This window comes from Somniosus microcephalus, chromosome 8, assembly GCF_052327205.1.
Source record: "Somniosus microcephalus isolate GS21.2 chromosome 8, FLI_Smic_1.0, whole genome shotgun sequence".
NCBI classification, from domain to species: Eukaryota; Metazoa; Chordata; class Chondrichthyes; order Squaliformes; family Somniosidae; genus Somniosus; species Somniosus microcephalus.
In genome coordinates this window covers 191,413,125-191,701,482 of record NC_140994.1, presented here as the reverse complement: position 1 = coordinate 191,701,482, position 288,358 = coordinate 191,413,125, and the positions used below count along the sequence as shown (strand labels likewise).

Sequence of the window (288,358 nt, the reverse complement as noted above, 5' to 3'; positions counted from 1 at the left end):
CTCCCTCATTGAAAAGATCCAACAGACAAAACCTGTTTCTGCCCACTCCTTTTTTATGATATCACTCCATTAGAGTTCATAGAGTTGCTAGGGTTTATGCTGGGGTCTGCCACCAGAACCTTTGCACAATGAATTCAGGGGCCTCTCTCCATCGATCCCTGCTGTTAGATTGTAATAGTCCACTAGAGGGCAGACGCATCTCATCATTCTCTTGGTATGAGAAGATTCTGATAATTGATGTCTGGGTCCTGGGTTAATTTCTTCTCTGCAATGCGGTACCTCCAGTGTTCAGGGTCAGTGCAGCTTATCATAGGCTGACCTCCTATAAAATGAGGTGCGAATTCAATTTTAGAGACGATAGCTTGAAACCACAGGAAAAGTGGGTTTTGTTCTTTCTAATTCTTTGCTGTTCCTGAGAAGAGGAGTGAGACATTACATAGAATTAAATAGAGTTTACAGCACAGAAACAGACCATTCCGCCCAATTGGTCTATGCCGGCATTTATGCTCCACACGAGCCTCCTCCCACTCCATTTCATCGAACCCTATCAGCATATGCTTCTATTCCTTTCGCCCTCATGTGTTTACCTGGCTTCCCTTTAAATGTTATTCACCTCAGCTACTCGTTGTGGTAGCGCATTTCACATTCTTATCACTCTTTGGGTAAAGAAGTTTCGCCTGAATTCCCTATGGGATCTATTGGTGACTATCTTACATTTATGACCTCTAGTTTTGGACGCCCCCACAAGTGGGAACATTTTCTCTGTCTACTCTATCAAATCCTTTCATAATCTTAAAGACCTCGATCAGGTCACCCATCAGTCCTCTCTTGTCCAGAGAAAAGAGCCCCATCCTGTTCAGCCGTTCCTGACAGGTACAGCCTCCCAGTTCTGGTATCATCCTTGTGAATCTTTTTTGCACCTTCTCCAATGCTGTAAGGGATTTTCAGATCACAGAGGTTTCTCTCTCTAGAGGCCTCTCTCTCTTGCACAGTAAAACCTTGAGTGGTTCGACCCACTCGCCCCTTAGGTTCTAGACACTGGTCTTGGATGCCGGAACTACAATGTAGAGTATACTCAATAGGCCAGGTTTAATGGAAACGAAATGAAATTTTATTGCATAGAGTAAAACAAATCAAATGTAAGTCAATAAAAGGGTACATGGGAGGGAAAAACAAATTCATAATACATTACTAACTGAGATAGATACAGGCATATTATACTTTACAACAGTCATCATGAAATGGGGAAACACACGGAACATCGAGGGACAACAATTCATTACCCCTAAAATGCCCACCCCCCTAAGCCTAGCTAGATCAGATTGTGAGGGGCCAGAAACATGCTCACCAATCCAGTTGGAAAGTATAGAGTTTTGAAAACAGGTCTGCGTTTTGATCCTTTCAGGCATCCTGTCTCCACGTGGTCAGCGCTGCGGGCTACGACACTCTCTCTTCTTCCTCGAGGTGAAGGTCACGGACAGGCTGGACACTGGCAGGCCTGGATGTCGGCGGGGACGGCGACCACCTGTTTGACCATGGTTGAAGAGGCGCGGAGTCTAGCTGATTACCATTTTCAGCTAGATTTCTTCTGTAGGGCTGCTGTCCTTTGTCTCGTCAACGGCCCGGGGTTTGTCGATGACCTCCCGATGGTTACCCCGGGGTGGGACGCAGACTCGAATCACCTTCTTGGTCTCTGGATCGACGTTCATCCACGGTTCTCAAAAGGACAAGCTCAAAGTGCGTCTGGCTCCTCGCTACCGATGGCTAATCGCTCCCGATGGCTACCCCGGGACTCCAGTTATACTTCTCAAAGAAGCCTTTATCTCCCGCCAAATCAAGGTTAGTCTTTGATTAACTTTTGGCGGGCTTGTATCACAACGGGGTAGTTATATTTAAACTGCTTTCAGGATGGCCGGTGATGGCCATCTCTGGTCTGGAATGACCTCGTATTGTTTTGAATGTCTTCTTGATGTCTTTAATGGGTCTTTGATGCTCCCCTTATGAATATAAAACTGTTTCCCTTTGTCTGGGTAAACATTGAGATGGCCTTTATCTACAGGCTGATCTGACTGGATCTGCATCCAATCCATATGTATGGGGTTCTGTCTGGTTTCGGTTTCTTCGAAACGGCCTTCCAGGACTTACTGTGGGCTGAATCCACAAAGGCTGTCTGGGGACTGCAGGAACCATTTTAAAGTGTCCAAGAAGCTAGTCACGGGATCTGGTGGCCATTTTGTATGTCCCTTTTTCTGGGCTTCTTTTAAAGCAGTCTTTTAAAAGTAAAGGCCTCTTCTGCCACAGGACCCTTATCTGACAATATTAATTTTGCGAATCTTACAGTCCTCCCTGATGATACTATAACTTGCTTGAAGTATCATAATTCTGGGTAAGCAACATTTTCTGACTCTCCACAATCAAACCATCCCCTGTAATTACCTATCTATGATCCCACAACACATGCATTTCCCGTTTCAGAAAACCTACTGTGTGCATTAAGCATCTATAGATGGCAATACATTGGATTTAAAATCTGACACACTCCTTTCCAGGCGTGGAGGGGGGCCTAATACCCCTACACCACCTGGTTTGTACATATTATCTTTTATTAACAACAACTCATGTAATGAACTTCAACAATAAAAAAATAAAGTACACACAAAAATTACACATGAACAGTCATCAAACATAGAGGAGGGAGGGAAACTTTAACTTTATACATAGCAGCAAAAATCTAAACGGGTGTCTCCTCGTCTACCCGCACATAATGCTCCCTCCATTCTCCTCTGTTCTCATACTTCTGCGAGTGTCTAACCTTTTTACAGTGTACAAACAGTAAATAAATCACAATGAGAACCTGACACACTACAAGGATGTGAGAGGCTATCCTAATCCAAGAAGGGACTTCTATATTAGTGAACAGATCCCACCACAGTGGGGTTACTATATCTAGTATGTTTTCCCCTATTTCTAAAGTCTTCTGCTCCAGTGTGTAAAAATGTTTCTGTGAAACGACAACGGCTTTTAATATCTTGGTGAGGTGTTCAGGGAGAGGGGGAATTATATACCCAAAATGTGCAATGAATCATTGCAGGTCGGTGAAATTCTCTTTGACAGTGAGGTGAACAGTGGAAGGTTCAGGAATGGGGACAATTCGCTCTTGGGCCACTTGAACTTCTGCCTTGGGTTTGAAGCAGAAACTGCTGTCACTCACCGGACACCAGCCGTGCTGGCCATGTTGGTAGTGGGGCGCTGCAGTGGTGACACAGTATGTCCCACCTCCTATATATGCCATGTGCGGGGGCACATGGCCTTGTGCCATTGCCTCCATGGTGCAATTTATAGGCTTCGCGCCAGCAGTTCTGAACTCGCACTGTGGTTTCGAATAGGCATTCAAGTGCTGGGGACACAGGATGATGTGTGCTCCCCGGCTCCAGCACCCCGAGAGGTCGGTACCTGTGATTGCATGCTCCCATCGAATGACGTACGGTGGGACCGCTGTATAGCGAATGTGTGCACCCCCTTGAATGACTCCAATATTCTCCACCCTGTATACCGGGGCGGGTTTAGCTGTCTTTCCCATCACCGGCATTCTTACCACTATACCCATAATGGTATGATTAGACCGCCCACAGTCCACTGGGACTGGGTAGGCCTCTGAAGCTAGTCTGAGCTGGCACAGACTCAATGCATTCTCAAAAGGGTGGAGGGCTGTGAGGTGCTTGTTGCTGATCCAGGAGGGGACCAAACCTTGATTTAAATCCTCCAGATTACTGCGGCCCTCGCCCAGTAACCACGGCCCATACAGCACACACGCTTCGTTCTGTGCAGCCTGATCGGACGCATTCCGATCCTCCCTGATGAGAGCATTTACCATTTTCGCGTGTTTCTCCAGCTCAGCTATAATTTCTTTTAAGTGTAGTGTCATGGCCTGGTCCTCATGTAACTCAGAACCCACTACCTTATTCTCATCCGTCAGTATCTTTCTTAACTGCCCTTTTAAATCATTGATCTGAGTCTGCAGCTTCACGTCATCCAGAGTGTTGATGACGGAAGTCCCTGTGTTAAAAGCTGTAAAAATATCATTTACTGCACCCCTTCTTTGTCTCCCTACCCTGTCCAAAACCTCATGTGGTGTGGTGTACAATCCGGCTCTGTCTACATCAGCAAAGTCGAATTCATAAAACTGTCTGAACATGTTTGTTAACAGGACCTGGTACAATTTCTCCGTTTCTTTGTGGCACCACTCTGGCAATCGCACCTCGGTGAGGTTTAGAATCACTGAGGCCACCGCATAGTGCACCCCTTGGTATAGCACCTGACCTGTGGGCACTAATACCAATCCGTTCCCGGGTCCCTTGGTAGTGGTGGGGCACCCTTCCTTGCGGGCTTTGGCTACCGGAATCGTGGGCAGGGGCTTGCGGGGGCAGGTGATGAGCTCAGTGGCGTTCACCGGGATCTGAGAGTATGGGACTCCGCATGCCCGTGTGCTGACGTCCCACCTCATCCCTTTTCCAGCATCCTGCCACTGCCTTTGGAAAAAGATGGAGACACCTGTGGGGCAGATGCGTTCTGAACCCCAAATACAGACGTAAATCCCCTCATCTGGTTCCCACCATTTGTCCCAACAGACACTCAACCCCCCATGAGTCCCCATAATAGTCCGATGGGTATTGTTACCCAGTCTCTTCCACTTGACCGTGGAGTTCTTCATGGTCTTCCTGAGCCACCACCATCGGTCCAAAGGAACATGTCCCGTACAGTTCAAGCAAATCCTTTTCCCGACGGTAACGCTGACTCTGGGTGCGATGATCCTCACCCTGGGACACATTAGAGAAGTCTCTCTGTACTTAAAACCCGACTGGCTGGAGTATTCTGTAGAGTTCGACCCCAGCCATCCTGGCCACCTCCCTTCGTGGAAATAGGTGGCTGTCTCCTCGACGTCACGTCTTCGCGTCCCATCGGTCGCGATGGGGGCTGTGTCTCTGGAGCAGCCGTACACGGTCGAGTCCTTGGTGTAGCCCCGGTAGGCCAGGCTACACCCGACCACCGTGAACGCGACGAGAATCCCTTTCATTATCCTTTTTGTAGTGCCCGCATATCAATAACACACGGACTGCAGGAGAACGGTAATAACTGGTGTTTACTGAACAGAGGGTATGCTGGAACTGAAAGTACAGAAGCCTGCTACGGCTTTATATACAGGTGTGGTCACTGCCGGTACTACAGTACAAAAGCAGTTCTCTCTTAAAGGTACATACACAACAATTCCTCCCCTTTTAGATAAACAGTACATAACATTCATTTAATAATTAAATAATAACTAATTACAATTACAATTTTCTTTGTACTATATACATCAGCTGAAAGTAATCATTTATAAATTCAGTCTTTGAGGAGGCTTCCTGATCCTGTCTGGATAGCGTCTTTCTCGAGTATCCTGTTCTTGCGGCGGAGTCGATTTTGGCTCATTATCATTGGTTGGTTCGTCAGCTTCCAATACCACTGATTCTGAGGTAGACGCAATCTGTACTTCGGGTTCATCACCAGATGCGCATGCTCGTGGTATGGGTTTGACTTGTTCCTGTGACTCTAGAATCTGGTCAGCATGGCGTCTCACGATGCTCTCTCCAACATCCACTGTGTACATTAGTGGTCCCTGCTGTGTGCATATCGTTCCTGGCTGCCATTTTTCTGTTCGGTAGTCGTGGGCCAAGACTGGTTGCCCTATCTTGAAGCTCCTGGTTGGCTTCTCATTGATGTGCTGGAATTGCTTATCCTCAACATCTCGGCTTATGTTTGGTTTGAGCAAATCCAGGTGACATCTTAACCTTCGGTTAAAGAACATCATGGCTGGAGCTTGGTTGGTGACTGCATGTGTTGCATTCCGGTAAGCAAACAAGAAATTATCCACCTTGTGTTGCAGTGGTATGTTGTCATTATACATAGCCTGTATTGCTTTTTTAAAGGTTTGAACAAACCTCTCAGCCAATCCATTTGTGGCTGGATGATACGGGGCGGATGTATAATGCTTTACCCCATTATTCCTCAAAAACCTCCGGAAATCCTTGGACACAAACTGTGGTCCATTGTCGGAGCAAATCTGTTCTGGCAAGCCATTCCTGGCAAAGATGGTCCGTAGGACTGCAATAGTTTTCTCCATGGTGGTGGAGGACATTTTGATGACCTCTGGCCATTTCGAATGTGCATCCACGGTGATTAAAAACATTGAGTCCATAAATGGACCAGCAAAATCAATGTGTACCCGTTGCCATGGAGATGAGGGCCACTCCCATGGGTGTAGCGGGGCCTGTGGTGGAGCGTTTTGGACTTTCTGGCATCCTGTGCATCTCTTGGTCATTTCCGCGATTTCTTTATCGATTCCCGGCCACCACACAAACGCCCTGGCTAGGCTCTTCATTTTTACCCCTCCCAGATGACCCTCATGAAGCTCATTGAGCACTCTATCTCTCAACTTGGGTGGAATTACCACTCGGGATCCACACATCAATATCCCCCGGCACACTGACAGCTGTTCTCTCCTTGGCGAGAATGCTGGCAACAGTGAGTTGCCATGTGCTGGCCATCCCTTCACCGTCAAATCATAGACCCAAGAGAGTGTCGGGTCATTTTGGGTTTCCTTCTCTATACTTGAGTTTGTAACAGGTAGACATTCGACTATGGTCAAATGGAATATCTCAACAGGGTCCACTGCAGGTGCTTCCTCCTCCATAGGCAGCGGCAGGCGCGACAGCCCATCAGCGTTTCCATGCTGTTTCGTGCCCTTATACTCTATGTCGTATTGATGTGTCCCTAGAAAAAGGGACCATCTTTGCAGCCGTTGCACCGTCATCACCGGAACACCCTTCTTTGGGTTAAAAATGGAGACAAGAGGCTGGTGATCAGTCAGTAAGGTCAATTTCTGCCCGTGCAGATAGTGATTGAACTTCTTCACCCCCCACACCAGGCTGAGGGCCTCCCTGTCAATCTGGGCGTAGTTACGCTCGGCTGAGGTTAACGAGCATGACGCAAAGGCTATTGGCCTCTCTGAACCGTCAAGGAATTTGTGTGACAGCACCGCTCCAATGCCGTAGGGAGATGCATCACATGCCAACCGAATCGGTAGTGTTGGATTGTAGTAGGCCAATACTTCTTTTGAAGTGATTAGGCATTTACATTTCTGAAAGGCACGCTTACACTCATCACTCCATTTCCATGCTACTCCAGTTTGCAGCAGGGCATTCAGTGGGTGCAGAATTGTAGACAAATTCGGCAAGAACTTATGGTAGTAGTTCACCAACCCGAGGAACGACCTCAGTTGCGACACATTTTCCGGTGCTGGAGCCTTGACTACTGCCTCAATCTTGTCTGGGGACTTATGTAACCCCTCTTCATCAATCACGTGGCCACAATACGAGATTTGTTTCCTGAAAAGCTCGCATTTGGGGCGGTTGGCTTGTAGCCCATATTTTTGTAATCTAGTGAGCACCTGCTCCAGGTTGGCAAGGTGTTCACTGTCATTTTCGCCCGTAACCAGGATGTCGTCCAAATAACACTGGGTCCCCGGGATCCCTTGCAGGACTTGTTCCATCGCCCTCTGCCAAATAGCCGGAGCTGATGCTACCCCGAATACCAGTCGGTTGTACTGGTAAAGACCTTTGTGAGTGTTTATCGTGAGGTATTTTCTAGATGTTTCTTCTACCTCCGTTTGTAGATACGCTTGGGCCAGATCAATCTTCGTAAAGCGTTTCCCTCCAGATAGTGAGGCGAAAATATCTTCTATCCGCAGAAGTGGATATTGTACTGTGTGCAGGACTGGGTTCACAGTTACCTTAAAGTCCCCACAGATGCGAACCTTCTTCGGCTCCCCAGGCGTGCTGCTCAATGATTTCTTCATTACAGGAACGATGGGTGTGGCCCATTCGCTCCAGTCCACCTTGGACAGCACAGCCGAATGCTCCAGACTCTTTAGCTCTGCTTCGAGGGCTGGGCGGATCGCATACGGTACCGGTCTGGCCGTAAAAAATTTTGGTTTGCGTTATCTTCAATTTTTATCGTTGCCGTTATGCCTTTTAGAGTCCCAAGTCCTTGCTGGAACACCTCTTTCGCGTCAGTTAGAATTTTTGACAGTCGTCCAGGTGTGACGTCGTCATCCTTTTTGTCAGCCACAGTTAGCGCCTGAATGGAATGCCAATCCAATTGTATTTTTTGGATCCATTCACATCCCAATAATGGTGGTCCTCCATCTTGTAGTATATATAGATACAGTTTCTGTGTTTCCTTGCCGTTGTATTTAACGGGCACCCTTATTTTTCCTCTGGGGTAGACTTTTTGCCCCGTATGTGTCTTCAAGACAATGGACGTGTCCTTCAAAGGTATGTGTGAGAATAGCCGCTCGTAGTCTCGTCGATTCATGACTGTTAGGGCTGATCCTGTTTCCAATTCCATCTTTACTTGGGACCCTGCTATCATGAGGGTGACCCAAATGGTTCAGTGATCCTCCTTTGCGATCACGTTGTGTAGCTTTAGACAACTTACTCTCCTGCTCCCGGAGTCATTATCACTCTTCTGATCTTCTGAACTACTGTCCGTCATCTTTTATACTTTCTTGTACTTTTCCTTAGTAGTTCTTTTAGTGTTGGTTTTCTTTCCCGACCTACAGACTCATGCTATATGTCCCACTTTTCCACATTGCCTGCATACTTTGTCCTTAAACCAGCAATCCTTCTGGTCATGGGTTGTTCTGCCGCAGCGATAGCACTTTTCTGCTTCATATGCCATTTCATTGGTGCTATATTCTTGCGGTTTCTGTTGTATTTCCGCAGCTCCCCGTGCTGCTTCTTCATAGGGTACTGCCACGCTGAAAGCCTTTTCTAGCTTAAGGCCCTTTTCCGAAAGTAGTCGTTTCTGGGTTCCTTCACTCTGGAGCCCGCAGAAAAACTTATCCCTTAAGGTATTTGCCAGTCCTGCTCCGAACTGGCAGTGTTTCGATAACTTGCGTAGTTCCGTAAGATAGTCAGCATTACTCTCGTCTTTGTGCTGGTTTCTTTTATGGAACTTGAATCTTTCTGCTATCAGCAGCGGTGTAGGATTTAGATGTTCCTGTAAGATATTGACAATCTCTTCAAAGCTTTTCTCCATTGGTTTAGCTGGGGTAATTAAATTCCGCAATAGGCCGTACGTTCTCGCCCCCATCAAATTCAATAATACCGACGCCTTCTTTTCATTGGCCACCTCATTTGCCTTGCAGTACACTTCAATTCTTTCCACATACGTGGTCCAGTCTTCTATTTCGTTGTCGAAAGCAGTGATGCTGCCACTCTTCGGCATCTTGGGTGGTTTAAAATGGCGCCTCCCGCGCTTTTCCTTCTTTCCCAATGGATTAAAATGGCACCTCCCGCGCTTTTCCTTCTTCCCCCTGCTGCCAATGCTGCTCCTAGCGTTCTAAATAGTAATGGCGGCGCCCCACGGCTTCTGCGCGTCTCTCTTTTGTTAATTTATTTTCTTAGCTTTATTCTTCTTTGACGCTGTCCACTGCGCGTCTCTTTTCCTTCCCCCTTTTTATTTTCTTTAACGCTGCCCGGCTCTTGAGCACCGGCCGCGCCCTGTGCGCGCCACCCTCTCTCTTTTCCTTCCCGACGACGCTGCTCGGCCCCCTTGCTGAGCTGCTCGATCGAGCTCTAGCCCGCCGCAGTCCGGGAAGGGTCAGCGCACTACCTGCTACCAGCCCGATTTGCTGGAACACCTTGACTGGAGAGCCAAGCCCAGCTCTCCACAGCTTCCCCTGCGATTCTCTGAACTCCGATGGATCACTGGGCGGTTGCCCACGGTCGACGCCCGTTGCTCTGGCTTCGACCTCCAAGAAGCTTCTTTTCAGGGATGGATCCCCGTGAGGTGATGCAGTACTGCAGGTGAGTTTGAACCTGCTCGTCGCCACTGTAGTGTCCGCGTATCAATAACACACGGACTGCAGGAGAACGGTAATAACTGGTGTTTACTGAACAGAGGGTATGCTGGAACTGAAAGTACAGAAGCCTGCTACGGCTTCATATACAGGTGTGGTCACTGCCGGTACTACAGTATAAAAGCAGTTCACTCTTAAAGGTACATACACAACACTTTTGGTTCCTGTAACAAATTAAACGATACAGCCAGGCTCCCGAGAGATTCTGGCCTAGGTGAAGGCATGATCGGGTCTTTCGACCTCGATCCAAAACAACACACATGCTGGGCAGATTCCAAAACTATTCCTTATAACACCCTATTATCTTAAAAGCTCACACCTTAACTTAAACTAAACTTAACTTAACTAAACTTATGTACAGCACCGCCCGTCCCCGGGCGGCTTGCCTAATCCCAGTTTGGACTGCAGCTCACCGCTCCCTGTGGCGGGGCTGCACTGGCCTGTGGCTTGGGTCCCCCGCAGCCTTCTGCTGCCAATGGGGAACTGCGTTTCTCTAGGGATCTCCCAAGTCGGTGTCGGCTGGGGTAAGGGGAATCTGGCCAGAGTTTCCTTGGCTGAGGCGTTCGAGCCGATCTGCGAGGGGGTACCTTTGGTGAGGCTCCCTTAACGAGTGGACCTGTGGTTGGGACTTTAGCCCTCACAGCCCGTGGCTCCTCCACGGCTGCCGGCTTCAGCTCCCTTTCCTCAGGCTCCGCCCCTTTGGGATTTGGGTCTGTGGCAGATGACTTCTCCCTACCTGTCCCTACAGGTGGAGAATCTCCGCCCCCAAATTCTACCTCCCCCAAACTTGAGTCGAGGGCGGGATCTCCGTCCTCCGACTCCACCTCCTCCAGGATCGTGTCAGGGGCGGGACCTAGCTGTTCGGGCTCCCCCCCGATGGCGTTCGGATCAGGAGGAGGGCCTTGGTCTTCGGGCTCCTCCTCGCCCGAGTCCCAGGCCAATGGGGAAACCTCCCAGGTGGGCGGGACAGCTTCACCCTTCAAGCAGGCTGCGGTTCCAGCCTGAGTGGTCTGTGACTTATTGCACGCCTCAGGCTGAGGATCTTTACCCTCAGACCTGGCCTCGGTTGTTGACTCTTTTGCACCTGGCTTAAACAGTTTGCACTGATTGATGTGAAACCATTTAGTGCGTCGGGGAAACTTCACTGCATATACCATGGGGCTGGCTTTATCCACGATACTGTACGGTCCCATGTACAGTTGTTCTAAACTTCCCACTCGGGCATAGTTTCTCACCATGACCTGATCTCCAATTTCCCACTCCTGTGCCTTACGGGGTTCGAGCAGCAGTCGGTTGCCCTGATGCTGCTTTCCCATGTTCCCAGCCGCTTGCCCATAAACCTGTTTCAGGCGCTCCAAACCTGTCCCAATTTACCTCTCGGAGCTGACCCTCAGTGAGCACCGGGGCTAGTACATGGGTGGGGGTTCACATGACTCCCAGTCATCAATTCGTGCGGGGAGTACCCCGTACTTTTAGACTGGCTAGCCCGGATCCCCATGAGGGCCAGAGGCAAGGCTTCCGCTCATTTCTGGGGCGAGCCCATCGTCTCTTTCCTCAACTTCTCTTTGAGAGTGCGGTTCATGCGTTCCACAATCCCGGATGACTGAGGATTGTGGGCCATGTGCCACTTCCCTTCGATGCCTAAGAGCATGAGGGTGTTCTGCATCACTTGGCCGGTGAAATGACTCCCTCGGTCAGACTCCACGAATCGTGGTAGTCCCCACCGCGAGAACACTTCCCGGACCAAGAGCCTGGCAGTACTAAGCACCGTGGCTGTTCGGCATGGGAAGGCTTCTACCCATTTGGTGAACACATCCACCAGGACGAGGCAATACTTATAGCCTCCCTGAGCGGTCCCTCTACTCTCCTGATGTGCCCCATGGGCACCTTCCTTTTCTGGGGGTCTGGGTTGTTTGCAGCGCACACAAGACAATTAGCGCAGAACTCGCGGACATCGTCCCGAAGTCCCGGCCACCATCCTGCCTGTTCTACCCGTTGCCAGGTGACCTCAGGCCCGGGGTGTCCCGCTCCTGGACCCTCATGGGCCAGTTGAAGGAATTCCCTTCGGTGCTGCTGCGGCACAACCCACTGTTCCCCTTGGAACATCATGCCTTCCTTGATGGAGAGGGCTGCTGTACCGTACGGACCCTCTACTTCCTTGCCCTCAGTGATGGCATTGAGGACTGTTTTTAGGGTGGGATCTAGGGTTTGGACGGTCTTGAAGTCTGGGGGCAGTGTTACCCCTGTAGTCCCCTGAGTCCCATCCCTGCCTTGGATTACTGCCACGGGTTTGGACCCATAGGGATCCCAAGAAGTGCCGGTGCTGGCACCTTCCCTGGCTTGGGCTCGCAGAGACCCTTCACCTTCAGATCCATCTGTGAAAGGAGGAGGGTCCAGCGCGCAATGCGAGCACTGCTTACTGTCCCATCCTTAATCCTTCCATCCAGAAGCATCCGGGTGGGTGTGTGATGGGTGTGGAGAGTGATGGGAGAGGTGCCTGTGAAGATCAACGACCTTTTCACAGCCCAATGCGTGGCCAAAAGGTGCCGTTCGCAATTGGAAAAACTCCTTTCCACATCTGTGAGCACTCTGGAGGAGTAAACCACCGGCCTTAGTTTGCCGTGTCGCTCTTGAAGCAGTACAGCGCTCAAGCTATCCCCGCTAGCCGCTACCTCCAGGAAGAACTCCTCCCCCCCATCTATGGCCCCCAGAGCTGGCACGGTCTGCATGTCCCCCTTGAGTTTTTCAAATGCTGCCTGGCAACCCTCATCCCAGGACCACTCCACTCCCTTGTGTAGGAGTCAGAGCAGCGGGGCTGCTGTGGCTGCATAGTCCTCAATGAAGTCTCTGCAGTACCCGGTCAGTCCCAGAAAGGACCTCACACCCATTACGGTGGTGGGGATCGGCAGATCTTGCACCGATTCCTGTCTAGCCTTGTCTATGGCTCTCTCTCCAGCGTGGATCGTCAGACCCAGGAATTTTACCTCCTGCTGGCCGATCCGTGCTTTCTTTGGGTTTAGGGTTTACCTTAAAACCCTTTCTGCCTAACAGCTCCAATAGCTCGGCCAATAGTGGGCCGTGCTCCTCCCTGGATTCTGTGAACAGGAGCAGGTCGTCCACATACTGCACTAGCTGATTGGGCTGGCTGAACTCCTTTAAGCTTCCTGCCATGCACTGATGGAAAATGCTGGGGCTGTTATGGAAACCCTGTGGCAAGCAGTGCCAGGTGTACTGTTGCCCTTTAAAAGTAAAGGCAAACTTGTACTGATCCTCCCTCCTTAAAGGGATGGACCAAAACCCGTTGGAAATATCCAGCATCGTGAACGTGGTCGCGGATGCTGGGATACTCCCTATCAGGTCGGCAACTGCTGCTACCGTCAGTGCGCAGGCTGGGATATTGCTATTGAGGACTCTGTAGTCCACCGTGGCTCTCCAAGAATTGTCCAGCTTCTTCACCGGCCACAAAGGAGAGTTTACATGGGTGACTATCGGTCTCAACACGCCCTGCTGCACCAGTGAAGACATTGCTGTCTCCATATCGGGCTCCGCTTCCCTGGGGAAGTTGTACTGTTTTTGGGGTCGGGCCATGGGGTCCCCGTCTACTCCGACCTCAAACCCGGTGACCCTCCCGCAATCGTGTTTGTGAGTGGCAAACGTAGTCAGGTGGTCTGACACGAATGCCTGCAGATCTTGTGGGACACTGGCTTCACGGTGCACAGGGTCCCCTTTTCTCCCTTCCCTGGGATGACTACTACCTCGCCCTTCTTACCCCTATCTGCTCCCCAAAGACAATGATTTCTTAGATCCACGAGGATCCCGTGTTCTACCAAGAAATCGGACCCAAGGATCCCCTTTCCACCCCCCACCTCCCACTTCATCAGTATGCACTTCCAATTGGTGTGGAGTGGTCCTAAATGAATGGAGAGGGGAATGGAAAATGCGCCAGCCTGTTCTTTGCCTGTGAAGCCCGACAGAGTATAGGGAACCCCGGTGGACAGGGGTGAGGTGGTAGGGTTATCTGTGTGGATCACAGTGCGCGATGCCCCCGTATCCAACAGATATGCTCCCTTCTCCCGCTCTACCTCCATCTCCAAGAGGGGTCGCCTCCATACATCATATCGCAGCGCGCACAGGTAGACGGGCTGCGCCGGCTCTAGTCATTTGGGTGCAGTGGTCGGGGCTGCTGGAACGACAGGACTGGTGGTGGCCGCTATCTTCCCCTGCGAGATCATAAGAGACCGCATTGTCTCTAAAATTGACTCTATCGCAGCGGGATCCACAGCTGCACCGGTTCCTCTTTCAGGGGCAGGGGCTGCGTTTTGGACCTGGACTCGTACTGGGGCGGCGGTCTGGGCTTGGGCTTGGGCTGCGGGAGCTTTTCCCTTATTATCCTTCCACGGATTTTTACAGTCCCTGCGCCAATGTCCATCTTTCCCACACCCGTAACATTTGAGCTTGGCTTGGGCAGGGTGATTCCCCTCCTGACGCCACTCCTTCTTGCTTGGGGCTGCGGGCTTTGCCTCATGCACTTTTCCCTGAGAGGGATGTGCCTCCTGACTTCTACAGTTCTTGTACGCAATGTTAAGCTGTCGGAGCACGGTCTCCTCCGTGATACCGGGACCTTGGGGGTCAAACCAAGATCTGGCTAGGGTCCGTATCTGGGGCAAGCTGTTAGCAACCAGACAATGGAGCCAATGAACCCACTATTCGGCGTTCATTGCGGCCCATTCCGGCATGCTCGGACAACTGCGCCGATACACTGGCCACAGCCTTTCTGCGAAAACCCGCGGGGATTCTCCAGTTAGCTGCACAGTCCCTTCCATGCAGAGGAACGGATTACCGTCATCCACTCCCAGAACCTCCAAGACCTCGTCTCTGAGTTCCACATACCCTGTCCGCCCCCTCTTACTCCCGTCTGAGAGGCACTGAAGGATTGTGCTATCCAGGGAGAAGAGCAGCATCTTTGCCTGTTCAAGATCATCACAATCATTGATGGCGGCTGTCTCCTCTACCTCCCTGAAATGGACTGAGGGATCTCCCTTCTCGGAGAGTTTTGGGAGGTGGCTTATCATTGCTCTGAGTTGTTGGGCACCGTGGGGCACCACGAGCTGGTTCATGTGGGGTCCGTCTGCGCCATCTGCGGCGGTGGGATCGAACCTCTGGTGCCGAGTAGGACACATTGGTGCCGGCTCTGGCTTTACTCCCAGGGGTTGTTCCTCCTCCTGTTCCACCTCGGCTACCCTTTCTTTCACCACCTCCCCTTCTGGCCAAGCCTCACTATAGCTCGGTGGCGCTGAGGGCTCAGTGGCTGGTGCCACAACTACTTCACAAGGAATCGGACGTTTGGATTCCTGCAAAAAGTCTATGTGACTTGCTTTTGGGCTTACGAGGCATACCATGCCTTTTGCCTTAACCAAGGCCATTCTCAGGTCCTCTATGGTCTTTTGGCAGGGGCCATGGTCTGCGCTCTCAAACCCGTGCTCAAGGGCCAGCTTGTAAGCTGCCTTGACCGCTACTACTCTCTCCTCCTGCGCTCTTAGCTGTTGTGCAAGGCGGGCGTTTTTCTCCCGTATTTTCGCTTCATGCAGCTTTGACTCAGTAACCTGGCATTCCAGGTACTCTATTCTAGCCTGATGTTGGCTGGCTACAACTTGCCGTTCCTGATTCAGCGCGTGAAGTGCTGTGATGAGTTTTTCCCCACCCATGGCCTTTTCCTCTATTTCTGCTTCCCATGCAGTGATCTTGGCTGCCTGTGCTGCAACGACTCTGTCCAAAATCTGGACTTGTTTCTTGTAGCACATCAGCCACACTGCCTTTTCCACTGACTTTTTATGTTCTTTGCTCTCTGTCCACCTGATGGCTGCATCTACTGGACGCCCATCCAGTAAGAGATCGGAAATCCACTGTTTAGTGAGATTTACCTTGCCAAAGACATAATCCGCTATCCTCTCATCCATAACATTTCGACCATTCAAACCTGGGTCCAATACATTGCAATCCTGCTGCCAGTGTCCTGCCGCGGTCGCCATTTTCCGTAAGGGGTTTTCAGATTGCAGAGGTTTCTCTCTCTAGAGGCCTCTCTCTCTTGCACAGTAGAACCTTGAGTGGTTTGACCCACTCGCCCCTTAGGTTCTAGACACTGGACTTGGATGCAGGAACTACAATGTAGAGTATACTCAATAGGCCAGGTTTAATGGAAACAAAATGAAATTTTATTGCATAGAGTAAAACAAATCAAATGTAAGTCAATAAAAGGGTACATGGGAGGGAAAAACAAATTCATAATACATTATTAACTGAGATAGATACAGGCATATTATACTTTACAACAGTCATCATGAAATGGGGAAACACACGGAACATCGAGGGACAACAATTAATTACCCCTAAAATGCCCACCCCCTAGCTAGATCAGATTGTGAGGGGCCAGAAACATGCTCACCAATCCAGTTGGAAAGAATAGAGTTTTGAAAACAGGTCTGCGTTTTGATCCTTTCAGGTGCCCTGTCTCCACGTGGTCAGCGCTGCGGGCTGCGACACTCTCTCTTCTTCCTCGAGGTGAAGGTCACGGACAGGCTGGACACTGGCAGGCCTGGACGTCGGCGGGGACGGCGACCACCTGTCTGACCATGGTTGAAGAGGCGTGGAGTCTAGCTGATTACCATTTTCAGCTAGATTTCTTCTGTAGGGCTGCTGTCCTTTGTCTCGTCAACGGCCCGGGGTTTGTCGATGATCTCCCAATGGTTACCCCGGGGCGGGATGCAGTCTCGAATCACCTTCTTGGTCTCTGGATCGACGTTCCTCCACGGTTCTCAAAAGGACAAGCTCAAAGTGCGTCTGGCTCCTCGCTACCGATGGCTAATCGCTCCCGATGGCTACCCCGGGACTCCAGTTATACTTCTCAAAGAAGCCTTTATCTCCCGCCAAATCAAGGTAAGTCTTTGTTTAACTTTTGGCGGGCTTGTATCACAACGGGGTAGTTATATTTAAACTGCTTTTGGGATGGCCGGTGATGGCCATCTCTGGTCTGAAATGACCTCGTATTGTTTTGAATGTCTTCTTGATGTCTTTAATGGGTCTTTGATGCTCCCCTTATGAATATAAAACTGTTTCCCTTTGTCTGGGTAAACATTGAGATGGCCTTTATCTACAGGCCGATCTGACTGGATCTGCATCCAATCCATATGTATGGGGTTCTGTCTGGTTTCGGTTTCTCCGAAACGGCCTTCCAGGACTTACTGTGGGCTGAATCCACAAAGGCTGTCTGGGGACTGCAGGAACCATTTTAAAGTGTCCAAAAAGCTAGTCATGGGTGTAGTGTATGTACCTTTAAGATAGAACTACTTTTACAGCTCCTGTATACTGTTCTACCGGCAGTGACCACACCTGTATATAAGCCCTGAGCAGGCATCTATACTGTTAGTCTTTAGACTACCCTCATCCAGTAAACACCTGTTGATTGTTCATCTGCAGTCTCCGTCTATTTATTGAAGAACACCATACCTTAAGATTCACGGATTTAACAGTGGCGACGAGGTCGATTCGAATCTACCTGCAACTCTGCATTTCCTCCCAGGGATTCACTCCTGGAGGACAGTGGAAAAAAGTCGAGGCCAGAAGCACGGGCGTCGACCACGAGCAACCGCCCAGTCATCCGGCAGAGAGTGAGCATCGCAGGGGAGGCTGTTGAGAGCTGGGCTTGTTTCTCCAGCCACGACGATCCAGCAACAGGCTGGCAACAGGTACAGCGCAGACCCTTCCTGGACAGCGGCGGCTGGAGCCGACCGACGGCACAGAAAAGGCCGAGCAGCGTCGACGGGGTAAGAGAGAGGGTAAAGAGCACAGGGCGCAGCCGGGGGTTGAAGACCGAGCGGCGTTGACGGAAAACAAAAAGAGAGAGAGGGTAAAGCACAGCCGGGGTTCAGGACCGAGCAGCGGCAATGAGAGAGGCGCACAGGAGAACGCGCAGAGCGCAGCAGGGCTCAAGGGCTGAGCAGCGTCCGCGGGGGAAGAAAGGAAGCGCGGGAGACGCCATTTGAGCCGCGGAGAAGAAGGGAGAGCGCGGGAAATGCCATTTTTGAAGCCGCAGCGGAGAAGAAGGGTGAGCGTGGGAAGAAAAGGAAGCGCGGGAGATGCCATTTTGAGCCAGCGGAGAAGAAGGGAGAGCGCGGGAGATGCCATTTAAGCCAGTCTAACCACACCCAGGGATGCTGAAGAGTGGCAGTGTCACAGCGTTCGACAATGAAGTCGAAGATTGGGCGACATATGTGGAACGGATTGAGGTGTACTGCAAGGTGAATGAAGTGCCAGATGCCAGGAAAGCACTGGTTTTGTTGAATTCCATGGGTGCAAAAACATATGGCTTACTGCGAAACCTAGTAACCCCAGAGAAGCCAGTGGATAAGGATTTCGAATGCATAGTGGAAATCCTACAGGACCACTTAAACCCCACACCACTGCTGATAGCAGAAAGATTTAAGTTTCACAAAAGGAACCAGCATAAAGACGAAAGTAATGCTGAGTATTTAACGGAACTGCGCAAGCTATCGAAACACTGCCAGTTTGGAACGGGACTAGCAGATACGTTAAGGGACAAGTTTGTATTAAATCCGTGTGTTAATGGAGACATGGAATGCAGGAGTTGGTTTAACAAGTCTTTACTGAATGGAGACAATCTGGAAACTGAAACTACAGAAGCGTGCTAGGGCCTTTTATACAGGGGTGGTCACTGCCAGTACTGCAGTCTGAGACCAGTTATTCCCTTAAAGGGACATACACAACAATTCCTCCCCTTTTAGATAAACAGTACATAACATTCATTTAACAACTAAATAATAACTAATTACAATTACAATTACGGTTGCTAGATACATTGGTTGAAGTTAAGCAATTATAAGTTCAGTCTTTGAGGAGGCTTCCTGATTCTGTCAGGATAATGCCTCTTTGGGATATCAGGTTCTTCTGGCAAGGTTGAGTCGGGATCAATGTCGTTGTTTGGTTCGTCTGCTTCCAATATCACCAATTCTGCGGTAGATGCAATTGGTACTTCGGTTTCATCGCCCGGTGTATCAGATCGTGGTGTGGAGTTGAGGTTTTCCAGTGACTCTAGAATCTGGTCAGCATGGCGTCTTACAATGCTCTCTCCAACGTCCACGGTATACATTAGAGGTCCTTGCCGTGTACAGATCGTTCCTGGCTGCCATTTCTCTGTGCGGTAGTCCCGGGCTGTGGTAAACCACTTTATCGTTACACTATAGTTATCACTGTTGTATTGTTATCACCGTTGTATCACGATACGAGGTCGCCTCTTGTCGCGCTGTTATACCTGGGCTGACCACCTCCGACTCCGCCCATGGCTCCACCTACCTGCCCAGGTATAAAGGTAGTCGACTGGCTGGTATTCCTCCTTGTTGGACCCAATCACCCACGAGGGTGGGCTCTGTTATTTAGTCAATAAAAACCTTTAGTTACGTTCCTAACTCGTCGCCTTTTATTGGACGAATTGATAGGTATATCAATTTTATTGACTAAATTTTAAAGATGTCTACTACTGGCCAGCCAGAAGCCCTCCCAGAAGCACAGCCACACCAGCCGGCTTGGCTGCAAGCCCTCAAACCACCGTACCTGGATCTAAACCCACAGGCAGCAAACGCAGCCCTCAACTTCAAACACTGGCTGGACTGCTTCGAATCCTACCTGGAAGAATCCGGCGCCCCGCAGAGATCCAAACTAAGACTTCTGAACGCCCAAGCGAGCCCGAGAGTATACGCACTCATACAGGACACGACTACGTACGAGGCCGCTATCAACCTACTGAAACAGCAGTACCGCAGCCCGGTAAATTACATGTACACCAGGCACCTCCTAAGATCCCGCCCGCAACAGCCAGGAGAGTCTGTAGCTGAATTTTTACGGGCGCTAAGAGCACTCGGCAGGAACTGTGACTTTAAAGCGGTGACGGCTGTTGAAAATACGGAAGATAATATTCGCGATGCCTTTGTGAAAGGCCTACGGTCCGACTACTCACGGCAAAGACTGCTTGAAGCTAAAGACCTCGACCTGGACAAAGCTGAAGCCCTCGCTCTCTCCCTGGAGGTGGCCCATCAGGACCAGGAGGCGTTTTCCAGGTACTGCTCGCGACCCTGGGACTCGGGCCCGACCCCTACCGCAATACCCTTCGCAGCGCCGCCCCCGGGACCTACCTCAGCGTCGGCGTCCCGGACCCGACCGGGCCCGCCACCCCCGGTACCGGCTCCGACATCGGGCACCCGCGATCGGGCCGCCGGCTGCTTCTTTTGCGGCCAGGAGAAGCACCCGAGGGCGCGCTGCCCAGCCAGGAACTCTACCTGCACAACCTGCAGGAAGAAAGGCCATTTCTCTAAGGCCTGCAGGAGCGGATCTTCAGAGGCCAGCAGTGCCTCATGCGAACTGTGGGGGCGGCCATCTTCTTTCACGGCAACTGAGGCCAGTATCCCCACACGTGAGTCATGGGGGCGGCCATCTTTGATCAAGGCAACCGACCCCAATAGTGCCTCATGTGAGTTATGGGGGCAGCCATCTTCTCCGCCATTTTGTCCTACCTCGTGGGAGACGCCATTTTACCCACCACGCCCGACTGCCACCGGGCCCCCGGACCCGACGACCGCCTCGCCCGCAGACGACAACGACTCGCTTACCTACACGCTAGCCTCCGTCACTCTGGATCAAGCCCGCCCACACCACCTGTCCAAGTCGATGATGGACATCAAAGTAAACGGCCACGCCACGACCTGCCTGTTCGACAGCGGAAGCACGGAGAGCTTCATCCACCCAGACACGGTGAGCCACTACTCCCTCCCTGTCCTGCCAACGCGCAACCGAATCTCGATGGCATCGAGGTCCCACGCCACGGACATTAGCGGCTACTGTGCTGTGACCTTGTCGGTTAAGGGTACAGAGTATAAAAACTTTAAACTCCTCGTCCTCCCCCAGCTCTGCGCTGCCGTCCTACTAGGGCTGGACTTCCAATCCCACCTCCAAAGTGTAACCCTAGCATACGGTGGACCCCTCCCCCCACTCACAGTCGACAACCAGCGAAGGTTAAACCGCCCACCGCGTAACACCTGCAGCCTATCCACCCTCAAGGTGCCGCCACCTTCCCTGTTCGCTAACCTCACCCCCGACTGCAAACCCGTCGCTACCAAGAGCAGGCGGTACAGCGCTGGGGACAGAGCTTTCATTTGCTCTGAGGTGCAGCGTCTCCTGAAGGAGGGCATCATCGAGGGGAGCAACAGCCCCTGGCGTGCCCAGGTCGTGGTCGTTAAGACCGGCGATAAAAATCGCCTGGTCATCGACTACAGCCAGACCATAAACAGATACACCCAGCTGGACGCATACCCCCTTCCCCGCATATCTGACATGGTCAATCAGATTGCACAATACCGCATATTCTCGACCATCGACCTTAAGTCGGCCTACCACCAACTCCCTATCCACCCCGAGGACCGCCAGTACACCGCCTTCGAGGCGAATGGGCGCCTATACCACTTCCTTAGGGTCCCCTTCGGTGTCACCAACGGGGTCTCGGTCTTCCAAAGGGAGATGGACCGGATGGTTGACCAGAACGGACTGCAGGCCACATTCCCCTACCTAGATAACGTCACCATCTGCGGCCGCGACCGGCAGGACCACGACGTGAATCTGGAGAAATTCCTCCGTACAGCCCAACGGCTGAACCTCACCTACAATAAGGAGAAATGTGTGTTTAACACCTCGCGCCTTGCCATCCTTGGCTGTGTAGTAGAGAACGGACTCATCGGCCCCGACCCCGAAAGAATGCGCCCCCTCATGGAGCTACCCCTCCCCCACTGCCCTAAGGCACTTAAGAGAACCCTGGGGCTCTTCGCCTACTATGCCCAATGGGTGCCCAATTATGCGGACAAAGCCAGACCCCTCATGAAGTCCACATCCTTCCCCCTTACGGAGGAAGCGTGCGCAGCCTTCTCCCTCATTAAGGGAGACATTGCCAAGGCCACTATGCACGCAGTGGATGAGTCCATCCCCTTCCAAGTCGAGAGCGATGCATCCGACTTCGCCCTAGCCGCCACCCTTAACCAGGAGGGGAGACCGGTGGCCTTCTTCTCAAGGACCCTACAGGGCCCTGAGATCCGACACTCGTCGGTCGAGAAGGAGGCCCAGGCGATTGTGGAGGCGGTACGACGCTGGAGGCACTACCTGGCAGGCAAACGATTTACCCTCCTTACCGACCAACGTTCGGTCGCTTTTATGTTTAATAACAAGCTGAGGGGCAAAATCAAGAATGACAAGATCTTGAGGTGGAGAATCGAGCTCTCCACCTACGATTATGATATCTTGTACCGGCCAGGTAAGCTGAACGAACCCCCCGATGCTCTGTCACGAATTACATGCGCCAGCGCGCAAAGTGATAGACTTCAGACCCTCCACAACGACCTCTGCCACCCCGGGGTCACCAGACTTTACCACTTCATTAAGGCCCGCAACCTGCCCTACTCCATCGAGGAGGTCAGGACCATAACCAGGAACTGCCAGACCTGCGCCGAGTACAAACCGCACTTCTTTAGGCCGGACAGAGCAAGCCTGATCAAGGCCACCCGCCCCTTCGAGCGCCTGAGCATCGACTTTAAGGGGCCCCTCCCGTCCTCTGACCGTAATGTGTACTTCCTCAACATTGTTGATGAGTACTCCCGTTTCCCCTTTGCCTTCCCCTGCCCAGACATGACCAGTACCACGGTCATTAAATGCCTGAACGACCTCTTCGCCTTGTTCGGGTTCCCAAACTATATACATAGTGACCGGGGCTCCTCTTTCATGAGCGAGGAACTCCGTCAGTTCCTACTAGCGAGAGGTATTGCAGCAAGTAGGACCACCAGCTACAACCCCCAAGGGAACGGCCAGGTGGAAAGAGAGAACGCGACGGTATGGAAGGCCGTCCTCTTAGCCTTAAAGTCTAAGGGCCTCCCAACCTCCCGCTGGCAGGAAGTCCTCCCGACAGCGCTGCACTCCATCCGGTCACTACTTTGCACTGCCGTTAACGCCACCCCCCATGAACGAATGTTTGCTTTCCCCAGGAAGTCGACTACGGGAACCACTCTACCAACCTGGCTGACCTCTCCGGGGCCCGTCTTGCTGCGAAAGCACGTGAGGGCCCATAAAACAGACCCCCTGGTCGAAAGGGTGAACCTCCTGCACGCCAACCCCCAGTACGCCTACGTGGCTTACCCAGACGGGCGGGAGGACACTGTCTCCTTACGAGACCTCGCACCCTCGGGCACTCCGGAGACACCACCTTTACCCCCCCCCACCACCCCCCCAATTCCAGCCCAGGTAGACGGCATGCCGGAACCCCACGAGCCTTCGCCGACCACGCAGACACCAGCACTAACACCGGATAATGCAGCACCGCCGCTGCGACGATCGGAGAGGCTTACGAGGCCTCCGGACAGACTGACATACCAGAACTGGCAGTACACTTCACCCCGCCGGACTCAAATCTAAACAAGGGGTGAATGTGGTAAACCACTTTATCGTTACACTATAGTTATCACTGTTGTATTGTTATCACCGTTGTATCACGATACGAGGTCGCCTCTTGTCGCGCTGTTATACCTGAGCTGACCACCTCCGACTCCGCCCATGGCTCCACCTACCTGCCCAGGTATAAAGGTAGTCGACTGGCTGGTATTCCTCCTTGTTGGACCCAATCACCCACGAGGGTGGGCTCTGTTATTTAGTCAATAAAAACCTTTAGTTACGTTCCTAACTCGTCGCCTTTTATTGGACGAATTGATAGGTATATCACGGGCCAAAACTGGTTGACCTATCTTAAAACTCCTGGTCGGCCTTTCATTCATATTCTGAAACTGCCTGTTCTCCACATCTCTTCTGACGTTTGGCTTAACCAAATCCAAGCGGTATCGTAGTCTTCGATTGAAGAACATCATGGCTGGAGTTTGGTTGGTAACCGCATGTGTCGTATTCCGGTAGGCAAACAAGAAGTTATCCACCTTGTGTTGTAGGGGTATATCTTCATTACACATTGCCTTGATAGCCTTCTTGAATGTTTGAACAAACCTCTTGGCCAACCCATTAGTGGCTGGATGATATGGGGCGGATGTGTAATGCTTAACACCATTGTTCTTTAAGAACCTCCGGAACTCTTCAGACACAAACTGTGGTCCATTGTCAGAGCAAATCTGTTCAGGCAGCCCATTCCTGGCGAATATGGTTCGTAAGACTGTGATAGTTTTTTCTGTGGTGGTTGAGGACATTTTTATTACCTCTGGCCACTTTGAATGTGCATCCACCGCAATTAAAAACATCGAGTCCATAAAGGGACCAGCAAAATCAATGTGCACCCTTTGCCATGGAGATGAGGGCCACTCCCATGGATGTAGAGGGGCTTGTGGTGGGGCGTTTTGGACCTTCTGGCATCCTGTACAGCTCTTGGTCATCTCTTCGATTTCTCTATCGATTCCCGGCCACCACACAAACGCTCTGGCTAAGTTCTTCATTTTTACCCCTCCCAGATGACCCTCATGAAGCTCATTGAGCACTCTATCCTTCAATTTGGGTGGAATTACTACTCTGGATCCACACATCAAGGTTCCTCTGCACACTGGCAGCTGTTCTCTTCTCGGCGAGAATGCTGGCAGCAGTGGTTCGCCATGTGCTGGCCATCCCTTCACCGTTAACTCATAGACCCAGGAGAGTGTCGGGTCATTTCATGTTTCCTTTTCTATGTTTGCATTCGTCACAGGGAGACATTCGACAATAGTCGAGTGGAATAACTCCACTGGATCCACTGCCAGTTCTTCTTCCACCGTCGGCAACGGTAGGCGCGACAATCCATCAGCATTCCCATGCTGTTTAGTTCCTTTGTACTCGATGTCATATTGGTGTGCCCCTAGGAAAAGGGACCACCTCTGTAGCCGTTGTGCCGTCATTATCGGTACGCCCTTCTGAGGGTTGAAAATGGAGACGAGAGGTTGATGATCAGCTAGTAGAGTAAATTTCTGACCGTGCAGGTAGTGATTGAACTTCTTCACCCCCCACACCAGGCTGAGGGCCTCTCTGTCAATCTGGGCGTAGTTACGCTCGGCTGAAGTTAACGAGCGTGACGCAAAAGCTATCGGCCTCTCAGAACCATCAAGGAATTTATGTGACAGTACCGCCCCAATGCCGTAGGGAGACGCATCACACGCCAGTCTTATCAGTAGTGATGGGTTTGCGTGGGTTTTCTCCGGGTGCTCCGGTTTCCTCCCACAGTCCAAAGATGTGCGGGTTAGGTTGATTGGCTATGATAAATTGACCCTTAGTGTTAGGGGGATTAAATACATGGGGTTACAGGGATAGGGTGGGATATGTGTTGGTGTAGGGGTTACGGGGATCGGGTGGGATATGTGTCGGTGCAGGCTCGATGGGCCGAAATGGCCTCTATCTGCACTGTGGGGTTTCTGTGATTCTGTGAATACTTCTCTTGAAGTGATTAGGTCCTTACTCTTCTGAAAGGCCCGCTTACATTCATCGCTCCATTTCCATGCTACTCCCGTTCGTAGTAGGGCGTTCAGTGGATGCAGAATTGTGGACAAATTCGGCAAAAACTTATGGTAGTAATTCACCAATCCGAGGAATGATCTCAGTTGCGACACATTTTCAGGCGCTGGAGCCTTAACTACCGCTTCAATTTTGTCAGGGGACTTATGCAACCCCTCTTCATCAATCACGTGGCCACAATACGATATCTGTTTCTTAAAAAACTCGCACTTGGCGCGATTGGCTCGTAGCCCATGTTCACGTAGTCTAGTGAGCACCTGCTCTAGGTTGGCAAGGTGTTCACTGTCATCTTCACCTGTCACTAGGATGTCGTCCAAGTAACACTGAGTCCTCGGAATCCCTTGCAGGACTTGTTCCATCGCTCTTTGCCATATCGCCGGAGCTGATGCTACTCCGAATACCAGTCGATTATACTGGTAAAGACCTTTGTGAGTGTTTATCGTGAGATACTTCCTAGAGGATTCTTCAACCTCCATCTGCAAATATGCTTGTGCTAGGTCAATTTTTGTAAAACGCTTCCCTCCAGATAGTGAGGCGAAGATATCTTCTGTCCTTGGAAGAGGATATTGTACTGTGTGAAGGATTGGGTTCACTGTCACCTTGAAGTCCCCACAGATGCAAACCTTCCTTGGCTCCTCAGACTTATTGTTTAACGTTTTCTTCATGACAGGAACGATGGGTGTCACCCACTCACTCCAGTCTACCTTAGATAACACGCCTGCATTCTCCTGATTCTCCAGCTCTGCCTCAACGGCTGGGTGAATTGCATATGGTACCGGTCTTGCTTTGAAAAACTTGGGAATTGCATTCTCCTCTATTTTTATCGAGGCGGTTACGCCTTTAAGAGTGCCCAGTTCTTGTTGAAATACCTCTTTGGCGTCAGCTAAGATTGTTGACAATCGCCCAGGAGTGATGTCGTCATCCTTTTTACCAGCCACCGTCAGTGCCTGAATGGAGTGCCAGTCTAAACTTATCTTTCTGATCCATTCACGTCCCAATAACGGTGGTCCACCATCTTGCAGAATGTAGAGATACAATTTCCGTATTTTCTTGCCGTTGTATTCGACAGGCACCCTTATTTTTCCTCTGGGGTATACTTTTTGCCCCGTATACGTCCTCAAGACAATGGATGTCTCTCTCAAGGGTGTGTGTGAGAATAGCCGCTCGTAGTCTCGTCGATTCATGACGGTTAGAGCTGATCCTGTATCCAATTCCATTTTGACTTGGGACCCTGCTATCGTGAGGGTGGCCCAAATGGTTTGGTGATCCTCTTTTGCGATTACGTTGTGAAGTTTGAGACAGCTTAGTCTCTTGTTCCCGGATTCACTATCGCTCATCTGGTCTTCGGAACTACTGTCCGTCATCTTTTGTACTTTCCTGTACGGTTCCTTAGTAGCCTTTTTATTGTCGTTGGTCTTCTCCTCAGACCTGCAAACTCGTGCAATGTGTCCCATCTTTCCCCATTGCCTGCATATTTTATCCTTGGAGCAGCAATCCTTCTGGTCATGGTTTGTTCTGCCGCAGCGATAACATTTTGCAAATCCCCGTGTTATTTCGTGGGTGCCGTATTCCTGTGGCTTTTGTTGTATTTCCACAGCTCCCCTTGCTGCTGCTTCGTATGATACTGCCACGCTGAAAGCCTTATCTAGCGTCAGCTCTTTCTCTGAGAGTAACCTCTTCTGGGTTCCTTCACTCAGGAGTCCACAGACAAATTTGTCCCGTAAGGTATCTGCCAGTCCTGCTCCGAACTGGCAGTGCTTTGATAGCTTGCGTAGTTCCGTAAGGTAATCAGCATTGCTCTCATTTTTATGCTGATTTCTCCTGTGGAATTTAAATCTTTCTGCTATCAGCAGCGGTGTAGGATTTAGGTGTTCCTGTAGGATAGCAACAATTTCGTTAAAACTCTTCGCCTTCGGTTTGGCTGGAGTAATCAGGTCTCGAAATAGGCCGTATGTTCTTGCGCCCATTAAATTTAGCAATACCGATGCCTTTTTCTCCTCGGCTATTTCGTTTGCCTCGCAATATACCTCGACTCTTTCCACATACGTGGTCCAGTCTTCTATTGCATTATCGAAGGCAGTGATATCGCCAGTCTTTGGCATCTTGAAAATCTAAGATGGCGTCTCCCGCGCTTTTCCTTCGTCCCCGATGGATCAAAATGGCGCCTCCCGCGCTTTTCCTTCTTCCCCGCCGAGTTAAGATGGCACCTCCCGCGCTTTCCCGCCGCTGCCGCTGCTGTCAACTCCGCTCTCCGCGGTATTTTTATTTTTAACCGTTCCCGTCATGGAGCGGACCCTCTGGGACACTTCCCTCCCTCTTCTTAGGTCCGAACGCTGCCCGGCTGCGAAGCACCGGCCGCGCCCTGTGTGCTCCACCCTCTCTCTCTCTCTTTGCTTCCCGACTCGCTGCCCGGCCCCATTGCAGAGCCACCCGATCGAGCTCTAGCCCACCGCAGCCCAGGAAGGATCAGTGCACTACCTGCCACCAGCCCGATTAGCTGGGAAACCACAGACTGGGGAACCAAGCCTGGCTCTTGACAGTCTCTCTTGCAAGTTTTCAATCCGATGATTTGGAGGGCGGTTGCCCACGGTCGACGCCTGTTTCTCGAGTTTCTTTGGATTATATTTTTTTTCTTTCTTCTGGCTTCAACCTTCAATAACGTCGTCTGAGGTGCTGCCGAGTTGCAGGTAAGTTCGTTTCTTACTCGTCGCCAGTATTAAATCCGTGTGTTAATGGAGACACGGAATGCAGGAGTTGGTTTAACAAGTCTTTACTGAATGGAGACAATCTGGAAACTGAAACTACAGAAGCGTGCTAGGGCCTTTTATACAGGGGTGGTCACTGCCGGTACTGCAGTCTGAGACCAGTTATTCCCTTAAAGGGGCATACACAACAGTTTGTGTTTGGGCTTCAAAGTGAAGGAACCCAGAAACGGCTTCTATCAGAAAAGGATCTTACGCTGGACAAGGCTTTCAGCATGGCAGTATCACACAAAGCAGCCGCACGGGGCGCTGCAGAGATACAACGGAGACCGCAAGAATATGGCACCAATGAAATGTCATATGGAGCAGGGAAGTGTTATCGCTGCGGCAGAACAACACACGACCAGAAGGATTGTTGGTTCAAGGACCAAGTGTGCAGACAGTGTGGAAAAGCAGGACACATAGCAAGAGCCTGCAGGTCGGGGAAGAAAACCAGCAGCAAGAAATCTCCACAGGAGAAGTACAAAAAGGTACATAAGGTGACGGAGAGTAGTTCAGACGAACAGAAAAGTGACACAGACTCCGGAAGCAAGGAGCTGGGTTGCCTGAAACTACATAATGTAATCAAAATGGAGGATCACCAAACTATCTGGGTCACGCTCAAGATAGACGGAGTCCAAGTGAAAATGGAATTGGACACAGGATCAGCCCTAACAGTCATAAACCGAAGGGATTACAAGCGGCTATTCTCACATATACCCTTGAGAGATACAGAGATTGTCTTGAAGATGTACACGGGGCAAAAAGTCTAACCCAAAGGAAAAATAAGGGTGAACGTTATATACAACGGCCAGGAAACACCAAAAATGGACCTATATGTATTGCCAGATGGAGGACCACCACTACTAGGATGTGAATAGATCCGGAAGATACAGTTAGATTGGCATTCCATACAGGCACTGACGGTAGAGGCCAAAAAGGATGACGACGTCACACCTCGACGACTGTCAAAAATGCTAAATGACGCACAAGAAGTGTTCCAGGAGGGACTCAGAACACTAAAAGGCATAACAGCGATGATTAAAATAGAGGAAAATGCAAGGCCAAAGTTTTTTAAGGCCAGACCGGTGCCTTATGCGATCCGCCCAGCCGTCGAAGCAGAGCTGGAAGGTTTGGAACGTTCAGGAGTACTGTCCAAAGTGGACTGGAGTGAGTGGGCTACACCCATCGTTCCTGTAATGAAGAGGTCATTGAGTAATACGCCTGGGGTACCAAAGAAGGTTCACATCTGTGGGGACTTTAAGGTGACAGTGAACCATGTCCTTCACACGGTACAATATCCGCTTCCGCGGATTGAAGATATTTTCGCCTCGTTATCTGGAGGAAAACGCTTCACTAAGATTGATCTGGCCCAGGCGTACCTGCAAATGGAGGTAGAAGAAGCCTCGAAACAATACCTCACGATCAACACTCACAAAGGTCTCTACCAATACAATCGGCTGGTGTTCGGGGTATCATCAGCTCCGGCTATTTGGCAAAGGGCAATGGATCAAGTCCTGCAAGGGATTCCAGGGACCCAGTGTTATTTGGACGACATCCTGGTCACGGGCGAAAATGACATTGATCACCTCGCCAACCTGGAGCAGGTGCTCACTAGATTGAAGGAATATGGGTTACGAGCTAATCGCCACAAATGCGAGTTTTTCCAGAAGAGGGGTTACATAAGTCCCCTGAAAAGATTGAGGCAGTAGTCAAGGCTCCAGCACCAGAAAATGTGTCACAACTGAGGTCGTTCCTCGGGCTGGTGAACTACTACCATAAGTTCTTACCAAGTTTGTCTACAGTATTACACCCACTGAACACCCTACTGCAAACGGGGGTACCATGGAAGTGGAATGACGAATGTAAACGAGCTTCCCAGAAGTGCAAAGAATTGATCACATCAAAAGAGGTGTTGGCTCATTTCAACCCAGCACTACCAATTCGGTTGGCGTGTGATGCATCACCCTATGGTATTGGTGCGGTGCTGTCGCACAAATTCCCAGACGGGTTGGAGAGGCCAGTAGCCTTTGCGTCTCGGTCACTAACCTGAGCCGAGCGCAACTACGCCCAGATTGACAGGGAGGCCCTCAGCCTAGTATGGGGAGTGAAAAAGTTCAACCACTATCTGCACGGGCAGAAGTTCACCTTGCTGACTGACCACCAACCACTTGTCTCCATCTTTAATCCAAAGAAGGGCGTTCCGGTGATGACTGCGCAACGGCTACAAAAATGGTCCCTTTTTCTAGGGGCAAACCAATATGAAATAGAGGATAAGGGCACGAAACAGCATGGAAACGCTGATGGGCTATCACGCCTGCCACTGCCTACTGCGGAGGAAGCACCAGCAGTGGACCCTGTCGAAATATTTTATTCGTCTATAATTGAACGCTTGCCAGTAACTAACGCGGATATAGAGAAGGAGACCCGAAATGACCCGACACTGTCTCGGGTATATGATTTGACGGTGAAGGGATGGCCAACACATGGCGACTCACTGTTGCCAGCATTCTCAGCCAGAAGAGAACAGCTGTCAGTATGCCAGGGGACCTTGATGTGTGGATCCCGAGTGGTAATTCCACCCAAATTATGGGAGAGAGTGCTCAATGAGCTTCACGAAGGCCATCTGGGAGGGGTGAAAATGAAAAGCCTCGCTAGGGCTTATGTGTGGTGGCCGGCAATCGATCAACAAATTGAGGACCTAACAAAGAGCTGCTCAGGATGCCAGAAGGTCCAAAATGCACCACGACATGCCCCTCTACACCCATGGGAGTGGCCCTCCTCTCCATGGCAACGGGTGCATATTGATTTTGCTGGTCCATTCATGGACTCAATGTTCTTAATAGCAGTGGATGCACACTCGAAATGGCCTGAGGTGATCAAAATGTCCTCCACCACTACGGAGAAAACGATTGCAGTCCTACGGACCATATTTGCCAGGAACGGCTTGCCAGAGCAGATTTGCTCTGATAACGGACCACAGTTTGTGTCCGAAGAGTTTCGGAAATTTATGAGAAGAAATGGGGCCCATTACACATCTGCCCCGTATCATCCAGCCACAAATGGATTGGCTGAGAGGTTCGTACAAACCTCTAAAAAGGCAGTAAGGGCCATGTGCGATGACGACATTGTACTGCAGCATAAGGTGGACAATTTCCTGTTAGCCTACAGAAATGCGACACATGCAGTTACCAACCAGACCCCGGCCATGATGTTCTTTAACCGAAGGTTGAGATCTCGTCTGGATTTGCTCCGACCAAATGTACGAAGAAATGTTGAGAATAAGCAATTCCAGCACATCAATGAGAAGCCGACGAGGAGCTTCAATGTAGGACAACCAGTCTTGGCCCATGACTACCGAACAGAAAAATGGCAACCAGGGACGATATGCACACGGCAGGGGCCACTAATGTACACAGTGGATGTTGGGGAGAACATTGTGAGACGCCACGTTGACCAGATTCTAGCGTCACAGGAACGAGTCAACCCCATGTCTCGCGTACCGGGTGATGAACCGAACATACCGGTAGCATCTACCCCAGAAACAGTAGCATCGGAAACTGATGAACTAACCGACGACAGGGGGCCAGAATCGCCTCCGCACCAAGAACAAGACACTCAGGAAAGGCGCTATCCAGAAAGGATCAGGAAGCCGCCCCAAAGACTGAATCTATAAATGGACTATTTCAGTTAATGTGCATGTTAAAAGTGTTAACTGTTATTTGAATGTTATGGTACTGTTAATCTAAAAGGGGAGGAATTGTAGTGTATGTACCTTTAAGAGAGAACTACTTTTACAGCTCCTGTATACTGTTCTACCGGCAGTGACCACACCTGTATATAAGCCCTGAGCAGGCATCTGTACTGTTAGTCTTTAGACTACCCTCATCTAGTAAACACCTGTTGATTGTTAATCTGCAGTCTCCGTCTATTTATTGAAGAACACCATACCTTAAGATTCACGGATTTAACAATGGGGTCTGGTGGCCATTTTGTATGTCCCTTTTTCTGGCCTTCTTTTAAAACAGTCTTTTAAAAGTAAAGGCCTCTTCTGCCACAGGACCCTTATCTGACAATATTAATTTTGCGAATCTTACAGTGCCTCTATATCCTTTTTATAATATGGAGACCAGAACTGTTCACAGTACTCCAAGCGTGGTCTAACCAAGGTTCTATACAAATTTAACACAACTTCTCTGCTTTTCAGTTCTATCTCTCCAGTGCATCATTTTCTTTTTTTATGGCCTTATTAACCTGCATCGCTACTTTTAATGATTTGTGTATCTGCACCCCTTGGTTCGTCAGCTCCTCTACCTTATTTAGACTCTTATTATCCAAGCAGTATGTGGCCTCCTTAATCTTCCTACCAAAATGCACCACCTCACACTTAACTGTATTGAAATTAATTTGCCAATTACACTCCCATTCTGCAAATTTATTAATATCTCATCAACTTCAGAAACCCAAACATCCCTCCAAGGCATGAAACATTCAAACAGAAAATGCTGGAGACACTCGGCAGGTCAGGCAGCATCTGTGAAGAGAGAAAGAGAGTTAACGTTTCTGGTCGATGACCTTTCGTCAGAACTGGAAAAAAGCAGGAAATGGAACAGATTTTTAAGTAAGTGTAGAGACTGGGAAAGGGGGGAGGGAATGAAAGAACAAAAGGGAAGGTCTGTGATAGGATAGAAGGCAGAAGAGGTTAAGAGACATTAAGAGATATTCAAGGCAAAAGGAGATGGTAATGGGATAGGTTAAGAAACAAAAGATGGCTCTAGATGAAGTGTAAATTGCACTGGCAGAATGAAAGACAGCTGCCATGTGGGAGAGAAGAAGAAAAAGACAGACAAAGAGTGTGGATAAAAAATATATATATATATGATAGGGGCCGAGGTTATGATCTGAAATTGTTGAACTCTATGTTGAGTCCAGATGGCTGTAAAGTGATATAAAATATATTTCGAGCTCGGCGCGATGCTGAGCTCTTTTTCCGCTGCCTTCGTCTCCGTGCCCACTTCTTTGGCCAGGAGTCTTACCCCCGCACGGCTGACCCTTTCTCCTGCTTTCAGAATTCTCGTTCTACCTGGACCCCTCCCTCTGGTCTCTTACCCTCTCGAGGCCTTTTCATTGCAAACTGCCAGCGTGACATCGGCCGTCTCCATTTCTCTGCTCCTTTCACTCACTCCAACCTACCTCCCTCTGAACTTGCAGCACTCCGTTCTCTCAGATCCAACCCCGACATTGTCATTAAACCTGCTGACAAGGGTGGTGCTGTTGTTGTTTGGCGAACCGACCTCTACCTAGCGGAAGCTGAACGCCAACTCTCCGACACCTCCTCCTACCTCCGCCTGGACCATGACCCCACCACCGAAAATCAAGCCACTGTTTCCAAGACTGTCACTGACCTCATCTCCTCTGGAGATCCTCCCCCCACGGCCGCCAACCTCATAGTTCCCCAACCCCGCACAGCCCGCTTCTACCTCCTTCCCAAGATCCACAAACAGGACTGCCCTGGTAGACCCATCGTTTCAGCCTGTTCTTGCCCCACGGAACTTATCTCTTCCTATCTCAACTCTTTTTTCTCCAATTGCCCAGTCTCTTCCCACCTACATCCGCGACTCTTCCGACGCCCTCCGCCACTTTAACAGTTTCCAGTTTCCTGGGCCCAACCGCCTCCTTTTCACCATGGACGTACAATCCCTCTACACCGCCATTCCCTACCAGGATGGCCTGAGGGCACTCCGCTACTTCCTTGAACAAAGGCCCAACCAGTCCCCATCCACCACCACCCTCCTCCGCCTGGCTGAACTTGTTCTCACATTGAACAACTTTTCCTTTGAATCCACTTACTTCCTCCAAATCAAAGGTGTTGCTATGGGAACCCGCATGGGTCCTAGCTATGCCTGCCTTTTCGTGGGATATGTGGAACACTCTTTGTTCCAGTCCTATTCAGGTCCCCTCCCTCACCTCTTTTTCCGGCACATTGATGAATGTATCGGTGCTGTTTCCTGCTCTCGCCCTGAACTAGATAATTTCATTCACTTTGCTTCCAATTTCCATCCTTCCCTCACCGTCACGTGGTCCATCTCCGACTCTTCCCTTCCTCGACTTCTCCGGCTCCATCTCTGGGGATAGGTTATTGACAAACATTCACTACAAGCCCACTGACTCCCACAGCCACCTGGACTACACTTCCTCCCACCCCGCCTCCTGTAAGGATCCTATTCCATTCTCCCAGTTTCTCCATCTCCGCCGCATCTGTTCTGATGATGCCACCTTCCATACCAGTGCTTCTGACATAAGAACATAAGAAATAGGAGCAGGAGTAGGCCAATCGGCCCCTCGAGCCTGCTCCGCCATTCAATAAGATCATGGCTGATCTGATCCTAACCTCAAATCTACTTTCACTCTCCATCCCACCTGAACCCATGTGATCTCCCGGGAGAGGCAAAAAACCAGATAAAAAACCCAATGGCCAATTTGGGAGAAAAAATCTGGGAAATTCCTCTCCGACCCATCTAGGCGATCGAAACTCGTCCAGGAGATCACTCTGTCCCTGTATTTCCTGCAGTACTTACCTTCTGTTAGAAGTGATCTCCACCCCAGCCAGGAACAGGCCCAATTTATTCTTGAAAGACTCCTAGCTGGCAGCCTGTTCCCGAGATCTCCACTAATCCCTGTGAATAGAACCATCTCCTGATATCTAACACAGAATTAGAACACAAGAAGTAGGAGCAGGACCAGGCTACACGGCCCCTGGGCCCGCTCCGCCACCCACAGGGCCATGACCGATCCGAACCTAGCCTCATGTCTGATTTGCTACCCGCTCCCTGTAGCCCCTAATTCCCCTTACTTCTAGGAAACTGTCTATTTCTATTTTAAATTTATTTAATGATGTAGCTTCCACAGCTCCCTGGGGCAGCAAATTCCACAGACCTACCACCCTCTGAGTGAAGAAGTTTCTCCTCATCTCAGTTTTGAAAGAGCAGCCCCTTATTCTAAGATTATGCCCCCTAGTTCTAGTTTCACCCATCATTGGAAACATCCTCACCGCATTCACCCGATCAAGCCCCTTCACAATCTTATATGTTTCAATAAGATCGCCTCTCATTCTTCTGAACTCCAATGAGTAGAGTCCCAATCTACTCAACCTCTCCTCATACGTCCATCCCCTCATCCCCGGGATTAACCGAGTGAACCTTCTTTGTACTGCCTCGAGAGTAAGTATGTCTTTTCTTAAGTATGGACACCAAAACTGTATGCAGTATTCCAGGTGTGGCCTCACCAATACCTTGTACAACTGCAGCAATACCTCCCTGTTTTTATATTCCATCCCCCTAGCAATAAAAGCCAACATTCCATTGGCCTTCTTGATCACCTGCTGCACCTGCATTCTAACTTTTTGTGTTTCGTGCACCAGGACCCCCAGATCCCTTTGTACTGCAGTATTTCCAGTTTCTTGCCATTAAGATAATAACTTGCTCTATGATTTTTCCTGCCAAAGTGCATAACCTCACACTTTCCAGTATTATATTCCATCTGCCAAATCTCTGGCCACTTACTTAGCCTGTCTATGTCCCTTTGCAGGTTTTTTATGTCCTCCTCACTCATTACTTTCCCTCCCATCTTTGTATCATCTGCAAACTTTGATATGTTACACTCGGTCCCTTCCTCCAAATCGTTAATATAGATTGTAAAGAGTTGGGGTACCAGCACTGACCCCTGCGGAACACCACTAGTTACTGATTGCCAGTCTGAGAATGAACCATTTATCCCAACTCTCTGCTTTCTATTAGATAGCCAATCCTCCACCCATGCCAGAATATTACCCCCAATCCCGTGATTTTTTATCTTGAGCAATAATCTTTTATGTGGCACCTTTTCAAATGCCTTTTGGAAGTCTAAATACACTACGTCCACTGGTTCCCCTTTATCCACCCTGTATGTTACGTCCTCAAAGAACTCAAGCAAATTTGTCAAACATGACTTCCCCTTCGTAAAACCATGCTGACTTTGTCCTATTAAATTATGTTTATCCAAATGTCCTGTTACTGTCTCCTTAATAATGGACTCTAAAATTTTACCAACCACAGATGTTAGGCTAACTGGTCTATAGTTTCCAGCCTTCTGTCTACTACCCTTTTTAAATAAGGGTGTTACATTAGCAGTTTTCCAATCTGCCGGGACCTTTGCTGAGTCCAGGGAGTTTTGGAAAATTATTACCAATGCATCCACAATCCCTACCGCCACTTCCCTCAAGACCCTAGGATGTAAGCCATCAGGTCCAGGGGATTTATCCACCTTAAGTCCCATTATTTTACCGAGTACCACTTCCTTAGTGATTTTAATCGTATTTAGCTCCTCCCCCCCTAGAGCCCCCTGTTTGTCCAGTGTTGGGATATTCTTAGTGTCCTCTACTGTAAAGACTGATACAAAATATTTGGTTAGCATTTTTGCCATCTCCATGTTTCCCACCATTAATTTCCCTGTCTCATCCTCTAAGGGACCAACATTTACTTTAGCCACCCTTTTTTTTTTATATAACTATAGAAACTCTTGCTATCTGTTTTTATATTTTTTGCTAATTTACTTTCATAATCTATCTTCCCTTTCTTAATCAATCTTTTAGTTATTTTTTGCTGTCTTTTAAAGACTTCCCAATCTTCTATCCTCCCACTAGATTTGGCTACCTTCTATGCCCTTGTTTTTAGTCGGATACTATCCTTTATTACTTTACTCAGCCACAGATGGCTGTCTTTTCTCTTACACCCTTTTTTCCTCAGTAGAATATATTTTTTTGAAAGTTGTAAAATAACTCCTTGAATGTACACCACTGATCATGTACCGTCTTACCCTTTAATCTATTTTTCCAGTCCACTCTAATCAATTCCACTCTCATACCTTCATAGTCTCCTTTATTCAAGCTCAGTACATTTGTTTGAGATCCAACCTTCTCACCCTCTAATTGAATATGGAATTCAACCATGTTATGGTCACTCATTCCAAGGGGATCCTTTACTAGGACATTTTTGATTAATCCTGTCTCGTTACACAGGACCAGGTCTAAGATTGCTTACGCCCTGGTCGGTTCAGTTACATACTGCTCAAGAAACCCATCCCTAATACACTCAATGAACTCTTCCTCAAGGCTGCCCTGCCCAATTTGATTTGTCCAGTTAATGTGAAAGTTAAAATCCCCCATAATTATAGCTGTTCCCTTATTACAAGCCCCAACTATTTCCTGATTAATACTCCGTCCAACAGAGTTGCAACTGTTAGGAGGCCTATAGACTACACCCACCAGTGTTTTTTTCCCTTATTATTCCTTATCTCCACCCAAACTGTTTCATTATCCTGATCCTTTGACCCAATATAATTTCTCTGTATTGCAGTGATTCCTTCCTTTATCAACATAGCCACCCCACCTCCCCTTCCTCCCTGCCTGTCCTTCCTGATTGTTAAATACCCTTGTATGTTTAAATCCCAGTCATGTCTTCCTTTTTCCTCAACCGAGGATACCCCTCTACAGTGGTTGACATGGCCCTTGACCATGTCCGTTCTACCTCCCGCACTTCTGCCCTCACCCCTGCCCCTCCCGGAACCACGACAGAGTTCCCCTTGTCCTCACCTTTCACCCCACCAGCCTCCACATTCAACGGATCATCCTCCGCCATTTCCGCCACCTCCAGCGTGATCCCACCACCAAATGCATTTTCCCCTCACCTCCCCTTTCAGCATTCCGTAGGGACCGCTCCCTCCGCGACACCCTAGTCCACTCCTCTATCACCCCAACACAGCTTCCCCTTCACTCGGCACCTTCCTGTGCAAGCGCAGGAGATGCAACACATGCCCTTATACCCCCCCCCTTCCCACTGTCCAGGACCCCAAACACCCCTTCCAGGTGATACAGTGATTTACTTGTACTTGTTGCAATTTAGTATACTGTATTCGCTGCTCACGATGTGGTCTCCTCTAGATTGGGGAGACCAAATGCAGATTGGACGACTGCTTTGCGGAACACCTCCGTTCAGTCCATAAGGGGGACCCCGAGCTTCCGGTCGCCTGTCACTTTAATTCACTGTATCACTCCCACTCAGACCTCACTGTCCTTGGCCTCTTGCATTGTTCCACGGAAGCTCAGCATAAGCTTGAGGAACAGCACCTCATCTTTTGATTAGGCACTTTACAGCCTTCTGGACTCAACATAGAGTTCAACAATTTCAGATCATAACCTCAGCCCCTATCATATACATATATATATTTTTTATCCACACTGTCTGTCTTTTTTTTCTTCTGTCCCACATGGCAGCTGTCTTTCATTCTGCCAGCACAATTTACACTTCATCTAGAGCCATCTTTTGTTTCTTAACCTGTCCCATTACCATCTCCTTTTGCCTTGAATATCTCTTAATGGCCTAGAAATTCGGTTGGTAGCGCCAGCGATTAGCGCCTAATGAGCCCGAGATTTGGGGCGTTACCCAATGTTCAGGCGGGCGCAGTGAATATAGCGCCACCTCCCATATTGAGTATCCTTTTAGCGCCGGCACTAACTCTGCATGCGCCCGCGGGCGCAGGCAGATCATGACGTCATTTCAGTGTGCAACGCCTTTTTGGCGCCCCAGACCGGATATTCGGTGGCGCCCACAACCTTTCCGCCTGGCGCAATTAGTGACAGTTGGATGGAGCGTTCCCAGGCCCTTCTTGGATTTGGGGGGCGCTATTTTAAAGGGGACAGCACTAGTTTAAAAGCTGCAGCCATTTGGGCTGGCCATTCTGATCGTTGCTGGAGAGAGTTGCTGACCTTCTGCTGGACAGTAATTTTCTCATTGAACCTTCGGAGGCACTGGCACTGGCAGCTTGAGGGCTCGGCTCCCGAACTGTTGATGCAGCATCTGAAAGCAGGGAGGTGGAAGAGTGGCTTTAGCAAAAGGACAGCTTGGCAGCAAGGGATGCCAGATTGCGGCAAGGCTATGACATGGGTCCACAGTGAGAAAGCATGCTGGCGGGGGGAACAAGTGGAAGGAGACAGTTGTAAAAGGTGATAACCTTACCATCGCTGTCGACAATGGGGTCGGCAGCTGCAGTGGTTACAGGACCACTCAGACGTCCTCCAAGAATCTGGTGGACTCTCTCCTCGAGATCCGTGAGAGTGACCACTTGTGGAGGTCCTCCACCGGTGCGAAGCTGGTCTTTGCCAATCCTCGCCAGCTTGGCCTGCAGGGGAAAGGAGGGGAAGTAATGTTACCTGATGCCCTGAGTGATCATCTCATGCCCCCCATGGTGGAAGAGCCCTTACATGACGCCTTGAGTCAAATGTGCACGTGTGTGCCCAGAAAGGGCCATGGGTGCTTGCTGGCAGATGGCCAATGGGGCACAGGCCACCCTGTAGCCATAAAGTCAGGTGCAAATGAAGGGATGCAGAAGTTTGCAGAAACAACACCCACCCTCACGACCCGAGTGAGGTCGTTGAATTTCTTTCTGCATTGGACAGGGCTCCTGGTCACCATGCTGCTGGAGTTGACCCTCTGGCATACATCCCTCCAAGCTCGTTGGTAGTCCTTATGATTCGGCCTCCTGCCATTGTCTGGGTAGAGAACATCTCGCCGGCACTCCACTGCTGCCACCAATTGCTCCAGAGCCTCATTGGTGAAGCACTCTGCTCTCTGTCTCACCTTCTCCATCTGGTCCAAGTTTTTAGTGCCAGAGAAGGGCCTGCGCCGATTCTGAGGCCTGCAAGGCGCAGAGTGTGGATGATGAAGCTGACTGACCCACCCCTTTAAGAGCTAGCCGGCGCCTCGAAGTCTCGTAGTCATCGGTAATTGAGAGCACCTGCGCTGCGCCCGTCCGCTCTGATATTGGGGAGACCAAACGCAGATTGGGTGACCGCTTTGCGGAACACCTCCGTTCAGTCCGTAAGGGTGACCCCGAGCTTCCGGTCGCCTGTCATTTTAATTCACCGCTCCATTCCCACTCGGACCTCACCGTCCTTGGCCTCTTGTATTGTTCCACGGAAGCTCAACGTAAACTCGAGGAACAGCACCTCATCTTCCGATTAGGCACTCTGCAGCCTTCCGGACTCAATATCGAGTTCAACAATTTCAGATCATAAGCTCGGCCCCCATTTCATTTTCTCTTGTAATTGTTCCACTCCTTTCCCCACCCCCCCCCCTTTCCTTTTGTTTCTCTCTCACACCTGGCAGCTATCTTTTGCCCTGCCAGTACACTTTACACCTAATCCCAGCCTATTACCATCTCGTCTAGCTTCTAATCTCTTTTACTTCTTTTGTTTCTTTTATTCTTTTGTCCGATCGCAGCCCTGCCTTCGATCTAGTTTCTTTTCTTTCCAGTTTTGAAGAAGGGTCCAACCCGAAACGTCAACTCAAATTTCTCTCCACGGATGTTGCCTGACCTGCTGAGTTTTTCCAGGATTTTCTGTTGTTATTTCGCTCTGATATTGGGTTGCGCCAGAAGTTTAGCGCCTTAGGAGGCCCGTGCAATGTCTGAATTCGCGCCTCAATCACCTTTGGGGGCGATGCAACCCAATATCGCGCCAGGCGGCGATAAGTTTCGTCTGGCTATAAACTTTGCGCAACGCCAGTTCTAACGCCTCAAGCGGGGCTATACCCAATTTCTAGGCCAATGTCTCTTAACTTCTTCTGCCTTCTATCCTATCACAGACCTTCCCTTTTGTTCTTTCATCCCCTCCCTCTTTTCCCAGCCTCTACACTTGCTTAAAAATCTGTTCCATTTCCTGCTTTTTTCCAGTTCTGATGAAAGGTCATCGACCTGAAACGTTAACTCTGTTTCTCTCTTCACAGATGCTGCCTGACCTGCTGAGTATCTCCAGCATTTTCTGTTTTTATTTCAGATTTCCAGCATCTGCAGTATTTTCTTTTTGTATGAAACATTCAAAGTGGTCAGTCTGTCCATGATAACAGGAGCTTTGCCCAGGGGTTTGGCACCTCAAAGATGGTTAATTTCATATAGCTGTTGGGGAATGCAACAGAAAGTAGTTTAATTTCATGTGGCAGCCTATAATACCAATGCAAGGTGCTGTCCTTGAGTGCTAGTCCACTACTTTCAGGGACTTGATCAAATGTGGATCAGTGGATCAGTGATGGCAACATGACTACTGTTCCAAGTGTGATGTATTGCACCATTGGTGATTAGCTCCACTGTACTGTCTCAAACAGTATTGGTTGTAGTAACCACCGCACAGTCCTTGTAAATACCAAGTTCCGTCTTCACACTGAGGACACCCTCCATCGTGTTGTGTGGCACTATCAATGCGCTACGTGTGATAGATTAAGAGCAGATCTAACAGCTCAAAATTTGACATCCATGAGGTCCTGTGAGCCATCAGTAGCAACAGAATTGTTTTCCATCACGATCTGAAACCTCATGGCCCAACATATCTCTCATGCTCCATCACTATCAAGCCAGGCGACCAACCCTGGTTCAATGAGCAGCATGCCAGGAGCAGCACCAGGCGTACCTGAAACAGTGGAAGCAGCATTCTATAGACAGAGCTGAGTGATCCCACAATGAACGGATCAGATCAAAGCTCTACAGTCCTGCCACATCCATTCATGAATGGTGGTGGACAATTAAGCAACTAACCAGAAGAGGAGGCTCCAAGTACATCCCCGTCCTCAATGATGGTGGAGCCCAGCATGGGAATGAAAAAAACATGGTTGAAGTGTTCACAACAACCTTCAGCCAGAAGTGCCAAGAGGATGATTCATCTCAGCCTCCTCCTGAGGTCTTCAACATCCCAGATGCCAATCTTCAGTCAATTCAATTCACTCCACATGACATTAAGAAACGGAACACAGCAAAGTCTACGGGCCTCGACAACATCCCATCTGCAGTGCTGAAGACCTGTGCTCCAGAACAAGCCTTGCTCCTAGTTAAGTTATTCCAGTACAGCTACAACACTGCATTTACCTGACAATGTGGAAAATTGCCCAGGTATGTCCTGTCCACAAAAAGCAGGACAAAGCCAACTCGGCCAGTTATCGCCCTATCTGCCTACTCCTAATCATCAACGAAATGATAGGAGTTGTCAACAGTGTTATCAAGTGGCACTTACTCACTTGCTCACTGATACTCAGTTTGGGTTCTGCCAGGACCACTCGGCTCCCGACCTCAAACTTGGACACAAGAGCTGAATTCCAGAGATGAGATGAGAGTGACTGCCCTCGACATTAAAGCAGCATTTGACTGAGTGTTGCACCAAGGAGCCCGAGTAAAACTGAAGTCAATGGGGATCAGGGGAAAAAGTCCCCAGTGACAGTAGTCATACCTAACACAAAGGAAGATGGCTGTGGTTATTGAAGGCCAATCATCTCAGCCCCAGGACATCGCTGGGGGAGTTCCTCAGGGCAGTGTCATAGCCTAACCATCTTCATCAAGGATCTTCCCTCTATCATAAGATCAGAAGTGGGGCTGTACGCTGATGATTGCACAGTGTTCAGTTCCATTTGCAACTCTTCAGATAATGAAGCAGTCCATGTCCGCATGCAGCAAGGCCTGGACAACATCTAGGCTTGGGCTGATAAGTGGCACATAACTATTGTGCCACACAAGTGCCAGGTAATGACCATCTCCAACAAGAGAGAGCCTAACCACCTCCCTCTGACATTCAATGGCATAACCATCATCGAGTCCCCCACCATCAACATTCTGGGGGTCATCATTGACCAGAAATTCAACTGGACCAGCCACATAAATGCTGTAGCTGCTCGAGCAGGTTAGAGGCTGGGGTATTCTGTGGTGAATTGCTCACTTAACTCCCTAAAGCCCCTCCGCCAGATACACCTAACTTGGAACTGAATTTGTGGATGAGAGCCTAGGAATAAATGCACAGCACACAAGTCTGCCTTCCTATTGCAATCTGTTGGCTTTTATTGCGCTTCTCTTTCACACCTTTGAACTGAGGCAGTGTCCTGTTATATGGGTTTTGACCCTTCATCTGAGTTTCCCAACAGGAAAGAAACACTTCATGGCTGCAGACTGCATTATGCATCACTGAGGATATTATTTCTAAATATTATAAGGGTAGAAAACTTGTATCAAATTCGTCTCTTTACTGTTTTAACAGGAGTATTCACATCTCCATTAAAATAGGATAGAAATAACTGTCAGTGATGTTGGCCCCACCATTCAGATAGCAGAGAGAGGAATTTGTTATGAGCATCACGGACAGTCATTTCCACCCTATAAATTCCAGGTTATTGAGACATTGTTCACTGAATGGAAGAGGCAGTGTTCATCACAGGAGGGCCCAGCAATGAGTCGACAATGTCCCCATATAGCTACATTAACAGCTGAGGTGAAAATAATGTAACTGGATTATATTCACCTGCTGTTTACCCATAAGTTCATCGATTGCTTGCCTACCCCTAGCTACTCTCATTACAAGATAGGTTCAGTATCGTGATGATTGGCACAGGAACATAACATATCAACTTGTAAGAACCCCAGGGATTTACAGTATCTGGATGGAGTCTCTCTCATGGACGATGATTGCTATTCATGATGACATTTACTGAGAAATACTGTACAATATCCCAAAGTTAACAAGCTCATTATTTTGGATGACATTTATTCTCAAACGAATGACAATACTGTATTTATTTCCGAACGTGGTTAACTCACATTTACCGACAGGCCTATTGTGTAACTATGTTGCACTTAAATATTCAAATGTCATCCGGATTAAAAAAATAGTTAATGTGGACTTATAAACGCACAATTAATTTAGGAACATAAGAACAAGGAAAGGTCACTCAGCAGTGAGTTTGCTTCATCATCAAGTTCCTGTTTTAGGACCTGACATAAACACTTTTCCTTTCCATATCCCTCTAAATAAACCCTGCTGACTAAGAATTGGTCCAATTCCCTTCTGCAGACTTCCACTGAGCCATACGTCACTATACTAGATAGATGTCAGCCTATTCTGAATGTTGACAGTCCTGAATTTACAGCATTTCTTTTAAACAAGTTAAAACACCTCTGTCAAAATAGTGCCGCAAGGAATTTTGAACAAATACATTGCGTTTTCATACACTAATATCCCGTGCCATAATTCCAGGGCTGATGTCTTTAAACATGAATAAATTATCCCTTAAGTTTATCTTGTGTATTCTTAGCTTCAATTATGTCGCTTGATTCTTTTATTCTGGTGTTGGACAAAATACATCTGTACATTCGCCTAATGAATTCCTTTTGTTAATTTCAATAAAAAAACTTGTATAATTTTTTTTACCAAATGTGTCTAGATTTAGATTCTTTTGCGCTTGATTCTAATTGCACTTTACATAGCAATTTAAAATGTGGGATCCTCTGCCTCTATGTCATTTTTTAAGTGTAGTGGACACAATCTTCCATGAATAGTCTCACTTATTAACTATAATGGGCCAGAATGTGATGTCAAAATAATGGTGAGGCTAATGACGCTTGCTGTTATTTGTGTGTAAATGGTACAGCAACTTCAGGCGACACATAGTTAAATGCAAATATCCAAAAGTTGCGCACTCTGCCGTTAGCTTTGCGAAAACGTTATCTTGCTGTCTGCCTTACCATTAACATGCATTGAATGTCATGAAGTTTCTGTATTTATGCGGTAGCTATGAACTAAATCTGCCACAGATATTTAGGGCTAGTAATTAGTAGTACCCTTTTAACGTGATAATTGTTAATTACTGCCAACCAACCTCTCTGGCGCTATTACTATTACAAGTGTGGAGTCTCATTTGGTCAGGTTTTGAATTTTTAGAGGAGATTTTAAAAATGTCAAATTAACAAGACTTTTAATACATTTCAAATGAGAAAGAAAGAAATTTGCATTTAGAAAGCACCATTCTATCCTCAAGGCTTTGCAAAGTGCTTCACTGACAAATAATTACTGCTGGAGTTTATTCACTGTAGATATGTGGACAAATGCTGCAACAATTTGCACACAGCAATGTCAGCATGAAATAAATAGCTTTAACCAGCTGTACTTACACAACAATACAGCTGTAGGGTAGGAGCACATTTCTGGTTCCCTTTAAGAAGGAAGAAGAAAGAACTTGCATTTGTATAGGGCCTTTTTGTTGCCAAGATTGGTGGGAGACCAGAGGATTGGGAAATGTTTAAAAACCAGCAAAGGATGACTAAAACTTTAATAAAGAGAGAGAAGATGAATTATGAGAGTAAGCTGGCAAGAAACATTAAAACAGATAGTAAGAGCTTCTACAGGTAAGAAAAAGGAAGAGGGTAGCTAAAGTAAACGTTGGTCCCTTAGAGGATGAGACTGGGGAATTAATAATGGGGAAGGGGTAAATGGCAGAGACTCGGAACAAATATTTTGCATCTGTCTTCACTGTAGAAGACACTAACAACATCCCAATAATGGATAATCAAGGGGCCACAGGGAGTGGGGAACTAAAGACAATCACTATCACTAAGGAAATTGTACTCGGTAAAATAATGGGACTAAAAGACGACAAGTCGCCTGGACCAGATGGCCTGCATCCCAGGGTCTTAAAAGAAGTGGCTGCAGAGATAGTGGATGCATTGGTTGCAATATACCAAAATTCCCTGGACTCTGGAGAGGTCCCAGTGGATTGGAAAACTGTTAATGTAACACCCCTATTTAAGAAAGGAGGGAGACAGAAAGCAGGAAACTATAGACCAGTTAGCCTAACATTTGTCATTGGGAAAATGCTGGAGTCCTTCATTAAGGAAGAAATAGCAGGGCATTTAGAAAAACATACTGCAGTCAAACAGATTCAGCATGGTTTTAGGAAAGGGAAATCATGTTTAACAAATTTGCTGGAGTTCTTTGAGGATGTAACAAGTAGGGTGGACAAGGGTGAGCCAGTGGATGTGGTGTATTTGGATTTCCAGAAGGCATTCAATAAGGTGCCACATAAAAGGTTGCTGCATAAGATAAAAGCTCACGGAGTTGGGGGTAATATATTAGCATGGATAGAGAATTGGCTAACTAACAGAAAGCAGAGAGTCGGGATAAATGGGTCATTTTCTGGTTGGCAAACAGTAACTAGTGGGGTGCCGCAGGGATCAGTGCTGGGGCCTCAACTATTTACAATCTACATTAATGACTTGGATGAAGGGATCGAGTGTAATGTAGCCAAGTTTGCGGATGATACAAAGATGGGTGAGAAAGCAAGTTGTGCAGAGGACTCAAAGAATCTGCAAAGGGATATAGACAGGCTAGGTGAGTGGGCAAACATTTGGAAGATGGAGTATAATGTGGGAAAGTGCAAGGTTATCCACTTTGGCAGGAAAAATAAAAAAGCAAACTATTATTTAAATGGAGAGAGTTTACAAAATGCTACAGTTCAGAGTGACCTGGGGGGCCTTGTGCATGAAACACAAAAAGTTAGCATGCAGGTACAGCAAGTAATCAAAAAGGCAAATGGAATGTTGGCCTTTATTTCAAGGGGGTTGGAGTATAAAAGCAGGGAAGTCCTGCTACAACTGTACAAGGTATTGGTGAGACCACACCTTGAGTACTGCGTACAGTTTTGGTCTCCTTATTTAAGGAAGGATATACTTGCATTGGAGGCAGTTCAGAGACGATTCACTAGGTTAATTCCAGAGATGAGTGGTTTGACTTATGAAGAAAGGTTGAGCAGGTTGGGCCTATACTCATTGGAATTTAGAAGAATGCGAGGTGATCTTATCAAAACATATAAGATACTGAGGGGGCTCGACAGGGTAGATGCAGAGGGGGCACAGTCTCAGAATAAAGGGTCGCCCTTTTAGAACTGAGATGAGGAGGGACTTCTTCTCTCAGAGGGTCGTAAACTTGTGGAATTCTCTGCCCCAGAGAGCTGTGGAGTTTGGGTCATTAAATACATTTAAAGTGGAGATAGACAAATTTTTGCAAGATAAGGGAGTGAAGGGTTATGGGGAACAGGCTGGAAAGTGGCTTTAAGCCCTAGATCAGCCATGATCTTATTGAATGGCGGAGCAGGCTCGAGGGGCCAAGTGGCCTATTCCTGCTCCTATTTCTTATGTTCACCATTCAGCCCCTCGAGCCTCTTCCGCCATTCAATTAGATCATGGCTGATCTATTTCTTAACTCCATCTACCCGCCTTGGTTCCGTAACCCTTATGGCTAAATATTGGAGCACGCTAAAAACCTGCTGGTGCCACCACGGGCCAGAGTTAACGGGCCACGCTGGCAGGACCGGGATATTGGTGCTGGTCACTAATTAACATTAGCCCAGCGCTAAACTTACCGTGCACGGCCGTTTCCGTGGCGGTAGTCCCAGCAGGAGGCCCAATTTAGCCTGGCTGTAGTGTCATTGCAGCAAGAACAGCCTTCTCTTAAAGCAAGGCTGTCATTTTAGTGCGGACCCTTAAAGGGGAACTACTGTCTAAAATTAAAAATATAAAAATCATTTAAAAATATCAGTTTTTAGCCTTTATAGGTCAACTGCCTTCTGGAATAAAATTAACATAAAAATGAATTCTCAAATGGCAGTCTTCAGCTCTTAAAGTTGAATTGCCTTCTGCACCTAAAATAAAAGGGAAAAGTGCTTCAGCACTAAGACAAATGGCTCAGCAAGCCAGGGAAGGGGAACCCAGGGTCTATCACGCAGCATTCCAGCTTTGTGCAGAGGGTCAACACTACAAGAGAGGTCGTCTACCCACAGGGGCCAGGCGGCCCTCCAGAAAGAATAATGTGGGACCAGATCACCGAGGCCGTCACTGCCAGCAGTGTCGCCCACATGACCTGGCTCCAGTGCCCAAAGAAGCTTCATGACTTCAGACCACTGATCAAGATCAGTGAATGCATACGCAAAAGCCATCTCCTACCAACTGCACCACTAGCCTCGCACAGTGCTCATTGCACGACCCCCCCACCCCATCACTCACCTCACATTACTAACAATCTGTACCAAACACGAGGCACACCTCCCATTCCTAGCTTCACCTCACCCCATTGGAGGAGACGGTGCTGCTGGCCATTCTTGGCAGGGGCATGGCTGAGCCCTTGGCCAGCGGCAGGGCAGAAAGGATACAAGATGGTGGTATCCTCATACATTATCCTCCTTCTCGCATGCACCTCTTGCTTTCCCGCCCTCACCACAACTCCACCCTTGTACCTTCCTCATTTCACACACCCAAGAAATGCAGCCTGTCTAGCCAGTGGCTGACCAAGAAGAGGGAGAGGAGAGTGAAGAAGAAGAAACACCGTCACTCGATTTGACACTCTCAGCCACCAGCTCCTCGAGGTCATTCTGCAAGGTCATCTGCAGTGTCCCTCACTGAAAGTCAGCAGCTTTCCACCAGCCATGCTGCAGCCACTGGGGTAGCACTGGGTGACATCAGTAGGATAGGCAAAGGCACACACAAGATAGTCACTAAGGGAATGCACAAGATTTTTAGTTGATTTCTTGATGTCATTTTGGATGCATATATGGATAAAGTTGGATTGAAATGTTTGTTTTGTGGTGGCTTTTATTTCAGCATTGTGGCCAAGAGGACACTGTGATGGCCAGTAACAGAGGGAAGGTAAGGTGTGGGACAAATGTTGAAAGGGGAATTGGGGTTGTGGTCACTACAGGCAGATGATTCCATCCCAGATAACTCGGCCAGAAAGGGGCTGTCTGGGTTGCATCCTTCCTTCTGCTACCTCCTCTTCTGCATCTTCCCCTTCTGCGTCTTCCTCTTCTGTGGCTTCCTCTTCCCTCTGTGAGCGGATGCTGGAAATCTGAAATAAAAGCAGAAAGGCAGCATCTCGACCTGAGACGTGAACTCTGTGGCCTAGAAATTGAGTGGGCTTTGCGCCCATTTTGCGGCGCTAGAGGTCATTGCGCTGGACTTACAGCCGGTTCAGAAATTCCCTGGGGCCCTACCATCGGCGGTTGACCGGTTGCGCTGCGCCGGCACCGATGACGTCATCGGTGTGCGCAGCGTCCCGGTTGCCATGGTGACGGGCCCCAGCGCCGAAATTGAGTTGCGGCCGCCTCGCCCGTGGCAGCCGCAACTAAAACTCTGGCAACCGAGTCTTACAGGAGTTTGCGCCGGCGCATTAAGGTCGCGCGGCGGCCGGCCGCTTTCCCGCCGGCCGCCTGCCCGCACCTCCCTCCCCGGACTCCTCCACCCCCCCCCCCGCGGAACAGATGCTTCTGGGCTGCGAGCCCGGCACTTCCCCAAGGTGCCGGGCTCATTTTTGTGAAGATTTTACCGGCCAGCGGGCGGGTGCAGGCAGCTCCTCCTTAACTGAAGGAGGAGGCCTGCACTTCCCGAGCCTGCCGCACCGCATCGCCGCAGCGCCGCAATGCGGCAGGTAGCGCCCATTTTCAGGCGCAAACACCCTTCAGTAGCGCCGGCAGCCTTTTGGGCGTGGCGCTACTGAATTTTTGGCGCGCGCAGGGGGACTTAGCGCCGGCGCTAACTTTCCGGTGCTAAAGCCCTGGCGTGGCGCCAACTGAATTTCTAGGCCTGTATCTCTCTCCACAGATGCTGCCTGACCTGCTGAGTATTTCCAGCATCTTCTGTCTTCTCAGAGGCCTTCCTTTACCATCCGAAGCCTTGCAAGTGTCTAGCAGCACTTCCTGTACACTTTTAAAACTTTTAACATCTATTGCACCAAGCCACTACTTCAACAAAATATTAAAAACAGTCCAAAAGGTGAAATCCCAACTTACCTGAATGATATGTGTGTCCCTTTAAGAAGTGCTGACAGCGTCTATGTCAGTCTGCTGCACACTTGCTTTTCAGAGCGAGATTAGGACCCAGCACTAAAATCAACACAAAGGTCCACTTTTTTTTCAGGAAACCGGCGGTAACTCGTGGCAGTAAGTAGCTGAACTTTTCCCCTTAATACCTTTGCCAAACAAAAATCTATCAATCTCAGTTTTGAAATTTTTAGAATGCCCTAAACCTGTTGTAATGTTGGCCATCTCATATATTATCATATATAATCCCATATATATATATTTATGTATAACAACATGCACTGTAATGTATAATTTATGCAATTTTTTATCTTATATATTATAAAGAGCTGGTTCCCTGCGACAGTCACCATTGATTTATTTAGATTTCTGCCTAGATTTTTTTCTTCTTGCTGCCATGGCAACTCCTCTTTGCTCTTCAGTTTATTTATTTCCTATCCATGTTATTGATTGCGCTTTACTGCGGATCAGTGAATCCTATCAAGCAGCTGGAAAGGTGAATCTTGAAGAGATCATTCAGAGTCCACCCACCCAGCAAACGACTCCTCAGTGAAATAAGCCGAACAAAGACATTCTAAACAAAAATAAACTGACTAGGCTCGGGCCTGTCACCGGAGGGAACGCTGCTGAAACCAAGACATTTCACTCCTGGATCTCACTGAATTTTGCACAGTTGTGAGAAGGTGGGGAAGATTCAGTGACACTCTCCAGTCAACATTTCTGATCCCATTGGCGTTTGCTTTGATTACCTTTACGTGAGGGTACATGTTTACAGATTTCTCCTTGCTAGATGAAGGTAGAAGGACAAGTAGATAAGATGGTTAAGAAGGCATACTTGATACTTTCCTTTATTAGCCAAGGCATAGAATATAAGAGCAGGGAGGTTATGCATGAACTGTATAAAATACTAGTTAGGCCACAGCTAGAGTACTGCATACAGTTCTGGTCACCACATTACAGGAAGGATGTGATCGTACTAGAGAGGGCACAGAGGAGATTTACGAAGATGTTGCCAAGACTGGAGAATTTTAGCTATGAAGAAAGATTGGACAGGCTGGGGTTGTTTTCTTTGGAACAGAGGAGGCTGAGGGGAGTCTTAATTGAGGTGCCTAGACAGAGTGGTTAGGAAGGATCTATTTTCCCTTAGCAGAGGTCAATAACCAGAGGGCATAGATTTAAAGTAATTGGTCGAAGGATTAGAGGGGAGTTGAGGAGAACTTTCTTCACCCAGAGGGTTGTGGGGGTCTGGAACTCACTGCCTGAAAGGGTGGGAGAGGCAGAAACCCTCATCGCATTTAAAAAGTACTTGGATATGCACTTGAAGTGTTGTAACCTACGAGGCTACAGACCAAGAGCTGGAAAGTGGGATTAGGCTGGATAGCTCTTTTTCGGCCAGCACAGACATGGTGGGCCAAATGGCCTCCTTCTGAGCTGTATATTTCTATGATTCGTTCTATGATTCTATGAGGTGATGTCACTGAACAAATATTAATTTTATATAATTTATATACACACATATCTCCTTGACATTTACTGTTAGAATGAGCTCAGCAGTAGGTTTTTGTTATACTTTCCACTTCTAAAGTCTTCTTTACAATCAGAATTACTCCCTCCAGCCCACGTGCTGTGTCATACAATAATGGGAAGCAAAGTAATTATCTCCAACAGCTTTAGCAGCAATTTGTTTGATTTAAATACCTGATATGTGGATGTCACCTTATATATTCTAAAAATATATTTCAAATAGCCCCACAGAAAAATTGTTCAGGCCTTTTAATAAAAATTACATGACTACCATGTCTGATTAGGCAGCACAAACATTCCAGGAGAATTCCTTTGATCCTACATTACAATATATTTGGTATAATACACCGTATAACAACGGATGCTACTGCACAATATGGGATAGAAATTTGATTATGTTACATCTAGATTTCAGGTGCTAATTCGATGTTCAACATACCAATTTTGTGGTGGGATGTTCTGCGCTAGAAGTGTGCACAAAATGTGACGAATGCCATATTGGTTAAGGTGCTCCTTGGACGTCCCTAGCAGTCATTGGAAATGAATGATGGTCTTATTAAAATATGTAAATAGGGTTCCAGCATTTGAATTAGGATCCTGTTGGGAAATTGGTGCCTGACAGAATTTGATTCAATCATTCGTAAGCCTGATCAGAAAACATGGCGCAAACACTCAGGAAGCAGGCTGAAGCAGTGGTATATAAAGGAGATCCCCACCTTCTTTAAGGTGAGTCTGGATAGTTGTTTCTGGCTGCTGAGGATTTTTGAAGCCATTTTTTGGCTGTGTTTGGAGAGTCTTTAATACTAAATAACTGTTGGAGAGCTGAATTGGCTGTCACTTTACTGGTTGCAGGTGTATTGGCCAAGATGGGATGTTACTGGGATTACCTTTGAGGTTACCACACCAGGGGAACAGCAGCAAGCACGGCAGCACAGACCTGTGGAGGGTTACAGAAGAGGGCAAAGGAGGTCTTACAGCAAGCATGTGTTTGGCAACAGGATGTCTTACCTCAACATGACAGAGGAGCAGTGTATGAGGAGGATGCACTTTTGCATGGAAACAGTCACCAGTTGCAGCAGGAATTAGAGCCAAACACCAAGGCACAGAGCACTGCCTGTGGCTGTGAAGGCTATGGTGGACCTCAACTCAAGACTCCTGTCAGGAACCCAGGCACAGACCCTGAGCACTGATGCCATGAGAGCCACAAAGAAACCAGAGGTCTCATTGACCAAACCATAGATGTCCTCAAGCAAAGGTTATGTTGACTGTACCGATGCAAAGGAGTTCTGCAGTACAACCCTGAGCAAGACTCCAGATTTGTAGTAGTTTGCTACACAATTATGCAATTCGCAGGGGCCAAGCCTGACAGCTGCCACAGGGGGAGGAAGTGGAGGAGAAAGATGAAGAAGGGGATGGAGAGGAAGAGGTTGATAAGGAAGACCAAAGCAGAGCAATGATGCTAGAACTGTAAGGCAACAAATTGTTGAGGAGAGATTCTTTTAAGAAAACCCTCCACCCATCACATCAACAGCCCCACCTATTATCCACTCACCTTCTGACTGTCCTCCAGCACTACTACCTCATGGGTCTTTCTCTTACATAATTTCAATGCAAACAAAAGCTCTCTTTACTTCACATCTTGTACATTCTGGATTTAACAAACTTCCTTAATGTTGAACTGAAATCACCCTTGTGCAAGAAAGACAGACTTGCATTTATATAGCACCATTCACGATCCCCGTATGTCCCAAAGTGCTTTACAGCCAATGAAGTACTTTTTGAAGGGTAGTCACTGTTGTAATGTAGGAAAAGCAGCAGCCAATTTGCGCACAGCAAGCTCCCACAAACAGCAATGTGATCATCTGTTTTAGTGATGTTGATTGAGGGATAGATATTGTCCAGGACACTGGGTGAACTCCCCTGCTCTTCTTCAATCATGCCATGTGATCACTGCATTGACCCAAGAGGTGGACAAAGCCTTGATTTAATGTCTCATTCGAAAGATGGCACCTCCAACAGTGCAGCACTCCCTCAGTACTGCACTGAAGTGTCAGCCTGGATTTTGTGCTCAAGTCTTTGGAGTGGGAAACTCAACCTTCTGACACAGAGGCAGGAGTGTTACCACTGAGCCATGGCTAACACCATTAAAATCCCCATGACAACAGTACACAGGTCTACTGCTCTTCTAATTTGATCAGAGTCTTTTCCACCTGTTGTCCAAGAGGCCAAAGATCAACTTTAAACAAATTCAATCTAGCTACACCATCTTGCAGACCAATATTCTCTCTATTGTATTATAGTGTAATGTATTTCACAAATAAATCTACACTTCCTACTTTTTAACCAACTTTATCTTTTCAAAATCCCTTGTACGGTTTCAGCGGCACTTTCTGTACATCACCATTATCCATAAACTCTCCATGGCAGCATGTGACAGTCTGCAATTCCAACATTTCACTCCTAATAGTTCAAGAATTAACAAACACATTTCAAAAAATTCCATGCATGTCTTACATTATTTCCCCTAAGTAAACTACCTTATTCCCAGTAATTAAGCTATCATTTATTCCTCAGTCGTAGAGAAACTACATACAGTATGAGCTATATTGGCCTGGACTTTGCGGTCGGTGGCGTACCTATGGAGTATGCCGCTGGCATCCAAATAGAATGTGAACTTACCTGAAGGGGACCCTCCATCGCGAGCTTGCTGGCAGAGGCTGCATACTAGAGGGCAGCGTAATGGCCCCCGGATCCCAGGGGGGCAGCGTGTGCGGAAGCGTACCTAGGATCATGTGCTCCAATCAGCAAACAGAAGGTCTCATTGAGAATTGATCTTTGAAGCCATTATATTTGGAGAATAAATGTTACAATAAACTTTGGATAAACATAGCTCCGATTTTACCTTCAATTAAAACAAGGATATTCCGATTTTTAAGCCTTCGTCCGAAGTGTGTTTTGCATTTTGCCTCTTGTCTGATGAATTGATGGCGTGAGAGTGATACCGGGATAAGATTGCGCATTTGTTTATCAAAATATGAAGAAGTGCAGTTTTAATTATTAATGTGCAGTTGAATACTTGATTGTGTGTGTATGCCTATCAATTTGTGCTATTCCACATTTTCTCCAGGTGAGACACTTGGATGGAATTTTGCGGGGGGGGGGGGTCAGCGGGCATAATCGGTGGAGGGTCGGGTGGGAAATGTTTTTGTTTGACAACAGGTCGGGACCCCACAGTCACCGCCTTTCCCAAATGTCAGGTCTGTCAGCGCTGAGCAGACCTGACACGCAGCGGCGGGGAGGCAATTAACATTAGTGGCTTGTTTACAGCCACTTAACAATGTTTTTTTCCCAGCTTTTTGGATTGGACAGGTTGCCCACCGTTTCCCGCTGTGCCTAGACCTCGTCTGTGAAGCTGAGGTGGGAGGTCAGTGGCCATTGAATCAGCTGATGAGTTGACAGCTTCAAATGTCAAGTCAAAGCTCCCAGCTGATTGAGAAATGTTCCCTTAACCACTAGCTTCTCTAAACTGCAGTTTCACTACAGATTCAGGATGCTGCAAGTCTTTACACAAGTCTCCATCCAGGCTGACCTCATTACCTCTCCCACCATTGACAGATCTCTTCTGTCATCTCTACTTCACCTGCCACCTATTCCATCAGCATAGGTGCACTTTATACTCTCTCACCTTGGTCCGCAGAATCCCACCACAATCACCCAACACCAGCAGCACCAACAACATCACCATCCTTCTCCGCAATCACCTGACGCTGCATAGGATACAGGGTATCAACACCCGACCACATTGCTGCCTGGGAGGCCAGGGATGGCCTCACCATGGCCAGATTTACTTCACTTGTTGCTGTACACCCTGGCTGCCACATGATTGGTTGGCACCACCCCACACCAGCACCATAAAGCATCCCTGCAATGCCCAACCCATTCCTTTCACACTCATCTCCACTGCAGGGGTTTACCATTATGTCTCACCATTCACTGCAACTCACTAAGACACTTTCAAAGGTGTGCACACAAATATGTCGAAGAACGCAAAGTGTTTAAAATAAAGGTTTCAATGTTTGACAGCACATTAATGGAAACTTTACATGAACATTGCATAAAACACGCAAGTGCCTACCCTTGTGTGTTGTTAGTTGGTATGATTGCACTAGGATGAGGGTGAGTGTGAGGGGTGGCTAGTGAGATGAGGATGTGATAATATAGATAGAGAGGGATGTGTGGACATGCAAGGTAAGTTAGTGCTAGTAAGGATGTGCAGAAGTAGGGTAGTGAAGGCAGAGTGATGGGGATGTGATGAGAGGCACAGCAGGATGAGGTTGAGTGTGGCTCTGTACTAACGTTTTGTGATCTACTGACATCATTGAAACGTTTGCGGCACTGCACCCACTGACCACGTCCCTGCTTGTGCCCTCCTCTGCAATGTGCAACCAGGTTGTGTTGATCTCCTAGGGAGGTCTTCTCTGTCCATGGGAAGAAAAGAGGACCTCCCGGTGTGCTGTGACTCCCTCCATAAACATATGGAGGGAGTCATGGAAGAGCCTGGGTGCAGCTCAATGCTGTAGAACACTGACAGCACAACTGTCAAATTAAAGTTAGTCATGGTCCCGTTAAGGAAACTGGCTGATGACGCATCAAATGCCATCACCAGACCCGCTTCCATCAATTGGCTGGGAAACTCGCTGGGTGGGCTTAACGAGCCCAATCATGGTAAATTAATTCTATAAAGCGGGTTGGAGCCGGCAGTGGGGCCGGAACCCACCACGGACCTGCTGAGGTTGGTAAAATCCAGCCCCCAGGTACTACAATGTTCCTGGAAGTCATCTAATTGGAAAAAAAAGCATCCAATACATTAATAAAGCATCAGATGAAGATATTTTTATACCCCTTACGTTGTGGAAACAAGCCCTGTGCCTGTTTCCACCAGTCGTTAAATTTTCGTACGTAATTGCTGGGCAATTAGCCCAACTCTGCGGCAGCAATTATGTTTTCAATATCGGTGCGGATGATCTGTGAAGTCATAACTTGACAGATCGCAAGTTCGGGATTTAGCAAGCCCATGCGGAAATCCCAAACTTGCTGTCCATTTCAAAGGCGGTATGATGGAGTACTCTGAGAGGAACCCATCATACCTACTGCAAATTCTGGCCCAATAGCTGATATTCCAACTAGTTTAAATACCTCCCAATGGTACTTTCTATGTTAAAAAGCAATTATTTCAGTCCCCAACCAATTTAAATGCAACACATCCCTCCGGAAAATTTTTCTTGCCCTTGCAAATGCCCTCCAATTGTTTAGAAACACAAGGTTTTCCTGTTTGCTGAATGCTGCCAGCCAAACTTTAAAGCCAATGACCCTGCAATGACCGGCAACAAACCAGGGAGCACAACCCCAGCCCCTTGATTTCTAAATGTACTAACCATTCTATGATAATTGTCCTTTAAGAGGACAGAGTTCCTATCTATTATATCATTAGTTGGTGGTACCTCAAAGCACTGGAGAGGTACCACCAACACTGCCTCCGCAAGATCCTGCAAATCCATTGGCAGGATAGGCACACCAACATCAGTGTTCTTGCTCAGGCCAACATCCCCAGCATCGAAGCTTTGAGCATGCTCAATCAGCTCCGATGGGCGGGTGACACTGTCCGCATTCCCGATACAAGACTCCCAAAACAAGCGCTCTACTCGGAGCTCCGGCACGGCAAGAGAGCCCTAGGTGGGCAGAGCAAATGCTTCAAGGACACCCTCAAAGCCTCCTTGAAAAAGTGCAACATCCCCACCGACACCTGGGAATCCCTGGCCCAAGACCGCATAAAGTGGAGGAGAAGCATCCGGGAAGGCGCCGAACACCTTGAGTCTCTTTGCCGGGAGCAAGTGGAAGCCAAGCGCAGGCAGCGCAAGGAGTGCACGTCAACCCAAGCACCCCACCCACCCGCCCCTTCAAACACCGTCTACCCCACCTGTGACCGAGACTGTAGGTCCCGCATTGGACTCATCAGTCACCTGCGAACTCATTTTTAATGTGGAAGCAAGTCATCCTCAGTTCCAAGGGACTGCCTAAGAAGTAGTATATCATTAGTACCTATATGTCGAGCGACTACAGTCCCCTTTAATCAAACTATCCACCCTGCTATCTATGTCCTTAACCTTAGCTCCCTGAAATCACATATTGACCCTCCCGAATTGTGCCCCCCTGACACTGCAAACTATCAGCCTATCTGACAATGGAGAGCCCAATTAACAAAGCCCAATTGCTTACCTTTCTCACTTTTTGTCTGGCTTTACTGTGTGTGTAAGTTTCAGCTACTATGACCTTTCTCACCGTTTTCAATTCGTTCATTTTGAAGTGGCAGAGGTGAATAGATTAGATAAACCAATGCAAAGCTGAGAAGTATCTTGACCTGCCTGGAAACTGTCTATTTTACTCAGAAGTGAAAAGGGATTTTTGGATATAAAAGAGTCAACTTGCATGTACTGGATGTAACATTGGGGGGGGGGGGGGGGGGGGGGTGGGGTAAAGAATTACACAGACTTACCAAGAAAATTATCCAGCAAATAGAATGACCTGGATTTTGCAGTGGTAATGAGGGCAAAAATGTCTGTGTTCGCCATCATTACCCCTCTGGAACTGACCATAACTTTAGGATTAGCGCATGCGCAGATACACATGGCAATCCTAAAGTTGCAGTTAGTCATTCCCTGCTCCACCACAGGCTGCACTGTGGAACTCCCCATAGCCGGCAATCAGTGAAATCAGTTGAACTGACGAAAAGTTCCCCTTTTTCACTCTAATATTGCTGTTAAACACCCCATAAAATGTTAAGCATTGTTGGAATAGGTGTAACTGGAGTTGTAACGGCGTATTGACTGCTGAACAACCGTTCTGGCTCTGAAATTTTTTTTATATTTGTGAAATGTCAAATTTCTCCATTATGATAAAAATTACTAGATTTTTAAAATAATAAAACATTTTAAAAGTTTGCTTATGATTTTTCAGCTTCTAACTTAACCCCACGTGTCTGTCCCAATCTTTATTTCACTCTCCATAAAATTTTTAAAAAGTGAATTGATCTAGTTCTGAGGGTGCTGAATCCAACTGCAGCATCAAGGGAACATTGTATAGTATGCTTTATTTAAAAATCTTTTACTAAACACACCCTTCTTAGCTAAGGGGAAATGGTGTGGCCACCCTTTTTCGCTTCCATATTTACATTGTTTCTATTCTTATGTCCTTGCACAAAATTGCTACCTAAAATCATACAGCACAGGCCATTCAGCCCATCGTGCCTGTGCTGACTTTTTGGAAAGAGGTGTCCAATTAGTTCCACTCACCTGCTCTTTCCCTATAGCCCTGCAAAATTTTCCTTTTGAAGTATTTATCAAATGCCCTTTTGAAAGTTACAATTAAATGTGCTTCCATCTCTCTTTCAGGCAGTGCATTCCAGAACATAGCAACTCACTACGTGAAATAATGGAAAAAATAGTGATTTCTAAAAATCATTTTCATGCATCGGTTTTGTTCTGGATTTACAAAAATATGGGAATTTGTATAAAATGGCAGTAAAAAGGTGGTGGGGTATGTCATTTATCTCCCAGACAGGCAAAAGCACTGGGTGGGGGGTGGTGAGGGGTACATACAACCTGCTCCCAGGAACTTCTATTGGGATGAGAAGGTGACACAAAACTACAATTCCCCTCCAAGGGCCCAATGTCACTTTATTACTGACCATAAGGAGGGCAAATAATTTATATCTAGACTTTTACTAGTCTACAACTGGCAACACGCAGCTAGCAGTGCATTGAAACAACCTGGGTTCACTTGCCCACTTGTTTTATTCCCTTTGCATAAGTCACAGATTTATAATTTATATGGTACGTGTGGCCTTAAGATCATCAATTTAAGATTTATTTATAAATGATGAGAACAAGAACTGGAACTTTGTGTTATTAGAATAGAACAATAACACAAGCAGCCAATTAATGTATCAAATGTTAATCAGTTATTATGGGGGAAAATTCAGTTGCTTTGCACCTCCCATTAGCGCCCTAAGAGGGCCCTAATGGGGCTCAAAGCAACTAGTGCCCAGGTGTGGCTCCGCCAATGCCTCTCGCGAAATTCAGCGGGAGGTTAGCGGCGGCGGTAATCGTTAGCACCTCGCGGTGCTGCGCCGCCGGCGATGACATTATCGCCGTGCGCAACGCCCCACTCGCGATCTTCGGTAACGACCCCTGACTTACCGCCGGACACTATGTCCGATGGGGTCAGGGGGGGCCTACCTGCAGCCAGGGCGGTGCTAGTTAAAGGGGAAGTGGCAGGCGGCCCTTTTTGTTGTTGGCCGCCTGCCAGCACCTGCCCTTGTTGCTGTCCCTGGCCCCAGTGAAGCCCCATCGCGGGGTGCCGGCTGCTTTATGAGCCCGGCACTCCTCGAGTGCTGGGCTCGTTTGCCGGCACTCCGATCCCTGGTGGCAGCTGGGCGCCGGGGCGCACTGCGCCAGGCCCCTCCCCTTTAATGAGAGAAAGGCCTGCAGTACCGCAGTGCGACATGCCGCAGCGCCGCGCTATTGCCTCGCAGTGCCCCAAGAGGGATGCGGGGCGCTTCCAGTAGCGCCCCTCCTCCCTCTCGGGGTGCTACCTGGGAAAATCGGCTGCGGAGGGTACTAATTATTTCGGGACGCTACTTTTAGCACCCTGGTGAAGTTAGCGTCCCAAAGGGGGCGCAACTTAATTTTTCCCACTATATGTTTCACTCCATACTTTAGTAAGTGCATCTGAAATGGGGGTAAATTAAAATAAATTAAAAAGGACTAAAACACTACTGTATACTACGTATTATGTAATATATATACATATTTTTCCCTTGATAAATTTTGTCCTCACCAAGCTGAGGTATGTTAATGCTGGGAAAGGGTCCATTTTGGACTTGAAGCACCTCTGTGTCAGGTACAGCATGCAGAGTAAAGCTCATTTATTCTACCCTTCTCCACCCCTGTCCCTCAGGCACAAACGTAGAAGAAGCAGCCCCCCACCACCTTCTCGAAGGCAATTGGGGTGGGCAATAAATGCTGGCCTTGCCAGTGACGTCCACATCCCAGGAACGAATAATAAAAGAAATTCCTGGTTTATCATAGGTGTGACTATTTTCTACTATGAGGAATCTAGCAAAACTAACAATTACTATAAAATACAGTGTTACTGCTGCTATATGTTTGCCAAACAAATTTATTAAAGTATTGGAACAGTTAAAACCCAAGACAAAATATAGTATAGATTTATTCCTATTAGAATCATACGGCACAGAAGGAGGCTAGTTTGGTCCATGGTGCTTGAGCCGGTTCTTTGATAGAGCTGTCCAATTAATCCCACTTGCCTGCTCTTTCCCCATAGCCCTGAAAATATTCTCGTCAAGTATTTATCCAATTCCCTTATAATGTTACGACTGAATCTGTTTCCACCACCTTTTTAAGCAGTGCATTCCAGATCATAACATCTCACTGCATTAAAACATTCTTCTCATCTTCCCTCTGGTGCCCGACTCTCATTTACTCCATACTGCCACCTTTTGAAAACAAGGAGGTTCCTGTTAAGGCAAGGACAGAATGATATGGCTGAATTAATCTGAAGAGGATTCTCTTTTTGTTACCTTGTGTTTATCTAGCTATCAGGTCAAGTGAAAACATTATTTAGACATGGTGAGCTATGAGAGTACAAAATCCAAAAATGTAACAGTCCTCATGGGTGAAGAGGAGGAAGAGATAGAACAGGCAAGAAAATCAGGAGGGGGGAAAAAAATACAAGACCAGATGTTGTGATCTGTACAAATGAGGACACATTTGAAAAACTGGATTTTCAGAAACTGTTTATTTTCATACAACAGCAATTAGCATTTCACAAAATTTGTGCTTTTGAAAATGGTACTTGAAAAGCAATTGGTGATAGTTAACACTGCTAGTCACATAATATCAGCTTCAGCAGACTATACCTAGCAGCTGTGAGTGGAATTAATATACAATAAGGTTAATTTAGAAAATAATACATTCAAATTATTACAATTAAAAATAGTAAACACAGACTAAAATTAAAACTTAGCAATTTTCGTCTTTTTCATTTACTTGAAGCATAATTGTCATACTGGAGAGCAACACGCCGAGTGAGATCAGTCTGCAGGGGAATGTTCCGGGTCTGTGTCGGTGTCATTGTCGCAATAGGTAATATCAATTTCTGTAAACAAAGGGGAGAAATGGTAAGGTGCTGTCATGGTTACACTGCAGTTATGTAAACAGTTTATTTATATAATTCAGGCACTTAAAATCAGGGCTAATGAGTTCATCTAGGATATGACGCACACAGACCCAAGTCTTAGATGGACAGAGAATGGTTGAGGGGATAACTGAGACAGCGCATACACAGTGTGTATGAGAGAGGGGGAAGGAAGGACAATGGGACAGAGTGTAAGGGAAAAAGCCATATTCCAAGAAATACACCATTCTATGAACAGATTTCTGATATTAATACATGATATACTGGGGTTAAAAGTCTGGAAAGCCTCAGCAACACAAGTTGTGTCAATACAGGCTTCTGAGGTAAAATGAAGTGTTAACACAAGCTGTAAACACCACACAAGCTTTTGAAATGGGAATTGATTGTTAATACTGAGACAGAGACCCCATTGAAGAAGCAAAAGCTTGCTTCAGAGATGTCTGCAGTTTGGAAGAAACACAATAGCAATGCCCAAGTAAAGTGTTAAAAACTGACACTTCGAACAGGAACACAGAATATTAAAAAACCATGTGCCTTTGATAAAAGTAACATCAAATGAAAGACAGGAAACATAAGTCAGTAATATAACCAACTAAGATGGCTAGGAAAACAAACACCCTAGTTGAAGTGTTTTTGATTTACATGTTGTAAAAGATACCTACAGAACACTTTGAAAATATGACTTCAATAGATACACCAAGCAATTACATTGTGTTTGTGTCACAACATCTGATAATAACCAGTTAAGCCAATATTAAGAATTGAATGGAAGACCTTCGATAAAAATGACATCAAAGAGATAAATCTGTTGTAGCCATTTTATAAAAAGTTTTTAAACACCTGAACAACAGACAGAAGTCTGTAAGCTAACAGGTAAATTGACAGTAAGAATAGAAAAGAAGTCAACAGAAAGAATGACTAGAGATAATTAGCTTACATCAGCAGAAAACTTCAAAGGATAAACCACTAAAAAAAGGTATAAAAGTAGAGCTTTTCAGATGGAAAGTCAGAAGTCGCTGGAAAGGGCAAGTGATTCTCAACTTCAGAGGCACGCTTGAAGTTTTTAATTCTTTGAGTCTCAGGGATCAAAAAGGTACTCTTATTTGATTTTGGTGGATATTCTTAATTAAGAATAATAGAAATGTAAAAATGTACAAAGTTAAAATTTGAGAATTTTGAACTGTTAAAGTTGTGATTGACTCAATAGCTGTTAACTGTATGTCAGCTCTTAAATAAATTTATATATTTTTAGAATTGTCTCAAATAGTATTTCTGTATCAAACTCGCAAACTCAATTTCTGTACACTCTTTGGTGAGGAATTACAGAATTCTGGGGGGGGGGGGGGGTTTCCGGACCCTCATAATATCTGTAAGGTTACAGTCTAGTTAAACTTATTAAAAGTGCTATCTGGAGGACGGTAACATCTTTACGTCATTTGTTTCCTTTAGAGAGAGATAGCCTGAACCTTTAGAACCAATTAAGCGTCTTACAGAATTTGGCTATCTCTAACTTTAGTTGAAGGTGAACGTCTGGGGAATACGCCTGATCTGGGGTAGCCCAAAAAGGGCTAGGACTAGTAATTATTCCTTCAAGAGGCTGTACAACAGGGGGGGGGGGGGGGGGAAGAGCAGTGCTCAGTGGAAGGTACAATAGGCAGAGGAGGGGATAGCGATTATACAAAAGAAGGCAGAGTGGTTGGATAGAGACTACAGTGACTTGTCTCAAGTAGGAAATCTTATAAAAAAACACCAATAACAAATTCATAAGCAGGTTTACAAAAATTGTCCCACTGTTTCCACCCGCACCACCTGGTTCAAGGTTGTACTGTTCCAATCCCATTGCAGGTATCACTCTTCTGCCCTATCACCCATTGCCCATTTCCATTCTCTCCATTTCATACAATAGCAAAATACTGCAGATGCTGGAAATCTGAAATAACAACAGAAAACGCTAGAAAAACTCAGCAGGCCAGGCAGCATCCATGGAGAGAGAATCAGAGTTAACGTTTCAGGTCGAAGACCTTTCGTCAGAACTGGAAACAAGCAGGAAAAAGGAACAGATTTTAAAGCAAGTTTAGGGGCTGGGAAATAGGGGAGGGGAGGAGATAAAAGAACAAAAGGGAAGGTCTGTGATAGGAGGGAAGGCAGGAGAAGAAAAGAGGCATTAAGAGATATTCAAGGCAAGAGGAGATGGTAATGGGACAGGTTAAGAAACAAAGGATGGCTCTAGATGGAGTGTGAATCCATTTCATATTTTACTTCCTAATTCATATTCTTATGCTCAAGATTCTACTCATTGCATATCCCACTGCTTTCACCTCTTGTGCATTGTGTATCCCACTGTTTCAATGTTAAGGCCTTTCCCCATTTCAATTTCAAGGACTTAAGTCACAAAAAAATCTCCTAATTATTAGAAGTCCTTTTACTCAACCAGTAATGTGCTGCTCATTGTGGAGACCTGACATTTCAGCTTGGGTAGAAGCTCGGACATATGCACAGTTAATCAGCAAGCATCTTTGTAGACTCCTTTTCATTCCTAAATGCTGATTTTAGATGGTCAGTCAGTAAACAAAATCAGTTCAACCCTCTGCTTTGCTCTCCTTTTTGTCAGGAAGTGCTTGGCTTCTATTTGGCATCCCCTATGACAAGAGACAGTGATTTACAGTGACTGAATAGTCAAATTCAATTTTTATTATATGGGTTTCTGGGGACTTTACCAGAGTTTTGAGGATCAAATTCTGCATAGCCATCCATCTTTTCACAAAGACCATAAATTAGTGATGTTACCAACAACTAATGTGAGGGCATCACAGCTGCAAACTTGTCGGGTGCTCGGATGACATTCCTCTGTGCATAGCTTGTTTATCTCAACCAGGTTACTGCTCATCTAAAAATAGCACACAGACCAATGTAATAGGAGTGAAATAAATGTTCATAACGGAACATTGCTGATCAGAAAATATACCTCACCATCAGTTCTTCACTAGCTGTGGCTAGGGCTACCTCACTCTGGTGTGACTATCATTGGTAGAATAAAAACATTAATGTAGTAAAATGTTCCAAGGCGTTTCGCAGGAGTGTTATCAAACAAAATTTGACACCGAGCCACATAGAGATATTCGGACAGATGACCAAAAGCTTGGTCAAAGAGGTAGATTTTAAGGAGCATCTTAAAGGAGGAGAGAGAGGTGGAGAGGCAGGGAGGTTTAGGAAGGAAATTCTAGAGCTTAGAGCCTAGACAGTGGAAAGCACGGCCGCCAATGGTGGAGCGATTAAAATCATGGATGTGCAAGAAACCAGAATTAGAAGAGCGCAGAGATCTCAGAGGGTTGTAGGGCTGGAGGAGGTTACAGAGATAGGAGAGGCGATGCCATGGAAGGATTTGAAAACAAGGATGTGAATTTTAAAATTGAGGATATAACGTGGATAAATGTGAGGTTTGTTGTGTCCGTGTGTTAATAGAGACACTGAAGACAGGAGTTGGTTTCACAGGTGTTTACTGAACAAAGTCTGGAGGGGAACTACTTGATACAACACAATATACAGGCTTATATAGCCCGAGTGGCCATTACCGGCATTACAGTACACAGGGGGCTCTTAAAGGCACATAACACTACAATTCCTCCCCTTTTAGCCAACCAGTGCACAATATTTTAAGTAATCATTAATTACATGTTACAAGAAAAATAATCTACACATTGCTGCAGTTAATTAATTATAAGTCAGTCTCTCTGGAGGCTTTCTGACTCGGTCCGGATAACGCCTCGGTGGTGTAGTTGTTTCTGGTGGTGTAGTAGGTTCGTTTGGCAAGGCTGATTCGGCTTGAATGCCAGTGTCGGGTTCATCGGGTTCCAGTATCACTGGATCGGAGGTAGATATGGGTATCTCTACTTCATCATTAGGCGTATAGAGTTGTGGTGTAGGTTGTCCCTTTTCGGATGACTCTATGATTTGGTCAGCATGGCGCCTTATTATGCTTTCTCCGATGTCCACGGTATACATCAGCGGTCCTAGTCGTGTGCAGATAGTTCCAGGCTGCCATTTCTCGGTACGGTAGTCCCGGGCCAAAACTTGTTGACCTATCTGGAAGGTTCTAGTTGGCCTTTCATTCATGCCTTGAAATTGCCGGTTCTCCACGTCCCTTCTGATGTTTGGCTTGATCAAATCCAGCCGGCATCTTAGGCTTCTATTGAAGAACATCATGGCAGGAGTTTGGTTTGTAACCATATGTGTTGCATTCCTGTATGCAAACAAGAAGTTATCCACCTTGTGCTGAAGTTTTATGTCTTCATTACCCATGGCCTTGATGGCCTTCTTGAAGGTCTGGACAAACCTTTCAGCCAATCCATTGGTGGCGGGATGGTATGGGGCGGACGTGGAGCGCTTAACCCCATTGTTTTTTTAAAGAACTTCCTGAATTCTTTGGACACAAATTGCGGTCCATTATCAGAACAGAGCTGTTCAGGCAGCCCATTCCTGGCAAATATGGTCCTTAATACTGTGATGGTTTTTTCCGTGGTGGTGGAGGACATCTTTATTACCTCCGGCCACTTGGAGTGTGCATCAACCGCGATTAAGAACATTGAGTCCATAAATGGACCAGCAAAGTCGATGTGTACCCTTTGCCAGGGAGATGAGGGCCACTCCCATGGATGTAGAGGGGCTTGTGGTGGAGCGTTTTGGACCTTCTGGCATCCTAGGCAGCTCTTGGTCATTTCTTCGATGTCTCCATCGATACCTGGCCACCATACAAACGCCCTGGCTAGGTTCTTCATTTTCACTCCACCCAGATGCCCCTCGTGAAACGCCTTTAGAACTTTATCCTGGAGTTTGGGTGGAATCACCACTCTGGATCCACACATCAAGGTTCCTCGGCACACTGACAGCTGTTCTCTTCTTTGCGAGAATGCTGGCAACAGTGGTTCGCCATGTGCTGGCCATCCCTTCACTGTTAAATCGTAGACTCGAGAGAGAGTCGGGTCATTTCTAGTTTCCCTTTCAATGGCAGAATTTGTTACTGGCAGGCATTCGACTATGGTAGAGTGGAAAATCTCCACGGGGTCTACGGTAGGTGCATCTTCTACCGTTGGCAACGGTAGGCGCGATAACCCGTCAGCATTCCCATGCTGTTTTGATCCTTTGTATTCTATGTTATATTGGTGTGCCCCTAGAAAAAGGGACCACCTCTGTAGCCTTTGCGCTGTCATAATGGGAACACCCTTTTTAGGGTTGAATATGGAGATGAGGGGTTGATGGTCAGTCAACAAGGTAAATTTTTGTCCGTGTAGAATTTCTTCACTCCCCATACCAGGCTGAGTGCTTCCCTGTCGATTTGGGCATAGTTGCGCTCAGCGGAGTTCAATGAGCGTGACGCAAAAGCTATCGGCCGTTCTGAGCCATCAGGGAATTTATGCGATAATACTGCTCCTACGCCATAAGGGGATGCATCGCACGCCAGTCTGATTGGCAGTGATGGGTTGTAATGAGCCAAAACTTCTTTGGATGTGATTAAGTCTTTGCATTTATGGAAGGCACGTTTACAGTCTTCGCTCCATTTCCAAATTACTCCCGTTTGTAGCAGTTCATTAAGAGGGTGCAGAAGAGTTGATAAGTTCGGTAAAAATTTATGATAGTAATTTATTAATCCCAGGAACGACCTTAATTGTGAAACATTTTCCGGTGCTGGGGCTTTTATGACCGCTTCAATTTTTTCAGGTGACTTATGCAACCCTTCCTTATTAATTATGTGGCCACAATATGATATTTGATTCTGGAAAAATTCGCACTTGGGGCGATTTGCTCATAGGCCCCGTTCTCTCAGCCTAGTGAGCACCTGCTCCAAATTGGCAAGGTGCTCGTTGTCGTTTTCTCCAGTTACAAGGATGTCGTCTAGGTAGCATTGAGTCCCCGGAATCCCTTGGAGGACTTGCTCCATAGCTCTTTGCCAGATAGCTGGAGCGGATGCTACTCCGAAAACCAGTCGATTGTACTGGTACAGACCTTTGTGTGTATTTATCGTGAGATACTTTTTAAGAGGCCTCTTCAACCTCCATCTGTAGATATGCCTGTGCCAAGTCAATTTTGGTGAAACGTTTCCCTCCGGATAGTGAGACAAAAATATCTTCTATCCTCGGAAGAGGATACTGTACCGTGTGAAGGACCGGGTTTACAGTCACCTTGAAGTCTCCACAGATGCGAATTTTTCTCTGTTCTTCAGATTTATCCTTATTCAACGCTTTCTTCATGACTGGGACGATGGGTGTTGCCCACTCGCTCCAATCTATTTTGGATAATACGCCTGCCTTTTCCAAATTCTCCAGCTCTGCCTCGACTGCTGGACGAATTGCGTATGGCACCGGTCTTGCCTTAAAAAACTTGGGAATTGCCGCATCTTCCACTTTTATTGAGGTGGTGATGCCTTTCAAGGTTCCTAGTTTCTCTTGAAACACTTCTTTGGCGTTGGCCAAGATGTCTTTTAATCGTTCAGGTATGACGTCATCATCGTTTTTTTCCTTACTGGTCACCGTCAGTGCCTGAATGGAGTGCGTGTCTAAACGTATTTTCCTGATCCATTCACGTCCCAACAGCGGTGGACCACCATCTTGTAGAATGTATAAATACAACTTTTGTATTTCCTTGCCGTTGTATACAACAGGCACCCTTATTTTTCCTTTGGGGTATACTTTCTGCCCCGTATATGTTTTCAAGATAATGGATGTGTCTTTTAAAGGTATATGCGGAAATAGCCGACGTAATCCCGTTGATTTATGACGGTCAGAGCTGATCCTGTATCTAGCTCCATTTTAACTGGGGACCCTGCTATCGTGAGGGTAACCCAAATGGTCTGGTAATCTTCTTTGGCAATTACATTATGTAATTTGAGACAGCTTAGTCTCTTGTTTCCGGAGTCGCTATCGCTCTTCTGGTCTTCGGAGCTACTGTCCGTCATCATTTGTACCTTTCTGTACTTTTCTTTATTGATTTTTATTTTCCTGTCCGTGGATTTTTTTTGTCCAGATTGGCATACCCGTGCAATGTGTCCAATCTTTCCGCATTGCCTGCATGCTTTGTCCTTGAACCAGCAGTCCCTCTGGTCATGGGTGGATCTGCCGCAGCGATAACATCTCTCGAAACCCTGTGTCATTTCATGGGTGCCGAAGTCCTGTGTCTTTTGTTGTATCTCTGCAACTCCTCTTGCGGCTGCTTCGTATGATACAGCCATACTGAAAGCCTTGTCCAGTGTTAAATCTTTTTCAGAAAGCAGCCTTTTCTGTGTTCCTTCACTTAGGGGACCGCAGACGAATTTGTCTCGAAGATAATCTGATAGTCCTGCCCCGAATTGGCAGTGCTTTGATAGCTTTCTTAATTCGGTGAGGTAATCAGCGTTACTTTCATTCTTGTGTTGATTCCTCTTGAAGAATTTGAATCGTTCCGCTATCAGCAGCGGTGTTGGGTTTACGTGCTCCTGTAGGGTATCAACAATTTCTTTAAAATTCTTGTCCTTTGGTTTGGCTGGAGTGATTAAGTTTCGTAACAGCCCGTATGTCTTTGCGCCCATTAGATTTAGAAGTACTGACGCTTTTTTTTCATTTTCTATTCCATTTGTGGTGCAATATACCTCCACTCTTTCCACATATGTGGTCCAATCCTCTATCTCGTTATCAAAAGCATCAACACTGCCAGACCTAGGCATCCCAGCAAAAAAAATGGCGCCTCCCGCGCCCTTCCCTCCCTTCTGCAGAAAAGATATGGCGCTACCCGCGCTTCCCCGCCACTGCTGCCGATGACAATGCTGTTTCCCGTGGGTTTCCCTTCTTTTTATTTATTTATTTACAGTTGGAGACTCGTTCCCGCCGGACTCTTTCTCTAGGTCTGAACGCCGACCTGCTTGCAGCGCCGGCTGTCTCCCGAGTGCTCCCTCCCCATCTGTTACTGCTTGCCTCCGCCTTCGCTGCTTGGCCTAGCTGCAGAGCCAGCCGCTGGAGCCCCAGTCCGACGCCCAGGAAGGATTATTGCAGTACCTGCCACCAGCTTGGCTAGCTGGTGAAACCACAGCTTTTTCTTTTTCTTGATTTTCTTCAACTTTGGACGCCAGAGGAATCGATGTCCTTGAGGTGCTGCCGAATTGCAGGTAAGTCTGTTTCCAATTCGTCGCCACTGTTGTGTCCGTGTGTTAATAGAGACACTGAAGACAGGAGTTGGTTTCACAGGTGTTTACTGAACAAAGTCTGGAGGGGAACTACTTGATACAACACAATATACAGGCTTATATAGCCGAGTGGCCATTACCGGCATTACAGTACACAGGGGGCTCTTAAAGGCACATACACTACAAGGTTGTCCACTTCGGTGGCAAAAACAGGAAGGCAGATTATCTAAATGGCAATAGATTAAGAGAAGGGGAAGTGCAACGAGACCTGGGTGTCCTTGTGCACCAGTCGTTGAAGGTAAGCATGCAGGTGCAGCAGGCAGTTAAGAAGGCAAATGGTATGTTGGCCTTTGTAGCGAGAGGGTTTGAGTACAGGAACAAGGATGTCTTGCTGCAGTTGTACAGGGCCTTGGTGAGACCACACCTTGAGTATTGTGTGCAGTTTTGGTCGCCTTATCTGAGGAAGGATGTTCTTGCCATGGAAGGAGTTCAGCGAAGATTCACCAGGCTAATACCTGGGATGGCAGGAATGACGTATGAGGAGAGATTGGGTCGATTGGGCTTGTACTCGCTGGAGTTTAGAAGAATGAGAGGTGATCTCATTGAAACTTATAAAATTCTGACAGGACTGGACAGACTAGATGCAGGATGTTCCCGATGGTCAGGGAGTCCAGAACCAGGGGACACACTCTAAGGATAAAGGGTAGGCCATTTAGGACAGAAATGAGGAGGAATTTCTTCACCCAGAGAGTGGTGAACCTGTGGAACTCTCTATCACAGAAAGCGGTGGAGGCCAGTTCATTAAATATATTCAAGAAGGAGTTGGATGTATTTCTTAAGGCTGAAGGGATCAAGGGGTATGGGAAGAAAGCAGGGACCGGGTACTGAATTTGGATGATCAACCATGATCGCATTGAATGGCGGAGCAGGCTCGAGGGGCTGAATGGCCTACTCCTGCTCCTATCTTCTATGTCAGGAGTTGCTGGACTGGGAGTCAATGTAGGTCAACGAGCACAGGGCTGATGTGTGAATAGGACTCGAGGCCATCCAAAACTCGGCTGCCGGTGTACTAACTTGCACCAAGTCCCGTTCACCCATCACCCGTGCTCGCTGACCTTGGCTCCTGGTTAACCAATGCATCGATTTCAAAATTCTCATCCTCGTTTTCAAATCATTTCATGGCCTCGCTCCTCCCTATCTCTAATCTCCTCCAGCCTCACAACCACCCCTGCCTGCCCGGAGATATGTGCGTTCCTCTAATTCTGCCCTCTTGAGCATCCCTGATTATAATTGCTCAACCATTGGTGGCCGTGCCTTCTGTTGCCTAGGCCCCAAGCGCTGGAATTCCCTGCCTAAACCTCTCTACTTCTCTTTCCTCCTTTAAGACGCTCCTTAAAGCCTACCTCTTTGACCAAGCTGCCCTAATTTCTCCTTATGTGGCTCGGTGTGAGTTTTTTTTTGTCTTCTAATACTGCTGTGAAGCGCCTTGGGATGTTTTACTACATTAAAGGTGCTATATAAATACAAGTTGTTGTTGTTAAGATGCGAGCAAGAGTGTTTTGGATGAGCTCAAGTTTATGGACGGTGGAAGATGGGAGGCCGGCCACCTGGAATAGTCAAGTCCAGAGGTAACAAAGGCATGGATGAGGGTTTCAGCAGCAAATAAGCTGAGGCGGGGATGGAGTCAGGCAATGTTACGGTGGAAAAAATAGGCGGTCTTGGTGATGGTGCGGATGTGTGGTCGGAAGCTCATCTTTGGGTCAAATATGACATCAAGGTTGCGAACTGTCTGGTTCAGCCACAGACAGTTGCCTGGGTGAGAGGGATGGAGTCGGTGGCTAGGGAACAGAGATTGTGGCGGGGACCGAAGACAATGACTTCAGTCTTCCCAATAATTGGAGGAAATTTCTGCTCATCCAGTACTGGATGTCAGACAAATAGTCTGAAAAATTATAGACAGTGGGGGGGGGGGTCGAGTGAGGTGGTAACGAGGTAGAGCTGGGTGTTGTCAGCATACATGTGGAAACTGACGCTGTGTTTATGGATGATGTCGCTGAGGGGCAGCATGTAGATAAGAAATAGGAGGGGGCAAAGGAGAGTTCCTCAGGGGACTCGAGGTAACAATGCAGGAGTGGGTAGATTAGCCATTGCAGGCGATTCTCTGACTATGACTGGATAGCTAAGAATGGAACCAGGCGAGTGCAGTCCCAACTAGCTGGATGACGGAGCAGAGTCATTGGAGGAGGATGGCGTCAACTGTGTCAAAGGCTGCAGACAAGTCGAGAAGGATGAGGAGGGCTAGTTTATCAAGCTCAGTCACATAGGATGTCATTTGTGACTTTGATAAGGGCCATTTCATTACTGTGGCAGGGGTGGAAATCTGATTGGAGGGATTCAAACATGGCGCTCCAAGAAAGATGGGCATGGCTTTGGGAGGCAACAGCATAGTCACGGAATTTGGAGAGGAAAGGGAGGCTGGAGATGGAGGAGACATTAGGCAGGGTGATCAAAAACTGGGTTTTAAGGAGGGCACTAAAGGGGAAGAAGGAAGTGGAGGTTTAGGGAGAAAAGTTCAGAGCTCAGGGCTGAGGCGGCTGAAGGCAAAGGGCGGCGGGGAGGAGATGAAGAAGAGGCCAGTCAAAAGAACATTGTTTGTGGGGATTGGGGGGGGGGGGGGAAAGAGGGGAGGGGTTAGGGCTAGAGGAGGTTACAGAGATAGGGAGGAGTGAGGTGATGAAGGGGTTTAAACACAAGGATAAGAATTTTAAATTTGAGTCAATGAGAATCAGCAAAGACAGGGATGGGTGAGTGGGATTTGGTGTTGGATAGGATACAGGCAGCACGGTTTTGGATGAGTTGAAGTTTACTGAGGGTGGAGGATTGTCGAGTCTGGAGTGACAAAGGCATGGATGAGTGTTTAGGCAGCTGCTAGGTAGAAGCAGGCGATGTTACAGAGGTGGAAGTAAGCAGTATTTATGAGGACATAAAACCTAGTCTAGGGTAGAATAAAATGCTGAGGTTGTGAGCAGTTTGGTTCAGCCTGAGACAATGGCTGGGGAGGGTGCTGGAATCAGTGTCAAGGGTACGGAGTTTGTGGCCGAAGATGATGGCTATGGTGTTACCAACGTTTAGCTGGAGAAAATTACACCTCATCCAAGACTGCATGTTGGACAAGCAATGTGACAACACAAAGGCAGTGGTGGGGTGACGAGAGGCGGTGGAGAGTTAGAGCTCGTTAGCATCTATGTGGAAGCTAACCCCATGTTTGTAGATGATGTCACCAAGTGGAAGCATGTAGTTGTGAAAGAGGAGGCGGCCGAGGACAGATCCTTGAGGGAATTTGGAAGCAATGTTAGTGCTGGAAATACTCTAGCTATGATTGGTTAGATAAGAGTAGAACCAAGTGAGTGAGGGTAGTCCGAATGAGGTGACTAGTTGACCGTGCCAAAGGCTGCACAGAGGTCAAGTAGGATGAGGAGAGATAGCATACCATGGTCACAGTCAATGTTCCCTTTAACCTGCACAGCTCTCTGGACCTACCATGCAGCCGGCTTTTCAATGGGGAAAACTGCGCATGCACAGTATTTTGAATGGGCTGCACACCCCCACAAAAAAATTAATGGGGACATTGGTCACAGTCACAAAGAATGTAATTTGTGGCTTTTGTTAGGTCTGTTTCAGCACTGTGGCAGGGGTGAAAATCTCATTGGAGGGATTCAAGCAGGGAGTTGCAGGAAAAATAGGCACAAATTCAGGAGGCAATAACATGTTCAAGGATCAAGATTTGAGGGTTTTTTTTAAAAGGAGGGGGACAATGGCAGTTTTGAAAGGGGGGTGGGGGAGAGCGAATATGAGGAAAAGGAACCATTTGCAATGTCAGCTAGCATAGGGGCATTGGAGTTGCATGGTCAGTAGTTTAGTAGGAATGGGGTCAAAGAAGCAGGAGGTGGGTCTCATGAACAAAATAAGCTTGGAGAGAGCATGAAGGAGGATGGAAGAGAAACTAGTGAAAGAAGCAGGTTCAGGATAGGGCAGGGGAGCCTGAGGTGGGGGGTGAGGAAGCAGATGAATGATGAATGAATGGTCCTAACCTTAGTGACAAAAAGTGCATGAGCTCCTTGCATTTCCTATTGGAGGTGAGGGTTTTCAAGGAGATGGTTGGGAGTGGAAAGAAGAAGCCAGGGGTCAACTTTGCTCTAAGCTAATCCTAGAGTAGTGGGTGGTTTTGACAGAGGAGGGTCATGTAGTGTATGTACTTTGCAGAAGGAACTATATTCTGCAGCCCCTGTATACTGCAGTACCAGTAGTGACCACCCCTGTATATAAGCCTGTGTAGTAACATTTGCATAGTAGTTCCAGGTTGCCTCCATTCAGTAAAGACCTGTTATAACCAACTCCTGCAGTCTGTGTCTCAATTATTCACGGACATAATACTGGCGATGAGCAGATACGAACTTACCTACAGTCTGCACCACCTCGTGGAGATCCATCCCTGAAGCGAAGTTATCAGAGGTCGAGGCCAGAAGGAAGAAAGAAACAGAAGAAACGGGCATCGACCGTGGACATCCGCCTCGGAGTCAGCGGAGTTGAAGATTTGCAGGAGAGGCTGTCGAGAGCGGGGCTTGGTTATCCTGTCGATGGTGCTTCAGCTAATCGGGCTGGTCGCAGGTAGTACACGGATCCTTCCTGGGCTGCGGCGGTCTACAGCTCGAGTGGGTGGCTTTGCAACGGGGCCGAGCAGCGTTGTCGGGACGAGGAGAGAGAGAGGGTGGATCACACAGGGCGTAGCCGGTGCGACGAAGCCGGGCAGCGTACAGACCCGAGAAGAGGGAGGCAAGAGTCCCGCAGGGTTGTTCCGACGACGGGGAAATAATAAAAATTAAACGCGCAGAAAGCCGCGAGGAGCTGCAGTTTGCCACGGGAACCGTGGAGAGCAGCATTAGCAGCAGCGCGGGGGAAGTGCGCGAAGACCATAGGGCGTCGCCATCAAGGCATAAAACGCCAGCAACAGCGGAGAAGACAGAAAGCGCGGGAGGCGCCATCTTAATCCAGCGGGGAAGAAGGCAAAGTGCGGGAGGCCCCATTTTAGATTTCCAAGATGCCGAAGACTGGCAATATCACTGCCTTCGATAATGCAATAGAAGACTGGACCACGTATGTGGAAAGAGTCGAGGTATATTGCGAGGCAAACGAAGTAGCCGATGAGAAAAAGGCATCGGTACTTCTAAACTTAATGGGCGCAAGAACGTACGGCCTATTACGGGACCTGATTACTCCAGCCAAACTGAAGGCGAAGAGTTTTAACGAAATTGTTGCTATCCTACAGGAACACCTAAATCCTACACCGCTGCTGATAGCAGAAAGATTTAAATTCCACAGGAGAAATCAGCATAAAGATGAGAGCAATGCTGATTACCTTACGGAACTACGCAAGCTATCAAAGCACAGCCAGTTCGGAGCAGGACTGGCAGATACCTTACGGGGCAAATTTATCTGTGGACTCCTGAGTGAAGGAACCCAGAAGAGGTTACTCTCAGAGAAAGAGCTGACGCTAGATAAGGCTTTCAGCGTGGCAGTATCGTACGAAGCAGCAGCAAGGGGAGCTGCGGAAATACAGCAAAAGCCACAGGAATACGGCACCCACGAAATGACACGGGGATTTGCAAAATGTTATCGCTGCGGCAGAACAACCCATGACCAGAAGGACTGCTGGTTCAAGGACAAAATATGCAGGCAATGCGGAAAGATGGGACACATTGCACGAGTTTGCAGGTCTGGGAAGAAGACCGACGACAACAAAAAGGCTACTAAGGAACCGTACAGGAAAGTACAAAAGATGACGGACAGTAGTTCCGAAGGCCAGATGAGCGAGTGAATCCGGGAACAAGAGACTAAGCTGTCTCAAACTTCACAACATAATCGCAAAAGAGGATCACCGAACCATTTGGGTCACCCTCACGATAGCAGGGTCCCAAGTCAAAATGGAATTGGATACAGGATCAGCTCTAACCGTCATGAATCGACGAGACTACGAGTGGCCATTCTCACACATACCCTTGAAAGAGACATCCATTGTCTTGAAGACGTATACGGGGCAAAAAGTATACCCCAGAAGAAAAATAAGGGTGCCTGTCGAATACAATGGCAAGGAAAGACAGAAATTGTATCTGTACATACTGCAAGATGGTGGACCACCGTTATTGGGACGTGAATGGATCAGAAAGATAAGTTTAGACTGGCACTCCATTCAGGCACTGACGGTGGCTGGTAAAAAGGATGACGACGTCACTCCTGGACGATTGTCAACAATCTTAGCTAACGCCAAAGAGGTATTTCAACAAGAACTGGGCACTCTTAAAGGCATAACCGCCTTGATAAAAATAGAAGAGAATGCAATTCCCAAGTTTTTCAAAGCAAGACCGGTACCATATGCAATTCGCCCAGCCGTCAAGGCAGAGCTGGAGAATCTGGAGAATGCAGGCGTGTTATCTAAGGTAGACTGGAGCGAGTGGGCGACACCCATCGTTCCTGTCATGAAGAAAACGTTAAACAATAAGTCTGAGGAGCCAAGGAAGGTTCGCATCTGTGGGAACTTCAAGGTGACAGTGAACCCAGTCCTTCACACAGTACAATATCCTCTTCCAAGGATAGAAGATATCTTCGCCTCACTGTCTGGAGGGAAGCGTTTTACAAAAATTGACCCAGCACAAGCATATTTGCAAATGGAGGCTGAAGAATCCTCTAGGAAGTATCTCACGATAAACACTCACAAAGGTCTTTATCAGTATAATCGACTGGTATTCGGAGTAGCATCAGCTCCGGCGATATGGCAAAGAGCGATGGAACAAGTCCTGCAAGGAATTCCGTGGACTCAGTGTTACTTGGACGACATCCTAGTGACAGGTGAAGATGACAGTGAACACCTCAACAACCTAGAGCAGGTGCTCACTGGACTACGTGAACATGGACTACGAGCCAATCGCCCCAAGTGCGAGTTTTTTAAGAAGCAGATATCGTATTGTGGCCACGTGATTGATGAAGAGGGGTTACATAAGTCCCCTGACAAAATTGAAGCGGTAGTTAAGGCTCCAGCGCCTGAAAATGTGTCGCAACTGAGGTCATTCCTCGGATTGGTGAATTACTACCATAAGTTTTTGCCGAATTTGTCCACAATTCTGCACCCACTGAACGCCCTACTACAAACGGGAGTAGCATGGAAATGGAGCGATGAATGTAAGCGGGCCTTTCAGAAGAGTAAGGACCTAATCACTTCAAGAGAAGTATTGGCTCACTACAACCCATCACTACCGATAAGACTGGCGTGTGATGCGTCTCCCTACAGCATTGGGGCGGTAATGTCACATAAATTCCTTGATGGTTCAGAGAGGCCGATAGCTTTTGCGTCACGCTTGTTAACTTCAGCCGAGCGTAACTACGCCCAGATTGACAGAGGCGCCCTCAGCCTGGTGTGGGGGGTGAAGAAGTTCTATCACTACCTTCACGGTCAGAAATTTACTCTACTTACTGATCATCAACCCCGTCTCCATTTTCAACCCTCAGAAGGGCGTACCGATAATGACAGCACAACGGCTAGAGGTGGTCCCTTTTCCTAGGGGCACACCAATATGACATCGAGTACAAAGGAACTAAACAGCATGGGAATGCTGATGGATTGTCGCGCCTACCGTTGCCGACGGTGGAAGAAGAACTTGCAGTGGATCCAGTGGAGATATTCCACTTGACCATAGTCGAATGTCTCCCTGTGACGAATGCAAACATAGAAAAGGAAACGCGAAATGACCCGACGCTCTCCTGGGTCTATGATTTAATGGTGAAGGGATGGCCAGCACATGGCGAACCACTGCTGCCAGCATTCTCGCCGAGAAGAGAACAGCTGTCAGTGTGCAGAGGAACCTTGATGTGTGGATCCAGAGTAGTAATTCCACCCAAATTGAAGGATAGAGTGCTCAATGAGCTTCATGAGGGTCATCTGGGAGGGGTAAAAATGAAGAACTTAGCCAGAGCGTTTGTGTGGTGGCCGGGAATCGATAGAGAAATCGAAGAGATGACCAAGAGCTGTACAGGATGCCAGAAGGTCCAAAACGCCCCACCACAAGCCCCTCTACATCCATGGGAGTGGCCCTCATCTCCACGGCAAAGGGTGCACATTGATTTTGCTGGTCCATTTATGGACTCGATGTTTTTAATTGCAGTGGATGCACATTCAAAGTGGCCAGAGGTAATAAAAATGTTCTCAACCACCACAGAAAAAACTATCACAGTCTTACGAACCATATTCGACAGGAATGGGCTGCCTGAACAGATTTGCTCCGACAATGGACCACAGTTTGTGTCTGAAGAGTTCCGGAGGTTCTTAAAGAACAATGGTGTTAAGCATTACACATCCGCCCCATATCATCCAGCCACTAATGGATTGGCCGAGAGGTTCGTTCAAACATTCAAGAAGGCTATCAAGGCAATGTGTAATGAAGATATACCCCCACAGCACAAGGTGGATAACTTCTTGTTTGCCTACCGGAATGCGACACATGCAGTTACCAACCAAACTCCAGCCATGATGTTCTTCAATCGAAGACTACGATGCCGCTTGGATTTGGTTAAGCCAAACATCAGAAGAGATGTGGAGAACAGGCAGTTTCAGAATATGAATGAAAGGCCGACCAGGAGTTTTAAGATAGGTCAACCAGTTTTGGCCCGGGACTACCGCACAGAGAAATGGCAGCCAGGAACGATCTGTACACGGCAAGGACCTCTAATGTATACCGTGGACGTTGGAGAGAGTATTGTAAGACGCCATGCTGACCAGATTCTAGAGTCACTGGGAAACGTCAACTCAACCCCACGATCTGATACACCTGGCGATGAAACCGAAGTACCAATTGCATCTACCTCAGAATCGGTGATATTGGAAGCAGACGAACCAAACGACAACATTGATCCCGACTCAACGTTGCCAGAAGAACCTGATACCCCAGAGGTGTTATCCAGACAGAATCAGGAAGCCTCCTCAAAGACTGACCTTATAATTGCTTAACTTCAACTAATGTATATAGCAACTGTAATTGTAAATATGTTATTTCATTGTTAATCGAATGTTATGTACTGTTTAGCTAAAAGGGGAGGAATTGTAGTGTATGTACTTTGCAGAAGGAACTATATTCTGCAGCCCCTGTATACTGCAGTACCAGTAGTGACCACCCCTGTATATAAGCCTGTGTAGTAACATTTGCATAGTAGTTCCAGGTTGCCTCCATTCAGTAAAGACCTGTTATAACCAACTCCTGCAGTCCGTGTCTCAATTATACACGGACATAATAGGTCAGACTCTATAATGAATCTGGTGATGGATGGCTAAACCCGTTGCGCACCAGATATGCTCAAGTCTGCACCCTTTGGACTCAGGGAAGCAAAGATGATGAATGACTGGGATGGGAGAGAATAAAGATGAAGTACAAAGGTAATTGAAACATTTTTAGAAGTAAAAGAAAAACAAACATACAAAAAAATGATAGCACTGAAGGGAAATAGCCAGTTCCTCACCTGGTATTTTACTGGCGGTTTCCTCTATGTGTGATTGGACTTTAATATATTCATCCTGTGATTGGTTGAAAAAATCCTGAACAGCCTATAGAATAGAAATCATAAAATTATTGAAAATTACAAGATGCAACCAGGTGTTATACAGAAGTGAATCTGAAAGTACTGTGTGGCTAAAAAGGGGCAGTGCTTCCAGGCTTATTGCATCTGAGAACAAAGATTTTACAATTTGGGTTTTTATTTAAATGTTATTCTCTGCCGTGGTTTCTTGCCTACAAGAAGAGTGCTTCCCTGGAGAAAGGAGATCAATCGGGTTGGTCATACATTAGAAAAATACAGCAATTTAGCCTAGCAGCACGCCCCCTTCCCCCACTATATATCCAAGTGGCTAAACACGCAGCACCTGCTTTCCACCCCCTTTCACCCTCCCCCTGACTTGAAATCTAAGGTTATAATATGCAATGCCTTCTGATTAGAATTTTACAGCACAGGAGGCGGCTATTTGGCCCATCATGCCTGTGCCAGCTCTTTGAAAGAACGATCCCCATAGCCCTGCAAATCTTTCCTTTTCAAGTATATATCCAATTCCCTTTTGAAAGTTACTATTGAATCTGCTTCCACCACCCTTTCAGTTAGTGGATTCCAGAGCATAACCACTCGCTGTGTAAAAACAATTCTCAACTCACCGCCGGTACTTATGCCAATTATCTTAAATTTGCATCCACTGGTTCCTGCCAGTGGAAACAGTTTCTCCTTATTTACCCTATCAAAACTCTTCACAATTTTGAACACCTCTATTAAATTTCCCTTTAACCTTCTCTACATTAAATCCCAGCTTCTCTAGTCTTACCACATAACTGAAGTCATTACACCAACAGTGGCTAAACATCAATTCTCGGGAGCTCTTTTCTCAATACAGATTGCATTAAACGGCTCCTGTGCTAAAGGGGAACTGTAGTCCTGTTGGGGATTTGGATGGATCGAGAGATTATATTAAGGGTTTAGAACAGTCTTTCTATCAGACATGTTGGCAGACTGTATACGCAGCTCTCTTCAGTACACAAGGTTGAGTCAGATAGAAGCTTAAATTAGGAGTGATGCTTTATTCTAACTCAATTACTAAAGTATAAGTCATGGAATATGCTTTTTTTGAGTGAAGTTTGTGCTCAGAGGTGAGGAATGTCAGCACTGGAAAGACACCCAGTGCCTGCATCAGGCACTCCTGGCATGCTCAGAACCAAAGTAAAGTTTCCTTTACTCTGCCTCAACAATGTGTCTGAACCATAGAATAATACATTCTACTGCACCAGTGTGATATTTTTGTATTTCCCATACCAGCCACACCTGTAATCTCTGACTGATTGCCAGTGTAATGCCAAATTATACACAGTTAGGTGCTATCGGGTTATACCCTATGGGAACCAATTTGAATCTTCCCAATTCATTTCAAATAGGACTCTTCCAGTCATCAGCCTTGCTGCAATCAACCAATGAAAGCACAGGAAGGCCGATTATGAGGTTCCACTTTTGGTAAGGAAGCTCGCTCGACAGAAATGTAATCTGCCCTGTAGTGTTAAGTGAGCGATCTGTAACCTGTACTCTTGTGTGAAGCTCTATGCTAATAAGTTATATTTTACACTAACTCGGTCACTATAGCACATTTTGATTAATATCCTAGTGTTAGAATAAAATAGTCAAAGTTGAATTTTTTTACGAGTTGTTGTAGTTTAAAACAAAATGAAGATGTTGCCTGCTTTCAAGCATAATATTTGGCACCAAAGTCCACATCATGCATTTGTCTTACCCTTTTCATCCCAGCTTACCTCTGCATCTTGGGGCTTGGGCAGTTCCTGTATTCCAAAGCAGTAGTCTTCACTCATCTGTTGTGATCCTTCGAGTTCTATGAGGCTCGGCAGGTTCTCCCACTGCTGTGAATCAAGGCAGTCTGGAGGTGGCGCTGGTAGACCTTCATTACCATCAAAACACAGCAAGTTATCTTCCTCAGCTTCCCCACTGCTCTGTGGTTGTTGTTGCCCTAGTTCAGTGGGCTCCAATTCTGCAGGTTGCCCTGCTGATTCCTGGAAGTTCACAAGCAGTTGGCTATTTGCTTCAATGTCTGCATGTGTTGACACAGTCTCATCCAATGGTGGGCTTTTCATATTTAAAATCAGTTCCGTTTCCTCAATACTGGTGTAGATCAATGGCTTCTCTGCTAGCTCACTGCGTGATTTTGATGATAGCAGGTCTATTCCATTGGCCTCCCAAAGGTCCAGCAAATTCTCATTCACTTGTGGAAAATTCTCATTCATTTGTGGCTTCCCAATGTCCACAAGGCTTTGTTCCTCAGTACTTATGAAGCCTGCCTGCTCACTGTGCACTGACTCTTCAGTATGTAAAAAGCTGGGTGCCTCAGGCCATACAGGGTTTGGGGTGTCTATATCTACAAGACCAGGTTCCTCAGTATAGCTTGGCACATTTCGTTCTGGCACTGGCTCTTCACAACGAATGGGCTGCTTTTCTGGAAAGCTAGGTACAGTATTATCTAGATGGAACAGAATGGAAACAGAGACATGAAATTAAATCAACCAATGTGTTGGTAGACCTGTTTTGATAGCATAGGTTACATACAAACTATTAAAATGCACAAAACTATGAATCCATATATTTCCTTTTTCTCCTACACCCAAACACTTCTATTCACATCATGAAGCATCACAAGCATCAACACTACACTGGGCCCTGCTTGGAGCCAAACACCCCCTTGTGAAGGAATAAGCCATAAAACCTCTTCAGAAAAATACACCATTCTATGAAAGAATTCTGGCCTTATTAAAACATGACAAACTGGGTCTGGAAATCGAGAAACCGAACGATGAACAAACTGTGAAAGCATTCTGGCTATTGAGATAAGATAGTTGTTGACACTGAATCAATAACCTTATTGAAACAGAAGGTTAAAGGCTCCTGACAGGCTGACCTTTGGGAACAAGACAATGATTCACCCTGGTTGTGTTCTAATTTACACTTTGTAAAGAAGCACATAAAATTAAGAAACATCTGCCTTCGTAAAAATGACCAAGTAAAATGCACCTGCTGTTACACCGTTTTTTATGGTAAACTTAGAACACCTAGGAAAGAGACATAATTCTGTAATGCTGCCAGCTGAGGTGACTAAGAATTGCAGGGGTCAGCAGAAAAATGACTAGAGCTAATTAGCTTACATCAGCAGAAAACCTTAAAGGCTATACCACTGGAAAAGGGTATAAATATTGAACTCTCAAATGGGATAGTAGACACGCTTTAAAGGGGCAAAGTGATTCTCGGCTTCAGAGGTGGCTCTGCAAGTCTCCAACTCTTTGTACCTCAGGTATCAAAGGTATTTGATTTTGGTGGATATCCTGTAGAAAACTAAGAACTGTAAAATTGTAGCGAAGTTAAGATTTGAGAATAAGGCTCTCTGATAATAGAATTATAAGCTCTCTCTTTTTGGAACTGTTAATGTTGCGATTGACTCACCAACTGTAAATTACATGCCGGTTCTTTAATAAATCCATATATTTTTAGAATTGTCCCACGTAATACTTCTGTATCAAACTCGCGAACTCAATCTCTGTACACTCTTTGGTGAGGAGTTACAGAATTCTGGGGGAGTTTTCTGGACCCTCATAATATCCAGAACATTACAGTCTAGCTAAACTTATTAAAAGTGCTATCTGGAGGACAGTAACATTTTCAGGTTGCTCCTTTCCTTTAGGGAGAGATAGTCCAGACCTTTAGACCCAATTAAGCATCTTTAGGATTCGGCTACCACAAACTTTAGTTGAAAGTGAACGTCTGAGGAATACGCCTGAACTGGGGTAGCCCTGATGGGGCTAGGACTAGTAATAATCCCCTCACCCTCACTAATTAAGCCATATGCTGTGCCCCTCAAGTCAAAGGCATATACTGGTCCCTCCCATCCTGGGTCAGAGCTGTACACTGACCCTTTCCCCTTTGACAGATGTACACTGCCCTCAGAATTATACACTACTCCCTCCCCTGATCAGAGCCATACACTACTTCCCTCTGCATTCAGAGTTGTACCCTGATCCTCTCCTCCAATCTGAGCCATTCAAAACTTCCTCCTGCATTTACAATTGTACACAGATCGCCTATCTACAGTCAAAGTCATACACTGCCTTACACTGTCCATCACCTGATCAGTCATATATTACCCGATTAGTAATAAGCTGCTTCCTTCTTCTACAAACAGCTGTACGCTCCCTCTAAACTCAATTAGAACTGCATACTCCCCATAATCATAATCTAAACCTGTCACTCCTCTCAATTAGAGCAGTTAACTGCCCATTCTTTCCTGATCAGAGCCATATACTGCTCTTAAATCCAAGACACCAGTACTGCTCAATGCTTTGATTAAGCATGTTATTTTATATCAGGGTAGTTAGATTTATTTTTCCTAGGGAGTGATTTATTTATATATAAAAAATATAAATAAATATATAATATAAATATATATATTATAATAAAATATAAAATATATATTTAAATACACGTCACTTCCAACAGCAGCGATAATAACCCACAAACCTGAACTGCATCTGTAGATTCTTTTGCACCCAGATAGCATCTGCAAGTTTCATTAACATCGATGAAGATCAGTACAGTGTGTTTTACAGACTTACAAAATAATTATTTTAACTCTGTTCTCAGCTACAATGAATTGAGAGAAGGGCCTTTCAAGACAACGGCCAAGAAAAATAGCATAGCCCATTACAACACGGTGGGCTTTGTAACAAGAAACAGACATTAGCTTAATAACTGTGCTAAGCTGGCACTAGATTAATTTAGTATTCATTTTTATCCTGTATCTTCACTTCATTTCCAAGGGTCCTCTTCCGTTGTAAGGGAAGGTAAATAGATTACAGAAGGTTGTGGGACATGTACATAAAGCTATACTCTGCCAACAGGAGAAATACCAATTAGGTGAAGTAGATAACGTCAGCTTTTCCCTTATCATTCCTTGCATTGTGTTTGATGGATTCACATTAGGCAGTAGGCCAAAATTCACAATCATGTCCTTCTTGTGGCGCTCAAACCACCCAATTCTTTATAACGAGATGCATTCTCCAACTATACCTGCATCCCGGATTAACTTTGGAAGCTCTTCCTCTCCGGCCTCTTCATTCTCCTCATATATTGTTGTTGCAACGACGCTCGACTCAGGAGCATTGAATGACGTTACGTCTTCCACTCTGGTAGATTCAAATTGTGTCTGGTGAGCTGTTATAACAGTTAAATGCAAAAATCAATAGGAACCTAGAACAGGCAAATCACAACTTTAAAGGAAAAACTACTAAATATAATTTAATGGTTTCAAAATCCATACAATTACATGAGCAAAAATGATTTGGGCTACTGATAATGAACACTGTAGAGCAGAACTAGATATGTGTAGAACCACCTGACAAATCAGAAAATGATCAATGTTTCATAAAATAAAGAGGGAGGGGATTCATCATACCAGAGTATTTTGGAGAAGAAAATGCTCAGGCTGTCATGCAATGATTAAACTTCTAGAATTGAATTTTTTTTTTTTTTTTTTTTTTTTTAAGATAAGCGAAGCTGTGATAAAGGCCAATTACTCGTTACAACTGACCTAGCTGCAAAGTCAACAGCCACTACTTATACATGTGACTGCGGTCATCTGCTATTTATGTACACAAGTTAGAAATGGCAGGATTTAACGAGGATGGCGACATCAGATCTTTCCTCAGAGATGTGCCAAGGAAGTGCTTTTGCATAATTTCCTGTTTGGGGCAATAACTAATTAAGGACTGAAATGTTTCATTTTTTTTCCCCAACATGTTTTTGCCATTTATTAAAGGAGAGATCAAAAAAGGTAAAATAAATTAACTTTCTGTCCATAACAGGAAGTGATGCAGAGAAATTCCTTTTGCGCAGCCTGGGTGAGAGGACCTAAATGGCCCTACCATAGTTTCCTATAGTAGGCCTAGTCAAGTAACTGGTTATTGATCAATGAGCATCTTTTCTTAGTGAGCTAGAATCAAAATTGACCTTGAAGGATAGAAGTAATTCAGTTTAGGCACAAACAACACACAAGGATGACAGTCAAGTGAAACACACTTTTCAAGGGTACAGGCAAGTCAGGTAGATGGAACTGCTTTTGAGGCACACAAGTCAAGAAAAGAAGCTGGAGCTTACCTTTTGAGGCACACAAGAGAAATAAGAATGTGGAACTACTTTTCAGGGAGTCAGGAAGGTGGAACTTACCTTCGAATGCACAAACAGAAGACACAGAAAGATGGAACTGCTTTTCTGGCACAGAGAAGATGGAATTTACTTTGAGGCACACAGGAAAAAAAGAGGAAGATGGAACTTACCTTCTGTGGCACACAGGGAACACAAGAAGGTGGAATTGCTTTTCAGACACAGAAAAGGCAAGAATGTGAAACTGCTTTTGAGGCACCAATGGATGGCAGGGCAGTTGAAATGACCCATTAACAGAAAAGAAAAGCAGAAACTTTGGTGTGGTTGGGCCAAGCTTTGAATGACCCATATGTGAACATGTAGAATACGAGACTATTTAGAGTTTGCAGAGTACCCTATGGAGTAATAGGACAGGTGATGGAGAGTAGATTGAATCCATTAGGACTTTTACATGAAAAAGCATTTTTCAGAAATTTCAAACTTACCAGCCGTCAAATTCTACAAACGAACACTTTGCAGTTTGTGGGAATAAATGCAAGTACATCTTTTGCCACAATTTTTACTGAGCTTCTGATTGTAAACAATTTCAATCATGCTCATTATCAAAAATACAGATACTGTATCCTTGGAAGGCTCAAAGTGTATATTGGAACAATCATCACTGATTTGGATATATGCTCCCATTTTCAATTCCTCTTAATAGGACAGTATTTGCATTTAGGAGCCCAGATCTACTCCGAGCAATAATAGCTACTTTAAATGGGATTTTGGACAGGTTCACGAGCCAGAATTCCTCTCTCCTCCACTACATATTTGGCACGCTCCAAAGCAGCATTTAATATAAGGTTTGTAGCCTCAAAATGCTCCCTGTGTTTGATTTTACTTACCAGGCGGTTGTAACAACAGCAATATCCTCATGGCTAAATTCTAACTTTTTTTTTTTTTTACAATGCCTAGAGTTATCAGATGAAGCAAATTCTTCCTCGAATGGATTGGTGGATAAATGCACTTATGAGCCATGAAGCCCTGAAAAATTGAAAGTTTTGATCTTCGCTATGTCCTGTGTTAGATGGTCTCAGCTGGGGCAATGCCAGGAATATTATACTGTAACTAGCTTCGCTGTCACTGGGCTCGGGAGGGGAGGAAATCAGCCAGAATTCTCATCTTTGGCCGCTACCCCATGTCTCCTGCTGGAAGTGAAGATTCAAGACAGGGACAGAGGTTGGCTGGCCTGTGATGATTCCAACAAATTAATGTCAGAAATACTCACTGTCCGGACTCACATATTAAGAATGGTCATTTCGGTAAAGTACCAGAGCATGGTGCTGCCCACAGAACCTACCCAAGCTTGAGTCACCATCTTCAGGATAGAAGGGATGAAGAAATCTAAAGTGCAAAATATGTATTTCTGTTCAGTCATTAATTTTAAGAATTCTTGGCCAATTTCTATGCCCTTATCTTTTTCTTTGTTAATGTTGTGTGATTGTTTCTAAATATGCTTCAATTCCTGTGTGGCTGACTAAGTTCAAAACATATCTGCCAAGAATTTCTGTGGGGTTTCTTCAGTGGTATATCAGTGGAATCTCTGGATAAACTGTGTAAATGGCTAAAAATTACTGTCCACACCATTTCTACAGTGTTTCCGTCAATCTTCCGCAGATGTTAAGTGGGGAAATTGAGACAGAATCGTGGAAATTCTTGCAGGAAACACATTATTGGGCCATTAGACAGAAGCTTCCTAACCAGCGCCCATGCTTCTGAATTGTGTATTCTGAGACTCTGTCTGAAGAGCTTCCTGAAGAGCGCTTGCACATTCCAGGTGCAAAACATGGGTAGGTAACATGGCATTCACTGGTGAGGTACACAGCAGCAAATAAAATGTGGCTTTGCCGCGTTGCCCAAATGCAGAGAACACATTTAAAAAAAGGCAAATTTAAGCATGCATGTAATGGATTTTTAACCTGAAAACAGGCTAGCCTAAAGAAAGATGAGACTGAAGGCTAAATCATCAATTTCCCCTTTAGCCCCACTTTGGTATAACAACACCTTCACAGTCAATTATTCCTCTCCAGTCACACACTAGCTACTGTATGTTTATCTTCCCTTTTCATACATTTTGGAATGTGTAAATTACTTAATGTAGATTTTTTATGCAGCTCCCTCGCATCTGTAGTAGTTTTAACGACTTTTTTTAATGAATTAATCTTCCTTCTGTTTTGCGGATTCCCTTGAGACATACACCATTCCCTTACTGAGCAAGTGGACAGCTGCCCTGATTGAAGGCCTCTGCTGACATCAGGCCCTAAACAGCTACTAGGAAGCATTTGAGAATGGCACAGATCCATTCATTCTCCAGTTTTTCTTCCCCTCGTGAGGGCTACCTAGTCTAGGCCATGGTCCTCCCTCTGCTGTGTTGGGGATTGTGGGTGCAAGCCCACTTCCTATTCATGCTATGATATTCAAATCTTCTCAAATAACCTGACCCATCCTTCTGTTGAGTCTAACCACTTTCAGTTGATCATATTGTAATGTCCAAATGAGAAGGAACTGAATTGTAAAGATGAAAACACAAACTGCAAACAGGAGTAGAAAAATCAATAGTATTCGGGCAGTGTTGCTCTTAACGAAGTTCCATATAACTCAGTTATATTACCGAGTTACCTCATGGTGCATTTGATCAAATTCCCCTGTTAAGTAAATAGAACAAAGATCCTTTTGTAGACTAAGGCTAGGGGTATTGTTTCTGCACAAAGCAGCCTGTGATTCTCCTCCCAATCAGATGAATCGCAGGTGAGCGCAAGAGCAGAACGCCCCATATACTTTGATATATAGGTGACAGCATAATTCATTCCCAGATCATACATGGAAACATACATAGAAGATAGGAGCAGGAGTAGGCCATTCGGCCCCTCGAGCCTGCTCCGCCATTTAATGAGATCATGGTTGATCATCCAAATTCAGTACCCTGTCCCTGCGTTCTCCCCATATCCCTTGATACCTTTAGCCTTAAGAAACATATCCAACTCCTTCTTGAATATATTTAATGAATTGGCCTCAACTGCCTTTTGTGGTAGAGAATTCCACAGATTCACCACTCTCTGGGTGAAGAAATTCCTCCTCATCTCTGTCCTAAATGGCTTACCCCTTATCCTTAGACTGTGACCCCTGGTTCTGGACATGCCCGCCATCGGGAAAATCCTTTCTGCATCTAGTCTGTCTAGTCCTGTTAGAATTTTATAAGTTTCAATGAGATCCCCTCTCATTTCTCTAAACTCCAGCGAATAAGCCCAATTGACCCAATCTCTCCTCATACGTCATTCCTGCCATCCCAGGTACCAGTCTGGTGAATCTTTGCTGCACTTCCTCCATGGCAAGAACATCCTTCCAAAGATAAGGCAACCAAAACTGCACACAATACTCAAGGTGTGGCCTCACCAAGGCCCTGTACAACTGCAGCAAAACATCCTTGCTCCTGTACTCGAATCCTTTCGCTATGAAGGCCAACATACCATTTGCCTTCTTAACCGCCTGCTGCACCTGCATGCTTACCTTCAGTGACTGGTGCACAAGGACACCCAGGTCTCATTGCACTTCCCCTTCTCCCAATCTATTACCGTTCAGATAATAATCAGCCTTCCTGTTTTTGTCACCAAAGTGGATACCCTCGCATTTGAGAGAAAAAGATTGGTAAAGTCAAGCATAGGTCCCTTGCAGTCAGAATGAGGGGAATTTATAATGGGGAACAAAGACATGGCAGACCAATTAAATACATACTTTGGTTCTGTCTTCACAAAGGAGGACACAAATAAACTCCCAGAGATGTCAGGGAACATAGGGTCTAATGAGAAGGAGGAACTGAATGAAATCAGTATTTGTAGGGAAATGGTGTTAGGGAAATTGACAGGATTGAAAGCCGATAAATCCCCAGGGCCTGATAATCTACATCCTAGGGTACTTAAGGAAGTGGCCCTAGAAATAGTAGATGCATTGCTGGTCATCTTCCAAAATTCTATAGACTCTGGCACAGTTCCCATGGATTGGAGGGCAGCTAATGTAAACCCACTATTTAAAAAAGGTGGTAGAGAAAAAATGGGGAATTATAAACCTGACATTGGTAGTGGGGAAAATGCTAGAGTCCATTATAAAAGATGTAATAGCAGAGCACTTGCTAAACAGTGACAGGATCAGACAAAGTTAACATGGATTTACAAAAGGTAAATCATTCTTGACTAATCTACTGGAATTTTTTTGAGGATGTAACTGGTAGAATAGATAAGGGAGAACCAGTGGATGTGGTGTATTTGGACTTTCAGAAGGCTTTCGATAAGGTCCCGCATAAGAGAATAGCATGCAAAGTTAAAGCACATGGGATTGGGGGTAAGGTACTAATTGGATAGAAAACTGGTTGGCAGACAGGAAGCAAAGAGTTGGAATAAACGGGTCTTTTTCCGAGTGGAAGGCAGTGACTAGTGGGGTACCGCAGGGATCGGTGCTAGGACCCCAGTTATTCACAATATATATTTTAATGATTTAGACGAGGGAACTAGATGTAATATCTCCAAGTTTGCAGACGACACAAAGCTGGGTGGGCGTGTGTGCTGTGAGGAGGATGCAGAGAAACTCCAGTACGATTTGGACAGGTTGGGTGATTATACTGCATCTGCCATGCATCTGCCCAATGTGGATAATTGCGAGGTTATCCACTTTGGTGGCAAAAACAGGAAGGCAGATTATTATCTGAATGGCAATAGATTGGGAAAAGGGGAAGTGCAACGAGGCCTGGGTGTCCTTGTGCACCAGTCGCTGAAGGTAAGCATGCAGGTGCAGCATGCGGTTAAGGCGGCAAATGGTATGCTGGCCTTCATAGCGAGAGGATTCGAGTACAGGAGCAAGGATGTCTTGCTGCAGTTGTACAGGGCCTTGGTGAGACCACACCTTGAGTATTGTGTGCAGTTTTGGTTGCCTTATCTTTGGAAGGATGTTCTTGCCATGGAGGAAGTGCAGCGAAGATTCACCAGACTGATACCTGGGATGGCAGGAATGACGTATGACAAGAGATTGGGTCGATTAGGCTTATATTCGCTGGAGTTTAGAAGAATGAGAGGGGATCTCATTGAAACTTATAAAATTCTAACAGGGCTAGACAGACCAGATGCAGGAAGGCTGTTCCTGATGGTGGGGGAGTCCAGAACCAGGGGTCACAGTCTAAGGAGTAAGCCATTTAGGGCTGAGATGAGGAGGAATTTCTTCACCCAGAGAGTGGTGAACCTGTGGCATTCTCTACCACAGAAGACAGTTGAGACCAATTCATTAAATATATTCAAGAAGGAGTTAGGTATATTTCTTAAGACTAAGGGGATCAAGGGATATGGGAAGAAAGCAGGGACAGGGTACTGAATTTGGATGATCAGCCATGATCGCATTGAATGGCGGAGCAGGCTCAAGGGGCCGAATGGCCTACTCCTGCTCCTATCTTCTATGTTTCTATGTTTCTATTTATCCACATTATACTGCATTAAACAGTTAACAAGAGGAGGAGGCTCCAAAAATATCCCCATCCTCAATGATGGTGGAGGCCCAGCACATGAGTGCAAAAGACAAGGCTGAAGCATTTGCAACTATCTTCAGCCAGAAGTGCCGAGTGGATGGTCCATCTCGGCCTCCACCTGAGGTCCCCAGCATCACAGATGCCAGTCTTCAGCCCATTCAATTCACTCCACGTGATGTCAAGAAATGGCCGAAGACACTGGATACTGCAAAGGCTATGGGCCCTGACAACATTCCGGCAATAGTACTGAAGACTTGTGCTCCAGAACTAGCTGCGCCTCTAGCCAAGCTGTTCCAGTACAGCTACAACACTGGCATCTACCCGGCAATGTGGAAAATTGCCCAAGTATGTCCTGTCTACAAAAAGCAGGACAAATCCGACCCGCCCAATTACCGTCCCATCAGTCTACTCTCAATCATCAGCAAAGTGATGGAAGGTGTCGTCGACAGTGCTATCAAGCGGCACTTACTCAGCAATAACCTGCTAACTGACGCCCAGTTTGGGTTCCGCCAGGGCCACTCAGCTCCTGACCTCATTACAGCCTTGGTCCAAACATGGACAAAAGAGCTGAACTCAAGAGGTGAGGTGAGAGTGACTGCCCTTGACATCAAGGCAGCATTTGATGGAGTGTGGCATCAAGGAGCCCTAGCAAAACTGAAGTCAATGGGAATCAAGGGGAAAACTCTCCATTGGTTGGAATCATACCTAGCACAAAGGAAGTTGGCTGTGGTTGTTGGAGGTCATTCATCTCAATCACATGACATCACTGCAGGAGTTCCTCAGGACAGTGTCCTAGGCCCAACCATCTTCAGCTGTTTCATCAATGACCATCCCTCCATCATAAGGTCAGAAGTGGGGATGTACGCTGATGATTGCACACTGTTCAGCACCATTCGAGACTCGTCAGATACTGGTGCAGTCCGTGTCCATATGCAGCAAGACCTGGACAACATTCAGACTTGGGCTGACAAGTGGAAAGTAACATTTGCACCGCACAAGTGCCAGGCAATGACCATCTCCAACAAGCGAGACTCTAACTATCTCCCCTTGACATTCAATGGCATTACCATCGCTGAATCCCCCACTATCAACATCCTGGGGGTTACCATTGATCAGAAACTGAACTGGACCAGCCATATAAATACTGTGGCTACAAGAGCAGGCCAGAGGCTGGGAATTCTGCGGCGAGTGTCTCACCTCCTGACTCCCCAAAGCCTTTCCACCATCTACAAGGCACAAGTCAGGAGTGTGATGGAATACTCTCCACTTGCCTGGATGAGTGCAGCTCCAACAACACTCAAGAAGCTCGACACCATTCAGGGTAAAGCAGCCCGCTTGATTGGCACTCCAACCACCACCTTCAACATTCACTCCCTCCACCACCGGCGCACTGTGGCTGCAGTGTGTACCATCTACAAGATGCACTGCAGCAACTCGCCAAAGCTCCTTCAACAGCACCTTCCAAACCCACGACCTCTACCACTTAGAAGGACAAGGGCAGCAGACGCATGGGAACATCACCACTTACAAGTTCCCCTCCAAGCCACACACCATCCTGACTTGGACCTGTATCGCCGTTCCTTCACTGTCGCTGGGCCAAAATCCTGGAACTCCCTTCCTAACAGCATTGTGGGTGTACCTACACCATATGGACTGCAGCGGTTCAAGAAGGTGGCTCACCACCATCTTCTCAAGGGCAATTAGGGATGGGCACTAAATGCAGGCCTAGCCAGCCAGCGATACCCACATCCCATCAATAAATTAAAAAAAAAAAATCTGCCATGTATCTGCCCAATCACCCAACCTGTCCAAATCGTACTGGAGTTTCTCGGCATCCTCCTCACAGCACACATGCCCACCCAGCTTTGTGCCGTCTGCAAACTTGGAGATATTACATCTAGTTCCCTCATCTAGATCATTAATACATATTTTGAATAGCTGGGGTCCTAGCACCGATCCCTGCGGTACCCCACTAGCCACTGCCTGCCACTTGGAAAAAGACCCGTTTATTACAACTCTTTGTTTCCTGTCTGCCAAACAGTTCTCTATCCAAGTTAGTACCTTACCCCCAATCCCATGTGCTTTAATTTTACACGCTAATCTCTTATGCGGGACCTTATCGAAAGCCTTCTGAAAGTCCAAATACACCATGACGTAAGAAAACTACTAGGCACTTAGTCTAGGCGTTAAACAAAGCTTTAATCAACTGTTTTCCAACCTGCAGGTCTAGTTGCGTCCTTCACTAGTTCCTGTTAAGAATGTCCTGCGCAAGCTGGGCCCATGCCTGAGTATTTATACTCTCCCTGGACAGCGCCACCCGCAGGCTGCTCAGTTGATTTATGTCACACCACATCCACTGGTTCTCCCTTATCTATTCTACCAGTTACATCCTCAAAAAATTCCAGTAGATTAGTCAAGCACGATTTACCTTTTGTAAATCCATGTTGACTTTGTCCGATCCCGTCACTGTATTCCAAGTGCTCTGCTATTACATCTTTTATAATGGACTCTAGCATTTTCCCCACTACCGATGTCAGGCTTACCGGTCTATAATTCCCCGTTTTTTCCTCTACCACCTTTTTTGAATAGTGGGGTTACATTATCTACCCTCCAATCCATGGGAACTGTTCCAGATTCTATAGAATTTTAGAAGATGACCAGCAGTGCATCTACTATTTCTCAGGCCACTTGCTTAAGTACCCTAGCATGTAGATGATCAGGCCCTGGGGATTTATTGGACTTCAATCCCGTCAATTTCCCCAACATCATTTCCCTACAAATACTGATTTCATTCAGTTCCTCCCTCTCATTAGACCCTATGTTCCCCGACATCTCTGGGAGGTTATTTGTATCCTCCTTTGTGAAGACAGAACCAAAGTATGTATTTAATTGGTCAGCCATTTCTTTGTTCCCCATTATAAATTCCCCTGATTCTGACTGCAAGGGACCTACGCTTGACTTCACCAATCTTTTTCTCTTCACATATCTATAGAAGCTTTTAGTCAGTTTTTATGTTCCCTGCAAGCTTACTTTCATATTCTATTTTCCCCTTCTTAATTAATCCTTTTGTCCTCCTTTGTTGAATCCTAAACTACTCCCAATCCTCAGGGTTACCGCTTTTTCTGGCCAATTTATATGTCCTCTCCTTGGATCTTATGCTATCCCTAATTTCCCTGGTTAGCCACAGTTGAGTTAGGTATGGCATCAGTTAAATACAAATCAGGCACCTGTTACACTGCCCCGAAAATGTATCTTACTGCAACCTAACAGTTCCCCCCATTTTACCAGATTGAAATTTCCATTCTGTAAGCTTTCTATCTTCGTGGCCTCTCAGTGTGGGATTACTGATTTGCTGCTATTCAATTTGTAGGAATTTTCTGTGGTAGACTGTTTAAAAACTAGATTGAAACAGTCCAAAAGAATTTGAAATGATAACTTTAGTAAAGACAGAAAATGTTCATTCTTTTTTGTTGGGGCTAAATTTGTACCCAGAAGTACCAGAGGTGTTCCAACCTTTTGGAGCAGTGGGCTGGATCTACAAGCCACAACTATTGAGTGGGTCACGTATGATTAAGTTGTTTGCCAGTCAGGATGAATTATGATTATAGAAGTTTCCTGGTTAGTGGCCTTCCATGTCTGGGGCCTTTCCAAGGGTTTTTTTGTGAATCAGTTGCTGGCAAACCCAATACCAAATGGCAATTAATGACTGTCAATCAGTAAGAAAGAGAGATTTTTCAATTATATAGCATCTTTCGTGACCTCAGGACTTCCAAAGCATTTCACATCCAATGAAGTACTTTTTAAAGTGTGGCCGCAGTTGTAATGTACAGAGGCAAAGTCCCACAAACAGCAATGAAATAAATGACAAGATAGTGAAGACCAGGGCCTCAAACCGGCACTAAGCTCATGGTCTACAGAGCAGCAGTGATACCCACTCTGCTGTATGACTCCCGAGACATGGACCATGTACAGCAGGCACCTCAAAGCACTGGAGAGGTACCATCAATGCTGCCTCCACAAGATCCTGCAAATTCATTTGCAGGATAGGCACACCAACGTCGGTGTTCTCGATCAGGCCAACATCCCCAGCATCGAAGCTTTGACCATGCTCGATCAGCTCCGATGGACGATCACATCGTCCGCATGCCCGACACGAGACTCCCAAAACATGTGCTCTACTCGGAGCTCCAACACGGCAAGAGAGCCCCAGGTGAGCAGAGTAAATGCTTCAAGGACACCCTCAAAGCCTCCTTGAAAAAGTGCAACAACCCCAGTAACACCTGGGAATCCCTGGCCCAAGACCGCACAAAGTGGAGGAGAAGCATCTGGGAAGGCGTCGAACACCTCGAGTCTCTTCGCCGGGAGCAAGCGGAATCGAGGCGCAAGCAGCACATGTCAACCCAAACACCCCACCCACCCCTTCAACCACCGTCTGCCCCACCTGTGACAGAGACTGTAGGTCTCGCATTGAACTCATCAGTCACCTGATAACTCATTTTTAATGTGGAATCAAATCATCCTCAGTTCCGAGGGACTGCCTAAGGAGTGGCCTGGAGTTTCCTCCTCGAGTGCAACACAGAAGTTGCACCAAAACTGAGCTCATGTTGTCGATGTCAACCCAAGTATCCTCTCACTCTCATTACAATGTGCTTGAACTTGAAATGGGCCTAAATGAGCATAATTCAGTGTAAACAATCAGGGCCCAAGGAAATGCCAAACCCACACCATATATTTCATCTGTCAGTCTTAAAATTTAAAGTTTTAACTTATTTAACCATCATTCATGCACATCAGGCACAGTATTTTTTTTTTTTTTTTTTTTTTTTTTAAGAACTTGCAATCAGGGAAGCTTTTCAATTTTTAATGTGACTTATACGTTGCCATAAAAATGCATTAAAAGAAACAGAAAATACAAGAGCAGGTCTCAGGGAGGATACATTAAAAAAGTTCAGAAATTTGTCATTAATAGACCAGAACATTGGCTTTGCTTCCAGCTGAGCCTGAAAATCTGGACACAATGTTGCAACTACCCCCAACAAGCACAATTGGAGGAAAATCACATTTGAGGGTTGGGGGCATGGTCAGTTTTGTGGGCGGAGATTCGTTCAGACAGAATGCTTGATGGACGGACGTAAAAGATCAAGGAGACTTGGGCATATTGTAGTTACGCATGTATTCAATTTCACCCAAAACTCTGGTCTTTTAAGCCGCGTAATTGGTTTGCGCCCAGATTATGAGTGTATCTGGGCACAAATGTGGAGGAAACTGCAGGCCAATCTGTTTTGGTGATGTTGGTTGAGGGATAAATGTTGGTCAGGACTATGGGAGAACTAACTTACTCTTCTTTGAAAAAGGCCATGGGATCTATTGCATCCACATTTGAAAGCAAAAGCTTGGGGTTTAAAGGGTTTTCTGAATCTTACAACATCCTCAGAACCCCTTGATTGCACACCACACTGACATGTGCCTACTGCTCCCAGCAGTGCTGTTCTCTCTCTCCAGTTAGGACTGGCAGTATTATGGATCCTGGAGGTGGGTTTCACCTGGAATGAGGAAGTGGTGATGCTGGGAGCAGAGGTATGTGGCAACCTTGTGCACTCCTGTTTAAAGAGCTGGCAAGGCTGCCTATGTCTTTATTTCTCACTGACAGATCATCTCTTTTGGCCCATGGGTTTTTCAGAAATTCGTACTTTTCATTAATAGAGCTCACTTTGCTTTCCTGAGGCTCTGAGCCGGGGACAAGAAGAATAGGATCAGAGCTGCAACATCATTTTGTAAATGCGGAGCTGCTTAGTGGGCTGGATGAAATTGAGAGACAGGTCAGATTTGGCAGGTTGGAGACTTTTGCTCTATCCCACTGCATCACCCAGACCCCATCAAAGGGAGAAGACCTTCATTCCCTTGGTCTTGGGACAATTAAAACAAGACTGAGAGGTGAAACACTAGCTAAGAGAATACATTAATTATGTTTAGAGACTCAAAATACATCAGCTTTATACAGTATGTTAGACGGGCTCTAGCAGTGTATGGAAGCCTGCAAGAGTCTCCATACTTTAGAAAGTGCATGCTTCTATTCCAAGAAACATGATACTCTATATTTTATTAGAAAGTATACATACATGAGGGGAAAGACTGGAAGGGGGTATGGTTAGCGGCGATTCGAGGGCAAGGGGATCTTGGAGGGGACCATGATCGCTCGGGCAGACTGTGCTGATTCTTAAGGAAAGGGCTGTTCACTCGACCTGTGGGGAGAATGTGTCACACCAGTCAGTAACACACAACAGCAAATAGCTAAGAGGTTTAAGGGGGGTAGCAAAAGGGATTGATGAGGTGGGTAATGCAACTAATGCAGTGTAGCCTGCTTATTGTCATACCATTCTAAATATCTAACTAAAATATTCAGATACTCAGCCAATTTCCATGCATTTCTATAGATGTCGGCTAGAATAGTTCGGCTAATCTCATAGATGGGTAATGCAGCTCAATTAGCCAGAATCACCTCAACGTCAAATATTACAGAGCTGAACTGCTCCCGCCTAGATGAGAAGAGTTATCTCACTATTACTCGTATCAAAATGTGCCCGAACCATTGAATGCCTTGGAAATCTCACTTTTAAAAAATCACCCTTTCCTCCCTTCACATCCCTTTTCTATCACCTCTCCCTTCTGCCTTGCAACTTCTTGCCACTTCCTTTGTTTCACACCCTTTTACCACTACCTTTTTCTTCACACCTATTTTCTATTATGTTTACTTTTTACCATCTCTCCTTTGCACCCACTTTATACCCCTTTTTCTAATCTCAATTACTTCTCATTTCCACCACCTTTTCTCCCCCCCTGCACTCCCATCCTTGTGCCTGTGCTACATCTCTTTTTAGATGTCTTTGACTTTCTTGTGTTTCCATTATTTGTTCTGTTTTTGCCTTCTGTTTTCTAAGCTGATTCAATTGCTGAATCGCCAAACATTGTAAGCCGGGTATGATAATAACATGGCTCCACTGTACTAGAAATCATCATATCCCTCCAGACAACTTGTTCACACTGCAAGACAATAAGCTGTTTTCTTTTCAAGATATCACTTGTGTAGCTTTGGAAGAGGTGCAGTGGGGATGTACTTGTTGTAAAGGGATTTTCAAAAATCTTTAGTCAATAAAAAGCAGATACAGGAAAACTATTCTCATTGAGATTCAGAGAAGATATTGGATTTCATCTCCATCCCCTTGATCCTTCTTGCATAGTTTAATTAGAGCAGCAGGCAGCTCACAGGTCCATAGCAGAGGGTATTCTCAAAAATAATGCCTCAATCGGGGCCAATACACACAAGCTCTCTCAGTTAACCACAATTTTAGCTTATGGGACAGATATCACCTACAGTGTTCAATGTGGACTCAACTGGATATGCTGTCACCTAGAGCAATGACTGCAGACTGTTGAAATAGACAAACACCCAGCATAGTGAATGCAGTCTGCTACCATATAATGTATGCAGACTTGGTTGGTACAAAGTGAGTGCCAATTTAATGAGTGGCTCTTGGCTGCGGCAAACTGTAACACTGGCAGATGGGAGTTCAAAATCAGTCAGAATAAGCAGTTATGTAGCACCACAAATATAGATGAGGTTGAAACAAAAAGAATGGACAGATTACTAATTCAATAGACATGAATTAACAGCTTGGCATCAATGAAAATGGTACACACACATCCTGAACATAAACTTAAATGATAGGTGAGCTGACTGATGTATTTGATTTTTTTCTACTAAATCCAAGCTCACATGATGGGCTCTGCTAAAGGAGTTGAACAAGTAGCCCAAAGTGCAAATCATTCACCTCTGAGATGTGGTTATAAATATAGTCCAGGAAAACTGTGGTCCACCTGCATTTACCTACCACCTGCCAGTAACACTGATGGCACATATTCTAATAGTGGGTGAAGGTGGTCAGATGTGGAGGGCAATGCATTGTTGAAGGCAGTATGGGGGTCACTGTTAACATACAGAGAGCCCAACATTTGAGGACAGCATTGGGAAGGCAAGTGCCAGACTGAATGTTGGGAATACTACACTTCACTTCCTTCTTCAAGCGCTAACCTCAAATATCGGGGCAGTGCGTTCTGCAGCGCTACAGCATTGGGAAGGGAGGAATTCAAGCAAGTATTGGGGATCCTACCAACAGCAGGGTGGTTATAGGGAGCAGAAAATTCTTCTTGTAACTTCTTTCAGTATCTGCTGTCCAAAATATGTCTCCCTCCATACTGCTTGAAAAGGTTTGACTAGCCTCAACCAAATGAGTACCTTGAATGGCTTCAACTCAGCAGCATTGTTTTCTAATTAACCAGCCATAGGATTTTTAAACATCAAACTCTTTTCATGCTCAGTTTGGGAGATGCCATCATAAAACCAAACCGTACATGTAACGCCCCCCCCAACCCACCCCCCCAGAAAAGCAGAGATAGATTTAATGACATCATTAAGCATTTAGTATTACTTTTCTTTGCATGTTCTAGTCATCTTCTTCCCTCCAAGTGTCTCCATTATTTTGGCCGTGGGGGAAAAATTAGTTAGCGACCATTTTAGTTCGCCAACATTGTCTGGGCGCTGAATTTAGCGCTCGGCGAAAAATAGTGCTGGCGATCGCTAACGTCAGTTTTAGCACACCAAGAGGGAGGTGGAGCGCTAATTCAAGCACTTCACTTCCTTCTTCAAGCGCTAACCTCAAATATCAGGGCAGTGCGTTCTGCAGCGCTACGCACTGGGCCATGTAGTGCTGCCACATGAAAGGGCTCTTCCCCTCATTAAAGGGGAGGGCCCAAGCCCACAACTCTGCGGGGTGCCGTGCCAGCAGCCAGACCATGGAACGGACCCCACGTTCAAAGAAGCAATGGGCCGCGACAAGCAAGTCAGCCGATTCTTGTTTCCCACGCCTGCCACCTCCCCTTTACTTATCGCCCTGCGAGCCTCCTGCCGCTCTGTTCCCGCTCCCTGAATCGGTCGCTGTCATTGCCCGGCCAGATTCAGGGGGCGCGGGCCAATTTTGCAGGCAGGGAGAAAACAGGGTGTTGCGCACGGAGTGGGGCGCTACTGGTTACTGCCAGTGCTAAACTCCTGGTGAATTTAGTGGGAGTCGTTAACGGTGCTGCGCCTGGGTGAAAAGTAGTTTGCGCCCCCGGGGACACTAACGAGAGGTACAAATGCACCAAATTTCTAGCCCTGTGACTTTGTTTAATGAGGAGATGTAAACCTAGGTATCTAAATATGTAGAAAATGAGTGGAATGGACAGCAGTTGCAGAAAGTGCTGAATGAGTTCTGTTTCTGTTCCAGACCATAAATCGCTACAGTAGGAAGCTATTTATACAGTGGAGCCCTGTTCATTGGAACATTCAATTGGAATTGAACTTGTTAATTTTACTGAATAAATATCCTAATTAGCAATGGCATTTCTATGGAGAGTGGCCCTAGGGGCACTCGGTATGAAGACATTTTAGGCTGCTCAAATATTGATAAAACTTCGTCCCCAAATATCGGCGTCAAATTTTTTGTTTTAAAATACTCCTGTGAAGCGCCTTGGGGCGTTTTACTACATTAAAGGCGCTATGTAAATACAAGTTGTTGTTCTTTCATTCAACATATCCACAAATGGCTCAACCTCAAGCAGTTAAGTTATCCAACTCAGCTAGGCACTTCTCAGCCCACCCTCAACTGTGTCTCCTGGCACACCCGAGTACAACTTCTCCCTGTTCCTGTTTACTTCATTTGAGAAAATTGAATGTTCTTCTACCCCACTCCCATGTCCTTCCTAAATGCATCATCTGATATGAGCAGGTTTTCTCCCATCCAATCCCAGCTACATTATCTGATACAATCACCCATTCTATTTCCAACTATTCTACTGGCAAGATTCAGATCACTACATAATTCCAGCCCAAGTCATTCAACACGATTGATTATTAATTCCATTCCATGCATTGGTTACTTCATATGCTCTCCCATCAATTTAACTGATTGAACCGATCAGACAGCGCTCTATGCCACTGTCAACAATTTGACACGATCAGTTACAGCCCCGCTGAATCGTTTACATCATCTGCCACGATCAGGTACCATGCAACAACCTCAGGTTACATGAGGTTTAACAGTTTACTAGTGGCACTTCGTTTTACATTAGGTTGCTTGGCTCACATCTTGTGGTTGATGACCTGATTGCGATCATTTCGTCAAGCCTCTAAATAGGTTGCAACATGAAAGACAATTTTATTTGCACTGACCTATGAAATGGACTTGATGATAAAGAGATAGGCAGGACCAGTAACTCTGCCATTTTCATGGAAGGAATTTTCATGGAGAATGAGAGGCCTAGGGGGAAATAAGGGGTTGGAGGTGTGGAAATGGAAACAAAACAGACTTTGTCCTACCTGGTCTTTGGCCTGAAAAATGTAGTGTCTCAAAACTTGTTGTCATGGCTCGTTCTCGCTGCTTAAAGAATTCCCTTGGATTTCCGTCCCGCAATGCAATAAGAGCCGCAGCTTCCTGTTGATAGAAGGGAATGTGAGAAAAGGATGTTATATTGAAGAGAGAGTTGCTATCTTTAAAACTGCTCCAGCATGTTTATAAGCATGGTTGTAAAGTTAGAATTAAGTTCTGCTTTGGTTAACCATCTTTCCCACCAATTTTGTTCATAACTTCATTGAGCTGCATCCCTTAGTAATACTTCTGTGTCAGGTTATCTGAATGCAAGGTGACCAAGTTCTGATTATCCAAACTGAATTTTCTGTTGCATGTTATGAGGCAATAATGCCATAATGTTTGTGCATATGGCAAGGGGGTGGGTTGACATTCCTCATGATAACAACAGCAGAAAGCTTGTTTTTTTCCATAATCAATGATCAGCTATCAAAATTGGAGCATGTAGCTTTGAAACATGCAATTTCATTAGTCAACCATTAATATGGGGGAAAAACACATATTCTATTATATTTCATTTAAACCCCTATGCTCTTAGCTCGTCACTGAAGTTTTAAATGTACTATAAATTTTTCCCATACCCTATACCCCTGGAAAGCTCAGTAAATACTCTTTTTGTGGCATAGTTACAGCTAGCATCATCTCACTGAAATCCACAGCTTAACCCCGGTTAAGCAATACCTCATATCACTGAGGTAGGGGCCAGAGCATTAAAACACAGTCTATAATATTAGAGGGATACCATTTTATCACACTTGAGGGAGAGCTTTATGGGTGTCTCAGGACTTCACCACTCAGGAGTTACTCAGTCTTCCTCATTGTGAGATTAACAATAACGTCCCATGGTTAACTGAGTATTCTCACCGTGAACGAAGGTTACATATTTGAAACTCTCTAGAAACATTTTTAAACTATCACCATTTTATTTTTAGCAGGCGAGAAATTCCTGGGAAAGCCTGGGGGGAAGGGATGGAATTTCTGCCCAGCTGCTGCTTACACCCTGACCCTGTCTAAAATCCTGGGGTCAGGCTAATTTGCATAGTTTGGGCAGCCGCCAGCGCTGTTTCGGTGTGCAACAGTGATGAAGGGGAAGCATTTCGCTGTAGTACATTACCACAGAGTACTAGAGCCGTGCAACCTGAGAAAGAGAGCTAAAGGGCCCAGAATTCAAACTTACACTTCCTCCAGGGGCTGAGGCAGGGAAACGGTCATTGAAAAGGTGCTTGGCCCCATTTCTGCCAATATCTAGTCCTAGCACCACTGCTTCACGCAGGTGTACAGTGCATCGAGGGCAACTGAGGTGGAACTGACTTGATTTTGGATGACCAACATCATCCATCCAGTCCGGCCTCTTCTAGGGATATCAACACGGAAAAGGTGCGTGCACAAGGAGCGCCAGCTTGTTACCTAACTTGCAGTGGGATAAATAAAAGGGCGGAAACCTCTAGGTTCTACCCCAAACTCTGCTCCACCCATCGGGCCAACACTTCAGAAGTTTCCACCAGGTCCATGAATTTCTGGCCCACCATCTTTCAGTACCATTATCTGTCACTATATAGGGTTACAGCTTAGGACAGCCAGGATTGTTATCTTTTCAGAAGAATATGCTTGTGCCTATCCTCTATCAGAACACTTTGATCCCCATTAAATGCTTACTGCTGCTTTCTCAGCCGAGTCGCTGATCTTGGACCCTTTGTTTTCTTCATCTTCCTCCTCCTCCTCCTCCTCCTCCACTCCCTCCTTCTGCACTTCCTATTTCAAAATGAACATGGTTAGGATTACACGCATTTTTGAATGTACCAGCACAAACTCTCACTGCAGCATTCCTCCACTGAGCTCTTCTGTTGTCATTTTAAATCTGGATAAACGGAGACAGGTGAAGCAAGGCATAATTACCACAACTGTGAAGTGCAAAATAAAATATGCTAAAAACAAATAACATACATTTTGCTAAAATCTATTAAATTAAGCACATTATATAAGGTGCAAAATGTGAAAGAGATCTGGTATAATAGAGCAGTATTACAGAAGAGATCTGGTATAAAAGCATTAGAGTGATGTGTGAATTAATTCCAACACTAACAACTTGCATTTATATAGTGCTTTAAAACTTCCCAAGGCGCTTCACAGGAGCGTTATCAAACAAATTTTGACACCGAACCACAGGTGGCCAAAAGCTTGGTTTTAAGGAGGGTCTTAAAGGAGGCGAGAGAGATGGAGAAGTTTATGGAGGGAATTCATGGTATTGACAACAGCTTGTGCAAAATACTGAAGGAGCAAGCTAGAAGTGCAATGCACTCTCTGCCTGCGCAGTCAAATGTGAATCAATCGTTGGCAGGATTATTTATTTTCATGCTAAGAATATTTGTGTGTAGAATCTCAGACTGTAAAAATATATTTACAGCAAAAATAATTCTACAGTTTCTCATCTTCTCTCCTGGTATGCCTGTCCTGAACCAACTGGTGACTGTACCAACTGGTAATCATGAGGGAATTTACACCAGGTGTTACAGTCATCACACACTCTGCTCATTAGCATCTCAAATGCACTTCTGTTTAAAATTAGAGTTTTAAATGTTGAGGAACACACAATGCCAGCTCAAGTTGACATCTATTCAAAATATCTGAGTTACTCTATGCAGCACTTTCCAACTGGCCAAACTACTAGCATATTAAATACTAGCATATTGAATTTTACACCACTTTTAGTTATAGATCACATGTCTACAGTAAATCCATCTGCTCTTTGAGTGATTGACAACAATTAAATGAAATACAAGAAAGAAATAAGGTGGGACATTTATTTTAGAAGAAATGGAAGCCATCTTTCTCTCCCTCTGTATAACTTTGTTCTTTCACTTTCTTTAGGCCAACTCACATACATTCTAAGTTTAATCTTTTTTTTTTAAATAAACTAATTATATATGGAACAAACAGTATTTATTCTGTCAATGAGGTGATGCTAGGATATTAAAAGTTGGCCAGATCTGGAATGCAAGAGCTCTTCATACCTCCTCTGTATAGAAGGTATTTCCCAATCCCCATAACAGAGAGCACCAGGAGGATTAGCTGGTTCGCTGGAATGGGTTGCAGTCAGCAAGTGCCTCTCATTCTCACTCTGCAAAACTCTGCTCAGAATCTGAAATAGCAGAACTGAAATGGTGGCAGTGGGGGCGTTGATCTGGGCTTTCTATGCCCAACCTGTTGGGTGGGTAAGCTGCAGACATGAGGTGGGAAGGTGCGGGGGTGTGAATGCTATTCTATGGTCAGTCAATATGGAGTTGCACTTACTGGGGGACCCTGCTTCTCTAGCTCATTCCCCTCCCTCTTTTCCGCTCCAAGGGGAGGCACAAACAGGCAGCAGTGAAATGTTACACAGCCATCCAGTTACTAAGGATATCTATCATGAGAACTAGAAGCCTCACTGACCTTGTTGTTGTTGTTGTTCTGCTTTGATGCATTTTTGATTTCATCAACTTCCAGGCTTTGCAGTTTCTTCCTAAAATTTAAAAGCACACACATAAAAAAATTAATAAGACAAGTAAGAGGCAACACCGTGCTAAGACTGGAGTTAGTGATGACAGCATTAAATGGAGCTTCTTCCCACCCCCATCACATACAAACGCACTCCACACAAATGTTTTATGCTGAAACTATGCTCAGAATCACCCACCATCATGTTGATTTGCCCATGGTTGGCGATTCCACTTTCAATCCATTACAAAATGGTGGAGATCCTGACAAAATGGAGCCCTCAAGACTATAAAGAAACTACCCCATGTCAGGTTGATTAACAGTATAGACCCCAGGAAAATGGGGCAAAAAATAATGGAAAGCCCTGCACCTGTCTATCACTATCTAATATTCACCAACATGTGAAATAGAGATGAACAAATGGTATGTTACTATAAGTCTTCTTAGGCAGTCCCTCAGAACTGAGGATGACTTGCTTCCACATTAAAAATGAGTTCGCAGGTGACTGATGAGTCCAATGCGGAGCCTACAGTCTCTGTCACAGGTGGGGCAGACGATGGTTGAAGGAACGGGTGGGTGGGGTGTTTGGGTTGACGTGCACTCCTTGCGCTGCCTGTGCTTGGTTTCCGCTTGCTCCTGGCGAAGAGACTCGAGGGCCTAGAAATTCACTTGGGTGCGGGCAGCTCGCTCACGCCCAAAAGTTAGCGCTGGGCGGGGAGACATTAGCGCACGCCGTATATTCGTCTTCTACGCCCCAATTCGGAAGCGGGCGCTATACCAGGGTGTGCCCGCCTCCGTTTGGGGCGCTGCAACTGAATATCGGCGCGCTAGTTGCCGCAGCGCCACCCGATGCGGTGCGGCAGGCTGCGGTACTGCAGGCCTCCTCCTTCTCTTAAGGGGGAGGTGCCTGCAACGGCCGGAGCCCCGATCGCGAGTGCCGGCAAAAGAGCCCGGCACAACGGAGAAGTGCCGGGCTCCACGGAAACCAGCCGGCAGTGCCGCGGGGGTGGGTGGAGGAGGCCGGGGAAGGAGGTGCGGGCAGGCGGCCGCCGAAAAAGCGGCCGGCCGCACCTTCCGCTTTAAAGCGCCCCACTATGGCAGCAGGACGGCCCCGTTTTCTGGTCGCTGTTTGCGCCCGCTTCGGAGGAGGCGGCCGCAAATAAATATGGGGATCGGCGCGGTTTCGGGGCGTTACGGGCCACCGCGCACACCGATGACGTCATCGGTCCCGGCGCAGCGCTAACGGCTACCGCCGCCAATACCGCTGCACTCAATTTCTGCGCTACCACCCCGCCGGCGCAAAAGACCTCTTTAGGCGCTAAGTGGGCGCAAGGCCCACTGAATTTCTAGGCCGAGGTGTTCGGTGCCTTCCCGGATGCTTCTCCTCCACTTTGTGCGGTCTTGGGCCAGGGATTCCCAGGTGTCGGTGGGGATGTTACACTTTTTCAAGGAGGCTTTGAGGGTGTCCTTGAAGCATTTCCTCTGCCCACCTGGGGCTCCCTTGCCGTGCCGGAGCTCTGAGTAGAGCGCTTGTTTTGGGAGTCTCGTATCAGGCATGCGGACAATGTGACCCGTCCATCGGAGCTGATCGAGCGTGGTCAAAGCTTCGATGCTGGGGATGTTGGCCTGAGCAAGCTCCCTCAGTAAGCTCCCCACTGGAGTGAAGCTAATTTACAGAACAAATGGGAAACTGTTCAACCTCCGCCACCTGCAGTCCAGATCCAAGGTCGTCCTATCCTCTGTCATCGAATTACAGTAGGCAGACGACGCTCACTTGGAGGTCGAACTCCAAACCATCGTACTATAAGTAAAATGTTGAAGGGCCATGGAAGAGACAAAACAGCAGAATGCAGAACATATACACAGATTTTTTTTCTAGTATCCAATGGCAGAATACTCTGAATAAAGAGTATTCCCCCACACTTCTCTTGTGCTCAGTTAATACATTTTGATGATATTTTTAATTTAACATTTAAAAGACCTTGGCCTAGAAATTCGGTGGCGCCTGGCACCGGAAGTACCACCCCGGACGGAGCCGCGAGCGCCAGCCGGAAATTCAGTTTCAACGCCCCAAACGGAAGCGGGGCGCTGCTCGAGGCGCCCTGCATCCCTCTTGGGGCGCTGCAACTGAAAATCGCAGCGCAACGTGCCGCAGCGCCACATGCTGCAGCACGGCGCGCTGCGATACTGCAGGCCTTCCTCCCCTTCTTAAAGGGGAGGGGCCTGCAGCAGCGCGATCAAAGATCGCGAGTGCCGGCAAAAGAACCCGGCACCGAGCAGAAGTGCCGGGCTCTTGGGACACAGCCGGCACAACGTTGGGGGGGGGGGGGGGGGGGCGCTCAGGAGGCCGGGGACGGCGGCGCGAGGAGGTGCTGGCAGGCGGCCAGCAAAAAAAATGGCCGCCCCGCACCTCCCCTTTAATTAGCGCCTCTACCGCCGCAGGTAGGCCCCCCTGAACCGGTCGCAAATTGCGACCGGCATTACAGCAGGGGGCGCTACCAAATATCGCGATCGGGGCGCTGCGCACACAGATGATGTCATCGGTGGCGGTGCAGCGCTACAGGCTAATGACGCCATTAGTGCCCCTCTAAATTTCACGGGAGGCATGGCCAGTGGCGCTAAACCCACTAAGTGCCCTCTTTGGGCGCTAACTGGTGGTGCAGCCCACTGAATTTCTAGGCCCTTTAGTCTTACTGATGTATTGCTTCATGATGAATCATAATACAAATGATTCTTCCAAAATTCCCACTTCATTTATTTAAGAAATTCGCAGCCCTATAACATTACATTGTGTCCTACTCACAGCTTACTTTCCAACAAAGAGCCTGCAAAGTGATATAGACAGGTTAAGTGAGTGGGCAACAAACTGGCAGATGGAGTAAAATGTGAGGAAATGTGTCACTTTGGTAGGAAGAATAGAAAAGCAGAATATTTTTTAAATGGTGAGAAACTATTAAATGTTGGTGTTGAGAGAGATTTAGGTCTCCGAGTACAGGAAACACAGAAAGTTAGCATGCAGGTACAGCAAGCAATTAGGAAGGCAAATGGCACGTTGGCCTTTATTGCAAGGGTTTGGAGTACGAGGGTAAGGAAGTCTTACTACAATTGTACAGGGCCTTGGTGAGACCACACCTGGCGTACTGCGCACAGTTTTGGTCTCCTTATCTAAGGAAGGATATACTTGCCTTGGAGACGGTGCAACAAAGGTTCACTAGATTGATTCCTGGGATGAGAGGGTTGTCCTATGACAAGAGATTAAGTAGATTGGGCCTATACTCTCTGGAGTTTAGATGAATGAGAGCTGATCTCATTGAAACATAAAATTCGGAGGGGGATTGACAGGGTAGATGCCGAGAGGTTGTTTCCTCTGGCTAGAGAGTCTAGAACTAAGGGCACAGTCTCAGGATAAGGGGTCAGCCATTTAAGACTGAGATGAGGAGGAATTTCTTCAATCAGAGGTTTGTGAATCTTTGGAATTCTCTACCCCAAAGGGCTGTGGATGCTGATTTGTTGAGTATATTCAAGGCAGAGATAGATTTTTGGACTCTAGGGGAATCAAGGGATAAGTGGAGTTGAGGTCGAAGATCTTACTGTGTGAAGGGGTTAACATTAACATCGGTGCAACCATTCAGCATCTCCCCAAAGCACTGTGCCCAAGAAGCAAATTTCCATTAACCTCTGTTCCATCAATATCAACCATACCTTTCTTCTTCTATCTGTTTCTCTCGTTCTCTGTATCTTTGCTCTCTATCCTCTTGTTCTTTCTTCTCCTGCTCCATTCTCTCTTTCTCAAATTTTTCTCTTTCTTCAATCACTTTCTTACGCTCCTCTTCTTTCCTCAGCTCCTCCTCTCTCTAAAGAGCAGGAAAACACAAACACACATTAGATCAGAACTGACACACTACAGCGGTTCAACACGGATTTGTAAAAGGCAGATCATGTTTGACTAATCTAATTGAATTTTTTGATGAAGTAACAGGGAGGATCGATGAAGGGAATGCAATGGATGTTGTCTACATGGATTTTCGGAAGGTGTTTGACAAAGTACCACGTAGAAGGCTGGTTAACAAAATTGAGGCTCGTGGAATAGGTGGGTCAGTGGCAGCTTGGATCAGGAATTGGCTTAAGGACAGAAACCAGCGAGTTGTGGTAAATAGCTGTTTTTCAGACTGGAGGATGGTAGACAGTGGTGTTCCCCGAGGGTCAGTGCTGGTTCTAAATTTGCCGATGACACCAAACTTGGGGTGTGGCAAACAGTGAGGATGGTAAGAATCGACTGCAACAGGACATAGAAAGGCTGGCAGAATGGGCAGACAGAATTTAAGAGAGAAGTGTGAAAGGATGCATTTTGGCAGAAGGAACAGGGAGAGGCAATATACACATAATGGCACAGTTTTAGAGTGTGCAGGGACAGAGGGACCTGGGAGTTAATGTGCATAGGTCCCTCAAGGTGGCAGGACATACTGAGAGAGTGGTTAGCAAAGCATATGGGATCTTGGGCTTCATAAATAGAGGTTGAGTACAAAAGTAGAGAAGTTATGCTGAACTTTTATAAAGCACGGGTTAGGCCACAACTGGAGTATTGCGTCCAGTTCTGGTCACCACACTTTAGGAAGGATGTGAAGGCCCTTGAGAGGGTGCAGAGGAGATTTACCAGAATGGTTCTGAGGATGGGGGATCTTAGCTACAAGGACAGATTGGAGAAGCTGGATTTGTTTTCATTAGAGCAAAGGAGGTTGAGGGGTGATTTGATAGAGGTGTACAAGATTATGACGGGTTTGGATAGGCTAGATGGGGAAAGGCTGGACAGGGAAAGGCTGTTCCCACTAGTTGATGGTATAAGGACTAGGGGACACAGACTTAAGGTTTTGGGTATGAGATACAGGGGGGATGTGAGGGAAAACTTTTTTACGCAGCGAGTGGTGAGGACCTGGAACTTGCTGCCGGTGGAAGTGGAGACACTCAATGTTTTCAAGGGGAGACTGGATAGACACTCAAGGGAAATAAACTTGCAGGGCTACGGGGCTAGAGCGGGGGAATGGGACTGACTGGATTGCTCTACAGAGAGTCGGCATGGACTCGATGGGCCGAATGGCCTCCTTCTGTGCCATTATGACTCTATAAGAGGAGAGGGACAATGATACATGAATGGCACACTCTTCAATGTGCAAAGGGGCCGCTGGACTCTTAGCAAGAGAAAAGTGGTGGTGCATTAACAGACCAGTTTATTGTTGCTGTTCCCATATTGACTTTTCAGCCAGACAATCAGAATAGGTTGGAGATTCATCTCTGATCTCCCAGGTACACTGGCAGGAGAAAAACTTAGTGGCAAACATTTGCATTAAAACAGAGGGCAAATATCAATCACAGTGAAGCCACATCTACATCTTCTGTTTTATGCTTGAAAGGGTCAAGTGATGTCACTGAAAGGCTCCCCTACTCTGACGAGAGTATTTGATATCTTCAATAACTAAAAATGCTCAAGTTAAACAGCCAGAAGAAATAAATAAAGCAAATTTTGGTGACTAGTTAAGGGAGAAGGAGAAGAGAGAGAAATTAGAGATATCCACGAGTTCAATAACAAGGAGGGAGGAAGAGATACAGTACAAGCAACCTAAGGAGGTTTTAATACAGGGAGGGAAGAGAGAGAGAATATAGTCAGTTGATGAACACCATTGCATAGTCTGGGGGTGAGGGGAGATAGAGAGAAATGGACTGACATAAATTACAGCCATTTCGCTGCATAGGCTAGAACAGAGAAACTATTGGTTACTTTGGAAGTTTTACTATGAGGGGCAATGAAGAGAGAAACAGCTGTTCCAGGTTTCCCATTAGCTGCCAATAAATTATCACACCCCATTTAACAGTTGAAATGGCTGAGTACATTACTGTGTAGTTTCATTCTGCTAGTGCTGTATTAATCTGGGATCCCCAAATAGTAACAGCGTACTCTACATGTATGACACTTCCTACACAGTAGTAATTGTCATCGTGATTTGCAATTATCAATTGCTCATCTTCAATATCAATCCTCAACCCAATACTCGTTTTCAAATGGACAGGGAACAGTGATGCTGCCTCTGATCAGGAGATCCATTCCTGTCCTTAAGGAGGTTGTTGTCCAGGAGAGGAGAATAAGTTGAAGTAAAACTCCACAGTTGAAACACACCCAAAACACAGATGCTGATTGACATGCTGTGTGTTTTTGCTGTTATTGTTCCCCAAATGTTTTAAAAGTAACTTTAAAAAAACCCCAAAGTAAAACAATTGATAGCGTGGTTGAACCAATTCAGAACAGATGCAGGTAACCCAGGCTAATCAGGGCAGATGCAGGCAACCAGGTTAGTCGAGGGCATTCAGGGCAGATGCAGGCGATTCAGGCCAGGTCAGCATAATTGCTCATTAAAATGTTATTTCATGTCACCAGACTTCTAGTGACGTCCTGTACATTCCTCGGACAAGGAATGTCTTGCTGAAAGATCATTATGTAGGAGTAGGATAATGAAGAATCTGTATTGTTCTTTTCAAAAACGAAATTTCTGCACAGTCGGCAAAGTCTCTCATGATTTTCAAGTGGTGACAATGAGGAGTTGTACCTTTGCTTGTGCCCAGAACAATTCTCGGTTGATTCGTTTCATTTCAATTGCAGCGTTCGTCTTCTGGTATGTCGTGCCCTGCAACAAGAGAACATTTACAAAATAAAAAAATCAATTGGCATTGAAAGAGGGAGGTTGCTGTCATTGAAAGGCAAGCTGCTGTGCAGGAGCCAGTAGGACTCTTGACTAGTTCCTTTTTGGAATTTACAACACAGAATAATTAATCATTCTGTCATATCTACAGGCATTTGAGGTGGAAAGGGGTAGAGGCTAAGTATCTCAGGCTCGACACCCCTTGTGGTTAAATTCAGGCAGGGTCCTAACAATTCTGTACCTTGAAATTAGGTAACATGAATACTAACACGCCGGTGTTGCTGTGTGCCTTGAGACTGGGTAAATTAATTACTACTGCTGTAGTTCTCACACTGACTGTCCCAAGATGTAATAGTGAATTTTAACACTATATTTTCCATGACACCATGACCCCTCGAGTATCTGTTCACGGACATTACTGTGTTCTCCATAGGCATCACCTAAGTTTGCCACAATTCTGGATGGATACCACATCTATCCCCACGTCTGCTTAGTCTTTCAGTACAACCCAACTCTCAAGCTTGCCTATTCCCCCCAAACTGACTCCCCTAAGCCTTCCCATTCTTATTAACCTCTATTGGCTATATGCAACAAAGACAATGCATTCTGCCATTCTGACCACCATCAGTCAGTCTGCCCTATATTCGTTTGGGTATGAAGATGACAAGTTTATTTATTTTAAAATGTTTACTTTTAAGTTAATAACCTTATTCAATATTTTCAGTCTTCAACTGAAAAACAGTTGACAAGGTAACTGCTGTCTTATTCCCTGTGCATTCACCACTTCCCTTGCTGGCTGTCTTTTACTCACCACTGGACCCAACAACTCTTCGTCCTCTTTCAGGTGGAGTCGGCGCAACACCGGGCTCGAAACGTGCATTGTGCCATTAGTCAGCTTCTGACGAATAGCAGTCGCGTCTACATCCTCGGGACTACTGGCATTAACAATAACATTCGCCCCCTGTTTGAAGAGAGAGAGAGAAGGGGCAAAGGAGGTGAAAATTCTGTGCGATTTTTTTGAAAAGCCATAATGTGTAAAAAATCCCTCAACCTCTATTTTCTTTCCTTTTCTCCATCCTCTCCTGAACCTGCTGATTCTTGCTGGAGAACGGCTCCATGGATGCTAGCAGCCCTCCTATACTTCACCCAAGTAGTTATTCCTCACATGTGAGCCTTGACAGCGAGCATCAGTAGGCTATTCACATGGAGGACATTGCAGCTGAGTCCTGACATCTATATTCATGCAGTTCAGCAGAAATCACTGCATAACAAGTGGGAGCTGGACCCGCAGCAGCTTCTGCCCCTGCCCCCTGCCCCCCACCCCCAGTTCAAGTGCAGTGATACCAATTATTGTGCCCTATTGCCCTGACTGATAGTAGCTAACTTAGCATTGACCAAGGATCGGCCATAAGTTTTCCTGGTCTTTAAAGGCATGCATTTTTCTTGGCCAGCCATTGCTGCACTCTGAAGGTTTCCAAGAGTTTTAATTATTAATTGGTAGTTTCACTTCATAACAATGGCCAGAATTATACCTAGAAGATCCTCCCAATGATCAGAGGCATTTTCACATTTGATGTTTCTGTAGTTTATGAATCTACTGTCAGAATAAGGGGGCTGATTTCACAATAGAGCACAGGCAGTTGACGAATGGACTTTGAGCTCCTTCAAGCCAAACTACAGAAGCAGAAAATGTAAAAGCGCCGTAGTTGCTGAACGGACCAATTCGAGAGCAGTATATTTCCACTGATCTAACAGGTCATTGCCAGTGACTGGACTAAATCTGGGACTGTATATTCCCACAGAACAAGGGATGATCTGAAGTACAAGCAGCACACTTGCCTGGAAGAAGTCTGCGATTGTGGGCACGTGACTAGCACAGGTACATTTTCGATGATCATCAACATCCTCACCCACCTAAAGAAAATAGAAAAAGAATGAAAGCCTCACTAAAGCTTTGCTTAAACTGAAATACACAGCTTGAAATGTAACAGGAGGCTAAAGGGAGTTCATCTCTCAGCTCGCTCTCATACCACATGCACTTCCGAGAAACACCATCTTCTGGAAGAATCTGGACTAGTTCAAGAAGCTAAAACGGGGATTATTTTTGGGGTTGTACGGGGAATACCTCCTCATACCTGGAGATGCAGCATGGATTATCCTGGAGGTTGTACTGGGAACAACAGTTCCTCATATCCAGATGCAGACCGGGAAGCTACAGAAAGCTTTATCCTCAGGACTGCACGGAGACAGTTACTCGGATTTGACTGGCAAAGGGAAGAGCTGCTCCCAAAGAGAAGAATTACTTCTGTGCTCACTATCCTGGTCAGAGGCATCCCTTTGCTGGACCAGCTTCAGAACTTACCTCAGCAATGTGCTCATTATTAGAAAGACAAATGGACAGAAAGAAACAAAAAATAAATGCTAAGAAATAAAGTATATTAAAAAAAAGGGGAAAGATACAGTAATGCTTGTTCAATTCCACTTGATGGATTTAATTTCAGCACTGTGAGTGTGCAATAATGTGCTTGGGCATGGGGATTAGGACACAGGCTCCGTCTTGCAATTCTCCACATGGTTAGCTGCCAGTCTCGAGCATTATTTTGGGGAAGGTTTCAAAATAACATATCTAAAGATATGGTTATTGATCGCACACACACCCTGCTCTACAAGGGAACTAATAGCATTGGGAGACCTAAAACGCAAGTTTAGAAACTGGGGAGAATTACTGAAAGATTTTCTTTTGTTGACCGATAAAGTAGGCATGGAGGCATTACTCCATCACTTTACAACATCCGAGTGCACTACTGACACGCCTATAATTTACTGCAGGAAGGTTGCACTACACACTTTCCCACAGTAGGGGCCACACTACACACTGCCGTAAAACACAGGCAAGAGAGTTAAATGGATGGTCACTTTTAAATCCTAATCTTTTATGAGCTTATCACGCAGGCATCAACAGTGACAGATTCTGCTTAAGCATCCTGTTTGGAAATAACCAATCACTACAGCATGACAGTGGCATTGAAAGAGGTCAAAACCAGTGCTAAATGAGCTCAACACAGATTCGGAGCTATGCTGTGGTGGACCCACACTGAGTGCAAGCCACAGGAAATTCGCGAGTCTTTCCATTCTTCGCTCAAGAACCTCGAGTGAGTTTCAATGCGTGAGGGCAAGACAACTGCGCACTTGACCCTACATGAGGCATATAACAGGGAAGCTAGTTATGTCTAAATCAAACATGCTCATCTACAGAACTAGAATTTACATAGCATCCTTAACATAGAAAAAAATGCTAATTGGCATTTCACAGAGGCGTAAGGAAAAATTGGACTCCAAGTCAAAGGTGGCGCTATCGGGAGGGGTGATCAAAAGCTTAATTTAAGGAAGTTGTTAAATAGGTGAGTTTTAATGGAGGTCTTAAAAGAAGCGAGAGAGGTGGAGAGGGGGGTTAGTGAGGGATTTAAAGAGCATGGGGCCAAGGCAGATGAAGGCATGGTCACCAAAGGTGGGGTGAAGGGATTGGGGGGTGCGATAACATTTAAAAAGAAACCAGAGTCATAGGAATGGAGATTTCAGAGGGTGGAGGGATGATATAGTGATGGAGGAGGTTGCAGCGATGTGGCGAGATGATCACAAAAGTGAGAATTTTAAACTTGAGCCAATGGAGGGCTGGGAGCCAATGTATGCCAGCAAACACAGGGGTGATGTAGGTGCGGGATATCAAATCAAATCAACTTTTATTGTCATTGTTAGTGCACAAGTGCAGTACAACGAAATGTAGGCTTGCGGCCTACATGATATGGGCAGCAGAAATTTGGATGAGTTGAAGTTTATGGATGGCAGTTGAGAGATGCTGGCCAGGAGAGCAGAGTAATCAAGTCTGGAGGAGGCAAAAGCATGAATGAGAAGGAATCAATTGGAATCCGCAGCAGGTAAACCACAACTCCGAGCCTGTTCTAATACTTCTTTCTGGATTTTGGTAAAGTTGATATTAATTGTTGGGGTTTTGCATCCATTAAACCACTGCACTTAGACCATTAAAAATCAGTTTCTACGTACCCAGTTTATCAGGACATATTTGGGCAGGCCAGAACCAGAGTCCTTGATGCTGCAGAATCCATACATCACACTTTGGTTGTCAAACTTTGTGGCAATTTCCTGCAAACCGCCAGCTGAACAATGAGAAGGAAAGACTTGTCAGAGACATTAAGAACACATAACAAATGCTGTTTATGTTTAAAACTGCTAAATCGCAATGGCTTACAATGGACTTTCCCCAGTCACACATCCTTCCTTGGGATAACATGATATCAGCTTGAAAACGAGGTGCATCAGAAAATAGACAAAAATGTGCGCACTTAGCGTGTACACATCGGAGGGATTAACCCATCACTCCCCACATTCCTCTCCCAATTGAGGGGCTGGTCAGGTGTAAAACAAAGGTTGCCTAGAACTGTCTGTGCAGCTCAAATGCCAGGTAAAAAAATTCAGCAGTTAATGACATTTTGGCTGATGAAGGGCTTTACTCCCACCCAGAAAGCTGAAATCCAAAGCTCAGGACGGTCAGTTGCTCAGATTTATCCACTTTGGTTAGTTTAGATTAGTACAAATCTCACTATAGTGTTCCAGTGAGAGCGAAGAGGCAAACACTGACTGCCAGTGTGAAACATTTCAGTAGGGGGTGGGGGCAGGTGAAGAGAGAAGACATGCTGGCAGCAGACATTACAGTGCAAAGGGCAAGTGGCCAGAAAGAGAGAGGATGTTACAGTTCAGGCTTTTTAAACAGTGGCCCTTTTATTGAAAACAACATCCCCTTTAACGGTTACACCAGGCTCTCCACAAGTAAGCCACACCCCTTGTGATCAGAGAGTTTTACCTCTGGTTGTGTAGCCCAGGGTTAACAAATACTCTATTTTGCAGCAACAATGTGCATTGGACTTTGCATCATATTCTCACTATGTCTCCTCTCAATTCAAATGCAGAGAGAAGAACAATGCTGCCGTGCATATGCTCATGCGTGGATAATGTGTAATAAGGGAGTAACTTTCCCTTTTCAAACTCCTTCTTAAAAAAAAAGGACAAAAACTGAAATGGTCTTTTGATGCAGACAAGAAAATAAAGATCTTAATGCTTCAAAAAAGTTTTTAGAACACACGGAGAAGAGAATTTCCAATTTCTATCTCGTGTAATATTTGGGTTATCAATGATCCTTTTCCTGCGCCTAGCAGCAAAAACTTCCAGTTTATACATCATGTTTTGCTTTGAAGCTGGCTTCCCAGCTGAATGAGCCAATACCAACCAGCCTAAATAAAACACATTCACAATGAGCTTCACTTGCTCAGCTAGTTTGTGAGTAAAGAGCTCAGTATTTCAAGCAGTTAATTTATAAATGCTAAAATGCACTTTCATATCAACAAGACCAAAACTATTAGATCACATATTTAACGATACAAAATCTCAGACATCCACGTAGAATGATGAGGTTACAGTACAAATTCAACTAAGGACACAGGCAAATATTTAAAATGTTTTTAAACAATCTGATGAAGGCTATTTGCATTTCAACCAGTCACATTAATTAGCAATCCACAGACTAATTTAAATATAGATCAAAGGGAATTTCTTTAAAGACATCCAAGAGGCACAGCTGGCTGATGCCATTTTAAACATTGCCTTCTAAAGCTATGCAAGTCCAACAAGATAAAATCTCCTAGTTTTGTCACAAGGGGCTGTTCTCTCAGCATGTTACAGTGATTGGGAGGTGGGGTGGGGAGTGGGAGGGGAGGAAGGACAGGGGCTGCACGCTAAATAAAACCTGAAGTCAGTGTGAGCTGCTGTTTGACAGCCTGGAGTTTTACAGCAGATGGTGCACGCCGCCTAGATTACATTACTGTAAAAATCAGTTCAGGTTCACATAGTAACATCAGTGAGCCTGAAAGAAAATCTCTTAATATTACTGTATTAATACTACCAGTATGCCAGGACTTTTTACAAAATATAATAAATACAACAGCCACTTGCATTTATACAGCGTCTTTAACTTAGGAAAAATGTCGCAAGGTGCTTCACAAAATGGAATGACAAAAATTGTCACGGAGCCAGAGGAGGAGATATTTGAAGGGATGACTAAAATCTTAAGGTGTGGGAGGGGGGAAAGAGGCGTCTTAAAGCAGGAGAGAGAGAGAGAGAGAGATGGGGTGGCAGTAGTGTTTAGGGGAGGAATTTCAAAGTTGCCTAGATGGCTGAAGACACACCTGCTAATGGTGGGGCAAAGGGAGTGGAGGATGCACATGATGCCAGAGTGGGAGGAAGAGTTCTGGGAGGGTTGTAGGACTGGAGGAGGTTACAGAGATAGGAGGAGTGAGGCCATGAAGGTACTTGAACGTGAGGATGAGCAATTTAAGCTAGAGATGATGGGGGACCAGGAGCCAATGTAGGTCAGTGAGGACTGGGTTGATGGGCGAGCAGAACTTGGTATGGGCAGCAGAGTTTTGGATGACCTGAAGTTTATGGAGGATCGAAGATGGAAAGTCAGCCAGGAGAGCAGTGGAATAGTTGAGAATGGAAGTAATAAATGTATGGATGAGGGTTTCTGCAGCAGATGGGTTGAAGCAGGGACGAAGACTGGCGACGTTATGGAGATGGAAGTAGGTGGCCTTTGTGATGTAGAAGATTATGGAGCTGAAAGCTCAGATCGAGGTTAAATAGAATGCTGAAGTTATGAGCAGTTGGCTTCAACCTGAGACAGTTGCTGGGGAGGGGGATGGAATTGGTGGCAAGAGTACGGAGTTTGTGGCAGGGGCCGATGACAATGGCTTCGGTCTTCCCAATGTTTAATTGGAGGAAATTGCGGCTTCTTAGACAGGTCGACAACACAGAGGCATTGGAGAGGTTGAGGGAGATATTGGAGAATAATATCACCGAGGGGCAGCATGTAGAAGAGGAGCCATGGCTAGAACAAAGGTGAAAGTGGACGAGAACGTGATGGCAAGGATTTGGGGTCAGAAGCTAGTTTGCGGATGAAAGCACCACAAAGTTGTGAACAGTTTGGTTCAGTCTGAAACAGTGGCTAGAGAGAGGGATGGAGTCGATTGTAAGGGATAGAGTAGTCTGACAGTACCGAGGTAGCAGAGGGGTCGAGAGAGGTAGAGCTGGGAATCATCAGCATATCTATGGAAACTGACCCGTGTCTTGTGGATGATGCTGCCAATATTGAGTGGAAACTTTCTGTGCATTCCAGTAACACCACCCATATCCTTTAATGCAGCTCAACAGCTATTAACGCCTTTTCACTATGACACAAGATCACAAAACAATCTTTGCCTGAGCCTTTAATGATTTTCAGCTGAAATCAACTATCTCAGTACAGGACAGGGATTGAACGCAGGACTTTCCTCAACTGGAGGGCTTAGTACCACCCTCCACTGCAGGTAGTGTATAGTGAATTCAAACACAGGTCATAAGAGGAGATCAGCTCTGGCAGATTTGATGGCACAAGTTGGACTAGCTGTTTGGATACAATACTTAGGAGTGCATCTATTCCCTTTCATTGCTCACAGCAGTTATCCAAAACTAGGTTTAATGTTAATGTCAATACCCTTTGTATCTTTGGCCATTATATTTAACCATCAATATTTTGGACCACATTCCTGTTCAAATCGACTTAGCTTCACAGCCCCCACAAATGCTCTTTGGACAGGAGTTGAAGTGGAATTTGTTAATACTGTAAAAAGGTACCTACACCCCAAGCCGAGTGTTATTACATAGAATTTAAAGCAACAGGCCATTCGACCCAACAGGTCTATGCTGGAATAAAAACAGAAAATGCTGGAGAAACTCAGCAGGTCAGGCAGCATCTGTGAAAAGAGAAACAGAGCTAACGGGGTTGATTTTCAGTGTGCCGTGAGGTGGGCTTTTAGGCGTGCGGGGGGCAAAATTCCTGAATTCGGGGGTCCCGACACCATCCCGCCTCCACGTAAGTTTCAAAGGAGGCGGGTACCCACCCCGCACTGGGACCCGCCGACCCGAGGCGGGAAGGTATTAGTGCCAATTAACTGCCTGTTAACAGGTAGTTAACAGGCAGTTTTTAGCCTAATCCCTATTTTGAAGGGTGTTGTGTGGGATTCCCGACGGCTCCAAACCACGCCAGGTTAGAGCAGGTGGGCCGTTGGGTTGAAGGACTTGGAGGGGTCGAGATGTCGGTGTTCAGGTGAGTGATGGGTGCATGAGTGCAAAGGTAAGTGTGTTTGGTGTGTCTAAAGTGTGTAAAGAAGTTTAAATTACCTGTACTTACCTTTACAGCCTTCCTTCCTCTAGGCTTCGGGAGTCCATCATTCAGCCGGTACTGAAAGCAGAATGGCCGCGAACTGTCAAAAGTGACAGCCTTCAGCTTTCAGTGCCGGCGAGATTTCTAACTGAGTCTGCGTAGAAGGACTCAGGTTAGAAGTAAGACTGTCAGTGTTTGACAGCTTCAAACAGCTGTGAAACACTGATATTTCATCTGTCACGACGTCTTGACAGGTGAAATTTCAGTCTGTGACATCACCTGTTGCCGGGTGGCCCTTAATTGGCCTGCTGAGCCCGCTGGACGGGCTCAACAAGGTCAATCAAGGGAAAATCGCATGGATTGGCCGCATCTCAATGGAGGTGGGACTAAAACCCGAAAGTTGTAGTCCTGCCTCCTTCCCGACTGCTGAATGAAAATCCAGCCCAACATTTCAGGTCGATGACCCTTCGTCAGAACTGGTGTTTATGCTCCACACAAGAGGTGTATGCATCTATGCCATTCAATGTGGTAGCGAGTAGTTCACCACCGAGTGTTCCCGGAGAAGCATCCGGGAAGGCACCGAACACCTAGGGGCCGATTTTCCCGCAGGTGTGGGGAATTGTCGGGTTCCCCGAATGTTGGGTTCCGACACGAATCTAAATGGGTCTGCCAGCTGGATGCAATTTTCCCTCAATTGGCCAATTAATTTCCAGCGTGTGGGCACCCTTGCTAATTGTCCATTTCCAGTCAGAAAGCCCCACAGTATGATGTCATCATTCGTGGTGTTTTTAAAGTCTCCAGCAATCTTTTCAACCTCTGCAGGCTTCCCAACCAGTCGTACAGAATGGCAGAGGAGCCTGCACCAGCTGCTGGCAGCGGCAGAGGCCGAGCTGCCGCCAAATTTGACGAGACGTCACTCCAGACATTGGTGGATGGGGTTAGGGCCCACAGAGAGGTCCTCTACCCTAGCTCAGGGAGGAAGAGGCCTCCCAAAGAGACCAGGGCTGCTTGGATGGAGATGGCTGCAGAGGTGAACTCTCAGGGAGTCACCCGACGGACCTGGATGCAGTGCAGGAAGTGCTTCCATGACCTTCACCGTACAGGAAAAGTAAGTATGAAGTTTCCATCACCCTCAACCCGATCCCCATTGCCTTTCCCCAACAGCACTCCGCTTCAGCACTCTCTTCCTCCACATCCCACTTCACAGTCGCATCCATGCACCCTTACCCATTCCCTCTCTCTCTATGCTCACATTCATATAACTATTCCACCATGCAGCCCCCACACTGCCTCTCACTCTGATGCTTGGAACACAACTGACAACACACAGGGAGGGCCCTTGGTCTTGCAGCCTCACACCATCTTTGTCTCCTTCTAAGTATCTATGCTATGCAATCTCTACACTCACTCCTGCACTCTCACTCAAACTCCACTTGTCTCCCTCATTGCAGGAAAAGAGAGCTCACAATAGGAGAGAGCAAGCGAGGACTGGAGGAGGACCACCCTCAATCGCCCACCTGACCCCCTGGGAGGAAACAGTGATGGAGATTGCTGGGGCTGACGTGGCTGCGGAAGTTGGGGAAGGAGAGACAGGAGCAAGCCCACAAGCTGGTGACAGAATAGTTTCCCATCTCTCTCATTGACATAGCATGAGTCGCTGAGATGATTCTGAAGCTACATCATTTGGACTTATGAGCATCTGCCAAATCCAATGTGCAAGTAGCCTTGGCATCAGATCTCTAACTCTTTCCTTTACTCCCCCACAGGACCATCCAGAGCCCCCGTCCCCACTATCGAGGAGGAAGAGGCTTTGCAGCCAGACTCCTCAGAGGAAGCTCCAGCCTCTGAGGGCGCAGCGTCAGCAGAAGTAAGCGCACACAGCACCAGCGCAGACACTCACACCTCGGGGGGACCTTCGGGACATAGAGTAGTGTTGTCACCTGGTGTTTCACAGCTCACAAGTGAGCATCAGCAGATTGTGGAGACAGGGACAGCAGTGGAGGGCGCAGGCCTCTGCCAGCTCAGCTCAGCTGCATGTCGACCCTATGCCTCTGGGTCCATCCGCAAGAGAGGAGGTGATGGAGCTCCATGCACAGATGCAGGAGTCTCTGGCAGGTTTTGTCTCCAGGGTCGCTGTGAGTGTGGAGCGAGCGAGCATGAGCAGAGCCTTATTGGAGTCATTGGCGCATGAAAGCATCACCACGGAAAGGATGGCTACCTCTGTGGTAAGGTTGGCTACCGCTTAGGAGAAGAGGGCTGCGGCCGACGAGAGGAGGACTGCGGCTGAGGAGAGGAGGGCTACGGCCATGGAGGAGCTTAGTCGCCAGGGTATCGAAAACATGGCGAGTGCTCAGAATAGAATGACATCTCTGGAGGAGCGATGGGCATTTATTGAGCACCGAAACCAGACCTTCATGGAAGTCCCTCTGAGCAGGACTTCCATTGCAGAGACGGGTCCCCATGGCCCACCTGATGTGCAGCAAGGTGCTCTCCAGCCACTTGCAGGCGCTGAGGGGGAGCTGACCTATGAGAGGGAGGTTGTTGGCACACCTCAAAGAAGTGGGGGCTTCTCTCCACGCGCTCACACTTCCATGCCACTTCAGAGCCCTCGGTCAGAGCCCCGCCGGAGTCCACACCCAAATGAGATAGGAGTCTCAACCCCTGCACAGCCGCAGGAGCAGCAGACTGCTGGCAAGCCCTCACAGGCTCACCACCCCAGAGGACGCCCGCCAAAGATGTTGAGACAGGAGCAGCAGGAAAGTGAGCAAAGGGCCTCCACATCTGCTGAAGCCACAGGGGTACCACTACGTAGGAGCACGCGTAAGAGAAAAATAAAGCACCACTAATCACAAGGGTAGTCACTTGGGTGAAAAGTCTTGTATATCGTTTTAATGCCATCAGTTTCTTGTACATAAAAAATCTAGTGGCAACTGCTGCAGTTGTGGCGTCTGTCATTTGGCGAATGGGGATTTCACATTGAGGCCTTAGGATTACTTGCAGATGTTAGCAAGCTGGTCAAATAGGTAGAAATGCACAGGCATGGGCCACTGTCCATTGTCAGTTAAGAAGCAGCGAGGCTACAGAGTTTGATGTACCAGGCTACGCAAATCTGGCCAGGATGAGTGCATTCCTTGCATTCCGTCCAGCAATGTTCTCGCGCACTGGTGCCGCTGGTTGACGGGCCTCTGCAGGATGCTCGTTTCCGTCCTCCTCCTCCTCAGCATCATCCTCATCCGAGGCGGCTCTGTGAGGAGCCTCTTGGTCCTGCGGAATCGGCAAGCCATGACGCTCTGCCATGTTGTGAAGCACACAGCATACCACGACGATTTTGGAGACCCTGGCTGCTGAGTACTGTCGGGCTCCACCTGATCTATCGAGGCATCTGAAGCACATCTTCAGCAATCCGATGGCTTGCTCGATAATACATCTGGTGGAAATGTGGCTGGAGTTGTCGCACTCCTCAGCTTCGTTGGCTGGTCTCCTCAACGGCGTCATTAGCCAAGTCCGCAGGGGATATCCCTCGTCTCCAAGTAGCCAACCCTGAAGTTCGTTTGGCGGACTGAATAGCGGAGGCACAGTAGACTGGCGCAGTAATGAGGGAGTCATGGCAGCTGCCAGGGTACTTGGCACAAACATGCAAAATCACCTTCTTGTGGTCACACACCAGCTGAATGTTAAGGGAGTGGAAGCCCTTGCGGTTGACAAAAACTTCTGGATTGCGATGGGGTGCCCTAAGGGCCACATGTGTGCAGTCAATGACGCCCTGTACCCTTGGAAAGTCTGCCAGCTGAGCTAATCCAAGCGCTCGCGCCCTCATACTTGCGCGATCCTTGGTGAAATGGATGTGATTGTGTGCGAGGGCAAAGAGGGCATTGGTGACCTGTTTGATGCAAGTGTGTGCGGCCGCCTGGGAGGTGCCGCTGATGATCCCTGGAAGGAGCCTGAGGCATAAAAGTTAAGTGTGGTGGTGACTTTGATGGTCACTGGTAAGGAGTGTCGACCTGGTGCTCTGGGCTCCAGGTCTTGCTGTAGCATTGCGCAGATGTCAGTCACTACCTCTCATGAAAGTCGGAGCTGCCTTTGGCACTGCTGCTCAGTCATGTTGAAGTCGCTCACCCTGTGTCTGTAGACCCTGTTTGGGGGGTATCTCCTGCGCCGACAGCCTTCCATGCGCTGGCCCCTTCTGCCTCAGGTGGCTGAGCCGCAGCCTGTCGCTCCTGCTGGTGCTGCTGTTGCTGCTGGATCCGCTGCAGCCTCCTCTGCTGTTGGAGATCCTCTAATGCCAAGAAGGGAAGGAACAAAAGGCCTCCCATGCTTCTGGCAGATGCCTCTGTTGAGGAAGCACTGAGTGAGGATGGTGAGAGGGGCTTCCCAGGAGCTCACACTGGAGAAGAGTGTGAGGCTCCAACCTTCCACAGCTGTGCCTAAGCCTTGAACAAGTTGCCCCAAGCCTGGAGCAACAAGGTCCTACAGCCTACAAATGCTGTCTGATTAAATCTCTTCATTCCTGATTGACCTGCAGCTGAAAGTAAGCAAGCCGACATTGTTCCTACCAGGCATGGTTTACATGGGGAAAGGCTGAAAATCGCAAGGGCCCCTTAAAATTGGATTACAGATGCCAATTATTGCTGATTAGGCTCCCGACGACCAGTCCCGCCTACTGCAGGCGGGACTGATTCGGGTCGTGCTGAAACACGGGGGCGAAAGTCGGGCGGGGCATCGGGCGGGGGTGAGGTCGTGACCCCCTATTTCTGCGATTTTCAACCTCCGCACGCCTGAAACCCCGCCTGACGGCTCCAGGAAAATCGGGGCCCTAGAGTCTCTTCGCCGGGAGCAAGCGGAAGCCAAGCGCAAACAGCGGAAAGAGTGCACGTCCACCCAAGTACCCCACCCACCTGCCCCTTCAACCACCGTCTGCCCCACCTGTGACAGAGACTCTAGGTCCCACATTGGACTCATCAGTCACCTGAGAACTTATTTTTTAGTGTGGAAGCAAGTCATCCTCGGTTCCGAGGGACTGCCTAAGAAGAAGAGAAGACTGAGTAAAGAAGTTGCTCTTGAATTAATTAATTAATTAATTAATTAATTAATTAATTAATTAGTGACTATCTTAGTTATGGCCCCTATTTTTGGACTGGCCACAATTGGAAACATCTTCGACATCTACCCTATCCAAGCCTGACAATTTTATAGCCCTCTATCAGGTCATCTCTCAGTCTTCTCTGGAGAAAAGAGCCCCAGCCTGTTCAGTCTTTACTGATAGTTGGACCCTCTCAGTTCTGGTATCATCCTTAAAAATCTTTTTTTACATTTTCACCAGTGCTTCTACATCGGTTTTGTAATATGGAGACTAGAACTGTGCACAGTACTTCAAGTGTGGTCTAACCAAGGTTCTATATAGGTTTAACATAACCTCTACTTTTCAATTCTATTCCTCTAGAAATTAACCCCAGTACTTTGTTTGCATTTTTTATGGTTTTGTTAACTCGCATTGCTATTTTTAGTGATTTGTGAATCTGTACCCCTAGATCTCTTTGCGCCTCTCCCCATTTAGATTAGTTATACAAGGAGTAGGTAGCCTCCATATTCCTCCTACCAAAATGTACCACCTCACATTTATCTATATTTGAAATTCATCTGCTATTTACACGCCCATTCTGCAAATTTGTTAACGTCGTCTTGTATTTTGTTGCAGTCTCCCTCTGTATTAACTATTCCCCCCAATTTGGTGTCATCCACAAATTTTGATATAGTACTTCCAATTCCCGAGTCCAGATCATTTATGTAAATAGTGAACAACTGTGGTCCCAGCACAGATCCCAGTGGAACACCATTTCCCACCTTCTGTCAGTCTGAGTAACTACCTTTAACCCCTACTCTCAGTTTTCTGTTTTGTAGCCAGTTTGCTAACCATTCTGCTACTTGCCCCCTGACTCCACTTTAGTCATGAGTCAACCTTATCAAAGGTCTTTTGAAAGTCCATGTATATTTCATCCACCGCATTACCCTTGTCTACTGTTCGTTACAACAACCACCTTCTATTTATATAGCGCCTTAAACGTAGTAAAACATCCCAAGGCACTTCACAGAAGTGTTATAAGACAAAAAAATTTGACACCGAGCCACATAAGAAGAAATTAGGGCAGATGACCAAAAGTATGGTCAAAGAGGTAAGTTTTAAGGAGTGTCTTAAAAGAGGAGAGAGAGTTGCGAGGCGGAGAGGTTTAGGGAGGGAATCCTAGAGCTTAGGGCCTAGACAGCTGAAGGCACAGCTGCCAATGGTTGAGCGATTAAACTTAGGGACGCTCATGAGGAACGCAGTTATATCGGGGGATTTTGAGGCTGGAGAATATTATAGAGATAGGGAGGGGCAAGGCCATGGAGGGATTTGAAAACAAGGATGAGAATTTTAAAATCAAGGTGTTGCTTAATGAGGAGCCAATGTAGATCAGCGAGCACAGGGGTGATGGGTGAACGGGTCTTGGTGTGAGTTAGGACACGGGCAGCAGAGCTTTGGATGACCTCAAATTTATGTATGGTAGAATGTGGGAGGCCGGCCAGGAGTGCATTGGAATAGTCAAGTCTAGAGGTAACAAAGGCATGGATGAGGGTTTCAGCAGCGGATGAGCTGAGACAGGGGTGGAGACGGGCGATGTTACAGAGGTGGAAATAGGCGGTCTTTGTTATGCTGCGGATATGTGGTCGGAAGCTCGTTTCAGGGTCAAATATGACACCAAGGTTGCGAACAGTCTGGTTCAGCCTCAAATAGATGCTAGGGAGAGGGATGGAGTCAGTGGCTAGGGAACGGAGTTTGTGGCAGGGACCTAAGACAATGGCTTCAGTCTTCCCAATATTTAATTGGAGAAAATTCCTGTTCATCCAGAATTGTATTTCGGACAAGCAGTCTGACAATTTAGAGACCGTGGAGGCGTCGAGAGAAGTGGTAGTGAGGTAGAGCTGGATCTCATCAGCATACATGTGGAAACTGACGCTGTGTTTTCGGATGATGTCGCCGAGGGGCAGCATGTAGATGAGAAATAGGAGGGGGCCAAGGATAGATCCTTAGGGGACTCCAGAGTTAACGATGTGGGAGCAGGAAGAGAAGCCATTGCATGCAATTCTGTGGCTACGATTAGATAGATATAAATGGAACCAGGCGAGTGCAGTCCCACCCAGCTGGACGACGGTGGAGAAGGATGGAGTGGTCAACCGTATCAAAGGCTAGACAGGTCGAGAAGGATGAGGAGGGATGGGTTACCTTTGTCAGAGTCACAAAGGATGTCATTTGTGACTGTGATGAGAGCTGTTCCAGTACTGTGACAGGGGCGGAAACCTGATTGGAGGGATTCAACCATGGAGTTCCAGGAAAGATGATCACGGATTTGGGAGGCGACAACACGTTCAAGGACTTGAGAGGAAAGGGAGGTTGGAGCTGGGGCGGTAGCTTGCAAGGACGGAAGGGTCAAGGGTTGGTATTTTGAGGAGAGGGTGGATGACGGCAGATTTGAAGGAGATGGGGACAGTACCCGAGGAGAGAGAACCATTAACAATATCAGCTAACATGGGAGCCAGAAAAGGAAGTTGGGTGGTCAGCAGTTTAGTGGGAATAGGGTTGAGGGAGCAGGAAGTGTCTCTCATGGACAAGGTGAGCACAGAGAGGTCAAGAGGAGATCAGAGAGAAACTGGAGAAAGATGTAAGCTCAGGGTTCAGGCAGGGGTAAACCTTAGAGGAAGTTTGGCCCAGTGGGCTAGGGGAAGGAAGGGAAGTGGCAGTGCAGCTGATCAGTTACTTCTTCAAAGAATTTAATAAGGTTGGTCAAGCAGGTCCTTCCCCTTTAAAATCAGTTACATCCTTGAGAAAAGATTCCAATATCTTTCCTAGTGTAGTATCTGAACCTGTCCATGTAACTTTTGACCACACCTCCGATAACCTTTAGTAGATCATATGACTTTGTCCTTTCACTTTTCTCAACTTGAAATTGTTCTTATACCACATGCACTAAGCATATTGACTCAATAGTTCGAAATAAGTAGTCAGTCTGCGATTGTAAGCTGCACCAATTTGAATAATTCGCAGCTATTGCACAATCTAAAGGTTCATTGGTATCTACCATTTTGATGTAATGCCCATAATCGCAGATACCTTCTCCCTATTGATTTATTAGCAGCCCATCCATCAAAAAAGCCATCCTTTGCTGATGTTTATTTGCTGCTTTTATAGGGCTTTGCAGTATAGGTATACAAGGATTTCACAATTAGTTGGACATATCCACATTAAAAAGTCAAATATCATCAAAAGGTACTGATTGGTACTCCAGTATTCAGCATCATTGAATGCATCTAAATGACAACATTAGAAATATGACAATAAATACTTGCAAAAATCAGTGAACTGCTGTATTGATACAGTACTTTTCTCTAGGAGTAAGGTTACAATGCTGATCATATTTTAGAGAGAGGTAACGACCAAACTGCCGATGGCAATAAAGTAACCAGGAGCGGAATTTCAGAGATGATGTTGTTGTTTTTGGGTTTTACCTATATACTTCTCTCATGCTATGCATCAAAGACCACTCCCATAAGCGAGCCTTGCTTCCTATAAACCTGAGTATGTGGCCGTAAAATTCAACTCTGGTGAGGGCCCCAAAACATGTGGTAGCGGATTGCCTCCCTGTTATACATCCCGCTCAATTTTCCTTTCCATCAAATTCATGTTTTGTGCCACCGTCAAAGTTGAATTTTTCCTCCAATATCTGATAATATAGCGTTGTCTAGGCATCAAACAGAAGCAACGGTCATTGTAGATGAGAAATAGGAGGGGGCCAAGGATAGATCCTTGGGGGACTCCAGAGTTAACGTACTGGTACTGTCCCCGTCTCCTTCAAACCCTCCGTCATCACCCCTCTTCCCAAAATACCAACCCTTGGCGCTTCTGTCCATGCAAACTACCGCCCCAACTCCAACTTCCCTTTCCTCTCCAAAGTCCTTGAACGTGTTGTCACCTCCCAAATCCATGCCCATCTTTCCCGGAACACCATGGTTGAATCCCTCCAATCAGGTTTCCGCCCCTGTCACTGGATAAGACACAAGCCTTCTCATGTTCTCCGACACTTTGGAAAGTGGGAAAATAAGCACGTTATCAGATTGTGGAGCATGCTATAAACTATGTGTAATGTATTATCACATGGTTTGTCACATGGTTTAGTATGAGCATGCTCAGTTCGCTCTGGCCTAATAAAGCAAGCACATGGACTAGCAACTCATTCCGTCTCTGTCCTTCATTTGTTCTACCCACATATATATTACATTTTGGCAATGAAAATGGGATCCCAAAGCCATTCTTAGAGCTTATGGAAGCTTCGAGTGGACAAGTTTAAGATGAATTTGTGACACCTAAACTGAATGTGTGTGATGTTTTACCGTTAATACTGATGCAGAATCATCTGTGCTTCGCCGTCACGTGTATGTGTACAGAGCAACAGCAGTGTTGATTCTCACAGGTAGCGTGCTGAGTCACAGTTTGACGGGATCGGGACAATCATGGCTGCGCCTACGGGATTCATCGGAAACCTCGGCATGTATGACCGAGCTCGCAAACCATTCAGTTCTTACACTGAGCGGAGGGAGATTTTTTTTTTAGGGCCAATAACAATAATTATTGAGCCCGAAGGTGTAGATGAAAATGTTCATGCTCAAAATAAAGTAATTCATGAATGGAAGAAAGCAGTTTTTCTAATTGAGATCGCGCCAGATGTCTACGGAACGTTGACAAACCCACTCGCGCCAGGGAAAGCGAAGGATGTATCGTTTGAAGACAATGTCGAGAAACTCGAGGACCATTTCGACCCAAAGCCATTAGAAATAGCAGAGAGCTAGAAGTTTGGTACCAGAAACCAAAAACAAAGTGAAACCATCAGTGAGTACATTGTAGCTCCTAAGAACCTGTCTTTGCATTGTAACTTCGGCACATTTTTGATTGTGCGTTGCGAGATAAGTTTGTGGGGGGACTGGTGGATGAGCACACACAGTTCCAGTTACTGAACACTCCGAACCTAACATTTGACGTAGCATGCAAAATTGCCCTATTCAATTCAATTCAATTTTATTTGTCATATATGCAGCAGACATGTGTACTGCACAATGAAATGTTGATTTTTACGAGTCCTCCCAACATTGGAATAAATATGGCATAACAATGATAAAATACTAATAGAAATACAGTAATAATAAATAAAACAACAGTAATAAATAATAATAAATTATACGTTCATGAGTCTTATGGCCTGGGGGTAGAAGCTGTTTTGAAACCTGCTGGTACGAGACCGTATGTTTTAGTATCTCTTACCGGACGGGAGCAGGGCGAAGAGGTTGTGGCTAGGGTGGCTCGCGTCTTTAATGATTCTCAGGGCCTTCCCCCGGCACCTCTCGGGGTAGATATCCTGGACAGCAGGTAGTTTAATTCCTATAGTATGTTGTGCAGCTTTCACCACCATCTGTAGAGCCTTGCGGTCTGTGGCGGTGCAGTTGCCATACCAGGTAGTGATGCAGCCGGACAGGATATTCTCGATGGTGCACCGGTAGAAGTTGGTGAGAATCTGGGGGGCCATTCCAAATTTCTTCAGTCTCCTGAGGAAGAACAGGCGTTGGCATGCCTTCTTCGTTACGACGTCGATGTGATGGGACCACGTTAAGTCCTCCGTAATGAATACACCCAGGAATTTGAAGCTGCTGACCCTCTCCACCTCAGCCCCTTCGATGTAGATTGGGGTGTGTCCCTCCCCCTGCCGCTTCCTGTAGTCCACGATCATCGCCTTTGTTTTGCTGATGTTGAGGGAGAGGTTGTTGTACTTGCACCATTCTGCTAGAGCTCTTACCTCCTCCCTGGACAAGTGGAATGTACAGTTCAACACAATGGCCAGTCAGTAAAGCTGCCTATTATTGTAGCGAGCTACAACAGGCCAACTCTCATGGGCAAAGACTGGTTGAGAAAGTTAAAACGAGACTGGAAAAATATCTTCAGTGTAGATGCTTCAAAGGAGCGACTCAACACAATGCTGAACAAGTATAAAAGCATGTTCATAGACAGTTATGAGAGCATCACTGGGTATGACATGCATATCCGCATCAAGTCCAATGTGAAGACTGTCTATTGTAAGGAAAGGCTGGTCCCCTATGGGTTGAAAAGTCAGGTGGAGGAAGAGCTAGCGAAGCTCAGAGGGAATGGAGTGCTAGTAAAAACTGACAAAAGTGAATGGGCTATCCCGATTGTGGTAGTGCCCAAAGCAGACAAAACTGTACACTTGTGCGGTGACTACAAAGTTAGTATCAACCAAGCAGTTGACGATGAGCAGTACCCGTTATCTACATCACAAGATTTGTATGCAGCACTCGCTGGGTCAAAGGTTTTCTCCAAGCTTGACCTGTCACATGCTTACACTCAGCTGAATGTTGACAAAGAGTCAACAGTATCTCACCATCAACACACACAAGGGACTGGACTCATAAAGCAAGCTGCCGTATGGTGTAAAGTCCTCCCCCAAAATCTTCCAGGCTATGAAGGATAAGATTTTGCAAGGAGTTCCAAATTACTTATGCAATCAAGACGATGTGCTGATCGCAATAAGCAGCATTAGATTTAGTGCTTCAAAGGTTGAATGCCCACAATGTCAAATTGAAAAGGAGAAAATGTGCTTTTGTGCAGCCCAAGGTTGTGACCCTTGGTCTGAAAGTTGATGCAAATGGCTTGCAACCTGTGAAGGAAAAGGTTGATGCTGTCCTCAATACTCCAAAGCCACAGAACATGTCTGAGTTAAGATCTTTCCTTGGAATGGTCCAGTACTACGCATGTTTCTTACCTGAGTTAGCAACCATGTTAGCTCCATTGCACAAGCTCCTCAAGAAGGATGTCCAGTGGAAGTGGACGAAAGTGCAACAGGAAGCTTACGACGCTTGTAAGAGAAGTCTCTCTAGTGATGCTCTACTTAAGCTCATGCTCTGTGTCGTAGTGCACAAGTTAGCATGTGATGCTTCCAGTTATGGTGTGGGAGCGGTCATAAGCCACGTAATGGATGACGGCCAAGAGAAACCAATCATGTTCGCATCGCGAACCCTCACAAAAAGCGAAAGAAACTACGCGCAAATTGAAAAGGAAGCACTCGCCATAGTGTTTGGAATCAAGAAATACCAACAGTTCCTGATCGGCAGAAAGTTTACCTTGATAACCGATCACAAACCGCTCCTAGCCATATTGGGATCCAAATCTGCCATCTCTGCAATGGCCACATCAAGAATGCAACGTTGGGCAGTGTTGTGACAATATGACTACACGACTGAATATCGCACTTCAAAGCAAAACGCAATCGCAGATGCCTTGTTCAGGTTGCCACATGAGGACTCGTGTGTGTTGGGAGTGAAGGTACTATTTTCACGCTAGGTGCAGTTGACAAAGCCTTTCCCGTGAATGCAACTGAGTTTGCAGATGAGACTCAAAAGGACTCAGTACTGAAAAGCGTGGACTGATTAGTGTATGGACACAGAATTGAAACCATTCCATAACCATTATACTGAATTGTCTTGTGAGCAAGGTTGTATCAAGTGGGGAAACAGAATGGTGGTACCTACTTCTTTGAGAGATAGAATTCTGGTCAAATTTGATACAGACAATCCCTGGATGTTCAGTATGAAATCAATTGTAAGAAGCTTTGTTTACTGGCCTGGATTGGACAGTGATCTTGAACCACTTGATCATGAACACATACATGAGTTTTACTCAGTTCAGACTTCAGTAACTGAAGTACCAGGTTCAAACAAGTCTGAGATAGAAACAGGATCATCTTTGAGTTCGGAACCAAAAAACAGCCCGAAAATTGGTTCAACACCAAACCCTTCTGTAAAGGAGATCAAGAAAGCTCCACAAACCTGTTATTAAACTGGGTTTGTAGTTCATTTAAAAGAAAAAGTACCACGATTTTTTGTTATGTGGTACATGTAATGCTGGGACCATAAGTTTTGTTGTTTTTGAGAGGGGAATACATACACTTTTATTTTATGGGGGAAAGCAGTGTAATGTATTATCACATGGTTTAATATGAGCATGCTCAGTTCGCTGTGGCCTAATAAAGCAAGCACATGGACTAGCAACTCATCCTGTCTCTGTCCTTCATTTGTTCTACCCATGTATATTACACTATGGAACAAGTTTATTAAAAGTAATGGATAAGAAGTAGCAACAGCCAATGAAGCAGTGTAATAATGCACCAGTTTTAAAGAACTTTTAGCTCATGCTCCCTCCTCAGATACAAGAACAAAATGCGACACTTGGCTAATTCCACTAATAATACTAAATCTGGATGAGTGGCCATACTGCAACTTGTGTGGGTACTCATGATTTTTGCAGAGCTCCACGAAAATACCAGCCACATAGGCAGTGTTACAGTGAAACAATTCTCAGCCTTACCTCGGTAGCAGCACTCTCCACTCTCGGTCAGAAGGTTGTGGGCTCAAGTTCCACTCCAGAGACTGGAGCACGTTATTTAGGCTGTTACGTCATTGCAGTACCGAGGGAGTACTGAATTGTCAAAGGTGCCATTTTTTAGATGAGACATTAAACCAAAGCCCCGGTGGATGTAAAAGATCCCATGGCACAATTCCAGGAAGAGCAGAGGAATTCTTCCAGTGTCCTAGCATACATTTATTCCTCACCCAACACTACTAAAATGGATTATCTTGTCACTTAGCTCAATTGCTGTTTTACAAGTTGGCTGCACTTTCCCCTACATTACAACAGTATTTCATTGGCTGTGCAGCACTATTTCTAGGGAATAAGGAATCAAATATGTATCTTTCACAATTGAATAAGGTGGGCCAGCTTCCACAGATACTAAAACAGAAGGGATGCTTCTTGGCCACGGGCTATACTTATTTCCATTGAAGTTCAAAACTGGGATATAGAGAAACAGATGGTGCTTTCCACAGTTCAATCACGTTAACGCAACTGAACTTCCCCCGGGTGCAAGACCCCAATTGATTTGCATGTGTTACCAAACAATTAACCTTAATTTGATAGGTATCGGACAAAGCCAGCAGTCAGATGCATCATCTGTGGAATGCAACACATACAGGATATGGCTTATACTCAGTTTAACAATAGTTTGCAGCAAAACAGATTTAAAGTGACCAGTATATATATTAAAAACAAATGCAGACTTTCTGAAATGTGATGAAAGTCATCACTAGTGTCGGCTGTGGCTCAGTGGGTAGCACCTTCCTCCCAGTCAGAAGGTTGTGGGCTCAAGTCCCACTCCAGAGACTTGAACACAAAAATCTAGGCTGACATTCCAGTGCAGTACGGAGGCAGCGCTGCACTGTCGGAGATGCTGTCTTTCGGATGAGACGTTAAATCGAGTCTGCTCGCTCAGGTGGACGTAAACGATCCCATGGCACTCTTTTGAAGAGGAGCAGGGGAGTTATCCCCAGTGTCCTGGCCAATACTTAGCCCCCAATCAACATCACTAAAACAGATTATCTGGTCATTATCACATTGCTGTTTGTGGGAGCTTGCTGAGCGCAAATTGGCTGCTGCGTGTCTCACATTACAACAGTGACTACACTTCAAAAAGTGCTTCATTGGCTGTAAACCGCTTTGGGACGCCCAGTGGTCATGCAAGGCACTATATAAATGCAAGTCTTTTTTTCTTTAAATGCATCCCAACCAATTCTGAAACTTGTACCCAAGTTGCTAAAATACCAACACCGGGTGGTAGGGAGATCTTTTGTTCAGGCCTTTGAATTGAGGACTAACTTAGAAGAAACAGGTCTACAAGTTTCAGACCCCCACCCCCCCATCCAAAAATGGGCAATTCAATGAAGGACAGAAAGATGTCCTAACTACTTAGAAACATCAGAGACATTGACAATAGAGATGGATCCAATGAAAAAATGTCAACACATCTTTGAAGTACGAACCAGGTGACCACGAACATTGTGACACAATCGGTTTTTTTAAGCTGTCCAGCTGCTTTAGGAAGGAAACTAGCATCATTTCTGATCACCATATTATGGGGCTATGTCATATAGGGGAGCTACTTTTATCACTTGATTTCGTTCAATTTTTTTTAAATTTCTTAATTATATAAAAAAGTGCCATTTAATTTACTTGTAACAGCAAACTATTTCTTGATTAAATTACTGAAAATGCATCAACGTGAGTGTCCTTATGAATTGATCCCAAATATGTGGGCAGTCACTGGCAATGCAAAAATAATTCCAAATAGAATAAAATCATCCCATAAAATGTAAATTTATCAGATATATTACACACCTGTTTGTACCTTTATTTTCTTTCCTGTATTTATTTTCTATATTTTCGCTCTCCCTCTTTGTTTTTTTTTCCATCCGTGTCCTTTTTCTCCCCCTTAAGTGTGCACATTTCTTTTCCCTCTTAGCTGCTGGCCCTATCTTTCTTTTACTTTTCCACTTTTTGTCAGCTCTGTGCCTCTTTTTCCTGCTTTGCTGTTCATCTGCACTGCTCATACCAATACCATCCAAATTCCCCTCCCCCAATTCTCTGCTTAGAAGAATGGATGGCTCCAGCCTTCCAGCGGGCTTCATGATTTCTAAATTTGGGAAAGTAGCCACACACCTCAGGATTTCATCTCGAACAGTGCATTTGTGGGACCCCTCCATGCTAAAAAGAAGAATCTTCTTGCTGTCTGCTTTTCCCAGCATAACGAGAAATGGTACTATAAAGTACCTGACGAGGTAAGATCCAGTACTACACTGCAGGCCAACTTAACTCTCAGTATAGGAGAGTCAATTAATTTTTATCACACAATTCCAATCTCTGAATTTCTAGGTGTCGCATTGTAGAATTATAGAAATTGCTACACGGAAACAGGTTGTTCAGCTCAACCAGTCTGTGTGAGTGTTTATTCTCCATGTGAGCAGTAGTCTCAATCCCATATGCCGGCCTATTCCTATTGCCCTTTATTCCCCTTTTATTCAACCACCTATCTAAACTATTCTTAAATGCGGACATGGTCTCTGCTTCGATCACGAACTCTGGCAGTGGATTCCACAGCTAAAAGTTTCTCCTGCTCTTAATAGGACTTGTGTCAAAAGTAGGCAATAAAGAAAATTACATTAATAACATCCAACAAAGGTCAGGATAGAAAAAGTATGATGAAATGTCTAAATATAAAAAATGAAGCAACTGGGCAATGCGGAGTGCCTCCAACAAATCAGAGTACCATTGCCTAGCACCATATAGTGGTGGCACACTGACTGAATCTCCCATTCCATTCATTTTCCAATCTTGGCAACAGGGTGGTGGCAACTGGATTATTTCAGAACATAGTCTTACTATATTCTGCACTGGCACAGTGCACTGTCTATAGATAATGCTGTACAAGTAGAAGGATTTCTCTCATCTCTACCTTCAATGCTTGAATAGCAGAAGCCTTGTACAACTTTAACAGAAAAAAAGTAAGAGTTCTAAGCATTCACCTCCTCTCTTTAGCCTGTCGGTGAGCAAGGTTATACATCTCAACAGGTTTAGATATGAGAGGATGTTGAAAGGTTTTAGACCCATATAATTAGAAGTCTGCCAATACAGACATATACCTGAACAGCAATTCAGCAATTTTAAATTAAAGCTGTAGATTATTTAAAGGTTGTCGCTGTACTGTCAATGAATTATACAGATCGATGCCCAAATCCCATGGAGTGCAGAGATTTGAAACTTGCTGTACATTAGCCAGGCATACATTTCCTTACAAGACTGTAATTAAACCGGGTTACTGCAGAATATATTGCATCTTTTATTTTCAAATGATGGTGAATCTGGCTCAAATCCAGTTGGAAAGGCTTAATGTTAGCTAGAGGCATAAATCTAGCCTGCATTAGTCACATACCTCCTGAATCGGCTAATTTCAGATTGTCAGTGTTATCTTCGTAAGTGTACAGGGCCCTGTGGAGAAAAAGAATTCAGACCCATTAATTGGCTTTGCCACCACATATCTAGCCCATTCAAACCAAAACATAATTTTAATATTTGGCACAAATTAAATGTATTGAATTCGGTGGTACATTAACTCTTTATATTCTTTGCATGCGCATTGGCTCACTTCAGTCCAAGTTCCTTGAGATCTCCAACAGACCACAGCATTACTTCTCATTCTGTTTCAATGACAAAGGGCATGGGGACTGAATAAAAACCAAACTATTACAGTAGGAAACTCACACTTTTACACCACAGTGAGAGGATACTCTCTATCCCAACTGCACTGTATTGATGTTTGGATAAACTCAAATATAAGAAAGCATAGAACAAAAAAATGCCATTGGTCTATTACTTCCAGACCATGTGTCATAGGCCCCAACATGGACTCAACAACAACAACATACATTTATTTGGTAGTCTTAATGTAATAAAAATCTCAAAGCACTTCAACAAAGGAGATCAAGAAATAGGGAAAGATTGGGGTGGTGAATTAAATAAATATTGAAGAGGTTTTCAGGAGGCATTGGAGGTAGGGGAGGGAGGTAATAAGGCGAAGGAAACACAATGGCTTTCGTTTCATCAATGTTGAGCTGAAATAAATTTGTGCTCCTCTAGGACTATGCAGTCAATCAATGTACAGGAGGTTGAGGAATCAAGAGTAAGGGAGATAAGTAATGCTGGGTGTTGTCAGCGTAGCTATGAAAGATCAACACTTACTTAATCTCCTGAAAGAAATTTCTACAAAGTCTCTCTCTTCAAAGATAATCAAGTGAAACAACAGAATATCTATCAAACCTTACATCCTACATTACTTATTTTTGACTGATTGCTTTCCACGATAAGACATTTCCATGGTGCCAGCTGCTCAGGAATTATTGTAGTCCATTGAGTACGGTACAGTGGAATGTGTTCCACAAAAATCAGATCCCAAATTTGCATTCCCCAGAAATCATAGCACTTGCACCAGTCAGAATGGCTTTTAAGTAGGGTAGCTTTCAGGAAGGCTGCAGGCACGCACTCCCTTCTCTCCGAGCAAAGCACAAACTGGCAGCCAGCTCCGCCCACAACTTAGCAGCCAGCTCACAGTACTGGAAGTGATCATGGTGGGGATCAAGTTAGGCATTCTAAAACCAGGTACTGCTGTATAAAAACCTGAGGTCTTGATCAAGTGGAAACACAGAAGAAATTCAATGAAATGTCTGAGAAGGGCCTACTATCAGATGTTTTTACCGTATATGGAATTGGAGATTAAATCATTTCTGCAGTATGGTTAGTTTATGAGAACTGGATGAGATATTTTTGACCAAACATAATTTTATTAATCAGAATGCTAGTCCTACATACATCCTAAACCAGGAACAGAGAGACAGACAGAAACAGCCAGTTTTTGACTTTGATTTGGTGCCAGCATTATGTATGCCCCCATCCCAGGAACTACAGTGCATTTCCTGAATTAACTGCTCACAATAGCACACATGATGTTGGCAGCATGCTCAGCATACATACAAAACAAAATTGTTAAGTGCAGAAGCACCCCACTGAGAGCTAGCTGCATAAAATAGGAAACCTCCTCTGAAATCAGACCCAACACACAATGCCACAGAGAAGCATAACCCATGTAATCTCCTGCATTGAAGTTCTGATATCAGCTGTGGCACAATGAGATGCCACCAAACTATGGGCATAGCCATTGGCCCTGGAAGTAAAATCAGGAGGGAAAACTTGTGAAGGAATAAGCAATATACCTATTCAGAAAAATACGCCATTCTATGAAAGAATTCTGACTTTATTAAAACATGACAAACTAGTTCTGGAAATCTGGAAGCCTCAACAATGGAGAAGCTGTGAACAGCATTCAGGCTTTTGAGATAAGATAAGTTGTTGACACTGAATCAATAACCTTGTTGAAACAGGAGGTTGGAGTCTCCTGACGTCTGAATCTTTGGGAAAAAGACAATGGTACATCCTGGTTAAGGTGTTCTAAAGTACACTTCATAAACAGGCACATAAAAGCAGAAACATATGCCTTTGTAAAAATGACATCAAATAGAAACACCTGCTGTCACACCGTTTTTGTGTTAAGCTTAAGACACCTACACAGGAGACATGATTCTTAATGCTACCAGCTGATCTGACTAAGAATAGCAGGGGTCAGCAGAAAAATGACTAGAGATAATTAGCTTACATCAGCAGAAAACTTCAAAGGAAATACCACTGAAAAAGGGTATAAATATTGAGCTTTCAAATGGGATGACAGATTCGCCGTAAAGGGGCAAAGTGATTCTTGGCTTCAGAGGCAGGCTCTAAGTCTACACCTCTTTGTACCTCGGGTATCAAAGGTATTTGATTTTGGTGGATACTCTGAATAAACTTTAAGAACTGTAAAACTGTAGTGAAGTTAAGATTTGAGAACAAGGATCTCCGATAAGAATTGAAAGCTCTCTCTTTTTGGAACTGTTAATGTTGCGATTGAAACACCTACTGTAATTACATGTCTGTTCTTTAATAAATCTATATATTTTTAGAATTGTCTCACATAATACTTCTGTATCAAACTCGCAAACTCAATCTCTGTACGCTCTTTGGTGAGGAGTTGCAGAATTCTGAGGGAGTTTTCCAGACCCACATAATATCCGGAATGTTACAGTCTAGCTAAACTTATTAAAAGTGCTATCTGGAGGACAGTAACATCTTCATGTTCCTTTCCTTTAGGGAGAGATAGTCTGGGCCTTTAGACCCAATTAAGCGTCTTTAGGATTCGGCTACCTCAAACTTTAGTTGAAAGTGAACGTCTGAGGAATACACCTGATCCGGGGTAGCACTAAAGGGGCTAGGACTCGTAATTATCCCTTCAAACTGTTCTCAGGTTGCGGTGAATTTTCTCGCAAGTAGTTTAAGGTAGGTTTGGCAGAAGCGGTCGGCCTGGTTGATTCCCTTAGACTGCAGGTACTCTTTGGCACAGGAACAGCAAAAATAAAGGAAGTGCTCGAACAAAAAGGTCATACTGCACTTCTGTCAGAAAACACGCCTCATCCATAAGTGATGAAAATACAGCCTGATCTGCCTTTGGCTGGTTAATATGAAGATTGTTGAAAAGTCCATCCTCATATTGCTTCTAAAGGTTTCACCTTAACCAAATTTAATCTGGAAATAGCGGATGGCAACAGCACCACAAATGCAGCCTAACACAAGTCAGCAACAATGAAAATAGTCTCAATTTAGGTTCTAGCTTGGCCAATAAGGCAGCCATGTGCACACAGCCTCATTGGTATGTAGTCAGATTTCAATCCTATAACACAAGGGTGTTGAACTAGCATTTACGACAATACGGAGTTGCATTCGGTAATGTTTTCTTTTTTCTGAAATGCTTTTCAGCCCTTCAATTTTCTTCACTCAGAGGAAAAGTCAGCTTGAATTCTCCTGACTTAAGGGAGTCATGTTTTTGTGGTGCAGTGTTTTCTAACTATAGAAAGTGTGAGGATGCCAGAATCACTGATCACATCTAGTGCTACAAAATTATTGCATCAAAATCTTAAATATGAATATGGGTGTGCACATAAATCCCCGTACAAGATTAGTTGGCATGGTGGGGGGGGGGGGGGGGGGGGGAAGGGGGGGGAGGGTGCACAGAGAAAAGAAAGGCCCCAATTGATCAGCAAGCACTTTTTCCACAGGGAGGAAAGAAAATGAGTGAGCCTCAGGAATATTCTTATGGATCATCAGGTAGCTGAATTATGCAGCCAACCTAGAAAATTAGCAAATGCTGAAACAGCTCAAGGAGGGCCCTGATTATAAGCCTTTGACATGTGAAAGCAAGTTTACTGCAGCATCCTTAAGCATCATCCAAAATTCCATCACTTGTATTAAGAGGAAAACAAGCCTGAAGGACGAAATCAAAATATTGAAAGCACAACATTTGTGGTACAATCCTAGAGGGATCTGGAGGCATACTCCCCCAGGAAATTTACAACTTTTACATAACAAGTTATGCATTCCAGTTAAATTTAAGCAATTTTATATTTCACAATTGAAAATATCGAAGTGATGTTTAGATTTTCAATAGACCAACCAGATCATCACTTCTTCAAAAGTGATCTTAATGGTCACTCACCCACATCCAGCCCTCTGTACAATACACTGAGGCACTTTTATTTCCCACCCAACCTGCACGCCCCACCAAATACCAAGTTTACAGAAACATGTACCCAATCCAACCCTTTCACTGACAACTCTCTCCTCCAACCCGCCCAGTTCATACTGGCACTCTTTTACCCTCAATTTAAGCTCATTCTCTTCTTCCACCTCAAATCAAGCCGCAATCTTCTCATGTCCTCTCAATTCAAGCCGGCACTCTTTTTACTTTACACCCCCCCTCCTGCTCATTACAACTGACTGCTCTCCCTCAGCTGATGAATTAGTACTCCTCCATGTTAAACACCATTTGGAAGAAGCACTGAGGGTAGCAAGGGCACAGAATTAACTTGTGGTGGAGGACCTCAAAGTTCAAACTTCCAATGGCAACAGTAATTAGCCTAATTAGATGGAAAAGCTGCTTATTTAAACCATTTCCTCACAGGGAATAGTTCGAGTAAGGGCTTTAAAAGGAACAGGCCAGATTAGCAGTGAAACAGCACAACTATGCTCCGGCCCCCAAACTACCCATGAGAAAGCTATGGAAGAAACGCTGGTTTTATGTAAAAAGGTTGATGTCATTAGTAACTGAAACGTGCTAGGAGTATGTTGTAGAGATTAATTTATCTCTAGTAGTTTCAAATGATCAGGATTGAGTGCAAACCAATATGGTGGGTATATTGCATTTAAGCAGAGTTTAAGACGGAACATAACACACTAGTTATACAGCAAAAACATACGACCGTGACAAATAGCTGGTACCGGTCCTGATCGTACAGTCGGCTGGCGTGTACGAAAGCTCTTCAGCTTATGGCCTTTCTCCCTCTCTTTCTCTCTTCTAGAACCACCAAGAGTGTTAGACACTCTCGGGAGCTCTTCACTCCACCGTCTGTACTAAGGGCTTTTCAGGTCTTTTAGTTTTTTTTAGGGGTGGACCAGGGGTAGAATATTGACATGACCATTTAACCTATGGAGGTTTCCATTAAAACAAGGTACCCAATGGTATGTCAAGTTCTTTGTTTAAGCCATAGAAAAAAGGCCAACCCTCATGTTATCTACCACCGGTCAGGGACCCTCATAGCCATGCGGAGAACTGTTTTCCCTCATCTCATCCAGCCCTGTCCTTCCAAAGCTAGGATCTCTCATTTCATCCTGTCTTGTCCTCCCCAACCTGGAGCCAGCAACCGGACATACCAAGTTCGGCCTTCAGACTCCTTCAGTCAGAGACCCCTTTGTTGGAACTGCTTGTTATGAATTATTTGTGTTCATGCAGCTGGCTGTGCAAATTAACTATTTCATTTCATTATCAAATTATTGTACCATTAAATGAATCATTAAACTCCCAAAGATATCTTCGATTCTATTCCCACATACTGGTTAACTTACGCATTTTAGCAAGCAATTTTGATATGGTTATTTGCAATAATGGAAGAAAGATAGGTGTGGGGCCTTGGTTGGCCAAATTAAAGATACATTAAACAAAGTCAAAAGCTGAACTTACAAACAGCAGATAGCTAGCCTGGGAGGCAAGGCCATATGTGACTGCCACTATGTGGAATGTAATAACATCCGCAGAGAACTGAAAACATGGGCAAATTTTAAGCATCTATCCATCTAATCTAATACTAGTCTCCAGACACACTATCTCAAGTTCTAATACAAGTTTCAGGAAAATGAAACTGAAGCAGTTCCAGTAAAACACAACTTACACATTAACCCCTTACTTGTCTCAAGCTCTAATGCAATCATTTAAACACAGTATTATTCACATCACCATATATATTTTTGGTCCCCCTAATTTTTAACAATGTGCTCCTTCAGGCTGCTCTGTTGACATTTGCAGTTGAATTGACTGGGAAGGATCTACGAGACTACACCCATTCAAAACAGAGACTCTCCTTCCACTCAATGTACAGGACGGTCACAGAGCACTGAGCCCAGTGTGCCACCTTGAAATTAATTTCATGTGGATTATGGAGCCCCAATCCAATCAGCCTGCTGTCAAGTGACACCCCTTTTGAAAGCAAAGAGGGGTGGGGGAGAATGAGCGTATTATTTGGATTGCCTCTCTTTGAATTTTATTGCCGTTTTACAGAATGTTTACAAGAGTTCTTTTTAAGACTATGATCAAGTTTAATTGCGACATCTTAATTGCACTGTTGACAGGGGTAAATTAAGGCTCTCAGTGCTGAATTTCACAGAATAGACAAGCATATCAGCAAATTGGACATTTAGGTCGCCGCATCCCAATTCCCAGTACGTGCTGTCATATGAAGCATCTTCACCTGGAATGCTAACTTGTAAAATTTACCCCACACTATATCCTGACCGACATATAGTGACCATAGTATAGTACATCAAGAAGTAACAAAAATAATATGTCAATTGTTAATTGTCTTTCAGTGAACATGCACTGATAGCATCACAATCACTTTTCCACACACACACATACATTTTTGGATTAGGACAGAGTATTCTGACTGATTTTCTTCCATCTTTCGCCCAATGTCCTCCTCAATAAGCAGTTTTAATACCTCACCTGTAGAACAGCACCTCTGACCATGCAGACATTCCCTCATACTGCACTGAAGATCAACTTAAATATTGTGCTCAAGTCTAGAAGTTGGCACTCTTGTGTCAAAAGAGAGAACAACTGAAACAGACTGTAACCCATCTGAATTCTTTTCTTGAAGGTAACGATACATCCTTCGACTCACCATGAGCAACTTCATGGGAGATCCGCTGGTCCTTTGTAATAGGCTGAGATAAATAAATAAATGAAAGATGATTGGAAGTAGAAAGCTGGTGAAGCTAAGGAAAATATGAATCTGTATGGAAACTGATGGAAAATGAAATACACCTGCAATCAGTCTCTGGGAGTCCATATTTTCAATAAGTTGAAAAATATTCTCGCTACTCCACTAGCACTACCATTTTGAACCTGGTTGGGCTGTAGGCTCCTGCCCACCTATAAACTGATCCCACCTTCCCAGGCAATGCAAAAGGCAACAGATTCAACTAGCTCATCACATCAGCTGTTATTCTAGCTGATCTGGGATGGGGGAGGGGTAATTTGACAGAGTGGTGTGCAAGATTATTTTTCCATACCAAACAAAAATGGAAATGGTTCACTGGTCCTTGCAGAGTTAAACTTTTTCTGTCTGGAGAAACCTTTTGAACACAATTCATTCTGCAGGGGCACTGTTAGTAGCCAGTAGTTAAGAAATGATTCCAAGCAGAAAATGGTCTGTGCTGAGTTAGTTGATTTTAATTAGGTGCGTGTGCACGCGTGCATGTGTGTGTTAGCTGACATGCTTACTGCAGTCAAATAATCTGCTGATGCTCAACTGTCCAAGTGCACAAATGAGCATGGCCACCTAGGAGAGGGACTGGAGGGCACCTGGCGTCTGTGGAACCACACTGCAGGAGGGAGTCAATGCCATCTGGAAGGGGGTCTTGGAGGGGGGAAAAAAAATCAGAGAAAAACGGGAATCACAACCTCAAGCAGAACTCCAGGGCTGATTTTATGAAACCATGATGCTTCCAGAGCTCACATCAGGAATTCGGGTGTGTGCCACCCACTCTCTTCAAACCATTAACTGTAATGGGTGGAAAATCATGGGACGCAGACACCCAAATTCCTGATATGCGCTTCTGGCAGGCAAGTGTCCCGTTGCCCACCCGCATCCCCCCCACCCCCAACACCCGGGGCACGATTTTATGCCTTTGCATGTCATTTTGTTCACTTTTGGAAGTTGTAACAATATTTCTGAACAGCAGAAATTAGTTTAATGTCTGTATGGAGACTGCCTTGATACTGGGTAGCATCTATAAGTTACACAGTCTTTACATGAATCTGAATGATTGGCATCATCGAGGGAAGCCGATCAAAACTCAATGGCCTAGAAATTGGGTATAGCCCCGCTTGAGAACTGGGGATGCGCAAAGTTTATAGCCAGACGAAACTTATCGCCGCCTGGCGCGATATTGGGTTGCATCGCCCCCAAAGGGGATTGAGGCGCTAAATCAGCCGTTGCACGGTGCTCCTAAGGCGCAAAAGGTCAGGCGCTACTCAATTTCGACGCGGACGGGCGCAGCGCAGGTGAACTCAATTACGGGAAAGCACGAGACCTACAGGCGCCGGCCGGCTCTTAAAGGGGTGGGTCAGTCAGACTGAGCTTCAACACCCAACGCCCTGTAGGCCTCAGATTCGGCACTCGCCCTTGTCTGGCGGTACAAACTTGTTCATTATGGAGAAGGTTAGGCAGAGAGCAGAGCACTTCAGCACTGAGGGTCTGGACCACTTGGTGGCTGCAGTTGAACACCGTCGAGAGGTCCTGTATCCGGATAATGGCAAGAGGCCAAATCAGAAGGCTTATCGATGATCTTGGAGGGAGGTTGCTGTGAGGGTGAACTCAAGCAGCATGGCGACCAGGACCCCTGTTCAGTGCAGGAAGAAATTCAACGACCTCACACGGATCGTTAGGGTGAGTGATGGTTTACCAAACTTGTGCTTCCCTCCATCTGCAGCTGACTTCGGGCACCCTGCTGCAATGATGCGCCAATGGCCATCTGTCAGTATGCACCCATGGCCCTTTCTGGGCACACACATGGACAGATGTCTCAAGGCCTCATGTAAGGGCTCTTGCACCATGGGGGGCATGCGATGAGGTCTCAAGGCCTCATGTAAGGGCTCTTGCACCATGGGGGGCATGCGATGAGGTCTCAAGGCCTCATGTAAGGGCTCTTGCACCATGGGGGGCATGCGATGAGGTCTCAAGGCATCGTGTAACAGAACCTCCCCTTCTTTCCCCTGCAGTCCAAGATGGCGATGATTAGAAAGGAGCAGCGTCGAACCGGTGGCGGACCTGCACAAGTGGTCACTCTCACGAATCTGGAGGAGAGAGTGCACCAGAGTGCACCAGATACTTGGAGGACGTCTGTCTGGTCCAGTGACCACTGCATCTGCCGACCCCATTACTGACAGCGAGGGTAAGACTCTTTTTCACCTGTTGCCTTCCACTTGGTCCCCCCGCCAGCATGCATCCTCAGTGTGCAGCCATGTCAGAGCCTTGCCGCAATCTGGCATGCCTTTCAGCAAACCTGTCCTTTTGCTAAAGCCACTCTTCCACCTCCCACTTTCAGATGAAGCAGCACCAACTCGGGCTCAACGCGCTAAAGCTGCCAGTGCCAGTGCCACCGGAGGCGAGGACCAGGAGGAATCCGGACCAGCCATTGCAGAATCCGGGGAGCTGAGACATCTGCAGACTGGGGATAGTAGTCCCCTGGAGGGGAGGGGGGGTGGCTCTGAGGATGAACCAGTTGCCGGACCAAGCGGCATGCAGCCACGCAGGGGGGATGGGCAAGTTCGGCCACCGTCTCCCCGCAGGGCAAGGCAGGTCGTCATGACTGCTGCACAGAGTGCAGATGAGGTCCGTCGCCTGGCAGAGATGAGCAAACAGGCCCGGGTCAGACACATGGAGCGGATGGCTGCAGTGGAGAAAATGCCCGAGTCAATAGATTCATTGGCTAGGAGTATGTTGGACTTCGGGGCAACAATGGAGAGGACTCTGCAGGGCTTTGGGGCAACAATGGAGAGGACTATCCAGGGCTTCGGCCCAACAATGGAGAGGACTGTCCACGGCTTTGAGTCGGCAATGGAAAGGACTGTTCAGGGCTTCGGACAATCCCTGGAAAAGGTCTGTGCAGGGCTTGTCCGAGGCAGTGGAGCGGTCGGCTCCTGCCTTGTCCGAAGCCATGGGAAGAACTGTCCAGGCCTTCTCCGAAGCACTGGCACCTGGCACACAGGTCCTCACTGTTGCCACGCAGTCACTTGCTGGGCTCCTCCACAGCCAGATTGACGCAACGCGATCTCTCACTGCAGCCACCCTCTCTGCATCAGATAGGATCACCCCGGGCCCTTGCACTCCCGTACAAGGCCAGGAATCCGTGGAGCCTGCGATTGTGGCGGATGAGCCGAGCCGCTCCCCTCAGATAGCCAGTGTGTCGTCCGACCATGGTGCAGGTGTCCTCTCTCGGCAGGAGACCATTGCACATGCCAGCGCTGGGACGCCTGCATTGCAGCTGCCACCACCTGCAGGCCACACTGCTTCCAGCCATGGTCACAGCAAGCATCCTGCGTCCGCACCCTCCAAGCCCAGAGGTCGGCCAGGCTGTACCTCAGGGGCTTCTGCGCTTCCAGACAGTCAGCAAGCGTCCCCCAGCCTCGAGCCCGCCACTGGGGTCCAATTACGTAGGAGCAGCAGGGAGGGAAGGGGCCGGGCGCGAAAGAGAAGTCATTCTCCCTCAAGGGGCCAGTTGTAGAGGGAGGTGCTGAGACGTTTGTTTGTCCAAATTCAAGGACACCCTCAGCTGCTGTTATATTTGCAGAAGGTTTGTTGAGTTTTGCGGCTTTGCCGAACAGTTCAGTTATTTTGAAAGTTATGGTTTCTGCTCACATTACGTTGTTTAGCTGTAATGAAAGACTTGTGTGTCAATAAACAGAAGTTTCAATGTTGCATGGGGCATGTGACTACTTTCAGTGATGCTGGCATTCAGAGACCCTCAAACATCCAAAGTGCGCATGAGTTAAGGCTCTCGTCATTCTGCCACAGGGGTGACGAGACGAGTCCAGAGGAGCCTCTGACGTATGGACCTTCCACTTTCAGCAGCCCTGCCATCTTCCTCCTCCTCTTCCTCCTCCTCCTCCTCAGCCTGCTTGTGCAGGGTCCGAGGGAAGGTAATGAATGGACGCGTTCGCCTATAAAGGGCATCTGTCACTTGCCGGATGCAATAGCGGACTGCAGCCTGAGCGACAGTCGCATTGTCCCCAATGGCTGACTGAAAGGATCCGTTGGCATAAAAATGGAGGCCATCAGTCAGTGTAGCCATCACGGACAGAGAGGTTCTGCAGCGTTCACGCGGCTGCAGATCCTGACCAAGCAGGTGGCACAGATCAGTAACAATGTCCCTCCAAATTCGGAGCCTTCGCAAACACTGCTCCTCCGACATGTCAAGGCTTGTCACCTGCTGCCTAAAGACCCTCGCAGCATCCTGTCGGATTGGCCGACCTCCATTGCCCCTCCTCCTTCTGGCCAATCCCGGCCCCCTCTCTCTGCCCCTTCACAGTGTTGGGCAATGAGGCCGTCGCCCTCCAAACAAGCTCCCATTCCGATGCCAGTTGGTCTAAAGGCTTTTAGGTGTAGTGCTGCAAGTGCTTCGGACAGGGTTGAAGGTCCCAAGTACTGTAAAGCTAAAATCCCAGAACTCCGCTCCACATTAGCTCGCCAACTCTCTCTAGCAGCGATCGCAATGAGCAGGCCAAGTGGCAGAAGATTCTGCACTAGAGCTGTCCCCTTTAAATAGCGCCGCCCTACTCCGAGAAGGGCCTGTTAGCCCTCCCTCGAACTGTCACTAATAGCGCTGGGCGCTTAGGCTCAGGCGCTCCTAAAAGGCGTTGCACACTGAAATGACATCATGAGCTGCTTGCGCTCGCAGGCGCGCGCAAACACTTAGTGCAGGCGCTAAACGTATAGTCAATTTCTGAGTCGGCGCTATCCTCATAGCGTTCGCCCCAACATAGGGCTTCGCCCCAATTCTAGGTCTCTAGGCGCTCAGCGCCAGCACTACCAACCCAATTTCTAGGCCAATAAAACTTATATGATCAATTGAAATCTGGGAAGGAGAATCAAGATAAACTCATTGATGAGCCAGAAGTAAACGTGAACTTCCCTACAGCTACAGGCAAAATGAACTCAGATCCAGTAACTTAGCACAGAACCAATCACATTCACGTTGATAGAGTTGCCCTGATCCTTCCTGTGCCAGAGAAGGAAAAGAAATACAGCCAGGGTGATTGCTTATCAGGTGGGTTCTGCTGGAAAGTGTATAATATTTATATAAAAAAGATATATATATATATTTATATATATATATATATAAAACCGTATGGCCTAGAAATTCAGTTGTTTGCGCCAGCCGCTAGCACCTTAGGAGATGTGGGGTGCTAGGTGGCCAGCGGCCGGGCGCAGCGCGATCTGCGCCTCTCCCCAACTTCAGTAAAGATTTAGCGGCGGCGCAAAGCCTTTGCGCGCGCTCAGCTGCGCGCGCAGATCCTGACATCATTTCATCGTGCAACACCCTTTGTGCGCCCCAAACCGGAAATTCAGTGGCGCCGGCCTATTGTGCGCCTGGCGCCCATAGCGACTGGTAGAGGGGAACGGTTCCCAGTCGCTGCGGGGCGAGGGGGGCGCAAATTAAAGGGCACTCCTCCTGCAGTAGAAATGGCAGCCATTTTGCAACACTCCTCCTTTGTGAGAGACGGATCTTTGCAGAGAGACAAAGGTAGAGAGCTTTCTGGTTTGGCTCAACACTCGCACAGGTACTTGTGGCTTCAGGCCACAGCTTTGCACTTGTCTTTAACTTCAGAGCCATAGCATTGATTGGAAACATATAATGGGGGCTGCAATGGGTGCAAACGTTGGCCTTCTCCATAGTCCTGGGCGTTGTACAGATCAAGCAGCAGTGGTCAGGCCTTGCTTCAGGGCTGCAGTGTGCAGGGCGTGGAAGGCAAACAAATCCACCCTCCCCCTTTAAGAGCTCACCGGCGCCAGAGTGTCTGCCGTCAATCAGCAACTCGCCGAACCTGCGCTGCGCCCGCCCTCGGGGGTATCGCACAGGGCCGCCGGCTTAGCGCCTAATGATAATCGTGCATCGCCTGTTTTAACGCAGCAGCAACCTCTTGGGGCGATGCCACTGAATATCGGGGAAGGTGGCGCAAAGTTGCGCCGGGCGCAAACTTTAGCGGCCGCCCGGCTGTAGCGCCCCAAACGTGGCTATACTGAATTTCTAGGCCTATGTCTCTCTCTGTCTGTCTTTCTGGCTATACAATCAAAAGTTATAGAGTGTACCTACACATATGTTATATCAAAAGAAAGCTTATCATTAGGGGACTCTCGTAGGCATATTTACTTTTTCCTCACACAAAAATTGTTATGACAATATACAAAAAAGGCTCAAAAGTCCTACCTGTCATTAGCGTTGACTGACGTGCTGCTTCACCAATCCTACAGTTCACTCACCTGATGGTTGACCAATCAGTGCGTCACGGGCGGGTCCTAATCCTCCAGTCTCCCTAAACTTCGCTGCCATTTTTTCCATCCCCACAGGGACAGCAACACCAAAACAAACCTCCACATTCCGGCTCCCGATCCCGCCCCGCCAGAGCAGCAGGTAAGTTGGGCTCACGCTGGCCGTGCCTCGCAACCGCTCGGCCCGACACACACAGCGGTTGGGGGAGCGGCAGCGGCCGGCAGCCGCGCGATCCGCAGGAGAGCTCAGCTCGGGTCCATCTCGGCCGGACAGCCCGGCCGCGCCTCAACCGCTAGGCCCCGCACGGCCGCTATCACAACGGCACCGGGCCTCAGGTGCTAGGCAGGGAGAGGGGAGGGAGGGAAGAGGACAGCACAGAGAGACGAGGAGAGGGACAGAGAGGGGGGAAACACAGGGGCACGGTGACTGCGCGGCCCAAAATTGCCCTGGCAACGCCGGGCTCCCCTGCTAGTATAATATAAACAGGATGGGGCTCAGCTATGATGCCCGCCATCTGTTGAGATATTGGGCTGTATTTTCCGATCGGAGGCCTCCCGCGTGCGGAAGCCTCCGATAAGAAAAAAATCTACGCAGTTTCCCGAGGTGTGTGTAGTTCCGATGCTGGGCCTCTCGAACTCCAAGTGTGCAGGGCCTACGTATCCCAGGGGCGCATGTGGTTCGCAAGCGTCCCTGGGATCACGTGGGCCATGGGGAGCCAATCAAAGGGAATCTTCCTTCATACACTTGACAGATAGACCTGTCAAAAATATGAATGGAGATCACCCCAAAAACACTTGAAAACATTAAATAATTAAAAAAAAAAATCACATTACTAAAATTAGTTGAAATTACAATAATATTTTAAACAAATTTAATTTTTTTTTTTTTAAATTAAAGTTTTTTTACGGGGTTAAAAATAAACTTACCTTTTTTTAAAAAAAATGTATTTTTAAATGATAAATGACAAACTTTTTTTTCAACTCTTATCCTGGTAAAAGCAGGCCTTACGCCTGCTTTTACCAGGCGTAAGAATTCTAAAGGTTTTCTGTGGACAGAGGTTCTCCAGAAAGCGGAGTTATCCGCCCACAGGGGCCCTTCTCCAGGGCAGGCGTCCGATCTGTCAAAAGGATTCTTGACAGATCGGAAATGCCGGTTTTCAGTGCATGCCTGAAACCGGCATTTCCGATGTCCCTACGGGTGGGTACACAGATCAGAATGTCTAGACTTACACATGACAAATGGTCACTTGGACAAGATACTGGAGGGCTGCCGTGTGATTGGAACTGTACCAGAACCCCGGGTTGGGGGGGGGAGGCGGGGTGGGGAAGAGGAGTTGAATGACAAAATTGGGAAGGAAAAAAAAGTGTTAAATATAATAAAACAAAACTGGATGTTTTATCATAATTAAAGCTGTCTCCACCTCAAACTTTTTAATGACTCAGATTATATTGAACTATTCAAAGCAAAGCCAAAAAAAGTTCATACTATTCTCAGAATGCTCGATGGAAAACTATAATCTGGTTTGGATTTAATGATCTCATTGACAAAATATTTCCTTATTGCTCAGAGGCTGACATTGAAAAATCTGCTCAGTCTTTTCTTTCCAGGAACTCCACCTTAATAACCCCAACCCATTCTAAATCAATCGATCAGATACGAAGACAGAGGCCCAGGATAGGTGCAGCTGGGTCTTTTAATTAGTCATGAAATGCTTAGGTGTTAATGATGATTCACACCACTGTGAACCTTTTGAAGAGAACAACAGAAATTATAATAAAATCCAGGCTGGCTTGCGCGAAAAGAAATTCAGGCAAGTCGGACTAGTTTCTTTCTAATCCCAAAATTCCAACATTTAACACAAGAAATGTACAGAAAACATTTGTGTTTTAAAAGATTTAGTCAGTCCAATGCACACTTTAATGTATAGTTTCATGTATGTTGGAAACCCCAAGGGGGCTAAATTCGGTTGATTCGAACCTCCCGTTAGCGCCCACTTAGGGTGCTAACGGGGCGCAAATCAACTAGCGCCTGGGCACGGCGCCGCTAATGCCTCCCGCGAAATCCCATTAGAACCGCGTGCTTCCAGTAGCGCACCTCCTTTCCTCTCGGGGCACTACCTGGGAAAATCGGCTGCGGGGGCGCTAACTTTTTCGGGGCACTAAAATTAGCACCCCAGCAAAGGTAGCGCCCCCCCTGTTTACCCCTAAGCATTTAGGATCAGAATTCAACATTCACTGTGAAAGTCGGACCTTTCCGTAAAAACTGAACAGTGCAGTGGGTTAGCACGCTGCTCGTTCACTTACGGGACTTGCCCATTTTCTGCGTCTTGCAAGGGCTCATGAGAAATGTGTTTGGACCAATCTACCCTAGATTCTAGCGAGCATCACCCAGAACACAAAACTGCCCACAACAGAGTGCAAATCACAAATCTCACTCAGACCTTAGGCTAGTCAATCGGCGGGGGAGGGGGGGGGGGTGCGGGAGGGACACATCACAACTGAATCAGGTCCTGTAATTACCCAATATCCAGATGTGCACACTTTCCAGCAGGGGCCACTGAAGAGAAATCAGAAATGGGAACCCTGGCTTAAAAATCCCTCCATAGCACTGAGGACAATACTAGTACCACTGCCACTACCCCAACTGAAATCACCTAACTCAGCACAGACTTGGGATCAAAATTCAGATCTACCTGGTATGTATGACTCAGTACCACACTAGGCAGTGCACGTACCCACGGAACCCAAGTAGCTGTGAGTTTTGTATTTTTCGAACCATGCTATATCCAATCTGGGAGTAGTGGTGACGTGTTGGGACAGGTATCAGAGCAGAGTACCCAATAAGGGAATTGTAGAATCATACAATAGAGGAGGCCATTCAACCCATCGTGCCTGTGCCAGTTCTGTAACTGGTGCATTTTCAATTATGAATAGAATCATAGAATGGTTACAGCACAGAAGGAGGCCATTCGGCCCGTGGAGCCCATGCCGGCCCTCTGCAAGAGCACTTCAGCTAGTCCCACTCCCCTGCCCTTTCCCTGTAGCGCTGCAATTTGTTTCCTTCAGGTACTTATCCAATTCCCTTTTGAAAGCCATGATTGAGTCTGCCTCCACCACCCTTTCAGGCAGTACATTCCAGATTCTAACCACTCGCTGTGTAAAAAAAGTTTTCCCTCATGTCGCCTTTGGTTTTTTTGCCAATCACCTTAAATCTGTGTCCTCTGGTTCTCGACTCTTCTACCAATGGGAGCAGTTTCTCTCCATCTACTCTATCTAGAACCATCATGATTTTGAACACGTTTATAAAATCTCCTTAGAGCAGAGAAGGTTGAGAGGAGAACAACCTCAGCTTCTCCAGTCTATCCACGTAATTGAAATCAGTCATCCCTGGAACCATTCTCGTAAATCTTTTCTGCACCCTCTCTAGGGCCTTCACATCCTTCCTAAAGTGCAGTGCCCAGAATTGGACACAGTACTCCAGTTAAGGCGGAACCATTGTTTTATAAAGGTTCATCATTACTTCCTTGCTTTTGTACTCTATCCCTCTATTTATGAAGCCCAGGATCCCATATGCCCTTTTAACCGCTTTCTCAACCTGCCCTGCCACCTTCAACAATTTGTGCACATATACTCCCAGGTGTCTCTGTACATGCACCCCTTTAGAATTATGCCCTTTAGTTTATATTGCCTTTCCTCATTCTTCCTACCAAAATGTATCACTTCGCACTTTTCTGTGTTAAATTTCATCTGCCATGTGTCCGCCCATTTCACCAGCCTACCTGTCTTCTTGAAGTTGATCACTATATTTCCAAGTTTTGAAATGATTGCATTACACCTGAACTTCATTATCAAGCTGTTATCAAACAGGCCTATGTAACCTGAGCTTTCCCTGTGTCCATTCGCGTGCGCACTTTGGCTGCCGCTCCAGACCCGAGCCATTCCACTTTTTCCCCCTATTTTCCTTTTCTCTCTATCCCTCCTGGATGTACTCTCCCGTCATCATGCCTTCTTTCATTTCTCCTCTCTCGGATGCACTGCCCTCCCAAATCCCTATCCCAATCCTTCATTACTCTTCGACCTTCCTACTCTCCTGCCGCCGTGCCAGGCTTGACTCCCTCTTAGATAAGCCCACACCTTCCCTCTGTGCCTCTCTTGGCATCCTATGAAGGGCCCGTTGAGGCACTCATCGCTGCCGCCTTATGAGCAGCAACCCCAACTGTCCCATCCTACTCTCTCGCCGACCTTCCCGCCCAGCGCGCCCACTGGGAGCAAATCTTGCCAATCTCCTCCCCATCCAACTCATCTCCCCTCCCCCCCCCAGTGCTGACCCTGTGGGTGCTGGCAGTGGGGCAGCCATCACCGACCCTCTCCGCATCTCCCTCCAGAACGTCTGTTCACTTGTGAACAAGGCCCTTGCCATCCATGTGCATATCGTGGATGATTGCATCAACATCGTGGCCCTGACGGAAGTTTGGTTGAGGGGTGACGACACCTTAGCCTTAAATTAATCCTCCCCACCTGTCTATACCTTCCACCACTTGCCCCACTCAGACTGCCGTGGTGGCGGTGTGGCTCTCATCACCAAATCACACCTTGGTCTGTCCCCCTATTCCTCCGGCAGTTGTTCCTCCTTTGAGCATCTCACCTTATTCCACCCCTCTCACCTCATTTAAAATTCTTGCTCTCTACCACCCACCCAAGTACCATAAAATTTTTATTACTGAGATATCTTCACTGTTCTCCTTTAGCCTCTGCACCAAATGACTTCTCATCAGTGATTTCAACCTCCATCTTAATTCATCATGCTCTCTCTCCTCTGAGTTCACTAGCCTCCTATCCTCTCAATCTCTCCCTTCATGTAAGCTCCCCAACCTATATTCATGGCCACCTCCTTGACCTTGCCATCTCTCGTGGCCTCGCTACTCCCATCGTGTCAATTGCAGATTTGATCATCTCTGACCATTTCCTCATATCGCTCTCCACCCACATCCCCCTTCCACCCCACCCCCAACCCTACTTCCTTCTGTGTCCACCCCTGGAAAAAAACTCTCTCCCAACTCTTACAACTGCACTTATGAAATCCCAACCGTCCAGCCTCTGGCCCTCCATTCAGCATGGCATTTCTGCAGCTACCGATCTGCACAACCACACCCTCACCACCATCTTTGATGCCCTAGTCCCTACTAAAACAAGTACCCTCTCTCACCCTGGCCGTTCCCCCTGGTACAGCTCTCATCTTCACTCCCTTAAGTCCAAGGGATGCAGACTTGAACAGATATGGCGGACAACTGGTTTAGCCATTCACCTCCAGATTTAGCTGGACCACAAAGCATTATTGGGTCCTGATCTCATCTGCCAAAATTGCTCACTATTCCAGAATTATTCTGGAATGCAAAGATAAACCCTGGCTCCTATTCTCTACTGCTAACCATCTCCTCCACCCTCACCTCCGATAACAAGTGCGAGGAGCTCATGGACTTCTTTGTCTTTAAGATTGAGACCATCCATTCAGCTGCCTCTGTCACTTCCCTTCCTTCCCCTAGCCCACTGGGCCAAACTTCCTCTAAGATTCCCCCCTGCCCTAGCCCTGAACTCGCATCTTTCTCCAGTTTCTTTCCAATCTCCCCTCATGACATCTCTGTGCTCATCTTGTCCATGAGACCCACCTCCTGCACCCTCGACCCTATTCCCACCAAACTGCTGGCTACCCAACTTCCTTTTCTGGCTCCATGTTAGCCGATATTGTTAACGGTTCTCTCTTCTCAGGTACTGTCCCCCCCTCCCTCAAATCTGCCATCATCACCCCTCTGCTCAGAAAGCCAACCCTTGATCCCTCCGTCCTTGCAAACTACCACCCATCTCCAACCTCCCTTTCCTCTCCAAAGTCCTTGAACGGGTTGTCGCCTCCCAAATCCATGCCCATCTTTCCCACAATTCCATGTTTGAATCCCTCCAATCAGGTTTCAGCCCTTGCCACAGTACCGAAACAGCTGTCAAAGTCACAAATGACATCCTTTGTGACTGTGACAAAGGTAAACTATCCCTCCTCGCCCTTCTTGACCTGTCTGCAGCCTTTGACATGGTTGACCACTTCATCCTTCTCCAACGCCTCCACCATCGTCCAGCTGGGTGGGACTGCATTTGCCTGGTTCCATTCTTATCTATCTAATCATAGCCAGAGAATCACCTGCAACGGCTTCTCTTCCCGCTCCCGCATCGTTACCTCTGATGTCCCCCAAGGATCTATCCTTGGCCCTCTCCTATTTCTCATCTACATGTTGCCCCTTGGCGACATCATCTGAAAAATACAGCATCAGTTTCCACATGTACGCTGACGAAACCCAGCTCTACCTCACTACCTCTTCTCTCGACCCCTCCACGGTCTCGAAGTCATCTGACATACAATCCTGGATGAGCAAAAATTTTCTCCAGTTAAATATTGGGAAGACCGAAGCCATAGTTTTTGGTCCCCGCCACAAACTCCGTTCCCTAGCCACTGACTCCATCCCTTGGCTTAACATCTGTCTGAGGCTGAACCACACGGTTCGCAACCTTGGTGTCGTATTTGACCCTGAAATGAGCTTCCGACCACATATCCGCATTACAAAGACCGCCTACTTCCACCTCCATAAAATCGCCAGTCTCCACCCTTGCCTCAGCTCATCCGCTGCTGGAACCCTCATCCATGCCTTTACCTCTAGACTTGACTATTCCAACGCATTCCTGGCTGGCCTCCCGCATTCCACCCTATGTAAACTTGAGGTCATCCAAAACTCAGCTGCCTGTGTCCTAACTCGCACCAAGTATCACTCGCCCATCTCCCCTGTGCTCGCTGACTTACACTGGCTCCCGGTTAAGCAGCGTCTCGATTTCAAAATGCTCATCCTTGTTTTCAAATCCCTCCATGGCTTGGCCCCTTCCTATCTCTGCAACCTCCTCCAGCCCCACAACCACACCTCCACCCAGAGATATCTGCGCTCCTCTAATTCTGCCCTCTTGAGCATCCCTGATTATAATCACTCAGCTATTGGTGGCTGTGCCTTCTGTTGCCTAGGCCCTAAGCTCTGGAATTCCTGCTTAAACCTCTCTTTCCTCCTTTAAGACGATCCTTAAAACCTCTCTCTTTACCAAGCTTTTGGTCACCTGCCCTAATTTATCCTTGTGGCTCGGTCACATTTTTTGTCTTAAAATACTCCTGTACAGTTCCTTGGGATGTTTTACTACGTTAAAGGCACTATATAAATACAAGTTGTTGTTGTAGTTACAATACTATGTATAAATAATCTTCCCTTAAACTGTTTCACAAAATGTGCACAAGAGTTCACAAAATGGTAGTCAGTGTTTGGATCAATCAACCACTGCTCCTTTGTGTAGGAGGGTTGCAGGCATGCGACAAGATGAATGAAAGGCTGGTTCAGGACTTTTAATTGCATCATTGACTGTAAATGAGGTAGTTTAAAAAAACAATTGCTCATTTAATAAATGTGTTCAGTATATATTTTAATGCTTCCATGTGTATTTTATTGACAGTGTCTGGTTATACTGGTTTTACTGAAGAAAAAGCACACTGGGAATGTGCCCAGAGCTTTCACTAATGATGTCAGAAGATTTTACAAAAAGAAAAAGAAAAAGGCTGCAGAATGTCCTAAAATTCTCCATAATGCCACTGGCCTCAGTCTGTAGCTTGCACGTCACAGAAATCATGAGTGTAGTGGGAGTGGGTGGGCGGGAGTGAATTCTCCTTAAAAAAAAATTCAACCAAATAGAACTAGTAAGTAGTATAAATGCAACTTAATCATTAATTATCTAACAGTCCTAATACCAGCACTCAAACTCCAGACACGCCTCAAGTTCAGTATTGATCAGAAAGATTAAACCATGTTTTGACTCAAAATATGCACATCCAGTTAATGCAGACTGTGTCTCATCGCAGACCCAGGAAACATCAAGTACAGTTTCAGGGTCAGACTAAGCACAATGAGCTTTAGTGTTTTGAACAGGACAATGGAAAACTATAGCATAAAACATTCAACTCAAACTCTTCCATATCGAAAAGGAGGCACCTCAGAACAGCTCCCCTCCCACCCTAGTTTCGTCCTGCTCTCCCAATCCTAACCACTAATTTAACAATGTCACTTGAATTCCAGTTCCTGCAATTATATCGGTGGAAGAGGGGCACTCGCATCTGCGCATCTATGTTCTGTGCCTTTGCGAGCAGTTCTAATGTTAAAAATTCTACGTTCAACTTGATGAGGCATATGTACACATTCAGATCCAGGCTCTTCAATGTAACTGAGCTCCCTACTAAAACTTGCCTATGAAATACAGTTTGACCTCTCCAGTAGAACTAGTTTGTAAAGACCTGTGATATATATTGCTCTGTGGGCTTGTTTCTTGATTGATGATTCTTGATCAATGGTACAGTGATTGCACTTTCTTTGTGACACATCAGTTTTCTTCCAAGTGATTATTTTTTCATTCGATGATTCTTTGAGTCTTCAGTCTGTAAATCCTTCCACTACTTCACAATCTTCCCTTGGAGAATAGTGTGAAGATACAAAAACAGCAACATCCAAATGGACAGATTGAAATGTGTTTCCGAAATCTCTGGTAATACCAGCTGCAAAAAAGCACCTTGTTTAGTACAGTAGAGGTCTTCAGATCAAGTGGGTAGGGGAAACACTAGCATCAGCTCAGTCAATCAATCATTCTCCTCTTTCCCAGCTATATTTAAATTGGAATGTTTCTCCTACTTAACTAGTCTGCCCCACCAGAAAACCTGTAATAAATACAAGGAAAACACTGCCCTTTGTAAGCATCATGCAACCGAGAGTAAGGGTGATGTGTGGTCCTTGTACCTTTGCAGGCTCTTTCTTTGGTTTCCAGCATGTTTCTGTGCAATAAGTTGGTTTGGGTCTTGATACGCTTATCAATTACTTCATAAAAGGTGATGAGTCGAAGAAGAGATGACGAGTCGAAAGAAGAGATGAATAAGGCTTTTATTAGCTAAGAAGAGACCATGCTTCTTCGTGAGTGACTGAACAAGTCTGAACGAAACCCACACAGTGGTGGGTGGAGTCAGCTGAGGCATGCCTCCATACACAGCGCCACCCAGAGGTGGCAATATACAATACAGTGGTTTACCACATTCACCCCTTGTTTAATGTGAAGTCCGGCGGGGTGAAGGGTACTACAAGTTAAGTCTATCAGGAGGCCTTGTCTGACGTCCTGATCGTCGTGGTGGCGGCGGTGGTGTTGCAGCATCCGACGTCGGGTCTGGTGTCTGGGTGGTTGGCGAAGATTCCTGGGGCTTTGGCATGCCGTCTGCAGGGGTTGGGTTGGGAGGGGTGGTGGGGGATAACAGTGGTAAGGGGGATAACGGTGGTAATTCAGGGGTACCCGAGGGTGCGAGATCTCGTATGGAGACCGTGTCCTCCCGCCCGTCTGGGTATGTCACCCAGGCATACTGGGGGTTGGCGTGTAGGAGGTGCACCCGCTCGACCAGGGGGTCCATTTTATGCGTCCTCACGTGCCTCCGCAGTAGGACGGGCCCAGGAGAAGTCAACCATGCCGGTAGCGAGGTTCCCGATGTAGACTTCCGGGGGAAAACGAACATTTTCTCATGAGGGGTCGCATTAGTGGCAGTACAAAGCAGTGACCGAATGGAGTGGAGCGCTGCAGGGAGGACCTCCTGCCAGCGGGAGGTCGGAAGGCCCTTAGATTTTAGTGCTAAGAGGACTGCCTTCCAAACCGTCGCGTTCTCCCTTTCCACCTGGCCGTTCCCCCGGGGGTTGTAACTGGTGGTCCTGCTCGTGGCGATACCTCTTGTTAGCAGGTACTGCCGAAGTTCGTCGCTCATGAACGATGAGCCCCTGTCGCTATGTATATAGCTGGGGAACCCGAACAGAGAGAAGATGTCATTCAGACACTTGATGACCGTGGTACTGGTCATGTCTGGGCAAGGGATGGCAAAGGGGAAACGGGAGTACTCATCAACTATGTTGAGGAAGTACACATTGCGGTCAGCGGAGGGGAGGGGCCCTTTAAAATCGACGCTCAGGCGTTCGAAGGGGCGGGTGGCCTTGATCAGGCTTGCTCTGTCCGGCCTATAGAAGTGCGGTTTGCACTCGGCGCAGATTTGGCAGCTCTTGGTCATGGTCCTGACCTCCTCGATGGAGTAGGGCAGGTTACGGGATTTGATAAAATGGAAAAACCTGGTGACCCCCGGGTGGCAGAGGTCATTGTGGAGGGACTGCAGCCTATCACTCTGCGCGTTGGCGCATGTACCACGTGATAGGGCATCTGGGGGCTCATTGAGTTTCCCTGGCCGATACAAGATATCATAATTGTAGGTGGAGAGTTCGATTCTCCACCTCAAGATCTTGTCGTTCTTGATTTTACCCCTCTGCTTATTATTAAACATAAAAGCTACTGAACGCTGGTCAGTGAGCAGGGTAAATCGTTTCCCGGCCAGGTAATGCCTCCAGTGACGCACCGCTTCTACAATAGCCTGGGCCTCCTTTTCGACGGAGGAGTGTCTCGTCTCGGGGCCCTGGAGGGTCCTTGAGAAAAAGGCCACGGGTCTGCCCGCCTGGTTAAGGGTCGCAGCTAGGGCGAAGTCGGAGGCATCGCTCTCCACTTGGAAGGGGATGGACTCATCCACCGCGTGCATTGCGGCCTTCGCGATATCGTTCTTGATAAGAGTGAAGGCTGCACACGCCTCTGGTGTCAGGGGGAAGGAGGTGGCTTTGATGAGGGGCCTGGCTTTGTCTGCATAGAGGGGCACCCACTGGGCGTAGTAGGAGAAAAACCCCAGGCATCTCTTCAGTGCTTTTTGGCAGTGGGGAAGGGGTAGCTCCATTAGGGGGCGCATTCTGTCGGGGTCGGGCCCGATGACTCCGTTCTCCACCACGCAGCCGAGGATGGCCAGGCGCTTGGTGTGAAACATACATTTTTCCTTATTGTACGTTAGGTTCAGCCGTTGGGCCGTACGGAGGAAATTTGCTAGATTAACGTCGTGGTCCTGCTGGTCGTGGCCGCAGATGGTGACGTTATCCAAATAGGGGAAGGTTGCCCGCAGCGCGTTCTGGTCAACCATTCGGTCCATCTCCCTTTGGAAGACCGAAACCCCGTTGGTGACGCCGAAGGGGACCCTAAGGAAGTGGTAGAGGCGGCCGTTTGCCTCGAAGGCAGTATACTGGCGGTCCTCATGGCGGATGGGCAGCTGGTGGTACGCTGACTTAAGGTCGATGGTGGAGAATACTTTGTATTGCGCAATCTGATTGACCATATCAGATATGCGAGGGAGGGGGTACGCGTCCAGCTGGGTGTACCGGTTTATGGTTTGGCTGTAGTCGATTACCATGCGGCGTTTTGCAGTGGTTTTAACGACTACAACCTGGGCTCGCCAGGGGCTAGTGCTACCTTCGATAATGCCCTCCTTCAATAGCCGCTCCACCTCAGAGCTGATAAAAGCTCTGTCCCCGGCACTGTACCGCCTGCTTTTGGTAGCGATGGGTTTACAGTCGTGGGTGAGGTTAGCGAACAGGGGAGGGGGGGGGGACTTTTAATGTGGAAAGGCTGCAGACTGTGAGTGGGGGGAGGGGTCCACCGTATGCTAGTGTGACACTCTTAAGGTGGCACTGAAAATCCAACCCTAGCAGGACGGCAGCGCAAAGACGGGGCAGGACTAGCAGTTTAAATTTTTTATATTCAGTGCCCCCTACTGACAGGGTCACCACACAGTAGCCGCTGATGTCCATTGACTGGGACTTGGACGCCATAGAAATGCGATGGTGCGTTGGCAGAATCGTGAGGGAGTGGCTACGTACCGTGTCGGGGTGGACGAAACTCTCTGTGCTCCCGCTGTCGATCAGGCAACTGGTGGCGCGGCCGTTTACCGCGATATCCATCATGGAGCTGGATAGATGGTGAGGGAGGGCTTGATCCAGCGTCACGGAGGCCAGTATGTAGCTTAGTGAGTCACTATAGTCATCCGCCGAGACGGTGGTCGGTTCCGGTGACGAAATGGCGGTTGAGTGCGTTGGATACGATGGCGGCGGATGCCATGCGGCCGGGGGTACACAAAATGGCGGATAAGATGGCTGCTCCCACGGCCCGCACGCTGCGCTGCTGGCTGGCTTCCCCTTGCAGGCGTTAGCGTAATGGCCTTTCTTCCCGCAGCCCGAGCAGGTAGCTGTCTTAGCTGGGCAGTGCGCTCTGGGATGTTTTAACTGGCCACAGAAATAGCATTTTTGGGCCTGGTTACTGGGCATCGAAGCAGTTCTTACCGGAGGCTGCTGTCTCGGTTGGGTCGCTGCAGCGGTTGGTGCCGGGGGCGGCGGTCCCGTGTCCCACGGTTTCGATTGCCATGTCTCGGCGCCGTTACGGGGGTATGCCTCGAGGTTTCGGTGGGCCTCCTCTAACGAGAGCGCAAGGGCAATGGCCGTCTTCAGGTCGGGTTCCTTGCTTTCTAGCAGTCTCTGCCGGGTGTGGTCTGACTGGAGGCCCCTGACGAAGGCATCACAGGCGAGTCCCTGCGCGTGCTCCACAGCCGTTACCGCTTTACAATCGCAGTCTCTGCAGAGTGCCAGTAGCGCCCGTGCAAATGCCCCTACCGATTCTCCCGGTTGCTGCCTGCGGGATCCCAAGAGGTGTCGGGCGTAAATTGTGTTCACTGGGCGCGTATATTGCCCTTTTAGTAGCTCGAGGGCCGCCACGTACGTATTAGAGTCCCGGATTAGCATATATACTTGATGGCTCACCTGGGCGGTCAAAATTTTCAGTTTGTGATCCTCCTCTGTAACCTGTGAGATTGCGAGGAAGGATTCAAAGCAGCTCAGCCAGTGTTCAAACTTGGCTGATGCACCCACCTCTTGAGGGTCGAGGTCCAGGCGTGGTGGTCTGAGGGCTCTCAGCAATGTCTGCTGTATCCGTTGCTGTTGTTGCTCCTCAGGTGTCGCCATTTAACTTTTAGCTAATAAAATTGATACGCTTATCAATTACTTCATAAAAGGTGATGAGTCGAAGAAGAGATGACGAGTCGAAAGAAGAGATGAATAAGGCTTTTATTAGCTAAGAAGAGACCATGCTTCTTCGTGAGTGACTGAACAAGTCTGAACGAAACCCACACAGTGGTGGGTGGAGTCAGCTGAGGCATGCCTCCATACACAGCGCCACCCAGAGGTGGCAATATACAATACAGTGGTTTACCACAGGTCTCATTCCAAGTTTTGAAGTGGATGTTGGCCAACTCAGACCAGGTGAAATTGCTCAATACGCTAATTGTCAAGTGGATATCAGTTAGGGTTTTCTCAGACAGCTGGAAATAGCTAGCTTTCTTGGGCTGTTTGTTTTGTTTGTGGCAAGTCTTCTGTCCAGTTTCTTTTTTCACGCGTTGGAACCAAGAGTGTGCTTGCTGCTGTCAGCACACCCTCCCTGTGGAGCTTGTAAGGCAGCTGTCTGGTGCATTGGTTTGTGGAACAGTAAAGTTATTAGAACCATGACTTTGGAGATTAATTGAGTGCTCCACAGCAAAGACATGCCATCCACAAGTTAATATCTGAACAGGTCAATGGTGGGTCTGATTCACATCTCTCAGCAATGCAAGGAGACAATGTGACACGCAGGAATCGAATTGAACATTTAGCATTCTACGACTTGCTGCTTTTTTCTAGTAACAATGCCACAGCTCAACAACCCTAGAGACACGGAAGTTACTGTTTATTGTTCTTGTGGAATGCTAGGGCCAGTGGCTTCTGGCATGTAGGTCTCACACAGCCAACGGATATTCACAGTAAGCTTGCCAGATTAGTGGTTGGCCACGAGCATGCTATTTCTTTTTATTCGTTGTTCCTGGTTGCTGGCTAGTTTATTCGGAGTTTGCCTCCAGGCCTAGACCCATTAAGTACAATATAAAGGCTGCAGAAGCAGAGAAACCTGCACAGGTAACAGTGGTTGACAGCTGCATGCCTCAGGTTTTACCTCCATTTTAAATTTAACACTGGCTGCCAGGTTTCCCACACCACAGGACCTGTGAAACCTAGCAGCTGAAGGGAGGTGAGGACTGCCTATCCAGCAGGTAAGTGCCTTTCCAGCACTGCTTGTAGGCCAGGAGTGTTTCCCCCACCGACCTACCATAGTAACCAGCTTCCATCCTCCCACCCACCCCCAAACCCCACGATCCGATCTACCCCCGCCCCCACCCCGCCATGATCTCCCACCGACTCAGCCTTCCCGATCTCCTCCTCCCACCACATCCCCAGGTTTGTCCGATCCCTTCCTCCCTCCTCTGCGCTCCCCTATTTGGCTTCCGATCTCCCCCTGTCCCCAGGTCTTTCCAATCCCTCCCTCCCTGCCTGCATCCTGGTGCTGAAGGCCTACCCACCAACAGCCAGCCAGTCTCTCAATTTGGCTGTCTGCAGTAAGGAAACGGAGACAAAAAATGTTAATTAGGTCCTGCTGTTAAATTCGGCAGGCCCTAACAGAAACAAAATCCTCTTCCAAAATCTGCAAGGGTAGAGAAATGCCCAGTGGGAAATTCATATAGAAAGCCCAGTATGAAATATCCCAGGGAAACAAGCAGATATTATCCACTTTTAAGCCCAGTTTTAGCAGGCTTAAAAGTGGATAAATTCCCAGGCCCAGACGAGATGTATCCCAGGCTGCTGTGTGAGGCAAGGGAGGAGATTGCAGGGGCTCGGACATAAATTTTCACAACCCCTCTGGCCACAGGGAAGGTGCCAGAGGACTGGAGGACAGCTAACGTAGTACCATTATTCAAGAAGGGTAGTAGGGATAAACCAGGCAATTACAGGCCAGTGAGCCTTACATCAGTGGTAGGGAAATTATTGGAAAAAATTCTGAGGGACAGAATTAGTCTCCACTTGGAGAGGCAAAGATTAATCAACGATAGACAGCATGGCTTTGTCATGGGAGATCATGTCTAACCAATTTGATTGAATTTTTCAAGGGGGTGACTAGGTGTGTGGATGAGGGTAGTGCAGTTGATGCACTCAACATGGACTTCAGTAAGGCTATTGACAAAGTCCCGCATGGGAGACTGGTCAAGAAGGTAAGAGCCCATGGGATCCAGGGCTATTTGGCACATTGGATCCAAAATTGGCTTAGTGGCAGGAGGCAGAGGGTGATGGTCGAAGGTTGTTTTTGTGACTGGAAGCCTGTGTCCAGTGGTGTACCGCAGGGATCAGTGCTGGGTCCCTTGCTGTTTGTAGTGTACATTTGTGGCGGAGCCACTGAATGACTCTGGGCAACCGTATATAATTCCCTTTAACGATGTTCTAACACCAGCCTAAGCCTGTACCATTGTGTTAGACATTACTGTGTTTTGTATATAGTGTTTGTATGTACGGGGCATAGCCGCTTTAAGAGTGCGGGAAAACACGGGCAAACGCGATGACGTCACTTCGCAAACCACGTGACTGTCCGGGCAGTCCTCGTGGAATCTCCATCTTGTTAAGACCTGTTTTCGTGGTTCTCCTGTATCGATCTCAACAAACTGTTTGAACTCGTTTAGTCTTACATTAAAGACCTGTTTGATTGATCTCGAGTCGACCTCAGTTATTGGTTAGGAATTCGTCAATTCCTACATTGGTGACCCCCGTTTTTTGTGAACGTTTTTCGCAAAAAGAACACAGCATGGAGGCCAATGCCGTTTCGCTGAAGCTACCACAGTTCTGGGAGCAGCAAGCGGCCTCGTGGTACATTCAGATCGAGGCACAGTTTGCCCTGAGGGACATCGTTGCAGATCAGACCAAATATCTCTACGTGGTCTCCGCACTCGACAGCTCTACCACCTCGCGGATCGTCGGCCTCCTCGAGAACCCTCCAACGGAGCGCAAGTATGAAACCCTCAAGGCGCGGTTGCTGCAAGTTTTCAGGCTCACTAAATCGGAGCTCGCCCGTCGATTGCTCGCTATGCCCGGGCTCGGGGACTCCAAGCCTTCGGAGTTGATGAGCCAAATGCTCAACACTCCTGGGCTCAGAACCGGAATGCTTCCTATTCCGTGAACTATTCCTCAGCCAGCTGCCTGAGCAGGTGCAAGCTGCCCTGGCCAAATCCGAGGTGGAAGACTGCGCGGCCCTCGCGGCAGAAGCGGACAAAATTTTCGTGGTAACGCAGCAGTACTGCACCGCCAAGAGGCACCCATCCCCCACAGACACCACCCCAGCTCGTCAGCCTGCTGGGCTGTGTTTCTACCACGTGCAGTTCGGGGCGAAGGTGCGACGTTGCCGCCCTCCCTGCAGCTTTCCCCCAAAAAAAGAACAACGGCTACTACTGAGGAACAGGCCTAACGGGCACCCCGCGGCCGCCATGGCGATCGGCAATGCGGGCAAGTTGCTTTTCATCACCGATACGCTCTCCGGTCGTCGCTTTCTGTGCGACACCGGAGAGCAGTGCAGCATTTTGCCCGCGTCCGCCCTCGATGTGCAGGCAGGGAATCACGGCCTCGCCCTTGAAGCGGCTGGCGAGTGGAGTTTGTGATGGCCAAGGTCTCTCAACCCATTCTCGGCACGGATTTCCTGTGTGCCAACACCCTCCTGGTCGACGTGAAGAACCGGCGGTTGATCAACGCGGCAACTTTCAATTCTATCCCTTGTTACCGCACTAACACTACGTCGCGCACCGTCACCTGTGTTTTCCCAACTCCTGAGGAGTTCGCTCGTCTGCTCGCCGAATTTCCCGACCTCAAGACCCACGTTCTCCTCCACAGCCATGAAACATGGTGTGGAACACCACACCACCACCGACGGCCCCCCGGTCTACGCGCGGGCCCGGCGCCTGGAACCTGGCAAGCTGGCGGTCGCAAAGGCGGAGTTCTCGACCATGGAACGGTTAGGGATTATTCGCCGGTTGAATAGTCCCTGGTCTTCACCCCTCCATATCGTCCCGAAGCCTGGCGGCGGATGGCGACCATGCGGTGACTATCGACGCCACCACTCCTGATCGGTACCCGATCCCCCACATCCAGGATTTTTCTGCCCATTTGGCAGGGAGCACTGTCTTCTTGAAAGTCGACCTCGTACGGGGCTACCACCAGATCCCAGTGCACCCACAGGACGTCCAAAAGGCCGCAGTCATCACCCCATTCGGCCTCTTCGAGTTTCTGCGAATACCGTTTGGGTTAAAGAACGCCGCCCAGGCTTTCCAACGCCTGATGGACTCCGTGTTGCAGGACCTCAAGTTCCTCTTTGTCTACCTGGACGATATCCTAATTGCCAGTCCCACTAAAGATGAACATATCTGTCACCTACGCACCCTTTTTCGATGCCTCAGCCAACACAGCCTGATTATCAACCCGGCCAAGTGTCAGTTTGGCCTGCGCCAAATTGATTTCCTGGGACATCGCATCACCGCAGAGGGAGCGGTTCCTTTACAAGCAAAGGTAGAGGCGGTGATATCCTTCCCACGCCCGCAAAGCATTAAGGCCCTGCAGGAATTCCTAGGCATGGTAAACTTTTACCACCGTTTCGTGCCTAAGGCAGCACTATTCATGCAACCCCAGTACGAGGCCCTCAAGGGCAAGACTGGCAAGAACCCGGTAGACTGGACAGATGACATGGCCCGAGCGTTCGATGACACCAAAAGCGCCTTAGCCAACGCAACCATGCTGGCGCACCCGCTGCCAGGAGCCACCATCGCCCTCACCACCGACACGTCAGACTACGCCATCAGCGCTGTGCAAGAGCAGTGGGTGAACCGGATGTGGCAGCCGTTGGCATTCTTCAGCCGTCAACTACGGCAGAACGAGAGAGCGTATAGCACGTTCGACCGGGAGTTGCTCGCCATTTTTCTGACCATCCTCCATTTTCGCTTCCTCCTGGAAGGACGTCCTTTCACCGCCTTTGTAGACCATAAGCCACTAACTTTTGCCATGGCCAAGACCGCCGTACCGTGGTCATCCCGACAGCAACGTCAACTGACCTACATATCCGAATTCACCACGGATATACAGCACGTGGCTAGTAAGGACAACCTGGTGGCAGACTGCCTCTCCCGCGCGACCGTCAATACGGTTCATTTGGGCATCGATTACGCCCTTATGGCAGCGGACCAAGCCTCAGACCCAGAAGTCCAAGCCTGCAGAACGACAGTCACTCACCTCCGGTTGGCTGACGTCAAGTTCCATTCGGCAGGTACCACGCTGTTGTGTGACGTCTCCGTACAGGACCCTCACCCGGTCGTGCAGCGCCGTAAAGTGTTCGACGCCATACATGGGTTGTCACACCCAGGAATGAAGGCCTCTCAGAAGCTGATGTCAGCGAAATTCGTATGGCATGGCATGCACAAGGATGTCCGCGACTGGGCCAACACCTGCGTAGTCTGCCAAAAGGCCAAAGTACAGTGCCACGTCAAAGCTCCGTTGGCCACCTTCACAGTTCCAGAGCGATGGTTTGACCATATCAATGTGGACCTGGTAGGACCACTCCCACCCTCCCATAGTTTTTCACACATCCTGACCATGGTTGACCACACCACCAGATGGCTGGAGGCGGTTCCCCTGTCATCCACTACTTCGGCGGACATGGCCAGGGCGTTCATTTCCACCTGGGTCGCCCGGTTCGGAGTGCCCACAGATATTTCTTCTGACAGAGGACCGCAGTTCTCCTCCGAACTCTGAAATGCAGTGGCCCAAGGACTCGGTGTCAAATTACATCGCACCACAGCCTACCACCCACAGGCGAATGGCCTCTGTGAACGTTTCCACCGATCACTGAAAGCCGCCCTGAGGGCCAGCCTCCAGGACGCTGGATGGGCAGACAAGCTACCGTGGGTCCTGTTGGGCCTTCGCATGGCCCCCAAAGAAGACCTTCGCTCTTCATCAGCGGAGCTGGTGTACGGTCAGCCGCTGCGAATCCCGGGGGATTTCCTGCCAGCTTCGACGAAGCCATGGTTCGCGTCTGACCAGCTTACTAGTCACCAGGAGGCGGCCAGATGCTTCGCACCGGTGCCCACTTCGCACCACGGGCTGCAGAGTTCGCACGTTCCCCCGGAGCTTCACAAGGCTGAGTACGTCTTTATTCGCCATGATGCTCATTGGGATCCACTCAAGGTCCCATATACTGGTCCCTTCCATGTGTTGGAGGCAGGGGACAAAACCTTCACGGTGGATGTCGGTGGTAAACCGGACCACTTTTCGGTCGATCGCTTAAAGCCAGCACATCTGGACCTCGACCGCCCCGTCGAGACAGCACAACCGCCAAGACGAGGTCGGCCACCCATCGCCATTACAGCAGACCAATCGCAACCGCCCGCCAGCCGCCCAACAGCCTCCGCCTCAGCAGTACAGGAGTCGTTCTGACAGGCTCATCAGACCCCCTCACTGTTTGACTTTGTCCGTTAAAGCGAATTCTGGGGGGGGGGGGGGCGCATGTGGCGGAGCCACTGAATGACTCTGGGCAGTTGTATATAATTCCCTTTAACGATGTTCTAACACCAGCCTAAGCCTGTACCATTGTGTTAGACATTACTGTGTTTTGTATATAGTGTTTGTATGTACGGGGTGTGGCCCCTTTAAGAGCGCGGGAAAACGCGGGCAAATCATCATAATCAACTTTGTCATTGTTAGTGCACAAGTGCAGTACAACGAAATGCAGGCTTGCGGCTCCCGAGAGTGTACATTTAGATTAAGACATTTAAACATTCAACATACATTTGGCTTGTGATACATTAACATAAACATAACCATAATAAAGTGCATTGGCAGATGTGCAGGCTTTAGAGTTTATTTGTGGAGTTCAGTAGGATGACAGCCCTGGGAAAGAAGCTGTTCCTAAATCTGGTCATACGGGTGCGAATGCATCTGTAGCGTCTCCCAGATGGCAGGAGGGTGAACAGACTGTGGCTGGGGTGGGTAGGGTCTTTGATGATGGTCCGTGACCTCCGTAAATAGCGTTTCTGGTATGTGCGCTCTATGGTCGGTAGCCGGGTGCCGGTAATGCGTTGGGCAGTTTTGACTACCCGCTGCAGGGCTTTCCGGTCATAGTAGCTACAGCTGCCATACCATACTGTGATACAGTTCGTCAGGATGCTCTCTATTGTGCAGCGGTACAAGTTAGAGAGTATCAGGGGTGACAGGTTACATCCCTTCAGCCTCCTTAGGAAATATAGACGCTGCTGGGCCTTCTTCACCAGAGAGGAGGTATTGAGGGACCAGGAGAGGTCTTCCGTGATGTGGACTCCGAGGAACTTAAAGCTGTCCACCCTTTCCACCACAGCCCCATTGATGTGGATGGGGGTGTGACTTCCGCCTTTAGACTTCCTGAAGTCCACAATGATTTCTTTGGTTTTCTTGATGTTAAGGGCCAGGTTGTTATCGGCGCACCACTTCACGAGATGCTGGACCTCCTCCCTGTAGGCTGACTCATCATTGTTGGTGATCTGGCCTACTACCGTCGTCGCAAACCACGTGACTGTCCGGGCAGTCCTCATGGAATCTCCATCTTGTTAAGACCGGTTTTTGTGGTTCTCCTGTATCGATCTCAACAAACTGTTTGAACTCATTTAGTCTTACATTAAAGACCTGTTTGATTGATCTCCTGAGTCGACCTCAGTTATTGGTTAGGAATTCATCAATTCCTACACATTAATGATTTAGATACAAATGTCGGAGGTATGATCAGTAAGTTCGCAGATGACACGAAAATTGGTGGAGTGGTAAATAGCGAGGAAGGAAGCCTCAGGCTACAGGGCGGTATAGACAGGTTGGTCAGATGGGCAGAAGTGGCAAATGGAATTTAACCCAGAAAAGTGTGAGGTGATGCATTTTGGGAGGACTAATAAGGCAAGGGATTACACTATGAATGGTAGGACCCTAGGAAGGACAGAGGATCAGAGGGACCTTGGTGTGCATGTACATAGATCCCTGAAGGCAGCAGGAGAGGTAGATAAGGTGGTTAAGGCATATAGGATACTTATATTCTATGCCTTGGCTAATGAAGGCAAGTGCAGGAGGTTGTGATGGAGCTGTACAAAACGCTAGTTAGGCCACAGCTGGAATACTGTGTGCAGTTCTGGTCGCCACACTATAGGAAGGATATGATTGCATTAGAGAGGGTGCAGAGGAAATTCACCAGGATGTTACCTGGGCTGGAGCGTTTCAGTTATGAAGAGAGACTGGACAGGCTGTGGTTGTTTTCCTTAGTGCAGAGAAGGCTGAGGGGGGGACTTGATTGAGGTGTACAAAATTATGAGGGGCATAGATAGGGTAGATAGAAAGGAGCTTTTCCCCTTAGTAGAGGGGTCAATAACCCAGGGGCATAGTTTCAAGGTAAGGGGCAGGAGGTTTAGAGGGGATTTGAGGAAATACTTTTTCACCCAGAGAGTGGTTGGAATCTGGAACTCACTGCCTGAAAGGATGGTAGAGGCAGGAACCCTCAACATTCAAGAAGTATTTAGATGAGCACTTGAAATGCCATAGCATAAAAGGCTACGGACCAAGCGCTGGAAAATGGGATTAGAATAGATAGGGCTTGATGGCCGGCGCAGACACGATGGGCCGAAGGGCCTCTTTCTGTGCTGTATAACTATGACTATGACTCTATATAGCACGTTTAAGAAGCTAACTGTATACAGGTTTTTTTTTAAGCAAAGTACCTCATCATTATGGTCAAATCAATACAGCAGGTATTGCCAATAGTTAAGACAGCATGATACCCCTTTAAGAGTGGAAAAACTGGCTTCCAACTGGATGCATTAAGGGGGCCTAGACCTAGTTTTAATATTTTTTGATGCTATAATGACCTCTGAGCAGGTTCTAAGCACTGGAATCATTGGGTTCTTTGTAGACCTCAGGTCCCCATAATGCAGTGCCAATGTCTGAAACACAGTAGCACTTAAGGTGCCAAAGAGTGCATTATCAGCCTTACAGTTTAAAGCTATCTTAACTGGAAGCTGATGGTTTCAGATGAAATCTGGTGAACAATTGGACTCATTCACGAGAATTTTTATTCACAAACATCTCAAGTACAAATTGGATTCACCTCCTCCTCATGCAAAGCCGAACGTTCCTATAAGAAGCCATGGAGGGAGTTGACACAAGGACTCGTGAGGCCACACAGCATGACACGGGAAATCGGGAATTGGAATTTTGAAAGAAGTATGGATTTATTTGATAAAACAATCTCAGTAACATGGAGAAATCTGCCCCTCCTTCCATTTTGGAGTGACAGGCAGTTATCATAAGCTGCTAGGAACAGCCATTGTCAAGAGTTCAGCTTGAACCTATACACCCTGCAAAATGTCATTCACTGTAGAATTAGAGAGATGCAGGAGATAATACTCCTCTCAGCCACCCACACACTGCTTCCACAGAGCTAAAAATAAACCTGTAACTGCCTATTTCCACTGCTCCATGTAATAGTGCTGTTCAGTGGAAATCAGTGTAACCAATGCAGTCCTAGCTCATTCATTCATTGGGGTTTGACTGGCCAAACCTACTCAACACAATCAATCCTCAACATTTTTCATTTACAGTTAACTTCTTAGCCTGCCACCGCTACTGATGCCTGCTTAGCAAGCACCGAATACCCACCTTCCTCCGTCAATAATCTCCTGCTCAAGGCCTCCATGATTTCCGCTCAAAGCATCCATTCCTGCAAACAACCACCTCAACAATTTCTGACCAATTCCAACCCAAACTACACAGTGAGGGGCGGGGGGGGGGGGGGGGGGGGTGGGGGGTGGGGGGGGAGAAATGCATAAGAGGTCAGATTCAGAGGAACAGATAATTCAGGGGTTGGGCTGGAGAGTTGTAGCACTAGAGAAGGCTAGCGAGACAGAGGGGGCAAGGATGTGGAGGCATTTAAATACAAATATGCAAATTTTAAATGATGAGAAGGAACCATTTACAATGTCAGGACATGAAGTTAAGTGGTCAGCATTTTAGTGGGAATGAGGTCGCGGGAGTAGGAGTGGGTCTTACAGAATAGATGAGCTTGGACACAGCATGGTTGGAGACGAGGGAGAAACTCAAGATATGGGGGTTCAGAGCTAGGATGGGGGACTGGGGGTGGGGGCGGGTTTGGCTTAGTGGGCAACAGGAAGGGGGGGAACTTCAGGAGGCAGCTGAACAGATGGTTTCCACCTTGGTGACACAGAAATCCATGAGCTCCTTGCACTTTTCGTAAGATGGGAGGGTAGAGGGGGTCAAGAGAGAGGGGTTTAAGGAGGCAGATGGTAGTGAAGAAAAGAAGCCGGAGGTTGTCTTTGCTCTCTAGGATAATGGATGGTAGCAGAGGCGAATGATGCCTAGTAGAGCTCGACGTGATCTGGTGATGGATGCCTAAGCCAGTTAAGCTCAAGACTGTGCCGCTTGAAGCCAAGGGAGAGAAGATGTGGGCCATATCGGGGGGAACAACTCAGATGGGATAGAGTAAAAGTTGTTGAGGACAAGGGCATCAAAGGTGGAGTTGAGGGAATGGTTGAACAAATCAACAGCTATCAGAAGTATCATGATGAACAGAGGACCAAAGGCTAGGTAGCTAGGAGTTTGAAAGTACAAGGTACAATCCACGCGAGGGAGAGTTTTTCCAGGGGTGAATACAGAAGGTTTTGAAGTTGGAAGGGGTGGTGAGAGGTACAAGGAAGTGGTTGGAGATTACTTTCTCAACCTGATTGAGATCACGAGTAGAGGGACCACAGGAGATGGAGAGGTTGAGGGGTTGCTATGAATATGGGAGCGTGAAGTTTAGGAAGGACACAGCCAGTGAATTCAGAGTGAGCGCACAAGGGGAATAGAGATGGAGACTCAATTTTTTTTTTTCGAGGATGAGTCATCACTTATTGTGAAGGCTGAGACACGAAAAGAGAGAGGATATCTTGGAGAAGCTTGGGGTATGGTAGATGATGAGGGTTGTAAAGGAGATGAGATGAGGGCTGTGAAGCAGATGGAATAATGTGAGCATCTTGAAGGAGGAGCAATTGTCAGAGGAGTGGTGGGAGTAATCAAAGTGGGACTTACTGATGAGGGTCACGCAGCATTCAGCCAAACAACTGCCTTTGATTTCTGGTCGAGCCTCAACACAATCTCTGATTTCCGCTCAAATCACCTCACTGAATTCTGCTCAAAGTTTTACCACTCCAAACCCTCATGCTGTTCAGATCCTCTACACAAAACATAACCTCAGTGATTTTGCTCAAGGCACCTCCCTCAGTAACTTCTCCAATCCCCACACAGCCAATCACCCCTCAAACATCAGATCAATCCCTTCACAGTCAACCACACCAATCCGCCTTCTCCTATTCCTCTCCATCCCTCATTCCCTCTCCCTTGAGCGGTCACTCAAGTATCAGGTATCCATGTGACAAAGACTCTCGTGTACCCATATTATCTAACATTTTCTTCTAGAGTTCACATAGGACTGTCCTTCCGCCATCCTGGTCATGGGCAGATGACAAACAGTACTTCCTTTACAATTTTTGTCACACACTCTCTTTCCCAAAACACTGCTTTCTTCATAAACCCAGAATCCTTAAAAGCAATAGGATGACATTAACTATGTGAAAATAGAATGAGATTAACGCTTGGCTACAGGACATTACACTTGGACAGACATACTAATGACACACCCCCACAGGCACCCCATGAGGTTAAATGGGACATGCCATTCCCACCACACAAACAACATTGTACAGGGTTTGGAAGGCCATTACCTAATCATACAAGAATTCCATTGTATGGAGGAAGGGATTATAAAGAGGAAACAAAGGGAATAAATAAAATGACATGAAAGGTTCCCAGTCACTCCAGTGTATGCAGCTGAAACAACTCAGTTAGTTATTCAGTCGAATGTGGATTATATTACAAATCTCATTCCACACAAGCAATTCTTCTCAATCCAGATTTTAAAAAAAATCTCCATTAAATTCACAAACATTATTCGTGTTTTTAGGGTTTATAAGGGACATCATAGTAAAAGAGACATCACTGTCCTCGTAAAGGTGATTTAATTTACTGTTTGCAAACAGAGGCGTGATGATATATTCTGTTAGTCTTAAAATGACTCTTAATACTGCAGTGGTTGAATGTACCATGAGGAGGTGGTTTTGAGCCACATATACCCGAAGATCCAGGGTTTGTTTCATGGTTTGTGCTGTGAAATTCTGTTATTAGCTTCAGTGTGACAGAAGAGAACAAAAGCCGGCCACTGTTTATGCTCCTGATCACTATTCAGTGATCACTGTTGGGAAATGCATTTGCATCAAAGTAGAGCTCAGGGCTAGATTAGATTCAGCTGCGAGTCCCTTCAAGGCTACATAACCTGCTCACACTCACAGGAAGAATAGGCATTGGGTTAAGATACTGACAAGTTGTATGTATCATGGGATCATACTCCAGCATTGTTTGGTGCCTTCTGGAGAGGAGGGGGGGCAGAAAGAGTTAAACCATTCCTTACAAACTTACATTAAATGAATTTATAAGCACAGAAACAGACCATTCGGCCCAACTGGTCTGTGCTAGTGTTTATACTCCTGTGTGAATGTTCTTTGCACCTGTGGAAATAGTTGTCAAGACTTCATTGTCCAAGCTCCCAGATCCTAAGCAGGTTTCCCAACACACTCTGTAAGGTGACAATCCATCTGGAAGAGAGCCTACACAGACAGGCAATGTTTCTCATTAGCAGAGCTCTGTAACATCAGGGTCCAGGCTGCACTCTAGCTACACAGGATGGTGGCTCAGATCAACCAATTTTAGACATGCTTGTAGAAACAGTATTCATCAATAATCCCTGCTCTTTCCCTCTGCAACCTACATTGTGCTAGAGCGGTCAAGAGACTGATACACGAGTCTCACCCAGCTGATAGTGAATTTAACAAGCTTTATCTTTAGTTTTTCTGAGTCCAGTGCCAGAGAAGACCTGAACCTAGAAATTCTGTCCCATTTTTGGCACTGAATTAGCATAATCTGGGTGGAGTGGGAAGGAATTTGGGACATAACCTGCTTCCATCAAGTTTCCTCCCATTCCTGACCTCTTTCAGTACTGCTTCTTCCACTCGCTGCTCCTTGTGATGGTGATTTTGGAGACAGGAAGCTGGCTTCCCTGGATTTCCCACCAGTTCTGTTCAGCAGTAAGTTTGAAGCAGGTGCACTTGCAATAAAAAAGGCCATAAGTGAATTCGGCAATGCCGTATTCCAATGACAATTGATCTGAGATGGAGCAGCAGAAAAATTTTGGGTGAGGCAGCTTAGCTTTTGAAGACGCAAGACTGCAGGATAGTGTGTAATAGGTTAAAAGCCTGGTATAGGTAAAGAGCATGTATAGGGAGTTGCAGTGAAAGCATAGAGAAAAAAAGGGAGCAGACTAGTAAGAGGGGCTAGCTGAATTCTGAACATACAAAACAGGTTGCTTGAGCAAGAATATATATAAAAACAGAACTAAAAGCAACCGGCATAGATGCAACTATGTACTGGCTGAAGCTAGTTATAGATTAGTAGGATGTTAAACTTAGGTGGAAGTTATAGATCTAGAATTTTGATAGTGAATAGCTTAAAGTACTGCCATGTGCAGACAAGCTCATGCCTAGTGGAAAAGTACTGGAATAAACTCAAGCAAAAACAAGATGCAGCAACCTGGAGAAGAGGCAAGATCTGGGGCCTCACGTCTCAATAGTTTAAGTCAGTTTCAGACAAAGGGATAGCACATGGTGCTAGAATTACATCATATCCTATGACCAAAGTAGGCGTGTTACAGTAAAAATATAAATGCAAAATGTAATGTATCTTCGAGGAATACTTCTGATCAAGAACTGGCTGGAATGGTGTGCTCTTGATCCCTGATGGGCATCATACTTGTGGGTACAATAGAAATATATTTGCATGCTTGTAATCACGTATGTGTTCAATAAATCTTGAAAATTTAATTGTCTCTAGAGTCCATGCTTTTCTAAGGACTGGACTGGAACTTCTATACAATATCAATTGAACACAAACCGACCTGTGCACCTCCCCCCTCCCCAAACAGAACAGCAAGGTGCTGCTATGAAATCTCACTGGCTCTGCTGGGCAGGCACCCCAGTAGCACAATTACTGGTGCTGACATTTCCTCCCCCTGCCACCCTGCCCCCCCCCCCACCCCATCATTCAAATGATGCTGTCCCAAGAATTTGGGCTGGGGTCTGGGCGATGACAAACAGGCAGGTCGAAGTCCCACCCAGCTTAATCTCTGTTGGCGGAGCAGGGTTCGAGAATATCCAAGTCCTGCTTTTTATTGGGTCTTCCCAGTAGCAAATCTGCCCAGTCTGTCTTTGCGGCTGCAGCCAGCTGTGCAATACCCAAGCGTTGGGAGCCAATGGCTCTCATACAATAGGAAAGTGACAATAGCACACTCCACCATCATTTTCCTAGGCACCAGTTTTCTTCCAGCCTGAACTAGGTCAGCTGATCACAAGCTCGTTATGATGGTTTGCCATTCTCCTCATTCTTTGTCAGCTTTAGTTAGATTAAACACCAGTCCTTCCTGGCAGCAAGTAGGGTGCAGTTACATAATATTCTAAGTAGCAGGATATTGTGAAGGGGTAGAAGACAGTAGATATTGCACAATATGCTAATCTCCCTGACAGCTCAAAAGGATTGGAGAAGGGCTTATTACTGTATCACATGAATAATTTATACATTGAGAAGGAACCTCAGCAAAATCTGTTAATTAGACAAACTTGGACATGTTCCATCTCACTCCTCACTTCATGATCTGTACTAACAAAATGAAAGGACTGCTGACAGCATTAACTTATGATCCACAGACTGCTGTTCGAGATACTGACGCACCAACCTAACAGGATAAGAGAAACAAAACCAGCTCTACCCCACACTCAGTACTACAGCAAACATAATCTGCATTTTAACAGGTTTTAAAACTGGGGTTCTTTGATTCTCGGGCATTCGTAAAGGATACCAAGGGCCCCCAAGGTCACCAGATTTCTGAATTTGTTAACACATTCGAATGTGATTTCTGTTGCCTTATGATTTCTGCAATGATAGTGCAGTTTTTCACATTAGCAGCTAACTCTGTTTTATGAAAGTTAGGACAGGAGTCCGTCTCTGGGAATGGGTCAATAATTGCAGCAGGCCCTACATACAAAGGTTGGACAACCACAGTTCTAATAGTCCATGTAATCACATCATAGACATGCAAATCTTATCTACTTATAAACTCCCTTGAAGTTCAGATTAATGTATACTGGATAATTTGCTGGCACTAATAGCAGTCTTGCCATCACAAAAGTGGGGGAGGAGGGGTTGAAGATTTCTCACAGATTAAACACACTGGTCAGTGGCGAAGGAACGGCGCTCACCGTTCATTACGCTGACAGCTGCCCAGACTTTGTGGGCTTTTGAGCGGCAACTCGCGGTTATCGGGTGTCTGATCCAACATGGCGCCCTCTACAGGGACGTGCGTGAGCAGGGCAAGCAACGACGTCACTCATCAACCAATCAGACTGAAGAATCCTCACAGACACGCGGAGTCTAAACCAAGAAGTATAAATTAGATTTAATTGATTGTAAAAGCATGTACAGTAAGTGAAATAAAGAAAGAGAGGGAAAGAAAGACAGATAAAGAGACAAAGTAAAAATTTTTTTTAAATCTCCAACAATAATTAAAATTTGAAGGAGAGTCCACATTTGTAAAATTAAATCATCAGGACCAGAGGGGTTATTTGGCAGTAATTATGACCGATCACGCCATTAAAAATTCACTTACACCTGAATGCACTAGCCCTAATTTTTCTGCTGTGTTTAGTGGGTAAGTACCACAACTTCATGCCCTTGCATGTGTTTTAATGCTAAGTATCGGCGAGGCACCGGTATAGCGGAGCCTGTGAGAGAGCAGGTTAACTCGGACAGTAACTTCCGGATTTCTGTGTTTTACTGCGCATGAGTGGACTCCAGAAGTTGCTGTCCGACTTACTCCATAATAACAGTGAGTGTTGTTAGCCTCACAGTTACTCTCAATGCAAAATCTGGACCATTGTTATTTTTGTTCTACTGAACAGTTATCCTCTTCAAGAAGCTGACTTGCTGAGATATAGATCCAAAAGTACCACAGTCCTGTAGCATGTCCTCCCTTATCTTCATGTTCAAGTCCAAGTAGAGTGATAGCTGGCTATTCAACTGTGGAGAAAGTCACAGCCAAGCCCGATCCTAACATCATGACTTGATGACTGCGTATGTGCAATTCATAGCACGGATAACAGGATAGCAATCAGGAGCAGGTATTCTGGCTGATTTTTGGCCTCCTGTGCCCAAAGGTAATGAGGTCAATTGTAGTGTCTCACTGCTGTCAGAGTTGAGATCAGTGATCTTCTGTAAACTTGGAACATTATAATCTCTGGTCAAAGTCTAATTTTTTTGAATATATATCCCTCCCCTAAAACCATATTGAATTGAAATATAATTTTCCACTAGTTCTTCAACACCCTCCTACATGTATTTGAATAAAGTACAAATTGGCGATCAAGCTAGAATATTAATCCAGGGCCGGCCTTACGGGTGGGCGACTGCCCAAGGCACCGTGGTCAAGAGGGTCTGACATTAACGGCGTCGACCTCTGCGATGAACTTGGCGATCTCCACAGTCTGCTTCCAACGGACTGCTCAAGAAGAGCAAAATTCAAGTTTCAAGAGCAAGTTCCCAAACAGATGGATAGCACTCAGGATCCTGTTAACCATGCCTGTGTCGGTGGCGAGCAGCGCACAGAGCTTCTCGAAGTTGTAGCTCATAAAAATATATTTGTGATCCACCATGGGAGATGACAGGCTCTCTTGGCTGGCCATCCTGTTTATCGAGAATGATGTGGCTCAAAATATCTTGGTGAAGAAAGTTTGTGTTATTTATTAGCTTAGTGATTAATTTAATGATTAGTTTATTTGTCACTTAGCTATAATGTTTTTTTTAAATGACATATCATTTATTATTTAAATTCTTAAAATTTTTTGGGATTACAACTTTATCTCCGAAACTTTCACTACTACTATATAATCAAAGAAAGGGCGCCAAAATATAAGTTCGCCCAGGGCACCATTTTCCCGAATGCCGGCCCTATATGGATCCTCTTCCTTCTTCTGAAGACAAGCTCTCAGGTTTGTTTTGATGACTTCATAACTCCATGTGCCTCAAACCCCAAACAACTTCAGTTCCTTTACAAACCACCACACACAATTACAGTTGTAAGAAACAGAGAAGTAAATCTTTCCTGCCTAGATCACTGTTTCACAATCTGATCTGAAGGGTCATCCTGTTCAGGGGCAGCCTGCACTCCTTCTGAAACAAGAGCAATAAACAGAGGAATTTAACGAGTGGGAGAATAAATTGTAAATGGAAACGTATGCCAGTCAATTAAAATAGGTTTGTTTCACTGTGGGAGTATTATTAATCTACCAATCAGGTTTACCGTTGTGCGATTTGGATGCTAATGAGCAGACTGTATGCCTTTGATTTTGAAACTGCTTTGGCTCAGCCAAACGCATCACATTCATCAGACTTCACTAAGACTGGTGCTACAAAAATGAGACAGGGGAGGAGTCGAGCTCTATTAAACACAAAATAGTCATCCAGTTTCAACCCATTAGCTGTTTTTTTTTCTCTGCTTGGGCTACCACTTACTTATGTTTGTGCTACTCACTACAATGCAGCTTTCTTAATTCTTGAGGACAAGCAGCCACTATTTACTTTTTCTCATTGTGAACTTGGCCCCATCCCTATAGTATGTGAAGGACACTCAAACAAGAAGATGCTCTGCAGGTATATCAGGAATAAAACCTACTTGCCAATACGGAAATTTTCCATTTAATAAGGAAGGGCAACCCAACCCCATTCCCGGCTGCCGCAATATTTACGGTGGCAGTGGAGGCCCTGGACAAGGATCCCACTAAAAGCAGGTAGGGGCCTACTTAACATGCAAGTGTCAAAGCCCAATGTTGTCATGGGCACCGCTACTTATTTTTAACTTCAGAGGGGGAGTCCCGCACGGTCTGCTGCCAGGAGCCAACTGGCCAGAAGAGTCCCAGGTAAGTTCTAGAACTTCGCCTGGTTTTAAGCTCCTTGTGGGCCAGGAGGAGTAGGAGCACCCGCCCCGCCCACCAGGCCTCACAAGGAAGCCTTCGGCCTCCCCAGCCCTGACCTCCCCCCCGCACCCCACTCGCTGCCATCAGCAGGCTCCCCCATCTCGATCATGGCCTTAGACTTTCTCCTCCCACCTTACCCCTCTCCCGAAATAACAACAGAAAATGCTGGAAAAACTCAGCAGGCCAGGCAACATCAGTAGAGAGAAATTAGAGTCGACGTTTCGGGTGAACCCTTTTTCAAAACTGGAAAGGAAATGAAATAGATCGAAGGCAGGGCTGCGATAGAACAAAAGTAAAGAGACATTAAGAGGTATTCAAAACCAGACGAGATGGTAATAGGACAGTGGAGACAAAAGATGGCTCAGATTAGGTGTGAAGTGTACTGGCAGAGAGAGAGACAGCTGCCATGTGGGAGAGAAAAAAAAAGGGGGGGGGGGGGGGAGGGAAAACCCAAAACAAAGGGGTGGAAAAAAAATTTAAGTAAAAATGTAATTGGGGCCGAGGTTATGATCTGAAATTGTTGAACTCCATATTGAGTCCGGAAGGCTGCAAAGTGCCTAATCGGAAGATGAGGTGCTGTTCCTCGAGTTTACATTGAGCTTCCATGGAACAATGCAAGAGGCCAAGGACGGTGAGGTCTGAGTGGGAATGGAGCGGTGAATTAAAATGACAGGCGACTGGAAGCTCGGGGTCACCCTTACGGACTGAACGGAGGCGTTCCGCAAAGCGGTCACCCAATCTGCGTTTGGTCTCCCCAATGGAGAGGAGACCGCATCGTGAGTTACCCCCTCCTGATCTCGGCCTGAGGCTTATCCCCACCCCGTTGACTGCTGGGGACCAGTCCCATGGGATGAAGTTTACAACATTTGGAAGCTTTTTGTGGCTATAGCCCTGGGATAGAATGGTTTGACTCCAAGCTGGGACAGAACAAACAGCTTCAGTTCTATAGTGCTCGTGTACTGAGGGAGCATTTACAGGGCACGTTGCAAATAGTGCCGAACAGTGCCAGTAACAAGGCCCACATACTGTTGTGACTAGGATTTTAATAAAGCTTCATGATTGATGTGTGAAATTTTTGTACTATGGAAAAACACCCTCCAGCACAATTACTGGTTGTGCCCGAAAAGTAAATTTTGAGGTATGGCACATCAATGCTGCTAGTAATAGATCTGCTACTAAGGATGGTAATGGTGGAGCAATTGAGATGATGAATTCAGGAGTATCACAAGAAATAGCTTTTAGCACATTTGCTTTGTTTTAAATTCCACTTAAAGCCAAAGAGTGACTGCACCCACAATTAACAGTTCATTAGTTTCTGGTGAGGAACTGAAAAGATCATCCTTGCCCAGCCTTCAGTTCAGACATTGTACAGCCTACATGACAAACAACACTTTAATGAAGTCACTGGTGTGGAAAGCATTCACCATGACGCAGTTTTCCTCCACACTTCCCACTGTGCCTGATTCAATGCCAGAAGGCACCCGAGTGCAGCCAAGGAACCAGCTGCCAAATTAAACCAGAGCATCTGTCAGATTCACAGGAGGCTATCAATCAAACAACAGTTATCATTTCCTGATGTTAGAGCCCCTCCCATCAAATTAGCCTGCTGTGGCCCAGAGATGTGTTTCAGCACTTCATCGGGTTTCAACAGATTCCAACCTGCATTCATCCCATCTGTTTTGACATCCTATTCCCTAGTGCTGACCTTCTTCACAAGTAGAGAGGATTGACCACATCCCCCATTACATAATAAACTTGGATTTGATCCGATTCACGAGAGCTAGAGACGACTCTGCCAAGAGCTGGGTGGTCTGTTGTCTGACAGAAAGTCTAAGTGTAGAAAATCAGCAACTAGAAACATAGCAAAGGCACTTACCATTTACTGGCCCAAATAGAAAGAGGTGAAGATATGAGCCAAGTTAACTAAAATAAGGAAGGGAAATGGATAAGGTAGATGTATATGGTTATTTTGTGCAGAACCCCAATAAGTGAACCATGGTATATGACTTCCAGCTAAAGAAGCCACAAACTAAAAATAACAGAAGGAATGAATCTTTCACACTAAATGTTATCAGATTTTGGAAGAGACTACCACTTGGTATAGTGAATGCTGGCTCAGCTGAAGGCCAAATGTTAGTTCTCGATTCAGCAGGGGATAGAGTTATGTGTTTGGGGTCAGAAAATGGAAGAAGAATGGTAGGTTCAGTGGACTGAAACAGGATCTAGATGATGGATTGAGCTGCGTGGGCTTTTTCTTGATTCTACATTGATGTTCTTTTGTCTACATTACAAACACTGCATTTCAAAAATAGTAATAAATGGTGTAACATACTTTGAAATGTTTCAACATGAAAAGTACAAGTATTTAGACTATATTAGCAGATCTCCTGCAGCATTCCTCACAGTAAGTACCGTTTCTTTCTTGTTGTCTTCATGTTTCTCTCCATCTATTTCCTCCTGCTTCTTTCTTTTTATCTTTTCAGATGGAAGGTGGTATGGTGGGAAGGGAACTGCTGATGGCATTTTCTGGTAATTGGTGAGAAATATGGCTTGCAGAGCTAGGCAGCTCTCCCGCGCCCCCCCCCCCCCACAATTCCCTTTACCCATTTGTTTTCCTTTCTTCCATACCCCACCCCACTACAACTTATTTCCCACCAGCCCCTCAATCACGTCTGTGACTCCTTTCCTTTTGTACTACCACCTTACATCCACTTCACGCAACGGTTGCCTCTGTTCCTGGTTACTTCTTCATCCCCTTACCCCCAATATATGTGGTATCAGCCAGTGGCTTAGTTGGTCGCACGCTCGCCTCTGGGTCAGAAGGTTGCGGGTTCAAGTCCCACTCGAGACTTGAGCACAAAAATCTAGGCCGACACTCCAGTGCAGTACTGAGGTGCAGTCTTTCACATGAGACATTAAACCGAGGCCCCGTCTGCTCTCTCAGGTGGATGTAAAAGATCCTATGGCACTATTTTGAAGAAAAGCAGGGGGAGTTATCCCCTGTGTCTTGGCCAATATTTATCCCTCAATCAACATCAGTAGACTATCTGGTTATTCTCACATTGCTGTTTGTGGGAGCTTGCTGTGCACATTTCCATTACAACAGTGACTACACTTCAAAAAAAAAAAAAGTACTTCATTAGCTATAAAGTGCTTTGGGACGTCCAGTGGTCATGTAAGGCACTATATAAATGCAAGTCTTTCTTTCAATGTGCCATTCCATTACCGCTTACCCACCTATTCCCTGGCCCTCCTCTGTTCCCTCACCATTACTCCTATCCCTCCTATTCTTTCCCCAACCCAATGCCTCCTCCCAGCTAATGTTTCCCTCAGCAGCATGAACCCAAAGCAGTTTTCCCAGCAGCAAGCTGCATATTGGCAATTTATTTTTGAAGTGCTTATTGCTTGATGATACACTTAGTGTGCAAGCGCTTTAAAAAAAATAAAGTGCCAGTTGCCAGCCTAGTGCTAGGGCCAAATGTGGGCGAGCATCGCCAGCGGGATGTTGGGGAGCATGGGTCTGAGGACCGATCTCTGAATGGGGCAGGCATGCAGGAGGAGTTTCAGGATGGGCAACCCAGCATTGGAAGCAAATGGTTGAGCAGTCTAAGGTGGGTAGAGACAAAGAATATGCAGAGGCTTGGTCAGAAAATTGGAGAGTACTAGGCTAGGAGGCCAGAGGCTTGAGCATCTGTGGACTTTATAAATGTTATTTATCTGCTGGTCGCTCTCCTTTTCTGCTATCCTTTTGGGTGGAACTAGGCAGCTGCCAAGGTGTAGGTTTATTTTTCTGGTGGAAGGGAAAATAAACTTAAAATTCTTACCTGCAATTACTTGTGCCAGAGAATAAAATTGGAACAAAATGTACCTGCACTGCCACTCAGAGAAGCAAACCTGAGAGTTAGAGCCCGAAAGAACAGCAGTGCCGCCTAGTGTCAGGAAGACTGAGGGTAAGTATAATTTTAAATATACACAATACTACCCAGGTGAGACAAAATCATGTCGCAGGAAGTGCAACCTACACACAAGACTTAATAAATTACAGCACTAGTGAAGTCAAAGGATATGGGGCTAAAAATTGAGTAGTGCCCCAACTTCGCTGGGGCGCCAAAAGTAGTGCCCCAGAAAAATTAGCGTCCCCGTGCCGGAAATTGAGTGGTTGCGCCCCAAGAGGGAAGCGGGGCACTACTGGAAGCACCCCGAATCCCTCTTGGGGCGCTGTGTGTCAATACTGCGGCGTTATGTGCCGCAGCGCCACATCACGGTATTGCAGGCCTTCCTCCCCTTCTTAAAGGGGAGGGGCCTTGTGCAGCGCGACCTGGGGCCCAGCTGGGCCCCCGGGGATCGGGAGTGCAGGCAAAAGAGCCCGGCACTCAAGAGAAGTGCCGGGCACTTGGAGTGCAGCCAGCACTCCGCGGGGGGTGGGGGTTCAGGAGGTCTGGGTTGGGAGCCCAGGCAGGTGCTGGTAGGCGGCCAGCAGGTACGCCCCCCCTGACCCCGTTGGACATAGCGTCCGGCGGTAAGTCAGGGGGCGCTCCCGAAGATCGTGGCTGGGGCGTTTTGCACGCCAATGACGTCATCACCAGCGGCGCAGCGCCGCAGGGCGCTACCGGTTAGCGCCACCACTAACCTCCCGCTGAATTTTGCGGGAGGCGTGGGCAGTGCCGTGCCTGGGCGCTAGTTGCTTTGCGTCCCGTTAACGCCCTCTTAAGGCGCTAACGGGAGGCGCAACCAACTGAATTTTTCCCCCATGGTGTTCCTCTTATCTGTTTCTGTCATATTCATGTTGTTGATTCTCTCCCTTTGTGTTCTTTTCTGTTTTTGTCTGTCTTTTCCTGCTTCCTATTTGGGTAGTTGGTGGTGTGAAACAGTGTGGAAAGGTTTTTGCCGATAGCCAAAGGTTGCATCCACTGTTGGCCCCTCCCCGATTTAGCATAATTCTGGTACCCCTTTGCATTCTAACTGTTCCCCATCCGGGCCCCTCTCTTTGTGTATCAGCTTCACTCTATGCTTTGCTTCACCATTTCCACTCCTAGAACTCAGCTTCCCAGTTATTTGTAGCCTTGTGCCTTCATGATGGCCAGGATAGTTCGTTGATATGCTGGTTCAAAATTTGAGGTCTTGCAACATATGCTGGTGTATTTTGTTTTATAAATTTTGTTTTATAATACTCCTGTGAAGCGCCTTGTGACGTTTTACTACATTAAAGACGCTATATCAATACAAGTTGTTGTGTACAACCAGGCAGTGTCTTCTATATGCAAAGGAATAACACAATTCAACTTCTTGCTGCAAAGCCAGACCTAGCATATAGTGATTCTAGCATCCTCTAGGACAGTCATACAGTAAAATGTTATGACAGAGTTCAGTCGAAGCACAAACATTCTATCTTCATTGCAGTATGGGTTGGATACAGTACGCCAATGAACCATCAATACCCACTTTTGTGGCAGCATCCAGCTCCAAGCCTTGAGCACCTTTCTCCAAGTGCCTTGACTTCCAACTCTCAGCCTTTATTCAGATTACATTGGGAGCAAATTTGGATACCGACCGTAGGAAGTGTTTTTAACCCCAGCCGCCCGGCGGAAACTGGGCAGGCCAATCCAGCAAGGAAGTGCATCAGGACCAGAATGGGCCCTAAAAGGTAAGTTTTAATTTTAAAAAAAACTTTCCTTGTGGGTCCAAGAGGAGCAGGAGTGTTGCACCAGAACACAAGGAAAGCTTAAGCCTCCCCGTCACAATCGCGCCTTTCCCAATTGTGAGACCCCCACAGGACAGTGCAGCAGCTGATCCCACCACTTGCCTCCCGTCAGTGGATAGCCTCCAGGTTATGAGATTTTCCACCACTTCCCACAACTGCCGGTCCAGAATGGGCGGGAAGTTGGTCGGCAGGATTAAAATGAGGCCTGGGAGTTAAAATACCCGAGCCACTGTTTTGCTGCAAGTGAGTTTTGTGCCGAAACCAAGACTCACCTGCCGAAATCTGGCTCGCAGTTAATATCAGGGCCCAAGATGTTATTCAGATTGGGGTATGAACCAGCCTTGGATACCAATGCCAAGCCTCAGCAGCGTGCTGCAGTCTAAGGCAAGTTCACCCTGTAATCTAAATGTTTGAGCCTTTCATCAGCGCTAGGTCTTCAGCTTTAGACAGTCAGATCCCTGGATAACCTAGCAATCCTGGACTCCAATTAAAAACACAGCAACCATTGAAGTTTGCTTTAATCACCAGCACAATTATTCTTAGTTTAAGTTAGCCAGAGTAATTAATTCCAAATCAGAGGGAGTTTAAAAAAAAGTGCATTGATCATGATGAAAATATGCATCCAGAGGTAGCAGCAATTCTATACCGAGTGATCAGGACAACCACATCACAGAAACCCCACAGTGCAGATAGAGGCCATTTCGGCCCATCGAGCCTGCACCGACACATATCCCACCCGATCCCCGTAACCCCTACACCAACACATATCCCACCCTATCCCCGTAACCCCACGTATTTAATCCCCCTAACACTAAGGTTCAATTTATCATAGCCAGTCAACCTAACCCGCACATCTTTGGATTGATTCACCATAAGGATTGATTCCCTGATGCTGTGTTTGGGAAGCAGCTCCTCCCAAGGAGAGCATAATCAGACATGTAGGCCCAAGCACAGTCAGTATTGCACTGGCAAATCCACAGAACAGGAAGTTTTTCGTTTTTTTGATGCCATACTACCAGTGTGCCTGAACCTTATTATAGGACCAACATTTATTACAATATGCCCCATGATGAATTCCCTGCCTTTTCTGGTCTCTAAACTCTGCGTGTGAAACTCGCCAATTTGAAGCAGGCGCTTGCCTGCTTCCGTGCTGTTTACTTGGGAATATCACATTTTAAAGATGGGACTGAGTTTTTTTTGTAAAATTGGCTTTTGCTACCATTTTTACTTGCTGTACTGTTAGTTCTCCAAGAAAGAGAGAAAAGAGAGAGAAAATAAAGAGGAATGGAAAAAAAAGAGAAACGGCGAGTTGTGTTTATACAGCACCTTTCACATTCTGACGACATCCCAAAGCACTTCACAGCTAATGCATTAAAAAAAATGTAAAGCCCTATTTGAACTCCGGGCCAGTTTTCAGCAGGCAAGTTGTGATGGGAGTTGGAAATGTACCCGTTGCTCTAGAAATTAGTATTTTAAATCCTGGGCTTCATTTAATTCCCACTGGCCAATTTTCAATCCGTCTGGCAGAGAAGCAGCTGAAAATCACACAGCCGAGAGGCCCGCTGAGACGAGCTAGGAGGAAAGATCGGCTGCCGAGGCCGTCCGTGGGAGTCTAGCGAAAGCCACTACAGCATTCAACTTTTTCACAACTGGATCTGTTCAAGTCACCAGTGGTAACATTTGTCACATTAATCAGACTTGGGTCCCCCAATGCATTAAGGAGGTCATAGAAGCCTCGTTTGCCAGGCCAAAACTTGTCACTTTTCCCATGTAAGTGAGCAAGAGCACAACAGGGCACAGTACTTTTACCAGGTGATCAGCTTCAAAAAAACTGCAGGGCTTAATTGATGGCATACAAGTGACCATCAAAGGCTTTCATTTCGTCAGTGCAGGTGGTGTAGGACTACAGTTATGGAATAATGCAGGGGAATGTTCAATACCCTGGCAGTAGCCTCAAAGCCACCACTCTCCTCTGGTGGTGGGCAAGTGAGGTGGCACAGATTGGACAGTCCACCACCACTAAAAACAGATGATTTCAGCATTAAAATCTGCAATTCACCCCAATGATGACCTATTCCACTTGGCATGGAAGGAAAAGTACAGAACGTGCAAGTAATGACTTGGTGACAATGCACGCAACAGTTTTGTGAGGCAAAGGAAGGATTTCCTTTGGAAGATACCAGGCTGTAGTTTGCAGCTTTACAGACATGGTAGTTAGGGGGGCCCAAGATGGGGAGTGCTTTCTAGGCTGCATCTTTGATGTGGCACCTTGCTTTGGGCTCACTGCTTGGTCCGTGAATAGTACAGGCATGCATTTCCTTTGAGTGGGCACCTATAAAATCAACTGTACCTTGGCACTCTTCAGTCCAGAATTTTTTTTCCTCATTCTCTTGCACAATCTGTCAGTGTGGAAGACTGCAGTCATCTGGTTAGCCACCTCCTTCCATGCTTGCTGCATTTGGCTCAGTTTGGAGGATTCCTCTCCGCCCTAAAAATGGCTACCTTGCGCTGCGGTATCTCCTCCAGCAGCACTTTCCTCAGTGAAGGAGGCAGTTCCCGGTTCATGCAGGCATCTTCCTAGGACCACAATGGTCAGGCTCCAGGAAAAATTAACAGCTGCCCTTTAAGTACAACAGCTCTTTAAGAGCCATTGCACTCTTATTCCCTGTCCTTCTGTTGCTATAGTGTTCCCTGTGCACCTGGGAAATAAACAGGGAGTGCATTTAAATTATTTTAATTAAGTGACCTTGAGGGCACCAGGCCACTGTTATTGCAGGAGCACTGCGATCGCAATTTATTTTCCCCTGATATCAGCCTTTTAGAGCATAGCAGGTAATGCTGTAAATTTGAAGAGATAACTTTTATTTAGAATGTGTTAAATTTAAATTTGAAGAGGTATGAAGAAGAACTCTGACTTGAGGTAGCAGCAAGATATTAGCAACAGCAAACGTTGGCAGCAAAGAGATTATATAGGTAATTGGAGAAACAAGGAGGTGATTGCAAGAAAAAACAGAGGCTGACCTGAATTCTCATTATGTTTGGAAGCTGGAGAATATTACAAAAAAGAGGCAGTCATAAGGCAAGGAATGAATTGGAAACTGACAGGAGTAGACATTTTACCACCAATGACTGCTGGTGTTCGAGCAGTTTTTTAAAAAATACTGGTGGACCACAAGCATGCATTTCCTATTGATACTGCGTACCCTAACTACCATATGGGTACTGCAACCTATTTGCCCAACAAGCTTAATTTGCAGCTCTGCTGGTCCAGACTCAAGGGTTTCAAGGTCACCCTCCAGCAGCCCTTGAGCAATCAGCCTGTAATATTGGATCTTGGTGGAATAAGTCATAGGTTGCAAGTGGACTTTAACTAGAAGTCTGTAAAAGGGAGTAGCTTTATCTGAATTAAATGCATATGCAACAATAGAAACAATGAGATAGAATCATAGAATGTTTACAGCACAGAAGGAGGCCTTTCAGCCCGTCGAGCCCGTGCCAGCTCTCTGCAAGAGCACTTCAGCTAGTCCCACTCCCTCACCCCGTAGCCCTGCAATTTTTTTCCTTCAGGTACTTATCCAATTCCCTTTTGAAAGCCACAATTGAATCTGCCTCCACCACCCTTTCAAGCAGTGCATTCCAGATCATAACCAATCACCTTAAAACTGTGTCCCCTGGTTCCACCAATGGGAACAGTTTCTCTCTATCTACTCTGTCTAGACCCCTCATGATTTTGAACACCTCTATCAAATCTCACAGCCTTCTCTGCTCTAAAGGAGAACAACCCCAGTTTCTCCAGTCTATCCATGTAACTGCAGCCCCTCATCCCTTGAACTATTTTTGTAAATCTTTTCTGCACCCTCTCCAAGGCCTTCACATCCTTCCTAGAGAACGGTGCCCAGAATTGAACACAATACTCCAGTTGATGCTGAACCAGTGTTTTATAAGGTGCATCATAACTTCCTTGATTTTGTACTCTATGGCCTCGATTTTCATTGGGCCGTGAGGCAGGCTTTTAGGTGTGCGGAGGGTTAAAATCGCAAAACCTAGGGGTCGCTGTAATGATATCAGCAAATAGTGATGGTATTTGCCGGTTTGATTATGATGCCTTACCAGCATATTTGCCTGTTTGATTATTTATGCCTTACCAGCAAAGGGCATGTGAGAGAGGCGGTTTAGTTTTAGTTTCGCTTTAGATGGATCTCTAAGATGGTGTCTCCTGTAATGCTGTTAACTGAGTTGAACATACTTTAGATAAAAAGTCATTCTCTTTCATGAATGTGTCGTCATTGAACCCACATACAAATCAATACAGTCGTGACACCCCCCGCCTGGTTCCCACCTCCACGCCATTTTAACCTAGGTGTGTCTGATTGACCCGAATCAGTCCCGCGCAGGACTGATCTTTAGGGCCCTTAAACAGCACTGATTGGCCTTTATAATCCCATTTTAACAGGCCCTTGCCTGTTTGTGATATCCGAGTGGTAAGGTCAGAAACTGAGAGAAGCGAGATATTAGGAACAAACCCAACTGTTTATTTACACAGTGTAGCAGAGGAACATATCTCTAACAAGCTGGAGGCCAGGCACACAATTCTTACTGCACGAGCCAAGATGGAGGATGAACCTCTGAGTCATACCCATAATGCAATGCCACATTACCGTGTTAACTGGTGTAACAGGACATTGAATGCATGACCCATTACCTTAAATACTGGTGAATGTGAACCCTTAATATTTGGCTCCATCTGGTGGATAACTTAAGCATTACATCCCAGTTTACTATACTGTTTAACCCTTTTCCCATGCAAAACGCGCCTGGTGGGGATGACGCCTGTGAAACCTGGCGTGAACACGATTGGCTTGCTGACTATCAGCTGCAGGTCCAACATTAAAGAGGATATTTGATTAGTCATCATTTGCAGGTGGCAGGACTTTGTTGTCTCAGGCCTGGGGCAACTTTTAGCAGGCCTAACCACACCTGTGGAAGGTTGGAGCCTCACACACTTCTCCAGTGTGACCTCCTGCGAGACTCCTCTCGCCACCCTCACTCAGCGCTTCCTCAACTGAGGCACCTACCAGAAGCATGGGAGGCCTTTTTTTCCTTCCCCTCTTGGCATTAGAGGACCTCCAGCCCCATTCGTGAAATGACACACGCCACAACTGCAGAAGTTGCCATCAGAAATTTTATTTACAATAACCAACTGATGGCATTTTAAAAATAAACACAACATTTCACCCAAGTGACTATTAGTGCTTTATTTTCCTCTTATGTGTGCTCCTACGTAGTGGTTCCCCTGTGGCTTCAGCAGATGTGGAGGCCCCTTGCTCACTTTCCTGCTGCTCCTGTCTCAACACCTTTGGCGGGTGTCCTCTGGGATGGCGAGTCTGAGGGCTCGCCAGCAGTCTGCTGCTCCTGTGGCTGTGCAGGGGTTGAGACCTCTATCTCCGTTGGGTGTGGACTCCAGCGGGGCTCTGACTGAGGGCTCTGCAGTGGCATGGAACTGTGAGCGCTTGGAGAGGAGCCCCCACTTCCTTGAGGGTTGCCACCAACCTCCCTCTCATAGGTCAGGTCCCCCTCAGTGCCTTCAAGTGGCTTGAGAGCAGATTGCTGCACATCAGGGGGGCCATGGGGACTCGTATCTGCAATGGCAGTCCTACTCAAAAGGGCTTCCATGAAGGTCTGGTTTCTCTGTTCAATAGATGCCCATCGCTCCTCAAGAGATGTCATTCTATTCTGAACAATGACCATGTTTTCCATACCCTGGCGACTAACCTCCTCCATGGCCGTAGCCCTCCTCTCCTCTACCATAGCCAGCCTTACCACAGAGGCAGCAATCATTTCCACGTAGGTAGCCATCCTTTCCGCGTTGATGCGCCAATGACTCCACAAAGGCTCTGCTCATGTTCACAATGGACTTCTCCATTCGCTCCACACTCGCAGCGACCCTAGAGACAAAACCTGCCAGAGACTCCTGCATCTGTGCCTGGTATTCCATCACCTCTGATCTTACGGATGGACCCAGAGGCAGAGGGTCGACATGCAGTCGAGTCGAGCTGGCAGAGTCCTGCGCCTGCCGACGAAGACTCTCCACTGCTGTCCCTGTCTCCACAATCTGCTGATGCTCACTTGTGAGCTGTGATACACCAGGTGACAACTCTACTCTATGTCCCGAAGGTCCCACCAAGGTGTGAGTGGCTGCGCTGGTGCTGGGTGCGCTTATTTCTGGTGACGCTGCGCCCTCAGAGGTTGCAGATTCCTCTGAGGAGTCCAGCTGCTCAGGCTCTTCCTCCTGCACTGTGGGGACGGGGGCTCTCGATGGTTCTGTGGGAGAGTCAAGGAAAAAGTTAGAGATGTGATGGCAAGGTTACATGCACATTGCATTTTGCAGATGATCATAAGTCCATATGATGTAGCTTCAGAATCATTATCAGCGACTCATGCAATGCCAATGAGAGATGGAAAACTATTCTATCACCAGCTTGCGGGGATGCTCCTGCCTGTCCTTCCCCAACGTCCACATCTCGGTCAGCCCTGGCAATCTCCAGCACGCCTTCCTCCCAGTGGGTGAGTTGGGCTAATGAGGGCGGCCCTCCTCCTGTCCTGACTCGCTCTCTCCGGTTGTGAGCTCTCTTTTCCTGCAATGAGGGAGACAAGTGGGGGTTGAGTGAGAATGAAGGAGTGAGTGCAGAGATTGCATAGCATAGATACTTAGAAGGAGACAAAGATGGAGTGAGGTTGCAATACCAAGGGCCCTCCCTGTGTGTTGTCAGTTGTGTTCAAAGCATCAGAGTGAGAGGGAGTGTGAGGGCTGCATGGTGGCATCGTTCTGTGAATGGGAGCATAGAGAGAGGGGGAATGGATAAGGGTGCATGGATGTGAGTGTCTAGTGGGATGTGCAGGAAGAGATTGCTAAAGCTGAGTGCTGGTGAGGAAAGGCAATGGGGATCAGATTGAGGGTGATGGAAACATCAAACAGTACTTACTTTTCCAGTGCCAAGGCGGTCATGGAATCTTTTCCTGCACTGCAACCACGTTCTTCGTGTTAGCCCCAAGGAGTTGACTTGACCTGCCACCTCTAGCCACACAGCCTTGTTCTGGCTGGGAGGCCTCTTCCTCCCTGAAGAAGGGAAGAGGACCTCCCTGTGGGCCCTAGCACCATCCAATAATGCCTGTAGTGAAGCCTCATCAAATTTGGGCGCAGATCTGGCCCTCCCGCTGGCCGTTCCTCCTGCAGGCACCTGTGCCATCTTAATGTTGAAAGTTGGAAGCCTGCAGAGGAAGCAAGGCTTACCGTGGACCTTAAAAGCAGCAGCAATGATGATGTCATATTCTGCGACTTTTTGACTGGAAATACTCAATTGCCAAGGTTTCCCACACGCTGGAAATCAATTGGCCAATTGTGTTAAATTTGCATAAATCTCACAGACCCGTTTACAATCGTGTCGGAATCACTAAATTCGGGGAAAGAGCCAATTCCCCGCACCTGAACTAAAATCGAGGCCTATGCCTCTATTTACAAAGCCCAGGATCCCGTATACTTTTTTTAGCCACTTTCTCAACCTGCCCAGCCACCTTAATAAGGTCCCAGATAAAGCGAGAATGACCTTGACTTTCTCTTAGTTTGATACTAGAGTGTGGAAGAGATACGGTTTCCTGGATTCAGTGTTTCTCTAATGGTCCCAGCGACATTTGTCAGACTTTGGGGTTTCCTGGGTTCCCACTGGCTGTATATAATGATCCTCTTCGGTCCCTACACAGGCTAAAATCTTTAGGAGTTTTGCGGCATTCTGTTCAGCGAAAATTATGCCTATAATAGTTGGAAGTAACCTGCCTAAGTAAACAATTGGCTTGAAAACTGCATGGATAAGGGAGAGAGTGTAAAAATAAATCAAGCAAACATGGCAGGAACAAGAGAAAAAGGAAAAAGGAAAACTCAAATGGCCACAAATAAGTCTGGACTGTAGTGCAGCCGAACACATTCATTATCATTCCCATTTGAGGAACCTTTGTCCGGGCTGCCCTGTAAATATTTTACTTATTGCATATGGGTTATTTCTGTTTGCTTGCCTTTTATTCAATTCCTCATGTCCCAAAGAAATTTTATTACTATTCTTGTAACTACAGAGTGAGATAGTTTGCACCAAAAATGTTATTTACCACTACATTTTAATGTATAACAAACTCTCTAAAATCAAGCTTTCCAGTAAGTTGAATACAGGCCTTTTGACACGTCATGAAGTCGAATTTAGTTTAACCCCATTGGCTGGGTCTAGATGTGGGTAAACAAATTGGAAAACTTGATTTGAGAGAGTCTGTCACACATTAAAATGTAGATGCAAGTTAAAAAAAATTCTGGGGGGAGAAAGAGAATAAAAAAAAAGAGACACTAGCTCAATTTGCAGTTGCAAGAACTGAATTTCTGTAAAAGACGAGGAATTGAATAAAAGGCAAACCAACAGAAAGAACCCACATGCAGTCAGTAAAATATTGACAAGACAGCCCATGAATGGCTCCATTAGAAATACAGACTTCGCAAAGAGGAATGACAGTGAAGGCGTTAAAGTCTGTACCGTTGGCCTGAGGATGACCTGAAAACCACGCAGCAGCACTGTTCCAGATGGGATTCAGTGTAATACTGTACAGCTAGACACAAACACATGCATATGCACACAATGCCTCTCCTTTTATATGCGCTAATGGAAACTCAATACGGAAGATACTTCAAAACGGCAATCCTACACAAGGGAGTAAAAAATCTGAGTCAAGCATAATGCTTCCAAACAGCTGGATATGCAATAATGAAGTGGTAAAGACCAAGGGGTGGAATTTCTTGTGTATTTGCACCCAGGGACATTTGTAATTGTGGCATAAAGCAAATACCCAGCATAAAAGATCAAGGAAACTTGGTACACATGTAATTAGGCTATGCCCAAATTTCCTTGCTCTTTTACGTCAGTCTATCGATCCCTGCTCCTGAACGCATCATGGGTCATTAAACCAGCTCAGTGCCCAAGCTAAAGAGCCATACATTTGATTTTCTTGCAATTACGCTGGTTCAAAAAACTGGTTAAAAGTTAAGCCTGGAAGTTTAGGCGCAGCAGAAAACAAAAGTTTTTTTTTGTTTTTTTTCCATCCTTCGATACTTGTACTGTATTTTCTATTTCTTTGAATGCATTTGTATCGTATCAGTACAAGTCACATTAAGAATTGAAAAGCTTCTGCGACTGCATGTTAAACATGCTGGGAGCTAAATTGGTTAGCCCCCTAAAATGGGTGCGCCTCTTGATTGAAATGCAGGCAGCACGCCAACTTTGTGCTGCCTGCACATTAGAATGATTGCTGCATGCAGCCAATGCTAGCTGTGCTGTTCATTGCCTGCACGCATCAGCGGGGGCCCAAAATCGTCACTTCCTAGCACCACTTAAAGCTAGCCTGCACCTCTTAAAAGGGGAGGTGCACTGTGGCTGGAGCAGGCAGTCGTGCAGGAAGTGAATCTGACCTAGAAAGCAGTGAAGAATGGCACAACATAGGAGAGCGTGGGCTCCAAGGTTTTCAGCCACTACACTGGTGGCCTTGTTTGAGGAGGTGGAAAGTAGGAGAGATGTCCTGTATTCGCAAGAGGCCGGGAGGCCCTCCAGACACATGTTCAAAAGGCAGTGGGAGCAGATAGCCATGGCAGTCTATGCCAGGAGTCAAACCCCGAGGACATGGATGCAGTGCCGTAAGAAGTTCAATGACTTCACACGAGGGGTCAAGGTCAGTGAATGCATCATCAAATGCCATATCCTACCAACTGCACCAGTAGCCTCAGCCACTCCTCAATTCACCATAACCCCACTCACTTACCAACAATCTCTATCAGGACTCATACCAAACATTCATAGCTCCACCGCAGCTTCACACACTTAGCACTGCTGCAAGCCTCACATTCACATCTCAGCTTGCACACACTGCCAGCTATTCAAGCACGACAGCCAAATCACCCAAACAGATTGCACGACACTCAATGACACACTTCTCACTCTCTTGCAGGACAAGATGGCACACAACCAGAGGCAGCAGGGGCTACCCATAGCGGGACAGGCGTGCCTGCATGTCCTAACCCCCATGGAGGAGAGTGTGCTGGCAATTGCTGAGCCAGTGGCCAGCAGTGGGGTTGAATCAATTAAAGGTGATGGCATCCTCATATCTAATCCTCCTTCTCACATCCACTTCCTCCTCATCCCACAATCTATTCCGACTTACAACCTGCAGCTGGTGTAAGCATGCACCTCTTACTTCCCCCCTGCATCCCTCACCACAACCTTACCCTTGTGCCTTTCTCCTCCCAGACTCTCAAAAAGTGCAGCCTGGTCAGGCAGTGGAGGGACAGCAAAAAGACAGAGATAATGGAAGATATACCATCACTCAATTTCACATGCGCAGCTACCAGCTCAGATATTGACACTGTGTAATTTAGAAGATAGCATAGAGGCAGGATCTGCACATGGTGAGACACCGGGGACAAGTGGCCTTCAGCCAGGGCAGGGGGCAAGGATAGCTCAGGTGACAGCTTGCCGGAGGGCAAGGTCGCACACTGGTTCTGCAGCAGAGGACTCACAGAGTGCGATGGAGCCGGGAGCGGGGTCGCAACCTACCACCTACCTCGGTCACACCGAGCCCGCCTCGGTAGGTGAAATCGCGGCCAAGGTGTGGTGTTGGTGAATGGGGAATTAGGGTTGCTGTTACTGGTATCGTACTCATTAGTTCTTCACAGACAGCCTGGCCAGAAAGGGGCTGTCTAGGTTGCCTCCTCCCTTCCTCCTGCTCCTCCTCAGCTGTTCGCCGTATAGCTGGTGGCAAGGACCATAACCTTCATGATGGCGAGGTTGTGCAGCATGCAGCAGACCACCACGATTCTTGACACCCGCTATGCAGGGTACTGCAGGGCTACTCCAGGGCATTCCAGGCAGCGGAAGCACCGTTTCAGCATGCCATGGTCCATCCATCTCTCTCTCTCTCAGGCAGTCCCTCAGAACCAAGGACGACTTGCTTCCACAATAAAAATGAGTTCGCAGGTGACTGATGTGTCCAATGCGGGACCTACAGTCTCTGTCACAGGTGGGGCCGACAATGGTTGAAGGGGCGGGTGGGTGGGGTGCTGGGGTTGATGTGCACTCCTTGTGCTGCCTGCGCTTGGCTTCCACTTGCTCCCGGTGAAGAGACTCGAGGTGTTCGGCGCCTTCCCGGATGCTTCTCCTCCACTTTGTGCGGTCTTGGGCCAGGGATTCCCAGGTGTCGGTGGGGATGTTACACTTTTTCAAAGGAGGCTTTGAGGGTGTTCTTGAAGCGTTTCCTCTGCCCACCTGGGGCTCTCTTGCCGTGCCGGAGCTCCGAGTAGAGCGCTTGTTTTGGGAGTCTCGTATTGGGCATGCGGACAATGTGACCCTTCCATCGGAGCTGATCGAGCGTGGTCAAAGCTTCGATGCTGGGGATGTCGGCCTGAGCAAGAACACTGACGTTGGTGCGGCTATCCTGCCAATGGATTTGCAGGATCTGCTTTGAGGTGCCAGCTTTGAGGTGCCAGCAGGGCGTATGCCTCAGAGACATGGACCATGTACAGCAGGCACCTCTATCCATCACATTTCATGTGGCAGCATGACTCCATTTGTATGCATGCTGCACACATGACGTGGTTGCACACTGGAGTCATGAGCCATGTCATCAGTGGATAGCCCTGGTCACCCAGTAGCCACCCTTTGGTTTGCTGTGGTGGCTGAAATGCAGTTGGTACAACGGACTACTGTAGAATGAAGGCATCCTGACTGCTGCCAGGATACCGGGAGTTGAGCTGCATGATTCGCTGCCTTTGGTTGCATACCAGCTGGATGTTGAGGGAGTGGAATCGCTTTCAGTTCCGGTACATGGCAGAGTTGACATGTGGTGACTGAAAAATGATATGCGTGCAGTCAATGGCACCCTGCACCATGGGGAAGCCCGCAATCCTAGCAAAGCCACATCCTCTCTGTCTGCTGGTCTCTGACGAGAGAATGAAATGTAGTTATTCCTGTTTGAATAGAGAACCTCAGTGACCTCTCTTATGTAACAATGGATGGCAAACAGAGATGTTGCAAATATCTTCAGTTCAAGTCTGGAAGGAGCCTACCGCATAAAAGTTCATCGCCACGGTAATCTTCACAGTCACTGGCAATGCGGTCCTTGCCCTGCTCCGAGGTTGGAGTTGTGGCTGCAGCAGGTGGTAGATTTCATTGAGGACACCCTTATTGAAGCGCAGACATCTCACACACTGTTCCTCATTGAGGCTCAGGTAGGAGGATTGCTCCCTGAACACGGTGTGTGGATATGGCCTCCGGCTGAGAGCCCTCCTCCTCCTCCCTCTTCTAGCAGTTTGTCCTGCTCGGTGTGACCTCTGTTCATTCTCCCGGTCATGCTGTATTCCAAGGGGAAGGCCTACTAATGCACCCATGTTTGGCAGCAACTGGTTTGTGCAAACACCTTGAAGTCAGAAAATAGTCTTTCAGCACTTGCCACACCACTCCCTGTAGACTTTTGCAACTTGAAACAACTATGGAAAGCATCAAACACTTGTAGAATCGTAGCAACAGCCAAAAGAAAATCAACCAGCAGCTAACCTGCAAGTAGTTGATGATCAATGTTCCCTAGCTCTCTGCCTGTCTGGGACTGGCTTTTTTAATGTTAAATTTTGCACAGGCGCAAAACTGTGAATAGGCCGTACAGCCCCTTAAAGGGAACATTGTTGACGATCCCTTTAAAAAGTGCTGGTGGGGGGGGCGGGTGGGGTTGTTCCTTCCTGCTGGTGAACACGTGTTCAGCCGTGCGAGGTTGCACGCTGACTGACGTCATGATCTGCCTACTCTGCATACTTCTGATGGACGCAAGCTGTGCACGCACCAATATGGCGTCCGGCACGATTCGCAGCAGAAGTGTGCACGCGTCGGGTGTCATTTTGGTCCACAAACAGCCCCCGTAGCGCCCAAACAACGGGCGCTACTGAGCTCAATCTCGTGCCCACTGTGGCTAATGTGCATTAAAATAGTTAGATGGCTTGAAATTTTAATTTTGATACTTAAAAAATATGGCGAGTCTGGTGTTTTTCCTCATGCCTCGATTACTCATGCTGATTTCCACTTATTTACATTAACATATATGCCAGAACATAAACATTTATAAAACGGTGAGGAAATTTGGGTGTAAATAGACAGACATCGGCAAAATGGGTGTACTTTCACGTGTAATATCCCAATGACACCCTCACAGGAAATTCCACCCGTAGGTTTTCCTCTAACATGTGTCCAGACTATAAAATAAAGATTCTCTTACAACACACAAATAGAAATTCCCAACAACAAACTGCATGTTATTTTGATAAATTTGCAATAATGGCGTCAATCATTAGTTCTCGTGTGATCACCTATATGTCAACAGGCAGGATTTGCATTGCTGGAATAAAAACATACCATCAGGCTCCCCAAAGGCATTGTTGATATATGCGCGATGGTACTGAGTCATTTGGATCAGGAAGGTCCCAGGTTTTATCCCTGGCTGTCGTGAGCTAGCTGGTCTCAACTAGGGCTCTACAACTGACTGGCCTTTGTATCCAAGACTAGAAAGGAGAAAAATAAAAAAGTCAATCAGCTTTTCCACTCCTGTTTGCTATCCATGCTGGAAATGCCACGTGTGAATGAGAGACGAGCAAAGGGTCAGTCTCGGGTGTGATATCCAACAGTTGGAATGGTCTGACATTAGTCACTGCCTTGTCGCCACCTAAAGACTGGTCTCTTGGACAAAGTACCAAAGGGTTACTGGCACCCATAAACCCAGTACTCAATTAGGGAATAAACATATTCAAGACAAGAAAGAAAGAAAAAGGGCAGACAATTGGCAAAAAACTGTACACAGTATCATAAAGATTAGGTACCAAGTAGTGAACAGATTATTACATCGCCCTCCCTCCCACGACTCTGTATATAAACTGCACCAATCCCATAGAGTGCAGATTGTAATCAATCTCACCAAGATTTCCACAATGGAGGGACACCACTGGTTGTGTTGCTTTGTGCTGGGCAGGCCAGGGTTAAAATTGGGCTTCAATTGCCCTTGAAATGGAAAATTATTTCTGCTGAGCAAACAACTGCATTGCACTGTCAGGTGATTTATTAAGTGCGAGGCACCACAGCTCAGAGTTATAGCATGAACCAGCAGTAAAAGTGAAGCCTACTGCCTTGTAGTCTAACACTTGCAATCTCCCCCTAAATACACGTACAGGGAGGGAAGGAAAGGTATCACTTACAAGTGACATATTCCATTGGCTTGTCGATTTAAAAAAAAACATCCCATTAATGCCTGGGACTCTACAAGACGATTAGTTCCTTGCTTATTCAAAAAAGTGTTGGGAAATTTTAAAAAATTTAAGTTAATTTTCTACATTCTTCCAATTCTCTTCAGAAATTCGAGAGGAGCGCTGCACTGATGGTCAGATTGGTAAATGCAGTGAGTGGTGTGATTTTGAGCTTACAGATCAGGAAGGTCCTAGGTCCAATCCCTCGTCTGTGCCAAGTTAATTGATCTCAGCCACTTGCAGAGGCCTGCTGCCTGATCTACCAATTACTGAGCTCCGTATGCTAGAACCTAACAGGCAGCCTCTACGTTTAGCGTTCCTGCAACACAAATGGCAGGAAACACGTTTCACTCATTAGTATGTCGTTGGTATATGCCTGTCGACATATGGGCGGGCTCAGTTTCTTCTGTTGCAATTGGCCCACAAGCAGAGATGGCCGGGATGCAGTAGAGTGTATTGCAAACTGGGTGGGGTGGGCGGGGGGGGCAGCAAATAGGAAGCCTAGTCCATTATTTCTGTGACAGGTATCTGAGGGAGTGGCCAACTATTCAATTCAAATACAAGCATTCTGCAGGTTTTGTTTAAATGCATGTCTGATTGGCAGCTCTATTTGAGTTGGAGACACATTTCAATTTCCTTTGTTCTGGTCAAGATTTGAAAATTTATCTCAATCTGTCTGATTTAATTGGAGTAGTCCATTTGAAGCCATCAGAGAGCTATAGATAGAGCAGAGATTCCGTGGGCGTTTAGCAACAAACTGCTAGGTAAGGATAAGTCAGGGACCTTGAGCCAGATAAGATTTACAATGCAATTTAGCACAGCAGATATGACTGTTGTTTTCAATTATTCCAAGGAGGAATAGTTAGGACTGTAAACAATTGCAAATACTGTGTCATTGCTATTGGTCACTTATCCATTTATTATTGACTAAATTTGTTTGGCAGTTTATAGCCCAAGGCACATCCTAGTAGAGTGCTTATTCTACCACCTTTTGAAGTTGAGGAAGATCGTGCAACAGCACGCGATATAAGCAGTAAACTAAAATAGTGACTGGAGTCTCTGTTAGACCTTGGGATCAGTACAAATTATCTAGATGTTGGGAAACCAAAGGCACACTCTAGTTCATAGGGAGAGAGGGCTCATTATAGGCCTTCAGCACTCCACTCAATGAGTTACAAAAAAAACTTGCATGTATACAGCGCCTTTAACATAGTAAAACGTATGAAGGCACTTCACAGGAGTGTTATGAACAAAAATTTGGCACTGAGCCACATAAGGAGATATTAGGACAGGTGACCAAAAGCTTGGTCAGAAGTAGGTTTTAAGAAGCTTCTTAAAGAGAGGAGAGAGAAGTAAAGAGGCAGAGAGGTTTAGGGAACGAATTGTGGAGCTTAGAGTCTAGGCAGCTGAAGCTACAGCCGCCAATGGTGGAGTGATGAAAATCGTGGATGCACAAGAGGCCAGAATTGAAGGAAGAGTGCAGAGATCATTGTTATGGGTTTAATTCCCAGACAGAGTGATGCACAAGTCACTTTACTAAAGAATTTGATCAGTTTTGGTCTGTGCCACAATAGCTCGGACCCACAATGGTTCTGATTGGTGGTAGCCAGCTAACAGAAATCGTTCAGAAAAACTGAAGAGCTCACCACAGAAGCCGAAAGCACCCCACCCACAGAGAGGAAGGCTGAAAAAAAGAGGAAGAAAGGTCCCAACACCATCTGCCACTTCAACCAAGCATTATTCTCACTTCTTCAATGACACTGGTCAATGTTAACCTTTTGAATGCCGAGTCCCTTTTCACTTTTACAAAGGCAAGTTTTTCATGCAATAGCAGACAGACTACATTAGAGACACTTGTCTGCTCTGTTGAGGGGGAGGGGACAAAACTGCTCCTGTAGTACTCATGCAGTCGAAGTGTAACATACAGAATCAGCCCCTGATTCAGCAATAATTAGGAAAGCTATGGAGATTCTCAGAGCAGCAAAGGTGTGGTAAACCACTGTTTGTATTCCACGGTGTACATGCCTGGACATGCCTCGGCTGACTCCCCCCACAAGTCCTAGTATAAAGGTGACTGCTCCCTAGCCCTTTGTATTTCTGGACCGGTCGACCACTCGAGGCAGACCTTCATTCTTTTGTTAATAAAAGCCTTTAGTTACTCTCTTAACTCTCAGGGCTAGATTTTCAGTATAGACAATTTTGGGGTGCTAAGCTTAGCGCCCGCCCCAAAGTAGCGCCCCGTTGCCGGAAATTCAGTGGCTTCGCCCTAAGAGGTTGGTGGAGCGCTAAAAGAGGCGTTCCACTAGTATCTTTAGGCGCTAAGCTGGCGGTGGAGAGCGCAACACCTGAGCTCGGGCGCAGCGCACGGCAGACACTCTGGTGCCAGTGAGCTCTTAAAGGGGAAGGGTGCATGTATTTTTTTCCAAATGCAAAGAAGAGGAAGAGGAAGAGGAAGAGGAAGAGGAAGAGGAAGAGGAAGAGGAGGAGGAGGAGGAGGAGGAGGAGGAGGAGGAGGAGGAGGAGGAGGAGGAGGAGGAGGAGGAGGAGGAGGAGGAGGAGGAGGAGGAGGAGGAGGAGGAGGAGGAGGAGGAGGAGGAGGAGGAGGAGGTGGTGGTGGTGGTGGTGGTGCCCGGAAACATAAATAGACCGTTCAGAACAACACACAGCTTACTTCCACACAACACATGCAGAGTGCCTTTTGTACGAGTGCCCTTTAATTTGCGCTCCCCAGGGTGTGTTGCGTTCCATTTTACAAACGCTCTGGACGCCAGGCGCACAATGGGGCGGTCCGGCTGAAGTTTGGATTCGGGGCGGCCAAAGGGCGTTGCACGAGGATGTGACGTCATTTTCTGCGCGCGCATCCGGGCGGCCGCTAAACTTTGCGCCGGCGCTAACGGGCAACTTAATTTGGGGCGGGGCGCAAACTGCGCTGCGCCCAGGCGCTACACGCATAGCGCCCGAAAATCACTTCTCTTAAGGCGCTAACTGCTGGCGCAAGCAACTGAAAATCTAGCCCCTAGTCTTTTATGAGTAATTGATAGCGCATCAAAAGGGAAGACCATCAAATGAAGTCCTGCACTAGATCTCAGATATATGTGAAAATGGGATCTTTATATTCCAATTGTTGAATTTTGTTTTTGGTAGGGGCTATAACATTCATCTTTCTTGGCATTAATACCCTCAGTATGATTACATCTTTGATCCTTTGGAAAGATGCCTCCATGGATTTGTAGAAAGAACTGAAACAAAAATGGGTCTCGTACTTCTACTGTTCTTGTATGCAAACCAGGTGTTAGATAAAAGACCACTATGTTAGAAAAAGCTCAGAACAAAGATGAGGATGTATTTTGAACAGATAGGCCATGCTTTGGAAAACATGAGTAAAAAGCCAGACGAGAGTGACAGGGATGGAAACCTTTATTCCTCCTTTGTCCTTCTCTTCCACTCCCCATTGATGGGCAGGGAATAAATGTAAAATCCACTGCACAACCCATGGAAACTGCAATCACACCCCCATTTTTTAACATGTGATGCATGAGGCCCTGATTTTCTACACCCATTGGATTAGGAAATGTGCACATGATTTTCAACACTGCTGCCTAACTACTCATCCATCCACTTCCTAGTAGCTTGACAGAAAGGAGTGAAAAATAAGGACCCAAGCTATGACCCAACTTCCCAATTTTTACTTTCACCTCCTTTGAAAACTATTTTGAGTGAGGAAATCACCAATTATCTCATCTTCAATATTTATAGAATAATCATTGTGAAGGTGCAGCTGAAACTCAAACAAAGGGCACAACACTTGCACTCAATGTTAAATCTGGTTGTTACTGAAGCCACTAACCAAGATTGAATCCAATATTAGATGTTATCTCAATTCAGAAGCTCTGTCTAGTCCAGTTGATTCCAAGCCAATGGGAATTAAAATCTACTCTTTTAGTAGAAATGATGGCATCCTGGATTCATACGACAATCAATGCCCCACAATGCATTAACACGTATCAAAACATCTGTAGCAGCAGCATCTGTAATGAAGATACAATGTAGTAAAACATTCGTATCGTGCATGTGGCATTTTCTGGAGCCGAGCTAGTGTGTGCAGGGCAAGAGCAGAAGTCATGCAATCTCACGACCATTACGCTGCTCCCAAATCCCCTGACACCACAACAAAGAAATGAAGACTCAGCATCTTTGAACCATTGATAACATTGTCAATCCAAACTGAAGATCAAAATATCACATATATTGGTTTACTACGAGAATTATTTCATTCTTCAAGGAAACTAAATTTTTCCCTTGTGCCAAGTGAAGAATGGCTACTCGGATAAGGTACCAATGATACACATTACCCCAGTATGATTTACTAATTTTTATTTTATCTTTTTAAATTTTTTTTAATAAAAAGGAGAGGCAAGAAGTATTATGTCCGTGTATAATTGAGACACGGACTGCAGGAGTTGATTAGAACAAGTCTTTACTGAATGGAGACAACCTGGAAACTGAAACTACAGAAGCCTGCTAGGGCCTTTATACAGGGGTGGTCACTGCCGGAATTGCAGTCTGAGACCAGTTATTCCCTTAAAGGTACATACACAACAAGAAAACATTGGAGGAAAAAAATCCCTTGTGCTTGCTGCGTTCACAAATTGTTGGCCTCTGAAATATGCCCAGTAATGTTAGTGACAGGGCAACAGTTCATTCCCCTTTGTTGCAACCATTAGTTACTAACTGATTCACACAAATATGATTAAGGCGAGACTCAATAAATGGAATCCATCCATTCAAGGGATGCAACAATCATCAGGGACCAATCAAGAAAGAAGTAGAAACTATTGTGTCCATCCTGCAAGACCAACAGACTTAAAAAACAACAAAATATTCAAAGTTTTAACATTACTAGGAATCACCAGAAGGGAGCAACTCTGGAGCCTGACTGAAAGTTGGCTTTTGTGGAGGTAGTGCACTAAGGACATCTGTTACACATTTTAGTTATCAATCAATCTTCCAGAATGAGTGTAGTAAACTTGCAGTTTCCAATCAATGCTCCAGAAGTCACTGGAAGCTTCTGCTGTGTTGCTGGGTCAAGTTGTTACTCTGAAAAACACTAGTGGCAGCACTTCCTGTGCCAAGGCAAAAGCCATTTCTGTTTAGTCAACAGGGCAAGGATTAACTCTGGAAGCAAGCTTGTGAAGACTTTCCTGATTAGTGACCATCGCACAAAGTACAGGACAGAGACTGACCTCAGGGCAGGACTGTTCTAGAAATGTCTATTACTTCTAGTTTGAAAGTGTTAAGTATTTTAACAAAACAGATGTTAGACTGAAATACTATGAATGGGAGAAGATAGCCATTTTTATTACTGTAGTACGGACTGTTTAAACCCCTTAACTGATATCTTTTAGTATAAACATTTTAAAGTCAACATTAAGAATATTATAAAATTCTGACAAGGTCATGGGTCAGGACATGGCAGGTAAAGATTGCAAGATGCGCTTACATTGGAAGGGCTATAGCTAGCGGGGATTGCACAGTGTCATTGTTCTCATTCCTTTAAAATTACAATGAATTGATTTTAAGAAAGGAATAGCATGAGCTTTCGGGATGCCAGCCAATTGGCTGCACAGAGGCAGCATTGGGAAGGGTACCAACTTCACACCTGAATGGAGTCAGTACTGGGTGGGGGAACTAGTTCCTCCTGCTTAGGATCAATAAGGAGGGTATTCATTAGTAATCCTGTTGTCAAAGTGAGAAAAAAATCAAATTGAGGGAAAGAGGATAATCATTTTGAGGTCCATTTACTCCTCGTCTTACAGAAGTGCACTCCTTGAGCAGGGACATGACTAATAGGATAGACCAGCTTTTGCCTACTGCTACGTGATTGGCTGTAGCCTTTACTTCAGCCAGTGGTGCCGAAGGTAGACGGTCACCTTCAGATGTTCTGGTAAGAATTCTAGAAATCCAAATTACAATGATAGTTGCAGCCATCCATGAGATTGGATATTTTGCTCTCAATCAGCAGTTCCTAAGAGCACACTTCAGATCATGACTTGTTTGCTGGACCACATGACAGCTCAGAAATGATGCACCTTAGATGAGAGAAAAGAATCAGAACACCAGTCATTGGGCAGAATTAGCGAGGTCAGTGACATATCATGTTCAGTATTTAAGAAATTCTGAAAAAAATGCTCTGCCAACAGACCCAAATGGACCAATGCTCCTCTAAGGAATCAGATCGGAATGTTGTATTTTATATTTAATTAGGGGGAAAGTCAACAGGATAAAATAGAATGACTTTTCTATGTCATATTCCTTACTGATATTGGTGCACTTAGTTAGTGACTAGTTGCTCCTGCAGATGCTGTTAAATCTGCAATGAACACTACAATAACTCATTAGCTCCATTAGTATGGGAAGGCCATCCAGAATACAGTTACAATCCTACCCACTTATGACAAACTTGCTTAGGTAAATATCCAGCTTATATCAACAACAAAAATGAAGTCCCAGTCCAGTCCATTCTCTGTTGATTAATACCAAATACTTGTCGTGTATGCCGGCATCTACAAATTCTGGCACGCTTAATTCGACAATTTTTTTGTCTTAATTTAAAGGCCTTCTTTTATTACCACTTATGCTGACAGGCCCTTATCTTCACTTGTGACATGAGCGAGTGTGACATGTGTCAAGGAAGCAATAAGGTTCATTAGGCTCATAAATTAGTCCTGTCGCTATTGTCAATCTTAGTCTAATACTCAGATGTACATTAAGACTGGAATTAAATGTAACTTGAAACTGCTCGAGGATAAGTATCACACAAAGTAAAGTCCAGAAAAGATGTCCGTGAAACCTTCGCCATGAAGCACATCCTTTACGATTAGCTGAAATCTGCTGAATGCATAAAGGCAGAGTCTGAAGCAGGAACATACGTGTCACAGATAAAGAAAAGAACTGTAAAAATATGAAGATGTTGAAGATTCATTAGTCACGTGATTTAATGAAAAACTCACCAAAAGTCCATCACAATTGATCGTGGCGCGTTTATCGAGAAGGCCAAGGCTTTTGCTGATAAACTAAGTGTGGAAAATTTCACTGTCAACAATGGGTGGCTTTATTGCTTCAAGGCTCAGGATGGTATTGTGTACAAAAAAGTTTGCGGTGAGGATAAACATACCAACTTGGCTCATCTCAACAATTGGAAGACTCTTGCCCAGGAAATTCTGCAGGTCTACAATTTGGACCATATTTATAATGTGGATGAAACAACCTTGTTTTGTTTTAAATGTATTATACTGTATAAAAATATTTATTTACAAAATGTCCAAATATAAAGTCATGTCCCCTTATATCAATAATAAATCGCTTATGTCAACAAAGTTAGAATAGTCCCCAAACATGTCAACATAAGTGGGTAGGATTGCACCACGTTGCCATTCCAATATTCACTGTGAAGTCAGATAGACCACCTCATTGGGACAGCACAGAACTGCTCAGATCAAGTTTATCCCACTATTGCACCAAATAGGGTACAGTAAAATGGAGGGCATCACATTTGGAATATTAAATCATTTGTGACATCAAACAGAGCAGGGCATGAGATTAAGGGGGAAAAATTGGGTATCGCCCATTTTGGGGCGCTAATATTGGCTGGGTGCAAAGTTTAGTGCCCGGCGCTAATTATCGCCTCAGACTGCAAAGTTCGCCTCTACCGCCCCTGGAGGTGATTTGAACACTAAATGAGGAGCTACACACCTTTAAAGGTGCTAATGTCTGGGAGTGACGCGCTACCTCAGAACGCTATTGAAGCTCAGGCGATGTCAGTTACCATGGAAGCTAGACAGACTGGCGCCATCCAGTTCTTAAAGGGGAGGGGCCATCTTGCTGGCCAGCCACACCCCGCTCATTGCAGACTTGAATCTGGGCCTGGAGAGACCTCTAAAGCAATTTTGTTGGAAGCACTAATGGATAGACCCAGGGAAAGAGCTCGGCACTTAGGAACCTCAAAAGTGGTGCTGAGGGCCAAAACTCGTTAGGACAGCGTTAAATCTCTCCAGACGTCTCTCTCCCTCTCAACCTGCATGTACCAAACATTTTGCCAACAAAGCAGGAAGCGCCCGCCTTTAAATAGCACTCCCCCAGCCCCTTCCCGACTTGAAAACGTTCCCCTCTACCTGTCATTCCTAGTGGCAGGCACGGGGCGCGACTCAATATCCAGTTGGGGCGCTACACGCTCGACTAACGGCGCAGGAGATCGTGGCAGTAGTGTTTAGCGCTGCCGCAAAACGACTGGTCAATTTCGCAAGTGGCGCTAAAATCGCCACGCTTGGGTGCTAAGTTCCTAGTGCCCCGTTAACTCCCCCCGGAGGCACTAATGGGAGGCGCTAACCAACCGAACTTCCCCTCTCCCCCAAGAGTCTGGCAAAGCAGTTGTATGCAAACAAGCACGAAAAAGTAGTGCGATTTGCTGCACAATAATGTTAAGATTCGCTTCACATAACCAGTGCTATGCTATCATAGAGCACTTTTGTTTCATCAACTCAACAGCAGAAAGTAACTTTGCTAAACAGTTTGTTGGATTATTAGGTGTTATAGTCAATGCTAAGAGTTCCTTTGTATTCAGCAGCGGAAAGGTAAACCACCACAAAAATTAGTATATCAGTTGTTTAAAGGGCATTTCCAGAAAGTCTGTCTATTTGACAGCTACAATATGATAGGCACATAATCAACCAGCTAGACCCACAGCAGTGTCACAAGCCTCAGCAGGCTTCACTACAAAAATCAAATGCATTGTGGCATCAATGCACTGCTATACAATACATCGTGCCAGTATGCATCACACTATGGCATATATCTTATCCCTTGTTCAAAACAGGCTCCATTACAGCAGAATTACCCTTCTGATACACAATCAGGTTTGCTGGATCCTGATTGATCCTGTCTGCATGACCAACCTGATTCCTATATATGCTCAAGGTCCCAGATAGCATTTGTATTAATTTAGAATTTTAATTCCTTTTCTGAAATGGTTGGTGATTTTAAAAAAAATTACTGTAACGACATGGCCCTGAAAGCCTGCCAAACTGCTTTACTGTGAATTACAAAGGGGAATGGATGGTTTCTCAGTTGGATATCATGTGGCGCTAATGCTTTAACTTGGTCGCTCTGGAACACACAAGGGGGCACAACACTATCCTGCAACTGATCCCTTGGGAGGCAGGATAAGAAGACTTGGAGGATTGGACTAGGGAATGAGCTGTGAGTATATGTGCAGAGGAGGAGAGAGGGAACGTGGGATGAATTGGCATCGATTCCATTAATTGGACTGGGGGGGGGGGGGGGAAAGAGAGAGAGAGAGAGAGAGAGAGAGAGATGTATTGCACACAGCAAGATCCCACAGCAGCCAATTAAATGAATGACCACTGAATATACTGTTATTGCTTTCAGTGGTATGGGTTAACGGAGGAACTTTAGGCCAGTCCTTCAAATAGTGCCATGGGATCTTTTATGTCAGCCTGAACCACTGGAACAGGCAGATGGTCCTTGGTTTAATGTCCCTTATGAACTCTCGGCAGACAATGCAGCACCAAAATGTTAACCTAGATTATGAACTGAAGTTCTAGTCTGGGGCATGAACCCATAAGCTCTGACTTAGAGGCGAGAATGCAACTACTAAACCAAACTGACACAAAAATATGATCAGAAAACATTAGAAAGAACAGAGGAAAGGTCAATGCGTCCATTAAGCATGTCCCATCCAGATTCGATACAATCTGCACGCACCAACATCCTCCTCCTCTTCCTAACCCAGTCACACAACCTCCTGGGATAGGCAAAAAAAAAAAACCCTTATGTAAATTCTTCCCCGAACCCCAAAAGACAAATCAAGCAAATTCCCGCAGACTGCGATAACTCGCATCAAAAGTGACACCTGTCCTTTGCCTACCTTCTTTAACTCAAGATGTCCTCCTTTCTCAGAAACTGATCTAGCTCCCTTTTGAAGGACTACTCTATTTTCTATACTCTATTTTCCCCCTCTTAATTAATCCTTTTGTCCTCCTTTGCTGAATCCTAAACTGCTCCCAATCCTCAGGTTTGCTGCTTTTTCTGGCCAATTTATATGCTAGAGTCCATTATAAAAGATGTAATAGCAGAGCACTTGGAAAACAGTGACAGGATCGGACAAAGTCAACATGGATTTACAAAAGGTAAATTGTGCTTGACTAATCTGGAATTTTTTGAGGATGTAACTGGTAGAATAGATAAGGGAGAACCAGTGGATGTGGTGTATTTGGACTTTCGACAAGGTCCCGCATAAGAGATTAGCATGCAAAGTTAAAGCACATGGGATTGGGGGTAAGGTACTTGTAAAGTCTGTGTGTTCTAGTTGTAATTAATAACACACAGACTACAAGATTAAAGTTCAACAGGTCTTTACTGGTTGGAGGTCAGGACGATATGAAATACAATCTTACTACACAGTGCTTATATACCGGTGGTCACCACCGGTACTACGTATACCGCAGCCAGAGAGAGAAAGTAGTACATCTCTTAAGGTGGAACAGGCTTAAGTTCTCTTAAGGTGGAACAGGTTACATACACCACAATCCTCCCTTTTTAGCTTAATAGTCATATCCCCATTTAACATAACATATATAACTTCAGGTATAAACAGTTCAAAGGTTCAGTCTCTCAGGAGGCCTTCTGATTTGGTCTGGATAACGCCTTTCAGTGGTCTCTGATTCTTGTTGCTGAGGTGACTCTTCTTGTTGGTTTCCTATGTATTGGACGTCATCATCAGGTACAGTCCCTGCCGAGGTAGATGCTTCAGGTTCATTAACGTCTTCCACAGTTGTCTCTGTCGCAACCATGGGTTCGACCCTTGCTCTTGATTCTACCAGTTGATCCGCATGACGCCTTATCACATTGTTACCAATATCTACTGTGTACATCAGAGATCCTTGTCTGGCCCGAATTGTTCCGGACTGCCATTTTTCGTTTCCATAGCCCCTTGCCAACACTGGTTGTCCTACTTCGAAACTTCGAGTGGACTTGTTATTAATATGCTGGAACTGTTTGTTTTCCACTTCCCTCCGCACATTTGGTTTTAACAAGTCCAACCTGGACCGCAACCTCCTGTTATAAAACATCATGGCAGGACTTTGGTTAGTCACTGCATGAGCGGCGTTTCGATACGCCATTAGGAAATTGTCCACCTTGTGCTGTAGCGGAATCTGGTCATCGTTCATGGCCTTTATTGCCTTTTTGAATGTTTGGACAAATCTCTCGGCCAACCGTTTGTCGCCGGATGATATGGGGCAGAGGTATAATGTTTCACCCCATTCTTCTTTAAGAATTTTTGGAATTCTTCCGACACGAACTGTGGTCCGTTGTCTGAACAGATCTGTTCTGGCAATCCGTTCCTTGCGAATATTGTTCTTAACACCGCAATTGTCTTTTCTGAAGTAGTGGTATTCATCTTGATCACTTCTGGCCATTTGGAATGTGCGTCCACCGCAATTAGGAACATGGAGTCCATGAATGGACCAGCAAAGTCAATATGTACGTGTTGCCATGGGGCTGAAGGCCATTCCCATGGGTGTAGTGGTGCGATCGGAGGTGCATTTTGCACTTTTTGGCACCCAGCGCAGCTTTTCGTCAACTCCTCTATCTGTTGGTCAATACCCGGCCACCATACATAAGCCCTAGCAAGACTTTTCATCTTAACTCCCCCCAGATGACCTTCATGCAGTTCTTTTAGAATTCTTTCCCTTAACTTGGGAGGAATAATCACTCTTGTCCCGTACATCAAAGTACCATGGCAGACGGACAGCTGGTCTCGCCTTGCCGAGAATGCTGGTAACAGAGGATCACCACGTGTTGGCCATCCTTTCACTGTCACCTCGTAGACTCTGGACAGTGTCGGGTCATTCCTGGTTTCTCTTTCAATACTTGCATTGGTGACTGGTAAACACTCGATGATGGTTGAATGAAATAACTCAACAGGGTCAACTTTCGTCGTTTCTTCTTCTTCAGGTAGTGGCAGGCGCGACAGCCCATCAGCATTGCCATGCTGCTTCGTACCTTTGAATTCTATTTGGTATTGATGTGCCCCTAGGAAAAGGGACCATCTCTGGAGACGCTGTGCTGTCATCACTGAAACACCATTCTTAGGGTTAAAAATGGATACCAACGGCTGATGGTCTGTCAGAAGTGTGAATTTTTGGCCCTGCAGGTAATGATTAAACTTCTTCACTCCCCATACAAGGCTGAGAGCCTCCCTATCGATCTGCGCATAGTTGCGCTCAGTGGAGGTCAATGATCTGGATGCAAACGCGACTGGCCTTTCCGTGCCATTTGGCAACTTGTGTGAGAGTACTGCCCCAATACCATATGGAGAAGCATCACAAGCCAACCGAATAGGCAGTGTCGGGTTGAAGTGAGCCAACACTTCCTCTGAGGTGATCAATTCTTTGCTTTTGCGAAATGCCTTCTTACAGTTTTCGCTCCATTCCCATGGTGCCCCCTTCTGTAAAAGAGCGTTTATCGGGTGCAGTACCGTGGATAGATTTGGTAGAAATTTATGGTAATAGTTAATCAATCCTAGAAACGACCTCAACTGAGAGACATTATCCGGAGCGGGAGCCTTTACAACTGCCTCTATCTTGTCAGGAGACTTATGAAGCCCCTCCCGGTCAATGACATGACCACAGTACGAGATCCGCTTCTGGAAGAACTCACATTTCTGCCGATTAACTCGAAGTCCATACTCTTTCAGTCTGTTGAGCACCAGTTCCAAGTTTGCGAGGTGTTCTTCATCACCATCACCTGTAATCAGAATATCGTCCAGGTAACATTGTGTGCCTGGAATTCCCTGTAATACCTGCTCCATGGCCCTCTGCCAAATTGCTGGAGCCGATGCCACTCCAAAAACCAGTCTATTGTACCGGTACAAACCTCGATGCGTGTTGATCGTGAGGTATTGGTGTGACTCTTCTTCAACCTCCATCTGCAAGTACGCCTGCGCCAGGTCTATCTTGGTGAAGTGTTTCCCGCCAGACAACGAAGCAAAAATATCCTCAATCCGCGGAAGCGGATACTGCACCGTGTGAAGCACCGGATTAACGGTGATTTTGAAATCTCCACAGATGCGAACCTTCCCTGGTTCTCCTGGCTTGTTGCTCGAAGGACGTTTCATAACGGGAACAATGGGTGTAGCCCACTCACTCCAATCTACCTTAGACAGTACACCTGAACGTTCTAGCGCTTCCTGTTCCGCTTCTACAGTAGGTCGTATTGCATAGGGTACCGGTCTGGCTTTAAAAAATTTTGGTTGTGCATGTTCATCAATCTTGATGTTTGCCGTAATTCCTCTCAGTGTTCCCAGTCCCTGCTGGAACACCTCTTTAGCATCATCCAATATTCTGGACAATCGTTTAGGTTTGACATCTGTTTCCCCGGAATCTACCGTTAGTGTCTTCAAGGAGTGCCAGTCCATATTCATTTTCCTAATCCACTCCCGTCCCAGTAGTGGTGGACCTTCTTCAGGTAGCACATATAAGTCCATTACTTGGCTTTCTTCGCCCTTGTGGACCACTTTTACCTCTATCTTTCCGATGGGGTACACTCTTTGCCCCGTGTATGTTTTCAATATAATCTCCGTATCCCGTAGGGGAATATGTTGGAATAACCTTTTGTAATCTTTCTTATTCATGACCGTCAATGCCGATCCAGTGTCCAATTCCATCTTTACTTGGACTCCTGCTATCTGAAGGGTGACCCAAATTGTCTGGAGATCTGCATCCTTACCAACGTTGTGTACTCTTAAGCTACCCAGTTCATTACTGCGAGCGTCTGAATCTGATTTCTGTTCGGTCGAACTGTTCTTTGTCACCTTGTGTACCTTTATGTATTTTCCTTGCGGTGACTTTTTGTTGCTGGTCTTCTTTCCTGACCGACATACTTTAGCTATGTGGCCAAGCCTGCCACACGTTCTGCATTCTTGGTTTTTAAACCAACACTGGTTCTGATCGTGCGTTGTCTTTCCGCAACGATAACATTTTACAGTACTCAAACCCAATTTATTTGTACTGAGTTCCGGTGACCGTAGCTGCATTACTGCCGTGCCTCTCGCTGCGGCTTCATGTGCTGCTGCCATAGTGACCGCTTTCTCAAGCGTCAGCTCATTCTCCTCGAGCAATCGCTTTTGTGTATCTTCTTTTAATAAACCACACACAAATTTATCTCGTAGCGCCTCTGTCAGTCTCGTTCCGAATTGACAGTACTTTGCTAGCTTACGCAATTCCATTAAATATTCAGCATTGCTTTCATCCTTCAGCTGCCTTCTGCTGTAAAATTTAAATCGTTCCGCTAGCATCAGCGGCGTGGGGTTTAGGTGATTTTTCAGGACAGTAACAATCTCCTCGAACGTCTTATCCGCCGGTCCATCTGGTGATAAAAGGTGTTTCAATTGCCCGTATGTCTTCGCACCCATTGAGTTTAATAATGTTAGTGCTTTCTCTGCATCTGGGATTTTATTTGCTTTACAATAATTTTGTATGCGTTCTACATACATAGCCCAATCTTCGATGTCGCTATCAAAGGTATTAATGTTCCCATGTTTAGGCATCGTTGCAATTTAATTTATTTTTATTTTTATCCAAGATGGCGGCTTCCGCGCTCTTGTCTTCGTCCTCCGCCTACAAAATGGCGGTTTTCCCGCGCTTGGCGGTCTTCACCCTTCCCCCGACGCTGTCTCCGCTTCACCGCGGCTCTCGCGCCTTCAGTTGCCCCCAGACGCTGCGCCTTTTTAGCCCAAATGCGGCCCGGCCCTTATCACCAGCCGTGATCGATGTCCCCGCGCTGCGCCTTTCGGCCCGAATGCGGCCCGGCCCTTATCTCCGGTCGCGATCGATCTCACCGCCCTTATTCCTCCGTCTTCCCTCCCCGTCTGTACAGCCAACGCGGCCGATTTTCTGGTCGCGTCGCTGCCCGGCTTACCCACTACCGAGGTAGAAAGAAGATAGCTGACAGCCGCTGATGGAGGCTTCGAGTTCAGGATGTCTTCTGCACTCTGGTTTCTCGATGTCTGCCGCGCAACGTGTCTTCCAGCAGGGTGATGAGGGTGGAAGCCTCTCTTCGACGTCCGTTCTGTGGACGAAACCGCCGTGGATATAACTGCCGCAGGGTAAGAATCTGACTCGTCGCCACTGTAAAGTCTGTGTGTTCTAGTTGTAATTAATAACACAGACTACAAGATTAAAGTTCAACAGGTCTTTTACTGGTTGGAGGTCAGGACGATATGAAATACAATCTTACTACACAGTGCTTATATACCGGTGGTCACCACCGGTACTACGTATACCGCAGCCAGAGAAAGTTGTACATCTCTTAAAGTGGAACAGGCTTAAGTTCTCTTAAGGTGGAACAGGTTACATACACCACAGTACTGACTTGGATAGAGAACTGGTTGGCAGACAGGAAGCAAAGAGTTGGAATAAACGGGTCTTTTTCCGAGTGGCAGGCAGTGACTAGTGGGGTACTGCAGAGATCAGTGCTAGGACCCCAGTTATTCACAATATATATTAATGATCTAGATGAGGGAACTAGATGTAATATCTCCAAGTTTGCAGATGACACAAAGCTGGGTGGACGTGTGTGCTGTGAGGAGGATGCAGAGAAACTCCAGTATGATTTGGACAGGTTGGGTGATTGGGCAGATGCAGTATAATGTGGATAAATGCGAGGTTATCCACTTTGGCGGCAAAAGCAGGAAGGCAGCTTATTATCTGAACAGCAATAGATTGGGAGAAGGGGAAGTGCAACGAGACCTGGGTGTCCTTGTGCACCAGCTGCTGAAGGTAAGCATGCAGGTGCAGCAGGCGGTTAAGAAGGCAAATGGTATGTTGGCCTTCATAGCGAGAGGATTCAAGTACAGGAGCAAGGATGTCTTGCTGCAGTTGTACAGGGTCTTGGTGAGAGCACACCTTGAGTATTGTGTGCAGTTTTGGTCGCCTTATCTGAGGAAGGATGTTCTTGCCATGGAGGGAGTGCAGCAAAGATTCACCAGACTGATACCTGGGATGACAGGAATGATGTATGAAGAGAGATTGGGTCGATTAGGCTTATATTCGCTAGAGTTTAGAAGAATGAGAGGGGATCTCATTGAAACTTATAAAATTCTAACAGGACTAGACAGACTAGATGCAGGAAGGATGTTCCCGATGGCGGGGGAGTCCAGAACCAGGGGTCACAGTCTAAAGATAAGGGGTAAGCCATTTACGACTGAGATGAGGAGGAATTTCTTCACCCAGAGTGGTGAACCTGTGGAATTCTCTACCACACAAGGCAGTTGGGGCCAATTCATTAAATATATTCAAGAAGGAGTTAGATATATTTCTTAAGGCTAAAGGGATCAAGGGATACGGGGAGAAAGCAGGGACAGGGTACTGAATGTGGATGAGCAGCCATGATCTCATTAAATGGCAGAGCAGGCTCGAGGGGCCGAATGGCCTACTCCTGCTCCTATCTTCTATGTTTCTAAGACACGTGGCTCCATGCCCAGCCTATTCCCAGTGAGCTGCCTTCTCTCACTCAGTGTGGTACTGAGCCCCACACACAGAGCAAGATCATCCCAGGCTACATCTCCACCTGTTCTGAGTGAGCCGTCTTCTCTCACTCTATGTGGTACTGAGCCCAACACACAGAGCAGGAAGATCCCAGGCTCCATGTTCGACCTCTGCTGAGTGAGCTGCCCTCTCTCACCCGGTGTGGAATTGAGCACACGCATAGAAAGAGCACAGGAAGATCCCAGACTCCATGCTCAGCCTGTGCCGAGTGAGCAGCCCAGGTGGTGGTGAATATTTGGAATTCTCTACCCCAGAGGGCTGTGGAGGCTCAGTTGTTAAGTATATTCAAGACAGAGATCGATACATTTTTGAATATTTAGGGAATCAAGGGATATGGGGATAGTTCAGAATGTGGAGAAGAGTTAGTAGATCAGCCATGATCTTATTGAATGGCGGAGCAGTCTCGAAGGGTCAAATGGCCTATTCCTGCTCCTAATTCTTATGTTACAGTAAACCCATACTAACAGCAGTGTTTGGTGTGGAACAGGAGATAGAAAAACAACTTTTCTTTATACAGTGCCTTTAACACAATAAAATGTGCCAAGGTGCTTTGCAAAGGAAGAGGGGAACAAGACAAGGCATGAAACCTTTGTGGGAGAGTTCAGAGAGCTGACTGAAGGCTTGGTCAAAGAGATTGGCTTTCAGGAGGCCTTTTGAGGATGGAGGGAGAAGTAGAGAAAGATATTTTAGGGAAGGAGATCCAGCAAGTAGGGCCAAGACAGCCGAAGGCTCTACCATTGATGTTGGAGTGGTGGGAGGCAGAGGAGAGGTACAAGTTGGAGGAGCAGAGGGCACGGGAGATGCAAGGCTGGAGGGTTGAAGCTATGGAGGGATTTGAAGATGAGGATTTAAAATTTGATACATTGGGGACAGGGAGCCAGTGTGCATCAGTGAGGACAAGGTGGTGGACGCATAGGACTCAGATGGGCCAGGGTGTGGACAACAACATTTTGAACAGTTGGATTCTGCAGTGATATGGACATTGGAGAAATCAAGACGAGAGCTGGCGAAAATATGGATAAAGGTTTTAGTGGCAGTGGAGGTGAAGTAGGAATTGAGAGGGGAGGTTTTTCAAAAGTGGAAGCAAGTTGTTTGTGATAGATAGGATATGGGGCTTGTAACTCAGATCTGGGTTCAACAGGACAGCAAGGTGTTGCATGGTATGATTCAACCTGAGCAGCCAGGGAGGGAAATGGAGTCAGTGGCAAGGGAGTGGAGTTTGTGTCAGGCTGAAAACATTGGCTTTGGTCTTCCCAATGTTCAGTGATGTTCAGTATGAGAACATTCTCGCTTGTCTATGATATAAAGATGGAGATGGCCATGGGGTTAAGGAATAGATGGAGACGTAGAGCTGGGTGGTGTCAATGGCACATGGAAGCTGGCATTGGGGTGGTCCGGGGGTGACCATGTGGGGATGGAGGGGAAACAACTGCTGGAGATCTACTGGCTGTGCGGGACATCTATGAAGAGAGTTTTGCAAGGACAATCCCAGATAGAGAGAGCTAGTACTGCACTTAGTGGGCTATAGGACTAGTGGTAGAGGTTAAACTCCAATGACTGCTCTAGCACAATAACATTTCATCAGAAAGTAAGCCAGTTTCAAGGCTATAGTTAGGAATTGTAGGTGCACAGTACACAATACAACACAGAGCACCAGGAAGTCTATGCTTAGGACTGAAGTTTCCTATTGCTGGCTGAGTAAGGAGGCATTTAATCAGGGACTATTGTTCTATTGATAACCAGGGTGAAGGTCTTCTCTCTCTCTTACGGTGCAGTTAGACAATGACCTCTGAATGCTGTTCAGCTTCAGCCAAAACCCTTACCGCTCAGGATGAAACCACCTAGAATTCAGCAACACTTTAGCAACTTGATTCAAAGCCTGTGTGGAAGTTGACATGCTGCCAAACCCCTGTCCCATCCAAGTCCTGCTTTTCCACCACCTTTGTCCTTGGGGATTTACACTGGCTCCCTGTCCCCCAATCTATCAATTTTAAAATCCTCAGCCTAATCTTCAAATCCCTCCGTGTTTCACCTATTGGGACTCAATCCAAGGCAAAGGTCAAGATGCATTTTCGATTCCATCAAATTTGTTGTCTCACTCATTATGAACATTAGCCCACTTTGTTTTTAAAACGTGACCGGTTTTGATGCATGTCACTCTTAGACATAAACTCTGCGCCATGACTTTAAGTAGATTTACAATCATGTCAGCCTTATTGATAGACATCATGCTAAACTTCTACCCACTTTAAAAGTTCAATGGGGTCAAAGCAGGGGAGTTCTGCATTATTACTGCACATCATAATTTGGGAGTTTCTGGTAGTTTTTCTTGAGAGAAGAGCCCTAAATGTTGGTGACCAGGTTACTGTATATTATTCAGTTGGAAATGAACACATTTGGAAGACACACTTCTAATAGGTTACAAGTATCTCGATGTGATTAAAACGCTCTGCACTGGTATACTGTCTGCCTGAAGTGCTTGTCCAGTTTCCCCACTCCACCCTAACCCCTCTCTCTTTCGAGGATTAATTATTGGGGGGCACTCATCCGACCAGCCAAGCTCCTTCAACTTCTACAAATTTGTTTTCCATTATAAAAGAAACCTTCAACTTTACTTGAGTAAATATTTAACGCTAATTAAATATTTAACATTTGAAGAATCACAGCACATTAATTCATTCTAGTCCTGAACCACCTGGTGTTCCCTCTTGGCCTATCTGTACTTCCTAAACGACAGCTGAGGTCAGAAACTCATGTGGAGAAACAGCAGGTGTAAATCTATGTAATATCACTGACGCCTTGACTCATTTAGTACTTCTCTGAGTCAGAGGTTTTAGGTTCAAGCCCACATCACGATTTGAGCATATAATCTAGGCCGACGTTGCAGTGCAGCATGGAGGGTGTGCTGCATGGTCTGGCATGATGTTCTTCCAATGAAATGTTAACCACTGGAACAGACAGGGTCTCAGTTTAAGGTGGACATTAAAGTTCCCATGACACTACTTGAATAAGATCAGAGTTCTCCCAGTCGACACTCTTCCCTCAACTAACAACCAAGAGTAAAACAGATTAGCTGATCATTCAGCTCAATGCTGTGTGTGAAATAGAAAGAAGAAATAATTTGCATTTATATAGCAGCCTTCATGACTTCAGGACACTCCAAAGCACTTTACAGCCAATTAAGTACTTTTGAAGTGTAGTCACTGTTGTAAATGTAGGAAATGTGGTGGAGGGATAAATGCTGGCCAGGATACCGGGGAGAAATCCCCTGCTCTTCTTCAAATAGTGCTGTGGGATCTTTCACGTCCATCCGAGAGGGCAGGTGGGGCCTCAGTTTAACGTCTCAACTGAAAGATGGCACCTCCGACAGTATAGCACTCCCTCAGCAAGTACTACACTGAACTGCCAGCCTAGATTATGTGCTCAAGTCTCTTAAGCGGGGCTTGAACCCACGTCCTTCTGACTCAGAGATGAGAGTGCTACGACCGAGTTGAAATGGCTATTATGCTCCCAATATTATAATAGTCACTCCCCTTCAAAGTTTTTTAGGATGGTTCTAATGACCAGCTATTATTTAGACAAGCGTAACTGTCATATGGAAAAAGTTGTTCATCTTAAGTCAAGGTTCCAAATACAGCTTTAAATCTCCCAGATGTGCAGACACAGGAACAATTACACAAATTGAGCTGCACGTCTCCAGTTACAATTGATAGGCACAGAGGGATTTATAGGACTGGAAAAGACCAGGGCAGTCCATCTGCCAAATTCCAAAGTTTAAAATAATACACATTATACAAATCTCTTGTATTCCTCAATCACTTGATTTCCACCGTGTCCCTGGACAGTTTCTTCCACACTCACCACCCTCTCTGTCCTTCCACTTTTTTTCTTCTGAGCTCAAATCTGTTCTTCCTGGCTACAGAGCTTGTGGTTTTCTTAAACAAATATTCAGATTCAGTTTATCTTAGAATCTTAAATACTACAAATCTGGTCTCCTCAGAGTCTTTTCTCTGTTTTAACATTTTCAGTTTCTTTTCTCTCTCCTTGCACCTGAAGCACCACTCCTTGATATCTGTCTGGTTGCCTTTCTCTATATACTCTTCAAAACAAGGATATCCACACGATGATCCTTTTGCCATGACCAACCGCCTCCATTAATTCCTCTTCTCTATCCCCACTTCAAACACCAAATGCAAGGAGTTTGTATTTCTTTGTCTCTGGGATCAAGACCATCCTTGTAATTTCCCCCAGCTCCCAAACTCCTCTAGTCTGTCTAGCCCTGCATTCAGGCATCAGCCCTTTCTGCTTCAAATTTACCATCAACACCTTATTTTTAAAAAAAACTCCTGACCCTTCTTCAACTATATCTCATCTCCTTAAATGTCTTCTTGAAGCCCAAATCCATGCCTATCTCTTCCAAAACTCCTATTTATACCGTTCCAGTCTGGTTTTTGTCCTTTTTCATAGCATTGCAACAACCCAAGCCAAATTCACAAATGGTGTGCTCTTGTGATTGTGACCATGGTGCATCATCACTCCTCGTCCACCTTGACTTTTCTGCAGTGTTTAACAGTGAACACCATCTTCCGCCAACAGCTCTTCCCCATCATTCAGCTTCATAAGACTGCAATTGCATGGTTGCATTCCTACCTATCCAAACACAGCCAATACATCCCCATGAATAACTTGTCTTTCTCCTCCTTATCATAACCTCCGAGTCCTCCTATGGTCTATCCATGGCCACATCCTCTTAATCACCTACATGCTGCCTATCAGCAGGCAATATAACCCATAGACATGGGGTCAGCATTCACATGCATGCTGATGACACTCAACACACCATGGATTATATCACATGTCCCATACTTTGCTCAATGCCTCGTCTGTTGTTAGATTGTATGTCTGAAAGTTTGAGTCGTCACATCTTCCCCCAGATCAGCAATGGAAAGACCAAAACTATAATTTTAGCGCAAATACTTTGCTCCTTTACTACTGACTCCATCCCCCTCCTTGGGCACTAATTCAGGCTGAATGAATATGTTTACAGGTTTGGCACCCTGAGCTTTAAACCAGATCTTATCCCTCAACAACAGCGCCTACTTCCACTTCCGCAACATTTCCCACATTTTCAGTATCTCAGCCCCTTTGCTACTGTAACCTTTATACATGCCTTTGTCACTTCCAGACTCAGCTATTCCAATGTGGTACTCACTGGCCTCCCACTCTCCAGCTGTCATAAACTCCATGATGTCCAAAGCTCTGCTACACATATTAGCACGGATTTTCCTCTTGGATGCCCATTGGTTGGCCGATAGGTGTAGTGCACCGTCAGAGAGCCATGTGATTTTCCTGCTTCCATCTTCGTTCATGGCCTAGGTGCACGGTTGGTACAGGTACACCAACCCCCTCCCCCGTCTGGGGCTTGCGTAGAAATTTGAGCAGTAAACCAGAGTGCAGCTGTAAGTCCCGAGACCTTAAAAGTGTCCAGGTATGGAGAAGTTTAAAGAACATCTGTTATTTACATGCAAAGTTATCGACCTGTGCCCGAGAAAAATGCAAACTCTCTGGTTCATGGGTCCCACAGCAGGTCATTGTGCCAGGTTTCTTTGAGCACCCCTCCACAGACACACCCAACACTCGGATGAGGAGCAAATTGAGGCAGGAGGCCAGGAACACCCCTCTACCAACTGCATCTATTCCAGGTACTAGCCCAGTTCCACCTTTCAGCAACAACTCAGGAAATCTCAATAAGTTGCAAATAGGGCAGAGACCTGACTGAAGAGGTTTCCACCCCCTTTTCATCTTCTGTTCAATGGTGATCCCCAGGATGTTGATGGTGGGGGATTCGGCGATGGTAATGCTGTTGAATTTCAAGAGTCGATGGTTAGACACTTGCTTGTTGGAGATAGTCATTGCCTGGCACGTCTGTGGCGCAAATGTTACCTGCCACTCATCAGCCCAAGCCTCAACTCTATAGGAGCTAATCACACAAGCCTCATCCATGACTGTTGCTCACTGTGGGCAGTTTAGCCTTCCCCTTTCCTTCATCTTCTTCACCAATAGCCTCATGTAGGGTTCATCTCACATCTCAGTGATCAAAGGCACCCAACACCATTTCCTATCTCTGCACATTAGGCCAGCTTTCTGCACTGGGCAACAGGACTAAAACCCTTGGGAGTATTGCAGAGGCACAATGTCACTTGCAGAAAGATGGAATGCTGTTTCCATGGCAGCAGCTGCACTGTAAGCCCTGCCTTTAATGCTTATGACCAGGATGGACATCTGCCAGAACCAGGTGGCACTCTATTCCCATTGCTTGTCAAAACCATCCTTTTCATATTGGATTGACAGCCACATAGTTATCTTGGTTCCACATTTCTAAAAGATCAATTATATTCTTACTGCTTTATAACCTGAAAAAGCCATTTCCCAGTACCCATTACTTACAAAAAGGATACAGATTCCACTTCAAATAGAATTATCTGATTGGGGGAAGGAGCCAGACTTTAGTCAGAATAAGGGAATTTAATTGAATCTTCACGAAAGTCTCAAGTCCTCTACCCTCCCTCCTCCACCATCCCACTGAACCTTTATCATTTTCTTTACCTACCCAACTGTCCTGTTGAGACCTTTGTTTCATTCTATCAAACTCATTCCATCCACGTTCAGTGCTGTCCCATCAAGATTTTTCCATGTGTGGCATTCTCTGTTTTCCTCTGCACTATCCACCTTGCCTGCTCTAGAACTGTTGTGAACAGAATTTTTATTTTTATTCTGCTCTTCTGGTTGCGATGTCAATTAATAAAATTGCCCCAGTGAGAGATTCCTTCATCCCAAAGTAACCATACTCACAGAATATTGCATTTGGCCTGAAACATGCATAAAAGGCTATGGGTTAACAATATTTCTACAGAGCAGGGACAGAATAGAATTTGGGTGGCAGCTGCTGCCCAACACTAATGCTCGAGTCAGTGAGTGACAGGAGCCACTGCGTTAATAAGACCTCCAGAGAATTCTTCTTAGCATTTTTTTTTTTTTTTTTATAAAAAGACTCACTTCAAAAACACTTCCACATTCTGCGGAGAAATGGCATTCACTTCAGCTGCACCGATGAAAATTAAATATCAGCAGGAAAAGGATCAAACTCCGCAAGCAGAGCTGCTAAATAAAGCCCCCCAGGCTTGAGGAGCTGGGGGTTTGCTCATATCTGAAGCACCGCAGTCCCCAATGACTTCTGATGGGAGAGGATCGAGGAATCGCTGCCTGCAACTCACGGTAAAACAGACCGCCTCTCTATCAGCCTCGTCGTTGCTGCACACACTAGCTCAAGGGAATGACGTGAATGATCCTTTGCAAAGGGAATATTTGCTCATTCATTCCCAACAGTTTTAATGGGATAGTGGCAGGTTTACTTTAACTGATCATCCTAAGGATGCGAGTGGAAATACTGCTTTGCAGGCTCAAATGACAGCCAGCATTGCAACTGATCCCATTATTGGATTAGCAAATGGAGGCACCTCACACAAAATCAATTGGTTTCATTTGCTTATATGGAGTTAGATCACAGATCAGCCATGATCTCATTGAATGGCAGAACAGGCTCGAGGGGCTAAATGGCCTACTCCTGCTCCTATATATACACTTAATTAATGAAGTACTGCGTCGACAACCTGATATTTACCAAAAGCTTAAACTGCAGCATTGTAAAGGCACACAGCACCAAGAGCAGAATTGGTGTCACTGAAGTAATTTGCAACCATTCAATCTGCAAGAGCTGGCATAATCACAAACTTTATACCAGCAATGATTCTGGCACAGAGCCACTTGCAACAGCAAATATGAATTCAGTTGAGCAATTAAATTATCTCCAACTTAGAACCATATAAAGTTATATTTCTACGCAGCAGCCATTGACTGACAGAACCAGTGTCACAGCACGTTACAGCACAGAAACAGGCCATTCGGCTCATCAAGAGCAGGTATAGCATTTCCTTATGGCCACAACCTGTATATTTATCATAGAGGAAGAGGAAGAGCAGCACAGGTGGCATTTAGGAAGGATGGGCCCCACTGTCTATTACATCCCACCCCTGCAGAATATATAGGCAACACGGGTCATATAAGGATCGGGTTGCCAACCCTGGTTGGAGGCATTCCCGGAGGTTTGATGACGTGACCAAATGTTATTGCATTTACCGTATAAAGGTTGAGTTCCTTGTAATTGAGTATCTTTGCTCGTGGTTTCACACCAGCAGCCACAAACCAGGAGGCCTCCAGTGAACAGGCGAAGAGGAGAAATCGAGGGTGGAGAAGAGGGGAAACCAAAGGTGGGAGAGGGATTCTCAGAGGGGAAACCAGAGATGGGAAGAGCTTTGATTGCACCAGTAACTAATGGTAACTCACTAAAATTGCATTAAAATAATGCTGGTAACACTCAGATACCCCCTCATAACCAACAGCAATACAATAACTTGCTGATCTGTAACTGGTAATAATATAAGAAGTCACACAACACCAGGTTATAGTCCAACAGTTTTATTTGAAATCACAAGCTTTCTGAGCGCTGCTCCTTCGTCAGGTGAAGTGGAGAGATGCCTATAGACGCAGATTATATAGTCAGAGAATACTGCCAGATGATTACAGGAATCATGCCTGTAATCATTTGGCAGTATTCTCTGACTATATAATCTGCGTCTATAGGCATCTCACCACTTCACCTGACGAAGGAGCAGTGCTCCGAAAGCTTGTGATTTCAAATAAAACTGTTGGACTATAACCTGGTGTTGTGTGACTTCTTGCATTTGTCCACCCCAGTCCAACACCGGCATCTCCACACCATGGTAATAATAATATGTGCAACACCCAGATATCCTACCTGTAACAAGTAGCAATCCTATAACCTGCTGATATTCGCCATGAAACTGCAGCCAGAATCCCCCTGCACTGCACAAGGCGCGGTCAGGCTCCTGTCGATGCCACTTTTAACAGGCCCCACCTCTCTCCCCATTTCCTCGGACTCTGGTTTGGCCTCAGGTTCGGTGTGCAGGTGACAACTCTGAACTAGGAGCCTCAGTTAGAGCGGATCTATACTGGCACTTCATGTCAAAACTGGCTGGCATAGGCCGACCTGAGCCAAACCAAGAGATCACACAAAAGGCAGGAGGGCTCAGCGTTTGGGGCACTTCGCCCTAAACTCAGTTGAGCATCAACATTTCTAAACCACTCCCTGAGCTCGGACTCAATAAAGGAGGATCTTCATGAAATGACAGAAATTACAGCACAGGAGACGACCATTCGGCTCCGGTGTCTGTGCTCTCTCCTATAATCCCATTCCCCCAGAACCTTTTATATTCCACCTTCTTAAATATTTATCCCATTCATTTTTAAATGATGTTCTAGTCACTACCTCAATAGCCACTTATGATGAAGCACCCATGGTCTAATAACCCTCAGTTCCAGAACCTTCCTCTTACCCATCACCCTTGATTCTTCCAGTGAGAATCCAGTCATGTGCCCTTGTTTCCCATTGGCCCACCAGTTGAAACAATCTTTCACTGTTTAACCACAGTGAAGTCCCCAGGTTGCACTCACTCCTTTACTGGCTGCTCCTCTCAGCATTGCTCCCACTCACCACATTGCTGCTGCTGATCCCAGCTCAGCAGGAAATGCTTGTCTTCACACCCACATAATTTTCTAGTCTGCCTTTCTGCCCCCACTCCAGCCCCAATCCTCAGCCTCCCTTCTCTCCCCAGCCCCCATTCTCAATCTCCCTGTCCCCAATTTTTCCTCCATCGCTACACCCCCCTCCACTGCTCCATCTCCTGACCCATTCCCCAGCCTCCCTTTCTCCCCCATCCCCCAGTCTCCCCCGACCCCATTCTCCCTCAATCCCATCCCCCAGTCTCCCTTTCTCCCCAATCCCATTCCCCAGCCTCCCTTGCTCCTCCATCCCCCGACCTCATTCCCCAGCCTCCCTCTGTCCTCCATCTCCCATCCCCCAACCTCATTCCCCAGCCTCCCTTTCTCCTCCATCCCCCGAACCCATTCCCCAGCCTCCCTCTCTCCTCCATCCCCCGACCCCATTCCCCAGCCTCCCTCTCTCCTCCATCCCCCGACCCCATTCCCCAGCCTCCCTTTCTCCTCCATCCCCCGATCCCATTCCCCAGCCTCCCTCTCTCCTCCATCCCCCGACCTCATTCCCCAATCTCCCTCTCTCCTCCATCCAACCTCATTCCCCAGTCTCCCTCTCTCCTCCATCCCCCGACCTCATTCCCCAGTCTCCCTCTCCTCCAACCCCCGACCTCATTCCCCAGTCTCACTTTCTCCTCCATCCCCCGATCCCATTCCCCAGCCTCCCTCTCTCCTCCATCCCCCGACCTCATTCCCCAATCTCCCTCTCTCCTCCATCCAACCTCATTCCCCAGTCTCCCTCTCTCCTCCATCCCCCGACCTCATTCCCCAGTCTCCCTCTCCTCCAACCCCCGACCTCATTCCCCAGTCTCACTTTCTCCTCCATCCCCCGATCCCATTCCCCAGTCTCCCTCTCCTCCATCCCCCGATCCCATTCCCCAGTCTCCCTCTCTCCTCCATCCCCCGACCTCATTCCCCAGTCTCCCTCTCTCCTCCATCCCCCGATCCCATTCCCCAGCCTCCCTCTCTCCTCCATCCCCCGACCCCATTCCCCAGCCTCCCTTTCTCCTCCATCCCCCGATCCCATTCCCCAGTCTTCCTTTCTCCTCCATCCCCCGACCTCATTCCCCAGTCTCCCTTTCTCCTCCATCCCCCGACCCCATTCCCCAGTCTCCCTTTCTCCTCCATCCCCCGACCTCATTCCCCAGTCTCCCCTTCTCCTCCATCCCCTGACCTCATTCCCCAGTCTCCCTTTCTCCTCCATCCCCCTGACCTCATTCCCTAGTCTCCCTTTCTCCTCCATCCCCCGATCCCATTCCCCAGTCTTCCTTTCTCCTCCATCCCCCGACCTCATTCCCCAGTCTCCCTTTCTCCTCCATCCCCCGACCTCATTCCCCAGTCTCCCCTTCTCCTCCATCCCCTGACCTCATTCCCCAGTCTCCCTTTCTCCTCCATCCCCCTGACCTCATTCCCCAGCCTCCCTTTCTCCTCCATCCCCCGATCCCATTCCCCAGTCTTCCTTTCTCCTCCATCCCCCAACCTCATTCCCCAGTCTCCCTTTCTCCTCCATCCCCCGACCCCATTCCCCCTTTCTCCTCCATCCCCCGACCTCATTCCCCAGTCTCCCCTTCTCCTCCATCCCCTGACCTCATTCCCCAGTCTCCCTTTCTCCTCCATCCCCCTGACCTCATTCCCTAGTCTCCCTTTCTCCTCCATCCCCATTCCCCAGTATCCCTTTCTCCTCCATCCTCCCGACCTCATTCTCCAGTCTGCCTCTCCCCTCTATTCCTTATCCCCAAATCCCTCACCCCAACCTGGGGGGGTGCAGGGGAGAGAACCACTTCGGTGGTGGGAAATTTCAAGCATGAAGATCTCTCTGGTGGCTAGAGGCAGTGCCCAGGAGATCCATGCCCCATTCCAGGAGACTCCCGGGCAATCCGGAAGGGTTGGCAGCCCTACGAGGACAAATGCATAGATGAGTGCACTTCACCAAAGAGACAATAGGGCAGCCATGCAACTTACTGCACGAGGACCCGAGGCCCTACTCATCTGTTCGAACTGCTCTGTTTACGGCTATAAAGGGGACAACCGTACATAAATTTTATAATACAGGCTCATTTCAGGCAGCCATGGGTGATCTCTGTAACATGAGTCAAGGTGCAGTACAGGCATGGATTCATCATGTGACTGAGGCATTTTACAAGGAGAATTGGGGAATTTGTTACCTGAAAGAAAGTACTTTCAAGCCAACTACACTTCAGTGCCAAACTCTAGTTCAGAACAAACTCACTGTAACTCACTCAGATGGAATCTTGTAATACGATTGCCTCACACTTAGACAATCTACTTAAATCCTCTCAAAACAACAGTCAGCATGCACAGGCTCACGTGCTTGGTAATACTGTATAGATTCAGGACAATTTTATAACAGTGCTCGATTCCTGTTCAAGTCAATCTTGTTTTCTTACTTTCAGTATCTCACAGTCAGTATGTTTCTCATTCACACCCTACCTCCAAAAACAAAGTCTGAATCTCCCAAACTAAAATTCACCTTTTATTCTGCTTTGCCCATATCGAAGTGACAAACATTCACACCTCATTCCTTGGGCTTCAACGAAAACAAACACTTTATATTAATATAACTAACAACAGCATTTATATAATGACTTATCAACATTGCAATGTATCAAAGGGTTTTTTGTAAGCGCAGTGACTTATGTAGGCATTATGCAATAATCTTAAAAATGATCATTTCATATCACTTATAAACCACTTCCACGGTTTTAATTCTCGCCTGTTAGGCAGAACTACTCCAAAATGTTTTCATAGTTATTACTCCCTCTACCCTTAATTTTCTGGAGTTTGTCATCCTCAATTCTCTCACCCACTCTACCCCTATAGCCTCTATATCAGACATATCTATAGTAACTAGTTAGTTGGGTATGACAGTATAAGTGCTCCCTTGTGTCGTACAGTTGCTTATTACATACTAATTAAAAACACAAGTATTACGGTAGTTTGATCAATTGAGACCACTCTACAATGCAAGTGGATTTTCCAATTTTATGCATTGTCCCCTCTAATACTGTTATTTACCCCCACCTACAAAAAGTTGAAATTTCCTCCCATACCCTGAAGATTAAGCAGCAAAAACTAAAGGATATCAGGCTGGCGTTATTCAGTCTGGACCAGTTACATTCCATTGACAAGTTGATGGTCCAGATCTATATATATATATCCTTTAAAAAGCAGTATTTTATCTATTTATAATATTCAGCAAGAAAAGCAAGAGTGTGAGTGTTTAAAAAAGTGTCCCACTGCTAAACAGAGAGCCTGCCAGTGAACACAACATACCAGTGAAACATTAGTGAAAGCTTCTAAACATAGAAGAAAATGGAAAAGCCAATTATAAAACTACCTCCACAGAAGTGTTTAATAAACATGAGACTTCAGTGCTGTAGGAGCTGTCTTCCTCTTAAGATAAAGCAGCTGTCAAACAGATAAAAATGTAAATAAATATCCAATACAGAACATTAATGATGTGTAGGATTGAGTTTAAGTTTGAATAATGCTACCGTGGATCAGAAATTTAGGCTGACTGTTTTAATGATATTCTTCAGTGCCAAAATTGATGGTTCCGTCTCCTACAAAAGCAAAATACTGCGGATGCTGGAAATCTGAAATAAAAACTGAAAATGCTGGAAATACTCAGCAGGTCAGGCAGCATCTGTGGAGAGAGAAACAGAGTTAATGTTTCAGGTCGATGACCCTTCGTCAGAACTGGAAAAAGCTGGAGATTGAACAGGGTTTTAAGCACGTGCAGGGGCAGGGGAAGGGGGGAAAAGGAGGAAAGAACAAAAGGGAAGGTCTGGGACAGGATGGAAGGCAGGAGAGATTAAGAGATGGTGCAAGGCAAAAGGAGATGGTAATGGGATGTGTTAAGAAACAAAAGATGGCTCTAGATGAAGTGCAAAAAAACCAAACAAATAAATAAATAAATAAAATGAATGGAAAAAAAAAATAGGGGCAGAGGTTATGGTCTGAAATTGTTGAACTCAACATAGAGTTCAACAATTTCAGACCATAACCTCTGCCCCTATTCTTTTTTCTCCATTAATTTTATTTATTTATTTTTTAACACTTCATCTAGAGCCATCTTTTGTTTCTTAACACATCCCATTACCATCTCCTTTTGCCTTGCACCATCTCTTAACGTCTCTTAATCTCTCCTGCCTTCCATCCTATCCCAGACCTTCCCTTTTGTTCTTTCCTCTCCTCCCCTCCCCCCTTTCCCTGCCCCTGCACGTGCTTAAAACCCTGTTCAATCTCCAGCTTTTTCCAGTTCTGACGAAGGGTCATCAACCCGAAACGTTAACTCTGTTTCACTCTCCACAGATGCTGCCTGACCTGCTGAGTATTTCCAGCATTTTCTGGTTCCATCTCCTGTTCCCTCTAACTTCTGAAATAGAAACAAAGAAAGAAAGACTTGCATTTCTATAGCACCTTTCATGACCACCAGACATCCTAAAGCACTTTACAGCCAATGAAGTACTTTCTGAAGTGCAGTCACTGTTGTAGCATAGCGCCTCGATTTCAAAATTCTCATCCTTGTTTTCAAATCCCTCCATGGCCTCTGTTGAGTCTGTGTTTCCAAATGTAGTTATGCTGAATAACTGGACACAGACTACAGAAATAATTAAACAGGTCTTTAGTAATTGAGGGTCAGGGCTGAACTGGAATACACTTTGCTCCACAGGGTTTATATACCGGTGTACAATGTACAGGAGCCATCAAAAAGTAGTCCATCACCTTAAGGTATCCTCTTAAGGTGGTACAGGTTACATACACTACAGCCTCGCCCCTTCCTATCTCTGAAATCTCCTACAGCAACCACCCCCCCCCCCCCCCCCGAGATATCTGCACTCCTCTAATTCTGCTCTCGAGCATCCCTGATTATAAATCGCTCCACCTTTGGTGGCCCTACCTTCTGTTGCCTAGGCCCGAAGCTTTGGAATTTTCTGCCTAAACCTGTCCACCTCACTACCTCTCTTTCCTCCTTTAAGATGCTCCTTAAAACCTACCTCTTTGACCAAGCATTTGGTCATCTGCCCTAATTTATCCTTATGTGGATCGGTGTCAAATTTTTTGTCTTAAAATACTCCTGTGCAGCGCCTTGGGACATTTTACTACGTTAAAGGCGCTATATAAATACAAGTTGTTGTTGTTGTAGGAAATGCAGCAGCCAATTTGTACTCAGCAAGCTCCCACAAACAGCAATGTGATGATGACCAGATAATCTGTTTTTAGTGATGTTGATTGAGGGATAAATATTGGCCAGGACACCAGGGATAACTCCCCTGCTCTTCTTCAAAATAGTGCCATGGGAGAGAGGAGATGGGGCCTCGGTTTAACGTCTCATCTGAAAGATGGCACCTCCAACAGTGCAGCACTCCCTCAGAACTGCACTGGAGTGTCAGCCTAGATTTTTGTGCTCAAGTCTCTGGAGTGGGGCTTGAACCCCCAACCTTCTGACTCAGGCGAGGGTGCTGACACAAATGCTAATTTTGTGAACTCCAAGTAACATAAAAGCTTTGCTGCAATTTTCCCCCTGAAGATTAAAAATAATCAATTTACAAACAATTTGCTCTTTGAATGCAAATTAACATTTTAAGGTAAAATACTGTTCTTGTCATTCTCAAAACCATTTCTCCAATAGCTTAGTGAGCCAATAAGATAGGTGGTGTAGTACTGAGCTATATGCAGTGAGTTGGCTCATCTCAGTCAGGGTCATTCTACAATTGGCTTTGATCACTCCCAGGGGAAGCAGGGAAAAAAAAAAATCAATTTGATAACTATCCAGTGACTCCAGCGTCTTGGGTGAGGACAGCATTAATAAATGTCCATTACAGTCAGTCAATTAGCTCACCATCTACACTCATACATCAAAATGGCCACTTGAGTGTGGCACTGGAAGACTGCCAGTGCCTGCAATCATACTGCAGCATAGGTCAGACTTCATAAGCGGAGAGAAAGCTACATGGAACTTCCCTTCCCCCAACTTAATGATTTCATATAATTTACAGACTGTAACATGACTGTCAACATGCTGATTGTCCCCATCCAAAAAGTCTATTTGGATTAAAATTGTTTTTGATTACATTAGGAGTTTACTGCATGGTGTAGCATTGAGCTAGGTGAGAGTTGGCCGATTTCTGCCAGGATTCCCAGGACTGTTGTCACTTAAGCCTTCCACTGGCATCTACAGTGGGGAGTTTTGTCAGTTCTCAGCTAGATTTGCATGTGGAAGCTTGGGGAGAAGGAGCATCTTCAGATTACATGCCCCTGTGGCATTGAGAGTGGCACCCATATTTAACAAGTTTATCAATGGAACCAAAACCAAAATCCTGCCTTCTAATTCTCATGGTTCAAGTGAATGTTAAAGACTCTATGGTACGCTTCAAAAGAGCAAGGAGTCCTCCCAGTGCGTTGACCAACCTACCTCCTTGGACCAATAACAGAGGAGTTAACTGGTCATTCATCTCAGTGGTGTTTGTGGGATTGTTGTGCACCCCCAATTTTAAAATCATTCCACCATGCTTTCAGCTGCCGAGGACCTAATCTCTGGAATTCCCTCCCTAAACCTCTCCACCTCGCTACCCCTCTTTCCTCCTTCAAGACGCTCCTTAAAACCTACCTCTTTCATCTGCCCCAATATCTCTATGTGGCTTGGTGTCAAATTTTGTTTGATAACGCTCCTGTGAAGCACCTTGGGACATTTTACTACATTAAAAGGTGCTATATAAAAGCAAGTTGTTGTTGTTTGCCTATACATTACCTTTTTGAAATGCAATAACTAATCAATTAGGTGAAATGCTTTGAAATATTTTGACGTGATAGGGTGCTATACAAACAATTTATGCCATCCACAACGATAATTCATTAAGAAAATAAGAATTATGAACAGGAGTAGGCCATACGGCCCCTCGAGCCTGCTCTGCCATTTAATAAGATCAGGGCTGAACTTTGACTATAGCATGAACCAATGTTGTGTGTGCTGGGGAAGCACGAAGACATGGTTGGGAAGGTTTGGGGGGGGGGGGGGGGGGTGGTTTAAGTCTGACCCCAACTGTCACCCTCTAGTACACCTCCAAGCACCCCGACATGGAGCAAGAATGAGCACGAGGATGATAATGGAAAAGAATTGTTGCTGCCTCCTGCCTGCCTTTTTGGCGAGGAAAAATACATGGAAGGAAGAAAATGACAATAAATTTTAATGGAATAAAAAGCTTAAAAAATATTCAAAAGAAAATTACAAATTCATGACTCCAAACACTCAGCTCTGCACAGCAGCTCCCTCCTCCAATCTGCAAACCTTGCATGTAAAGCTCCATCTTTCTGGAAATACCATTTCATGCTCCATTCACAGTCATGGTTGTGACCCTTCAGAAATAAACAAGGGCTCATATTAAGTTAAAACAGTCACAATGGCCTCAATATTAACCCCCACACGACGGGCGGGAGGGGGTTGGAGTCAGGGGGGGGGGGGTTAAAAAGTGAAACTTGCAGGCTACGACCCCAACCCACCGCCATATATCGGGGCATCCGAGCGACCCGCATGAAGGTGTGGGACGCGTATTAACATATTTAAGATAGAGCTCCTACAGTGCAATTGGGAGCCCAATTTGAAATTAACTGCTGCTGCTGCATGGTTTTCCCAGGAGTCAGGAAACTTAGCAGTGAAACGGAGGCCAGAGCTGCTGGCTCCCCAAGGTAAGTGGTTGTTTCAGCACGCCTTGTGGACCAGGAGTGGTCCCTCAAAAGCCTGCAGCCTCCCTCAGCCCCGATCGCCAGCCTTATAGGCATCTTCTCCTCCCCCTCGGCCGATCTTTCACCCCCACCCCACGCGAATCGCAGGCCTTTTCCCCACCACCCCAATCCCGGGTCTTTTCTTCACCCTCCCCATCTCCCGATCGCAGACCTCTCTCTCCTCCCCCAATCGTTAGCCTCTCTCTCACCCCCCCCCCCCCCCCCACCGACAGGGACCGGAGAGAAGGCGGAGCTACAATATGTTAATGAGGTCCTGCTGTCAATATCAGCATGACTTCCGCTTTCCTGGCCTTCTCGGGTTCTTTGGTCTCACCCGCACCTTCCCGCCTCTCCATAAATAATCAGGGCCAATGTGCTAAGATGAATTTCTCAGAAATGCAGCAACATCACTGGAACAAGGGATGGCAACAGTTAAGCCTTTGTAACTCGATAGAGAGAGCAAGCAGCTTGTTGACCTAAGGTCGGCTCATGCTGGATTACATACTGTACCACATGTTTATACTTCAGTGTGAGGACATGCTCCTAGGTCACACTTCCACCCCGCCCCCCGAAAAGCAACACTGGCTAACATAGCTAGAATCGTAAGTGTAACAATAGACAAGTTAACCCCTATCCCACATGGTGAACTAAGTTTTAACTTATTGCCAAAGGAACAAAAAATTGCAGAGCCATTTCACTCCAACTCTGACTTTAATGTCAGACTGGGCAGAGTCCAGGAAAACCAAACTCAGTTCTGTGAATTAATTCACTGCCACTTCTTTCAGTTCTGTGAAAGTAGGTTCTGGCAGGGTCTTATAGCTTGATGCATCTTGATTGTCTGCACAATTTTACCCTGGGTTTTGTAGAGAACAGATTTTTTCCCCCACAGACAGTGGGTAATCAGAGGTTACACAAAAGAGACGAGTGGATTGCTCATTTTGTTGTACACATGAGGAAGATCACATAAAAACTGTCATGATTCAGTGAGTAAACATCCCCAAGCACATCCTGTACATGCTCCCACTGACTAGCATCACAAGCTGGTGACACTAAGATGGCTGCTGCAAGTGTTTCTCTCAGTGGAAGTATATGTCTAACACTTTACTACTTCAGACCAGCATTCCTAGGTGTTTGTTTAAAAAAAAACAGGCTGCTTGGTTATAAAAATCATAGGTAGTTTCACTTACTGTAAAATTGATTATACCCTACTTGCAGAATAAAATGGGATATTCTACATTTCTCTCTCAGTATGTACCTGGTTTATACCACAGATAACATTCAGACAAATTACTGTAGGTGCTGTAAAACCACAAGGAACTGAATGCAATTATCCAGTGACACAGTGCCGGAGAGCTACTCAAACTCAGCCTTCAGCAAAAAAATAAAATGGAGGCTGATATGGCCCCTCTTAGGCTGAACTTAGACAAACTGCTCCAACCCACTGCACCACCTAAACTCCCAAAGACAGATCTTTCCTCGATTTTGGGTGACTTTTAACCATAAAGTGAAAGCGCAATACTCTAATGCCATCGGGGAGAGGATATCTTAATTTCTTTTGCTTTTCAAATATGCTGACCACAAATGTAGATTCCCAATTAAAAGGTACAAATATTAGCTCTGCCATTGGGGAAGCACACTGTGAAGGCACTTCCCCATAGGAGAAATAACAAGAGCAAATCTCTTCAGGTTGCTTTCTTGTGTTTCTAGCAACTCTCCCAAAGGCACCATTGGCTAGAGGCCCAAGATAAGTCACTTGCCCCTCTGATCTCAGGAAGTGGTGCACAGGACCCTAATGAAACTGCAAAATAAAATATAACAATAACGGTTAAGGCCATCAGTGCTCACCGTTATTATGGAGTAAATTGGACAGCAACTTCCGGCGTCCACACATGCGCAGTAAATCCTGGAAATCAGGAAGTTGCTGTCTGATTTACCCTGCTCAACAATCTGCGCTATACTAGTACCTTGCCAATAGATTTGGCATTAAAACACATAGGGGGGAAAAAAATTTGGTTGCTTTGCGCGGGCGCCAACGGGGCGCAAAGCAACTAGCACCCAGGCAGGTGCTGCTTACGAAATTGACCAGACATTTTGCAGCGGCGCTAAACACTACCGCCATGATCTCCTGCGCTCGCAGGTCGTGACGTCAGTCGAGCGTGCAACGCCCCGGACCGGATATTGAGTGGCGCATCCTGCCTTTCCGCCTGCCGCTAGCAGCGACAGGTAGAGGGGAACGTTCTGCAGTCAGGAAGGGACTGGGGGAGCGCCATTTAAAGGCGGCCGCTTCCTGCCTTTTTTTGTCGGCGACACTTTTGCACCACGCATTCTGAGAGTGTGTGTTCTGAAGAGATTCAACTGTGTGAAGGAGTTTTGGGTACTGAGCAGCACTTTGCAGGTTCATTTTGATTTGACCTTCCTTGCATCGATTTAGAAGAGACTATGGGGGCTGCACTCTGAGCTCTTTCCCTGGGCCTCTCCATTGTTCTTTCCAGCAGATTTGATGTACAGGTCTCTCCAGGCCGACATTCAAGGCTGCAATGAGCAGGGTGTGGATGGAGAGCAAGATCGAACCTCCCCTTTAAGAACTGGCCGGTGCCAGTGTGTCTGTGTTCCATTGCTAACTGACATCATATGAGCTTCAGCAGCACTCGAAGGTAGCTCCTCGGGGATAGCGCCTTAAGAGGAGGTGTGCAGCACCCGATTTAGCGCTCCAATCACCTCCAGGGGTGATAGAAGCTAAGTTTGCAGTCGGAGGCGATCATTAGCGCCGGGCGCTAAACTTTGTGCCCGGCCGATAATTGCGCCCTAAACGGGGCGATACCGAATTTCTCCCCCATGAAGTTATGGTACTTAGCCATTAGATACCCACTAAACACACCAGAAAAAGTTAGGGCTTGTCTATTCAAGAGTAAGTGAATTTTTAAACAGTGTGACAAGTCTTAATTACTACCAAACAATCTCTCTGGCACTAAAAATGCACTTTTACAAGTGTGGAGTCTCATTCCTTCAGATTTTAATTACTGTTTGATTTAATTTTTTAAATATCTCTAACATTTTTTTTCTGTCTCTTGTATCTCTCTCTCAATCCCATCTTTCTTTCCGACTTTTTATTTCACTTTCTTTACATGATTTTACATCAATTCCGGATTTAAACTCTGCGGGGGAGAAATTGGGTGGAGCGTCAAACGGGGTGCCAAGCTCGCCTGGGCGCCAGAGTTTGCGCTGTGATCGGAGCAGCAGCGATCGCTGGAAATTCAGCTTGAGCGCCCCAAGAGGGACACGGGGCGAGGCTCGAGGCGCTCCGCGTCCCTCTTAGGGCGCTGAAACTGAATATCGCAGCGCAACGTGCCACAGCGCCACACGCTGTGGAACGGCGCGCTGTGGTACTGCAGGCCTTCCTTCCATGCTTAAGGGGGAGGGGCCTGCACCAGCGCGATGAGCGATCGCGAGTGCCGGCAAAAAAGCCCGGCACCAAGGAGAAGTGCCGGGCTCTCGGAAAACAGCCGGCAATGCCGCGGGGGGAGAACAGGAGGCCGGGGACGGAGGTGCTGGCAGGCGGCCGCCGAAAAAAACAGCCGCCCCACACCTCCACCTTAATTTGCGCCACTGCCGCCACAGGTAGGCCCCGTGAACCGGGCGCGATTAGCAAGCGGCGCTACAGAGGCGGTCGCTGCCAAGTATCGATCGGGGCGCTGCGCACACTGATGACATCATCGGTGGCGGCGCAGCGCAACAGGCTAACGCCGCCATTAGCGCCCCAGCTAAATATCGCGGGAGGCGTGGCCAGTGGCGTTAAAGCCACTGAGTGCCCTCTTTAGGCACTAACTGGTGGCGCAGCCCACCGAATTTCTCCCCCTGCGTGTCTCTGTAAGGATTCGTCAATCTGATTGGTTGAGGAGACACGCTGTTGCTTGTCCTGTTCACACAGGTTCCAGATCCCCTGTACAGGGCGTATGCTGAAATGGCTCTCTAATTACGGTAAGTTGCTGCGCAAAACCCACAAAGTCTCTGGGCAGCTGTAAGCGTAATGAACAGCGAGCACCATTTGTTCACCGCTGACCGCAAAATCCGGGCCAATGTAAAAATGGAGGGTGAAAGACGACATGGGAAAAATATCCACGTGAACGATTCTTATCTGATTTGGCATTCCTTGGCTAGTTTACAAGTTTCATAAATGATGCTTCCTAATATGCATTCTCCATTTCTATGGTTGGGACCCTTAAATATCTAGAAACAATTCCAAAACTCTATCTTCTGCAATCATATAGAGCTCATCCAGTTTAATATTCAGCTCTGAGACTGAAGCACCTCAACTAGCTACAACTAACTACAATCTACAGGTAAAACAGATCTAATCCATCTCACACTCTACCCTGAGAGAAAGATATCTGAATGGAAGTGTCACTAAGTGAGACAGATATGCTTTCTTTACTCCAGAAGGGTGTCCTATTGCAATGTGCTTCCTGCCTCCCTTCCAAATTTGCTCCTCTTCGCCCTGAAGAAACCAACTCTTTAGCATACAAAAAAAGTCAAAACAAGTAAAGACCAAAGCTCATCTTGCCAGCATCCTAATTCTCCCATTACAGAATCCAGCATCATTTTGAATGTCTCTAATGTTTTTGTCCTTATATGGCAGATTGTTTGACACATTTACAATGCAGACAGATTATTGCGCTAACTTCCATGTCCCTGTTCAGCTGGGTCCTATTCTAAATATATTTATTTAATTTGGTAAATTTGGAATATCTTTCAAACAAACTTCGATAGGTTGGAGCTGTACTGCATGCTGGGCAAATTTAAATAAGGCAAAGGTGGCCTTCTGTAAGTAGTCTCACACCTTGGGGGCGATTTTGCCAGCCCTGGGAAGGTGGGTATGGAGGCGGGACTGCCGGGAAAATGGCAGAATTTGGGGGGCGGGTGCCCAACCTGCCTCCATGCCATCTTCCTAGGAGGCGGGTAGCCGTCCCGCACCAGGTCCCGTCTCCTTGGAGGCGGGAAGAGATTAAAGGCTATTAACTGCCTGTTAACAGGTAGTTAACAGGCAGAAAATAGGGTTATCCCTTTTTGCCCTCACAAGTGCGGGCTTCCCGACGGCACCAAAACCCGCCAGCTCAGCAAAGCGAGTACTGGGTCTGCAGGGTGCAAGAGTGTGGTGTGAAGGTAAGTGATGGGTGCAAGAATGTAGGTGAGTATCTGAGGTAAGTGCAGTGTTTTTAAAAGTGTACTTACCTTTGTTTCTTCCTACAGGCTTCAGTCGGTGTGTATGCGGAGAGTCTCGGACCTCAGTGTTGCAGATGAGAGAAGTCCGTTGTATTCTCCGATGCAATAACCATCTCATTTCTGTAAAACAAAGAAGTTTGGTGAGGTCTTGAATGCAAGACCTCATCAAACTGCAGAGAATGTCCCTGTTTGACAGCTTCACAGAGCTGTCAAATGATGGGAATTCATCGGTCAAAAATTTGACAGATGAAACGTCATACGTTGACATTCTCTGCAACTGGCTTTCCCTTAATTGGCAGGCTTAACAAGGTCAATCAAGGGAAAATAGTGTGGGTTGGCCACAAATCGATGGAGGCGGGACATCCATCCGCCAAGCAGCAATCTCGCCTCCAACGCGCCCCCATTAATAAAATTGCCCCCCTTATGACTTTAGTGTGCTCTACAGAAGGTACTACCACTCTTTGATGTGCACCTTAAACTCTTTTGCATGGATATGAAAATGGCAGTATAACTGCAATCATAATTGTGCTAGGAAACAGGTCCACATGTACCAGCAGAGCACATCTTCATTTGTGAGCATGCATTAATCAGCCTGCTAACAGTGCAATGCATTTAAATGCTCAGCCACTGCCCTTCCCCAACACTCCCCAGAATGTGGGGCAAAAGACTTGGGAGTGCCTTTTACAGTGAGATGGACATGTTCTTTACTCCTGAAGGAAGGTGCCATGTGAGTGGGCAAATTTTTTTTAAATTTTTTTTTGTTTTTTTATTTTGATGTCTTTATCCTCCCCAGTGGGAACCACTCACTCATTCAGACAGTTCGACCATCTCTGGTTCAGGGTACCCTGCATACAGTATTGTACAGAACGGATGCACTTGTCCAAACAGACCTCAAGTTCATGGCCTGTGCTTTGGGAGACTGGTGGCTTATTTTTAAGAAATATGTCTTTTAATCTTTTCTGGCAAATTAGTAGCAACACAGACTGTAAGTACTTAAGAGTAGGAAGCTGGTTATCTTACAAAGAAAATGAGAGGCCTTGGACACCAAAGAAAAGAAACATTTTAATTCCACACCCTTATCATGTTCCAAGGATAAAATAAGTTGGGTCCTATTTAAAGCAGTGCATTCAGTGTTACTTGCTTATTTCCCAAACTCATTATCAATCCAGTTGCACCTTGGTGGACTGAAGTATTTTTTTTAAAAAGGAAATCCACTATTACTGATCCCCCTTTCTAGATTTTGTGCTAAAAAAAGCCATTTTGTAGCACTGGAAAAACTCAGCTCCAATCACTCAGCAGAACAATGTGCTTTTCCATATTACATGCAGGCAGATGTTTGTACACAAGGACCGAGACATAATATGCATCTCAAGACAACCTATTGCCTGCCAAAAGAGCGCAGCATGCCCATCACCACAGACAAGACTCAAGCTTTCACCTACGCAGCAAATAAGCGATCAGACAGCCTATAGTTATTACAGCAGTCTGATCAAGTCTAGAGCTGGAATAGTGCAGGACTGTAGACAATAACTAGAAGCATCAGATAGAGCAGTGAGCTGGACCAACAATCAATGCATCTATTGACATCCAATTCTTTAGAAACACCATCATAAATTACAAAACAGGGCTCCTCCAGGAAGTGAGAAAAATACATTTGTAGAACGATGACGGAGCTCACCAGTTCACTGTGCAGCGTTCAACAGCAAACACACTGTTGCACCGCACGTTCCTGAATCAGAGCAGGTGGATGGGATGAGGAAGGAACTGGTTGGAAGAAATGTAGAAACAGCAGTGGGTGCTCTTGGTCTGTGGTTTGAGAGAGGGAGAGAAAAGAAAAGAAAACTCGGCAGCTCTCAGTAAGTTTTTTCCAATTTCACTCAAGGACATTTATTTAATTACATTTTTGATTGTTTTATTTTAGAGAGTTATTATTTGGCTGTGTCACTGTTCAGAGCAGATACAAGATCACAAACCAGATTTTATATTTCAATTTAATGGTTACTGACTCAACTTCATTCATGGGAGACCTATAAATCCACAAATGGCTTTTCTGTTTCAGTTTTGCTGCATGCTACATTAAACTTTTGTTTATAGCTGTGGTAAGCTTACATGGAATGTGGAACTATAGCCTATTTTAGCAATAGCACAATGTACAAAGCCATCTGATTCTCTGATAGGTTCAGGTGATGATGCTAAGCAACATTTGAATATCCTGATTTTAGCCGATCATCTGCATTAGTGATATCCTTAGAGGATTAAACTGTCCTTTTTCCTTCAACCAATTTTTCCTTCAACATTGCTACTCACAGCAGTGTCCAGGTATTTCTCCTTCATTTGGATTAATATAAAATATGCAATGCACAGCATATGGTGACTGAAAGATAAGAAAAAGCAGCACCACCCACCATAACCACCACAAGGAATCTGGTGCCTCTCGGAATCCTGAAGAAATGCTGAACAAATGAACATGATTTTTTTTTATGACCCTGTTTTGACAAGAGCATCACCCCTTTCCTAAATAATAGATACAATCATTCATTTGATTTTTATTTTGTACTTTTCTTCTGAACTGCAATGACTGAGGACAAGGCTGGAAGGTGCCCGAATACGTGACCAGATTTAACTGAATGGCAGTTGAAACCTCAATGCATCTGAATAGTCTCAGTTAAGTCGCATGTACGGTAGTGTAGTGGCTTTGTTACAGGACTAGGAATCCAGAGGTCTAGACTAGTGTGCGAGTTTAAATCTCATTATGGCAGTTTGAGAATTGGAATTCAGTTAAAAAGATGCTGGAAATTAAAAGCTCATGAGTAAAAAAAAAGTGACCATGAAGTTATTGAATTGTCATTAAAAACCCAGCTGGTTCACTAAGTCTTTAGGGAAGGTAACCTACCGTCATTATCCGGTCTGGACTATACGCGATTCCAGTCCCACATCAATGCGGTTGAACCTACCACAGAATCAGATGGCTGTTCGTTGTGCCCACTGAAATGGCATAGCAAGCCACTCCGTTGTATCAAAAAACATTTGCGATGGGCAATAAATGCCACCCTCGGCAGCAGCGCCCACATCAGGAGAATGTACTTTTTAAAATTCAATTTACATTTTTCTATTTGTTGTCTTGTGCTTTTTCTTTGAATGGCCCATCAAAGTGGGGATGCCACTGCCATTGCCACCATCATCATCACCACCACCACTAAAATGGTAATATAGGAATCTGCACCTACCACAGTTTAAATAAAGCCAACTCCAAAAAATTCACTTTCAGTAGGGAGAAGGCACAGATGGTGACAATTTATCCTACAAAGATTTATTTGTGGTCTCTTGCTGCATACAAGTACTGTGTCCACCTGTATGTAGATTTGCTTACTGAATGTATCGCAATAACGAGGTTAGTGGGTCTGGGAATCTGGGTCATAGGCTTGCTTATTGTGTACTTCCAATAGTCAGACAGACAGGTCTGGATGTGTATGCTTTTAATGGCTAAGAATAGAAGAGGTCTTAAGCCTGTAGGATTGATTCCTTAAGTTGTTTGCCTACCTAATAAATTCAGCAAACTGTTCATTTGTTTGAAGCACTCAAAAGTTCTTGCAAGGATTGAAATAACCATCCATTTGCCAGACCAGCATGAGCTAATGATTCTGGTGTGTACAGATGCACTGAGACTAGTAAAAACATTAATGTTCATCCAAAGGTCAAGTTAGACCAGAGGCATTTTATATATTTTGACCTCATCCATCACGAACACCACGGGCTCGATTTTAACGCAGCCGACAGGCGGCCTTTTAGGTGTGCGGGGGTTAAAAAAAAAAAAAAATCACAAAACCTGGGGGCTAGGACCCCCCCCCCCGCCCCCAAACCCGGCCTGGTTCCCGCCTCCACGCCATGTTAACCTGGGTATGTCTGATTGACCCGAATCAGTCCTGCCTGCAAGACCAAGGGCCCTCCCTGTGTGTTGTCAGTTGTGTTCAAAGCATCAGAGTGAGAGGGAGTGTGAGGGCTGCATGGTGGCATAGTTCTGTGAATGTGAGCAGAGAGAGAGAGGGACTGGGTAAGGGTGCATGGATGTGAGTGTCTAGTGGGATGTGCAGGAAGAGATTGCTAAAGCAGAGTGCTGGTGAGGAAAGGCAATGGGGATCAGATTGAGGGTGATGGAAACATCATACAGTACTTACTTTTCCAGTGCAAAGGTGGTCATGGAATCTTTTCCTGCACTGCAACCACGTTCTTCGTGTGAGCCCCAAGCAGTTGACTTGACCTGCCACCTGTAGCCACACAGCCTTGGTCTGGCTGGGAGGCCTCTTCCTCCCCGAAGGGAACAGGACCTCCCTGTGGGCCCTAGCATCATCCAGTAATGCCTGGAGTGAAGCCTCATCAAATTTGGGGGCAGATCTGGCCCTCCCGCTGGCCGTTCCTCCTGCAGGTTCCTGTGCCATCTTAATGGTGAAGTTTGGAAGCCTGCAGAAGAAGCAAGGCTTGCTGTGGACCTTAAAAGCAGCAGCAATGATGACGTCATATTCTGCGGCTTTCTGGCTGGAAATACTCAATTGCCAAGGCTTCCCACACGCTGGAAATCAATTGGCCAATTGAGTTAAAATTGCATCACTCGTATAGACCCATTTAGAATCGTGTGGGAATCACTAAATTCGGGGAACCCGCCAATTCCCCGTACACGAGATAAAATCGACCCCCACAAATCAGGACTGCTGATGGAGAGCTCAACAGAAATTCCGAAAGCAACAGTTAACACATTTGATAATCGTTCAACATCAGTACACGTGCATTTGGAAAAGATGCCGAAAAAAGGAAATGGGTGGGGACAGAGTATTCTAGGCCCTCTACAAGGAAAGAGGGAGTCAGAATTTTAAGGCCTACTTTTAACCTTGAAGTCCAACTTGGTTCTATAAAAAGTTTTTTTTTTTTTTTTAAACCAATACTGCAAGAGTGCAGGAGTTAAAACACAAATGGGGTAGATTTTAACTCGGGTGCAGGGAATTGGCGGGTTCCCCGAATTTAGTGATTCCGACACGATTCTATACGGGTCTGAGAGACTAATGCAATTTTAACTCAATTGGCCAATTGATTTCCAGCATGTGGGAAGCTTTGGCAATTGAGTATTTTCAGTCAGAAAGTCGCAGAATATGACGTCATCATTGCTGCTGCTTCTAAGGTCCACAGCAAGCCTTGCTTCGTTGGCAGGCTCCCAAACTTCACCATTAAGATGGCACAGGAGCCTGCAGGAGCAACGGCCAGCAGGAGGGCCAGATCTGCCCCCAAATTTGATGAGGCTTCACTCCAGGCATTACTGGATGGTGCTAGGGCCCACAGGGAGGTCCTGTTCCCTTCTTCAGGGAGGAAGAGGCCTCCCAGTCAGACCAAAGCTATGTGGCTACAGGTGGCAGGTCAAGTCAACTCCTTGGGCTCACACGAAGAACGTGGTTGCAGTACAGGAAAAGAGAGCTCACAATAAAAGAGAACAAGCGAGGACAGGAGGAGGGCCACCATCAGTAGCCCACCTCAACCCCTGGGAGGAGGCGATCCTGGAGATCGTAGGACTGGAGGATGAGGCGCAAGTGGGGGACGGACAGACAGGTGCATCACAGCAAGCTGGTGACAGAATAGTTTTCCATCTCTCTCATTGACGTTGCATGAGTCGCTGATAATGATTCTGAAGCTATAACAGATGGACCTATGATCATCTGCAATATGCAATGTGCATGTAACCTTGACCTCACATCTCTAACTCTTTCCTTCACTCCCCCACAGGACCATCGAGAGCCCCCGTCCCCACTGTCCAGGAGGAAGAGCCTGAGCTTCCAGACTCCTCAGAGGAATCTGCAACCTCTGAGGGCGCAGCGTCAGCAGAATTCAGCGCACCCAGCAGCAGCGCAGACACTCACACCTCGGTGGGACCTTCGGGACATAGAGTAGTGTTGTCACCTGGTGTCACAAGTGAGCATCAGCATATTGCGGAGACAGGGACAGCAGTGGAGAGTGCTAGTCGGAGGGCGCAGGAGTCTGCCAGCTTGGCTCAGCTGCATGTCGACCCTCTGCCTCTGGGTCCAGCCATAAGATCTGCGGGGCTGGAACTCCAGGAACAGATGCAGGAGTCTCTGGCAGGTTTTGTCTCCAGGGTCGATGTGAGTGTGGAGCGAATGGAGGAGTCCATAGCGAACATGAGCAGAGCCTTTGTGGAGTCACTGGCGCATGAACGCATCACCATGGAGGTTGCCATCCTTTCCATGGGAGGAGATAAGTCGCCAGGGTATGGAAAACATGGTGAGTGCTCATAATAGAATGACATCTCTTGAGGAGCGATAGGCATCTATTGAATAGAGAAATCAGACCTTCATGGAAGTCCTTCTGAGTAGGACTACCAGTGCAGATACGGGTCCCCATGGCCCCCTGATGTGCAGCAAGGTGCTCTCAAGCCACTTCCAAGCGCAGGCCCCTTGTGGCCTGTGCAGCTTCAGGTGGGTGAGCAGCAGCCTGGCGCTGCTGCTGCTGTTGTTCCTGGTTCTGCGGCTGGTGTTCGAGCTCATCTAATGCCCAGAAGGGAAGGAAATAAATGGCTCCCATGCTTCTGGTATATGCCTCTGTTGAGGAAGCGCTAAGTGAAGGTGGCAAGCGAGGTTTCCCAGGAGGTCACACTGGAGAAGTGTGCGAGGCTCCATCCTTCCACAGGTGTGGTTAAGCCTGGTAAAAGTTGCCCCAGGCCTGAAACAACAAAGTCCTGCCACCTGCAAATGATGACTGATCAAATCTCCTCTTTAATGGTTGAGCTGCAGCTGATAGTCAGCAAGCCAATAGTGCTCACGCCAGGTTTCACAGGCGGGACTGATTCGGGACCATCAGACACGCCTGGGTTAAAATGGCTCGGGTTCGGGAACCAGGCCGGGGGGGGGGGGTCAGGTTTTGCGATTTTAACCCCTCACACGCCTCAAAGCCCGCCTGACGGCTGAGTTAAAAGTGAACCCATTATGTTCATCCCATGATGCAGGGAGGGTGATGATAAAGCAATTCGTCTTCATAGACCTAATTTCTAGACCAATTAAAGACTGCATCCATCAATTAAACAAAATGGTCCTTGGAAACAACAATCCATCAGCAATTATACAATTCTTAATAGAATCAGGCTCTGCAGGCACTTACATCATTTTAATATTTTAAAACTAAATTAAAAACTCACCCAAATGCAAAACTGCATTAAGCAGCTGCCTTACTACAACTTGAAGAATCAAGACACCAATGAGGCTAGGTGGACTGCCTCTGTGGCAATTCTGCACCATCAGTAACTTCAATACATTATTACACAGTTCTGAAGAACACCAAAGCTATTAATGCATCATTATATAAAAGTATCGGCAAGGTTGTTCTGTCCTCACTCCTTCACTCCAACCCCCCGCCCACTTTGTTTGCCAGGTTCTCCTGTTTTGTTTGCACCTTCCTTCCACTTCTTCCTTTTCCCCCTCCTTATGCTCTTATCAATTTTCTTTCTCGAAATTTACTTTGTCCTTGGCAGCTCAGCACCTCTCCCCAGCTCCTCACATCTGAACATGAGTAAAGTTATGGGTGACACACAGTAAGCAGAGAGGTTAGGACATTATGTAAACTTATTTTGAAAAAGAAGGGTGATTAGCTGAACCTTAAGACCTAAAACAAAAGACATAAAATAAATAAGCCAATCTTGACCAAATTGATAAAAAAGGGCATTCCAAAAATGGAGGGAAGTAACCAAAAACCATAAAAGTTCGATTCACAGAGAAATGGAGTGTAATACCAAAAAAGGAGTTAACGGATAGGTAGACAATTTTACAGAACTAAGACAGCACAATTACAGAAGTGGTAAAGAGGGTTCCTGGCTGATTGTCTGGTGAGTAACAGCCACATAGAACTAGGTGCCAGGTTTGATTCTTGGTAGTACGGAGTTAGCTGCTCTCACCTAGGTAACAGTAGGGGCATTACAAGTGACGGTAGCATCCAGGATCAGTGAGACAGGGATCCCAATACATAAATACCATAAGCTAATTGAAAGAAAACCTCAAAAGAACAAATGAACAAACATGAATTTATATAGAAAGCGATTCACAGCCAATGAATTACTTTTGAAGTGTGCGCGTGCACGGTAATCAATTTATCATGTTCAACCTTGATGTCTGTTAAAATAAGAAAACAAAACAGAAACTTCAGCTGCAAGAAAAACACAAATATAAACTCCAAAATTCTAAAACCAGAAGGACACCAGAAATGCAATAAAAAAAATTAAAAGCTGAATTTGTGACTAAAAGGCAAATAGAAACATTTTACATTTGAACATCCAGCTCTGAACTGCCATTATGTACAGATGGGACTCTTCGTGGAACTCTTCCTGAAACATGGAGCATTATACAAACGTGTGAAGTTTGTTTATAGTCCTCTTGACCAGAGTCGAGGATAATTGCAATCCAAGTCTTTGGAAGCATCCCACGTTTGCATGTTATTTGCCAAGTATTAATATTAATGGAGTATTAAATGGCAGGAAAGGTGATCATTCATTACAATGAAATTAAATTAAAATAGGACTACAAACACACTTAGGAAAAGAATGGCAGGTCCCGTCTGAAAGAAATTAAAAGATCACAAGATAATTACAGAAAAAAAGGCATTCGGCCATCTTAGCTCATCCACTCAGAATGACTAAAGCCCCCCCAGCAGCATCTAAGGGGTTGTAAAATAATTCCAGGATTTTGCCTCCACGAATCTAGCTAGGAGTCCATTCCATGCATTTATCACTCTTTGCTGGAAGAAAAAGTTCCCGATACCAGTCCTAAATCTGCCTTTTACTATTTTAAACCTGCATCTCCTTGTACTACTCTCACGATTACTTTTACAGATTTATCTTTTCCATTCAGTTTACAATCTTGTACAACACTATAAAATTCTCAGACAATAGCAAAATACTACGGATGCTGGAAATCTGAAACAGAAAATGCTGGAAACACTCAGGTCAGGCAGCATCAAGGAGAGAGAAACAGAGTTAACGTTTTGAGTAGGGGACCCTCAAAACGTCTTTGACTCGAAACATTAACTCTGTTTCTCTCTCCTCGATGCTGCCTGACCCGCTGAGTGTTTCCAGCATTTTCTGTTGAAAATTCTCCGACATTTTCTTTCAAGGCTGAAAAGCCCAAGATTTTACAGTCTTTCATCATAACTGAAAGCTCCAAGTCTGGGGATCATCCTTGTGGCTTTTCTTTGCACCGCTTCCAGGGCTGAATGACTCTCTAGTGCCTCAATGACCAGAATTGGACACAGTACTCAAGGTGTGGTCCAACCAGAGCACTGCAGATTGTTCATTACTTCCCTGGCTTATATTCTACTGCCTTGGCTATATTGACTTTGTTGATTGCTGTTTTGAACTGATTGGACATGTTGAATGCCAAGTTCACCAGAGTCTTATGTTTATTTTCAACTTCATTCTTCGCTCCTTCAACAATGGAATACGTGTGTTGCCCAGAATCGACTTCCACACCACTGCATTTTCCTGTTGACTGCATGTTCATGCTCATTTTCGCTGATGCCAGTCCACACCCTCACTGGTGCTGTGAACCCACTCACCGCTTCAATCCTTCCAGTTCCAAAGCACTCTTCTTGCCCATTTTTATTGTTTTCAGAAATTAAAGCAAACAGTGCTGCAGCAAGACATATCAGATACATTATCTGCAGAATTAAACTGTTCCACATGGCTTTCACTTGCACAGAACTCTTTTAGATGCAGGCAATGGTCAATCTGGCGCACACAGCATAATTCGCCCCAGCACGAGCACAACGATACAAGCAGGCATGCATCACTGTGGGCCTGGTTATATCACCAAACAAAACATTCCACCACCTCACCTGCCAACTCTCAGTATCCCCTATGGCATAGGTATTGAGACAAACAAACAGTTTGAGTGGGCTTTCCTGAGGTAAGTGAGGGTAGTTGGCAACATACACTGCCCTCCCATGCACCATTACGCCAAGCTAAAACTAGCCCCACAACAAAGGCATTTCACGGCTTCCTGCACAACAGTGCAATGGCACAAAAGTACTTATAGAAACATAGAAGATAGGAGCAGGAGTAGGCCATTCGGCCCCTCGAGCCTGCTCCGCCATTCAGTGCGTTCATGGCTGATCATCCAAATTCAGTACCCTGTCCCTGCCTTCTCTCCATATCCCTTGATCCCTTTAGCCTTAAGAAATATATCCAACTCCTTCTTGAATATATTTAATGAATTGTCCTCTACTGCCTTCTTTGGCAGAGAATTCCACAGGTTCACCACTCTCTAGGTGAAGAAATTCCTCCTCATCTCTGTCCTAAATGGCTTACCCCTTATCCTTAGACTGTGACCCCTGGTTCTGGACTCCCCGACCATCGGGAACATCCTTCCAGCATCTAGTCTGTCTAGTCCTGCCAGAATTTTATAAGTTTCGATGAGATCCCCTCTCATTCTTCTAAACTCCAGCGAGTACAAGCTCAATCGACCCAATCTCTCCTCATACGTCATTCCTGCCATCCCAGGTATCAGCCTGGTGAATCTTCGCTGCACTCCTTCCATGGCAAGAACATCCTTCCTCAGATAAGGCGACCAAAACTGCACACAATACTCAAGATGTGGTCTCACCAAGGCCCTGTACAACTGGAACAAGACATCCTTGTTCCTGTACTCAAACCCTCTCGCTACGAAGGCCAACATACCATTTGCCTTCTTAACCGCCTGCTGCACCTTCTCCCAATCTATTGCCATTTAGATAATAATCTGCGTTCCTGTTTTTGACACCAAAGTGGATAACCTCGCATTTATCCACGTTATATTGCATCTGCCATGCTTCTGCCCAATCACCCAACCTATCCAAATCATACTGGAGTTTCTCGGCATCCTCCTCACAGCACCTACTCTCAGCCAATAGGGGTCACAGAACAGCAGTAAATCAATTGAACCACATCTCTCATTGTACCCTCTGTTTAAAGCAGGCACTATTTACTTAAAATCTTGGGTGTTTATTGAGAACCAATTTTTAAAGGGCATTGAATGGATTATTGAGCCCGTCATGAACCATCGGAGGCTACGACTAGTGGCAACGGATTCCCTAAATTATCAAGTTGTGTAGTCAAAGAAGACAACAATGCCCATAGGCAGACATTGAACAGACATCTGGTAGCTCACACAGACTTTTATCTTCATATACATCATTGCCTCAATGCTCATTTTACCACTTTATAAAGGCCAAGACCACCCAAATCGGACTGTAGCTCCTGTATTTGCGCAGGCTCTTCTAAATTGCTCTTCAACTCTTGAACAGGTTGCAAGAAAAATCAGATGATCTGATACAGTTCCTCTTTTACCTCAAAGCTGTCAGCTATGGCTCAGTGGGTAGCACACACACCTCTTGAGTCAGAAGGTTGCGGGTTCAAGTCCCACTCCAGGGCCAATACTTGTCCCTCAATCAGCATTAAAAAACAGATTATCTGGTCATTATCACATTGCTGTGCGCAAATTGGCTGCCGCGTTTCCCACATTACAACAGTGACTCCACTTCAAAAGTACTTAATTGGCTGTAAAGCGCTTTGAGACATTCGGTGGTCATGAAAGGCGCTATATAAATGAAAGTCTTTCTTTCTAGATTTTTCCAATTGTAACCTCTCTGTTCTCTATTTAGCTCATTCTACTAAGATCAGAATTCCTCTGCACTTTCTTCTCTTGATCCTTCCAAACTTCAAATACGCCATTCTCCACTCTCTTCCTCATCTCTAAAGCCTCACTATGCTGAAATCAATATTTATTCTTTCTCAGAACCTCAAATCTATGGAACTCCTTAGCTTACTCATTTTTCTTTCCTCCTACATTGTTGTCTCCTTGTTCTGATGGACATTGAAGTGACAAAATGCCTGGCTTAGTATTCTGGAAGGAAGAGATTAAATAGGTTAACATAGCAACATAGAGATAGGAACAGGAGTAGGCCATTCGGCCCTTCGAGCCTGCTCCGCCATTCAATGAGATCATGGCTGATCTTCGTCTGAGATCATAGCTGATCTTACCAGTTCAGTACCCCGTCCCCACCTTTTCTCCGTAACCCTTAATCCCCTTAGCCTTCAGAAATATATCCAATTCTCTCTTGAAAATATTTATTGAATTAGCCTTCACAGCCCTCTGTGGCAGGGAATTCCACAGGCTCACCACTCTTTGAGTGAAGAAATTCTTCCTCATCTCTGTTTTAAATGATTTGCCCGCTATTTTTAGACTGTGGCCCCTGGTTCTGTGCTCCCCGGCCATTGGAAACATTCTCTCTGAATTCAGCCTGTCCAGGCCTGCCATAATTTTATATGTTTCGATGAGATTCCCTCTCAATCTTCTAAACTCCAGTGAGTACAAGCCCAAACTATTTAATCTCTCTTCGTAGGTCATTCCCGCCATTCCAGGTATCAGCCTGGTGAATCGTCGTTGCACTCTTTCCATGGCAAGAACATCCTTCCGCAGATGGGGCGACCAAAACTGTACACAATACTCCAGATGCGGTCTCACCAGCACCTTGTACAGCTGTAGTAAGGTATCCCTATTCCTATACTCGAACCCCCTTGATGCGAAGGCCAACATACCATTTGCCTTCTTAATCGCCTGTTGCACCTGCATGCTCTCCTTCAGTGACTGGTGCACAAGAACACCCAGGTCCCTCTGCACTTCCCCATCTCCCAATCTATTGCCATTTAGATAATAATCTACCCTCCTGTTTTTACCCCCAAAGTGGATAACCTCGCATTTATCCACATTGTAGTGCATCTGCCACGTATCCGCCCATTCCCCCAACCTGTCCAAATCGCACTGTAGCCTCCTGACATCCTCATCAGAGCCCACCCCTCCTCCTAGTTTAGTGTCGTCAGCGAATTTGGAAATATTGCATCCAATTCCCTGATCCAGATCATTTATATATATTGTGAACAGCTGGGGTCCCAGGACAGATCCTTGCGGCACCCCGCTGGTCACTGCCTGCCACTCCGAAAACGAGCCGTTTATTCCAACTCTCTGTTTTCTATCCGCCAGCCAGTTCTCTATCCACGTTAATACTTTGCCCCCAATCCCATGAGCCTTAATTTTGCATGATAATCTTTTGTGTGGAACCTTATCGAAGGCTTTCTGGAAGTCAAGGTACACCACATCCACTGGCTCTCCCCCATCTATTTTACCAGTTACTTCCTCAAAAAATTCCAGCAGATTAGTCAAACACGATTTACCCTTTGTAAATCCATGTTGACTCTGTCCGATCCTTTCCCCATTTGTCAAGTGCTCCGCTATTTTATCCTTAATAATGGACTCTAGCATTTTGCCCACAACCGATGTAAGGCTTACTGGTCTATAATTCCCTGCTTTCTCTCTACCCCCCTTTTTAAATATTGGGGTAACATTAGCTACCCTCCAATCCACGGGTACTGTTCCCGAGTCAATGGAGTTCCGGAAGATGATCCTTAGAGCATCTGCTATCTCCAGGGCCACCTCCTTAAGTACCCTAGGATGTAGTTTATCAGGCCCCGGGGATTTGTCGGCCTTCAGTCCCCTCAACTTACCCAACACCATATCCCTAGAGATACTAATTTCTGTCAGCTCCTCCCTCTCATTAGTCCCTATGTTTGCCGATATTCCTGGGAGGTTATTTGTGTCCTCCTTTGTGAATACAGAACCAAAGTATGAGTTTAATTGGTCTGCCATTTCCTTATTCTCCATTATATATTCTCCCGAATCGGACTGCAAGGGACCGACTTGGGATTTTACCAGTCTTTTCCTCCTGATATACCGATAAAAGCTTTTGCAGTCTGTCTTTATGTTTGCTGCAAGTTTACTTTCGTATTCTATTTTCCCCTTCCTGATTAATCCCTTTGTCCTCTTTTGCTGTATCCTGTACTGCCCCCAATCTTCCGGTCTGGTGCTTTTTTTTGCCAGTTGATATGCCCTTTTTTTTGATTTTATGCTGTCCCTAATTTCCCTCGTTATCCACGGTTGAGTCATTGGAACCTCTCTCAAGAACACTTGATTAGTCAACGTCAAGCTTGGGTTTGGTTTGCAAAAAGAAAAGTAAGGATTTTCAAAGTTTTGAAGTTCCTGGAAAATAATGAGTTTGAGTAGCAGATGGTTCCTGAGTTTAACATGGTGGGGATTCAGGTAACAACCAGCGAAATGGCCACAAACAAAAATTTTCAAAAGTTCTTATGTTTTTAATCATTAAAATAAGATGCTTAAAAAAAATCCTGCTTGGATAATTTTCAAAAAAATAAAATTGCAGCAGTGGCTTGCTGCAGAGCAAACACATATTGGATATTCCACCTTTTTTGGAGCCCGGTGTACTTAGAAAAAATGCACTCCAAAACTAGAAAGTGCAGTTGAATCTGAGGAGGTTGCCTAGGAAGTACAAAACGAGATGGATAAAATATGCATGTGGGTTGAACAGTGGCAGATGAAAAGCAATATGAGCAAGTATAATGTATTACATATAGAAAGAAAAAAAGCACAGCAAAAGTACTCCATTAATTGTGTGGAAATAGTTAGGGGTAAAGTTGAAAGAGAGCGAAGGGCATTGGTAGACCTAATGAGAAATAACTGCAGAGCAGCAATAAGCAAAGCTGATAGAGCTGAAAGAAAATTGAACTGTGCAAGTCAACAGAATACAGGACCTGGACGACATTCAGGGTGGGCTGATAAGTGGCAGGTAACATTTGCACCACATAAATGCCAGGCAATTACACTCTCCAACAAGCGAGCATCTAATCACTGCCCCTTGACATTCAACGGCACTATCACTGAATCCCCCACCATCAATATCCTGGGGGTCACCATTGACCAGAAACTTAACTGGACCAGCCACATAAATACTGTGGCAACAAGAGCAGGTCAGAGGCGGAGTAATCTGCGACAGGTGTCTCACTGCCCGACTCCCCAAAGCCTTTCCACCATCTACAAAGCACAAGTAAGGAGTGTGATGGAATACTCTCCACTTGCCTGGATGAGTGCAGCTCCAACAACACTCAAGAAGCTCGACACCATCCAAGACAAAGCAGCCCACTTGATTGGCACCCCACCCACCACCTTAAACATTCACTCCCTCCACCACCGGCGTACCGTGGCTGCAGTGTACACCATCTACAAGATGCACTGCAGCAACTCGTCAGGGCTTCTTTGGCAGCACCTCCCAAACCTGCGACCTCTACCACCTAGAAGGACAAGGGCAGCAGGTGCATGGAAACACCATCAGCTCCAAGTTCCCCTCCAAGTCACACACCATCCTGACTTGGAAGTACATCGCCGATCCTTCATCGTCACTGGGTAAAAATCCTGGAACTCCCTCCTTAACAGCACTGTGGGAGTACCTTCACCACACGGACTGCAGCGGTTCAAGAAGGACGCTCACCATCACCTTCTCAAGGGCATCTCGGGATGGGCAATAAATGCTGGCCTTGCCAGCGACGGCCACATCCCATTTATGAATTTTTTTTAAATGAGAAAGAAGTGATGCTTAAACTAATCAGACCACATCTCGAGTACTGGGTCCAGTTCTGGTCACCGATACAAGGGAGACATTCGGACGAAGGGTCATCGACCTGAAACGTTAACTCTGTTTCTCTCTCTACAGATGCTGCCTGACCTGTTGAGTATTTCCAGCATTTTCTGTTTTTATTACTGTTTGGCTCATATAGCCAGCTGCCAAAAACACAAGGGCAAGCCAATCAAACATTTTTGCAGTGTCCAAATAATTTCCACCGAGACCAACTAACTGAGGTTTGAATCATTAGATAAAAGGATCAACATCCAAGTCCTGTGAACAGAGTGAATAACACATAGGTGCAAATCAGGTCCAAGAATATCCTACAGTCATTCATTCTGCCAACAGGCTGTTGTGTAGATCCAATGCAGATTACAAACTACTCGTAATAGGAAGGAAATTCAAGACTTGTAATAGCATGGCAGTAACAAAGTACCATCAACCTCCTTCTTTCAGGACTCTCATTAGATCCTGGTGAGCATCTTCTTCCTGGAATTAAACATAAAGAGAGAGGAACCTTCTAAACCCCAATGACTTATCCATTTCTCTTAATGACAGAGGGTACAGGCTGAGAAACACTTTGTCCCCATGTGTTGTCACAATCGGAAACCACAAAAGCCATTAGGATACCTGATTCTCTGCTGTAAACTGCTTATCCCATACCAGGAAAGATATCCAATCACACAGCGGTACGGTCTAGTGAAAATATGCCGATTTTTAAAACAGAGGAAAGGAGAAAGCGTGGCAATTCAGAGCATCATTCTCTGTAATGAGTCAGTGCTCAACACAGAGATGCTAATTATAGAGTGAAGTTTCTGCAAAAAGGAAGAAAATTCAAAGGAAAATAACCCAACTGCAAAATAAACACACAATTGATTGGCCAACCGACTGTTAAATCCACTGCATGCTATCAACAGGCGCCCAGTTCTGATACAACTCACTGGAATAGATTCCACTCAATGTTATAATACTTTTATGGTTCAATACTTGACATTTATTCACACCAGGCCTGCTAAAACTCAATAGTGAAACAATTGATGCTCATAAGATATGAAACCAGAGAAATTAAATTTGCCCTCTCCCCTTCCAAGTTTGCTGCCCGACTCTCCTGAAAGTGCTGACTTTTGTTGAGATACAGTTCCATTGGAACAGACAGCCCTAAATTACCTCATTCAAGTGGTCTAGACAATATGTTTTGGCAGCTATTTAACTGAAGGGCATCAAAGCCTAACCTAATCCTGTTCTCAACAGACTCTTGCACACAAAACCCGTGCTGATTTTTCCCTTCCCCAACCTAGGGGCTCCGAGGCCAATTGTTGTCCCACAACTGTCCCCTAGCTCAGATCAGCTAACTCAGCATCAACTGTAAACTGAACCTGGGAGCTTCTGATCTGTATGGCTGGGTGTTGCACCAGGTAGTGCAATTGCAACCAAGTCATCAGAGGAATTCAAAATGTAATGCTTAAACAAATGATCTCTTGTGGGTGTTCTCCAATTCTGCTTCAGAACTGTATTTACACAGAGCCCAGCTCATTATCTGCAGCCACAGCCTTTCCCTGCCATTGGCCGGACAAAGTGCTCGTTTCTATCACACAAGAGGTCATTCAATAAATCTGGGTGATGAATGTGGTAGAATTGTTTATCTCACCCAGTCAGGCCTGCTCTTTCCATAAGTGTGGGATGATAGGTGTGGAATGTTTCTGCTGCCGACACGATGGTCTGTGTGCACAACCTCTACATTCCAGAATTCTGGAAATAACAAACGTTACTAGGAGAGGGAGATAAAATATGAAGCAAAGTTATGAACAATTTTGTTTACAAGTGCGCAATGCTTGCAATTGGAAATGAATCTTGCAATAGGCCTCAAGTTGGTATAATTACATTGATTAAACACAAAGTATTTTGTCTTTATTCTCAGAATTATGCCATTTTTTAAAGTAACAGAAGACCCTCCCTGTGTAGAAATTCCAAAATGTTAATAACCAAAACCACAAGTAGAAAATAAAGTTGGGCTGATAAGTAGCAGGTCACAATCGCACCACATAAATGCCAGGTCATGACCATCTCAAACAACATAAAGCCCAATTACCTACCCGACCTTCAATGGCACCACCATTGACATCTTGGGAGGTCACCATTGACCTGATGCTTAACTGGGCAGCCACATCAATACTGCGGCTACAAGGGAAGGGCAAAGGCTGGGTACTCGGACGAGTGGCTCACCTCCTGACCCCTCAAGGCCTGTCCGCCATCTGCAAGGCTCAGATCAGGAGCGGGATAAAATACTCACCACTCACCTGGATGGGTGCAGCTGCAAAACGCTCAGAACATTCGATACCATACAGGAAGTGCAGATTAACTTGATCAGTGCCCCTGCCACTGGACTCAATGTCCATCCCCTCCATCACCAGCATATTGTGACTGCAGTGTGTACCATCTAAAAGATGCACTGCAACGACTCACCAAGGTTACTTCAACATCATCCCTCTTGCCTGCGACATCTACTATAGAGAAAGACAACAGCAACAATGTTCTGAGAACACCATCACCTCCAAGTATTCCACCATTCTGACTTGGATACAGATCACCATTCAGTTAATATTCCTACGTCAGTATTCTGGAATTCTCTATGTAACACCATTGTGGGAGCACCATCAATTGAGCTATCCAACTAATTCCATGATGTAATCACACTCAACCAGTCACACAGTACCATGTTATTTCACCTACACAACCAGCCTAGTAATATTATCAAATCTAATGAGCTGCACAGTGCCTCAGCTACCAATGACGACAAAGTTAATTCCCTGTAAATACCTGATTACTGGTTTGTGAAAATCTGACCATCTGACTCAAAATTCTGAATTTAAAAAAGGGAGATTTGCTGTTACCAGGCAAAAAAGAGAGTTGGTATATGAGGGAGTTTTGAACACTCTCAGTCCTGGAACTCTACAGCACAGCCAAGACTGCAGTGCAGATGTGAACACTATTTTAAATGAGCTTCTAATAAAGAGAGAAAAGTATTAAAACATAGACAAAAATATATCTGCAGCATCAGACACAGTGCTGACAATCACCTCAAATGTACAAACATGGCAAGAACCTGAAAGATTTGCTACCTTTACAGGAATTTTTTACTATCTTTGATGTGACTTGTTTGGAGCATTTGGCCCCTTATCTTGGATGAAAAATGCCAGGGTCCAAAGGTTTTCAATTTAGCATCAGTGGCTGAAGGGCTAAGAAAATAGTAAGAAACACCACCAATTCAACAAAGCTTCAGCATTACAAAAACAGATAAAATTGTGACAGACAACAACAACAACTTGTATTTATATAGCATCTTTAATGCAGGAAACCATCCTAAGGCACTTCACAGGAGCGTTATCAGACAAAAATTGACACGGAGCCAAAGGAAAAGCTATTAGTAAGGATGACTAAAAGCTTGGTTAAAGACGTAGGTTTTAAAGGAGGGTCGTAAAGGAGGTGAGAAAGGTGGAAAGACGGAGAGGTTTAGTGAGGGAATTCCAGAGCTTAGGGCTTATACGGCTGAAGGCACGGCCACTTGTAGCGGGGAGAAGAGATTGAGAGGTGCACAAGAGTCCAGAGTTGGAGGAATGCAGAATTCTTAGAGGGATGTAGGGCTGGAGGAGGTTACAGAGATAAAGAGGGTTGAGGCTGTGAAGAGATTTGAACACGGATGAGAATTTTAAAATCAAGGCGTTGGTGGGCCGGGAGCCAATGTTGGTCAGCGAGCGCAGGGGTGATGGATGAATGGGACTTGGTGAATTAGGATACGGGCAGTAGAAATTTTGATGAGCCCAAGTTTATGGAGGGTGGAAGATGAGTGGCTGGCTAGGAGAGCATTGGAATAATTGAGTCAGGAGGTAACAAAAGCATGGATGAGGGTTTCAGTTAAAGACAAGTAGAAAAGTGGGGGAGGAGACTGGCGATGTTACAGAGGTGGATGGAGAGGACATAGGGTCAGAAGCTTAGCATAGGGTTAGGGTTAGGACACTGATGTTGTGAACTGTCTGGTTTAGCCTGAAAGTGGCCAGGATGGGGAATGAAATCAATGGCGAGGGTAGAAGACAATGGCTTTGGTCTTCCCAATATTTAGTTGGAGAAAATTGTGACTCATTCAAAACTGGCTATCAGGCAAGCAGTCTGGCAACACAGAAGTAATGACGCAGAGGTGAGAAGAAAAGCCATTGCAGGAGATTCTCTGGTTATGACTCGATAGGCAAGAGTGGAACTAGGCAACAGCATTCTCACTCAGCTGGACAATGGAGGAGACCTGTTGGAGGAAGATAGTGTGGTCAACCTTATCAAAGAGAGTTAGAGAAAGATGAGGAGGGATAGTGCACTATGGTCACAGTGTAATTTTTGACTTTGATTAGGGTCATTACAGTGCTGTGCCAGGGGCAAAAGCCTGATGGAGATATTCAAACATGGAGTTCTGAGAAAGATTTGGGAGGCAACACATTTAAGGACCTGAGAAGAAAGGGAGGTTGGAGATAGGATGGTGGTTTGCAAGGACAGAAGTGTCAAGGGTGGGTTTTCTGAAGGGAGGTGATGATGCAAGGGTGTGGGATAGTACTTGAGAAGAGGTAACAGTTTACAATACTGTATCAGCTAGTGAACCTATTCATGTACCCCAATACACAGAGCAAACTCAATGGGTAACTGGCTAATACCATTATCCTTCAAGTCAGGCCATCACATAACTTATATGAAAAACATTCAAGAACAAGTTATTAAAGAATGTCTCCCTGTGACTGAACATCAATGGGATTTCAATTATCCTCTGTTTATTCTAAGAAAACCTATAGTTTAAAATTAGTTGAACTTTAGTATAGACACAAGCTTACTTATTACAGTCCTGACCCCCTTTTCCAGAGGCATTTGACTCTTAAATGGATATTCAGTTGAAACACATGGTCAAAGGCCAAAAGAGAAGCTTATTTCATTGCTGACCATAGAGCTAAATGAGAATGTTCAGTTCTTGGATTGCAAAGGACTTCAAAACATTAAAAATGATTCATCAGTTCTGTGTTCTAAAGGAAATTGCAGAACCAATATTTTTAATAAAACATTATTGATGCCCTACAATCAAGAAAATGAATGGTCTCACTCTCTCTGATTAGCAGTACTTCATCTCTGAAGCTGTGACAAGGGGATTTTCAAAATGGTGGTTAAATAGTTGCATTGGAAAATGAGGGAATGAGGAAGAATGCAATTTTTATTTATTAGCGCAAGAGGTCACATAACTGGTATAAAAACTACAAACTACATACTTGCGCAAACAATAAATCATACTCTAAAAGAATGGACAACCTGTGCTTTACAAGCTGTGACCAAAATGTGATTCTTTATTTACCAAGTCTCCCACACACTCAATCCCACCCAGAGTTCAGCCAAGAGGAAGCAGCACTGCCATTACCACAACAAACACAAACCTTTAGCATACTACCGGAATCAATAGCAGAAAACAAATCAGATGGAGTTGAGGAGCTCCTGCTGGTTTATTGTAAGATCATTTGGTAAGACTACATTTTTCAATGAAATACGGAGCATCACAGGCCCAGCAGATCCAGGTGAAGGCACATAACCTGGTTTACAAAGCAGACATTGACTGACAATAAATGACAGAAATGAGGCAAAATGAAAACACATGATCTGCAGAAGAATGAAAGACATAACGAGTGAACATCTTGTCAACAACCTCAGGCAGGAACCCTCCCCTGTGATGGCTCCTGTTCCCTGCACTGAAGAACTCCCACTAAAATGATTAATATGGTGTATAAACATCAGCACAGACTAGTTGGGCCAAATGGCCTGTTTCTGTGCTGTATATTCTATAATTCTATAGAATGAATCAATCAGATCTTCCAAAGTTCAATTGAATGTCACGGAGTAGAAAATGAAAAGGCATGGAATGAAAGTGATAAAGTTAATGGGAGAGACAGTAAAGTAGGTAATAAGAGAAAGAGGTGAAGAGAAAAGCAGGAACAGAGTACATGAGAGAGACAAGTGGGGGAAACAGGAACTGTGCAGGCCATTCATTCCCTTGAGACAGTTCCGCCATTTGATAAGATAATGGCTGATCTGTATCCTAACTCCATCTACTTACCTTGGCTCCATATCCTTTGGCTAGCAAAAATCTATTGGTCTCAGATTTAAAATTATTAATTGAGCTACTGCTTTTTGACAGAGAGTTATACACTTCTACCACCCTGTGTGTGAAGAAGTGTTTCCTAACTTCTCTCCTGAATGGCTTGCCTCTGATTTTAAGGTTATGTCCCCTTGTCCTCAACCTACCCTGTAAATTCCTTTCAAAATCCTAAAATCCTCAATCAAAATCACCCCTTAACCTTCTACATATTCCAGTGCATACAAGCCTAATTTATGTAATCTCTGCTCATAATTTAACCCTTGGAACCCGAGTAACATTTTGGTGAATCTGCACTGTACTCCTTCCAATATATCCTACGGTGCAGTGCCCAGAACTGTACACAGTACTCCAGATGTGGTCTAACCAGGGCTTTGTATAGCTGTAGCAAAACTTCCTCCCCTTTATATTCTAGCCCTCTAGTTATAAAGGCTAACATTCCATTAGCCTTTTTGATTATTTTTGTACTTGACTATCGCATTTTAGTGATCTGTGTACATGGACCCCTAAATCTTTCTGGACTGCCACCGTTCCTAGCTTTTCGCCATTGAAAATATACTCGGGTTCCTTTTTTGGTCCAAAATGGATGACCTTGCACTTACTTACGTTGAAATCCAACTGCCACAGTTTTATCCACTCACTTAATCCATCAATGTCTCTTTGTAATTTTATGCTTCCATCTACACCAGTTTTTGTGTGATCACCGAACTTGGACATATGGCTCTCTATTGTGTTATCCAAGTCATTAATATAGTGAATAGTTGAGCTCTTGCAACAGATCCTTGTGGGACACTTCCTTCCAATTTGAGTACATACCCATTATCCCTACTCTCTGTCTTCTACCACCTAAACAATCTCCTAACCAGGTCAATAATTTGCCTTCAATTCCATGAGCTTTAGTTTTAGATAACAGTCTCTTATGTGAAATCTTATTGAATTCCTTCTGGACGTCCATATAAACTACATCCATAAACATTCCACTGTCTATTAATTGAAATTTTTGAATAAGTAATTAAAGTATGTTCATGAGACATGACCTACCCTTTACAAATCCATGTTGGTTCTCTCTAATCAGCTCAAACTTCTCCAAGTGCTCAGTCACTCTGTCCTTAATTATACATCCCAATAACTTCCCCACAACAAATGCTAGACTAACAGGTCTATAATTTCCTGTGTATCTCTCTCTCTCATTTTTTAAATAATGGAGTTACATTTGAAATTTTCCAATTTAAAAAAAGGACAATTTCTGAATCGAGCGCGCTTTGGAAGATTATGGCTGAAACATCTGCAATTTCTTCACTTACTTCCTTTGATACCCATGGTTGGAAACCATCAGGTCCTGGGGATTTGTCAGTCTTTAGTCCCATTATTTTTTCTAAAACTGTTTTCTTGCTTATGTTAACTTTAGTGAGTTCTAGTCCTTGATTCATTATTAGTTTCCCTGGAATGTCAGGTAGATTATCCTCTTCCTGTACTGTGAAGACTGACAAAAGTACTGATTCAACAAGTCTGCCGTTTCCTTTTTTACACATTTGCAATATTACCCCCATCTGTTTTTAAAGGGCCCACATTACCCTTGACTACCTTTTTTCTTCTAATACAATTGTAAAAAGTGTGTGTGTTAATCTGGCTATCCCTCAAGTTTCCTTTCGTATTCCTTTTTGCAGTACTCACCATCTTTTTTGTCTTCCTTTGCTGTTCTTTATGTCTCTCCCAGTTCCCTGGATCGACACTATTCTTTGCACTTTTGTATGCACTCTCAGTTTTAGGTTATCTCTCACCTCTTTTGTCGACTGTTTTATTTGGCTAGTAAAGCTCTTGGTCTTAGGGGTCTAAGACTGTTCCTGTATTAAGCTAACTTAATTTCTGAACTGCCCATCTACAGTTTTACTCGATAACAGTTTTGACCAGTTTGCTGTCATAGAATCATAGAATGGTTACAGCACAGAAGGAGGCCTTTTGGCCCGTCGAGCCCGTGCCAGCTCTCTGCAAGAGCACTTCAACTAGTCCCACTCACTCACCCTTTCCCCGTAGCCCTGCAATTCTTTTCCTTCAGGTACTTATCCAATTCCCTTTTGAAAGCCACAATTGAATCTGCCTCCACCACCCTCTCAGGCAGTGCATTCCAGATCATAACCACTTGTTGCGTAAAAACGTTTTTCACGTTGCCTTTGGTTCTTCTGCCAATCACCTTAAAACTGTATCCTCTGATTCCACCAATGGGAACAGTTTCTCTCTATCTACTCTGTCTGGACCTCTCATGATTTTGAACACCTTTATCAAATCTCCTCTCAACCTTCTCTGCTCTAAGGAGAACCCCAGCTTCTCTAGTCTATCCACGTAACTGAAGCTCCTCATCCCTTGAACCATTCTTGTAAATCTTTTCTGCACCCTCTCTAAGGCCTTCACATCCTTCCTAAAGCGCAGTGCCCAGAATTGGACACAATACTCCAGTTAAAGCTGAACCAGTGTTTTACAAAGGTTCATCACAACTTCCTTGCTTTTGTACTCTATGCCTCTATTTATGAAGCCCAAGATCCCGTATGCTTTTTTAACCACTTTCTCAACCTGCCCTGCCACCTTCAATGATTTGTGCACATAGACCCCCAGGTCTCTCTGTTCCTGCAATCCCTTTAGAATTGTACCCTTTAGTTTATATTGCCTCTCTTCATTCTTCTTACCAAAATGTATCACTTTGCACTTTTCTGCGTTAAATTTCATCTGCCACATGTCCGCCCATTCCACCAGCCTGTCCATGTCCTCGTGAAGTCTATCATGATCCTCCTCCTTCACTATATCTCTAAGTTTTGTGTAATCTGCACATTTTGAAATTATGCCCTGTACACCCAAGTCCAAGTCATTAGTATATATCAAGAAAAGTAATGATCCTAGTACCAATTCCTGGAGAACACCACTGTGTACCTTCCTCCAGTCCGAAAAAAAACGTTCAGCATTATTCTGTTTCCAGTTACTTAGCCAATTTCATATCCTTGCTACCACTGTCCCTTCTATTCCATGGGCTTCTACTTTGCTGGCAAGCCTATGATGTGGCACTTTATCAAACGCCTTTTGGAAGTCCATGTACACCACATCAACAGCATTGCCTTCATCAACCCTCTCATCAAAAAACTCAATTAAGTTAGTTAAACATGATTTGCCTTTAATAAATCCATGCTAGTGTTCCTTAATTAATCCAAGTGATTGTTAATTTTGTCCCAGATTATCGTTTCTAAAAGCTTCCCCACCACCGAGGTTAAACTGACTGCTCTGTAGTTGCTGGGTTTATCCTTGCACCCTTTTTTGAACAAGGGTGTAACATTTGCAATTCTCCAGATTTGAAGATTATGGCCAGTACCTCCGCAATTTCCACTTTTACTTCCTGCAGCATCCTAGGATGCATCCCATCCGGTCCTGGCGACTTATCTATTTTTAAGTACAGCCAGCCTTTCTAGTGCCTCCTCTGTCAATTTTTAGCCCATCCAGTACCTCAACTACCTCCTCCTTCACTATGACTTTGGCAGCAATTTTTTACTTGGTAAAGGCAGATGCAAAGTACTCATTTAGTACCTCAACCATGCCCCCTGCCTCCATGCGTAGGTCTCCTTTTTGATCCATAATCCACCCCACCTCTCCTCTTACTACCCGTTTACTATTTATATGCCTATAGAAGACTTTTGGATTCCCTTTTATGTTGGCTGCCAATCTATTCTCATGCTCTCTCTTTGCCTCTCTTATTTTCTTTTTCATGTCCCCTCTGAACTTTCTATATTCAGCCTGGTTCTCACTTGTATTCTCAACCTGACATCTGTCATACACCCCCTTTTTCTGCTTCATCTTACTCTCTATCTCTTTCTTCATCCAGGGAGCTCTCGTTTTGGTTGCCCGACCTTTCCCTCTCAATGTACCTAGACTGTACCCGAACCATCTCCTCTTTAAAAAGGCAACCCATTGTTCGATTACAGTTTTGCCTGACAATCTTTGATTCCAGTTTGCCCAGGCCAGATCCGTTCTCTGAAATTGGCCCTCCTCCATTTAAGTATTTTTACTCTAGATTGCTCCTTGTCCTTTTCCACAGCTTATCTAAACCTTATGATACTATGATCACTGTTCCCTAAATGTTCCCCTACTGACACTTGCTCCACTTGACCAATCTTATTCCCCAGAACCAGATCCAGCATTGCCTCCTTCCTCATTGGGCCAGAAACATACTGATCAAGAAAGTTCGCCTGAACACTTCAGAAATTCTTCCTCCTCTCTTCCCTTTACATTACTATCCCAGTTTATATTAGGATAATTAAAATTCCATATTATCACTACTCTATATTTCTTGCAGCTCTCTAATTTCCCTGCAAATTTGCTCCTCTATATCCTTCCCACTAGTTGGTGGCATATAGAATACACCTAGTGGTGTAATGGCATCTCTATTGTTTCTCAACTCTAACCAAATAGATTCTGTCCTTGACTCCTCCAGGACATCCTCTCTCTCCAGCACTGTAATATTCTCCTTAAATCAATACTGCCACCCCACCTCCTTTCTTTCCTTCCCTGAACACCTTATAACCAGGGATACTTCATACCCAATCCTGCCCTTTTTTGAGCCAGGTCTCCGTTATCACCACATCATCATATTTCCATGTGGCTTTTTGTGCCTGCAGCTCACCAACTTTATTTACCACACTTCGTGCATTCACACACATGCACTGTAACCCGGTCTTAGACCTTCTTGTATTCTCTCTTAATCTGACCCCACATAATACCGTACTATTTCTTACACTAGCGCTATCTGTCTCTCCCAATCCTTTGTGCACCTTGTTTCTCCTTTCTAATACTTCATCCTGATGCCCAGCGCCCTGCCAAATTAGTTTAAACTCTCACCAACAGCACTAGTTGGTTCAGAACATATTGCTCCAGAAAGTTAACTTGAATGCACTCAAGAAATTCACTATCTTTCTGACTTGAGCTACTCCGCTCTTCCCAATCTATATGAAAATTGAAGTCTCCCATTAAAACTTTTGTTACAAGCTGCTCTAATCTCTGAATTCATACATTCTGTCACTTCATTGCTGCTATCAGGAGGCCTGTAGAATGAGAAAGACTAGTTGGAAAATGGCAGTAAGAAAAATGGAAAATGAGGGAATACAAGCAAAAGTGTAAATGAAGGAGGGGGAAAGAGGGACTACGAGAGGCAGAGAGGAGTAAAGCATGAATGAGAGAAGGGTATTGAGAGAGATGGAGATGGGAAAATGAGAGAAGGAATGAGAGACAAGAAAAAAGTACAATTAGATAAATAAATGAAACTTATTTGAACACAAATTTTGTTACAATATCTCAAACACTAAATTGATCTAACTATATCTAACTAGGGCAGTGAATATACCCCACACTCAATTGATTATTATACTTACCTAGGTAGTGCACTGTATCTCCACACTCTCAATTAATAACTACACCCACCCTAGGCAGTGATTGCACCCACAATTGATCACCGCAACTACCTAGAAGGTGCACTGCACCCCCACACTCTGAAGTGACCGTGGGCAGGATTTCACAGCTACTCAAGCAAGCTCATTTTCCGCCAGTCAGTCCTCTTCTAAACTTAACCCTTTTGTTTCCCAAGAGTTTGCTGGTCACATAATGCTTTCTAGATTTCAATTTAATCTAAATATTGACAAATATTCAGATTATAGATAATTGCACTTTCACCACCTAGATCTGTACGAGGTCATGTAGGTCAGCTTGTTAGGATTTCCTCCACATAAGAGGGGCGAGTGAAAACTCAAAGTCAAATTAGCATTAAGTGGAAAGGGGATATGCACCAAGTGTCCATTGGATACAATTGTCATCACAGCAAATCTGAACCAAGAATATAACAGCAAGTTTTATACACATCTGAACTATCCTTTATACAAAGGCTTTTTCCAGCTGCTTTATCAGCAAGCACTTTAAAATGGTGTGGCTTTAATTAGGAATCATCTGATTGGGTGGAGGATGCTTCTGTTAATCAAGTGATTGGGAACATGGTATAAAAAACATCTGAAAGTAAAAAGCTTCAACAACTGTTCATTTTCCTATGTTTTTCAGTCAAGCAATTTCCATAGTTCTGGAACCATGCAAGCATTATTGAAAACCACATGTACAGAATGCAATGCCATAACTATTAATATTTCACTCAGGAGTGACTCAGTTGCAAAGGCAACTAGTGATACATTTATAATTTTATCCTTTTATATTTTAAAAAAGTGAAATTGATGGCAACATTTGTCCAATAAGGCTCGAATTACTCAATATAATTCAAACATTTGCCAATCTTTCCCCAAATACCAATGTAATCAGTCACACTAACTGCATTATCACCATTCACAATCAGGAGAGGCCGGTCAATGGAATAACCAAATACTATAGGCACATATGACTCCGTAAAAAATAAACAATTATAAGAGACATCGCATATGGCGAATAAAAAAAATACATTAAGTATCGGTTACATTGTACAGCGATTGATGCACCAAAATAGCCCCTCTAATAAACGGGTGGGGGGTATAAATTGCAGTCATTCCATTCATCTGATCATCTGCGTGGTCCTTTCAGTCTGCATTACCATGTAACAAAGAGACAGTGAGATTTGCGTTTCATTCACTGGCACCCATCAGTAATCACAAGGCGATGGGAGAAGAGGTTCGTCCATCACACAACAGCCTTAAGCAGCTCAGATTCTTTGACACAGCAACTTCAGACCACAAACACAGGATAAATCCAGGAACCGCAGGTACTGGCGTCGCCCTCTGTTACCGGCAGAGATTATCTATCGAACTGCAAGCAACATTTTACATTTTACAACTGAAACAATTAAAGAATAATTAATTATAGGAAAACACACTAAAAATGCACGTCGATAAATATAAAATAGCCCACGAACCACCCGTGAAACAGTGTAATTAACTGCAGATTTTTCATGGATATATTGAACCATGGCATCTCAAGGGTATCGAGGACGATCCCTATATATACACACTATCATTCATTAATTAATTAGGAAAACAAGTCAATTTTGAATCCCATTATATAATCGCTATAATGTTGCGAGTCCATTTTAAAATATTTATATTTCAGAACTATTGTATATTTGATTCAACACCATTGTTAATCTATATATACACACATACACACTACATGATGATTTTTCCGCGCATCCAATGGTGCCCCATTGTTCGCCTGGAGCTAGGCGCTGGTGCATTTCCCAACTCTGCAATAGGAGGAAATCCCCAAAGCCGGGATCTGCTGCGATTTACCATTTGCATCCCTCCATCTCCATCTTTACCCCGAACCTCATCTCCACTCCCAGCCCCCGCCCCACGATCCAGCCCGGTTCAGTGCCGAGATCCCCTTACCAGTCGGTGGAGGTCTTCTCGTTGATGACATCCTCATAGGCTGTGAGTAAAGCAAGTCTGTTATTACTAAGATTGAGCGCCATGGTCCCTGCTCCCATTGAAATCTCTCCGGCTCCGAGGCTGCAGCTGCGCTCGCTCTGAAACTGAACAAAGGCTCCTCCCGCACTGCGCCGGGTCCTAGTGCCTGCCTGGGTACCCGCCCCGCACTGAAACTGAACAAAGGCTTCTCCCGCACTGCGCCGGGTCCTAGTGCCTGCCGGGGTACCCGAACTGAAACTGAACAAAGGCTTCTCCCGCACTGCGCCGGGTCCTAGTGCCTGCCTGAGTACCCGTCCCACACTGAAACTGAACAAAGGCTCCTCCCGCACTGCGCCGGGTCCTAGTGCCAGCACAATACCCGCCCCAATCTGAAACTGAACAAAGGCTCTTGTTCGCCCAGTACTATTATTGGCCTGACAGCCCGCCCCTTCTAAAGCGGAACCAAAAGCTCCTCCCCAACAGAGTCCTAATCCCTGCCCCACTATGAAACTGAACAAAAGTTCATCCTACACTACACTAGTTGGCGCAGCGCCTGTCTTGGGCCAACGTCCGGCTCGCGGTCAAAGCCATCGAGTCGCTGAAAGTGGCACTGGGCCCCGACTCCAATAGGTGTATCGAGGAGGCTCAAGCACGTGGGGTGATCCCGTCTGAACTAACCCCTGTTCGGACGGAATTTCTCATCGGCGCCCGGCCCCGAAACCCCTCTTGGGAACCGGTGCCTCACAACTTGAGCCGTCTCGGGGAAATACCCTCCGTGCCTTTTCATTCCGCCAGAGGTGTTTCCTGTACGGGCTGCTCCTGCACACTCTCCATTTTGCCACCTTCGCCTGCTGTCCTGACACGCCTTGGCGTGCCATCTTGCCGTCCGGCGGAGGCGGAGGTCCCCAATGGAGGGCTCTCTACGCGGGAGTCCTCCCTTGTTCTATTGGGGACTTGGCCTGGAGGGTGTTGCACGGAGCAGTCCCGTGCAACATGGTTTTAAATAGGTTCACGGACTCCCAGGCCGTTTGCCTTTTCGGCGGCCTGGAGGAGTCCGTGTTCCACGTTTACATGGAGTGTGAGAGGTTGCAGCCCCTCTTTCACTACTTGAAGGGGCTGCTCCTCGATTTTTGGCTGCACTTCAGTCCCACGCTCCTGAGCTTTGGTCACCCGGTGTGGGGGGAGCGGGCAGATCGGAGGACCTCCTCGTGGGACTGCTCCTGGGCCTGGCCAAAAAAGCCATCAATTGGTCCAGGCAGCGGGCGGTCGAGGGGTCATTCGGCCCGATTGCCTGCCTCTCTTCCACGGCCATGTTCGCGCCCGGGTGGCCCTGGAGATGGAGCACGCGGTGTCCGCCGGCACGCTTGAGGCATTTCGCGACCAGTGGGCGCCGCAGGGACTGGAGTGCATTATCAATTCGGACAACCAAATTCTAATTTGATTTGTTAAGTTTTATTTGAAGTTTTATTAATTTACAGTCAATTTGTGTGCTAGTGCCTGCCGGTGTACCCACCCCACACTGAAACTGAACAAAGGCTCCTCCCTCACTGCGACGGGTCCTAGTGCCAGCACAATACCCGCCCCAATCTGAAACTGAACAAAGGCTCTTGTTCGCCCAGTACTATTATTGACCTGACAGCCCGCCCCTTCTAAAGCGGAACCAAAAGCTCCTCCCCAACAGAGTCCTAATCCCTGCCCCACTATGAAACTGAACAAAAGTTCATCCTACACTACACTAGGTGGCGCAGCGCCTGTCTTGGGCCAACGTCCGGCTCGCGGTCAAAGCCATCGAGTCGCTGAAAGTGGCACTGGGCCCTGACTCCACTAGATGTATCGAGGAGGCTCAAGCACGTGGGGCGATCCTGTCCAAACTAACCCCTGTTCGGACGGAATTCCTCATCAGCGCCCGGCCCCAAAACCCCTCTCGGGAACCGGCGCCTCACAACTTGAGCCGTCTCGGGGAAATACCCTCCGTGCCTTTTCATTCCGCATGGAGGTGTTTCCTGTACGGGCTGCTCCTGCACACTCTCCATTTTGCCATCTTCGCCTGCCATCCTGACACGCCTTAGCGTGCCATCTTGCCATCCGGCGGAGGCGGAGGTCCCCAATGGAGGGCTCTCTATGCGGGAGTCCTCCCTTGTTCTACTGGGGACTTGGCCTGGAGGGTGTTGCACGGAGCAGTCCCATGCAACATGGTTTTAAATAGGTTCACGGACTCCCAGGCCACCTGCCTTTTCTGCGGCCTGGAGGAGTCCGTGTTTCACGTTTATGCCGAGTGTGAGAGGTTGCAGCCCCTCTTTCACTACTTGAAGGGGCTGCTCCTCGATTTTTGGCTGCACTTCAGTCCCACGCTCCTGATCTTTGGTCACCCGGTGTGGGGGGAGCGGGCAGATCGGAAGATCTCCTCGTGGGACTGCTCCTGGGCCTGGCCAAAAAAGCCATCAATTGGTCCAGGCAGCGGGCGGTCGAGGGGGTCGTTCGGCCCAATTGCCTGTCTCTCTTCCGCAGCCATGTTCGCGCCCGGGTGGCCCTGGAGATGGAGCACGCGGTGTCCGCCGGCACGCTTGAGGCATTTCGCGACCAGTGGGCGCCGCGGGGACTGGAGTGCATTATCAATTCGGACAACCAAATTCTAATTTGATTTGTTAAGTTTTATTTGAAGTTTTATTAATTTACAGTATTTAATCAAAAGAGTACACTAGGATTCTCGTGCTGGACTGGTGCTTTTCCTGCATTCAAACTAAGGCTTTTCCCACATTGCACAGGGTCCTAGTACCTGCCGGGGTAGCCACTCCACCCCTCCCTGAAACCGAATAAAGGCTTCGTGCACTGCACTCTACTCCCCTTACTGCACTGAGTCCTAGTGCTCTGCAAGTGTACCCTACTCTGAAACTGAACAAAGGTTACATCTGCACTGCACAGGGTCCTAGTGTTTACCTGGGTACCTGCCCCTCTCTAAAATGGAATAAAGACGTCTTGCACACTGCACTAGGTCCTTCTACCTGCCACTATACTTTGTGCCCACTCTGGAACTGAACAAAGACTCTTCCAGCAGTGTGCTGGGTCCAGACACCTGTGTAACCTGCTCCAGTTTGAAACCCAACAAAGGCTCATTTTCCATTCAGCTGGATCTTAGTGCTACCAACATATATTGCCCCACAATGAAACTGAATAAAAACTTCTGCACCCGGCAGGTTGGGCACCACAGGGACAGGTGTGTGTTTTAGATACGGGAAATAATATTATTTAATTTGTTAAGTTTCCTTTCTTTTTTATGATGTGGGTTTTATTAGTTGTACCCTGTCTGCACTGAAACTGAACAAAAGCTCTTCTTACATTAAAGAAAAGAAAGACTTGCATTTATATAGCGCCTTTCACAACCACTGGATGTTCCAAAGTACTTTATAGCCAATGAGCTCCTTTTTGAAGAGTAGTCACTGTTGTAATGCAGGAAACGCAGCAGCCAATTTGCGCACAGCAAGGTCCTACAAACAGCAATGTGATAAAGACCAGATAATCTGTTTTAGTGATGTTGATTGAGGGATAAATATTGGCTAGGACACCAGGGATAACTCCCCTGCTCTTCTTCAAAATAGTGCCATAGGATCTTTTACATCCACATGAGAGGGCCTCAGTAGAATTGTGTACTCAGAGGTGAGGGTGCTATCAACTGAGTCACAGCTGACACTAGTACCTGCTCATCTACACCTCTCCTCCGCCACCTAGAAACTGAGCTAAAAAAATTAATATACTTTCATTTACATTGCTTGTTATTATTGACCACCTCCAAACACTTTTAAATTATAATCTCAGCAAAATGGCAGTTTCAGTAAGTGGACTAAATCTTCTATGAACTGAAACCTTGCATCTGTGCACATTGTGAATGGGACAGCATGTGATAGGACTAAAAACCTTTAATTGTAGTAGAATGCCTCTTTTGGTTAACCCATCAGACGACACTGGGTTGTCCCAGTATCATCAACTCAAAAACTATAATAAAAGTGCCCCCTTTTTAGAGGGGCACAACTAATAAAACCCACATCATAAAAAAGAAAGGAAACTTAACAAATTAAATAATATTATTTCCTGTATCTAAAACACACATCTGTCCCTGTGGTGCCCAATGGTCAAGTGTACCGGTGGACACCGCATGCTCCTTCTCCAGGGACATCCGGGTGCGGAGAAAGTCGGGGAAGAGAGCCAGAATGACCATGCCCATGGGCCGTGTCCAACCTGGACCTGTGGATGGCCACCTTGGCCAGGCCCAGAGGCAGACACATGAGGAGGTCCTCCAACTTGCTCATGCCCCTTTGCACCGGGTGGCTAAAGATCAGGAGGCTGGGACTGAAATGAAGCCAGAAGTTGAGGAGCAGCCCCTTCAAATAGTGAAACAGGGGCTGCAACCTCTCACACTCCTGGTAGATGTCATACACGGACTCATCCAGGCCACAAAAGTCACATGTGATGCCCACTACTCTTGTCTGTGTACTTCAAAAATTGGTAGATACCACAGTGTCAGATTATGACATTCAGGCTAAAACTAATAGTTAGTTTATTTTCAAGTGAGATAATCACACACAAGCAATAAGACACAAGAAGTTACTGATGGTAAAAATTCTTAGAGGTAGGATCAATCTACAGGAGTTTAAAATATTTTCTTCAGGACATGTTTCTTATACAGTCTCAATGTGAGTTTCAGAGGAAACAGTCTTTCATGGAATTCCCAATGTGATGTTTGTACTTGGGTGAGACAATATTCCTGTTCTCTGCATGCCAATTTAGAATCTACTGTAACTCAATTAAAGAATACAGGAAAAATCATAGCTCTTGTACAATTTTCTTGGTCTCCAAAGATAGGTTCTATCACCCAAGATCAAAGATGCTATACAAAAGGACTTTAATGGCTTACTCATGACCAATTTGACACACATCACCTTGGTCTCACACCTGTTAAAGCCTAAAACAATCCACATTATAACTTCTACTAGAAGAAATCTCCCCACCCCACATCTGCTTAATTACCAGATCAATTAATCTTGCTTGTTTTCCTGTCGTCAGTTTGACCTGTGTCTCCATTTTTAAATTTAATATGAAAAGACAACTTCTATCTTCACTCTTGTTATTTCTAAAACGCATTTACCTGGTATACCTAAAATCATATAAAAAGAGACACACAATTTCCTTGGGGTTCTCCCAATCAGACACCATAACTTCAGTGGTAGATCAGCAGAAACCCTGGATAAACCATTTAAAAACAAGTGCCAATATTTACTCCAGGCAGTGAAGAAAATGTGGGGTTGGGGGCAGGGGCAGGGGAGTGGCGACGGAGAGGAGGAACGGGGATGGAGGGATTCGTAGAAACATAGAAGATAGGAGCAGGAGTAGACCATTCGGCCCCTCGAGCCTGCTCCGCCATTCAATGCGATCATGGCTGATCATCCAAATTCAGGACCCTGTCCCTGCTTTCTCCCCATATCCCTTGATCCCCTTAGCCTTAAGAAATATATCTAACTCCTTCTTGAATATATTTAATAAATTGGCCTCAACTGTCTTGTGTGGTAGAGAATTCCACAGGTTCACCACTCTCTGGGTGAAGAAATTCCTCCTCATCTCAGTCCTAAATGGCTTACCCCTTATCCTTAGACTGTGACCCCTGGTTCTGGACTCCCCTGCCATGAGGAACAGCTTTCCTGCATCTAGTCTGTCTAGTCCTGTTAGAATTTTATAAGTTTCAATGAGATCCCCTCTCATTCTTCTAAACTCTAGCGAATATCAGCCTAACCGATCTAATCTCTCTTCATACGTCATTCCTGCCATCCCAGGTATCAGTCTGGTGAATCTTCGCTGCACTCCCTCCATGACAAGAACATCCTTCCTCAGATAAAGCGACCAAAACTGCACACAATACTCAAGGTGTGGTCTCACAAGACATCCTTGCTCCTGTACTCGAATCCTCTCGCTATGAAGGCCAGCATACCATTTGCCTTCTTAACCGCCTGCCGTACCTGCATGCTTACCTTCAGCGACTAGTGCACAAGGACACCCAGGTCTCGTTGCACTTCCCCTTCTCCCAATCTATTGCCATTCAGATAATAATCTGCCTTCCTGTTTTTGCCACCAAAGTGGATAACCTCGCATTTATCCATATTATAATGCATCTGCCCAATCGCCCAACCTGTCCAAATTGTACTGGAGTTTCTCTGCATCCTCCCCACAGCACACACGCCCACCCAGCTTTGTGTCATCTGCAAACTTGGAGATATTACAACTAGTTTCCTCATCTAGATCATTAATATATATTGTGACTAACTGGGGTCCTAGCACTGATCCCTGCGGTACCCCACTAGTCACTGCCTTCCACTCGGAAAAAGACCCGTTTATTCCAACTCTTTGCTTCCTGTCTGTCAACCAGTTTTCTATCCAATTCAGTACCTTACCCCCAATCCCATGTGACTTAATTTTGCACGCTAATCTCTTATGTGGGACCTTATCGAAAGCCTTCTGAAAGTCCAAATACACCACATCCACTGGTTCTCCCTTATCTATTTTACCAGTTACATCCTCAAAAAATTCCAGTAGATTAGTCAAGCATGATTTACCTTTTGTAAATCCATGTTGACTTTGTCCGATCCTATCACTGTTTTCCAAGTGCTCTGCTATTACATCTTTTATAATGGACTCTAGCATTTTCCCCACTACCGATGTCAGGCTTACTGGTCTATAATTCCCCGTTTTTTCTCTACCACCTTTTTTAAATAGTGGGGTTACATTAGCTATCCTCCAATCCATGGGAACTGTTCCAGAGTCCATAGAATTTTGGAAGATGACCAGCAATGCATCTATTATTTCTAGGGCCACTTCCTTAAGTACCCTAGGATGTAGATTATCAGGCCCTGGGGATTTATCGGCCTTCAATCCCGTCAATTTCCCTAACACCATTTCCCTACAAATACTGATTTCATTCAGTTCCTCCCTCTCATTAGACCCTATGTTCCCCAACATCTCTGGGAGTTTATTTGTGCCCTCCTTTGTGAAGACAGAACCAAAGTATGTATTTAATTGGTCTGCCATGTCTTTGTTCCCCATTATAAATTCCCCTGATTCTGACTGCAAGGGACCTAAGTTTGAGTTTACCAATCTTTTTCTCTTCACATATCTATAGAAGCTTTTACAGTCAGTTTTTATGTTCCCTGCAAGCTTACTCTCATACTCTATTTCCCCCTCTTAATTAATCCCTTTGTCCTCCTTTGCTGAATCCTAAACTGCTCCCAATCCTCAGGTTTGCTGCTTTTTTTGGCCAATTTATATGTCCTCTCCTTGGATCTTATGCTATCCCTAATTTCCCTTGTTAGCCAATGTTGAGTCACCTTTTTTGTTTTATTTTTATGCCAAACAGGGATGAACAAATTCTGTAGTTCATCCATGCGATCTTTAAATGTTCACCGTCAACCCTTTAAGTAACATCCCCCAATCCATCCTAGTCAACTCACGCCTCATACCATCATAGTTTCCTTTATTTAAATTCAGTACCCAAGTCTCTGAATCAACTACTTCACTCTCCATCTTAATGAAGAATTCTATCATATTACGATCGCTCCTCCCCAAGGGGCCTCGTACAACAAGATTGCTAATTAATCCTTTCTCATTATATAATACCCAGTCTAAGATGGCCTGATCTCTAGTTGCTTGATCAAAATATTGGTCTAGGAAACCAGGTACACTCTATGAATTTCTCTTCCACAGTATTATTACTAATTTGGTTAGACCAATCTATATGTAGATTAAAGTCACCCATGATAACTGCAGTGCCCTTATTGCACGCACCTCTAATTTCCCATTTAATGCCATCCCCAACCTCAGCATTACTGTTTGGGGGTCTGTATACAACTCCCACTAACGTTTTCTGCCCCTTGGTATTTCTCAGCTCTACCTATATAGATTCCACATCATCAGAGCTAATATCCTTCCTTACTATTGTGTTAATCTCCTCTTTAACCAGCAATGCTACCCCACCGCCTTTTCCTTTTTGCCTGTCCTTCCTGAATATTGAATACCCCTGGATGTTGAGTTCCCAGTCTTGGTCACCCTGAGGCCATGTCTCCGTAATCCCAATTATATCATATCCGTTTACATCTATTTGTGCAGCTAATTCATCCACCTTATTATGAATGCTTCTCGCATTATGACACAAAGCCTTCAGGCTTGTTTTTTTAATACTCTTAGACCTTTTAGAATTATTGTTTACTGCAGCCATGTTTGATTTACACCCTTGATTTCTCTGACTTCCACTTTTGCTTTTCTCCTTCCTGTCTTTTGCTTCTATCCTTGCTTCCCTTTCCTCTGTCTCCCTGCATAGGTTCCCAACCCCCTGCCATTTTAATTTAAACCCTCCCCAACAGCACTAGCAAACACTCCCCCTAGGACATCTGTCCCGGTCCTGCCCAGGTGCAAACCGTCCAGTTTGTACTGGTCCCACCTCCCCCAGAACCGGTTCATGTTCCGGGTTTCCCACACGTCCTGCCAAATTTAACGGCAAAATGTATTTAAAATGTTTTCAACAGATTACCCGCCCAACAGCCAGCCAGATTGACAGGCTGACTGCCTGTCGTGGGAGAAAGCAGCCACGGTATGTCTGATCTCACAGGCGGCGAATCGGACAGCACGGGGGGTTGAAACTGACATCGCGGTGGGGGTGTCAGCTGATCGCGTGTGGTTGGGCGGTCGGCTGATCGCGGGGGTCTGATCACGTGGAGGTCATTCACGTATATTCACTTCTATGTTTCTATATTAAATATATTCAAGAAGGAGTTAGATATATTTCTTAAGGCTAAAGGGATCAAGGGGTGTGGGGAGAAAGCAAGAACTGGGTACTGAATTTGGATGATCAGCCATGATCGCATTGAATGGCGGAGCAGGCTCGAGGGGCCGAATGGCCTACTCCTGCTCCTATCTTCTATGTGATATACCTATCAATTCATCCAATGAAAAGCGACGAGTTAAGAAAGTAACTATAGGTTTTTATTGGCTAAATAACAGAGCCCACCCTCGTGGGTGATCGGATCCAACAAGGAGGAATACCAGCCAGTCGACCACCTTTATACCTGGGCAGGTAGGTGGAGCCATGGGTGGAGTCAGCAGTGGTCAGCCCAGGTATAACAGCGTGACAAGAGGCGACCTCGTATAGTGATACAGCAGTGTGAACAGTGATAACCATAGAGTAACGATATAACAGTGATAACTATAGTGTAACGATAGTGAACGACAAAAGTGGTTTACCACATTCACCCCTTGTTTAGATTTGAGTCCGGCGGGGTGATGTGTACTACCAGTTCTGGTATGTCAGTCTGTCCGGAGGCCTCGTAAGCCTTTCCGATCGTCGCAGCGGCGGTGTTGCATTCTCCGGTGGTGATGCTGGTGTCTGCGTGGTCGGCGAGGGCTCGTGGGGTTCCGGCATGCCGTCTACCTGAGCTGGAATCGGGGGGGGGGGTGGGGGGGGTGAAGGTGGTGTCTCCGGAATGCCCGAGGGTGCGAGGTCTCGCAAGGAGACTGTGTCCTCCCGCCCGTCTGGGTATGCCACATAGGCGTACTGAGGGTTGGCGTGCAGGAGGTTCACCCTCTCGACCAGGGGGTCCGTTTTATGGGCCCTCACGTGCTTTCGCAGCAGGACGGGCCCCGGAGAGGTCAGCCAGGTTGGTAGTGTGGTTCCCGTAGTCGACTTCCTGGGGAAAACAAACATTCGTTCATGGGGGGTGGCGTTAATGGCAGTGCAAAGTAGTGACCGGATGGAATGCAGCGCTGCCGGGAGGACTTCCTGCCAGCGGGAGGTTGGGAGGCCCTTAGACTTTAAGGCTAAGAGGACGGCCTTCCATACAGTCGCGTTCTCTCTTTCCACCTGGCCGTTCCCTCGAGGGTTGTAGCTGGTGGTCCTGCTTGCAGCAATACCTCTTGCTAGTAGGAACTGGCGGAGTTCCTCGCTCATGAAGGAGGAGCCCCGGTCACTATGTATATAGTTTGGGAACCCGAACAAGGCGAAGAGGTCGTTCAGGCATTTAATGACCGTGGTACTGGTCATGTCTGGGCAGGGGAAGGCGAAGGGGAAACGGGACTACTCATCAACAATGTTGAGGAAGTACACATTACGGTCAGAGGACGGGAGGGGCCCCTTAAAATCGATGCTCAAGCGCTCGAAGGGGCGGGTGGCTTTGATCAGGCTTGCTCTGTCCGGCCTAAAGAAATGCGGTTTGCACTCGGCACAGGTCTGGCAGTTCCTGGTCATGGTCCTGACCTCCTCGATGGAGTAGGGCAGGTTGCGGGCCTTAATGAAGTGGTAAAGTCTGGTGACTCCGGGGTGGCAGAGGTCATTGTGGAGGGTCTGAAGTCTATCAATTTGCGCGTTGGCGCATGTAATTCGTGATAGAGCATCAGGGGGTTCGTTCAGCTTGCCTGGCCGGTACAAGATATCATAGTCATAGGTGGAGAGTTCGATTCTCCACCTCAAGATCTTGTCGTTCTTGATTTTACCCCTCAGCTTGTTATTAAACATAAAAGTGAGGAGGGTAAATCGTTTGCCTGCCAGGTAGTGCCTCCAGCGTCGTACAGCCTCCACAATCGCCTGGGCCTCCTTCTCGACCGACGAGTGTCGGATCTCAGGGCCCTGTAGGGTCCTTGAGAAGAAGGCCACCGGTCTCCCCTCCTGGTTAAGGGTAGCGGCTAGGGCGAAGTCGGATGCATCGCTCTCCACTTGGAAGGGGATGGACTCATCCACCGCGTGCATTGTGGCCTTAGCAATGTCTCCCTTAATGAGGGAGAAGGCAGCGCACGCTTCCTCCGTAAGGGGGAAGGATGTGGACTTCATGAGGGGTCTGGCTTTGTCCGCATAATTGGGCACTCATTGGGCATAGTAGGCGAAGAGCCCCAGGGTTCTCTTCAGCGCCTTTGGGCAGTGGGGGAGGGGTAACTCCATGAGGGGGCGCATTCTTTCGGGGTCGGGGCCGATGAGTCCGTCCTCTACTACGCAGCCGAGGATGGCAAGGCGTGAGGTGTTAAACACACATTTCTCCTTATTGTAGGTGAGGTTCAGCCGTTGGGCTGTACGGAGGAATCTCTCCAGATTAACATCATGGTCCTGCCGGTCGCGGCCGCAGATGGTGACGTTATCTAGATAGGGGAACGTGGCGTGCAGCCCGTTCTGGTCAACCATCCGGTCCATCTCCCTTTGGAAGACCGAAACCCCGTTGGTGACGCCGAAGGGAACCCTAAGGAAGTGGTAGAGGCGGCCATTCGCCTCGAAGGCGGTATACTGGCGGTCCTCAGGGCGGATAGGGAGTTGGTGGTAGGCCGACTTAAGGTTGATGGTAGAGAATACCTGGTACTGTGCAATCTGATTGACCATATCAGATATGCGGGGAAGGGGGTATGCGTCCAGCTGGGTGTACCGGTTTATGGTCTGGCTGTAGTCGATGACCAGGCGGCTTTTATTGCCGGTCTTAACGACCACGACCTGGGCACGCCAGGGGCTGCTGCTCCCCTCGATGATGCCCTCCTTCAGGAGACGCTGCACCTCAGAGTTAATGAAGGCTCTGTCCCCGGCGCTGTACCGCCTGCTCTTGGTAGCGACGGGTTTGCAGTCGGGGGTGAGGTTAGCGAACAGGGAAGGTGGCGGGACCTTGAGGGTGGATAGGCCGCAGGTGTTACGCGGTGGGCGGTTTAAAGGCTGCTGGTTGTCGACTGTGAGTGGGGGGAGGGGTCCGCCGTATGCTAGAGTGACGCTTTGGAGGTGGGATTGGAAGTCCAGCCCTAGTAGGACGGCAGCGCAGAGCTGGGGGAGGACGAGGAGTTTAAAATTTTTATACTCCGTGCCCTTAACCAACAGGGTCACGACACAGTAGCCGCTGATGTCTGTGGCGTGGGACCTCGATGCCATCGAGATCCGGTTGCGCATTGGCCGGACAGTGAGGGAGTAGTGGCTCACCGTGTCTGGGTGGATGAAACTCTCCGTGCTTCCGCTGTCGAACAGGCAGGTCGTGGCGCGGCCGTTTACTTTGATGTCCATCATGGACTTGGACAGGTGGTGAGGGCGGGCTTGGTCCAGTGTGACGGAGGCTAGCGTGTGGCTCAGCGAGCTGCCGTAGTCTGCGGGTGAGGCGGTGGTCGAGTCTGGAGGCGAGGTGGCGGTCGAGCGTGGAGGGTAAAATGGCGGCGCCCACGAGGTTGGACAAAATGGCGGAGAAGATGGCTGCCCCCACAACTCACATGAGGCACTGCTGGTGTCGGTTGCCTGGATCAAAGATGGCCGCCCCCATGACTCACACGTGGGGATGCTGGCATCTGTGGCCTTGATGGAAGATGGCCGCCCCCACAACTCGCATGAGGCACTGCTGGCCTCTGTTGATCTCTGTTGGCCTCTGCAGGCCTTAGCAAAGTGGCCTTTCTTCAGGCAGCTTGAGCACGTCGCGTTTCTCGCTGGGCAGCGCGCCCTAGGATGTTTTGCCTGGCCGCAGAAGAAGCAGCCGGCGGCCTGATCGCGGGGGTCCGAAGTCGCAGCCGGTACCGGGGGTGGCGGTCCCGATCGGGTCCGGGACGCCGACGCAGAGGTAGGTCCCAGGGGCGGCGCTGCGAGGTGTATCGCGGTCGGGGTCGGTCCCGAGTCCCAGGGTCGCAAATTACTGTACCTGGAGTATGCCTCGAGGTCCCGATGGGCCACTTCTAGGGAGCGAGCGAGGGCTGCAGCTGTGTTCAGGTCAAGGTCCTTTGCTTCAAGAAGTCTTTGCCGTGCGTAGTCGGACCGCAGGCCTTTCACGAAGGTATCGCGGACATTATCTTCAGTATTTTCTGCCGCTGATACCGCTTTAAAGTCACAGTCCCTGCCGAGTGCTTGTAGCGCCCGTAAAAATTCATCTACCGACTCTCCTGGCTGTTGCGGGCGGGATCTTAGGAGGTGTCTGGCATACATGGAGTTTACCGGGCTCCGGTACTGTTGTTTCAGCAGGTTGATGGCGGCTTCGTATGTTTTAAGGTCCCGGATGAGTGCGAATACTTTAGGGCTCACTTGGGCGGTCAGAACTCTTAGCATGGATTTCTGAGGCACGCCGGATTCTCCCAGGTAGGATTCGAAACAGCTCAGCCAGTGTTCGAAGTCGAGGGCTGAGTTTGCTGCCTGTGGGTTTAGATCCAGGTACGGTGGTCGGAGGGCTCGCAGCCAGGCTGGCTGCTGTGGCTGTTGTAGCTGGGCGTCTGGCTGGTCGCTTGGCTGGTCGTTTGACTGGCCATTTGACTGCTCAAGTGTCGACATTTTAAAATTTAGCCAATAAAATTGATATACCTATCAATTCATCCAATGAAAAGCGACGAGTTAAGAAAGTAACTATAGGTTTTTATTGGCTAAATAACAGAGCCCACCCTCGTGGGTGATCGGATCCAACAAGGAGGAATACCAGCCAGTCGACCACCTTTATACCTGGGCAGGTAGGTGGAGCCATGGGCGGAGTCAGCAGTGGTCAGCCCAGGTATAACAGCGTGACAAGAGGCGACCTCGTATAGTGATACAACAGTGTGAACAGTGATAACCATAGAGTAACGATATAACAGTGATAACTATAGTGTAACGATAGTGAATGACAAAAGTGGTTTACCACACTATGTAAGCTTTGTTGGGCCTGGGGGAAATACTCCTGCTCCTCCTGGCCCACAAGCAGTGCATTAAAGACACTTACCTCATGGATCCAGCCCTTCTCACCTCCTTTAACCTGCCGGGATTAAAAATAAAAATGCATTTAAAATGGAGACATGCAACCTCCTTACTGACTGACCCACCTCCTGAGAGTGGGTTGGTCCACTGTCCTCCGACCCGTGGGTGGGTTGGAGGCGGGTTGGGGTCGAGATAGAGATTTAAAAAAAATTTACCTTCTCACCCACCCCCAATCCACCCATCTTTGGGGGTTAAACTTCCCCCCATGGTTTCTGCTGAAGTTATAGTGGCCAATTGGGAGAATCCCTGAGGAAATTCCCATCAACAGCAATTGATGCTGAATGAAAACTATTTTGTCATAGCACCTTATAACAGCTCTAGAAATGTCCCAAAGCACTTCATATACAATTAATTACTTTGCAGCGCGGTTGTTATTACTATGTAGGCAAATGCAACAACCATTTTGCACATAAGATCCCGCAAAGAGCAATGAGATGAATTTCCAGGTAATCTCTTTTTCGATGAAGGAAGGAAAGTCATCTAGGTCATCAGGAGAATTCCTTGTTTTTCTTCAAATTGTGCCATGGGATCATCTACCTGAAATCCCAGAACAGGCGGACAGAACCTTAATTTTAATATCTAAATAAAATCTTCACTATGTTAAAAGCAGGTGCTTTTCCACCTTCTTTTTAAAGGAGTAAAGTTTGGTGGGAGCCTATTAGGTGTATCTTCTATTGTGTAGAGCTTCATTTTCTATTTCTTGTCTTATTTGAGGGTTTCCAGTTTTCTATCCCTATCCTCTGGTTCGCAGATTACATTTATACTGACCATGCCTTTCAGCATTTCAACAATCTGGACCATATATTTTCACAATTTTTCCTCTGATAACAACAAACCCAATTCTATCAGACAATCTTCAATGTTTTGGGTTCCAGAAGGAAACTTCCTTCTCTCTGAACCTTTCCAATACATCAATGTCCTTTAAAAAAAAAATTACACATATTCAAATTGTAGCTTTACCAATAAATTATACAGGGTTAATTAAAATAACCTGTTTCAACCTACAATCATGTCACCTAGAGATTATCTTTTTGCCGACAGTTTTGCAGTGACTGCTTACTTTCAGTGCATGTTTGATACAAACCCAATCCTTTTCTCTTTTCCACCATTTGTCAATGGAATGCTATGGTGGCAAACAGACCAGAAAAGTCCCAGGTTAAATCTCAGGTCTGCGCTTAGTCATCTGATCCTAGCAAGGACTTAGTCAGAGTGTGAGCCCTAAACTAAACAGGGAAAATTCAGCCAGGATGTCCACATCTATTATCACTACTGGAATATGAGCCTGTGCAGATATTGGGTAAGAACTGAATCAAACTCAATTTTGATGTCCATGCTTGAAATGCCTGGAAACACTCACAGATGAAGAATAGTTACCTGGATGAGGTTCCACAAAGCTGGCTGCCAGTGCCTTTGGGACTCGCCTGAGTCAGCACCTTCAGGGGGAGAGGGGGAGAAAGTGGGAGAAAAATTGGTGTTAATTGTCAAGTCAATTATCAATCCAGCTAATTAATTTTCCATTAATTCAAGATGTCTACCATCTTTTTTAAATGCTCATATAGACAATACCTACTGAAAATTAAAATGTATTATGTGCACAGAAACATCCCCATTCATTAGTTTAGTAGCCCTTTGAAGCGTTCTAATGGATTGTTGAGGCATAGCTAATTGCTTCTAAAACCATACTAACTACTCTTAATTCTCTATACTCTTTAGTGAACAATGGTAGCTTCCCATTCAATGTTGCCAAACACTTTTTCCATTGCCAGCGTTAAAATTAAGTGTTCCACAGTTCTATTATTCTATGCCTCCTTTGTGAGTATGATGCTTAACCAGGGTATTGCTTGTTTCTTCATTTGTTTCCTTGAGAATTCTAGAATATAACACATCTGCGTGAGAGCCATGTAGATATTTAATGCTTTCTGTTTCTTCCTAACACATGCTTCACTGACCTCTACATATATTATAGATTGCTGATCCAGTTTGACTAGATATGGTATAAGTAGAGATGTCACAAATTATTTGACTCCTCATTTGTCATGATATTAACTTAGTTTATCTCTTAAAGGGCCTCTTTGGTCTTTGACATTATATCTGTAATGCATATTGCTGAAAGATTTTCCAGATCCCTTTTGCTGCTGTTTGTAATCCGTGATGGTAGAGGTTAATGGGTAGTGATTGGAGCAGAAAACCTGGCAGATTTGTCCCCTTTGTTTGAGGATGGTGAAGATAATTTTATACCTCTAATACCACCCTGACTAAAATAGGCTTATTATGCACAGATCAGGGATCAAAATTTGGACCTTCCTGGCTTGCATGGGTCAATAGTAAGCCATAGGGTTAGTAATCCATTCTTATTCCTTAAGTAGTTAACTATAATGGCTGAGCAAGACATGGTACAATTACACTAAAGTTGTGGATCTAACTTGTTATTGTATTGACATGTTGGACTGGAATAATGAAAAATGGCATTGGAAATGTAAGTCTTCCACAATCTCTGCTACTGAATTATTTTTGAGCATTAAAATGTATAGTCTTAATGTAATAAGACAATCATACATTAAAAATCATTATTTTTTCAAAGATCACAGTGGATTTCTTTTTAACGGCCATCTTTGACACTCCCATACGCAGCAACAAAAACAGAGTAAAAATTAACAAAGTCTGTCAGGATTTTGAATGAAATTTTGGGACATTGTGTCCACATGCTTTTTGATAGGAATTTGATAAACATCTCCTTTGCTTTTTAAATTGATCCACTCAAGTTGACTTGCTATTGAGTGGTCTGCTCTTTGCTTGGCTGCACCAAATTCTGGTTGGTACACTCTGGGTTAATTGACAGATGGCTTCAATAGCAGGCCAATATCATCAGAAGGTACAGCACCAGTTGGAACAGCAGGATTATTGGCAGATGCATCAGAATTTTATTTTCATTTTTCAAATGGGTCAAATAGATACTTTGAGTCACGTGGTAGACAATTCATGGTGTGGGTATGGCTGACACCTATTTTCAGCTCAGAGGTGGCTGCTACTTGCATTCAGATAAAGAAATCAATAGTAAATCCAACATCTTCAAAGCTTGGGATTTCACAGACCCCCTTCAGATAATGACAAAAATAAATGAATTTTGTTGGATTCTGTGAGACTTGACTGGAGGATGGGGCTTTTCATAGAAACATAGAAACATAGAAGATAGGAGCAGGAGTAGGCCATTCAGCCCTTCGAGCCTGCTCCGCCATTCAATGAGATCATGGCTGATCATCCAAATTCAGTACCCTGTCCCTGCCTTCTCCCCATATCCCTTGATCCCTTTAGCCTTAAGAAATATATCCAACTCTTTCTTGAATATATTTAATGAACTGGCCTCCACCGCCCTCTGTGGCAGAGAATTCCACAGGTTCACCACTCTCTGGGTGAAGAAATTCCTCCTCATTTCAGTCCTAAATGGCTTACCCCTTATCCTTAGACTATGACCCCTGGTTCTGGACTCCCCGGCCATCAGAAACATCCTTCCTGCATCTAGTTTGTCCAGGCCTGACAGAATTTTATAGGTTTCGATGAGATCCCCTCTCAACCTTCTAAACTCCAGTGAGTATAAGCCCAATCGGCACAATCTCTCCTCATACATCATTCCTGCCATCCCAGGTATCAGCCTGGTGAATCTTCACTGCACTCCTTCCATGGCAAGTACGTCCTTCCTCAGGTAAGGCGACCAAAACTGCACACAATACTTAAGGTGTGGTCTCACCAAGGCCCTGTACAATTGTAGCAAGACATCCTTGTTCCTGTACTCGAACCCTCTTGCTACGAAGGCCAACATACCATTTGCCTTCTTAACCGCCAGCTGCACCTGCATGCTTACCCTCAGCGACTGGTGCACAAGAACACCCAGGTCTCTTTGCACTTCCCCTTCTCCCAATCTATTGCCATTCAAATAATAATCTGCCTTCCTGTTTTTGCCACCAAAGTGGATAACCTCACATTTATCCACATTATAGTGCATTTGCCATGTTCCTGCCCAATCACCCAACCTGTCCAAATCATACTGGAGTTTCACGACATCCTCCTCACAGCATACCCTCCCACCCAACTTTATGTCGTCTCCAAATTTGGAGATATTACATCCAATTCCCTCGTCCAGATCATTAATATATATTTTGAACAGCTGGGGTCCTAGGACCGATCCTTGCGGTACCCCACTAGTCACTGCCTGCCACTCGGAAAACGACCCGTTTATTCCAACTCTTTGCTTTCTGTCCGCCAACCAGTTCTCTATCCAAGTCAATACCTTGCCCCCAATCCCATGTGCCTTAATTTTGCACGCTAATCTCTTATGTGGGACCTTATCGAAAGCCTTCTGAAAGTCCAAATACACCACATCCACTGGTTCTCCCTTATCTATTTTACCAGTTACATCCTCAAAAAATTCCAGTAGATTAGTCAAGCATGATTTACCTTTTGTAAATCCATGTTGACTTTGTCCGATCCTGTCACTGCTTTCCAAGTGCTCTGCTATTACATCTTTTATAATGGACTCTAGCATTTTCCCCACTACCGATGTCAGGCTTACCGGTCTATAATTCCCCGCTTTTTCTCTACCACCTTTTTTGAATAGTGGGGTAACATTAGCTACCCTCCAATCCATGGGTACTGTTCCAGAGTCTATCGAGTTCTGGAAGATGACCAGCAATGCATCTACTAT

General features: G+C 46.2%; 1 protein-coding gene across 3 annotated transcripts; it reads right to left on the bottom strand.

Moving 5' to 3' along the window:
* Nucleotides 1-61,360: 61,360 nt before the first annotated feature.
* LOC147113979 (drebrin-like) lies at nucleotides 61,361-270,201 on the bottom strand. 3 transcript variants are annotated; one of them, XM_085995444.1, is made up of 16 exons: nucleotides 269,895-269,972; nucleotides 178,685-178,856; nucleotides 137,064-137,119; nucleotides 115,947-116,059; nucleotides 113,724-113,798; nucleotides 112,696-112,845; nucleotides 111,792-111,869; nucleotides 108,898-109,049; nucleotides 105,151-105,220; nucleotides 103,378-103,473; nucleotides 101,673-101,787; nucleotides 97,381-97,503; nucleotides 84,622-84,765; nucleotides 81,309-82,027; nucleotides 79,489-79,573; nucleotides 61,361-61,739 (listed from the first exon to the last, which is right to left on the bottom strand). In XM_085995444.1, exons 2-16 carry the CDS (start codon nucleotides 178,762-178,764, stop codon nucleotides 61,675-61,677), a joined length of 2,121 nt encoding a protein of 706 aa, XP_085851570.1. In that variant the 5' UTR covers nucleotides 178,765-178,856; nucleotides 269,895-269,972; the 3' UTR covers nucleotides 61,361-61,674. The 3 variants fall into 3 exon arrangements, with proteins under 3 accessions (XP_085851570.1, XP_085851569.1, XP_085851572.1); XM_085995443.1 differs by lacking the exon at nucleotides 178,685-178,856 and having other exon boundaries at nucleotides 269,895-270,201; XM_085995446.1 differs by lacking the exons at nucleotides 97,381-97,503; nucleotides 178,685-178,856 and having other exon boundaries at nucleotides 269,895-270,198.
* Nucleotides 270,202-288,358: the final 18,157 nt, after the last annotated feature.

Bases quoted from the DNA above. Each gene is read 5' to 3' on its own strand.
- LOC147113979 (XM_085995443.1), bottom strand. From the start codon at position 269,992: ATGGGAGCAGGGACCATGGCGCTCAATCTTAGTAATAACAGACTTGCT. The intron at 97,504-101,672 runs GTAGGACAAAGT...TTCTCCCCACAG, and splicing joins TTTTTCAGGCCAAAGACCAG to GTCGAGTGAACAGCCCTTTC. The intron at 79,574-81,308 runs GTAAGCTGGGAT...TCTATTCTATAG, and splicing joins CCAAGCCCCAAGATGCAGAG to GCTGTTCAGGATTTTTTCAA.